This window comes from Phyllobates terribilis, unplaced genomic scaffold (genome assembly GCF_046119375.1).
Source record: "Phyllobates terribilis strain yellow unplaced genomic scaffold, ASM4611937v1 Scaffold_7__3_contigs__length_470593459, whole genome shotgun sequence".
NCBI classification, from domain to species: domain Eukaryota; kingdom Metazoa; phylum Chordata; class Amphibia; order Anura; family Dendrobatidae; genus Phyllobates; species Phyllobates terribilis.
In genome coordinates this window covers 145,125,943-145,414,300 of record NW_027362767.1, presented here as the reverse complement: position 1 = coordinate 145,414,300, position 288,358 = coordinate 145,125,943, and the positions used below count along the sequence as shown (strand labels likewise).

The 288,358-nt window shown below is 46.5% G+C and overlaps 1 long non-coding RNA gene across 1 annotated transcript; it reads left to right on the top strand.

The window, feature by feature from the left end:
• The first annotated feature begins 74,916 nt into the window (after positions 1 to 74,916).
• LOC141152966 (uncharacterized) lies at positions 74,917 to 191,900 on the top strand. Its single transcript, XR_012247206.1, has 3 exons — positions 74,917 to 75,165; positions 87,903 to 87,990; positions 190,442 to 191,900. It is a non-coding gene; the product is annotated as an uncharacterized lncRNA (long non-coding RNA).
• The last annotated feature ends 96,458 nt before the right edge of the window (positions 191,901 to 288,358 follow it).

Below are 288,358 nucleotides of genomic sequence, written 5' to 3'. Positions count from 1 at the left end.
TTTAGAGCAGTCCACATTAACGTTTCGGTCCGGTTGTTGGACCTTCATCAGTGTACTGCAGGTGAGAAAGATTAACAAAAAAGGTTGTCGCTTTTACAAATGACAATTAAAATGCAAGTGTAACAATATAGGTCAAAATGTGCCTAGATAAGTTATTACATTAACAGACTCTGTAGAAGGATGATTGATCAACAATATCAAAGCTGCATAATATATAATTGATACACACTTACTGAGTGTGGAGAGGAGGAAGGGGAAAAAAAAGGAAGGAATGAGAGACGCTGTGTTCCTAGTAGGGAACCTGTGGGTATAAAGAACATTGGTGGTTTCAATGAGACAGCCTAATCAGCTGAAGTCGCTGTGCTGGTCAAAATACCTGGTAGATCATGGTATACCTGAGCGCTGATAAGAGTAGGTGTGAAGGCATGCGATATCCACCGCTAATGACCGGCATGGTGCTGTGAGGAAGCGCGCTGCATGTATCTGGAGGGTGGGCGGGTTTAGGAGCAAGCGGTAGCCAATCGGAAGCCAAGAGTTTGATTGACGTTTGACCATTTCCGGTGGCATCACCGGAAGTGACGTTAGCGACTTCGGGGAACGCCCGTGATTGGTTGAAGTGCGCGCATGCGCTTGTGCGTGCGTGTCACCCGACAGGATAGTGCGTTGGAACGCACTTCAACCAATCACGGGCGTTCCTCACAGCACCATGCCGGTCATTAGCGGTGGATATCGCTTGCCTTCACACCTACTCTTATCAGCGCTCAGGTATACCATGATCTACCAGGTATTTTGACCAGCACAGCGACTTCAGCTGATTAGGCTGTCTCATTGAAACCACCAATGTTCTTTATACCCACAGGTTCCCTACTAGGAACACAGCGTCTCTCATTCCTTCCTTTTTTTTCCCCTTCCTCCTCTCCACACTCAGTAAGTGTGTATCAATTATATATTATGCAGCTTTGATATTGTTGATCAATCATCCTTCTACAGAGTCTGTTAATGTAATAACTTATCTAGGCACATTTTGACCTATATTGTTACACTTGCATTTTAATTGTCATTTGTAAAAGCGACAACCTTTTTTGTTAATCTTTCTCACCTGCAGTACACTGATGAAGGTCCAACAACCGGACCGAAACGTTAATGTGGACTGCTCTAAATAAAATCAGTAAAATTCTAACCATTGGTGTGCCGAGATTTTACTATTGATATTACGGTCTTGGATCCTACTCGTGCACCCCGGTCCAGTTGTGCTGCGTTCTTCTCTGCATGCAGACTCCACACATAAGACCTCAGGAGTGGACCTGGATGTCTGACATATGTACCATCCTGACAAACTTTGAGGAGTCCACCAAGATGGTGAGTGGCGGTGACGCCATCATTAGCGTCAGCATCCCACTTGTCTGTCTTTTGCAACGCTCTCTGCAGAGAATTAAAGAGGAGGCATTGCAGCCAGAGTATGATGAGATGGATCAAGAAGCCGTAGCAGGCGATTACACACAGCCCAGCCTCATCTCATCCGAACGTGCATTGGGGGACAATGAGGGAGAGGAGGAAGAGGAAGAACAGGAGCTGGTATAATGCGGTGTAGACGGTAGTACCTGTACAACTGTCATACCGTCGGTTCAGTGTGGGTGGCCTGAGGACAGGGGGGAGGAGGAGGAGAGCATGGTCAGTCGTCATTTTGGTGAGGACACGGAAGTCTTGACCGTTACCAGTCTGGCACGTATGGTTGACTTTATGTTACACTGCCTTAACCGTGACCCTCGCGTTGTCAAAATGTTGGGTGATAGTCATTACTGGTTGGTGACACTTTTAGACCCCTGCTACAAGGAGAATTTTCACTCTCTTATTCCTGAGGTGGAGAGGTGTACAAAAATGGGGCAGTACCAGAAGGCCCTTGCTGCAGAACTGTTAAAAAAAATTCCCATCTGAACACGCTAACGGCAGAGGTCACAGTTCGTTGCCCAACCAAGGTATACAGGCGAGAGAGACGCAACTGCAATCCAGCAGAGGCAGGGGATCACTGTCAACGTTCTGGGACAGTTTACTGAGACCCGCCCAGCTTACAGGCCCAGAGGCGCGGGGTACTCTCACAAGGAGTGGAAAGTTTCAAAAGATGGTGAGGGAGTACCTTGCTGACCGTACCAGCGTCCTCCGTGATTCCTCTGTGCCTTTTAATTATTGGGTATCCAAGCTGGTCACTTGGAATGAACTCGCTCTGTACGTCTTGGAGGTCCTGGCCTGCCCTGCCGCTAGCGTGTTATCGGAGCGTGTTTTTAGTGCCGCTGGGGGAATTATAACTGATAAGCGTACTCGCCTGTCAACTGACAATGCTGACAAGCTGACCCTTATCAAAATGAACAAGGGCTGGATTGGGCCAGACTTCTCATCACCACCAAATGAAAGCAGAGTAACATAAAGTCAAATCCACTGTGTTATTTCGGGAGGTGTATTCCCATGCACCGCTTCACACCCACACATGGGTATACGCTTCCTCATTTCGGCTGTTTTTTGCTCTTCTCCTTATCCTCAGCCTCCACCACCACTATACCACCAGGGTGACCGTGGTCTGTGTTGCCAGCATTGCAAGTTCCTCCGTCCTAATTTTTGGCAGCTTTTGCTTGGAAGGCATAGGGAAAGACTATGGGAGACCCACTCCCCAATAATGGGAATAATGTTTTTAATATGCTGTACTGCATGGCTCTTGTAAGGGGCATTGCAAGTTCCTCCGTCCTAATTTTTGGCAGCTTTTGCTTGGAAGGCATAGGCAAAGACTATGGGAGACCCACTCCCCAATAATGGGAATAATGTTTTTAATATGCTGTACTGCATGGCTCTTGTAAGGGGCATTGCAAATTCCTCCGTCCTAATTTTTGGCAGCTTTTGCTTGGAAGGCATAGGCAAAGACTATGGGAGACCCACTCCCCAATAATGGGAATAATGTTTTTAATATGCTGTACTGCAAGGCTCTTGTAAGGGGCATTGCAAGTTCCTACGTCCTAATTTTTGGCAGCTTTTGCTTGGAAGGCATAGGCAAAGACTATGGGAGACCCACTCCCCAATAATGGGAATAATGTTGTTAATATGCTGTACTGCATGGCTCTTGTAAGGGGCATTAAAATCGTCTTGTTAAGCTACTGTGACCTCCACATCTCTTCCAAGGGTCATTGATATTGTCTTTTTATTCCACTGGGACCTCCACCACTTTTCCAAGGGGCATTGATATTGTCTTTTTATTCCACTGGGACCTCCAACACTCTCCAAGGGGCATTAAAACCGTCTTGTTGAACCACTCTGAACTCCACGTCTCTTCCAAGGGGCATTAAAACCGTCTTGTTAAGCTACTGTGACCTCCAAGTCTCTTCCAAGGGGCATTAAAACTGTCTTGTTAAACCACTCTGAACTCCACGTCTCTTCCAAGGGACATTAAAACCGTCTTGTTAAGCTACTGTGACCTCCACGTCACTTCCAAGGGGCATTAAAACCGTCTTCTTAAATCACTCTGAACTCCACGTCTCTTCCAAGGGGCATTGATATTGTTTTTTTATTCCACTGCGACCTCAACCACTCTTCCAAGGGGCATTAAAACCGTCTTGTTAAACCACTCTGAACTCCACGTCTCTTCCAAGGGGCATTAAAACCGTCTTGTTAAACCACTCTGAACTCCACGTCTCTTCCAAGGGGCATTAAAACCATCTTGTTAAGCTACTGTGACCTCCACGTCTCTTCCAAGGGGCATTAAAACCGTCTTGTTAAACCACTCTGAACTCCACAGCTCTTCCAAGGGGTTTGAAATGTTGTTTTTAATTACCTCTAACCTCCACGACTCTTCCAACAGGCATTGCATTTCCTCCTAATTTTAGTCAGCTTTTGCTTTTCAATGCATAGGCGAACACTAAGGGAGACCCACTCCCCAATAATGGGTAGAAGGTTTTTAGTACGCTGTAATCCACGTCTCTTTCAAGGGGCATTGCCGTTCCTCATAATTTTTGGAAAGCCTTCCATTCACTGCTTAGGCCAACAGTGTACAGGAGACCCAGTTGCTATAAATGGAAAAAACGGTTTACTTAAGGCCCTCTGACCTCCATGTCACTTCCAAGGGGCATTGGAATGCCTCGAAATTTTTGGTAGGCATTGCATTCACTGTATGCCCTATAACTGTGTAGCCGAACCGCTCCTTTTGGTACAGAAACATATCCTACAAGACATGTGTGGTTGACTGGCCTGATATTGATGTGAATGGTCCCTGTTCCTCCTGCTCTTTCTCCTTTGCCACCACCTCATCCATCATTCATCACCTGAAGCTTTGTTTTAATGGGAGTCATAGAACTGGGATAGTAGCAGGAAAACATCCAGCAATCCTCGAAGGAGGTAGAATATGTGCCAAAACGCTGACCACCTCAGGCCTAGCTGCTACTACATACATGCGCTTGCATTCCAAGGAACAGAAAGCTAAGGAGGTGGATGGCCTCATGATCATGAATAATTTACTCGTTGTGTAGGAGGCCGACCACTGCTGCTGTCTACCTTCTGAACTTTGTGTTGAAACCTGATTGACCCAGGACCCGCAATCCTCTATGTCTGGAGGACGTGTTGCATCCCAGTGTCCAACTGTGTCCCGGCTTCCACAATATTAACCCAGTGTGAAGGCGTCAGTGAGATGGACCATCCCTGGCCACATTCACTTGTCCACGTGTTTGTGGTTAGGCTGTCCTTCCCACTAAATGCACTGGGGAGGGCACAGGTAATGTTTTGGTATGCGCGCTTGTGTATAAGGCGCACCAGGACAAATAGGGGTGGCTGGGGACCGTTTATGGACACCCGGCCGCCCCCAGGCGCCTGGGGACCGTGTGTGGGCACCCGACCACGGGGCGGCTGGGGACCAAGTATGGACACCCGGCCGCCCCCTGGCGGCTGGGGACCAAGCGTGGACACCTGGGCGCCGGGCGGCTGGGGACGGAGTATGGATACCAGTCCGCCGACGCAGCCATGACGTGGTGGCCAGATTCCGCCTCTACATGCCTAAAAGGCCCAATTTCAAGTGCAAGCAAGCAAGCAGTATGGTATTGCAGTCTGGGGGTGGGTGGGTGGCAGGCTGCATACTTGCGCTTGCATTGCAAGAAATGGGGGAGGTACAATTGAACACTGCCCTGGGACAAGGACTTGCACGGGGATAGTTGCAAGTCTGCATCTTCTGATGCGGCAAGGATCACTTCTGATGGGCACACTTTTAGGCAGTGACCTGGGTGTCAGAGATGCTTCCAGGGGTCTTCCCCATGCTGTTCCCATGTCTTTTCAGCACTGTATGCATGTGTCACACAGCACATGGCCAGATAAGGTTGTAAAATGTTAAAATTACATTTCCTGGTGAATGCATTTGTCACGGTTGAAAGCAATACAAAAGTGCAAAAACGCATAAAAAATGCTACTTGTGAACATAGCCCAAGGTGTGGAGGAGTATTTTTGTTTTTGTTTATTTATTTTACCTTATACACAAGTCTTTACCCTGTAAAAGAAATTCCTTAACATATTTCACAGGAAAACCGTTTCAGTTTCGTTTTTGAACGTTTTATTGTGAGCTCGTAAAAGTGGCTTAATACCTCTGACCACGTTGTTGACAGCAGTGACCTGGGGGTCAGAAATGCTTCCTGGGGCGATGCCCATGCTGTCCCCATGTCATTTGAGCACTGTCACTATCGTTTTGGGCACTTTTTAGGCTTTCTACAGACTGCCGGGGGTGCCGCCGCAAAAATGCTGGGGTCTCCCATAGACTAACATTGGGCTCGTTGGTTGGGTCGAGCACTCGAGTATCACGGTGAGCTCGGCCCGAGCTTCGAGCACCCGAGCATTTTAGTGCTCGATCAACACTAGTGATTAACCCTTCAGCTTCATCCCTTTAGTGAGAGGTCACTGACCAAAACTTCTTGGTCACTGTTTGTTTAAGAAAAAAATTACCGTATCTTTTGCACTATTAGATTATTTTTCTTCTATAAACCTGCAATGTTCTGCTGCGTCTATTAGTCAGGATGCAGCAGGAGAGTAAGGTCCCGGCAGGGCAGTATGTGGACGCAGCACTGTGCCTGGTAATGCCATGATCCACTGTGGCCAGTACTGTGTGGGGCAATTTGGCTGATGTCGTCTAGGGCAGAGGTCCCCAACCGCCGGTCCGCGGACCAGGACCGGGCCGTTGGGGTTTTTCAGCCGGTCCGCGGCGCCGCTGACCAGGGCCGGCGTCAGCACCCGGGCAAATGCCGGGGCTCTGAGCAGGCAGAGGGGCCCACTGGCGGTCGCGCACCCCGCTGGGCTATGGGCGGAGGAGAGCGGTGTCAGCACCCGCCCTTCTCCGCCGCTTGCTCAGGGCCCCGGCAGCCCGATACTTACCTCTCCCCGTGCCTCCGCAGATCAGCTGTCTTCCTGCTCTGCGCTCCCTGTGACGTCTCAGGTCAGAGGGCGCGGTGACGTCTTTACACCGCGCCCTCCCCTGAGCCGTCACAGGGAGCGCTGAGCGGGAAGAAACGACAACGCTGGAGTTCGGAGCCGAGCAGCGAGCGGCGGGCAGCAGGTAGCAGGTGAGGAGAAGGGAGGTGAGTATTTTTTTTTTTTTTTTTTTTTAATGTATGGAGGCATGGGGCATTATAAAGAGGGGAGGGGGGGCATCCTGCTTGGGGCATTATAAAGAGGAGGGGTGACAGCCTGCATGGGGCATTATAAGGTGGGGAACAGCCTGCATGGGGCATTATAAAGAGGGGGGGATTCCTGCTTGGGGCATTATAATGAGGAGGGGTGACAGCCTGCATGGGGCATTATAAGGTGGGGACCAGCCTGCATGGGGCATTATAAAGAGGGGGGGATTCCTGCTTGGGGCATTATAATGAGGAGGGGTGACAGCCTGCATGGGGCATTATAAGGTGGGGACCAGCCTGCATGGGGCATTATAAGGTGGGGAACAGCCTGCACGGGGCATTATAAAGAGAGGGGGGGGACATCCTGCATGGGGCAGTATAAAGAGGAGGGGTGACAGCCTGCATGGGGCAGTATAAAGAGGAGGGGTGACAGCCTGCATGGAGCATTATAAAGAGGAGGGGTGACAGCCTGCATGGGGCATTATAAAGAGGGGGGGTGACAGCCTGCATGGGGCAGTATAAAGAGGAGGGGTGACAGCCTGCATGGGGCAGTATAAAGAGGAGGGGTGACAGCCTGCATGGGGCATTATAAAGAGGGGGGGCAGCCTGTATGGGGCATTATGTGGGGGGTAACAGCCTGCATGGAGCATTAAAAGGGGGGGGCCTGTATGGGGCATTATGTGGGGGGGAACAGCCTGCATGGAGCATTATAAGGGGGGGGGGGCAGCCTGTATGGGGCATTATGTGGGGGTAACAGCCTGCATGGAGCATTAAAAGGGAGGGGCCTGTATGGGGCATTATGTGGGGGGTAACAGCCTGCATGGAGCATTATAAGGGGGGGACAGCCTGTATGGGGCATTATGTGGGGGGTAGCAGCCTGCATGCATTATATGGGGACCGGTATCCTGTATGGAGCGTTATATGGGGGCCAGTATTCTGTATGGAGCCTTATATGGGAGCCAGTATTCCGTATGGGGTCTTATATGGGGGCCAGTATTCCGTATGGAGCCTTATATGGGGGCCACTATTCTGTGTGGAGCGATTCACCGGTTTCTGAGCTATTGTAGAATTTACAATAGATATCACTCATGAAGTGAAATCTTTGCATTGTACTATATATATATATTTCTCCGCCGTATCTCTGCATCATGAATCGTGGTATGTGTTAAAGGGGCCCACTGAGACTCTTTCGCCCGGGGCCCAGAAAAACCTGGAGCCGGCCCTGCCGCTGACAGCTAGCTCCGCGGCCCTGCGCCTGGTCAGAGCTCGCTCTGTGTGGATTTATAATGTTTTCTGCCATAGCCGTGACAGCTCGCAGCTCCCGGCAGAGAACATTATGCAGGACGGGGTGGGGCGTCGGGCGGGTCTTAGTGACACAGCCCTCCACAGCACAGCATGGTACGTGTTGTACGTCACGGGGCGGGTCTTAGTGACGCGGCCCTCCTGCACAGCATGGTGTGTTCCTGACGGGGTGGGGCGGCAGGCTCTCCTCACTGACACGTCCCCGGCAGAACATGTTATGTGGGGCGTGCTGGGGCAGCAGACTGGCTTCAGTGACGCGGCTCCCGGTACCGGTGTTCAGTGTGTAGCGCTGCTAAGCAGCAGCGCTGTATACACTGACGCTCAATGTACAATGCTGCTACTTAGCAGCGCTGTACACCGAGGTCCCGCCAGCATCCTCCCCATACAGCTCCACCCCTCCATAACCCCACCCCCATATGACCAAAGCCCCGCCCCCACCCCCACCGGGCCATGGAAAACTGGTCTTGCTTAAAGCCGGTCCCTGGTGCAAAAAAGGTTGGGGACCTCTGGTCTAGGGGTATCGTGATTGGTAGCATGATGGGCACTTTGGGTAAAATGATCAGGGAGCCCTGTGGGTCCTATGCGTCTGGATATGTGATGTGGCACTAACAGGACGTAAAAGATTTGCTGCTAATGTCTTGTTAGCAGATGCCACTGTTCAGACGTCTTATGGAGTCCATGACTCAATGGGTCAAAGCTGTTTTGGCAGAACGAAGGAAACTTACACAATATTAGGTAGATTATGCTGCATAAAAAAAAAATAAAAAAATAGGTTGCCATGACAGCCGGGGGTCTGCTGAAAACCCCCCGTCCTGTCATGACGATTCTCCTATGAAATCTTGCCGGTAGCTGGCGTTCATAGATCATGATTTTCTGTATACATAGTAGCGCTCATGCACAAGCGATCAGACGCTCGTAACTTCAAGTCCTTAAGGGGACTATTAAATACAGTAAAAGGTTTAAAAAAAAGTTTTTAAAAATACAAAAATAATAACAACAGTGATAAATAATATATCAAAAGTGATGTCACGAGCGCCATCCAAAAAGGTGAAAAATGTTGAAAACGCAGCGTAAAAAAAACATTGGTAAGTAGTTGTATACAACATAGGTGGGTACATGAATATAGACACTAATAATACATGTGAGAAGAGACATGTGGGGGCAATCTACAAAAATACAAACCGTATCATACATATATAAAAAAATGTAAGTACAATAAGAGGTTCAGAGTAGCCATTTTTAAAGTCCCAGGGTCCCCTATGTGTCTGATACGTTGCTTATGGGAATTTTGGGCTGGGCGTGGTCCTTTTAATTCCCCCCTTTTGATTCATGCAGATGGGTCTTTTTTAACTGGTTATCAATTTTTGTCAGTCTTTTAAAGATGATGCGTCTGGTGGAGTGGGTACGTCCTGTTATTGTGGTCATTCGTTCAGGATAGGGGCTGCGACAGAGGCTGCCAGAAGTGGTTTACGTGATGAGGTTATTAAATGTTTGGGGAGGTGGGAATTTGTGGGGTTTCATTCCTATGTTCAGCCCGCCCAGCTATGAGGTAGGACCTCTGGCCCAAGGTTATGAGGTTACATGGGGGCATAGTGTTAAGTGATTTTGGCATAGTGTTTCGGTTATTGCTCTTATTGGCAATAACGTTATTGTATTTTCACAGGTGCAGCCCCTCTTTTGATGTGGATCATGGGTCACTCGTTTTTTGGGTAGCTCTTCGGGCGTCTGTGCATCCTACCGGGCGTCAACTTGGGTTAGCAAGAGAGGAAGCACTGGTGCGGTGGATTGTAACTCGTGGTATGGTGTGGTGGCAAACTCTTTGGGAGTTTCATCGTTTTGTCAGGTTGGACAGGGCCCCTGATTTGTTAGTGCTTCACGTGTGGGGCAACGATCTGGGCAAGAGGCCTTTTCGTGAGCTTATCAAAGATATTAAGTTTCATCTGTTAAGGTTATGGGCGATGTTCCCGAACGTGGTTACAGTGTGGTCGAATATTGTTCCGAGGAAATTTTGGTGTAGGGCCCGTTCTGCTTCTAGTGTTAATAAGGGAAGACTCAAGGTCAACAGAGCAGTGGCCAAGTTTATGACAAGGAATGGTGCGGTGGCTGTCCGTCATGCTGTACTTGAATCTGGCGAGGGGGAATTTTGGAGACGTGATGGTGTGCATTTGAATGCAATAGGCTTGGATGTTTGGTCTTTGGCAATCCAAGAAGGGATTGAACTTGGTCTAAAGTTATGGAGGGTGTGGTAGAGCGGCTCACTCAGCTGCACATACAGGTAGGCACAGGAACACTGTCTCTTTTAAACCTTCCGTTGGTTTATTAAGAGTACCTGACCACTGTTCCGCCTTCACCCAGGACATGCAGTCTGTCCACAGCAGTCACACTTGCTTCCTGTGGATCTTGTCCGCACTTCTAGCACCAACTGTGGTAGATCGGTTTACTCGGCTGCACATAGAGGTAGGCACAGGAACACTGTCTCTTTAAACCTTCTGCTGGTTTATTAAGAGCACTGCATAAACCACGGCAATGTTAGCGAAACAAAAACGGTCTTCCTCGCCTAACAGGAAAAAGAAAGCATAACGTATGGCACAGTCCTTGTTGCTACGGGAAACCGCCCGCTCCAAAAACAAACAACCCAAGGTTTAGCTTTCCTTCACATGACAATACAGCTCCAGAGCTTTCACCTCCAGACCCACCCCACCCCAAATGCTCTATAAACCAAGGCATTTATGCTCTGGACTCCTCCCTCTTTACAGCTGTTCAATCATCCTAGCACTAAACATGGCTGATTAACCCCTCAGCAATTTGTGTGCTAGATCATTTTTCCTAGGTTTATATTACTGAAAGTAACAACTTCAGTGCTACATATCTCCCCTCCAGTACTTTGCCAGTGACTTTGTCACATATCCCACCTCTGCCCAAAGTCGATGGTTTTGGCACCTTCAGTCACCAAACAGGGAAGTCTAGACAGGGCATCTGCATTGCCATGCAGCTTGCCAGGCTTGTGTTCCACCAAAGGTGAAGTCCTGTAGCCCTGAGTTCAACTTTTGGAACGCCATCTCTGCTTCAAGAGACCATTTGGCTATTGACGTCTTGGTGCCCTTAAGAAGGTCGGTCAAAGGTGCGGCTGTCATAGCGAAATTTGGGATACACCACTGATAGTATCCCACCATTCCTAGAAATGCACGAACCGCTGCATGCGACTCAATGGGCCCCACACAGCGCTCCACGGAGCGCAATGGGCCCCACACAGCGCTCCACGCAGCGCAATGGGCCCCACACAGCGCTCCATGCAGCGCAATGGCCCCCACACAGCGCTCCACGTAGCACAATGGGCCCTACACAGCGCTCCACGCAGTGCAATGGGCCCCACGCGGCGCTCCACACCGTGTAATGGGCCCCACATGGTGCTCCACGCCGTATAATGGCCCCAGATTAAAAGAATAATAATAACTACTCACCTCTGCCCGTTCCATGCTGATCTGGACTTCACATATTATAGTCCTACCTGTGGGCACGTGCGCCATCTCCTCACCCTTCTCAGCACTTCACTAGCGCTGCGGCCACTCTCCTCAGGCCGCGTGCCTGGCTCCCATCAGGCCGTGGATCTTGTGAGAGGTGGACGGTGCGCGGACTGAGGAGAATGATGGCAGTGCTGAGGAAATAGCGCGTGTGCCCACCGGGAGGGCTCTGTGTGCCCCCTCTGGCACGCGTGCCATAGCTTCGCCACCACTGCCTTAGATGCTGCAGTCAGTTGTGGCAGTGGCATTTAAGCGATTGGAAATGGGGGAATGTTATGGCTACTTCATCTCATTTATAACATGTAATAAAAAAGAGATCAGAAAGTCATACGGAGACCAAAATGGTAGTAATAAAATCACCAAAAATGAAAAACAAGCCCCCACCTAAAAATAAAAAAGTTATGACACCTGGAAAGATAAAGTGAAAAAAACTAAAGTGAAGAGAGGACGACTGGAGGCAAGTGCCAGCTTTCCCAGATTCACAAATGAGCCTAACGGTACATCTTTAATGTTATGGGGTCTCGGTGGCGCTGTAGTGGCCGCCATATTAGTTGTCGCTCCGCTACTCAAAGTCCCGTAGATCCCCTGAAGTGTCGGCGGTGTAAGGACAGACAGGATCGGGGGCCTTTCATTAGACTTTCAGATCGGACATCACAGACTGGTGGCGCTCTCGGGAGGGGTCTCCACAACGCGCGTCTGATGGCAGCTGCTGTCATCTCCTGCCGAGAAATTAGAATGCAGAAATGGTTGTTGACCCGGGAGGTCACCACCACCGACACACCGCGGCCGATGAAAGCGTCTCATCTCTGCAGGAAGAACTTCAAGGGTCTCATCACCCACCACAATGCTCAGCTGTCTGCTTAAAGGGACAGTTAACTAGAAGATGCCTTGCTTCTAACCGGGACGGTCAACTATGAGTCTTCTTAAAGGGACGTTCAACTAGAAGATGCCTGACTTCTTAAAGGGACAGTCAACTATCAGTTTTCTTACTTCTTAAAGGGACGTTCAACTAGAAGATGCCTGACTTCTTAAAGGGACAATCAACTATCAGTCTTCTTACTTCTTAAAGGGATGTTCAACTAGAAAATGCCTGACTTCTTAAAGGGACAGTCAACTATGAGTCTTCTTACTTCTTAAAGGGATGTTCAACTAGAAGATGCCTGACTTCTTAAAGGGACAGTCAACTATCAGTTTTCTTACTTCTTAAAGGGACGTTCAACTAGAAGATGCCTGACTTCTTAAAGGGACAATCAACTATCAGTCTTCTTACTTCTTAAAGGGATGTTCAACTAGAAGATGCCTGACTTCTTAAAGGGACAGTCAACTGTGAGTCTTCTTACTTGTTATAGGGGCATTTAACCCGCCCCTGCGGGTTCAGTCGCCACAGAGGTACTGCATCTCACCCAGAGGTGTGGTATCCCACTCTCAGGTAAGAATAGAGTGCTGCCCGGGACCCTAACACCTGCATCCAACACGTCCACTTCAGTGGGGGCAGGGCGAGATTGCTCCTATGGGAGAGCACAGTCCCTGGTCCCTGGCTGGAATGGAGGGGAACCTAGTGAGGGGGAACCATGTAGTGGGTGTGGGTGGAGGACGTAGATCAGGTGAGCACTGGTGAGGGAGTGATATAAAAGAGGGAACCATCTTAGAAAGACAAGCCAGTCAGAGAAGGAGAAGTGAAAGGAGCAGAGGCTCTGCAGGAGCTCTGCTCGAGAGGCGGGCCTAGCCCGAGAGGCCCAGGACTGAGAGAGGAGAGGGAGCAGGAGAAAGGCTCCAGGAACAGAAGGGATCCCAGGGGTACGGGAAGTGCTGGAGGCCACCCGTACGCCCGAATCTGCCAGGCGGTGGAGGGATCGAGCCGTAGAGGGGACTGGCCCCTAAACTAGTGGAGAACTACAAGGCTCAGCTAGGAACCGGAGGCTGCTGTACTTGCAAGGTGCAGTGGCCACATCCGTAACTATATCGCCGAAAAGGTGGCCACATAGGGTCCAGGGGACTGCAGGTCGCCCGACAAGACCCGAGGCTACCGAATTGGGACACTGGTTGCGAGGCGCAGGGCAGGAGGGCGAGAGCCAGCGCAGGAAGACGACTGAGAAAGGCACACAGAAAGGGGTCCTGTCAGGCACTCTTGAATTACCTGAGGGATTTCTGAACCCCTGCCTGGCAAACGCAGCGCGACGTGGGAGGTTGTAGTCCGGAACCTGTAACTTAATATCTGTGACTAAACTCAAAGACTGCACCCCACTGTCTCTGTGATTATTATCTGCGCCATCACCCCTGCACTACAACGCCCAGCATCACCTATAACATCACTATTGACTGCCCTGGAGCTAAGCTCTAGCTGTGGAGAGCCACACCATCCCTGCTGCAGTAACATCAGCTCCAGAGGACCTGCTCCGCAGCGGCGGCTCCCTTTAACATACCACAGGTGGAGTCACAAACTTTGTACATAAATCCCCTGTAAATAATCCCCTTTTGTTGACCGCCCTGGGTCACGGACCGGGTCACCGCCACTGTGACATCTCCCCTAGCAACGACCGGCCCGGCACCAAGTACCCCACGGCCCAGGGGGCGCGTCATATTCGACTAGCCTGACTTCTTAAAGGGACAGTCAAGTATGAGTCTTCTTACTTCTTAAAGGGATGTTCAATTAGAAGATGCACAACTTCTTAGATGGGCAGTCAACTATAAGTCTTATTTCTTAAAGGGATGTTCAATTAGAAGATGCCTAATTTAATAAAGGGGCAGTCAACTATGAGTCTTCTTAAAGGGACAGTAATTTAGAAGACATTATCTTAAAGGGAAAAAAATAATGTCTTAAAGGGATCATAAACTAAGTGACAGCTTACTTCATAAATGGACAGTAACCTGAAGGACATTTACTTCTTAAAGGGACAATCTCAACTATGAGCCTTCTTACTAGAAGATATCTGACTTCTTAAAGGGGGAGTCACCTATGAGTCTTTTTACTTGTTAAAGGGATGTTCAACTAGAAAATACCTGACTTCATAGAGGAACAATCAACTATGAGTCTTCTTGCTTTTTAAAGGGACATTCAACTAGGAGATGCCTGACTTATTAAAGGGACAGTCAACTGAGTCATCTTACTTGTTAAAGGGACATTTAACTAGCCTGACTTCTTAAAGGGACAGTCAAGTATGAGTCTTCTTACTTCTTAAAGGGACATTCAACTAGCCTGACTTCTTAAAGGGATAGTCAAGTATGAATCTTTTTACTTCTTAAAAGGGACGTTCAATTAGAAGATGCCTGACTTCTTAAAGGGGCAGTCAACTAGAAGACATAAAATAATGTTTTAAAGGGACCATAAACTAAGGGATAGCTGTTATGATAGGCTACAAGCACTAAGGAAAGACAGGAGATCTGTCCCTACAATAGAACTAAGCTAGATCCCTACGATGTAACGGGGAACCTGATCCTGCGATCAGACCCGCTAAAGTCCTCAGCTAGTCTGAACGAAGACCTATAGATGTGAAGGAGGCATCCCTACAAGAACTAGGGACTGGGAGAAAGATGGACACCTCCTAGCAGAAATTGTAGCAGTAAAAGACAAACAAACAACATAGAACATAGAGGTCAAAAGACCTAGCTAAACTGACTGAGAAAGGTAACAAAGCACCTGGCTAGCTTAAGAGTAGAAATTACAATGAAGTCCAGCAAGACCAGAAGGGCGGAACAGGATTAAATAGGCAAAAACGGTCATGTGACCAGCAAACTAGAAAAAAACTAACAGGAGAGTTCTAAGTGCCCGGGCTTATCAGGAAACCTCTTGTGAAACGCTCTGACAAGTCTGGAAGCAGAAACATCATCCGCCCTCACCCATGAGTTATCCTCGGGACCGAAACCCTTCCAAGCGACAAGATACTGCAAACTCCCTCTATACCGTCTAGAATTAAGGATGCGAGAAATTTCATATTCCCCGTTCTCCACCACCGGAGGAACAGTGGCAGAGGTGTCTCTATCTGATACATCAGCTTTTCTCAATAGAGAAACATGAAACACCGGATTAATCTTCCAGGAGGTAGGAACCTCCAGCCTAACAGCAGATTGGTTAACTACCTGAAGTACCTTAAAGGGCCCTACAAACTTGGGACCCAATTTTTTAGAAGGAATCCTCAACCGCAGATTCTTAGAGGACAACCAAACCATGTCACCAACCGTAAACAAAACCTTTTGACGTTTCCTGTCAAAGTACCTCTTAGATCTTTTGTTAGCCTCCTGAAGATTACCACGCACATCCGTCCAAACTCTCTCCAAATCACCGGAAAAACTTTCCTCCTCAGGCACAGCCGATACCAATTTGGAAAATGACCCAAAAGACGGATGTCTCCCAGAACAACAAGAAAAAGGCGAACAACCAGCAGAAGAGGATGTATGGTTGTTAAGAGCAAATTCAGCAAGCGGCAGAAACTCAGACCACCTCTCTTGATTGTCTGCCACAAAACAACGCAAGAATTGCTCAACATCCTGATTCTTCCTTTCTGTCTGGCCATTAGACTCAGGATGATATCCGGATGAAAACGACAAATGAACTCCCAACCTGTCACAAAAGGCATGCCAAAAGCGAGCCACAAACTGAGGTCCCCTATCCGAAACAATGTCAGTAGGAACACCATGGAGTCTGACAATTTCCTTGACAAAGGCCTTAGCGAGTGTCTTAGCGCAGGGCAGTTTGATGAAGGGAACCAAGTGACACATCTTGCTAAAACGGTCCACGACCACCCAGATGACCGTGAAACCCTCAGAGGCAGGAAGGTCAGTAATAAAGTCCATAGCCAGATGTGTCCAAGGTGCACTAGGAACCTCCAGAGGGCAAAGCAACCCCGCAGCAGGAGTATGTGAAGCCTTTGACCTAGCACACACAGTACATTGACGCACCCACTTAATGACTTCCTTCTGCTATCCAGGCCACCAAAAACTGCGACCCACAAGTCTCTTGATCTCAGAAATTCCTGGATGACCTGCCAACCGAGACTCATGACACTCAACAAACAAATCTCTCCTAAAGGTCCTAGGCACAAACAACCTCCCATGGGGAGTGTTAGAAGGGGCATTCTCCTGTGCTTTAAGAATCTCATCTTCCAAAACGGAGTCCAATGCAGCAATCACAACACCTTCTTGTAAAATGCTCTCCTCCTCCTCAGCACCGACCATGGGAGAAAAGCTGCGAGACAACGCATCCGCTTTAACATTCTTGGTACCCGGGATGTAAGTAACGGAAAAATTAAACCGCAAAAAAAAAGTGCCCACCTAGCCTGACGGGCATTCAAGCGCTTGGCAGCATCAAGATAGATCAGATTTTTATGATCAGTGAAAACCTGAATGGGAAATTCTGCACCTTCCAAGAGATGATGCCAGTGTTCAAATGCGAGTTTAATAGCCAGCAATTCCCGATTACCAATATCGTAATTAAGTTCAGTCTCAGAAAAATTTTTGAAAAAAAGGCACAGGGATGTACTCCATCCTTGTTTTTCTGAGACAACACCGCACCGACCCCCACAGAAGAAGCATCAACCTCAACCAAAAACGGCTCAGTCACATCAGGCTGCATAAGGATGGGAGCAGAGCTGAACCTCTCCTTTAGAAACACAAAAGCTTCAATGGCCTCAGAAGTCCACTGAACCGTATTAGCACCTTTCCTGGTGAGATCGGTCAGCGGCTTAACAATAATAGAAAAATTTTTAATTAATTTTCTGTAATAATTGGCGAAACCCCAAAACCTCTGTATCGATTTCAAACCAATAGGCCTAGGCCATTCCTGCACAGCTTGAACTTTCACCGGGTCCATCTCAAAGCCCTCGCTGGAGATAATGTAGCCCAAAAAACTAATTCTCTGTACAGCAAACTCACATTTCTCCAGCTTAGCAAAAAGCGAATTGTCAATTAATAACTGTAATACCTCACGTACGCTCCGCCAATGAGACTCCAGATCCGGCGAATAAATCAAAATGTCATCCAAATACACAACCACATTTTTGCCGATCAAAGGTCTAAGGATGTCATTAATAAGATTCTGAAAAAATGCTGGTGCATTGGTAAGACCAAAAGGCATAACCAGATTCTCAAAATGACCCACAGGAGTGTTAAAAGCAGTCTTCCATTCATCACCCTCCTTCATGCGCAACAAATTGTATGCCCCCCGGAGATCAATTTTAGAGAACCACTTGGCCCCCACTAACTGGTTAAACAAATCAGGAATCAATGGCAGTGGGTAGGGATTACGTACAGTAATTTTATTAATCTCGCGAAAGTCCAGACATGGACGTAAACCGCCGTCCTTTTTTTTAACAAAAAAAAATCCAACAGCCACAGGAGACTTGGAAGGCCTAATGTGACCGGCGGCCAAGCTTGTCTGTATGTATTCCTCCAAAGCCTTTCTCTCAGGAATAGTAAGATTAAATAAACGACTTTTAGGAAGAGTCGCTCCAGGGACAAATTCAATGGTACAATCATAGTCTCTATGGGGAGGCAAAATTTGAGACTCCTCCTCAGAAAAAACTTTCCAAAAATCCTGAATAGGTACAGGTAACTCCCCTTTATCCACAGCAGCAATGCGCCCGTTACATTTGTCATAACACTTAGGGCTCCAGGACTTAATTTCATTAGTAGACCAATCCAGTACAGGATTGTGCAATTTTAACCAGGGTAACCCCAAAATTACTGGAGAAGGCAAATTATTTAATACTACCAAATCCAAATTTTCTTGGTGAATACCATTAATAGTGAGGGGAAATTCATAAACCTTGTGAGTAACACATTTCAAGGGAGAGCCATCGACAGAAACCACGGCAATAGGGGATGACAAAGGTTTGGGTTTTAATTTAAGTTTTTCCAAAAATCCCTTGTCAATCACATTGAGTGTAGAACCACAATCCACAAATACCCGAAATTCAATCAATTCCTCCTGGACTGAGGTGCTTCCAGAAAGAAATACCCCCTTAGAATTTAAACAGGCAATACGGGCGTAACTGACCTTTTTTTTTTCTTTGTTCATACGAAGCACACAGTTCTTAATAAAGTGGTCAGATTTTCCACAATAAAAGCACAAACCTTCAGAAAACCTGTGGTCTTTTTCCTGAGAGCGGGGTGACATCGCCCCAATCTCCATCGGCTCTCCAATGTCAGTACAGACCCTCTCAAGACTAGGAGCTGACATGGCAAAGGATTTACTCTCATTAACCCTTGCACGCAGTCTCCTGTCCACCCGTATAGATAATTGCATTGCCTCCTGCAAGTTCCCAGGTGTAGGATAAGCAATGAGCAGATCTTTAACCCTTTCACCTAGCCCAGCAAGAAACAAACTTTTCAGAGCTGAATCGTTCCACCCCACCTGAGCAGACCACCGACGGAAGTGAGTACAATAATTTTCCACATTACCTGATCCCTGTCTCAAAAGTCTCAATTCCGTCTCCGCTGATGAGACACGATCAGGATCATCATACAACAACCCCAAAGCAGAAAAAAAACTATCCACTGATCTAAAGCACGGATCACTAGGTTGGAGAGAAAAGGCCCATCCCTGAGGTTCTTTGCGCAAAAGTGACATTATGAACCCTATGCGCTGTGATTCATCCCCAGAGGATCTGGGTCTCAAACGAAAATACAATAAACAAGCATTTTTAAAGGAAAAAAATCTTGTTCACCAAAAAATAAATCAGGCAATCGTACCTTTGGCTCCATAAAATGCGCTCCAGAACAGCTACTCACGTGTTGTTGGAGCTCGGCCACCTCCAGAGAGAGTCCCTGCAGGCGTTGTGCCAAATCCTGAACCGACACCATGATGGAAACTGGAGGTCTTTCCTTAGAGATATTTTACGGCTGGACTTACTGTTATGATCTGCTACAAGCACTAAGGAAAGACAGGAGATCTGTCCCTACAATAGAACTAAGCTAGATCCCTACGATGTAACGGGGAACCTGATCCTACGATCAGACCCGCTAAAGTCCTCAGCTAGTCTGAACGAAGACCTATAGATGTGAGGGAGGGATCCCTACAAGAACTAGGGACTGGGAGAAAGATGGACACCTCCTAGCAGAAATTGTAGCAGTAAAAAGACAAACACACAACATAGAACATAAAGGTCAAAAGACCTAGCTAAACTGACTGAGAAAGGTTACAAAGCACCTGGCTAGTTTAAGAGTATAAATTACAATGAAGTCCAGCATGGCCAGAAGGGCGGAGCAGGATTAAATAGGCAAAAAGGTCATGTGACCAGCAAAATAGAAAAAACCTAACAGGAGAGTTCTAACAATAGCTTACGTTTTAAATGGACAGTAAACTGAAGGACATTTACTGGTCAATTGGCTTTTCAATGAGAAGCATTTCAATTCTTAAACGGACGGTACACTGGGGGACATTTTTTTAAACACACTACATTACTGGAGTATCTTCTTAAAGCAACACTAAATTAAAAGAAATCTTACCTCTTAAATTGACAGAAAACTCAAGAAACATCTGAGCTCTTAAAGGAACACTAAGCTATAAAAAGATCTCTTAGTTCTGAAAGAAACAATAACCTTGGAAGCATTTTAAATCCTAAAGGGATACTAAATGAAAGGACATTTTCCTATTACTGCCTCCTTTTCCTTGATGCTGTACATATCACATATATCTAGTTGGAATTCTCAGTCAAAGAGCCCATAAAAGGGGCAAGATCCCCAGGAGCACAGAGTATTTCAGTAGAGCAGTGTGGAGATTATATGGGGTGGTAGGTGGTGACTTTTCCCCTCTTGTGGTTACATTAATGAAGAAATGGTAGTAATGTCCATATGGGGGCAGCATTTGCCCAATATACAGCGGAGGTGCTGGACATTATAGATTTATTTTCCATTTTATCAGCAAATTAAAGAGCCCACAGCCTATTAACCCTCAGAATATACTGTCCTTGGTTTGTCCTCCTCTGTCAAGTAATTAAATGGATATTATATTGGATAAATTATCGTTTATTAGCTGGAAAATCTGAAATATCCCTTTAAGGGTCTTATTGCTTGAGATGCGGGTGGACGTCCCTTTAAGGTTTCGCCTGTGTGTTTTTCCCGGCTGTGTAATTAATTTGCTGTATTTACTGGTCCCATTAATATATGCTGATGGGAAGAGTGCGGGATGATGGGATTGATTTCCATGTGTTTGCCCTTTATGCCATGAACTGTCAGGGGGATTACTCATGCCTGTGTGCGGCGGCGGCAGCTTTTATATATGCTTTGCATTAAGTCTACGTGATATGTGTGACAATCACCGCCGCACGTGATCGCCCCAGAAAAAGGCTCAATTTGTCACCTGTTTTTCCACGCCGCAGTCAGGGAACATTTTTTTTTTGCCCATTTTTATCCCAAGTGCGCCATTATTCTGCGAGATACTGTGATGTATTACTATGGCTCCCAGCTTTCCCAGATTCACCATCCCCTGTTATCATTTTAACAATTTTTTTTGAGACACTTCAGCTTTAACAGGGAGGGGATTAAAAGGGTGTGTCAGTTTAGGGGTGTGGTCTGTTTGGGTGTGGCTTGTCATTGGGCGGGGCTTCTAATTTTTTTACCCTGAAATTCCTTGTGTATTGTCAATATAAGGACCCCATAGTGACGACAGTATGGAGGAGGGGGCTGTCCACCATCGCAATCTCAGGACCTATTTACTGTGTTTGAATCCTGGACCCCTTTAATCCAGACCAGATCCCTATAATCATCAGATCCCAAACTAGACAAATTCATCAAACACAATAACAGACCACTAAAGTTACTGCGAGATAACGCAGGTCGGAAACGGTAAAAGAGTTTGAAAAGTAAGAGGCGATGTTTATAGACTTTCCATCGCTGAACGCAGTAAAAATATAAAATAAAAATATTGGAAAAATTCCATCACGTACAGTTTTCTCACAAACACTGACTCGGTGGGCTTTTTCTTGCGCCATACTTTGACCCCTTATAGGGAACATTTTCTTAAACCAGCTTCCAAAGAGTGTGGTGGTGTCCATAGCGTCCAATCACAGCATAGCTTTCATTTTACCTCAGCAGTATAAGAAATGAAAGCTGCACTGTGATTGGTTGTTATGGGCAGTAAACACAAATTTTTCTTTAGTCACAGTTCATAACAGTGTGGTGGTGTCCATAGTAACCAATCAGAGCACAGCTTTCATTTTATCTCAGCAGCATAAGAACTGAAAGCTGCGCTGTGATTGGTTGCTATGGGGAGCAAAGGCAGATTTTCTTTTAGACAGAGTTGATAAGAGTGTGGTGGTGCGCTGCTTTCCACTTTTCCTGTCAGTATTTAGTGGTTGTGGTGCATGAAGCTTCTGTTTCCAACAACGTGATTGATATGGCTACAAGGGGGTGTCGTAATTCACCTGACAACCTTTGCTACATTTGCGGTTGTTTTGTAGTGAAGAAACAACGAAGGAACATTACGCACTTTGTTAGAAAAGTGTACTATGCGTACGCTGGTGTAAAACTAGGTGATCGGGACAAGTCGTGGACTCCACATGTAGGGTGTTCTGTTTGTGTAGAAGAACTAAGACAGTGGTCTAAAGGGAAGAAAGAGCTTTCGTTTTGGCGTGCCTATGATCTGGAGGGAACCGCAAAATCAAAGTGATGACTGCTACTTTTGAATGGAGAGATTCAACCTTAAAAATAGAAAGGAATTTATATACCCGGACCTCCCATCAGTGATCCGTCCTGTACCTGTGTCCAGAAATGACTATCCCTTCGCCTCCGGAGAAACTTGAAAATACACCTGATTCAGAAGATTCAGAACATCAAGAGCAGGATTCTGATGAAGACTTTCACGCTAGTCCCAAAGAGCCACAGCTCAAACTAAATTATTTAGTCAGAGACTAATGCTAGTGGATAGTGGACTCACCGCGCTACGAATCGGGCTTACCCTGGAGAGGCGTAACCAAGCAGCTACCTGGTGTTCACTGGAGCCTCTGATGGTGAGGTCAGGCTTGTGCGGCAAGTAGCTGCCAGGTACCACTCCAGTGCAGTGTCCTGCAGAAGCAGCTGACCCCAAAGGTCAGAGACTATACTTCAGAGAGAGAGTCCAAGACAGGGCAGGATGGCCACTTGGAACAGATACAGACTGTGCGGCTCTGGATAGCAGACAGGACGGCCCCCTTGGAAATGGTACACACTGTGCGGCTCACAATAGACAGGATGCAGTTTAGCAAACACTGGAACAATATCAGACAAAGGGGACCGAACAACAGGCAGGCTAGAAACATACTAACTAGAATGTTGCTCAGGCACCTCCCAACAGGTGTAGGTGCCTTAAGTAGTAACTGTCTCCCAGCTATTGCTTGGGAACTCAATAAGAGAGTGCCCACTGTCCCTTTAAGAGACCAAGGACGTGCTCATGCGCGCCCTAAGTGCACTGCCTGGAGAAGTGCCAGGAGTGCGCAGGCCCTCACGCAAGGATCGGAAACGGGCGGCCTGCTGGAGTGGTGAGTGAGAGCGCATCCCTACCGGGAGAGGGCAGCGGAGGCACACAGGGACACCGGCGCTACAGGGACTTGGACCTTCCTAAACATTCTGCAGAACTTTTAGGCTCTAGACTAAAGGAAAAGAACCTGCTAGCTCCTGGTACCTGTTTTTCGTGGTACAGAAGCAGAGAAAAGGAATTCCTTCCATACTTTTAAGACGGTGCTCTAGTGTATTGCAGTGATGTTCCTGAGCTGATGGAAAAATGTAACATTGAGTACAATGTGAGCGAGTGGAGACTCTTTATTGATTTATCCAAAAATAAGTCTTAAAGCTGTGCTACTGCACAATGGCAGCACGTAAGCTTGGGCAGCAAGGAGGATACACGAAGTACCCATGCATTTTGTGTGAATGGGACTGCCAGGATAGGACTCAAAGCTAGAGACCAAAAGTTGGCCTAAGAGAACATCCTTGCAACCTGGACTCAAGAACATAGTTGCAAAAAGTTTAGTTAATTCCACTAATTTTCTCCTGCCAGCACTCCACATTAAGCTTGGACTGATGAAGCAACTTGTGAAAGCTCTACCGAAAGAAGAGACTTTTAAGCACCTGTGCACCAAGTTTCAGGGACTGTCAGAAGAAAACTGAAGGAAGGAAGGTATTTCTGTGGGTCCAGATATTCGAAAACTCATGATGGACGACGTGTTCGAAACAAAAGTAAAAGTTGTTGAGAAAAGAACTTGGGATTCTTTTAAAGAAGTTGTGAAGAAATTTCTACTTCACAACAAAGATCCAAAATTTAAGTCCATTGTGGAGAACTTGCTGAAAAGTATCAAAGCTTTGGGTCATCTGATGAATTTGAAGTTACATTTTTTACATTCGTATTTGGACTACTTTCCTGATAATCTTGTTGCTGTTAGCAAAGAGAAAGAAGAAAGATTTCATCAGGATATCAAGGAGATGGAACGACGAAATCAAGGTAGATGGAATGTGAACATGACAAAGGGTATAGGCGAGTCATGAGTGTTCCCCCCTTCCCCTCTCTAACAAACTCTTCCCCTTTCCACCCCCTTTTTCCCTTAATAAACACATTACACCAGGGTGGATTTTAATGGCCACAGCAGCCTTTATTATAACAATACAACAAGTATAACAGATTAAACTAGGAGGATGGTTCTTGAAACCCCTAAACTGTGACAGGCAGTATGTAAATAACCAACTGCTCAGGCTGAATATTTAACCTCTTGCCGTTAATAACCAACTCATAGGCTGCTGTTAACCAACCTGGCATTCTTAACATGGACCACCACCGACGTGCCTTTCCAGGCTTCCACCCCCTTAAACACAGGGGTTCCACTAACTGCCACCACTTACAAGATTCCACTTGGGGGGTCCAGAACCCTGTGGGTCCCCCTCCACCAATCCACCACTAACCACGTCCACCAACTTAGAGGACCCTCCCCTCCTTTTGCCACCAACACAAATGTTTTGTACCCCTCAAACATTTGTGTCACTCCACAACCTTAACCCAAGCTCAATGCCCTCTTGAATAACTAGACACCACATGTCTAGACAAGTGTTGAGTGAGCATGTTCGACACTGCTCGGTACTCGCCCGAGCATCTCACTACTCGGGATGTTCGGCGAGCACCGGGTATTTTCGGGTTACTCGGGCAGGAGCTCGGGTCTCCGCCCTGCATGTTTGGCGCTCTTTACAGAGCCAATGAACATGCAGGAATTGCCAGCCAGTCACTGTAATGCCGCAGCCATGTTGGTTGTGGGCATTACAGTGATTGGCTGGCCGCACAGCGTCACCTCAAGTATTTAAAACCGGGCGCCGCCATCTTGGACACAGTCGCTCCGGATCAGACAGTGTAGGGAGAGTGCTGCTGAGCTAGGGAGAGATTTATACTGCGAAATAGGTAGTGTAGGGTCTCTAAAGCCTGCAAAATCAAACACAGTCCTTCTGAGGACTAATATCCATCCCAGATAGACAAGGACTTGCATGGGGATAGTTGCAAGTCTGCATCTTCTGATGCGGCAAGGATCACTTCTGATGGGCACACTTTTAGGCAGTGACCTGGGTGTCAGAGATGCTTCCAGGGATCTTCCCCGTGCTGTTCCCATGTCTTTTCAGCACTATATGCATGTGTCACACAGCACATGGCCAGATAAGGTTGTAAAATGCTAAAATGACATTTCCCGGTGAATGCATTTGTCACGGTTGAAAGTAATACAAAAGTGCAAAAACGAATAAAAAATGCTACTTGTGAACATAGCCCAAGGTGTGGAGGAGTATTTTTGTTTTTGGCTATTTATTTTACCTTATACACAAGTCTTTACCCTGGAAAGGATGTTCCTTAACATATTTCACAGGAAAACAGTTTGTTTCGTTTTTGAACGTTTTATTGTGAGCCCGTAAAAGTGGCTTAATACCTCTGACCACGTTGTTGACAGCAGTGACCTGGGGGTCAGAAATGCTTCCTGGGGCGATCCCCATGTCATTTGAGCACTGTCACTATCGTTTTGGACACTTTTTAGGCTTTCTACAGACTGCCCGGGGTGCCGCCACAAAAATGCTCGGGTCTCCCATAGACTAACATTGGGCTCGCTGCTCGGGTCGAGCACCCGAGTATCACGGTGAGCTCAGCCCGAGCTTCGAGCACCCGAGCATTTTAGTGCTCGATCAACACTAGTCTAGACCCACGGCGTTAAGGTGCAATCCATCCTGCCTCCAAAATTCACCCGTTTTGAATTCCGTATGCCGCACCGCCACTGCACCATTCCTGGCCATAAACCGGCCCACTGCTCTATTAACCTTGATCCTTGCCTTGTTGATCCTGTCCCCCCGCCACACTTTCCTAGGGATAATATCCGACCACACTGTGATCACCTTGGGAAACATTGCCCATAACCTTAATAGTTTGAACTTAATATCCTTTATTAGTTCTCTTAAAGGCCTCCTTCCCAAATCATTGCCCCCGACATAATAATAGGATATCCGGCACGGTATCCAACCTCACGAACCGGTGGAACTGTTAGAACCCTCATGTTTGTTTTTTCCATCTTGTGTTTTGCGGTCACGTGACCATCTGCCTTTATATTCCAGCTCTGCCCTTTTGGCTGTGCTGGACTTCAGTGTTTGTTTCTCTAGCCAGGTGTTTCTGTGCCTTTCTCTCTCAGTTCGCTTGGTCCTTCTGGGACCTCTAGTACCATTTTGTCCGTTTTTCTTTTTGTGTTCCACAACAACTTCTCTGTTTAGGAGGTGTCCCTTTTTTGTCCCAGTCCTTAGTTCTTTTAGGGACCCCTCCCCTTATGCTATAGGTCTTCGTTCAGACTAGCCGAGGACTAAGGCGGGGCTGTTCGCTAGGAACACTCAGCCCGCTACATCGTAGGGATTCAGCTTAGTCTTACTGTAGGGATAGCTTTCCCCTATCTTTCCTTAGTACTTGTTGCAGATCATAACAGTAAGTCCAGCCCAAAAAACGAAATGGAAAGAATTTCAGGGATCAGTATGGTTTCCGACCAGAATTTGGCTCAACGCTTGCAGGGATTGTCTCTGGAGGTGGCCGAGCTACAGCAACACGTGAGTATCTGTTCTGGAGCGCATTTTGTGGAACCCAAGGTAGGACTGCCTGATGTTCTTTATGGTAAACAGCAGATTTTTTTTCCTTTAAAAATGCTTGTTTGTTATATTTTCGTTTGAGACCAAGGTCCTCTGGGAATGAATCACAGCGCATTGGTTTTATTATGTCACTTTTGCGCAATGAACCACAGGGGTGGGCCTTTTCTCTCCAGCCTAATGATCCGTGTTTAAGGTCTGTAGAATAATTTTTTTCTGCTATGGGGCTATTATATGATGATCCTGATATAATCTCATCTGTTGAGGCAGAACTCAGGCGTTTGAATCAGGGGTCAGGTGATGTTGAAAATTATTGCACACACTTCAGGAGATGGGCTTCAGAAGTCAAATGGAATGATCCTGCGCTGAAATGTTTATTTTTTGCTGGTCTGAGTGAAAGGGTTAAGAATCTGCTAAATTGCATTCCCTGCACCTGAGACTCTGCAGGATGCCATGCAATTAGCTGTTCGTGTGGACAGGAGACTGAGGTCCAGGGTGAATGAGGTAAAGACTCCTGTAATGTCAGGTCTTAGTCCCCAGAAAATTAGCTCTGACGGCGGAGAACCGATGGAGGTTGGGGCGATGTCACTCCGCTCTCAGGAAAGAGACCGGAGGTTCGCTGAGGGATTGTGTCTTTATTGTGGTAAAGCTGACCATTTGATTAAGTATTGTGAGCGTCGTTTAAGTAAAGAAAAAAAAAAAGGTCAGTTACGCCCATATTGCTTGTTTACGCTCTGCAGGAGTATTTCTTTCTGGGAGTACTACTTTGCAGGAAAATTTGACTGAATTTCAGGTATTTGTGGATTGTGGTTCAACACTTAATGTGATTGATAAAGGGTTTTTTGGAAAATCTTAAATTGAAATCCAAACCTTTGCCATCACCTATTTTTGTGAAGGCAATTGATAACACTCCCTTGAAATGTATTACTCACAAGGTTGCTGCATTTCCCCTCACTATCAATGGAGTTCACCAAGAAATTTTGGACTTGGTTGTTTTAGATAATTTACCCTCTCCGGTCGTTTTAGGTTTGCCTTGGTTAAAACTGCACAATCCTTTACTGGACTGGTCTACTAATGTGATTAAGTCTTGGAGTCCGAAGTGCTATGATAAATGTTGTAATGGTCGCATTGCGGCTGTGGAAAAAAGGGAATTACCTGTACCTATTCAAGATTTTTGGAGGGTTTTTTCAGAGGAGAAGTCGCAAGTTTTACCTCCTCATAGGGACTATGATTGCGCCATTGAGTTTGTTCCTGGAGCTACTCTTCCCAAGAGTCGCTTGCTTAATCTGACTATTCCTGAAAGAAAGGCCTTGGAGGAATACATACAGACTAGCCTGGCTGCTGGTCACATTAGACCTTCTAAGTCGCCTGTGGCAGTTGGATTTTTCTTTGTTAAAAAAAAGGACGGCGGTTTACGTCCATGTTTTGATTTTCGTCAAATTAATAAGATTACTGTACGCAATTCCTACCCATTGCCGTTAATTCCTTACTTGTTTAACCAGTTAGTGGGGGCCAAGTGGTTCTCTAAAATTGATCTCTGGGGGGCATACAATTTGTTACGAGTGAAGGAGGGTGATGAATGGAAAACTGCTTTTAACTCTCCGGTAGGTCATTTTGAGAATCTGGTGATGCCTTTTGGTCTTACCAATGCACCTGCATTTTTTCAGAACCTTATTAATGACATCCTGAGACCTTTGATTGGTAAGAATGTGGTTGTGTATTTGGATGACATTTTGATTTATTCACCAGATCTGGAGTCTCATTGGCGGAGCGTACGTGAAGTTTTGCAGTTATTGAGTGATAATTCACTCTTTGCTAAGCTGGGGAAATGTGAGTTCACTGTGCAGAAAATTAGTATTTTGGGCTACATTGTCTCCAGCGAGCGCTTTGAGATGGACCCGGTGAAGGTTCAGGCTGTGCAGGAATGGCCTAGGCCTATTGGTTTGAAATCTATACAGAGATTTTTGGTTTTGCCAATTATTACAGGAAATTCATTAAGAATTTTTCTATAATTGTTAAGCCTCTGACCGATCTCACCAGGAAAGATGCGAATACGGTCCAGTGGACTACTGAGGCCATTGAAGCGTTTGAGTATCTCAAAGAGAGGTTCAGTTCTGCCCCTTTCCTTATGCAGCCTGATGAGACCAAGCCTTTTTTGGTTGAGGTCGATGCTTCATCGGTGGGGGTTGGAGCAGTTTTGTCTCAGGAGAACAAGGATGGAGTACATCCGTGTGCCTTCTTTTCGAAAAAAATTTCGGAAACCGAACTGAATTATGTTGTTGGAAATTGGGACTTGCTGGCTATTAAACTCGCGTTTGAACATTGGCGTCATTTTTTGGAAGGCGCTAGATTTCCTATTCAGGTTTTCACAGATAATAAGAATTTGATCTATCTGGATGCTGCCAAGCGCTTGAATGCTCGTCAAGCTAGGTGGGCACTTTTTTTTTTCTTGGTTTCATTTTTCTGTTACCTATATCCCTGGTACTAAGAATGTTAAAGCCGATCTTTTATCTCGCAGCTTCTCTCCTACGGTCGGTGCCGAGGAAGAGGAGAGCATTTTACAGAAAAGAGTTGTGGTGGCGGCATTGGACTCCGTTTTGGAAAATGGTATTCTGAAAGCTCAAGATGATGCTCCATCTAACACTCCCCATGGGAGGTTGTGGTTGTTCGTGCCTAGGGCCTTTAGGAGAGATTTGTTCGTGGAGTATCATGAGTCTCGGTTGGCAGGTCATCCAGGAATTTCGGAAACTAAGAGACTTATCAGTCGCAGTTTTTGGTGGCCTGGATGGCAGAAGGAAGTCATCAAGTGGGTGCGTCAATGTACTGTGTGTGCTAGGTCAAAGGCTTCATACTCCTGCTGCAGGATTGTTTTGCCCTCTGGAAGTTCCTAGTGCGCCTTGAACGCATCTCACAATGGATTTAATTACTGATCTTCCTGTGTCCGAGGGTTTTACTGTCACCTGGGTGGTCGTGGACCGTTTTAGTAAGATGTGTCATTTGGTTCCATTCATTTAGTTGCCCTGCGCCAAGACACTCGCTAAGACGTTTGTTAAGGAGATTGTCAAGCTACATGGCGTTCCCACGGATATTGTTTCTGATAGAGGACCTCAGTTTGTGGCTCGCTGTTGGCGTGCTTTTTGTGACAGGTTGGGAGTCCATTTGTCATTTTCGTCTGGTTATCATCCTGAGTCTAATGGACAGACTGAAAGAAAGAACCAGGATGTTGAACAGTTTTTGCGTTGTTTTGTGGCGGACAATCAAGAGGGGTGGTCTGAGTTTCTGCCTCTCGCAGAATTTGCTCTTAACAATCATACATCCTCCTCTGCTGGGTGTTCTCCTTTTTTTTGTTGTACTGGGAGACATCCGTCTTTTGGTTCGTTCTCCAAATTGGGGTCGGCGGTGCTGGAGGAGGAGAATTTTTCCGGTGATTTGGAGAGAGTTTGGACTAATGTACGTTGCAACCTTCAAGAGGCTAACAAGAAGTCCAAGAAGTATTTTGACAGGAAACGTAAGGAGGTTTTGTTTACTGTGGGTGACATGGTTTGGTTGTCTCTCTTTTTGTGTATTCATTATATAACTGTATGTGGTGGGTTGAACCATATTTATTGATATAGTAGTGCCCTCTGCATTTCTCTCTTTTTGTGTATTCATTATACAACTGTATGTGGTGGGTTGATCCATATTTATTGATATAGTAGTGTCCTCCGCATTTTTTCTTTGTTGTCCTCAAAGAACCTGCGGTTGAGGATTCCCTCTAAAAAACTGGGTCTTAAGTTTGTGGGTCCATTTAAAGTGCTTCAGGTTGTTAACCCGTCTGCTGTTAGGTTGGATGTCCCTACTTCCTGGAAGATTAATCCTGTGTTTCATGTTTCCTTGTTGAAAAAGGCTGATGTATCTGATAGGGACGCCACTGTCACAGTTCCTCCTGTGGTGGAAGACGGCGAATATGAAATTTCTCGTATCTTGAATTCTAGATGGCATAGAGGGAGATTACAGTATCTTGTCTCTTGGAAGGGTTTCGGTCCCGAAGACAACTCCTGGGTAAGGACGGATGATGTCTCTGCTCCTAGGCTTGTTAAAGCTTTCCACAAGAGGTTTCCGGATAGGCCTGGGCCTGGAGGATCCAGAGGATCCTCATAAAAGTGGGGGTGCTGTTAGAACCCTCCTGTTTGCTTTTTCCATCTTGTGTTTTGCGGTCACGTGACCATCTGCTTTTATATTCCCGCTCCGCCCTTTTGGCTGTGCTGGACTTCAGTGTTTGACTGTTTCTCTAGCCAGGTGCTTCTGTGCCTTTTTCTGTCAGTTCGCTTGGTCCTTCGGGGACCTCTAGTACCTTTTTGTCAGTTAGTCTTTTTGTGTTCTGCAACAACTTCTCTGTTTAGGAGGTGTCCCATTTTTGTCCCAGTCCTTAGTTCTTTTAGGGACCCCTCCCCTTATGCTATAGGTCTTCGTTCAGACTAGCCGAGGACTAAGGCGGGTCTGTTCGCTAGGAACAGTCATCCCGCTACAGCGTAGGGATTCAGCCTAGTCTTACTGTAGGGACAGCTTTCCCCTATCTTTCCTTACTACTTGTTGCCGATCATAACAGGAACTCTGGGAGAAATTGGGTCCATACCATGCCCCGATTACCAATCCACCTGGTTATGGCCTCCTCCCTCACAATTCCCAGCTATCTGGCTGAACCGAGGCCCGCAGCGCTGCCCAGAACACAAAGGAATGGCCCATAATCCATAGTAGTTGTGCCCTGCGTCTGTAAGGAAAATCAAACACAAAAAATAAAACGACTTCCTTTTTTTTATATATATAAAATCACAATAACTCACAAATGGGCGGGATGTATATAAGACCTAAATCTTGACGATTCCCACCTACCAATATGCTTCATTATATCATCACTGAGCCTGTTCCTCGTGGCTTCGGTAGCCGCCCCTATTCGGAAGGAATGACCACTATAATCCACTGGTGACACACCCCCAGACTCCAGACAGCGTTTAAAGATGGCTACAGATTGAAATCTGGACAGAAATGACCCGTCCACATGTACCAATAAAGGAGCATCCGCCCTAACTCTGGCTGCCCTGAATTCCCTCAAACACTTTACCAGGCACATTGCGGAACCCGGAACCCCAAAGACCACCACCTTACAGCCTTTCCCAGCTTGATCTGTTTTTGAAGAACGAATGACCAGTTCAATCATGTCCACAAAAAGGTATACATCCTTATTTAATAGACCTCCCTTATTTTTTCTGGAGGCGCTCACAAGCTCCCCTAATCGTAAAGCTGCAAAAAAGGCCAAAGAAAATGCTAGTTTGAATAAGCAACTTTCCCAAAGAGACTTGTAAACCACCTCCGCTCGTCTCCCCAAAAGTAGCAACAAATTGTATGAAACTGGACGTCTCCTATCCAACGTTTTCCAACCTCTTAGCGTCTGAACTACTAAGAAGGATTTTGTCACGTCCTTAAAGCCTCTAACCTTAAAACCAAACGCTAACACGGCTATCAACCTATTTATCCTCAACACCGACCATCCTTCCCGACAATGACTCACTAGGAGCAATAAAATACCTTCCTCACAAACTACCTCGCCTAGAGCTACCTTCCAATCCTCCCAAATTTTCCAAACATGAGAATAAGCCGACCAAGTTCCACCTGACAAAGATGAGGTTATCAGTTCTCCAGCCGCCCGAATGGCAGATTCCACAGTTCTGCGGGGCACGACAAGCCCGTCGCGTCCGCCAGGGGTGCCAATTCCCGAAAACGCTTCCACTGTGAATGAGAAATAGCATGAACAATTGGATTTTTACCTCCTAGATCAAATTCCGCCATCACACATGCGTTTAAAGATAAACATAACAAAACAAGATGTTGTAGCACCCCAACCACCTGAGGAGATGAGGCGGATAGCAGATTAACCGCAGACACCACTCCCATATTATCATGGCCGAATTTTACCTTTTTGTTCCTGAACCTGTTCCCCCACAATGCTAAAGACACTATAATGGAGACCAGTCCGAGCAATGACAAATTTTTGACTAGACCAAGTGCTTTCCATTTTTTAGGCCATTTACCGACAACCCAACTCCTCTGACAATAAATTCCAAAACCATTATGTACATCCACATCCAAAAACGTATCCAGCTCATCCGCCCCTACGATCGTCTCCATCCACAAAGAAATCCCGTTGTAATATCCTAAGAATTCCTCCCACACTTGTAGATGCTCCCTTAACTTCTTCTTCAACCTGATAACATAATGCGGGGCTCTTACCCCCGCTGTTGCCATCGCCAGCCTCCAACAAAACACTCTGCCTATTGGCATAATGTGGCATGCGAAATTCAATTAGTCCAGTAATGATTGCAGTTCTTTCAACGTTACCTTACGTAATTGTTTACCTCTCCGCACCTCCGCCATAAGATCCACTAACTTCTCCTGGGGTAACCTACACTCCATAGCCCCCGTATCGATAACAATGCCCAAAAAAATCAAAACTGTAACCGGCCTTCAGTTTTTTCTTCTGCCAAAGAAACTCCAAATTTTCGGGCTATATTTTTCATGGTATGCAACAACAATGAATATTCAAACGATCCCTATGGGCCAGTGAACAAAAAATCGTCCAGGTAGTGCGTGCAAGATTTAATGCCAGACACGTTTTTCACTACCCATTCCAAAAAGGTGCTGAAAGATTCAAAATATGCACAGGACAAGGAGCACCCCATTAGCAAACACCTATCAACAAAATAACTTCCCTCCCAAAAACAACCCAGCAAATGCATACTACCTGGGTGAACAGGTAACAGCCTAAAAGCTGCCTCAATGTCGGTTTTTGCCAACAGTGCCCCCTTGCCGAAAGACCGAACCCACTCAACCGCTGTATCAAAAGAAGTGTAGACTACCGAACATAGTTTTGGATCTATGCCGTCATTAGACGAGGAACCCCTTGGAAAAGATAGGTAATCAATTAACCGGAACTTGCTATGTTCCTTCTTTGGTACATCCCTAAAGGTGAAACTCTAAGATTACCAAGGGGAACTTCTGAAAATGGCCCATCCATTCTAACTAAAGAAACTATCTTTTTTACATTTTTCTGGCACTACCTCAGGGAATTCTATAGCAGATTTTAATTTTTTTGTGGAAAATTTAACCTTAAAGTCAACGAACGGTATCTTAAAACCATCATGAAAACCCGGCTCTAACAAATTAGCTGACACCCTATCAGGGTACCTATTTAGAAAATGCTGCATCTCTGCTAGCCACACTGGCATCACTCCTTTTTTCAGATCTATGTTTTTGTTTTCCTCTCCTAAAACATTTTGACGCACTATGGCCCCTCCAAACCCCCTGCAAGATGAGCATTCGTGCTTGAATTTGCACTTTGTGCCAAACTTGCAGACTCCATCATTGAAAATGAAGCACAGTCCTCGTTGCATGGCCACCGAGTGCCCTGACTGACCCGAACCCCCGTTGCTCACTGGAAATGAATGACTCCCCTGACCCACTCTGTTTGGGGCGGTTACCCTTCTCTCTTATCTCTTGCTTCAAATGAGCCCCCAGCGGCCCCTTAAAGCACACATATACTTCCCCCTTTGCGGAATCATCAATCCTGACAGAATCTTCCAGGTTCTTTTTCTACCACAGACTGCGTTGGAACTTCTGACCCATCGCCTGCGGCACCTTCCCCTGCCACCACTGAACCTGATACCCCTGCTGACGTGCAAGGTGTCCTGCTCCCCAATACTGAACCTAATGTTCCCATCCATGCCACTGCCAGTGCTCCCGTTCCTCGTGTCCCCCCTGCACCCAAGGCCGCTACTAAATTCCGTAAACCCTCCGCTACTAAACCCATGCCTCCGCCAACCCTTTCGGAAAACCGCCCTAACCCACTGTTCTCAGGGACAAGTGGCGGAGGGCTGAAAGGAAAATTTTGGTTAATCTCACCTGGCTGCTGTGTCTCCAGCAGCTGCAGATCCGGAAGCCTGACGGGGTCCTTCCACATCCGGTCCTGCGGAGGGGCTTCTGTGGACTCTAGCAGAGCCCCTGCTGCTTGGAGGGGGGCTCGATGCGATTACACCAGAAAACGTAGCGTTGTGGGCAGGGCCAGCCGACTGCCGGCTGAATGACACCTAATGATGGTGTTGATGCAACATAGCTGGGGACCATATTGAGGGGGCGAGCCAGCGCACTTATTGTGGGCGGAGCCAACCAGCTGCTGCCCGTGTGTTACATTAACTGGGGGAGCTGTGAAGTGAATACTGGTGCTGGGGGCGGGGCCAGCCGACTGCTGCTTGTGTGTCCTTTGGCCTGAGGGAGCAGGTAAGTAAAAGCTGGGGGCGGGGCCTTCACTTTCACCATGCACAGGGCCAGCCGGCTGCTGCCCGAAGGGATCCTGGTTCCGTGCAGCTGCCAGTGTCACGGGTGTGTCAGAGGTGATAGACTGTCGCCCTGCAGTGGGTTTCAGGAGATTTCTACGTTGGGCATTGCAAACAGCTCCTTAGATAAGAGGCTGTCTTTAAGACCGAGCGGCTACCTCTCCCTTGCTAATTAGCTCTCTGGCCTGGGTGTATATATACCTGTTGTGTGTGAGAGGGAGTCACCGGTTATACTCATTTCTACTTGTGAAGCTTAGCAGGAGCAGTAATTCATCCTCTCTGGAGCTTGAGGCCGTGTGCTTATTTGGAGTTCATCTAAAGCTAAGCCGTTTTCCCCGTTTTGTCTATAGAGTTTAGCGGAGGTTGACTAGTGCTCATCTCCTCCCATCCCTAGCCGTAGCCATACACCAGGGAGAGTAGGACGAGGCACTCGTGCGGCGATTGCTGAAGAGGCAATATAGGAACGCTAGTTGAGACAGGGTGACGCCAGATCAGACTAGGAGGTCTCTACTTCCCCCTTTCCCTAGTGTTTGAGCTCCCTTTCCCTTTGTGTTGCACTAAGTCTTTCCCACTCCTAGCGTGACAGCCGGGGAGCCCAGCGCAGCCGTGGCATGACTGAGGGGGGCGGGCCAGTAAGACGCTGCCCGCTCAACTGCTGCTGCTGAAAGGCCGCGGGCTGTGGCCTCCACTCCTGGGATCTCGCGCACACGCTACCACGTGTTCTCCGCCGGGTGGGTCCCACGGTGCCCTGGGGAGCCACCGCTCCTAGTTGGACACCTCTGCAGGGTTCAACATCAAAGGGGAGGCCGGCGCCTCCCCCCACTGTAGGCCCCGCCGCTGTACCGGATTCCTCCCAGGCCAGGAATGGCGGGAGGCAGCAGGCCGGGCCACAACCCGACCTGAAGGGTCCCTAGAGGGGCTCTTCATGCGGCGCCAGGCCCGGGGGGTTATCTCTGGACTTAGGCGCGCCAGAGGCCTAGTCCTCCGCGGCTGGCAGATCTCTGGAGGAGACTGGGATTGTCCACCTCCAACCCCCTGGAGCAGGCTCTGGGCGGAGGCCTGCAGCCAATCTTCACCCATCAGTCCGGCAACACTTCTCAGCTGGTGTAGGGCGGCTTCCATGGACTCCATCCTGGACATTAGGGAACGCAGGTAATGTGTATGAGATTCCTCTTCTCCTTCAGGATGTGTCTAAGATGGCTGCCCACTTCCTGGATATTCGATTATATACCCCTTCCCTGTTCTCCCCTCCTCTGTTATCCCTTCTTCCCCAACTGGTAAACCTGATAACCTCTCCTACTAAATTTAACCCTATCCATAACCCTCAACCAACTCTACACTACACTTCCCGCCCCAACCCTGTCATGTCGGCCTCCCTTCTATGGCAGGGCCCAGCACAGCCTTACTTGATGGGGAACTACTGCTGGATGCTTCACAGAGAAGATCCACAGCCTTGTATAAGAGAGAGGTATCAAGAGAAGCTTCGAAGAGAAAAGGAGCAAGAATTCATTTCCAATAAAGTTGCAGAATGATTAGTCAATACATTTTAATATATAATATTGTGTACATTTTGGCCTACAATAAACATTTTTCCTGTTAATTTCGCTTGTACGTAATTTCACGCTCATTTTGTGCAAAATCCATACGTGATGGTTAAAAACAGAAGGCAAAAGAAAACATAAGAAACAGTCATTGGATTTGAAAAAATGTTCAGAAACCCAAATTTTGCACACCTATGTAATTATAATTTTTATTCATCAGTGATATCCACAGTACCCCCATAATAACAGTGACATCCACAGTGTCCCCATAATAACAGTGATATCCACAGTGCCCCCATAATAACAGTGACATCCACAGTGCACCCATAATAACAGTGATATCCACAGTGCCCCCATAATAACAGTGATATCCACAGTGCCCCCATAATAACAGCGATATCCCCAGTGCCTCCATAATAACAGTGATATCCACAGTGCCCCCATAATAACAGTGATATCCACAGTGCCCCCATAATAACAGTGATATCCACAGTGCCCCCATAATAACAGCGATATCCCCAGTGCCTCCATAATAACAGTGATATCCACAGTGCCCCCATAATAACAGTGATATCCACAGTGCCCCCATAATAACAGTGACATCCCCAGTGCCTCCATAATAACAGTGATATCCACAGTGCCCCCATAATAACAGTGATATCCACAGTGCCCCCATAATAACAGTGATATCCACAGTGCCTCCATAATAACAGTGATATCCACAGTGCACCCATAATAACAGTGACATCCACAGTGTCCCCATAATAACAGTGATATCCACAGTGCCCCCATAATAACAGTGACATCCACAGTGCCCCCATAATAACAGTGACATCCACAGTGCCCCCAATGATAACAGTGACAACCACAGTGCCCCCATAATAACAGTGACATCCACAGTGCCCCCATAATAACAGTGACATCCACAGTGCCCACATAATAACAGTGACATCCACAGTGCCCCCATAATAACAGCGATATCCACAGTGCCTCCATAATAACAGTGACATCCACAGTGCCCCCATAATAACAGTGACATCCACAGTGCCTCCATAATAACAGTGACATCCACAGTGCTCCCATAATAACAGTGATATCCACAGTGCCCCCATAATAACAGTGATATCCACAGTGCCCCCATAATACCAGTGATATCCACAGTGCCCCCATAATAACAGTGATATCCACAGTGCCTCATAATAACAGTGACATCCACAGTGCCCCCATAATAACAGTGACATCCACAGTGCCCCCATAATAACAGTGATATCCACAGTGCCCCCATAATAACAGTGATATCCACAGTGCTCCCATAATAACAGTGACATCCACAGTGCCCCCATAATAACAGTGACATCCACAGTGCCCCCATAATAACAGTGACATCCACAGTGCCCCATAATAACAGTGATATCCACAGTGCCCCATAAAAACAGTGATATCCACAGTGCCCCCATAATAACAGTGATATCCACAGTGCCCCCATAATAACCGTGACATCCACAGTGCTCCCATAATAACAGTGATATCCACAGTGCCCCCATAATAACAGTGATAACCACAGTGCCCCCATAATAACAGTGATATCCACAGTGCTCCCATAATAACAGTGATATCCACAGTGCCCCCATAATAACAGTGACATCCACAGTGCTCCCATAATAACAGTGATATCCACAGTGCCCCATAATAACAGCGATATCCACAGTGCTCCCATAATAACAGCGATATCCACAGTGCTCCCATAATAACAGTGATATCCACAGTGCCCCCATAATAACAGTGATATCCACAGTGCCCCCATAATAACAGCGATATCCACAGTGCTCCCATAATAACAGCGATATCCACAGTGCCCCCATAATAACAGCGATATCCACAGTGCTCCCATAATAACAATGATATCCACCGTGCTCCCATAATAACAGCGATATCCACAGTGCCCCCATAATAACAGCGATATCCACAGTGCCCCCATAATAACAGCGATATCCACAGTGCTCCCATAATAACAGCGATATCCACAGTGCTCCCATAATAACAGCGATATCCACAGTGCCCCCATAGTAACAGTGATATCCACAGTGCCCCCATAATAACAGCGATATCCACAGTGCTCCCATAATAACAGTGATATCCACAGTGCCCCCATAATAACAGTGATATCCACAGTGCTCCCATAATAACAATGATATCCACAGTGCTCCCATAATAACAGTGACATCCACAGTGCCCCATAATAACAGTGACATCCACAGTGTCCCCATAATAACAGTGACATCCACAGTGTCCCCATAATAACAGTGACATCCACAGTGCTCCATAATAACAGTGATATCCACAGTGCCCCCATAATAACAGTGATATCCACAGTGCCCCCATAATAACAGTGATATCCACAGTGCCCCCATAATAACAGTGATATCCACAGTGCCCCATAATAACACTGACATCCACAGTGCCCCCATAATAACAGTGACATCCACAGTGCTCCCATAATAACAGTGATATCCACAGTGCCCCCATAATAAGTGACATCCACAGTGCCCCCATAATAACAGTGACAACCACAGTGCCTCCATAATAACAGTGATATCCACAGTGCCCCCATAATAACAGTGACATCCACAGTGCTCCCATAATAACAGTGATATCCACAGTGCCCCCATAATAAGTGACATCCACAGTGCCCCCATAATAACAGTGACAACCACAGTGCCTCCATAATAACAGTGATATCCACAGTGCCACCATAATAACAGTGATATCCACAGTGCCCCCATAATAACAGTGATATCTACAGTGCTCCCATAATAACAGTGACATCCACAGTGCCCCATAATAACAGTGACATCCACAGTGCCCCCATAATAACAGTGACATCCACAGTGCCCCCATAATAACAGTGACATCCACAGTGCCCCCATAATAACAGTGATATCCACAGTGCCCCCATAATAACAGTGATATCCACAGTGCCCCATAATAACAGTGATATCCACAGTGCCCCCATAATAACAGTGATATCCGCAGTGCCCCCATAATAACAGTGATATCCGCAGTGCCCCCATAATAACAGTGATATCCGCAGTGCCCCCATAATAGTGACATCCGCAGTGCCCCCATAATAACAGTGATATCTGCAGTGCCCCCATAATAACAGTGACATCCACAGTGCCCCCATAATAACAGTGACATCCACAGTGCCTCCAAAATAACAGTGATATCCACAGTGCCCCCATAATAACAGTGATATCCACAGTGCCCCCATAATAACAGTGATATCCACAGTGCCTCCAAAATAACAGTGATATCCACAGTGCCCCCATAATAACAGTGACATCCACAGTGCCCCCATAATAACAGTGATATCTACAGTGCTCCCATAATAACAGTGACATCCACAGTGCCCCATAATAACAGTGACATCCACAGTGCCCCCATAATAACAGTGACATCCACAGTGCCCCCATAATAACAGTGACATCCACAGTGCCCCCATAATAACAGTGATATCCACAGTGCTCTCATAATAACAGTGATATCCACAGTGCCCCCATAATAACAGTGATATCCACAGTGCCCCCATAATAACAGTGATATCCGCAGTGCCCCCATAATAACAGGGATATCCGCAGTGCCCCCATAATAACAGTGATATCCGCAGTGCCCCCATAATAGTGACATCCACAGTGCCCCCATAATAACAGTGATATCCACAGTGCTCCCATAATAACAGTGATATCCACAGTGCCCGCATAATAACAGTGACATCCACAGTGCCCCCATAATAACAGTGACATCCACAGTGCCTCCATAATAACAGTGATATCCACAGTGCCCCCATAATAACAGTTATATCCACAGTGCCCCCATAATAACAGTGATATCCACAGTGCCTCTATAATAACCGTGATATCCACAGTGCCCCATAATAACAGTGATATCCACAGTGCTCCCATAATAACAGTGATATCCACAGTGCCCCATAATAACAGTGGTATCCACAGTGCCCCATAATAACAGTGACATCCACAGTGCCCCTATAATAACAGTGATATCCACAGTGCCCCATAATAACAGTGATATCCACAGTGCTCCCATAACAGTGACATCCACAGTGCCCCCATAATAACAGTGATATCCACAGTGCTCCCATAATAACAGTGACATCCACAGTGCTCTCATAATAACAGTGATATCCACAGTGCTCCCATAATAACAGTGACATCCACAGTGCCCCATAATAACAGTGACATCCACAGTGCCCCCATAATAACAGTGACATCCACAGTGCTCCCATAATAACAGTGATATCCACAGTGCTCCCATAATAACAGTGATATCCACAGTGCCCCCATAATAACAGTGACATCCACAGTGCCCCCATAATAACAGTGATATCCACAGTGCCCACACAATAACACTGATATCGACAGTGCCTCCATAATAACAGTGACATCCACAGTGCCCCCATAATAACAGCGATATCCACAGTGCCTCCATAATAACAGCGATATCCACAGTGCCCCCATAATAACAGTGACATCCACAGTGCCCCATAATAACAGTGACATCCACAGTGCTCCCATAATAACAGTGATATCCACAGTGCCCCCATAATAACAGTGACATCCACAGTGCCCCCATAATAACAGTGATATCCACAGTGCCCCATAATAACAGTGATATCCACAGTGCCCCATAATAACAGTGACATCCACAGTGCCCCTATAATAACAGTGATATCCACAGTGCCCCATAATAACAGTGATATCCACAGTGCTCCCATAACAGTGACATCCACAGTGCCCCCATAATAACAGTGACATCCACAGTGCCCCATAATAACAGTGACATCCACAGTGCCCCCATAATAACAGTGACATCCACAGTGCTCCCATAATAACAGTGATATCCACAGTGCTCCCATAATAACAGTGATATCCACAGTGCCCCCATAATAACAGTGACATCCACAGTGCCCCCATAATAACAGTGATATCCACAGTGCCCACACAATAACACTGATATCGACAGTGCCTCCATAATAACAGTGACATCCACAGTGCCCCCATAATAACAGCGATATCCACAGTGCCTCCATAATAACAGCGATATCCACAGTGCCCCCATAATAACAGTGACATCCACAGTGCCCCATAATAACAGTGACATCCACAGTGCCCCCATAATAACAGTGACATCCACAGTGCTCCCATAATAACAGTGATATCCACAGTGCCCCCATAATAACAGTGACATCCACAGTGCCCCCATAATAACAGTGATATCCACAGTGCCCCATAATAACAGTGATATCCACAGTGCCCCATAATAACAGTGACATCCACAGTGCCCCTATAATAACAGTGATATCCACAGTGCCCCATAATAACAGTGATATCCACAGTGCTCCCATAATAACAGTGACATCCACAGTGCCCCCATAATAACAGTGACATCCACAGTGTCCCCATAATAACAGTGATATCCACAGTGCCCCCATAATAACAGTGACATCCACAGTGCCCCCATAATAACAGTGACATCCACAGTGCCCCCAATAATAACAGTGACATCCACAGTGCCCCCATAATAACAGTGACATCCACAGTGCCCCCATAATAACAGCGATATCCACAGTGCCTCCATAATAACAGTGATATCCACAGCGCACCCATAATAACAGTGACATCCACAGTGCCCCCATAATAACAGTGACATCCACAGTGCCCCCAATAATAAGAGTGACATCCACAGTGCCCCCATAATAACAGTGACATCCACAGTGCCCCCATAATAACAGTGATATCCACAGTGCCCCCATAATAACAGTGACATCCACAGTGCCCCCATAATAACAGCGTTATCCACAGTGCCTCCATAATAACAGTGACATCCACAGTGCCCCCATAATAACAGTGACATCCACAGTGCCTCCATAATAACAGTGACATCCACAGTGCCTCCATAATAACAGTGATATCCACAGTGCCCCCATAATAACAGTGATATCCACAGTGCCCCCATAATAACAGTGATATCCACAGTGCCCCCATAATAACAGTGATATCCACAGTGCCCCCATAATAACAGTGATATCCACAGTGCCTCATAACAGTGACATCCACAGTGCCCCCATAATAACAGTGAAATCCACAGTGCCCCCATAATAGTGATATCCACAGTGCCCCCATAATAACAGTGATATCCACAGTGCTCCCATAATAACAGTGATATCCACAGTGCCCCCATAATAACAGTGACATCCACAGTGCCCCATAATAACAGTGATATCCACAGTGCCCCATAATAACAGTGATATCCACAGTGCCCCCATAATAACAGTGTTATCCACAGTGCCCCCATAATAACAGTGATATCCACAGTGCCCCCATAATAACAGTGATATCCACAGTGCCCCCATAATAACCGTGACATCCACAGTGCTCCCATAATAACATTGATATCCACAGTGCTTCCATAATAACAGTGATAACCACAGTGCCCCCATAATAACAGTGATATCCACAGTGCTCCCATAATAACAGTGATATCCACAGTGCCCCCATAATAACAGTGACATCCACAGTGCTCCCATAATAACAGTGATATCCACAGTGCCCCATAATAACAGTGATATCCACAGTGCTCTCATAATAACAGTGATATCCGCAGTGCTCCCATAATAACAGTGATATCCACAGTGCCCCCATAATAACAGTGATATCCACAGTGCTCCCATAATAACAGTGATATCCACAGTGCTCCATAATAACAGTGATATCCACAGTGCTTCATAATAACAGTGATATTCACAGTGCTCCCATAATAACAGTGATATCCACAGTGCTCCCATAATAAAAGTGATATCCACAGTGCTCCCATAATAACAGTGATATCCACAGTGCCCCATAATAACAGTGATATCCACAGTGCTCCCATAATAACAGTGATATCCACAGTGCTCCCATAATAAGTGATATCCACAGTGCCCCATAATAACAGTGATATCCACAGTGCCCCCATAATAACAGTGACATCCACAGTGCTCCCATAATAACAGTGATATCCACAGTGCCCCATAATAACAGTGATATCCACAGTGCCCCCATAATAACAGTGATATCCACAGTGCCCCCATAATAACAGTGATATCCACAGTGCCTCATAATAACAGTGACATCCACAGTGCCCCCATAATAACAGCGACATCCACAGTGCCCCCATAATAACAGCGATATCCACAGTGCCTCCATAATAACAGTGATATCCACAGCGCACCCATAATAACAGTGACATCCACAGTGTCCCCATAATAACAGTGATATCCACAGTGCCCCCATAATAACAGTGACATCCACAGTGCCCCCATAATAACAGTGACATCCACAGTGCCCCCAATAATAACAGTGACATCCACAGTGCCCCCATAATAACAGTGACATCCACAGTGCCCCCATAATAACAGTGATATCCACAGTGCCCCCATAATGACAGTGACATCCACAGTGCCCCCATAATAACAGCGATATCCACAGTGCCTCCATAATAACAGTGACATCCACAGTGCCCCCATAATAACAGTGACATCCACAGTGCCTCCATAATAACAGTGACATCCACAGTGCTCCCATAATAACAGTGATATCCACAGTGATCCCATAATAACAGTGATATCCACAGTGCCCCCATAATAACAGTGATATCCACAGTGCCCCCATAATAACAGTGATATCCACAGTGCCTCATAATAACAGTGACATCCACAGTGCCCCCATAATAACAGTGACATCCACAGTGCCCCCATAATAACAGTGATATCCACAGTGCCCCCATAATAACAGTGATATCCACAGTGCTCCCATAATAACAGTGATATCCACAGTGCCCCCATAATAACAGTGACATCCACAGTGCCCCATAATAACAGTGATATCCACAGTGCCCCATAATAACAGTGATATCCACAGTGCTCCCATAATAACAGTGATATCCACAGTGCCCCCATAATAACAGTGATATCCACAGTGCCCCCATAATAACCGTGACATCCACAGTGCTCCCATAATAGCATTGATATCCACAGTGCTCCCATAATAACAGTGATAACCACAGTGCCCCCATAATAACAGTGATATCCACAGTGCTCCCATAATAACAGTGATATCCACAGTGCCCCCATAATAACAGTAACATCCACAGTGCTCCCATAATAACAGTGATATCCACAGTGCCCCATAATAACAGTGATATCCACAGTGCTCCCATAATAACAGTGATATCCACAGTGCCCCCATAATAACAGTGATATCCACAGTGCTCCCATAATAACAGTGATATCCACAGTGCTCCATAATAACAGTGATATTCACAGTGCTCCCATAATAACAGTGATATCCACAGTGCTCCATAATAACAGTGATATCCACAGTGCTCCCATAATAAAAGTGATATCCACAGTGCTCCCATAATAACAGTGATATCCACAGTGCCCCATAATAACAGTGATATCCACAGTGCTCCCATAATAACAGTGATATCCACAGTGCTCCCATAATAACAGCGATATCCACAGTGCCCCCATAATAACAGCAACATCCACAGTGCTCCCATAATAACAGCGATATCCACAGTGCCCCCATAATAACAGCGATATCCACAGTGCCCCCATAATAACAGCGATATCCACAGTGCTCCCATAATAAAAGCGATATCCTCAATGCCCCCATAATAACAGCGATATCCACAGTGCCCCCATAATAACAGCGATATCCACAGTGCCCCCATAATAACAGCGATATCCACAGTGCTCCCATAATAACAGCGATATCCACAGTGTCCCCATAATAACAGCGATATCCACAGTGCTCCCATAATAACAATGATATCCACAGTGCTCCCATAATAACAGCGATATCCACAGTGCCCCCATAATAACAGCGATATCCACAGTGCCCCCATAATAACAGCGATATCCACAGTGCCCCCATAATAACAGCGATATCCACAGTGCTCCCATAATAACAGCGATATCCACAGTGCCCCCATAATAACAGCGATATCCACAGTGCTCCCATAATAACAGTGACATCCACAGTGCCCCCATAATAACAGTGATATCCACAGTGCTCCCATAATAACAATGACATCCACAGTGCCTCCATAATAACAGTGACATCCACAGTGTCCCCATAATAACAGTGACATCCACAGTGTCCCCATAATAACAGTGACATCCACAGTGCCCCCATAATAACAGTGATATCCACAGTGCTCCCATAATAACAGTGACATCCACAGTGTCCCCATAATAACAGTGACATCCACAGTGCTCCATAATAACAGTGATATCCACAGTGCCCCATAATAACAGTGATATCCACAGTGCCCCCATAATAACAGTGATATCCACAGTGCCCCCATAATAACAGTGATATCCACAGTGCCCCATAATAACACTGACATCCACAGTGCCCCCATAATAACAGTGACATCCACAGTGCTCCCATAATAACAGTGACATCCACAGTGCCCCCATAATAACAGTGACAACCACAGTGCCTCCATAATAACAGTGATATCCACAGTGCCCCCATAATAACAGTGATATCTACAGTGCTCCCATAATAACAGTGACATCCACAGTGCCCCATAATAACAGTGACATCCACAGTGCCCCCATAATAACAGTGACATCCACAGTGCCCCCATAATAACAGTGATATCCACAGTGCCCCCATAATAACAGTGATATCCACAGTGCCCCATAATAACAGTGATATCCACAGTGCCCCCATAATAACAGTGATATCCGCAGTGCCCCCATAATAACAGTGATATCCGCAGTGCCCCCATAATAGTGACATCCGCAGTGCCCCCATAATAACAGTGATATCCACAGTGCTCCCATAATAACAGTGATATCCACAGTGCCCCCATAATAACAGTGACATCCACAGTGCCCCCATAATAACAGTGACTTCCACAGTGCCTCCATAATAACAGTGATATCCACAGTGCCCCCATAATAACAGTGATATCCACAGTGCCCCCATAATAACAGTGATATCCACAGTGCCTCCATAATAACAGTGATATCCACAGTGCCTCCATAATAACAGTGATATCCACAGTGCCTCCATAATAACAGTGATATCCACAGTGCCTCCATAATAACAGTGATATCCACAGTGCCCCCATAATAACAGTGACATCCACAGTGCCCCCATAATAACAGTGATATCTACAGTGCTCCCATAATAACAGTGACATCCACAGTGCCCCATAATAACAGTGACATCCACAGTGCCCCCATAATAACAGTGACATCCACAGTGCCCCCATAATAACAGTGACATCCACAGTGCCCCCATAATAACAGTGATATCCACAGTGCTCTCATAATAACAGTGATATCCACAGTGCCCCCATAATAACAGTGATATCCACAGTGCCCCCATAATAACAGTGATATCCGCAGTGCCCCCATAATAACAGGGATATCCACAGTGCACCCATAATAACAGTGACATCCACAGTGCTCCCATAATAACAGTGATATCCACAGTGCCCCCATAATAACAGTGATATCCACAGTGCCCCCATAATAACAGGGATATCCGCAGTGCCCCCATAATAACAGTGATATCCGCAGTGCCCCCATAATTGTGACATCCACAGTGCCCCCATAATAACAGTGATATCCACAGTGCCCCCATAATAACAGTGATATCCACAGTGTCCCCATAATAACAGTGATATCCACAGTGCCCCATAATAACAGTGATATCCACAGTGCCCCTATAATAACCGTGATATCCACAGTGCCCCATAATAACAGTGATATCCACAGTGCTCCCATAATAACAGTGATATCCACAGTGCCCCATAATAACAGTGATATCCACAGTGCCCCCATAATAACAGTGATATCCACAGTGTCCCCATAATAACAGTGATATCCACAGTGCCCCATAATAACAGTGATATCCACAGTGCCCCTATAATAACCGTGATATCCACAGTGCCCCATAATAACAGTGATATCCACAGTGCTCCCATAATAACAGTGATATCCACAGTGCCCCATAATAACAGTGACATCCACAGTGCCCCATAATAACAGTGACATCCACAGTGCCCCATAATAACAGTGACATCCACAGTGCCCCTATAATAACAGTGATATCCACAGTGCCCCATAATAACAGTGATATCCACAGTGCTCCCATAACAGTGACATCCACAGTGCCCCCATAATAACAGTGATATCCACAGTGCCCCCATAAGAACAGTGATATCCACAGTGCTCCCATAATAACAGTGACATCCACAGTGCCCCCATAATAACAGTGATATCCACAATGCCCCCATAATAACAGTGATATCCACAATGCCCCCATAATATCAGTGACATCCACAGTGTCCCCATAATAACAGCCATATCCACAGTGCTCCCATAATAAAAGTGATATCCACAGTGCTCCCATAATAACAGTGATATCCACAGTGCTCCCATAATAAAAGTGATATCCACAGTGCTCCCATAATAACAGTGATATCCACAGTGTCCCCATAATAACAGTGATATCCACAGTGCCCCCATAATAACAGTGACATCCACAGTGTCCCCATAATAACAGTGACATCTACAGTGCCCCCATAATAACAGTGACATCTACAGTGCCCCCATAATAACAGTGATATCCACAGTGCTCCCATAATAACAGTGATATCCACAGTGCTCCCATAATAAAAGTGATATCCACAGTGCTCCCATAATAACAGTGATATCCACAGTGCCCCCATAAGAACAGTGATATCCACAGTGCTCCCATAATAACAGTGACATCCACAGTGCCCCCATAATAACAGTGACATCCACAGTGCCCCCATAATAACAGTGACATCCACAGTGCCCCATAATAACAGTGACATCCACAGTGTCCCCATAATAACAGTGATATCCACAGTGCCCCCATAATAACAGCGATATCCACAGTGCCCCCATAATAACAGTGATATCCACAGTGCCTCTATAATAACAGTGATATCCACAGTGCCCCCATAATAACAGTGATATCCACAGTGCTCCCATAATAACAGTGATATCCACAGTGCCCCCATAATAACAGTGATATCCACAGTGCCCCATAATAACAGTGATATCCACAGTGCCCCCATAATAACAGTGATATCCACAGTGCCCCATAATAACAGTGATATCCACAGTGCCTCCATAATAACAGTGATATCCACAGTGCACCCATAATAACAGTGACATCCAGTGTCCCCATAATAACAGTGACATCCACAGTGCCCCCATAATAACAGTGACATCCACAGTGCCCCCATAATAACAGTGACATCCACAGTGCCCCCATAATAACAGTGACATCCACAGTGCCCCCATAATAACAGTGATATCCACAGTGTCCCATAATAACAGTGATATCCACAGTGCCCCCATAATAACAGTGATATCCACAGTGCTCCCATAATAACAGTGACATCCACAGTGCCCCCATAATAACAGTGACCTCCACAGTGCCCCCATAATAACAGTGACATCCACAGTGCCCCCATAATAACAGTGACATCCACAGTGTCCCCATAATAACAGTGATATCCACAGTGTCCCATAATAACAGCGATATCCACAGTGCTCCCATAATAACAATTACATCCACAGTGCCCCCATAATAACAGTGATATCCACAGTGCCCCCATAATAACAGTGACATCCACAGTGCCCCCATAATAACAGTGACATCCACAGTGCCCCCATAATAACAGTGACATCCACAGTGCTCCCATAATAACAGTGATATCCACAGTGCCCCCATAATAACAGTGATATCCACAGTGCCCCCATAATAACAGTGACATCCACAGTGCTCCCATAATAACAGCGATATCCACAGTGCCCCCATAATAACAGCGATATCCACAGTGCCCCCATAATAACAGCGATATCCACAATGCCCCCATAATAACAGCGATATCCACAGTGCCCCCATAATAACAGCGATATCCACAGTGCCCCCATAATAACAGCGATATCCACAGTGCTCCCATAATAACAGCGATATCCACAGTGCCCCCATAATAACAGCGATATCCACAGTGCTCCCATAATAACAATGATATCCACAGTGCTCCCATAATAACAGCGATATCCACAGTGCCCCCATAATAACAGTGATATCCACAGTGCCCCCATAATAACAGCGATATCCACAGTGCCCCCATAATAACAGTGATATCCACAGTGCTCCCATAATAACAGCGATATCCACAGTGCCCCCATAATAACAGCGATATCCACAGTGCTCCCATAATAACAGTGATATCCACAGTGCCCCCATAATAACAGTGATATCCACAGTGCCCCCATAATAACAGCGATATCCACAGTGCCCCCATAATAACAGTGATATCCACAGTGCTCCCATAATAACAGTGACATCCACAGTGCCCCCATAATAACAGTGATATCCACAGTGCCCCCATAATAACAGCGATATCCACAGTGCCCCCATAATAACAGTGATATCCACAGTGCTCCCATAATAACAGCGATATCCACAGTGCCCCCATAATAACAGCGATATCCACAGTGCCCCCATAATAACAGTGATATCCACAGTGCCCCCATAATAACAGCGATATCCACAGTGCTCCCATAATAACAGTGACATCCACAGTGCCCCCATAATAACAGTGATATCCACAGTGCTCCCATAATAACAATGATATCCACAGTGCCCCCATAATAACAGCGATATCCACAGTGCTCCCATAATAACAGTGACATCCACAGTGCCCTCATAATAACAGTGATATCCACAGTGCCCCCATAATAACAGTGATATCCACAGTGCCCCCATAATAACAGTGATATCCACAGTGCCCCCATAATAACAGCGATATCCACAGTGCTCCCATAATAACAGTGACATCCACAGTGCCCCCATAATAACAGTGATATCCACAGTGCTCCCATAATAACAATTATATCCACAGTGCTCCCATAATAACAGTGACATCCACAGTGCCTCCATAATAACAGTGATATCCACAGTGTCCCCATAATAACAGTGATATCCACAGTGCCTCCATAATAACAGTGATATCCACAGTGTCCCCATAATAACAGTGACATCCTCAGTGCTCCCATAATAACAGTGATATCCACAGTGCCCCCATAATAACAGTGCTATCCACAGTGCCCCCATAATAACAGCGACATCCACAGTGCTCCCATAATAACAGCGATATCCACAGTGCCCCCATAATAACAGCGATATCCACAGTGCCCCCATAATAACAGCGATATCCACAATGCCCCCATAATAACAGCGATATCCACAGTGCCCCCATAATAACAGCGATATCCACAGTGCCCCCATAATAACAGCGATATCCACAGTGCTCCCATAATAACAGCGATATCCACAGTGCCCCCATAATAACAGCGATATCCACAGTGCTCCCATAATAACAATGATATCCACAGTGCTCCCATAATAACAGCGATATCCACAGTGCCCCCATAATAACAGCGATATCCACAGTGCCCCCATAATAACAGCGATATCCACAGTGCCCCCATAATAATAGTGATATCCACAGTGCTCCCATAATAACAGCGATATCCACAGTGCCCCCATAATAACAGCGATATCCACAGTGCTCCCATAATAACAGTGACATCCACAGTGCCCCCATAATAACAGTGATATCCACAGTGCCCCCATAATAACAGCGATATCCACAGTGCCCCCATAAAAACAGTGATATCCACAGTGCTCCCATAATAACAGCGATATCCACAGTGCCCCCATAATAACAGCGATATCCACAGTGCCCCCATAATAACAGTGATATCCACAGTGCCCCCATAATAACAGCGATATCCACAGTGCTCCCATAATAACAGTGACATCCACAGTGCCCCCATAATAACAGTGATATCCACAGTGCTCCCATAATAACAATGATATCCACAGTGCCCCCATAATAACAGTGACATCCACAGTGCCCCCATAATAACAGTGATATCCACAGTGCCCCCATAATAACAGTGATATCCACAGTGCCCCCATAATAACAGTGATATCCACAGTGCCCCCATAATAACAGTGATATCCACAGTGCCCCCATAATAACAGCGATATCCACAGTGCTCCCATAATAACAGTGACATCCACAGTGCCCCCATAATAACAGTGATATCCACAGTGCTCCCATAATAACAATGATATCCACAGTGCTCCCATAATAATAGTGACATCCACAGTGCCCCCATAATAACAGTGATATCCACAGTGCCCCATAATAACAGTAACATCCACAGTGTCCCCATAATAACAGTGACATCCACAGTGTCCCCATAATAACAGTGACATCCACAGTGCTCCATAATAACAGTGATATCCACATTGCCCCATAATAACAGTGATATCAACAGTGCCCCCATAATAACAGTGATATCCACAGTGCCCCCATAATAACAGTGATATCCACAGTGCCCCATAATAACACTGACATCCACAGTGCCCCCATAATAACAGTGACATCCACAGTGCTCCCATAATAACAGTGATATCCACAGTGCCCCCATAATAACAGTGACATCCACAGTGCCCCCATAATAACAGTGACAACCACAGTGCCTCCATAATAACAGTGACATCCACAGTGCTCCCATAATAACAGTGACATCCACAGTGCCCCATAATAACAGTGACATCCACAGTGCCCCCATAATAACAGTGACATCCACAGTGCCCCCATAATAACAGTGATATCCACAGTGCCCCCATAATAACAGTGATATCCACAGTGCCCCCATAATAAAAGTGATATCCACAGTGCCCCCATAATAACAGTGATATCCGCAGTGCCCCCATAATAACAGTGATATCCACAGTGCCCCATAATAACAGTGACATCCACAGTGCCCCTATAATAACAGTGATATCCACAGTGCCCCATAATAACAGTGATATCCACAGTGCTCCCATAATAACAGTGATATCCACAGTGCTCCCATAATAACAGTGATATCCACAGTGCCCCCATAATAACAGTGACATCCACAGTGCCCCCATAATAACAGTGATATCCACAGTGCTCCCATAATAACAGTGACATCCACAGTGCCCCATAATAACAGTGACATCCACAGTGCCCCCATAATAACAGTGATATCCACATTGCCTCCATAATAACTGTGATATCCACAGTGCCCCCATAATAACAGTGATATCCAAAGTGCTCCCATAATAACAGTGATATCCACAGTGCTCCATAATAACAGTGATATCCACAGTGCCCCCATAATAACAGCGATATCCACAGTGCTCCCATAATAACAGCGACATCCACAGTGCCCCCATAATAACAGTGATATCCACAGTGTTCCCATAATAACAGTGATATCCACAGTGCTCCCATAATAACAGTGATATCCACAGTGCCCCCATAATAACAGTGACATCCACAGTGCCCCCATAATAACAGTGATATCTACAGTGCTCCCATAATAACAGTGATATCCACAGTGCCCCCATAATAACAGTGATATCCACAGTGCCTCCATAATAACAGTGATATCCACAGTGCCTCCATAATAACAGTGATATCCACAGTGTCCCCATAATAACAGTGATATCCACAGTGCCCCATAATAACAGTGATATCCACAGTGCCCCTATAATAACCGTGATATCCACAGTGCCCCATAATAACAGTGATATCCACAGTGCTCCCATAATAACAGTGATATCCACAGTGCCCCATAATAACAGTGATATCCACAGTGCCCCATAATAACAGTGACATCCACAGTGCCCCTATAATAACAGTGATATCCACAGTGCCCCATAATAACAGTGATATCCACAGTGCTCCCATAATAACAGTGACATCCACAGTGCCCCCATAATAACAGTGACATCCACAGTGCCCCATAATAACAGTGATATCCACAGTGCCCCTATAATAACAGTGACATCCACAGAGCCCCCATAATAACAGTGACATCCACAGTGCTCCCATAATAACAGTGATATCCACAGTGCCCCCATAATAACAGTGACATCCACAGTGCCCCCATAATAACAGTGATATCCACAGTGCCCCATAATAACAGTGATATCCACAGTGCCCCATAATAAGAGTGACATCCACAGTGCCCCTATAATAACAGTGATATCCACAGCCCCATAATAACAGTGATATCCACAGTGCTCCCATAATAACAGTGACATCCACAGTGCCCCCATAATAACAGTGATATCCACAGTGCCCCATAATAACAGTGACATCCACAGTGCCCCTATAATAACAGTGATATCCACAGTGCCCCATAATAACAGTGATATCCACAGTGCTCCCATAATAACAGTGATATCCAGAGTGCTCCCATAATAACAGTGATATCCACAGTGCCCCCATAATAACAGTGACATCCACAGTGCCCCCATAATAACAGTGATATCCATAGTGCTCCCATAATAACAGTGACATCCACAGTGCCCCATAATAACAGTGACATCCACAGTGCCCCCATAATAACAGTGATATCCACATTGCCTCCATAATAACTGTGATATCCACAGTGCCCCCATAATAACAGTGATATCCAAAGTGCTCCATAATAACAGTGACATCCACAGTGCCCCCATAATAACAGTGATATCCACATTGCCTCCATAATAACTGTGATATCCACAGTGCCCCCATAATAACAGTGATATCCAAAGTGCTCCCATAATAACAGTGATATCCACAGTGCTCCATAATAACAGTGATATCCACAGTGCCCCCATAATAACAGTGATATCCACAGTGCTCCCATAATAACAGCGACATCCACAGTGCCCCCATAATAACAGTGATATCCACAGTGTTCCCATAATAACAGTGATATCCACAGTGCTCCCATAATAACAGTGATATCCACAGTGCCCCCATAATAACAGTGACATCCACAGTGCCCCCATAATAACAGTGATATCTACAGTGCTCCCATAATAACAGTGATATCCACAGTGCCCCCATAATAACAGTGATATCCACAGTGCCTCCATAATAACAGTGATATCCACAGTGCCTCCATAATAACAGTGATATCCACAGTGTCCCCATAATAACAGTGATATCCACAGTGCCCCATAATAACAGTGATATCCACAGTGCCCCTATAATAACCGTGATATCCACAGTGCCCCATAATAACAGTGATATCCACAGTGCTCCCATAATAACAGTGATATCCACAGTGCCCCATAATAACAGTGATATCCACAGTGCCCCATAATAACAGTGACATCCACAGTGCCCCTATAATAACAGTGATATCCACAGTGCCCCATAATAACAGTGATATCCACAGTGCTCCCATAATAACAGTGACATCCACAGTGCCCCCATAATAACAGTGACATCCACAGTGCCCCATAATAACAGTGATATCCACAGTGCCCCTATAATAACAGTGACATCCACAGAGCCCCCATAATAACAGTGACATCCACAGTGCTCCCATAATAACAGTGATATCCACAGTGCCCCCATAATAACAGTGACATCCACAGTGCCCCCATAATAACAGTGATATCCACAGTGCCCCATAATAACAGTGATATCCACAGTGCCCCATAATAAGAGTGACATCCACAGTGCCCCTATAATAACAGTGATATCCACAGCCCCATAATAACAGTGATATCCACAGTGCTCCCATAATAACAGTGACATCCACAGTGCCCCCATAATAACAGTGATATCCACAGTGCCCCATAATAACAGTGACATCCACAGTGCCCCTATAATAACAGTGATATCCACAGTGCCCCATAATAACAGTGATATCCACAGTGCTCCCATAATAACAGTGATATCCAGAGTGCTCCCATAATAACAGTGATATCCACAGTGCCCCCATAATAACAGTGACATCCACAGTGCCCCCATAATAACAGTGATATCCACAGTGCTCCCATAATAACAGTGACATCCACAGTGCCCCATAATAACAGTGACATCCACAGTGCCCCCATAATAACAGTGATATCCACATTGCCTCCATAATAACTGTGATATCCACAGTGCCCCCATAATAACAGTGATATCCAAAGTGCTCCCATAATAACAGTGATATCCACAGTGCTCCATAATAACAGTGATATCCACAGTGCCCCCATAATAACAGTGATATCCACAGTGCTCCCATAATAACAGCAACATCCACAGTGCCCCCATAATAACAGTGATATCCACAGTGCTCCCATAATAACAGTGATATCCACAGTGCTCCCATAATAACAGTGATATCCACAGTGCCCCCATAATAACAGTGACATCCACAGTGCCCCATAATAACAGTGACATCCACAGTGCCCCTATAATAACAGTGACATCCACAGTGCCCCATAATAACAGTGACATTCACAGTGCTCCCATAATAACAGTGATATCCACAGTGCCCCCATAATAACAGTGACATCCACAGTGCCCCCATAATAACAGTGATATCCAGAGTGCCCCCATAATAACAGTGATATCCACAGTGCCCCCATAATAACAGTGACATCCACAGTGCCCCCATAATAACAGTGACATCCACAGTGCCCCCATAATAACAGTGACATCCACAGTGTCCCCATAATAACAGTGACATCCACAGTGCCCCCATAATAACAGTGACATCCACAGTGCCCCCATAATAACAGTGACATCCACAGTGCCCCCATAATAACAGTGATATCCACAGTGCCCCCATAATAACAGTGACATCCACAGTGCCCCCATAATAACAGTGATATCCACAGTGCTCTCATAATAACAGTGATATCCACAGTGCCCCCATAATAACAGTGATATCCACAGTGCCCCCATAATAACAGTGATATCCACCGTGCCCCCATAATAGTGACATTCACAGTGCCCCCATAATAGTGATATCCACAGTACTCCCATAATAACAGTGATATCCACAGTGCCCCCATAATAACAGTGACATCCACAGTGCCCCCATAATAACAGTGACATCCACAGTGCCTCCATAATAACAGTGATATCCACAGTGCCCCCATAATAACAGTGATATCCACAGTGCCCCCATAATAACAGTGATATCCACAGTGCCTCCATAATAACAGTGATATCCACAGTGTCCCCATAATAACAGTGATATCCACAGTGCCTCCATAATAACAGTGATATCCACATGCCCCCATAATAACAGTGATATCCACAGTGCCCCCATAATAACAGTGATATCCACAGTGCCCCATAATAACAGCGACATCCACAGTGTCCCCATAATAACAGCGATATCCACAGTGCCCCCATAATAACAGTGATATCCACAGTGTCCCATAATAACAGTGATATCCACAGTGTCCCCATAATAACAGTGATATCCACAGTGCACCATAATAACAGTGATATCCACAGTGCCCCCATAATAACAGTGATATCCACAGTGCCCCCATAATAACAGTGATATCCACAGTGCCCCATAATAACAGTGATATCCACAGTGCCCCCATAATAACAGTGATATCCACAGTGCCCCCATAATAACAGTGACATCCACAGTGCCCCCATAATAACAGTGATATCCACAGTGCCCCCATAATAACAGTGATATCCACAGTGCCCCATAACAGTGATATCCACAGTGCCCCTATAATAACAGTGATATCCACAGTGCCCCATAATAACAGTGATATCCACAGTGCTCCCATAATAACAGTGACATCCACAGTGCCCCCATAATAACAGTGACATCCACAGTGCCCCATAATAACAGTGACATCCACAGTGCCCCTATAATAACAGTGACATCCACAGTGCCCCCATAATAACAGTGACATCCACAGTGCTCCCATAATAACAGTGATATCCACAGTGCACCATAATAACAGTGACATCCACAGTGCCCCCATAATAACAGTGATATCCACAGTGCCCCATAATAACAGTGATATCCACAGTGCTCCCATAATAACAGTGATATCCACAGTATTCCCATAATAACAGTGATATCCACAGTGCTCCCATAATAACAGTGACATCCACAGTGCCCCCATAATAACAGTGATATCCACAGTGCCCCATAATAACAGTGACATCCACAGTGCCCCCATAATAACAGTGATATCCACAGTGTCCCCATAATAACAGTGATATCCACAGTGCCCCTATAATAACAGTGATATCCACAGTGCCCCATAATAACAGTGATATCCACACTGCTCCCATAATAACAGTGATATCCACAGTGCTCCCATAATAACAGTGATATCCACAGTGCCCCCATAATAACAGTGACATCCACAGTGCCCCCATAATAACAGTGATATCCACAGTGCCCCTATAATAACAGTGATATCCACAGTGCCCCATAATAACAGTGATATCCACAGTGCTCCCATAATAACAGTGATATCCACAGTGCTCCCATAATAACAGTGATATCCACAGTGCCCCCATAATAACAGTGACATCCACAGTGCCCCCATAATAACAGTGATATCCACAGTGCTCCCATAATAACAGTGACATCCACAGTGCCCCATAATAACAGTGACATCCACAGTGCCCCCATAATAACAGTGATATCCACATTGCCTCCATAATAACTGTGATATCCACAGTGCCCCCATAACAGTGATATCCAAAGTGCTCCCATAATAACAGTGATATCCACAGTGCTCCATAATAACAGTGATATCCACAGTGCCCCCATAATAACAGTGATATCCACAGTGCTCCGATAATAACAGCAACATCCACAGTGCCTCCATAATAACAGTGATATCCACAGTGCCCCCATAATAACAGTGATATCCACAGTGCTCCATAATAGTGATATCCACAGTGGCCCCATAATAACAGTGATATCCACAGTGCCCCCATAATAACAGTGATATCCACAGTGTTCCCATAATAACAGTGATATCCACAGTGCCCCCATAATAACAGTGATATCCACAGTGTCCCATAATAACAGTGATATCCACAGTGCCCCATAATAACAGTGACATCCACAGTGCCCCATAATAACAGTGATATCCACAGTGCTCCCATAATAACAGTGATATCCAGAGTGCTCCCATAATAACAGTGATATCCACAGTGCCCCCATAATAACAGTGACATCCACAGTGCCCCCATAATAACAGTGATATCCACAGTGCTCCCATAATAACAGTGACATCCACAGTGCCCCATAATACCAGTGACATCCACAGTGCCCCCATAATAACAGTGATATCCACATTGCCTCCATAATAACTGTGATATCCACAGTGCCCCCATAATAACAGTGATATCCAAAGTGCTCCCATAATAACAGTGATATCCACAGTGCTCCATAATAACAGTGATATCCACAGTGCCCCCATAATAACAGTGATATCCACAGTGCTCCCATAATAACAGCAACATCCACAGTGCCCCCATAATAACAGTGATATCCACAGTGCTCCCATAATAACAGCAACATCCACAGTGCCCCCATAATAACAGTGATATCCACAGTGCTCCCATAATAACAGTGATATCCACAGTGCCCCATAATAACAGTGATATCCACAGTGCCTCCATAATAACAGTGATATCCACAGTGCTCCCATAATAACAGTGATATCCACAGTGCCTCCATAATAACAGTGATATCCACAGTGCCCCATAATAACAGTGACATCCACAGTGCCCCTATAATAACAGTGACATCCACAGTGCCCCATAATAACAGTGACATTCACAGTGCCCCCATAATAACAGTGATATCCAGAGTGCCCCCATAATAACAGTGATATCCAGAGTGCCCCCATAATAACAGTGATATCCACAGTGCCCCCATAATAACAGTGATATCCACAGTGCCCCATAATAACAGTGACATCCACAGTGCCCCTATAATAACAGTGACATCCACAGTGCCCCATAATAACAGTGACATTCACAGTGCCCCCATAATAACAGTGATATCCAGAGTGCCCCCATAATAACAGTGATATCCAGAGTGCCCCCATAATAACAGTGATATCCAGAGTGCCCCCATAATAACAGTGATATCCACAGTGCTCCCATAATAACAGTGACATCCACAGTGCCCCCATAATAACAGTGATATCCAGAGTGCCCCCATAATAACAGTGATATCCACAGTGCCCCCATAATAACAGTGACATCCACAGTGCCCCCATAATAACAGTGACATCCACAGTGCCCCCATAATAACAGTGACATCCACAGTGTCCCCATAATAACAGTGACATCCACAGTGCCCCCATAATAACAGTGACATCCACAGTGCCCCCATAATAACAGTGACATCCACAGTGCCCCCATAATAACAGTGATATCCACAGTGCCCCCATAATAACAGTGACATCCACAGTGCCCCCATAATAACAGTGATATCCACAGTGCTCTCATAATAACAGTGATATCCACAGTGCCCCCATAATAACAGTGATATCCACAGTGCCCCCATAATAACAGTGATATCCACCGTGCCCCCATAATAGTGACATTCACAGTGCCCCCATAATAGTGATATCCACAGTACTCCCATAATAACAGTGATATCCACAGTGCCCCCATAATAACAGTGACATCCACAGTGCCCCCATAATAACAGTGACATCCACAGTGCCTCCATAATAACAGTGATATCCACAGTGCCCCCATAATAACAGTGACATCCACAGTGCCCCCATAATAACAGTGACATCCACAGTGCCCCCATAATAACAGTGACATCCACAGTGCCCCCATAATAACAGTGATATCCACAGTGCCCCCATAATAACAGTGACATCCACAGTGCCCCCATAATAACAGTGATATCCACAGTGCTCTCATAATAACAGTGATATCCACAGTGCCCCCATAATAACAGTGATATCCACAGTGCCCCCATAATAACAGTGATATCCACCGTGCCCCCATAATAGTGACATTCACAGTGCCCCCATAATAGTGATATCCACAGTACTCCCATAATAACAGTGATATCCACAGTGCCCCCATAATAACAGTGACATCCACAGTGCCCCCATAATAACAGTGACATCCACAGTGCCTCCATAATAACAGTGATATCCACAGTGCCCCCATAATAACAGTGATATCCACAGTGCCCCCATAATAACAGTGATATCCACAGTGCCTCCATAATAACAGTGATATCCACAGTGTCCCCATAATAACAGTGATATCCACAGTGCCTCCATAATAACAGTGATATCCACAGTGCCCCATAATAACAGTGATATCCACAGTGCCCCCATAATAACAGTGATATCCACAGTGCCCCCATAATAACAGTGATATCCCCAGTGCCCCATAATAACAGCGACATCCACAGTGTCCCCATAATAACAGCGATATCCACAGTGCCCCCATAATAACAGCGATATCCACAGTGTCCCATAATAACAGTGATATCCACAGTGTCCCCATAATAACAGTGATATCCACAGTGCACCATAATAACAGTGATATCCACAGTGCCCCCATAATAACAGTGATATCCACAGTGCCCCCATAATAACAGTGATATCCACAGTGCCCCATAATAACAGTGATATCCACAGTGCCCCCATAATAACAGTGATATCCACAGTGCCCCCATAATAACAGTGACATCCACAGTGCCCCCATAATAACAGTGATATCCACAGTGCCCCCATAATAACAGTGATATCCACAGTGCCCCATAACAGTGATATCCACAGTGCCCCTATAATAACAGTGATATCCACAGTGCCCCATAATAACAGTGACATCCACAGTGCCCCATAATAACAGTGACATCCACAGTGCCCCTATAATAACAGTGACATCCACAGTGCCCCCATAATAACAGTGACATCCACAGTGCTCCCATAATAACAGTGATATCCACAGTGCCCCCATAATAACAGTGACATCCACAGTGCCCCCATAATAACAGTGATATCCACAGTGCCCCATAATAACAGTGATATCCACAGTGCTCCCATAATAACAGTGATATCCACAGTATTCCCATAATAACAGTGATATCCACAGTGCTCCCATAATAACAGTGACATCCACAGTGCCCCCATAATAACAGTGATATCCACAGTGCCCCATAATAACAGTGACATCCACAGTGCCCCCATAATAACAGTGATATCCACAGTGTCCCCATAATAACAGTGATATCCACAGTGCCCCTATAATAACAGTGATATCCACAGTGCCCCATAATAACAGTGATATCCACACTGCTCCCATAATAACAGTGATATCCACAGTGCTCCCATAATAACAGTGATATCCACAGTGCCCCCATAATAACAGTGACATCCACAGTGCCCCCATAATAACAGTGATATCCACAGTGCCCCTATAATAACAGTGATATCCACAGTGCCCCATAATAACAGTGATATCCACAGTGCTCCCATAATAACAGTGATATCCACAGTGCTCCCATAATAACAGTGATATCCACAGTGCCCCCATAATAACAGTGACATCCACAGTGCCCCCATAATAACAGTGATATCCACAGTGCTCCCATAATAACAGTGACATCCACAGTGCCCCATAATAACAGTGACATCCACAGTGCCCCCATAATAACAGTGATATCCACATTGCCTCCATAATAACTGTGATATCCACAGTGCCTCCATAACAGTGATATCCAAAGTGCTCCCATAATAACAGTGATATCCACAGTGCTCCATAATAACAGTGATATCCACAGTGCCCCCATAATAACAGTGATATCCACAGTGCTCCGATAATAACAGCAACATCCACAGTGCCTCCATAATAACAGTGATATCCACAGTGCCCCCATAATAACAGTGATATCCACAGTGCTCCATAATAACAGTGATATCCACAGTGGCCCCATAATAACAGTGATATCCACAGTGGCCCCATAATAACAGTGATATCCACAGTGCCCCCATAATAACAGTGATATCCACAGTGTTCCCATAATAACAGTGATATCCACAGTGCCCCCATAATAACAGTGATATCCACAGTGCCCCATAATAACAGTGATATCCACAGTGCCCCATAATAACAGTGACATCCACAGTGCCCCATAATAACAGTGATATCCACAGTGCCCCATAATAACAGTGATATCCACAGTGCCCCCATAATAACAGTGATATCCAAAGTGCCCCCATAATAACAGTGATATCCAGAGTGCTCCCATAATAACAGTGATATCCACAGTGCCCCCATAATAACAGTGACATCCACAGTGCCCCCATAATAACAGTGATATCCACAGTGCTCCCATAATAACAGTGACATCCACAGTGCCCCATAATACCAGTGACATCCACAGTGCCCCCATAATAACAGTGATATCCACATTGCCTCCATAATAACTGTGATATCCACAGTGCCCCCATAATAACAGTGATATCCAAAGTGCTCCCATAATAACAGTGATATCCACAGTGCTCCATAATAACAGTGATATCCACAGTGGCCCCATAATAACAGTGATATCCACAGTGCCCCCATAATAACAGTGATATCCACAGTGTTCCCATAATAACAGTGATATCCACAGTGCCCCCATAATAACAGTGATATCCACAGTGCCCCATAATAACAGTGATATCCACAGTGCCCCATAATAACAGTGACATCCACAGTGCCCCATAATAACAGTGATATCCACAGTGCCCCATAATAACAGTGATATCCACAGTGCCCCCATAATAACAGTGATATCCAAAGTGCCCCCATAATAACAGTGATATCCAGAGTGCTCCCATAATAACAGTGATATCCACAGTGCCCCCATAATAACAGTGACATCCACAGTGCCCCCATAATAACAGTGATATCCACAGTGCTCCCATAATAACAGTGACATCCACAGTGCCCCATAATACCAGTGACATCCACAGTGCCCCCATAATAACAGTGATATCCACATTGCCTCCATAATAACTGTGATATCCACAGTGCCCCCATAATAACAGTGATATCCAAAGTGCTCCCATAATAACAGTGATATCCACAGTGCTCCATAATAACAGTGATATCCACAGTGCCCCCATAATAACAGTGATATCCACAGTGCTCCCATAATAACAGCAACATCCACAGTGCCCCCATAATAACAGTGATATCCACAGTGCTCCCATAATAACAGCAACATCCACAGTGCCCCCATAATAACAGTGATATCCACAGTGCTCCCATAATAACAGTGATATCCACAGTGCCCCATAATAACAGTGATATCCACAGTGCCCCCATAATAACAGTGATATCCACAGTGCCCCATAATAACAGTGACATTCACAGTGCTCCCATAATAACAGTGATATCCACAGTGCCCCCATAATAACAGTGACATCCACAGTGCCCCCATAATAACAGTGATATCCAGAGTGCCCCCATAATAACAGTGATATCCACAGTGCCCCCATAATAACAGTGACATCCACAGTGCCCCCATAATAACAGTGACATCCACAGTGCCCCCATAATAACAGTGACATCCACAGTGTCCCCATAATAACAGTGACATCCACAGTGCCCCCATAATAACAGTGACATCCACAGTGCCCCCATAATAACAGTGACATCCACAGTGCCCCCATAATAACAGTGATATCCACAGTGCCCCCATAATAACAGTGACATCCACAGTGCCCCCATAATAACAGTGATATCCACAGTGCTCTCATAATAACAGTGATATCCACAGTGCCCCCATAATAACAGTGATATCCACAGTGCCCCCATAATAACAGTGATATCCACCGTGCCCCCATAATAGTGACATTCACAGTGCCCCCATAATAGTGATATCCACAGTACTCCCATAATAACAGTGATATCCACAGTGCCCCCATAATAACAGTGACATCCACAGTGCCCCCATAATAACAGTGACATCCACAGTGCCTCCATAATAACAGTGATATCCACAGTGCCCCCATAATAACAGTGATATCCACAGTGCCCCCATAATAACAGTGATATCCACAGTGCCTCCATAATAACAGTGATATCCACAGTGTCCCCATAATAACAGTGATATCCACAGTGCCTCCATAATAACAGTGATATCCACAGTGCCCCATAATAACAGTGATATCCACAGTGCCCCCATAATAACAGTGATATCCACAGTGCCCCCATAATAACAGTGATATCCACAGTGCCCCATAATAACAGCGACATCCACAGTGTCCCCATAATAACAGCGATATCCACAGTGTCCCCATAATAACAGTGATATCCACAGTGTCCCATAATAACAGTGATATCCACAGTGTCCCCATAATAACAGTGATATCCACAGTGCACCATAATAACAGTGATATCCACAGTGCCCCCATAATAACAGTGATATCCACAGTGCCCCCATAATAACAGTGATATCCACAGTGCCCCATAATAACAGTGATATCCACAGTGCCCCCATAATAACAGTGATATCCACAGTGCCCCCATAATAACAGTGACATCCACAGTGCCCCCATAATAACAGTGATATCCACAGTGCCCCCATAATAACAGTGATATCCACAGTGCCCCATAACAGTGATATCCACAGTGCCCCTATAATAACAGTGATATCCACAGTGCCCCATAATAACAGTGATATCCACAGTGCTCCCATAATAACAGTGACATCCACAGTGCCCCCATAATAACAGTGACATCCACAGTGCCCCATAATAACAGTGACATCCACAGTGCCCCTATAATAACAGTGACATCCACAGTGCCCCCATAATAACAGTGACATCCACAGTGCTCCCATAATAACAGTGATATCCACAGTGCCCCCATAATAACAGTGACATCCACAGTGCCCCCATAATAACAGTGATATCCACAGTGCCCCATAATAACAGTGATATCCACAGTGCTCCCATAATAACAGTGATATCCACAGTATTCCCATAATAACAGTGATATCCACAGTGCTCCCATAATAACAGTGACATACACAGTGCCCCCATAATAACAGTGATATCCACAGTGCCCCTATAATAACAGTGATATCCACAGTGCCCAATAATAACAGTGATATCCACTCTGCTCCCATAATAACAGTGATATCCACAGTGCTCCCATAATAACAGTGATATCCACAGTGCCCCCATAATAACAGTGACATCCACAGTGCCCCCATAATAACAGTGATATCCACAGTGCCCCTATAATAACAGTGATATCCACAGTGCCCCATAATAACAGTGATATCCACAGTGCTCCCATAATAACAGTGATATCCACAGTGCTCCCATAATAACAGTGATATCCACAGTGCCCCCATAATAACAGTGACATCCACAGTGCCCCCATAATAACAGTGATATCCACAGTGCTCCCATAATAACAGTGACATCCACAGTGCCCCATAATAACAGTGACATCCACAGTGCCCCCATAATAACAGTGATATCCACATTGCCTCCATAATAACTGTGATATCCACAGTGCCCCCATAACAGTGATATCCAAAGTGCTCCCATAATAACAGTGATATCCACAGTGCTCCATAATAACAGTGATATCCACAGTGCCCCCATAATAACAGTGATATCCACAGTGCTCCGATAATAACAGCAACATCCACAGTGCCTCCATAATAACAGTGATATCCACAGTGCCCCCATAATAACAGTGATATCCACAGTGCTCCATAATAACAGTGATATCCACAGTGGCCCCATAATAACAGTGATATCCACAGTGCCCCCATAATAACAGTGATATCCACAGTGTTCCCATAATAACAGTGATATCCACAGTGCTCCCATAATAACAGTGATATCCACAGTGCCCCATAATAACAGTGATATCCACAGTGCCCCATAATAACAGTGACATCCACAGTGCCCCTATAATAACAGTGATATCCACAGTGCCCCCATAATAACAGTGACATCCACAGTGCTCCCATAACAGTGACATTCACAGTGCTCCCATAATAACAGTGATATCCACAGTGCCCCCATAATAACAGTGACATCCACAGTGTCCCCATAATAACAGTGATATCCACAGTGCCCCCATAATAACAGTGATATCCACAGTGCCCCCATAATAACAGTGACATACAGTGTCCCCATAATAACAGTGACATCCACAGTGTCCCCATAATAACAGCGATATCCACAGTGCCTCCATAATAACAGTGATATCCACAGTGCTCCCATAGTAACAGTGATATTCACAGTGCCCCCATAATAACAGTGATATCCACAGTGCCCCCGTAATAACAGCGACATCCACAGTGCCCCCGTAATAACATCGACATCCACAGTGCTCCCGTAATAACAGTGATATCCACAGTGCCCCCGTAATAACAGTGATATCCACAGTGCCCCATAATAACAGTGACATCCACAGTGCCCCCATAATAACAGTGACATCCACAGTGCCCCCATAATAACAGTGATATCCACAGTGCCCCCATAATAACAGTGACATCCACAGTGCCCCCATAATAACAGTGATATCCACAGTGCCCCCATAATAACAGTGACATCCACAGTGCCCCCATAATAACAGTGACATCCACAGTGTCCCCAAAATAACAGTGACATCCACAGTGCCCCCATAATAACAGTGACATCCACAGTGCCCCCATAATAACAGTGACATCCACAGTGCCCCCATAATAACAGTGATATCCACAGTGCCCCCATAATAACAGTGATATCCACAGTGCTCTCATAATAACAGTGATATCCACAGTGCCCCCATAATAACAGTGATATCCACAGTGCCCCCATAATAACAGTGATATCCACAGTGCCCCCATAATAGTGACATTCACAGTGCCCCCATAATAGTGATATCCACAGTGCTCCCATAATAACAGTGATATCCACAGTGCCCCCATAATAACAGTGATATCCACAGTGCCCCCATAATAACAGTGATATCCACAGTGTCCCCATAATAACAGTGATATCCACAGTGCCTCCATAATAACAGTGATATCCACAGTGCCCCATAATAACAGTGATATCCACAGTGCCCCCATAATAAGTGATATCCACAGTGTCCCCATAATAACAGCAATATCCACAGTGCCCCCATAATAACAGTGATATCCACAGTGTCCCATAATAACAGTGATATCCACAGTGTCCCCATAATAACAGTGATATCCACAGTGTCCCCATAATAACAGCAATATCCACAGTGCCCCCATAATAACAGTGATATCCACAGTGTCCCATAATAACAGTGATATCCACAGTGTCCCCATAATAACAGTGATATCCACAGTGCTCCCATAATAACAGTGATATCCACAGTGCCCCCATAATAACAGTGATATCCACAGTGCCCCCATAATAACAGTGATATCCACAGTGCCCCATAATAACAGTGACATCCACAGTGTCCCCATAATAACAGTGATATCCACAGTGCCCCCATAATAACAGTGACATCCACAGTGCCCCCATAATAACAGTGATATCCACAGTGCCCCTATAATAACAGTGATATCCACAGTGCCCCATAATAACAGTGATATCCACAGTGCTCCCATAATAACAGTGATATCCACAGTGCTCCCATAATAACAGTGATATCCACAGTGCCCCCATAATAACAGTGACATCCACAGTGCCCCCATAATAACAGTGATATCCACAGTGCTCCCATAATAACAGTGACATCCACAGTGCCCCATAATAACAGTGACATCCACAGTGCCCCCATAATAACAGTGATATCCACATTGCCTCCATAATAACTGTGATATCCACAGTGCCTCCATAACAGTGATATCCAAAGTGCTCCCATAATAACAGTGATATCCACAGTGCTCCATAATAACAGTGATATCCACAGTGCCCCCATAATAACAGTGATATCCACAGTGCTCCGATAATAACAGCAACATCCACAGTGCCTCCATAATAACAGTGATATCCACAGTGCCCCCATAATAACAGTGATATCCACAGTGCTCCATAATAACAGTGATATCCACAGTGGCCCCATAATAACAGTGATATCCACAGTGGCCCCATAATAACAGTGATATCCACAGTGCCCCCATAATAACAGTGATATCCACAGTGTTCCCATAATAACAGTGATATCCACAGTGCCCCCATAATAACAGTGATATCCACAGTGCCCCATAATAACAGTGATATCCACAGTGCCCCATAATAACAGTGACATCCACAGTGCCCCATAATAACAGTGATATCCACAGTGCCCCATAATAACAGTGATATCCACAGTGCCCCCATAATAACAGTGATATCCAAAGTGCCCCCATAATAACAGTGATATCCAGAGTGCTCCCATAATAACAGTGATATCCACAGTGCCCCCATAATAACAGTGACATCCACAGTGCCCCCATAATAACAGTGATATCCACAGTGCTCCCATAATAACAGTGACATCCACAGTGCCCCATAATACCAGTGACATCCACAGTGCCCCCATAATAACAGTGATATCCACATTGCCTCCATAATAACTGTGATATCCACAGTGCCCCCATAATAACAGTGATATCCAAAGTGCTCCCATAATAACAGTGATATCCACAGTGCTCCATAATAACAGTGATATCCACAGTGCCCCCATAATAACAGTGATATCCACAGTGCTCCCATAATAACAGCAACATCCACAGTGCCCCCATAATAACAGTGATATCCACAGTGCTCCCATAATAACAGCAACATCCACAGTGCCCCCATAATAACAGTGATATCCACAGTGCTCCCATAATAACAGTGATATCCACAGTGCCCCATAATAACAGTGATATCCACAGTGCCCCCATAATAACAGTGATATCCACAGTGCCCCATAATAACAGTGACATTCACAGTGCTCCCATAATAACAGTGATATCCACAGTGCCCCCATAATAACAGTGACATCCACAGTGCCCCCATAATAACAGTGATATCCAGAGTGCCCCCATAATAACAGTGATATCCACAGTGCCCCCATAATAACAGTGACATCCACAGTGCCCCCATAATAACAGTGACATCCACAGTGCCCCCATAATAACAGTGACATCCACAGTGTCCCCATAATAACAGTGACATCCACAGTGCCCCCATAATAACAGTGACATCCACAGTGCCCCCATAATAACAGTGACATCCACAGTGCCCCCATAATAACAGTGATATCCACAGTGCCCCCATAATAACAGTGACATCCACAGTGCCCCCATAATAACAGTGATATCCACAGTGCTCTCATAATAACAGTGATATCCACAGTGCCCCCATAATAACAGTGATATCCACAGTGCCCCCATAATAACAGTGATATCCACCGTGCCCCCATAATAGTGACATTCACAGTGCCCCCATAATAGTGATATCCACAGTACTCCCATAATAACAGTGATATCCACAGTGCCCCCATAATAACAGTGACATCCACAGTGCCCCCATAATAACAGTGACATCCACAGTGCCTCCATAATAACAGTGATATCCACAGTGCCCCCATAATAACAGTGATATCCACAGTGCCCCCATAATAACAGTGATATCCACAGTGCCTCCATAATAACAGTGATATCCACAGTGTCCCCATAATAACAGTGATATCCACAGTGCCTCCATAATAACAGTGATATCCACAGTGCCCCATAATAACAGTGATATCCACAGTGCCCCCATAATAACAGTGATATCCACAGTGCCCCCATAATAACAGTGATATCCACAGTGCCCCATAATAACAGCGACATCCACAGTGTCCCCATAATAACAGCGATATCCACAGTGTCCCCATAATAACAGTGATATCCACAGTGTCCCATAATAACAGTGATATCCACAGTGTCCCCATAATAACAGTGATATCCACAGTGCACCATAATAACAGTGATATCCACAGTGCCCCCATAATAACAGTGATATCCACAGTGCCCCCATAATAACAGTGATATCCACAGTGCCCCATAATAACAGTGATATCCACAGTGCCCATATAATAACAGTGATATCCACAGTGCCCCCATAATAACAGTGACATCCACAGTGCCCCCATAATAACAGTGATATCCACAGTGCCCCCATAATAACAGTGATATCCACAGTGCCCCATAACAGTGATATCCACAGTGCCCCTATAATAACAGTGATATCCACAGTGCCCCATAATAACAGTGATATCCACAGTGCTCCCATAATAACAGTGACATCTACAGTGCCCCCATAATAACAGTGACATCCACAGTGCCCCATAATAACAGTGACATCCACAGTGCCCCTATAATAACAGTGACATCCACAGTGCCCCCATAATAACAGTGACATCCACAGTGCTCCCATAATAACAGTGATATCCACAGTGCCCCCATAATAACAGTGACATCCACAGTGCCCCCATAATAACAGTGATATCCACAGTGCCCCATAATAACAGTGATATCCACAGTGCTCCCATAATAACAGTGATATCCACAGTATTCCCATAATAACAGTGATATCCACAGTGCTCCCATAATAACAGTGACATACACAGTGCCCCCATAATAACAGTGATATCCACAGTGCCCCATAATAACAGTGACATCCACAGTGCCCCCATAATAACAGTGATATCCACAGTGTCCCCATAATAACAGTGATATCCACAGTGCCCCTATAATAACAGTGATATCCACAGTGCCCAATAATAACAGTGATATCCACACTGCTCCCATAATAACAGTGATATCCACAGTGCTCCCATAATAACAGTGATATCCACAGTGCCCCCATAATAACAGTGACATCCACAGTGCCCCCATAATAACAGTGATATCCACAGTGCCCCTATAATAACAGTGATATCCACAGTGCCCCATAATAACAGTGATATCCACAGTGCTCCCATAATAACAGTGATATCCACAGTGCTCCCATAATAACAGTGATATCCACAGTGCCCCCATAATAACAGTGACATCCACAGTGCCCCCATAATAACAGTGATATCCACAGTGCTCCCATAATAACAGTGACATCCACAGTGCCCCATAATAACAGTGACATCCACAGTGCCCCCATAATAACAGTGATATCCACATTGCCTCCATAATAACTGTGATATCCACAGTGCCCCCATAACAGTGATATCCAAAGTGCTCCCATAATAACAGTGATATCCACAGTGCTCCATAATAACAGTGATATCCACAGTGCCCCCATAATAACAGTGATATCCACAGTGCTCCGATAATAACAGCAACATCCACAGTGCCTCCATAATAACAGTGATATCCACAGTGCCCCCATAATAACAGTGATATCCACAGTGCTCCATAATAACAGTGATATCCACAGTGGCCCCATAATAACAGTGATATCCACAGTGCCCCCATAATAACAGTGATATCCACAGTGTTCCCATAATAACAGTGATATCCACAGTGCTCCCATAATAACAGTGATATCCACAGTGCCCCATAATAACAGTGATATCCACAGTGCCCCATAATAACAGTGACATCCACAGTGCCCCTATAATAACAGTGATATCCACAGTGCCCCCATAATAACAGTGACATCCACAGTGCTCCCATAACAGTGACATTCACAGTGCTCCCATAATAACAGTGATATCCACAGTGCCCCCATAATAACAGTGACATCCACAGTGTCCCCATAATAACAGTGATATCCACAGTGCCCCCATAATAACAGTGATATCCACAGTGCCCCCATAATAACAGTGACATACAGTGTCCCCATAATAACAGTGACATCCACAGTGTCCCCATAATAACAGCGATATCCACAGTGCCTCCATAATAACAGTGATATCCACAGTGCTCCCATAGTAACAGTGATATTCACAGTGCCCCCATAATAACAGTGATATCCACAGTGCCCCCGTAATAACAGCGACATCCACAGTGCCCCCGTAATAACATCGACATCCACAGTGCTCCCGTAATAACAGTGATATCCACAGTGCCCCCGTAATAACAGTGATATCCACAGTGCCCCATAATAACAGTGACATCCACAGTGCCCCCATAATAACAGTGACATCCACAGTGCCCCCATAATAACAGTGATATCCACAGTGCCCCCATAATAACAGTGACATCCACAGTGCCCCCATAATAACAGTGATATCCACAGTGCCCCCATAATAACAGTGACATCCACAGTGCCCCCATAATAACAGTGACATCCACAGTGTCCCCAAAATAACAGTGACATCCACAGTGCCCCCATAATAACAGTGACATCCACAGTGCCCCCATAATAACAGTGACATCCACAGTGCCCCCATAATAACAGTGATATCCACAGTGCCCCCATAATAACAGTGATATCCACAGTGCTCTCATAATAACAGTGATATCCACAGTGCCCCCATAATAACAGTGATATCCACAGTGCCCCCATAATAACAGTGATATCCACAGTGCCCCCATAATAGTGACATTCACAGTGCCCCCATAATAGTGATATCCACAGTGCTCCCATAATAACAGTGATATCCACAGTGCCCCCATAATAACAGTGATATCCACAGTGCCCCCATAATAACAGTGATATCCACAGTGTCCCCATAATAACAGTGATATCCACAGTGCCTCCATAATAACAGTGATATCCACAGTGCCCCATAATAACAGTGATATCCACAGTGCCCCCATAATAACAGTGATATCCACAGTGCCCCCATAATAACAGTGATATCCACAGTGCCCCATAATAACAGCGACATCCACAGTGTCCCCATAATAACAGCGATATCCACAGTGCCCCCATAATAACAGTGATATCCACAGTGTCCCATAATAACAGTGATATCCACAGTGTCCCCATAATAACAGTGATATCCACAGTGCTCCCATAATAACAGTGATATCCACAGTGCCCCCATAATAACAGTGATATCCACAGTGCCCCCATAATAACAGTGATATCCACAGTGCCCCATAATAACAGTGACATCCACAGTGTCCCCATAATAACAGCGATATCCACAGTGCCCCATAATAACAGTGATATCCACAGTGCCCCCATAATAACAGTGATATCCACAGTGCCCCCATAATAACAGTGATATCCACAGTGCCTCCATAATAACAGTGATATCCACAGTGCCCCCATAATAACAGTGACATCCACAGTGCCCCCATAATAACAGTGATATCCACAGTGCCCCCATAATAACAGCGATATCCACAGTGCTCCCATAATAACAGTGATATCCACAGTGCCCCCATAATAACAGTGACATCCACAGTGCCCCCATAATAACAGTGACATCCACAGTGCCTCCATAATAACAGTGATATCCACAGTGCCCCCATAATAACAGTGATATCCACAGTGCCCCCATAATAACAGTGATATCCACAGTGCGTCCATAATAACAGTGATATCCACAGTGTCCCCATAATAACAGTGATATCCACAGTGCCTCCATAATAACAGTGATATCCACAGTGCCCCATAATAACAGTGATATCCACAGTGCCCCCATAATAACAGTGATATCCACAGTGCCCCCATAATAACAGTGATATCCACAGTGCCCCATAATAACAGCGACATCCACAGTGTCCCCATAATAACAGCGATATCCACAGTGCCCCCATAATAACAGTGATATCCACAGTGTCCCATAATAACAGTGATATCCACAGTGTCCCCATAATAACAGTGATATCCACAGTGTCCCATAATAACAGTGATATCCACAGTGTCCCCATAATAACAGTGATATCCACAGTGCTCCCATAATAACAGTGATATCCACAGTGCCCCATAATAACAGCGATATCCACAGTGCCCCCATAATAACAGTGATATCCACAGTGCTCCCATAGTAACAGTGATATCCACAGTGCCCCCATAATAACAGTGATATCCACAGTGCCCCCGTAATAACAGCGACATCCACAGTGCCCCCGTAATAACATCGACATCCACAGTGCTCCCGTAATAACAGTGATATCCACAGTGCCCCCGTAATAACAGTGATATCCACAGTGCCCCCATAATAACAGTGATATCCACAGTGCCCCCATAACAGTGATATCCACAGTGCCCCCATAATAACAGTGATATCCACAGTGCCCCCATAATAACAGTGATATCCACAGTGCCCCATAATAACAGTGATATCCACAGTGCCTCCATAATAACAGTGATATCCACAGTGCCCCCATAATAACAGTGATATCCACAGTGTCCCCATAATAACAGTGATATCCACAGTGCCCCCATAATAACAGTGATATCCACAGTGCCCCCATAATAACAGTGATATCCACAGTGCCCCCATAATAACAGTGATATCCACAGTGTCCCCATAATAACAGTGATATCCACAGTGCTCCCATAATAACAGTGATCTCCACAGTGCCCCCACAACACTGACATGCAGTGCCTGGTGAGGCTGCTACCTCTGCCCCCCATACAGCTGCACCCCTGAAGTCCCGATCCCTTCCTATGATATAAGCTTCCCTTTGCTCCGGTTCTCTGTGGCGGTTTCCATGTTATGGCTGCTCGGTCCCCGCTGCGCTCTCAGTTGGATCATTTCTCAGGCTGCATCCAGAGCAGAAAACTCTACAAAGGATAAAGCTGTAGCCAGGCAGCGAGACGAGACCGCACCTGCGCCCTCCGTGTAACGTGCCCGCTCCCCCGAACTGGTGGGGTGCAGGGATCACATCCTCTACTGACGGAGACTGGTCTGTTCAGTGTGCGCATAGCAGCAGGTGAGAGGACGGAGGACGCAGAGCACTGCTATCTGTAATATCTGTATATGTCTACACACAAGCGCAGCACCCGCTGTATACACTGAGATACTCATAACACTGAATGTATGAAATGTGATCTGCATTACTGCCATATAGACTGTACTTATATACCGCATTACTGCCAAATAGACTATACTTATATACCGCATTACTGCCATATAGACTGTACTTATATACCGCATTACTGCCATATAGACTGTACTTATATACTGCATTACTGCCATATAGACTGTACTTATATACCGCATTACTGCCATATAGACTGTACTTATATACCGGATTACTGCCATATAGACTGTACTTATATACCGCATTACTGCCATATAGACTGTACTTATATACCGCATTACTGCCATATAGACTGTACTTATATACCGGATTACTGCCATATAGACTGTACTTATATACCGCATTACTGCCATATAGACTGTACTTATATACCGCATTACTGCCATATAGACTGTACTTATATACTGTATTACTGCCATATAGACTGTACTTATATACCGCATTACTGCCATATAGACTATACTTATATACCGCATTACTGCCATATAGACTATACTTATATACCGCATTACTGCCATATAGACTATACTTATATACTGCATTACTGCCATATAGACTGTACTTAAATACCGCATTACTGCCATATAGACTATACTTATATACTGCATTACTGCCATATAGACTGTACTTATATACCGCATTACTGCCATATAGACTGTACTTATATACCGCATTACTGCCATATAGACTGTACTTATATACCGCATTACTGCCATATAGACTATACTTATATACTGCATTACTGCCATATAGACTGTACTTAAATACCGCATTACTGCCATATAGACTATACTTATATACTGCATTACTGCCATATAGACTGTACTTATATACCGCATTACTGCCATATAGACTGTACTTATATACCGCATTACTGCCATATAGACTGTACTTATATACCGCATTACTGCCATATAGACTGTACTTATATACCGCATTACTGCCATATAGACTGTACTTATATACCGCATTACTGCCATATAGACTGTACTTATATACCGCATTACTGCCATATAGACTGTACTTATATACCGCATTACTGCCATATAGACTGTACTTATATACCGCATTACTGCCATATAGACTGTACTTATATACCGCATTACTGCCATATAGACTGTACTTATATACCGCATTACTGCCATATAGACTGTACTTATATACCGCATTACTGCCATATAGACTATACTTATATACCGCATTACTGCCATATAGACTGTACTTATATACCGCATTACTGCCATATAGACTATACTTATATACCGCATTACTGCCATATAGACTGTACTTATATACCGCATTACTGCCATATAGACTGTACTTATATACCGCATTACTGCCATATAGACTGTACTTATATACCGCATTACTGCCATATAGACTGTACTTATATACCGCATTACTGCCATATAGACTATACTTATATACCGCATTACTGCCATATAGACTGTACTTATATACCGCATTACTGCCATATAGACTGTACTTATATACCGCATTACTGCCATATAGACTGTACTTATATACCGCATTACTGCCATATAGACTGTACTTATATACCGCATTACTGCCATATAGACTGTACTTATATACCGCATTACTGCCATATAGACTGTACTTATATACCGCATTACTGCCATATAGACTGTACTTATATACCGCATTACTGCCATATAGACTGTACTTATATACCGCATTACTGCCATATAGACTGTACTTATATACCGCATTACTGCCATATAGACTGTACTTATATACCGCATTACTGCCATATAGACTGTACTTATATACCGCATTACTGCCATATAGACTGTACTTATATACCGCATTACTGCCATATAGACTGTACTTATATACCGCATTACTGCCATATAGACTGTACTTATATACCGCATTACTGCCATATAGACTATACTTATATACTGTATTACTGCCATATAGACTGTACTTATATACCGCATTACTGCCATATAGACTATACTTATATACCGCATTACTGCCATATAGACTGTACTTATATACCGCATTACTGCCATATAGACTATACTTATATACCGCATTACTGCCATATAGACTATACTTATATACCGCATTACTGCCATATAGACTATACTTATATACCGCATTACTGCCATATAGACTGTACTTATATACCGCATTACTGCCATATAGACTATACTTATATACCGCATTACTGCCATATAGACTATACTTATATACTACATTACTGCCATATAGACTGTACTTATATACCGCATTACTGCCATATAGACTATACTTATATACCGCATTACTGCCATATAGACTATACTTATATACCGCATTACTGCCATATAGACTATACTTATATACCGCATTACTGCCATATAGACTGTACTTATATACCGCATTACTGCCATATAGACTATACTTATATACCACATTACTGCCATATAGACTATACTTATATACCGCATTACTGCCATATAGACTGTACTTATATACTGCATTACTGCCATATAGACTGTACTTATATACCGCATTACTGCCATATAGACTATACTTATATACTGCATTACTGCCATATAGACTGTACTTAAATACCGCATTACTGCCATATAGACTATACTTATATACTGCATTACTGCCATATAGACTGTACTTATATACCACATTACTGCCATATAGACTGTACTTATATACCGCATTACTGCCATATAGACTATACTTATATACTGCATTACTGCCATATAGACTATACTTATATACTGCATTACTGCCATATAGACTGTACTTAAATACCGCATTACTGCCATATAGACTATACTTATATACTGCATTACTGCCATATAGACTGTACTTATATACCGCATTACTGCCATATAGACTATACTTATATACTGCATTACTGCCATATAGACTGTACTTAAATACCGCATTACTGCCATATAGACTATACTTATATACCGCATTACTGCCATATAGACTATACTTATATACTACATTACTGCCATATAGACTATACTTATATACTGCATTACTGCCATATAGACTGTACTTATATACTGCATTACTGCCATATAGACTGTACTTATATACCGCATTACTGCCATATAGACTGTACTTATATACCGCATTACTGCCATATAGACTGTACTTATATACTGCATTACTGCCATATAGACTGTACTTATATACCGCATTACTGCCATATAGACTATACTTATATACTGCATTACTGCCATATAGACTGTACTTATATACCGCATTACTGCCATATAGACTGTACTTATATACTGCATTACTGCCATATAGACTGTACTTATATACCACATTACTGCCATATAGACTGTACTTATATACCGCATTACTGCCATATAGACTGTACTTATATACCGCATTACTGCCATATAGACTGTACTTATATACCACATTACTGCCATATAGACTGTACTTATATACCGCATTACTGCCATATAGACTGTACTTATATACCGCATTACTGCCATATAGACTGTACTTATATACCGCATTACTGCCATATAGACTATAGTTATATACCGCATTACTGCCATATAGACTGTACTTATATACTGCATTACTGCCATATAGACTATAGTTATATACCGCATTACTGCCATATAGACTGTACTTATATACCGCATTACTGCCATATAGACTGTACTTATATACTGCATTACTGCCATATAGACTGTACTTATATACCACATTACTGCCATATAGACTGTACTTATATACCGCATTACTGCCATATAGACTGTACTTATATACCGCATTACTGCCATATAGACTGTACTTATATACCGCATTACTGCCATATAGACTGTACTTATATACCGCATTACTGCCATAAAGACTATACTTATATACCGCATTACTGCCATATAGACTATACTTATATACTGCATTACTGCCATATAGACTGTACTTATATACCACATTACTGCCATATAGACTATACTTATATACCGCATTACTGCCATATAGACTATACTTATATACCGCATTACTGCCATATAGACTATACTTATATACCGCATTACTGCCATATAGACTGTACTTATATACCGCATTACTGCCATATAGACTATACTTATATACTGCATTACTGCCATATAGACTGTACTTATATACCGCATTACTGCTATATAGACTATACTTATATACATTACTGCCATATAGACTATACTTATATACCGCATTACTGCCATATAGACTGTACTTATATACTGCATTACTGCCATATAGACCGTACTTATATACCGCATTACTGCTATATAGACTATACTTATATACATTACTGCCATATAGACTATACTTATATACTGCATTACTGCCATATAGACTGTACTTATATACCACATTACTGCCATATAGACTGTACTTATATACTGCATTACTGCCATATAGACTGTACTTATATACTGCATTACTGCCATATAGACTGTACTTATATACCACAATACTACGATATAGACTATACTTATATACCGCATTACTGCCATATAGACTGTACTTATATACCGCATTACTGCCATATAGACTGTACTTATATACCGCATTACTGCCATATAGACTGTACTTATATACCGCATTACTGCCATATAGACTATACTTATATACCGCATTACTGCCATATAGACTATACTTATATACCGCATTACTGCTATATAGACTATACTTATATACCGCATTACTGCCATATAGACTGTACTTATATACCGCATTACTGCCATATAGACTGTACTTATATACTGCATTACTGCCATATAGACTATACTTATATACCGCATTACTGCCATATAGACTATACTTATATACCGCATTACTGCCATATAGACTGTACTTATATACCGCATTACTGCCATATAGACTATACTTATATACTGCATTACTGCCATATAGACTGTACTTATATACTGCATTACTGCCATATAGACTGTACTTATATACCGCATTACTGCCATATAGACCGTACTTATATACCGCATTACTGCCATATAGACTATACTTATATACCGCATTACTGCCATATAGACTGTACTTATATACCGCATTACTGCCATATAGACTGTACTTATATACCGCATTACTGCCATATAGACTGTACTTATATACCGCATTACTGCCATATAGACTGTGCTTATATACCGCATTACTGCCATATAGACTATGCTTATATACCGCATTACTGCCATATAGACTATACTTATATACCGCATTACTGCCATATAGACTATACTTATATACCGCATTACTGCCATATAGACTATACTTATATATCGCATTACTGCCATATAGACTATACTTATATACCGCATTACTGCCATATAGACTATACTTATATACCGCATTACTGCCATATAGACTGTACTTATATACCGCATTACTGCCATATAGACTGTACTTATATACCGCATTACTGCCATATAGACTATACTTATATACCGCATTACTGCCATATAGACTATACTTATATACCGCATTACTGCCATATAGACTGTACTTATATACCGCATTACTGCCATATAGACTGTACTTATATACCGCATTACTGCCATATAGACTATACTTATATACCGCATTACTGCCATATAGACTATACTTATATACCGCATTACTGCCATATAGACTATACTTATATACCGCATTACTGCCATATAGACTGTACTTATATACCGCATTACTGCCATATAGACTATACTTATATACCGCATTACTGCCATATAGACTGTACTTATATACCGCATTACTGCCATATAGACTGTACTTATATACCGCATTACTGCCATATAGACTATACTTATATACCGCATTACTGCCATATAGACTATACTTATATACCGCATTACTGCCATATAGACTATACTTATATACTGCATTACTGCCATATAGACTATACTTATATACCGCATTACTGCCATATAGACTGTACTTATATACCGCATTACTGCCATATAGACTGTACTTATATACTGCATTACTGCCATATAGACTGTACTTATATACCGCATTACTGCCATATAGACTATACTTATATACTGCATTACTGCCATATAGACTGTACTTATATACCGCATTACTGCCATATAGACTGTACTTATATACTGCATTACTGCCATATAGACTGTACTTATATACCACATTACTGCCATATAGACTGTACTTATATACCGCATTACTGCCATATAGACTGTACTTATATACCGCATTACTGCCATATAGACTGTACTTATATACCACATTACTGCCATATAGACTGTACTTATATACCGCATTACTGCCATATAGACTGTACTTATATACCGCATTACTGCCATATAGACTGTACTTATATACCGCATTACTGCCATATAGACTATAGTTATATACCGCATTACTGCCATATAGACTGTACTTATATACTGCATTACTGCCATATAGACTATAGTTATATACCGCATTACTGCCATATAGACTGTACTTATATACCGCATTACTGCCATATAGACTGTACTTATATACTGCATTACTGCCATATAGACTGTACTTATATACCACATTACTGCCATATAGACTGTACTTATATACCGCATTACTGCCATATAGACTGTACTTATATACCGCATTACTGCCATATAGACTGTACTTATATACCGCATTACTGCCATATAGACTGTACTTATATACCGCATTACTGCCATAAAGACTATACTTATATACCGCATTACTGCCATATAGACTATACTTATATACTGCATTACTGCCATATAGACTGTACTTATATACCACATTACTGCCATATAGACTATACTTATATACCGCATTACTGCCATATAGACTATACTTATATACCGCATTACTGCCATATAGACTATACTTATATACCGCATTACTGCCATATAGACTGTACTTATATACCGCATTACTGCCATATAGACTATACTTATATACTGCATTACTGCCATATAGACTGTACTTATATACCGCATTACTGCTATATAGACTATACTTATATACATTACTGCCATATAGACTATACTTATATACCGCATTACTGCCATATAGACTGTACTTATATACTGCATTACTGCCATATAGACCGTACTTATATACCGCATTACTGCTATATAGACTATACTTATATACATTACTGCCATATAGACTATACTTATATACTGCATTACTGCCATATAGACTGTACTTATATACCACATTACTGCCATATAGACTGTACTTATATACTGCATTACTGCCATATAGACTGTACTTATATACTGCATTACTGCCATATAGACTGTACTTATATACCACAATACTACGATATAGACTATACTTATATACCGCATTACTGCCATATAGACTGTACTTATATACCGCATTACTGCCATATAGACTGTACTTATATACCGCATTACTGCCATATAGACTGTACTTATATACCGCATTACTGCCATATAGACTATACTTATATACCGCATTACTGCCATATAGACTATACTTATATACCGCATTACTGCTATATAGACTATACTTATATACCGCATTACTGCCATATAGACTGTACTTATATACCGCATTACTGCCATATAGACTGTACTTATATACTGCATTACTGCCATATAGACTATACTTATATACCGCATTACTGCCATATAGACTATACTTATATACCGCATTACTGCCATATAGACTGTACTTATATACCGCATTACTGCCATATAGACTATACTTATATACTGCATTACTGCCATATAGACTGTACTTATATACTGCATTACTGCCATATAGACTGTACTTATATACCGCATTACTGCCATATAGACCGTACTTATATACCGCATTACTGCCATATAGACTATACTTATATACCGCATTACTGCCATATAGACTGTACTTATATACCGCATTACTGCCATATAGACTGTACTTATATACCGCATTACTGCCATATAGACTGTACTTATATACCGCATTACTGCCATATAGACTGTGCTTATATACCGCATTACTGCCATATAGACTATGCTTATATACCGCATTACTGCCATATAGACTATACTTATATACCGCATTACTGCCATATAGACTATACTTATATACCGCATTACTGCCATATAGACTATACTTATATATCGCATTACTGCCATATAGACTATACTTATATACCGCATTACTGCCATATAGACTATACTTATATACCGCATTACTGCCATATAGACTGTACTTATATACCGCATTACTGCCATATAGACTGTACTTATATACCGCATTACTGCCATATAGACTATACTTATATACCGCATTACTGCCATATAGACTATACTTATATACCGCATTACTGCCATATAGACTGTACTTATATACCGCATTACTGCCATATAGACTGTACTTATATACCGCATTACTGCCATATAGACTATACTTATATACCGCATTACTGCCATATAGACTATACTTATATACCGCATTACTGCCATATAGACTATACTTATATACCGCATTACTGCCATATAGACTGTACTTATATACCGCATTACTGCCATATAGACTATACTTATATACCGCATTACTGCCATATAGACTGTACTTATATACCGCATTACTGCCATATAGACTGTACTTATATACCGCATTACTGCCATATAGACTATACTTATATACCGCATTACTGCCATATAGACTATACTTATATACCGCATTACTGCCATATAGACTATACTTATATACTGCATTACTGCCATATAGACTATACTTATATACCGCATTACTGCCATATAGACTGTACTTATATACCGCATTACTGCCATATAGACTGTACTTATATACCGCATTACTGCCATATAGACTGTACTTATATACTGCATTACTGCCATATAGACTGTACTTATATACTGCATTACTGCCATATAGACTATGCTTATATACCGCATTACTGCCATATAGACTATACTTATATACCGCATTACTGCCATATAGACTGTACTTATATACCGCATTAATGCCATATAGACTGCACTTATATACCGCATTACTGCCATATAGACTGTACTTATATACCGCATTACTGCCATATAGACTATACTTATATACCGCATTACTGCCATATAGACTATACTTATATACCGCATTACTGCCATATAGACTATACTTATATACTGCATTACTGCCATATAGACTATACTTATATACCGCATTACTGCCATATAGACTGTACTTATATACCGCATTACTGCCATATAGACTGTACTTATATACCGCATTACTGCCATATAGACTGTACTTATATACTGCATTACTGCCATATAGACTGTACTTATATACTGCATTACTGCCATATAGACTATGCTTATATACCGCATTACTGCCATATAGACTATACTTATATACCGCATTACTGCCATATAGACTGTACTTATATACCGCATTACTGCCATATAGACTATACTTATATACCGCATTACTGCCATATAGACTGTACTTATATACTGCATTACTGCCATATAGACTATACTTATATACTGCATTACTGCCATATAGACTATACTTATATACCGCATTACTGCCATATAGACTGTACTTATATACCGCATTACTGCCATATAGACTGTACTTATATACCGCATTACTGCCATATAGACTGTACTTATATACCGCATTACTGCCATATAGACTGTACTTATATACCACATTACTGCCATATAGACTGTACTTATATACTGCATTACTGCCATATAGACTATACTTATATACCGCATTACTGCCATATAGACTATACTTATATACCGCATTACTGCCATATAGACTATACTTATATACCGCATTACTGCTATATAGACTATACTTATATACTGCATTACTGCCATATAGACTGTACTTACAGTACAGACCAAAAGTTTGGACACACTGTCTCATTTAAAGATTTTTCTGTATTTTCATGACTATGAAAATTGTACATTCACACTGAAGGCATCAAAACTATGAATTAACACATGTGGAATTATATACTTAACAAAAAAGTGTGAAACAACTGAAAATATGTCTTATATTCTAGGTTCTTCAAAGTAGCCACCTTTTGCTTTGATGACTGCTTTGCACACTCTTGGCATTCTCTTGATGAGCTTCTAGAGGTAGTCACCGGAAACGGTTTTCACTTCACAGGTGTGCCCTGTCAGGTTTAGTTAGTGGGATTTCTTGCCTTATAAATGGGGTTGGGACCATCAGTTGTGTTGTGCAGAAGTCAGGTGGATGCACAGCTGATAGTCCTACTGAATAGACTGTTAGAATTTGTATTATGGCAAGAAAAAAGCAGCTAAGTAAAGATAAACGTGTGGCCATCATTACTTTAAGAAATGAAGGTCAGTCAGTCCGAAATATTGGGCAAACTTTGAAAGTGTCCTCAAGTGCTGTTGCAAAAACCATCGAGCGCTACAAAGAAACTGGCTCACATCAGGACTGCCCCAGGAAAGGAAGACCAAGAGTCACCTCTGCTTCTGAGGATAAGTTTATCCGAGTCACCAGCCTCAGAAATCGCAGGTTAACAGCAGCTCAGATTAGAGACCAGGTCAATGCCACACAGAGTTCTAGCAGCAGACACATCTCTACAACAACTGTTAAGAGGAGACTTTGTGCAGCAGGCCTTCATGGTAAAATAGCTGCTAGGAAACCACTGCTAAGGACAGGCAACAAGCAGAAGAGACTTGTTTGGGCTAAAGAACACAAGGAATGGACATTAGACCAGTGGAAATCTGTGCTTTGGTCTGATGAGTCCAAATTTGAGATCTTTGGTTCCAACCACCGTGTCTTTGTGCGACACAGAAAAGGTGAACGGATGGACTCTACATGCCTGGTTCCCACTGTGAAGCATGAAGGAGGAGGTGTGATGGTGTGGGGGTGCTTTGCTGGTGACACTGTTGGGGATTTATTCAAAATTGAAAGCATACTGAACCAGCATGGCTATCACAGCATCTTGCAGCGGCATGCTATTCCATCCGGTTTGCGTTTAGTTGGACCATCATTTATTTTTCAACAGGACAATGACTCCAAACACACCTCCAGGCTGTGTAAGGGCTATTTGACCAAGAAGGAGAGTGATGGGGTGCTTCGCCAGATGACCTGGCCTCCACAGTCACCAGACCTGAACCCAATCGAGATGGTTTGGGGTGAGCTGGACCGCAGAGTGAAGGCAAAAGGGCCAACAAGTGCTAAGCATCTCTGGGAACTCCTTCAAGATTGTTGGAAGACCATTTCCGGTGACTACCTCTTGAAGCTCATCAAGAGAATGGCAAGAGTGTGCAAAGCAGTCATCAAAGCAAAAGGTGGCTACTTTGAAGAACCTAGAATATAAGACATATTTTCAGTTGTTTCACACTTTTTTGTTAAGTATATAATTCCACATGTGTTAATTCATAGTTTTGATGCCTTCAGTGTGAATGTACAATTTTCATAGTCATGAAAATACAGAAAAATCTTTAAATGAGAAGGTGTGTCCAAACTTTTGGTCTGTATTGTATATACCGCATTACTGCCATATAGACTATACTTATATACTGCGTTTCTGCCATATAGACTGTACTTATATACCGCATTACTGCCATATAGACTATAATTATATACCGCATTACTGCCATATAGACTATACTTATATACTGCATTACTGCCATATAGACTGTACTTATATACCGCCTTACTGCCATATAGACTATACTTATATACCGCATTACTGCCATATAGACTATACTTATATACTGCGTTTCTGCCATATAGACTGTACTTATATACCGCATTACTGCCATATAGACTGTACTTATATACTGCATTACTGCCATATAGACTGTACTTATATACCGCATTAGTGCCATATAGACTATACTTATATACTGCGTTTCTGCCATATAGACTGTACTTATATACCGCATTACTGCCATATAGACTGTACTTATATACCGCATTACTGCCATATAGACTGTACTTATATACCGCATTACTGCCATATAGACTATACTTATATACTGCGTTTCTGCCATATAGACTGTACTTATATACCGCATTACTGCCATATAGACTGTACTTATATACCGCATTACTGCCATATAGACTGTACTTATATACCGCATTACTGCCATATAGACTATACTTATATACTGCGTTTCTGCCATATAGACTGTACTTATATACCGCATTACTGCTATACAAATAAATCTAAAGATCCAGAATAAATATGGTCAAAAACAATCAAATAAATCAAAATTGCAATCACTAATGCACTTTATATGCCATATGCACCTTTTTCATCTATTGATACACATTGGTAAACATACTATGCGATTATGGTCATTCCTGACCTTTCCCCATTCTTTCATGGCTGAGAAGCGCTAGCATTGATGGGCACCTCCCCTGACTCTGACGACGTCCGGCTATCAGACCTTGCTGGCACGCACTGCCGTCGCGTAGTGACTGCACTGCCGGCTTGCGGGTCACCTGCCGGAAATCGCGGAGTCATGTGACTGGGGGCGGGCACACAATGTCTCGCACCGCGTATTAGCCAGAGCACGGTACTTAACATTAGCAGACACAGCGGCGTCTTTAGCAGCGGCTATTATGATTGGCTCTGGCCCCTTATTTAACACCCACACCCCTTCTTCCAGACACGCCCCCTGAGGAAGTGTTGACGAAACGCGCGTTGGTGTTGAGGGACGCGTGCATGCCCTACACAGAGCTCCTCTACAATTACAGGTAATTCATGGATAAAGGTGGACTCTCAAATGCAATTGATTTTTGGAGAGTTGCATTTTATTAGAGCCGTATTATTTACAATTGGTTTTGAGAATTGTTTCCTAATTCACATCAGCAGCACCTGCATATTGCACTTTACTCCATTTTAGGACACAGATCCTCTTGTATGAGTTCACTTAATCATTTTTTACCATATGAATTATGTGATTGTGTATTTTTTTTTAATGTACTAATTATTGGATTATTGTATTAGGGATTTCTGGTTGAGCCCATTTTTCACAATAATGAACCTTTCCAAATTAGACGTAATTTGATTATTTGAGCATACAGTGACTATAGGGCAGAGCTATTTGCTATCCCTCATTATCGAGGTACTGCATACATTTTTAATGTTGTTTATAAATGAATTTTTTGGATTAATAAACATTAATTTTAATGATAAAAACTGTGGTCATGGTTTGATTACCCCCCCCCCCCCCTTATTATTAGGAGTGGGGTGTCATTTATTTATATTACTGCTATACAGTAGACTATACTTATATACCACATACTGCTATATAGACTGTATAGCAGTATGGACTATAGAGTATATGGCAGTGCTGCAATGTATATTTGATATACTTAGTCTTTGCATATTCCTTAGCTCACATTTCTCGGTCTATGTACTATATGTCATTTGGTGGATGGGGTTATGGCTGGGGATGATGTGATTAGGTGTCCTGTGTGTTCTCTGCGGTGTTCCCCTCTTCTATGTGGTGTCGCGGTTGTGCCCGGATCTGCGGCGTCCCCGTGTGACTGATGTCGGTGGTTTTTCTCAGCATTGAGGCTGCTCTTTTCTGAACCTTCATCTGCTGTAAAATATGCAGCCGTCGTGATAAACACCATAAATAAAAGTGATGGATCCCAGGTCTCCGCTCACCTAGCGCTGCGCCTCTGCGGCGGCGGCTGACATTTTGCCATGGGAACCTTCCATCATTCGGTGAAGGCTCAGAGATTGAAGGCATTTGGAAAGCGTCGTCGGCTAACGTGCTGGATTATTCAATTATTTTAATCGACTGATATTAATTCTCAGGTGCGACTGAAAAATAAATGTGCCAGGGGGGATGGTGCCCGGGTCTGCCCACCGTCACCACGCTGCAGGGGATCCTAACAAATCCTGCAAACCCTCGGAAATGAGTCTCTTTCTTAATATCATCTCGCATTGCAGGTGTCACACTGGGATCATACCCCGAGGTGGATCTGCTGTGGGCGACTACAGCTACCCAATACTGCCAGTGGGCAGCACACGCCACCTTCACCACATGATGCCGCCCCGTGGGATAGAGGTCATGGGGGAGAAGCACAAATGTACGTCAATCCCAGAGTGCCAACCACAGTGCCATCATACAATGGGGGGAAAGTAACGGGGGACGTTGCACAGGTTACAAAATTCTGTGAGGCCAAAAAATTTCACCCCCAACCCCATTGTCAAATAAGCTAAGACTCCACTACACAGAGCAGCTTCTTCTAGTGGTGCCTGGGCGCAGATAGTGCCCACCCGGTGGAAGACGCGATGTGAAAACTCTCAGTATAAAGAAGTGAGCTTTGTCATATTGGTTTCTGCCTATGCAGAGCGCAGACAATGACAAACTTATATTGCCAGGTGCGCTCTGCAGAGGTTACTACAGCATTGAATTATCTGCCCTGATGTGCTCTCCACGGTCTTTGCCTGTCCTCTCGCTTGTAATTTTGTGAAAGTTTACATAATTCTAACTTTAGCTAGATATACAGTAGGGCTAGGGCTGGTGTTAGTGGTAAGGTTAGAGTTAGGGTTAGGGCTAAGATTAGTGCTATGGCTAGAGAAAGGCCACGTTCACACATTCAGTATTTGGTCAGTATTTTACATCAGTATTTGTAAGCCAAAATCAGGAGTGAAACAATCAGAGGAAAAGTAGAATAGAAACACGTCACCACTTCTGTATTTATCACCCACTCCTAGATTTGGCTTAGAACTACTGATGTAAAATACTGAACTTGTGAACGTGGCCTTAGGGTTCAGGTTCAGGTTAGTTCTAAGACTTTGTTATAGCTAGGGTTAGTGCTAAGGCTAGAGGTAGGTTTAGGGCTAGGGTCTGTGCTAAGGCTAGAGTTAGAGCTAGGGTCCGTGCTAAGGCTAGAGTTAGAGCTAGGGTCCGTGCTAAGGCTAGAGTTAGAGCTAGGGTCTGTGCTAAGGCTAGAGTTAGAGCTAGGGTCCTTGCTAAGGCTAGAGTTAGAGCTAGGGTCCTTGCTAAGGCTATAGGTAGGGCTAAAGTTAAGGCTAAGGTTAGGGCTACAGTTAGTGCCAAGGCTAGAATTAGGGTTAGGGCTAAGGTTAATGCTAAGGCTAAGGTTAGTGCTAAGGTTAGGGCTAAGTTAAGTGCTAAGGCCACAGTTAGGGCTAAAGTTAGGGCTATGGCTAGTGCCAAGGCTAGAGTTAGGGTTAGGGTTAGGGCTAAGGTTAGGGCTAAGGTTAGTGCTAAGGCTAGAGTTAGGGCTAAAGTTAGGGCCATGGCTAGTGCTAAGGCTAGAGTTAGGGTTAGGGCTAGAGAATAATTACATAACTATTTTTATAAAATAGCATACATGTGCTGGGGAATAAGGGGCTCAACATTGTACAGGTGAAAAGGACTCGGGGAATGCTAATGGATCCACAGGGTATTCAGTGCATAATTGTGCCATCCACAATTCCTTCATAGAAATGACATCCAAAATGCCCCCATAATAGTGCCATCCACAGTACCCCCATAACGGTGACATCCATAGTACCCCATAATAGTGCCATCCACAGTACCCCCATAACGGTGACATCCATAGTATCCCATAATAGTGCCATCCACAGTACCCCCATAACGGTGACATCCATAGTACCCCATAGTAGTGCCATCCACAGTTCCTCCCTCACTGTTTTCCGTGCTTGCATATTACCATACATACATGTTGTGAGATTACATGGTCTGTGCAGGGTTAAACTGAGTGGCTGGCGTCAGGAGGGGGCAGCGCAGCCCTAATGTACAGGGTAATAGTGTGTGGGACGCTGCAGCGACATCAGGACACTGTAATGTGTGAGCTCAGCTCATTCCCAGCTAATGGGGCCGAACCATTGTCATCACCACAGGGCCTGACATAGGGGCGATAGAGCGAAATACTGGGATCAGGACCCCCGGAGCCCACCGCAGAGATGAGAGCATGATGAGGGCTGTAGTCAGAAAACCTAGATACACTCAGCAGACAGTATCACACAGGATAGGATTAGATACACGGCTCAGCAGACAGTATCACACAGGATAGGGATTAGATACACGGCTCAGCAGACAGTATCACACAGGAGAGGATTAGATACACGGCTCAGCAGACAGTATCACACAGGATAGGGATTAGATACACGGCTCAGCAGACAGTATCACACAGGAGAGGATTAGATACACGGCTCAGCAGACAGTATCACACAGGATAGGATTAGATACACGGCTCAGCAGACAGTATCACACAGGAGAGGATTAGATACACGGCTCAGCAGACAGTATCACACAGGATGGGATTAGATACACAGCTCAGCAGACAGTATCACACATGATTGGATTAGATACACGGCTCAGCAGACAGTATCACACAGGATAGGATTAGATACACGGCTCAGCAGACAGTATCACACAGGATAGGATTAGATACACGGCTCAGCAGACAGTATCACACAGGATAGGATTAGATACACAGCTCAGCAGACAGCATCACACAGGATAGGATTAGATACACGGCTCAGCAGACAGTATCACACATGATTGGATTAGATACACTGCTCAGCAGACAGTATCACACAGGATAGGATTAGATACATGGCTCAGCAGACAGTATCACACAGGACAGGATTAGATACACTGCTCAGCAGACAGTATCACACAGGATAGGATTAGATACACGGCTCAGCAGACAGTATCACACATGATTGGATTAGATACACGGCTCAGCAGACAGTATCACACAGGATAGGATTAGATACACGGCTCAGCACACAGTATCACACAGGATAGGATTAGATACACGGCTCAGCAGACAGTATCACACATGATCGGATAGCTATGACACTCTGGACCCCGCAGCCCCTTACACTCCAGGGTCCTGGGTGGTGGAGGGTCTCTATGCTCTGAGCGTGTAATCTCGCTCCGCTCCCGGGCAGAGCCGCCGCCGTACTGCTATAGTCTGCGCACGGTGGTGACCCCTGCTGGGCACACAGAGCTCCTGCTCCGGGCTGTGGGACCGCAGTCCTCTGATTTTCTTTATTACTGATTCTGAGACATTTGTGATAAATAAAGCATCGGAGGAGGCGGCTCCTGGAGGAATTATCCGCCGCTGCTTCCTGATGCTGAGTGACAGCCGCTCCCCGGTTTGGGGATCTTTCGGAAATTCTCTACCTTAATGTTGTATGAAATGCTGGGGTCTCTGCTCCCCCCACATCACTAATTCATCGCCACTTCCTCCTGAGATGTTTCTTTAATGTCTCTGAGAGCAGATTAAAGAGCTGTTCCAAAAGTAGGGTTCTCACCCACCTTCTACTATTGAGGGTCTGATGCCTGGTGCTAATACTGTGGGGTCACTGCCTGCATTCTACTTGCTGTGTGACATTACTTTCTGCATTACCTCAGTACTATGACTTAACTGATTGTATTATACCGAGGCTTTAACAGTACTGAGTAGAATTCCTGAACTGTGACATCACTGTGTGCATTATCCTGTACTGTGACATCACTGTGTACATTATCCTGTACTGTGACATCACTGTGTGTATTATCTCTGTACTGTGACATCACTGTGTGTATTATCCCTGTACTGTGACATCACTGTTTACACTTCCATTGTTCTGTGACATCACTGTGTGCATTATCCTGTACTGTGACATCACTGTGTGTATTATCCCTGTACTGACATCACTGTGTGCATTATCCTGTACTGTGACATCACTGTGTGCATTATCCTGTACTGTGGCATCACTGTGTGTATTATCCCTGTACTGTGACATCACTGTGTATATTATCCCTGTACTGTGACATCACTGTGTGTATTATCCCTGTACTGTGACATCACTGTGTGTATTATCCCTGTACTGTGACATCACTGTGTGTATTATCCCTGTACTGTGACATCACTGTGTGTATTATCCCTGTACTGTGACATCACTGTGTGTATTATCCCTGTACTGTGACATCACTGTGTGTATTATCCCTGTACTGTGACATCACTGTGTGCATTATCCCTGTACTGTGACATCACTGTGTACATTATCCCTGTACTGTGACATCACTGTGTGTATTATCTCTGTACTGTGACATCACTGTGTGCATTATCCTGTACTGTGACATCACTGTGTGTATTATCCCTGTACTGTTACATCACTGTGTGTATTATCCCTGTACTGTGACATCACTGTGTGTATTATTTCTGTACTGTGACATCACTGTGTGTATTATCCCTCTACTGTGACATCACTGCGTGTATTATCCCTGTACTGTGACATCACTGTGTGTATTATCCCTGTACTGTGACATCACTGTGTGTATTATCCCTGTACTGTGACATCACTGTGTGTATTATCCCTGTACTGTGACATCACTGTGTGTATTATCCCTGTACTGTGACATCACTGTGTGCATTATCCCTGTACTGTGACATCACTGTGTACATTATCCCTGTACTGTGACATCACTGTGTGTATTATCTCTGTACTGTGACATCACTGTGTGCATTATCCTGTACTGTGACATCACTGTGTGTATTATCCCTGTACTGTTACATCACTGTGTGTATTATCCCTGTACTGTGACATCACTGTGTGTATTATTTCTGTACTGTGACATCACTGTGTGTATTATCCCTCTACTGTGACATCACTGCGTGTATTATCTCTGTACTGTGACATCACTGTGTGCATTATCCTGTACTGTGACATCACTGTGTGTATTATCCCTGTACTGTGACATCACTGTGTGTATTATCTCTGTACTGTGACATAATAATAATAATAATAATAATAATAATAGTTTATTTTTATAGCGCCAACATATTCCGCAGCACTTTACAAATTTTAGGGGGGACATATACAGACAATACAGAATAAGCATATCTCATATCGAACGGAGTGAGGGCCCTGCTCGCGAGCTTACAGTCTATGAGGAAGTGGGGGAGACACAAAAGGTAAAAAGTACATATATTGTATAATGCAGCCTTGATATACTGAATAGGATAAATAATAATACATGGACTGGTCGCCAGCCAGTATGTGTGCAGTCCTGACAGAGGCTTTTATGTGCATGGTTGGTTTGAACCCGAAGTTGAAGAAGATTTTAATATGGGGGAAAGCTGGGATGGACAGAGTGTGTTTAGGTGATACGCCAGTCTAAAGAAATGTGTTTTTAGGGTTCGCTTGAAACTGTGGGTATTGGGAATTAATCGAACTGTCCTGGGTAGTGCATTCCAGAGAATTGGCGCAGCACGCGAGAAATCTTGGAGACGGGAGTGGGAAGTTCGGATTATGGAGGATTTTAGTTTCAAGTCATTTGCAGAACGGAGGGCACGTGTAGGGTGGTAGACTGAGACAAGGGAGGAGATGTAGGGGGGTACTGAAGCATGGAGCGCTTTGTGGGTAAGCGTGATAAGTTTAAAACGAACTCTATATTGGATGGGCAACCAATGCAATGACTGGCACAGGGAAGAGGCATCTGAGTAGCGGTTGGCGAGGAATATGATCCTGGCTGCTGCGTTCAGGACGGATTGGAGAGGGGAGAGTTTAGTAAGAGGGAGACCGATAAGTAGAGCGTTGCAATAGTCAAGACGAGAATGAATAAGAGCGACAGTAAGAGTTTTTGCCGAGTCAAAGGTGAGAAAAGTCCTGATTCTTGAGATGTTTTTGAGGTGTAGATGACATGAACGAGCGAGTGATTTGATGTGAGGAGTGAAAGAAAGATCTGAATCAAAAATGACCCCAAGACAGCGGGCTTGTAGCTGGGGAGTAATGGTTGAGCCACAAACGGAGATGGCAATATCGGGCACAGGTAGGTTAGTGGAGGGAGGAAAGACGAGTAGTTCAGTCATCACTGTATATATTATCCCTGTACTGTGACATCACTGTGTGTATTATCTCTGTACTGTGACATCACTGTGTGTATTATCCCTGTACTGTGACATCACGGTGTGCATTATCTCTGTACTGTGACATCACTGTGTGTATTATCCCTGTACTGTGACATCACTGTGTGTATTATCCCTGTACTGTGACATCACTGTGTGTATTATCCCTGTACTGTGACATCACTGTGTGTATTATCTCTGTACTGTGACATCACTGTGTGTATTATCCTGTACTGTGGCATCACTGTGTGCATTATCCTGTACTGTGACATCACTGTGTGTATTATCCCTGTACTGTGACATCACTGTGTGTATTATCTCTGTACTGTGACATCACTGTGTGCATTATCCTGTACTGTGACATCACTGTGTGTATTATCCCTGTACTGTGACATCACTGTGTGTATTATCCCTGTACTGTGACATCACTGTGTGTATTATCTCTGTACTGTTACATCACTGTGTGTATTATCCCTGTACTGTGACATCACTGTGTGTATTATCTCTGTACTGTGACATCACTGTGTGTATTATCCCTGTACTGTTACATCACTGTGTGTATTATCCCTGTACTGTGACATCACTGTGTGTATTATCTCTGTACTGTTACATCACTGTGTGTATTATCCCTGTACTGTGACATCACTGTGTGCATTATCTCTGTACTGTGACATCACTGTGTGTATTATCTTTGTACTGTGACATCACTGAGTGTATTATCTCTGTACTGTGACATCACTGTGTGTATTATCCCTGTACTGTGAACTCACTGTGTGTATTATCTCTGTGCTGTGACATCACTGTGTGCATTATCCTGTACTGTGACATCACTGTGTGTATTATCCCTGTACTGTGACATCACTGTGTGTATTATCCCTGTACTGTGACATCACTGTGTGTGTTTTCCCTGCACTATGACATCAGTGTGTACATTATCCTGTACTGTGACATCTCTGTGTGTATTATCCCTGTACTGTGACATCACTGTGTGTGTTATCCCTGCACTATGACATCAGTGTGTACATTATCCTGTAATGTGACATCACTGTGTGTATTATTCCTGTACTCTGACATCACTGTGTATATTGTCCCTGCACTGTGACATCTCTGTGTGCAATCCTTGCACTATGACATCACTGTGTGTATTATCCCTGTACTGTGACATCACTGTGTGTATTATCCCTGTACTGTGACATCACTGTGTATTATCCCTGTACTGTGACATCACTGTGTGTATTATCCCTGTACTGTGACATCACTGTGTGTATTATCTCTGTACTGTGACATCTCTTTGTGTATTATCCCTGTACTGTGACATCACTGTGTGTATTATCCCTGTACTGTGACATCACTGTGTGTATTATCCCTGTACTGTGACATCACTGTGTGTATATAATCCCTGTACTGTGACATAGCTTTGTGTATTGTCCCTGTTCTGTAACATCACTGTGTGTATTATCCCTGTACTGTGACATCACTGTGTGTATTATCCCTGTACTGTGTCATCACTGTGTATTGTCCCTGTTCTGTAACATCGCTGTGTGTATTGTCCCTGTACTGTGACATCACTGTGTGTATTATCCCTGTACTGTGACATCGCTTTGTGTATTATCCCTGTACTGTGACATTGCTGTGTGTATTGTCTCTGTACTGTGACATCACTGTGTGCATTATACCTGGACTGTGTGTATTATCCATTGTAGGGTTTCTACTCACTCAGCTGTGGTTGCGGTTGGCACAGAAAGCGGTTTCTCTAAAATGTCCAGGCTGGTTTATTAAAACGTCATAAACCACTCAGGATAACCAAACAAAAAGACAGCCGTTTCCGGCACAGAGTGAAAACAGAAAGTAAATAGTCCATACAGTGGAGTGGGTTCGCCCACTCAGATTAGTGTCCAGCTCTTGAGACCTTTAGCAAACACAAGCAATACTGGAGGTATACACACCTCCAGACACAGACACTGAATGAGTCAACTGGTCTTACTATCTGCCATACATCGCCCCTGTGGTGGTGATAGGTGAGCAGCCAGTCTCACCTATCTCTTTGACTGCTCATAAACCCGGCCCTAATACGCTCTATTAACTCTCTCAGCACTATACGTGCTGGAACCTGCTTTCCCAGGCTTACATCATTGAGGCTACCAACCTCGATGATATATATCTTCCCTCAAGAACCTGCCCGGCGGCCATCTTGCATAGCACCCCCTCTAACCAAAGTCGGGGGGCTTGGCACCTTCTACCATCAAACATTGAACCCTCGACAGAGCATCAGCATTGTCCTGCAGTTTCCTGGGCTTATGCTCTACATAGAAGCTAAAATCCTGAAGCGCTTGGAACCACCTGGTCACTCGGGCATTGTTACTCTTCTTCTCCCTCATCCACTTCAGTGAGGCTTGGTTTGACACTAGCCTGAATTTCCTGCCTAAGAGGTAGTACCTTAGAGTGTCCAATGCCCACTCGATGGCCAAACATTCCTTCTCCACTATGGAGAAGTTCTTCTTGCAGGGTGACCACTTTCGACTTGGATACATTATGGGGTGCTCTTCCCCGATCACCTCTTGTGATAAGACAGTGCCCAGCCCGAAATCTGATGCGTCTGTCTGGACCACAAAATCCTTAGATAAGTTTGGTGCCACCAACACTGGCTGTTTACACAGGGCTAGCTTCAGTTCTTGAAAGGCTGACTCGGCTTCTGGAGACCACTTAGCCATAGCTGACTTCGTTCCTTTAAGGAGGTCCGTCAAAGGGGTGGCTATCATGGCAAAGTTATGGATAAACCGGCGGTAGATGCCAAAAATGCCCAGGAACGCTGTCACCTGTTCTTTGAGAGAAGTTGTGGCCAACTCTGGATCACGTCAACTTTATTTATTTGAGGCTTTATTTCACCCCTGCCTATGACATAACTTCATTTAGCTTCCTCCATGCCCATGGCACATTTCTTTGGGTTCATGGAAAATTCCGCCTTCCGTAGAGCATCAAGTATCTTTTGGACTTTGCTCAAATGGCTTTCCCAATCCTGGCTGAAGATCACAATGTCATCCAGATACGCCACTGCATACTTCTTGCGGGGAGCTATGGTCCAGTTCATGGCTCTCTGAAAGGTGGCCGGAGCTCCTTGCAACCCAAACGGTATCCTTGTGCACTGGAAATCGTTTGGCGCTGAGAAGTCTGTATTCTACTTGGCATCTTGGGACATGGGAATTTGCCAATACCGTTTCGTGAGATCAAGGGTGGTAATGTACCGGGCTGGCCCTAGCCTTTCAATCAATTCATGGACACAGGGCATTGGATATGTATTGAACTTAGAGGCTTCATTCAGCTTCCTATAGTCATTGGAAAATCGCCATTCTCCATCTGGTTTCGGCACTAAGACTATGGGACTGGACCAGCCACTCTTGGACTCTTCAATGACTCCCAGGCTCAGCATGCGCTTCATCTTTTTCGAGATCACCTCTCGGCAGGCTTCGGGAATCTGATATGGCTTCAAGTTCACCCGAACATGAGGCTCCATGAGAACCTCATGCTCTATGACCTGAGTACAACTAGGTAATTCTGAAAACAGGTCTCTATTCCGATATATCAACTGTCGACACTGTTTCTTTTGGGCACGCGACAGCTACTCTGCCACCTTGACCTCTTTCACGTCGGCTTCAGACGTGACACCAAACACAGAGCTTCCAAGAGCTACATTTCTCGTCACCGTTTAATCAGGTTGATGTGGTACACTTAGTAGGGCTTCCTTCTCCCTGGTTGGTGGACTTTATAGTTGATGTTGCCAACCTTTTCAACTACTTCATAGGGGCCCTGCTACTTGGCAAAAAATTTGCTCTCCATCGTAGGTACCAGCAGCACTACCCGATCCCTAGGGATGAAGTGTCTCACCCTCGCCAATCTATTGTATACCCTCAACTGTGCCTCTTGTGCTTTGAGGAGGTGTTCTTTCACAATGGGCATCACCTCGGCAGTTCTCTCTTGCATCTGGGACACATGTTCGATTATAGTCCTGTAGGGTCTATACACCGCCTTCCAGGTCTCCTTCGCTACATCCAGGAGTCCACTGGAGTTTCGGCCATACCAAAGTTGAAAATGGGAGAAACCAGTAGAGGCCTGTGGGACTTCTCTGATGGAGAACAAAAGGTATGGCAGTAGACAGTCCCAGTCTTGGCCGTCCTTCTCTATGACCTTCTTCAACATGGTTTTTAAGGTTTTATTAAACTTCTCCACCAAACCGTCCATCTGTGGATGGTAGACTGAGGTCCTGAGTTGTGTGATTTGCAGAGTTTGCACAACTCTCTCATTACATTTGACATGAATGAAGTTCCTTTGTCCATTGGGATCTCCTTGGGCAATCCCGTTCTGGAAAAGATATGGACCAATTCCCGAGCTATATACTTTGCGGAGGAGTTTCGTAGTGGTGCGGTCACCGGTTACTGTGTAGCATAGTCCAGGACCACCAGGATATACTAATGCCCTCTGGCGGACTTAACCAGGGGTCCCACTATATCCATGGCTATGTGATGATCAAATGGGACCTCAATGATGGGCAACGGCAGTAAGGGGCTATGGAAGTGAGCCACTGGGGAGGTCAGCTGACAGGTTGGACAGGAACTATTATAATTCAGGATTTCTCGGTGACAACCAGGCCAGTAGAATCTCTGGAGGATCCGTTCTTGCATTTTTCTACCCCCAAATGACCACTTAACACATGCGTATGGGCCATGTCTAACACTTTACGTCTGTACAGCCCTGGCACCAGTATCTGCTCGATTACCTCACCTCTCTGCTTGGTGACCAGATATAGTAACTCCCCATTTACGGCAAAATATGGATATCGGGTGTCAGCCCCCGGCTCTTGAGCATCAACATTAAGTATAGTTACATTATCAAATGCCCCTTTTTCGAGTCAAATCCCCTAGCTGGGTGGTTCCAAAGCTCAGGTATGTTGGTATCCGGGGACAGGGCCGGCTCCAGGTTTTTCTGGGCCCTGGGCGAAAGAGTCTCAGTGGGCCCCTTTAACACATACCACAATTCATGATGCAGAGATACAGCGGAGGAATATATATATATATATATATATATATATATATATATATATATATATATATATATATATATATATATATATATATATATATATATAGTACAATGCAAAGATTTCACTTCTTACATTACATGAGTGATATCTATTGTAAATTCCACAATAGCTCAGAAACCGGTGAATCGCTCCACACAGAATACTGGCCCCCATATAAGGCTCCATACGGAATACTGGCCCCCATATAACGCTTCATACAGGATACTGGCCCCCATATAACGCTCCATACAGGATACTGGCCCCCATATAACGCTCCACACAGGATACTGGCCCCCATATAACGCTCCATACGGAATACTGGCCCCCATATAACGCTTCATACGGAATACTGGCCCCCATATAAGGCTCCATACGGAATACTGGCCTCCACATAAGGCTCCATATGGAATACTGGCCTCCATATAAGGCTCCATACGGAATACTAGCCCCCATATAACGCTCCATACAGGGTACTGGTCCCCTTATAAAGCTCCATACAGGATACTGGCCCCCATATAACGCTCCATACAGGATACTGGTCCCCTTATAAAACTCCATACAGGATACTGGCCCCCATATAACGCTCCATACAGGATACCGGTCCCCTTATAACGCTCCATACAGGATACCGGTCCCCTTATAACTCTCCATACAGGATACTGGCCCCCATATAATGCTGCATGCAGGCTGTTACCCCCCACATAATGCCCCATACAGCCCCCCACCCTTTTAATGCTCCATGCAGGCTGTTACCCCCCACATAATGCCCCATACAGCCCCCCCCCCTTTTAATGCTCCATGCAGGCTGTTACCCCCCACATAATGCCCCATACAGCCCCCCCCCCTTTTAATGCTCCATGCAGGCTGTTACCCCCCACATAATGCCCCATACAGCCCCCCCCCTTTTAATGCTCCATGCAGGCTGTTACCCACCACATAATGCCCCATACAGGCCCCCCCCTTATAATGCTCCATGCAGGCTGTTCCCCCCCTTTATAATGCCCCATGCAGGATGTCGTCCCCCCCTTTATAATGCCCCATGCAGGATGCCCTCCCCCTTCTCTTTATAATGCCCCATGCAGGCTGTTCCCCCCCCTCTATATAATGCCCCATGCAGGCTGCCCCCCCCCTCTATATAATGCCCCATGCAGGATGTCCCCCCCCCTCTATATAATGCCCCATGCAGGCTGTTCCCCACCTTATAATGCCCCATGCAGGATGTCCCCCCCCCTCTATATAATGCCCCATGCAGGATGTCCCCCCCCTCTATATAATGCCCCATGCAGGCTGCCCCCCCCTCTATATAATGCCCCATGCAGTATGTCCCCCCCCCTCTATATAATGCCCCATGCAGGCTGCCCCCCCCTCTATATAATGCCCCATGCAGGCTGCCCCCCCCCTCTATATAATGCCCCATGCTGGCTGTTCCCCACCTTATAATGCCCCATGCAGGATGTCCCCCCCCCTCTATATAATGCCCCATGCAGGATGTCCCCCCCCTCTATATAATGCCCCATGCAGGCTGCCCCCCCCTCTATATAATGCCCCATGCAGGATGTCCCCCCCCTTCTCTTTATAATGCCCCATGCAGGCTGCCCCCCCCTCTATATAATGCCCCATGCAGGATGTCCCCCCCCCCCTTCTCTTTATAATGCCCCATGCAAGCTGCCCCCCCCTCTATATAATGCCCCATGCAGGATGTCCCCCCCCTTCTCTTTATAATGCCCCATGCAGGCTGCCCCCCCCTCTATATAATGCCCCATGCAGGATGTCCCCCCCCTTCTCTTTATAATGCCCCATGCAGGCTGCCCCCCCCTCTATATAATGCCCCATGCAGGATGTCCCCCCCCCTTCTCTTTATAATGCCCCATGCAGGCTGCCCCCCCCCTCTATATAATGCCCCATGCAGGATGTCCCCCCCCCTTCTCTTTATAATGCCCCATGCAGGCTGCCCCCCCCCCTCTATATAATGCCCCATGCAGGATGTCCCCCCCCCCTTCTCTTTATAATGCCCCATGCAGGATGCCCCCCCTCCCCTCTTTATAATGCCCCATGCCTCCATACATTAAAAAAAAAAAAAAAATCAAATACTCACCTCCCTTCTCCTCACCTGCTACCTGCTGCCTGCTGCCCGCCGCTCGCCGCTCGCTGCTCGGCTCCGAACTCTAGCGTTGTCGGCGTCTTCCAGCTCAGCGCTCCCTGTGACGGCTCAGGGAGGGCGCGGTGAAAAGACGTCACCGCGCCCTCTGACCTGAGACGTCACAGGGAGCGCAGAGCAGGAAGACAGTGGATCTGCGGAGGCACGGGGAGAGGTAAGTATCCGGCTGCCGGGGCCCTGAGCAAGCGGCGGAGAAGGGAGGGCGCTGACACCGCTCTCCTCCGCCCATAGCACAGCGGGGTGCGCGACCGCCAGTGGGCCCCTCTGCCTGCTCAGGGCCCCGGCATTTGCCCGGGTGCGCCGGGTGCTGACGCCGGCCCTGTCCGGGGATGTTAGCTCATCCTCATTGCCAACAAGCACATAAAAGAAAAACAGTCAGCTGTGGCCTGTGACAAGGTTTCTGTGACCTGGCTGTTGTCCAAGCAACCAGGTGACCCCGCTTTCCCCCACAAGTCCCAGAACAAAGCAAAGTCCCGCACTATTATAACAGGGTATAATAGATCCTTGACTACGCCAACTTCATGGGACTTGGTGCCACAGTTTGTGGCTATGACCACTCGGACCACAAGGTAGTCTTTAGCGTCCCCATGGATACAATGGACGCCTATCATCTTCCCAAGAATCAGCTGATGAGAAACTGTGATCTTCACTAAGGTTACCAAACTTCCCGAGTCCAAAAGACCAGTCATTTGCACTCCGTTCACTGATATGGGACATGCCTGCGACCCTTCGCCTGGTTGAGGGACAGCATTGCAGGCAGGGTATGTAAAATATGAGCAGCGCCATCCCATGCTGCAGTCCATTGGCTTGGTGGTCATGAGGCAACGGGTGGCTATGTGACCTGGGGTGTGACACCTCCAACAAATCCCGTTATTGCATTGGGCCTTTGGCAACAACGCAGACTCCTCCTGGGCTCTTGGACGCCCCCCTATCTGCCGTACCAGTCAGTCCCTGTCACCAGTCCCGTGGGAGTCACCTGCTCTCACACAAGGTCAGTCCTGGAGTAGTACCTGGTCTGCCTTCCCGGTCCTTCCTTGGTTCACTGAGTCGGCTAAGCCGCCGTATAGCCAAGGTCGGTCTAGGGTGAGGTACCTAGTTACGCCCCTCCGGTCCCTCCATGTACCGCGGCACAGTGGTTCCACCATCCAGATCCATAACAGTATGAACCTGTCCATGATGACCCTCTCCACTGTCTGTGCTGGAGAGGAAGATTCAGGTTGTAACCACTTTTGGACCAGATGTAGGTGTTAGAACCCTCCTGTTTGTTTTTTCTATCTTGTGTTTTGCGGACACGTGACCATCTGCCTTTATATTCCAGCTCCGCCCTTCTGGCTATGCTGGACTTCAGTGTTTGACTGTTTCTCTAGCCTGGTGTTTCGGTGCCTTTCTCTGTCAAGTTCGCTTGGTCCTCTGGGACCTCTAGTACATTTTGTCAGTTTGTCTTTTTGTGTTCTGCAGCAACTTCTGTTTAGGAGGTGTCCCATTTTTGTCCCAGTCCTTAGTTCTTTTAGGGACCTCTCCCTTAATTCTATAGGTCTTTGTTCAGACTAGCCGAGGAATAAGGCGGGTCTGTTCACTAGGAACAGGCAGCCAGCTACATCGTAGGGATTCAGCTTAGTCTTACTGAAGGGACAGCTTCCAATATCTTTCCTTAGTTCATGTTGCAGATCATAACAGTAAGTCCAGCCCAAAAAAAACTAAAAGGAAAGAAATTCGGGGATCAGTATCGTTTCCGTCCACCAGGATTTGGCTCAACGCCTGCAGGGATTGTCTCTGGAGGTGGCCGAGCTTCAACAACACGTGAGTAGCTGTTCTGGAGCGCATTTTGTGGAACCCAAGGTAGGACTGCCTGATGTTTTTTATGGTAAACGGCAAGATTTTTTTTCCTTTAAAAATACTTGTTTGTTATATTTTCGTTTGAGACCAAGGTCCTCTGGGAATGAATCACAGCGCATTGGTTTTATTATGTCACTGTTGCGCAATGAACCACAGGGGTGGGCCTTTTCTCTCCAACCTAATGATCCGTGTTTGGGGTCTGTTGAAGATTTTTTTTCTGCTATGGGGCTATTATATGACAATCCTGATCGAATCTCATCTGCTGAATCATAACTTAGATGTTTGAATCAGGGGTCAGATGATGTTGAAAATTATTGCACACTTCAGGAGATGGGCTTCAGAAGTTAAGTGGAATGATCCTGCGTTGAGATGTTTATTTCTTGCTGGTCTGAGTGAAAGGGTTAAGGATTTGCTAATTGCATTCCCTGCACCTGAGACTCTGCAGGATGCTATGCAGTTAGCTGTTCGTGTAGACAGGAGACTGAGGTGCAGGCTGAATGAGGTAAAGACTCCTGTAATGTCAGTTCCTAGTCCCCAGAAAATCTGCTCTGATGGCGGGGAACCGATGGAGGTTGGGGCGAAGTTGCTCCCACTCTCAGGAAAGAGACCGGAGGTTCGCCGAGGGATTGTGTCTTTATTGTGGTAATCTGACCATTTGATTAAGTATTGTGAGCGTCGTTTAAGTAAAGAAAAAAAAAAGGTCAGTTACGCCCGTATAGCTTGTTTACGCTCTGCAGGAGTATTTCTTTCTGGGAGTACTACTCTGCAGGGAGATTTGATTGAATTTCAGGTATTTGTGGATTGTGGTTCAACACTTAATGTGATTGATAAAGGGTTTTTGGAAAACCTTAAATTGAAATCCAAACCTTGGTCATCACCTATTTCTGTGATTGCAATTGATAACACTCCTTTGAAATGTATTACTCACAAGGTTGCTGCATTTCCCCTCACTATCAATGCAGTTCACCAAGAAATTTTGGACTTGGTTGTATTAGATAATTTACCCTCTCCGGTCGTTTTAGGTTTGCCTTGGTTAAAACTGCACAATCCTTTGCTGGACTGGTCTACTAATGTGATTAAGTCTTGGAGTCCGAAGTGCTATGATAAATGTTGTAATGGTCGCATTGCGGCTGTGGAAAAAGGGGAATTACCGGTACCTATTCAAGATTTTTGGAGGGTTTTTTTTTAGGAGGAGTCGCAAGTTTTACCTCCTCATAGGGATTATGATTGCGCCATTGAGTTTGTTCTGGGTGCTACTCTTCCCAAAAGTCACTTGTTTAATCTGACTATCCCTGAAAGAAAGGCTTTGGAGGAGTACATACAGACGAGCCTGGCTGCTGGTCACATTAGACCTAAGTCGCCTGTGGCAGATGGATTCTTCTTTGTTAAAAAAAAGGACGGCGGTTTACGTCCTTGTCTGGATTTTCGTGAAATTAATAAGATTACCGTACACAATTCCTACCCATTGCCGTTAATTCCTGACTTGTTTAACCAGTTAGTGGGGGCCAAGTGGTCCTCTAAAATTGATCTCCGGGGGGCATACAATTTGTTACGAGTGAAGGAGGGTGATGAATGGAAAACTGCTTTTAACACTCCGGTGGGTCATTTTGAGAATCTGGTGATGCCTTTTGGTCTTACCAATGCACCTGCATTTCAAAAAAATTTTCCGAAACCGAACTGAATTATGATGTTGGAAATCGGGAGTTGCTGGCTATTAAACTCGCGTTTGAACATTGGCGTCACTTTTTGGAAGGCGCTAGATTTCCTATTCAGGTTTTCACAGATCATAAGAATTTGATCTATCTGGATGCTGCCAAGCGCTTGAATGCCCGTCAGGCTAGGTGGGCACTTTTTTTTTCTCGGTTTCATTTTTCTGTTGCCTATATCCCTGGTACTAAGAATGTTAAAGCCGATGCTTTATCTCGCAGCTTCTCTCCTACGGTCGGTGCCGAGGAGGAGGAGAGCATTTTACAGAAAGGAGTTGTGGTGGCGGCGTTGGACTCCTTTTTGGAGAATGGGATTCTGAAAGCCCAAGAGGATGCCCCATCTAACACTCCCCATGGGAGGTTGTTCGTGCCTAGAGCCTTTAGGAGAGATTTGTTTGTGGAGTGTCATGAGTCTCGGTTGACAGGTCATCCAGGAATTTCTGAGACCAAGAGGCTTATCAGTCGCAGTTTTTGGTGGCCTGGATGGCAGAAGGAAGTCATCAAGTGGGTGCGTCAATGTACTGTGTGTGCTAGGTCAAAGGCTTCACATACTCCTGCTGCGGGGTTGCTTTGCCCTCTGGAGGTTCCTAGTGCACCTTGGACGCATCTCACAATGGATTTTATTACTGATCTTCCTGTGTCCGAGGGTTTTACTGTCACCTGGGTGGTTGTGGACCGTTTTAGTAAGCTGTGTCATTTGGTTCCATTCATTAAGTTGCCCTGCGCCAAGACACTCGCTACGGCGTTTGTTAAGGAGATTGTCAAGCTCCATGGCGTTCCCACGGATATTGTTTCTGATAGAGGACCTCAGTTTGTGGCTCGCTTTTGGCGTGCTTTTTGTGACAGTTTGGGAGTCCATTTGTCATTTTCATCTGGATATCATCCTGATTCTAATGGACAGACTGAAAGAAAGAATCAGGATGTTGAGCAGTTCTTGCATTGCTTTGTGGCGGACAATCAAGAGGTGTGGTCTGAGTTTCTGCCACTCACAGAATTTGCTCTTAACAATCATACATCCTCTTCTGCTGGGTGTTCTCCTTTTTTTTGTTGTACTGGGAGACATCCGTATTTTGGTTCGTTCTCCAAATTGGGATCGGCGATGCTGGAGGAGGAGAATTTTTCCAGTGATTTGGAGAGAGTTTGGACTAATGTACGTTGCAACCTTCAAGAGGCTAACAAGAAGTCCAAGAAGTATTTTGACAGGAAACGTAAGGAGGTTTTGTTTACTGTGGGTGACATGGTTTGGCTGTCCTCAAAGAACCTGCGGTTGAGGATTCCCTCTAAAAAAATGTGTCCTAAGTTTGTGGGTCCATTTAAAGTGTTTCAGGTTGTTAACCCGTCTGCTGTTAGGTTGGATGTCCCTACTTCCTGGAAGATTAATCCTGTGTTTCATGTTTCCTTGTTGAAAAAAGCTGATGTATCTGATAGGGACGCCACTGTCACAGTTCCTCCTGTGGTGTAAGATGGCGAATATGAAATTTCTTGTATCTTGAATTCTAGATGGCATAGAGGGAGATTACAGTATCTCGTCTCCTGGAAGGGTTTGGGTCCCGAAGACAACTCCTGGGTAAGGACGGATGATGTCTCTGCTCCTAGGCAGAGCCTGGAGGATTCGGAGGATCCTCATAAAAGAGGGGGTGCTGTTAGAACCCTCCTGTTTGTTTTTTCTATCTTGTGTTTTGCGGTCACGTGACCACCTGCCTTTATATTCCAGCTCCGCCCTTTTGGCTGTGCTGGACTTCAGTGTTTGACTGTTTCTCTAGCCAGGTGCTTCGGTGCCTTTCTCTGTCAGTTCGCTTGGTCCTCTGGGACCTCTAGTACATTTTGTCAGTTTGTCTTTTTGTGTTCTGCAACAACTTCTGTTTAGGAGGTGTCCCATTTTTGTCCGAGTCCTTAGTTCTTCTAGGGACCCCTCCCTTAATTCTATAGGTCTTCGTTCAGACTAGCCAAGGACTAAGGCGGGTCTGTTCACTAGGAACAGGCAGCCCGCTACATCGTAGGGATTCAGCTTAGTCTTACTGAAGGGACAGCTTCCCCTATCTTTCCTTAGTTCATGTTGCAGATCATAACAGTAGGAGGTTGATCATTTGTGACCGGGGAAGTTTGTCACTGTGATAGGCCCAGTGGTGCACCCGTTGCGCCCTGATAGTTAGAGTCACTCCTAAGCTCGTCAAGATCTGTTTGCAACTTGCTGTACTCTTTTGCATTCTGCTAGGCAGGTCATAATAGGCCTTCTGCTGTTCCCCTGTTAAATATGGCACCAGAATCTCCGCCCACTGCTCCGGAGGCAATTTCCCCCCTTACGCCACCCTTTTGATAACCGTCAGGAACGCCTCAACGTCATCACCTGTGGTCATCTTTTGCAAGGCTCTCATTACAGTCTTCCTAACGTTTGAGTCATCACCTGGACTTGGGGTGGGGCGGTTGCCCTGCCACAGATCGCCTTGGCCAGGAGTTCCATCTGCTGCCTGTGCTATTGCTGTATCTGCTGCTGCTGTTGCTGTTGCTGCTATTGCTGTTGCCATAGCTTTTCCTGCTGGAGATTAGCCTGCACCAGTTGCTTTATCAATTCCTCCATGTTGTCATCTTTCGCTCCTGCAGTCGCTTTCACCCAGGACATCTCTGCAGCAGTCACACTGCCCCTTGGGATTCGTGCCCGTGCTTCTAGCACCAATTGTAGGGTTTCTACTCACTCAGCTGCGGTTGAGGTAGGCACAAGAAGCGGTTTCAGTAAAATGTCCAGGCTGGTTTATTAAAACTTCACAAACTGCTCAGCATAACCAAACAAAAAATGATAGCCTTTTCCGGTACAAAGTGAAAACAGAAAGTAAATAGTCCATACAGTGGAGTGGGTTCACCCGCTCAGGTCAGTGTCCAGCTCTTGAAATATTTAGCAAACACAAGCAATACTGAAGGTCTACACACCTCCAGACACAGACACTGAATGAGACAACTGGTCTCCTTTTTATCTGCCATACTACGCCCCTGGGGTGGGGATATGTGAGCAGCCAGTCTCACCTATATCTTTGACTGCTCGTAAACACGGCCCTGATACGCCCTATTAACTCTCTCAGCACTATATGTGCTGGAGCCTGCTTTCCCAGGCTTACATCACTGAGGCTACCAAACTCGATAATACATATCTCCCCTCAATGATCTGTCTGGCGGCCATCTTACAACCTGTACTGTAACATTATTGTGTTTATTATCCCTGTACTGTAACATCACTATGTTTATTATCTCTGTACTGTGACATCACAGTTTTTATTATTCCTGTATTGTGATATCAGTGTTTATTATTCCTGTACTGTGACATCACTGCGTGCATTACATCTATACTGTGACATCACTGCGTGCATTACATCTATACTGTGACATCACTGCGTGCATTACACCTATACTGTGACATCACTGCGTGCATTACACCTATACTGTGACATCACTGCGTGCATTACACCTATACTGTGACATCACTGCGTGCATTATCCCTGTACTGTGACATCACTGCGTGCATTATCCCTGTACTGTGACATCACTATGTGCATTATCCCTGTACTGTGACATCACTATGTTTATTATCTCTGTACTGTGACATCACAGTGTTTATTATTCCTGTATTGTGATATCAGTGTTTATTATTCCTGTACTGTGACATCACTGCGTGCATTACATCTATACTGTGACATCACTGCGTGCATTACACCTATACTGTGACATCACTGCGTGCATTACACCTATACTGTGATATCACTGCGTGCATTAAACCTATACTGTGACATCACTGCGTGCATTACACCTATACTGTGATACACCTATACTGTGACATCACTGCGTGCATTACACCTATACTGTGACATCACTGCGTGCATTATCCCTGTACTGTGACATCACTGCGTGCATTATCCCTGTACTGTGACATCACTATGTGCATTATCCCTGTACTGTGACATCACTATGTGCATTATCCCTGTACTGTGACATCACTATGTGCGTTATCCCTGTACTGTGACATCACTTTGTGCATTACCCCTGTACAGTGACATCACTGTGTGCATTACCCCTATACTGTGACATCACTGTGTGCTTTACCCCTGTACCGTGACATCACTGTGTGCATTACCCCTGTACCGTGACATCACTGTGTGCATTACCCCTGTACTGTGACATCACTGTGTGCATTACCCTATACTGTGACATTACTGTGTGCATTACCCGTATACTGTGACATTACTGTGTGCATTACCCGTATACTGTGACATTACTGTGTGCTCCTATCTTTCCTCCATCACAACCTCATTATGAGATAGCAGTAGCAGCCGGCTGTGGATCTACCTGACAACTGATGTCTCGTAGACTTACAAGAGCGCAACGGGTTAAGAGCGGCAGCGGGTTCATCTGCCGAGTGACAGATGGGACACACTCAACTGCAGCAATGAACAAATATATTTCCATCTCTGGACGCATTTGTTGTCTCGTTACGCCATGCATAATTAAAAACGCGGCTGACCCCGGGGGCGCCGTTAAATCTGAAGAGCATCAAATATTCATAGAGAGAAGCGAGACAGACAGGGAGCATCGGGTACGGCTGGTCCGCCGCCGGTGTCACCGATATGTATATGGGGGCAAATGGCTGACGGAAAGGGCTCTCTGGCATAACATAGGATGGGCGTAGATAATTAGTGGTGGCAGCCAGTATTGCGGGGCTAGGAGTGATTAGAGGGTCCTGTAAGGGGCAGGGGAGGAGGGCGATTAGCGCACTCCATGGAGCTCCGGGCGCCCCTGTCCTCCGTCTGTATGGGCTAATGACGAGCGAGCCCGGGTCTGACCATGGCAGTGCGGCCACATTAAGGCTAATAGCTCAGGCGGCGGGCACGCTAATTACCCACTAGCAGCAGCTCAGCTCATTTTACGCAGCCACATTACAAGGAGAAGGCTCCGCGCCGAGACTGACAGGCTAATAGGATCAGCTCCCGAGGGCTACAGGCGGCCAGGCGGCATAGTCTCTGGTCACTGCTGGTCACCATGGAGCTCTCCGAAAACGAGAGGGGGAGGATGGACCCGTCACAGCTGACGGCGCCATGGAAAACCATTGTACCTTAAAGGAGAACTCCGTACCCAACACAACCTACAGAACAAACCTATGGACATGCTATAGAGAACAGGGGTGGTCAGAGGTAGCCGAGTGGAGCCTGACATTTCGAGAAGGGGCCAACAGAAAACATCTGCATTGCCCCAGTGGAAATATTACATTACATTGAAGTGATCCCTTTAAAAAATTCCTATTTGGTATTGACCTCGGTACTGCTCTAGACCACCAGGGATGTCCGTATTCACCTCTTCATTGCTCTAGTCTAGACCTCTTCACTACTCTAGGACACCAGGGATATTGTTATTGACCTCTAGGATTAAAATAATCAATAATTCAGTGCCTGGATAGTAGTAGTAAAGGTGAGAGGGAGAGATCACCACAAGAAGCAGGGACCCCCAACTCCAGACCCCTAACACCAGCACATATTCTTGAGGGAGGCAAGTGTAATATATTATGGATGCTGCTGTTATTATGGGGGCACTGTGGATGTTAATCTTACTGGGGTACTGTGGTTGCCGCTGTGATAGAGGCACAGTAGCTGGTGCTGTAATGGGGCATGTGAAAACTTCAGGTTCAGTGTGCGATGTCAGTAATCCTAATAGGACGGCTCGGCCGGGGTGCTCATCCTCTGCACATTTATTCCATTTCCCCATCTGCTGTGTCCTGCTGCACATCTGACACACTCCAGCAGCCGGCATGCTACATGACACACACATCATTACCACATTACCTACCAGGATACAAGGCCTATCAATCAGACCGCGTGGTGGGCAGAGACATGTGCAATCTCCTCCAGGGACAGCAGATAATCACCTCCATTATTGTGATTAAACTGGCCTGAGACATGAACAGAATATCCAAGTGTGACTGCAAGTATAAAACCGCCACTCACTATACAAGAGTATTGCTACAGGGGGGGCAGCCAAACCAATCCCATACATCCAACCTTAGGAGCAGCATTACAATAGACATATTCTTGTACATAGGGTGCAGTATTATAGTAGTTATATTCTTGTACATAGGGGCAGTATTATAGTAGTTATATTCTTGTACATAAGGGACAGTATTATAGTAGTTATATTCTTGTACATAGGGGGTAGTGTTATAGTAGTTATATTCTTGTACATAGGGAGCAGTATTATAGTAGTTATATTTTTGTACATAGGGGCAGTATTATAGTAGTTATATTCTTGTATGTAGGAGCAGTATTATAGTAGTTATATTCTTGCACACATGAGCAGTATTATAGTAGTTATATTCTTGTACATAGGAGCAGTATTATAGTAGTTATATTCTTGTACATAGGGGCAGTATTATAGTAGTTATATTCTTGTACATAGGGGCAGTATTATAGTAGTTATATTCTTGTACATAGGGGCAGTATTATAGTAATTATATTCTTGTACATAGGGGGCAGTATTATAGTAGTTATATTCTTGTACATAGGGGCAGTATTATAGTAGTTATATTCTTGTACATAGGGGCAGTATTATAGTAGTTATATTATTGTACATAGAGAGCAGTATTATAGTAGTTATATTCTTCTACATAGGAGCAGTATTATAGTAGTTATATTCTTGTACATAGGGGGCAGTATTATAGTAGTTATATTCTTGCACATAGGGGTAGTATTATAGTAGTTATATTCTTGTACATAAAGTGCAGTATTATAGTAGTTATATTCTTGTACATAGGGAGCAGTATTATAGTAGTTATATTCTTGTACATAAAGTGCAGTATTATAGTAGTTATAATCTTGTACATAGGGGGCAGTATTATAGTAGTTATATTCTTGTACATAAAGTGCAGTATTATAGTAGTTATATTCTTGTACATAGGAGCAGTATTATAGTAGTTATATTCTTGTATTTAGGGGCAGTATTATAGTAGTTATATTCTTGTACATAGGAGCAGTATTATAGTAGTTATATTCTTGTACATAGGGAGCAGTATTATAGTAGTTATATTCTTGTACATAGGAGCAGTATTATAGTAGTTATATTCTTGTACATAAAGTGCAGTATTATAGTAGTTATATTCTTGTACATAGGGAGCAGTAATATAGTAGTTATATTCTTGTACATAGGGGGCAGTATTATAGTAGTTATATTTTTGTACATAGGGGGCAGTGTTATAGTAGTTACAGTTAGGTCCATATATATTTGGACAGAGACAACATTTTTCTAATTTTGCTTCTAGACATTACCACAATGAATTTTAAACAAAACAATTCAGATGCAGTTGAAGTTCAGACTTTCAGCTTTCATTTGAGGGTATCCACAGTAAAATTGGATGAAGGGTTTAGGAGTTTCAGCACCTTAACATGTGCCACCCTGTTTTTAAAGGGACCAAAAGTAATTGGACAATTGACTCCAAGGCTATTTCATGGACAGGGGTGGGCAATCCCTTCGTTGTGTCATTCTCAATTAAGCAGATAAAAGGCCTGGAGTTGATTTGAGGTGTGGTGCTTGCATTTGGAAGGTTTTGCTGTGAAGTAAACATGCGGTCAAAGGAGATCTCCATGCAGGTGAAACAAGCCATCCTAAAGCTGCAAAAACAGAAAAAAACCATCCAAGAAATTGCTACAATATTAGGAGTGGCAAAATCTACAGTTTGGTACATCCTGAGAAAGAAAGAAAGCACTGGTGAACTCATCAATGCAAAAAGACCTGGGCGCCCACGGAAGACAACAGTGGTGGATGATCGCAGAATAATCTCCATGGTGAAGAGAAACCCCTTCACAACAGCCAACCAAGTGAACAACACTCTCCAGGAGGTAGGCGTATCAATATCCAAATCTACCATAAAGAGAAGACTGCATGAAAGTAAATACAGAGGGTTCACTGCACGGTGCAAGCCACTCATAAGCATCAAGAATAAAAAGGCCAGACTGGACTTTGCTAAAAAACATCTAAAAAAGCCAGCACAGTTCTGGAAGAACATTCTTTGGACAGATGAAACCAAGATCAACCTCTACCAGAATGATGGAAAGAGAAAAGTATGGCGAAGGCGTGGTACAGCTCATGATCCAAAGCATACCACATCATCTGTAAAACATGGCGGAGGCAGTGTGATGGCTTGGGCATGCATGGCTGCCAGTGGCACTGGGTCACTAGTGTTTATTGATGATGTGACACAGGACAGAAGCAGCCGAATGAATTCTGATGTATTCAGAGCCATACTGTGTGCTCTGATCCAGCCAAATGCAGCCAAACTGATTGGTCGTCGTTTCATACTACAGATGGACAATGACCCAAAACATAAAGCCAAAGCAACCCAGGAGTTTATTAAAGCAAAGAAGTGAAATATTCTTGAATGACCAAGTCAGTCACCTGATCTCAACCCAATTGAGCATGCATTTCACTTGTTAAAGACTAAACTTCAGACAGAAAGGCCCACAAACAAACAGCAACTGAAAACCACCGCAGTGAGGGCCTGGCAGAGCATCAAAAAGGAGGAAACACAGTGTCTGGTGATGTCCGTGAGTTCAAGACTTCAGGCAGTCATTGCCAACAAAGGGTTTTCAACCAAGTACTAGAAATGAACATTTTATTTACAATTATTTAATCTGTCCAATTACTTTTGGTCCCTTTAAGAACAGGGTGGCACATGTTAAGGAGCTGAAACTCCTAAACCCTTCATCCAATTTTAATGTGGATACCCTCAAATGAAAGTTGAAAGTCTGAACTTCAACTGCATCTGAATTGTTTTGTTTAAAATTCATTGTGGTAATGTCTAGAACCAAAATTAGAAAAATGTTGTCTCTGTCCAAATATATATGGACCTAACTGTATATTCTTGTACATAGGAGCAGTATTATTGTAGTTATATTCTTGTACATAGGGAGCAGTAATATAGTAGTTCTATTCTTGTACATAGGGGCAGTATTATAGTAGTTATATTCTTGTACATAGGGGCAGTATTATAGTAGTTATATTCTTCTACATAGGGGACAGTATTATAGTAGTTATATTTTTGTACATAGGAGCAGTATTATAGTAGTTATATTCTTCTACATAGGGGACAGTATTATAGTAGTTATATTTTTGCACATAGGAACTGTTATGCACACGCCCGAACTGACTGGCGTGAGCCTGGTTAGTGATCCCACTAGACCATGAGCCAAGGAGTGCCTGGAGGGGCGTGGCTAAGTATCAACTCGGTCCGACCAAGCTCGCACGGCGGCTCAATCGACTCCGTGAACCAGGGAGGAACCGAGCAGAGGGACCAGGTGCTACTCCAGGTCAGACCCCGGTCACAGCTGTTGACCCACACCGGGTAATGCAGGAACAGGCAGGTTAGGCTAGCATACTGACAGGTGGGTACTGGCAGGCACGGCTAGTATACAGACAGGTGGGTACTGGCAGGCACGGCTGGTATGCAGACAGGTGGATACTAGCAGGCACGGATGGTATACAGACAGGTGAGTACTGGCAGGTAGGAACGCAGGCAGGATATGGACCAGTACAGACTGGGATACAGGAACAGAGCCGCAAGTGCGGCAGACAAGCAGAACAGAGCAAAACCCGCAGGTGCGGTAGACGAGCAAAGCAAAACCAGCAGGTGCGGTAGACGAGCAGAGCAGAGCAAAACCCACAGGTGCGGTAGACAAGCAGAGCAGAGCAAAACCCGCAGGTGCGGTAGACAAGCAGAGCAGAGCAAAACCCGCAGGTGCGGTAGACAAGCAGAGTAGATACACACAAGGTACTTACAATAAAGTAGCGAGTGGACACTAAACTCACAAACAGAAGTACAGAGACAACGAGTTGGAGTTAGGTGCAGGTTCATACACTGCAGGAAAAGGAAAGATACGAACATAGATATAAACAAGTAACGGGCTAGGACACTGTTCAGACAGGAACTGAACCAGGAACAAGATACGAGCCTGGGAACTCAGCCCCCAGGGTGGCAGAAACAGACTAGAAGTTACAGATACAGGCAACGGGCCTGGGTATACAGCCCCCAGGGTGGTGGAACAGACTAGAAGTCACAGATACAGGTAACAGGCCTGGGTACTCGGCCCCCAGGGTGGCGGAAACAAACAAGATGCAGAACAGGACCTGGCAGCTCAGTTGCACAGAACACACTGAAAGAAAGTGTTGCTCAGGCCCCTCCTACTGGGTGGAGGGGGTTTAAGTATCCAGTGACTCACAACAATAGGCTGGGGACGCATTAGGAGTGCGCACACAGTAACTATAAGAATCAGCCAGTAACCACGCCGCCGCCTTAAGCAATCAGACAAGAGACATGCACACAGCAGGTACTGGAGCAAAGTGTGCAGCCTGGACTGATAGGTAAGATGGCGGTTTTGCATGGTGGGAGGTAGTAAACCATGCCAGCACGCCTCCAGGAATGTTACAACACCCCCCCCCCTTTACGCACCCTCTTCTTCAAGCCTACAAGGATTTTCTGCAGAGAATTTGGAGGCCAATCCTTCTCTTCAAGAAGATTACCTCTTCTGTCCACTAGAGGGAACGAAACTGGTCTCACCATCTTGGTGACTAGGATGCTTCCTACTATCGAGCCATCCTCAGCAACAGATGAAGTGAGTGAAGTACCAGGAACAAAACACAGGAAAGTCTCTCTCCATTTGTTAATATCGGGTAGCACCCCAAAGGATTCACGGGACAACTGGAGATCCTCCACCGGGTTGGAGGGGTGCAGAGACTCGGGGGTAATCACCCCCTTGACGTACACTTTGCCAAGCTTACTGGATGAAGTGGGTGAAGTACCAGGTACAAAGTGCAAAAAAGTCTCTCTCCATTTGTTATCAGATAGCACCCCGGAGGATTCAGGAGACAACTGGAAGTCCTCCGCCTGATTGGAGGGGTGCAGAAACTTAGAGGTAGCACCGCCTTGATGGACTAATTGCCAGATTTATTAGAGATGGAGGATCCTTGCTTAGGGACCAACTTCAGTCTGGTTTCTGAGATGACACGTCTGCAAGGCGGGGCAGTACCTGAAGCCAGATCATTGGTACAATCGTCGAGACTGTGTGGGGACAATGCCTTCGCTTCCCTTCCTTCGGAGACTTCAGCACACAGCGAGTCAGCGACTAGCAGATCTGGTGAAGAGGAAGAAGACACTGCTGACTTTCCTGAAGATATGGGGACTGGACACCTCTTGTACTTCAGCAGTCCCCCAGGAAACACCATGCAGGATCTCCAGACCTGAGCGGGTACTAGATCTCTCGGCTCTAGACAACCTGTGGGTAAACCAGAAAGCACCTGGAATGTGAACTTCTTCATGTGTAATGCTCAAATCTGGAGCTTAATTTGTATAGACATATTTTGACTGTTTCTGAGTAGGGCTCGTCCTTCCGCTAACAATGCCCAAACCGGATTCTGGAGTTGTCGGACCGGAATCAGACACCAACTATTCAAGGCTTTTCGCCCAAAACTTCCGGTTAATCCGAGTCCTTCACTTGCCACGGAGACAGTCACGGTCATCTGTGGAGAGGAAACACTAACGCCAAGGGCAGCCTCTCCTACAGGCCTAATGTCTTGGGATTCTCCAACCTTCGCTGGACAAAGACCGTCAGGGTGTCCCAAACAACCGCAGCAGGACCGCAATCTGATTTTGTGACTGAATTCCGGCCTCTGCTTTGCCTGACGAACATGGTCATCCTTCATTAATTCTGTGCGGGTAGCTGCCTCTACAGGCTGGGGAACAGGAGGTCTTTGGGAGGACAGAACCTGACGTGACTGTTTACCTCTACGCCTTGCACGTCTGGACTGCCTCTTGAGGTTAGAAAGAGAAGTATTCTGTGGAGCATTGTCACCCTGTGTGGATTCTGTGTGAGCAGCAGTCTCTTCAGGCTGGAGAGCTGGTGGGCTACCTACACGCATCACCCATCGGGACTGCTCCAGGATATTGGGAAGGGAAGCTTTAGCAGAAGCCTCAGGGTTAGGGTCATCGAAGACCACTAGAAAGGCCACCAGGAAGGCCTGCAAGTCAGAGACGATAGGATCCCATGCTTCCCATAGGGGGGTGATCCAATTCAAGGCATCACCCGCTAAGTAGGACATCATAAATGCTACTTTAACCCGATCAGTGGGAAAATAGTGAGCATAGAATTTGAAATGCAGCATACATTGCTCCACAAACGCACTGCTTTGCTTTGGATCCCCATAGTACCGTGGTGGATCTGCAGGAACGAGTGCTGATAGCTCCATTTGGGCTGGTGCGTAAATCGCCTGGACCTCAGCTTGAGAAAAAAATTTTCCTTGGTGCACGTATTCGCCCGACAAGAATTCAAATGTGTCTGAGAGCGAAGGGCCATGGTGCTCAACGGGGACCATGGCCTGAGCAAACTGTTATGCACACGCCAGGACTGACTGGCGTGAGCATGGTTAGTGATCCCACTAGACCATGAACCAAGGAGTGCCTGGAGGGGCGTGACTAAGTATCAACTCGGTCCGACCAAGGTCGCACGGCGGCTCAATCGATTTCGTGAACCAGGGAGGAACCGAGCAGAGGGACCAGGTGCTACTCCAGGTCAGACCCCGGTCACAGCTGTTGACCCACACCGGGTAATGCAGGAACAGGCAGGTTAGGCTGGCATACTGACAGGTGGGTACTGGCAGGCACGGCTAGTATGCAGACAGGTGGGTACTGGCAGGCCCGGCTGGTATGCAGACAGGTGGATACTAGCAGGCACGGCTGGTATACAGACAGGTGAGTACTAGCAGGTAGGAACACAGGCAGGATAGGGACCAGTACAGACTGGGATACAGGAACAGAGCCACAAGTGCGGCAGACAAGCAGAACAGAGCAAAACCCACAGGTGGGGTAGACTAGCAGAGCAAAACCTGCAGTTGCGGTAGACGAGCAGAGCAAAACCCACAGGTGCAGTAGACGAGCAGAGCAAAACCCACAGGTGCGGTAGATGAGCAGAGCAGTGCAAAACCCACAGGTGCGGTAGACGAGCAGAGCAGAGCAAAACCCGCAGGTGCGGTAGACGAGCAGAGCAGAGCAAAACCCGCAGGTGCGGTAGACGAGCAGAGCAGAGCAAAACCCGCAGGTGCGGTAGACGAGCAGAGCAAAACCCGCAGGTGCGGTAGACGAGCAGAGCAGAGCAAAACCCGCAGGTGCGGTAGACGAGCAGAGCAGAGCAAAACCCGCAGGTGCGGTAGACGAGCAGAGCAAAACCCGCAGGTGCGGTAGACGAGCAGAGCAAAACCCGCAGGTGCGATAGACGAGCAGAGCAGAGCAAAACCCGCAGGTGCGGTAGACTAGCAGATCAAAACCCGCAGGTGCGGTAGACGAGCAGAGCAAAACCCGCAGGTGCAGTAGACGAGCAGAGCAGAGCAAAACCCGCAGGTGCGGTAGACGAGCAGAGCAGAGCAAAACCCGCAGGTGCGGTAGACGAGCAGAGCAGAGCAAAACCCGCAGGTGCTGTAGACGAGCAGAGCAGAGCAAAACCCGCAGGTGCGGTAGACGAGCAGAGCAGAGCAAAACCCGCAGGTGCGGTAGACAAGCAGAGCAAAACCCACAGGTGCGGTAGACGAGCAGAGCAGAGCAAAACCCGCAGGTGCGGTAGACGAGCAGGGCAGAGCAAAACCCGCAGGTGCGGTAGACGAGCAGAGCAGAGCAAAACCCGCAGGTGCAGTAGACGAGCAGAGTAGATACACACAAGGTACTTACAATGAAGTAGCGAGTGGACACTAAACTCACAAACAGAAGTACAGAGACAACGAGTTGGAGTGAGGTGCAGGTTCAGACACTGCAGGAAAAGGAAAGATACAAAGATAGAGACAAACAAGTAACGGGCTAGGACACTGTTCAGACAGGAACTGAACCAGGAACAAGATACAGGAACGAGCCTGGGAACTCAGCCCCCAGGGTGGCGGAAACAGACTAGAAGTCACAGATACAGGCAACGGGCCTGGGTATACACCCCCCAGGGTGGCGGAACAGACTAGAAGTCACAGATACAGGTAACAGACCTGGGTACTCGGCCCCCAGGGTGGCGGAAACAAACAAGATGCAGAACAGGACCTGGCAACTCAGTTGCACAGAACACACTGAAAGAAAGTGTTGCTCAGGCCCCTCCTACTGGGTGGAGGGGGTTTAAGTATCCAGTGACTCACAACAATAGGCTGGGGACGCATTAGGAGTGCGCACACAGAAACTATAAGAATAAGGCAGTAACCACGCCGCCGCCCTAAGCAATCAGACAAGAGATATGCACACAGCAGGTACTGCAGCAAAGTGTGCAGCCTGGACTGATAGGTAAGATGGCAGTCTTGCATGGTGGGAGGTGGTAAACCATGCCAGCATGCCGCCAGGGATGTTACAGGAGCAGTATTATAGTAGTTATATTCTTGTACATAGGGGACAGTATTATAGTAGTTATATTCCTGTACATAGGAGCAGTTTTATAGTAGTTATATTCTTGTGCATAGGGAGCTGTATTATAGTAGTTATATTCTTGTACATAGGGGGCAGTATTATAGTAGTTATATTCTTGTACATAGGGACAGTATTATAGTAGTTATATTCCTGTACATAGGAGCAGTATTATAGTAGTTATATTCTTGTACATAGGGAGCAGTATCATCTAATATATATAATCGTCTTATCCCATCTGTCTGTCTGTCCTTCTGTCCAGGAAATCCCGCGTCGCTGATTGGTCCGGCCGCGGCCAATCAGCGATGCGGGATTTCAGAAAAAGATGGCTGCCGTTAGCGGCTCATCTGCCGCACGGAGGTTAGCGGCGATGCAGCCGGGAGATGACCGGCGCTAGCCGGTCATCTCCCGGCTGCTCGCAGCAGAAGTACCCCGACCAGTGGCGCCGCTGACCTCCATGCGGCTACCGTCGGGAGATCAGCGGCTAATGCCGCTGATCTCCCGACGGCAAGTGTGAAGGGAGGACCGGGGAGCGGCGGCGCCGGTCGGGATACTTCTGCTGCGAGCAGCCGGTCATCTCCCGGCTGCTCGCAGTGGAAGTACCCGCACTGGCAGTGCCGCTCCCCGGTCCTCACCAATCAGCGATTTTGGCGCCAAATTTAAACACGCTCTACGGTCCTCACTAACAGGGTTCGCTGATTGGTCCCGGCTGCGACCAATCAGCGATCTATGCGCCAAATTTAAACACGCTCTTTGGTCCTCACTAACACGGTTCGCTGATTGGTCACGGCGGGGACCAATCAGCGATTTTGGCGCCAAATTTAAACACCGCTCTGCTGATTGCGCCCGGTCGGCCGCATACATATTCTAGAATACCCGATTAGAATCGGGCCACCATCTAGTAGTAGTTATATTCCTGTACATAGGAGCAGTATTATAGTAGTTATATTCTTGTATATAGAGGGCAGTATTATAGTAGTTATATTCTTGTACATAGGGAGCAGTATTATAGTAGTTATATTCTTGTACATAGGAGCAGTATTATAGCAGTTATATTCTTGTACATAGGGGGCAGTATTATAGTAGTTATATTCTTGTATATAGAGGGCAGTATTATAGTAATTATATTCTTGTACATAGGGAGCAGTATTATAGCAGTTATATTATTGTACATAGGGGGCAGTATTATAGTAATTATATTCTTGTACATAGGAGCAGTATTATAGTAGTTATATTCTTGTACATAGGGGCAGTATTATAGTAGTTATATTCTTGTACATAGGGGGCAGTATTATAGTAGTTATATTCTTGTACATAGGGGCAGTATTATAGTAGTTATATTCTTGTACATAGGGGCAGTATTATAGTAGTTATATACTTGTACATAGGGGCAGTATTATAGTAGTTATATTCCTGTACATAGGGGGCAGTATTATGTTAGTATTGTAATATTCTATATTGAGACTCTGTAGGCTAATTTTATGTTTTCTAATATATACTATTTATAAAGCTCGAGGACCTAATGTAAGAAGATGGCTTCCAGCTAATAATCGTTAGTGATGGGAAGACTGCGCATATCTGACCTTGTGTCACCTTAGTAATTACCAAGAATAATGAGGTTGCTCCGCTACCAGTGCAGCCTCAGTCATGTATTTATAGAGGTTATGGTGGAGGCGCTGACCCGGTGACCTACATCTCCACACTTTTGGGAGTGCATGTTTCTTATGGGAGAATGCAGTAAAATACAAGTACATGGATATAGTCCCTGATCCCTTCGATCCTTGTGTTTCTGCCTCCATAGACTTTATTAATTGTCCCATCATTAGCGCTGACAGACTAGTAGAGATCTACCAGTGCCTCCATCCTGTACTTTGTCCCATTCCGTACAATCCTTCTTTTCCTGGAGCCGGACTGCCGTTATCTCGGCTTGTGGGCAGATTGCGGCTTTCTCTGAATTGCAGTCTAATTATAAAGTGCGTTTGTTATGGATGATTTTGATGCCGCACACCGGCTTGTTATTCTCAGTCTAGAACATCTGTCGAGCGCGCGACTATTAATAAAAACTTCACACTTCTACTCGTGCAGAGGAAGGTTACGTCTCTGAATTGTCGGCTCGTGCTCAGAAAATCGGGAATTAGTTATCTACAATAAATTGGAAGCCAAGGTCATCTCATCATTAGTATTAATTAAAGGGGAACTCTACTAGTGAGCCAGTTACTTCTGACTTGTGGTTTAGTTATTCAGTCCCTGGTGTCTTGCAGTTTAATGATCCAGTCCCTGGTGTCTTCTGGTTTAGTCAACCAATTTCTGATGTCTTGTGGTTTAGTGACCCAGTCCCTCATATCTTTGGGTTTAGTTAACCAGTCCTGGTGTCTTGTGTTTGGTTACTCAGTCCTTGGTGTCTTCTGGCTTGTTCACTCGTTCTCTGGTGTCTTGTAGTTTAGTGATCCAGTCCCTGGTGTCTTGTAGCTTAATTACCTAGTCCCTGGTTCCTTGTAGTTTAGTAACGCAGTCCTTGGTGCCTTGTGATTTAGTGACCCAGCAACTGGTGTCTTTGGGTTTAGTCACCCAGTCCCTCATGTCTTTGGGTTTAATGACACAGTCCTGGTGTCTTGTGGTTTAGAGATTCAGTGCCTGGTGTCTTGTGGTTTGGTTCCTCAGTCCCTGGTGCCTTGTGGTTTAGTGATCCAGTCCCTGGTGTCTTCTGATTTGTTAATCGAGTCCCTGGTGCCTTGTAGTTTAGTGATCCAATCCCTGGTGTCTTGAGGCTCATCGCCTCCCACAGAAGAGAAGTGTATGATAGCTTGGGTCCCGGTCTCTATTCCCTTAGAACACAGGCTCATTAAGGAGGATTTTGCTGAAGCGGTGGTGACGGCTGTTCCCTTCATAGTGTATGGAAGTGACAGGGATAACCAAGAGCAGCACCTGGTGTCCCTGGTAGCTCAGTGTTCGAGCACCAGGTGTCCTTGGTAGCTCACAGATCGAGCACCTGGTGTCCTTGGTAGCTCAGCGTTTGAGCACCTGATGTCCTTGGTAGCTCAGCGTTTGAGCACCTGGTGTCCTTGGTAGCTCAGCGTTTGAGCACCTGGTGTCCTTGGTAGCTCAGCGTTTGAGCACCTGATGTCCTTGGTAGCTCAGCGTTTGAGCACCTGGTGTCCTTGGTAGCTCAGCGTTTGAGCACCTGGTGTCCCTTGGTAGCTCAGTGTTCGAGCACCTGGTGTCCTCGGTAGCTCAGCGTTTGAGCACCTGGTGTCCTCGGTGGCTCAGCGTTTGAGCACCTGGTGTCCTTGGTAGCTCAACGTTTGAGCACCTGGTGTCCTTGGTAGCTCAACGTTTGAGCACCTGGTGTCCTTGGTAGCTCAGTGTTTGAGCACCTGGTGTCCTCGGTAGCTCAGCGTTTGAGCACCTGGTGTCCTTGGTAGCTCAGCGTTTGAGCACCTGGTGTCCCTTGGTAGCTCAGCGTTCGAGCACTTGGTGTCCTTGGTAGCTCAGCGTTTGAGCACCTGGTGTCCTCGGTGGCTCAGCGTTTGAGCACCTGGTGTCCTTGGTAGCTCAGCGTTTGAGCACCTGGTGTCCTCGGTAGCTCAGCATTTGAGCACCTGGTGTCCTTGGTAGCTCAGCGTTTGAGCACCTGGTGTCCTCGGTAGCTCAGCGTTTGAGCACCTGGTGTCCTTGGTAGCTCAGCGTTTGAGCACCTGGTGTCCTCGGTAGCTCAGCGTTTGAGCACCTGGTGTCCTTGGTAGCTCAGCGTTTGAGCACCTGGGGTCCTCGGTAGCTCTTCCAATCCACCAAGCTTAATACCCTATATCATGGGGAATGGTACCGCATAGGTTACTTCTACCCCTCCGGTATCACATTGACATCATCAGGTGCCCTGTCTTCTGAAGACCCCCAAGAGCCCATAAGGATCTGCAGAGAGGACCGTCCTTTCCTGTCCTGCAGAACATCGCATTGGTTACTATTTTCGATTTGGACTTCTTGTGTTGCTTTTTTCTTTGCCAGATAATGGCTGTCGCATCCAGAGATGTGTCCCTAAAATCACGGCTCGTGTCAGCAAATGGGCAGAGCAGGTGGTGCTGTGTACATGCTGCTGCCGGTGCCAGGACGTCAGCTCCTGGTGTCAGCTGCGGAGGGATCCAACTCTCCTGGTTAAGCTTCCCAGGCTGACAGATTCTCCGCAAGCAGGCGAGGTGCGAAAATCACTGTCCCACTGCAAGCAGCAGCCTCCTCTCCTCTCCTGAGCCAGCAGAGCTTACCATCTAACTGGCCATAATCAGGATTAGATACACACCTCAACATTCAGTATCACATGAGACAGGCTTAGATGCACAAGCTTAGATACCCCTGTGCACAGACGGAGACGTCTACTTGTAGACGAAACTAGGAAATATTCCCTTTAGGTCCATCGTGATAATAAGGTGGAGCGGGCATCTGAATTATTAATGTGTGATACATCGGCTGAGATACGCTACCGACATAAATGTTCAGCCGCGGCTTTAACGTCTCTTTAAGTTAATCATCCAATCGATTCGTTTCCGCGGTAACAACATTGTTAATATCCTCAACGGACGGATATCGCCTCTTTCCAATGTTCATTGATCCAATATTCTTTGGCTTCATATCTGATGCTTCCTCCTTGGATCTGATGCCGGGTGGCGATCAGGGGGCACCTATCTCGCTGGGTGTAAGGATTCCCGGTGGGTGGCATTGACCACACATTACAGAAATATTTGTGTTCTCTCCATCTGATGACCCATCCTGCAGAGAAGAGGTTAATTCCTTGCCTCACCCTCTTCCCTCCGGCCTTGCTCGCTATATTCACCATACGCGACTCGCTGGAAAATCAGGTCATGGTGAAGTGCTCTTATGAATCCAGCTGGATCCACCAGTAGCTGCTATTCCCGAGGTGTGGAAATAGGTCTGAAGCCCCTCGGCTTACAGCAATTCACAGGCACAGATGCCACATTGTGAGAACGCGGGTTTATGAGGTCCTTCTTGGTATGATATTCATACATGAAGAGGTAGATCTATCATATCCTGGAGCCTAAAACTGATGGCCATGACTAAGAAATGAACCATTAATGATATCTTAAGTAAGGAAACATGGATTCCAAACCCATCGGGTCAAAGTTGTAACCTCTGTGCCCAAGTAGGCTTCTACCATGTGCCATTCTTGGGCCTTTGGGTTATCTCAGAATCCAAAGCTTGGGAGCAGACTCAAAGGCATACAAGGTCATGACCTATGGACCATGATCATACTTACTATTCTTCAAAGATACCTTCTGGGAAACAAGGGATTGAGGAGAGCAAACAGCTCATGGATTTTTTACTCTGTAGGGGCAGCTCTACCAACTATTGAGGTCTCCCTCTTTTCCAAGAGTCTCCGGACGTTCTATGACCCAAATCCAACATACATCAGTACTTCCATATGGGCCTGACCATGTCACAAAATTAAAAGCCCACTATTGACTTCCTCCTGGGCTGCATATGATAACTGATCTCTTGCAAGACGGTCATGATTACATGACCAGAAGTATTGGTGTATTGTCCACGTTGTAGATGCCATTAGCATGTGTTACACGCACGTTGCTAGGTTCAGATAGGGGCGAGACAGGTTACATGAATTCTTTGGAATCCTGGGGGAACCATTACTCAGGGCGACCATAGACCATGTGCTGCAGCTTCTCTCAGGCACACAGGGCTATTGACCCTCAGGCACAGACACATAGGTTGTTTCACTTGCTGACCAGACACACTTGACAAGAGTCCTCATAAACGGTAGAACAGTAGCATTTAATAAGAAGCTGCATAGCCAGTGCAAGTTGAGTCTTATGAGCAACAGGCTCCAGTGACAAACAGTACAGTTTCCTTAGCAGCACAGCAGTTCACAGTCTTCCCAGTAGTACTGGACAGCACAGTTCTAATGCAGCATTCTTTACAGCACAGTGAGATGGAGGAGAGGGGAGGGTTTGCTGAGGAAGATGATCCCTGTGACACCATTTCTTCTAGTCCTTATCTTTATGCCTGACAATACTCTGCACTGCTAGTTCAGGAACTCTACCTGACCTGTGCTTTGCTTCACTCCTGACTTGAATCCTTTTCACTTGCAGGGGTGCTTCTGTGAGATACAGAACACACACATCACCTTTCTCTTTGGCTCCAGCCAGACAGTAAACAACTTCCCCACAATCCCCCTGGGGCTCTGCTAAAACACTCCCCTTCTTCTGTGACTGTGTTAACCCCTCTAGTTGCTGGACGCTTTTAAAGCACCAGCACTACATTCTGCATGACACAATCTGAAAAAGCACTACTTCTGTATGTCACACATGGCCTCTTCAATCGAAGATTTGGTGGGATCTTCTAGATAACTTGAGAATCATTGAATTAGGAAGACATATTAAGGTAAACCATCCTCCAGGGAATATAAATAATACCCTATTCTGCCAAATTAAAGATTCAGCTATTGGTAAATTCTGTCAGTTCATGTTAGTGAGAAGAGCTGAGAGGGCTTCGCTGATGTTCACAGACCGATTACCAGCTCGCAAGTTAGTCAAACCCCTCTGCTTGACCCCTTTAACCTTAAATGTACAGTTATATGAAAAAGTTTGGGCACCCCTATTAATCTTAAGCTTAATGTTTTATAAAAATTGGTGTTTTTGCAACAGCTATTTCATTTTGATATATGTAATAACTGTTGGACACAGTAATGTTTCTGCCTTGAAATGAGGTTTATTGTACTAACAGAAAATGTGCAATCTGCATTCAAACAAAATTTGACAGGTGCATAAGTATGGGCACCTCACCAGAAAAGTGACATTAATATTTAGTAGATCCTCCTTTTGCAAAAATAACAGCCTCTAGTCGCTTCCTGTAGCTTTTAATGAGTTCCTGGATGAAGGTATTTTTGACCATTCCTCTTTACAAAACAATTCCAGTTCAGTTAAGTTTGATGGTCGCCGAGCATGGACAGCCCTCTTCAAATGATCCCACAGATGTTCAATGATATTCAGGTCTGGGGACTGGGATGGCCATTCCAGAACATTGTAATTGTTCCTCTGCATGAATGCCTGAGTAGATTTGGAGCGGTGTTTTGGATCATTGTCTTGCTGAAAGATCCATCCCCTGCGTAACTTCAACTTTATCACTGATTCTTCAACATTATTGTCAAGAATCTGCTGATACTGAGTGGAATCCATGCGTCCCTCAACTTTAACAAGATTCCCGGTGCCGGCATTGGCCACACAGCCCCAAAGCATGATGGAACCTCCACCAAATTTTACTGTGGGTAGCAAGTGTTTTTCTTGGAATGCTGTGTTTTTTTCCCGCCATGCATAACGCCTTTTTGTATGACCAAACAACTCAATCTTGGTTTCATCAGTCCACAGGACCTTCTTCCAAAAAGAAATTGGCTTCTCAAAATGTGCTTTTGCATACCTCAGCCGACTCTGTTTGTGGCGTGCTTGCAGAAACGGCTTCTTTCGCATCACTCTCCCATACAGCTTCTCCTTGTGCAAAGTGCGTTGTATAGTTGACCAATGCACAGTGACACCATCTGCAGCAAGTTGATGCTGCAGCTCTCTGGAGGTGGTCCGAGGATTGTCCTTGACTGATCTCACCATTCTTCTTCTCTGCCTTTCTGATGTTTTTCTTGGCCTGCCACTTCTGGCCTTAACAAGAACTGTCCCTGTGTTCTTCCATTTCCTTACTATGTTCCTCACAGTGGAAACTGACAGGTTAAATCTCTGAGACAGCTTTTTGTATCCTTCCCCTGAACAACTATGTTGAATAATCTTTGTTTTCAGATCATTTGACAGTTGTTTTGAGAAACCCATGATGCCACTCTTCAGAGGAGATTCAAACAGGAGAACAACTTGCAAGTGGCCACTTTAAGTAGCTTTTCTCATGATTGCATACACCTGGCTATGAAGTTCAAAGCTCAATGAGGTTACAAAACCAAAAAAAGTGCTTTAGTAAGTCAGTAAAAAGTAGGTAGGAGTATTTAAAACAAGAAAATGATAAGGGTGCCCATACTTATGCACCTGTCAAATTTTGTTTGAATGCAGATTGCACATTTTCTGTTAGTACAATAAACCTCATTTCAAGGCAGAAACATTACTGTGTCCAACAGTTATTACATATATCAAACTGAAATAGCTGTTGCAAAAACACCAATTTTTATAAAACATTAAGCTTAAGATTAATAGGGGTGCCCAAACTTTTTCATATAACTGTATGGCCATCTCTAGAGACAACCTGTCACTTGCCATAAATATTATTTTTTCATTTACCTGGTGTAAATGAAGCTGTTCTCCTGAATCCGGCGATGTTTTTCTTTTGTTCCTGCGCCTCTCCGTTCCTATATCGTCCTCTCTTATTCATGTGTAAATCTAATCTAGTCCTTTTTTTTAGCCAAGTGGGAGTGGTTCTTAACTATTCTCTGTGGGTGTCTCCTTGAGGGCCATGCCTAGTTGGCTAACAAGACTAGATTTATATTCCGGGAGGAGGAGGCCATATCTCAGTAATGCAGAGGCGCAGGAACAAAAGAAAAACATTGTCGTATTCAGGAGAACAACGGTATTTATAATAGGTTAAAAAAAATACAAATACAATATATGGCAAATGACAGATCCTCTTTAGGGTACAAGAAAACTGTTTAGCCTAAGACCCAATTATTTGGCAAATTACCTCCACAAACATTGCACTTTTGACAGTTGCAGTCTTACAAGTAAACACGATGCATATCATTGCGTCTTGCCGGAAGGTCATGTTCTCGATGACCCAATGGACTTTTAGAAAGATCTGTCAAGTCCAGACACAATAAATGGCACATGAGCGCAGAAAAACAGCATTTTGTGTTCCCTCTTAGCCCGATCTGCTCTCCCAAAGGTTCACTTTGTCTCCATCACCTTTTGTTCTCCGGAAGTTTGAGAAGACGTATTGAGCAGCCAACGGTTGACATCTCTCGTCCATCCTGACAGTTCTTCGGCCCCTTGGGGCTCCTATTGCAAGGACATAACGCCGTCTGAATGCATTAAGTATAAAGCTGAGCCTGCGGCCCCAGACGCTCTGATTGCCGCAATACACACGAGGTCGATAGACGTTAGCACAACTGTAAAAGTTACACCACCATAACCCCATGTCTCGAAAGACCCCGACCAGATCACAATTCAGGAGTCTGTGGCCAGGCTGGACTACAGCAGCCGCGTCAGCAGCTCACAACAACACAAAATCTGCCCAAATACTGCAGATAATTAAAAGAATAAATCAGAAAAGACAGAGCGATGCTGGTAAATATAGCAACGTGCCCTGGAGATGGCAGACAAAGCAGAGACGTCAACATGAATTCATGGCAGCTGGAAAACAGCGGAGACGGCTAATGACTAGATCCTACACTGAGCGCTACCTACCAGAGCCATACATGTAATTAGGTGAGAATGGAAAGTACTACACTATAATACATATCAAAGAAGAAACTAAAGGAGGAAAAACAGCATAGAAAAGTGCTCTCATATAAGGAAAACAAGTGGGGTTATCTGCAAACAAAACAAATGTTGGCCCCATGTATTCAAGAATATAACTACTATAATGCTGTCCCAATGTACAAGAATATTACTACAATTAAAACTGCTCCTATGTCCAATATAGCTACTATAATACTACCCCTATGTACAAGAATATAACTACTATAATACTGCCCCCCATATACAAGAATATAACTACTATAATACTGCTCCTATGTACAAGAATATAACTACTATAATACTGCCCCCTATGTACAAGAATATAACTACTATAATACTGCCCCGTATGTACAAGAATATAACTACTATAATACTGCTCCTATGTACAAGAACATAACTACTATAATACTGCTCCAATGTACAAAAATATAACTACTATAATACTGCTCCCTACGTACAAGAATATAACTACTATAATACTACCCCCTATGTACAAGAATAGAACTACAATAATACTGCCCCCTATGTACAAGAATATAACTACTATAATACTGCCCCTATGTACAAGAATATAACTACTATAACACTGCTCCTATGTACAAAAATATAACTACTATAATACTGCCCCCTATGTACAAGAATAGAACTACTATAATATTGCTCAATATGGACAAGAATATAACTACTATAATACTGCTCCTATCTACAAAAATATAACTACTATAATACTGCCCTCTATGTACAAGAATATAACTACTATAATACTGCCCCCTATGTACAAGAATATAACTACTATAATACTGCTCCTATGTACAAGAATATAACTACTATAATACTGCTCCAATGTACAAAAATATAACTACTAAAATACTACCCCCTATGTACAAGAATAGAACTACTATAATACTGCCCCCTATGTACAAGAATAGAACTACTATAATATTGCTCAATATGGACAAGAATATAACTACTATAATACTGCTCCTATGTACAAGAATATAACTACTATAATACTGCTCCAATGTACAAAAATATAACTACTATAATACTGCCCCCTATGTACAAGAATATAACTACTATAATACTACCCCCTATGTACAAGAATAGAACTACTATAATACTGCCCCCTATGTACAAGAATAGAACTACTATAATACTGCCCCCTATGTACAAGAATAGAACTACTATAATACTGCCCCCTATGTACAAGAATAGAACTACTATAATATTGCTCAATATGGACAAGAATATAACTACTATAATACTGCTCCTATGTACAAGAATATAACTACTATAATACTGCTCCAATGTACAAAAATATAACTACTATAATACTACCCCCTATGTACAAGAATAGAACTACTATAATACTGCCCCCTATGTACAAGAATAGAACTACTATAATATTGCTCAATATGGACAAGAATATAACTACTATAATACTGCTCCTATCTACAAAAATATAACTACTATAATACTGCCCCCTATGTACAAGAATATAACTACTATAATACTGCTTTCTATGGACCAGAATATAAATACTATAATACCGCATCTATCATAGGATTCATATTTGCTCAGTTGTGCTTGAGGTAGGCACAGGAAGTGGTTTCAGTAAAAATGTCCAGGCTGGTTTATTAAAAACTCCATAAACTGTTCAGGATAACCAAACAAAACAGTCTTTTCAGGCACAAAGTGAAAACACAAAGTAAATAGTCAATACTGTAGTGTGGGTCCGCCCGCTTGGGTTAGTGTCCAGCTCTTGAGTCCTTAGAAAATACAAGCAATACTGGAGGTCTGCACACCTCCACACACAGACCATGAATGAGACAACTGGTCTCCTTTTTATCTGCCATACCATGCCCCGTGATGGGGATATGTGAGCAGCCAGTCCCACCCATCTCTATAACTACTCGTAAACCCGGTCCTGACATGCCCTATTCACTCCCTCAGCACTATACGTGCTGGAGCCTGTTTTTCCGGGTTTACATCACCGATTCTACTAATCCTGATGATATATATCTTCCCTCGAGGACATGTCCAGTGGCAATCTTACATACCCCCCCCTCTACCCAAAACCGGGGGAGCTTGGCACCTTCCGCCATCGAATAGTGGACCCTTGACAGAGCGTCAGCATTGCCATGTAGTTTCCTGGGACTATGCTCGACATGACATGGAAGCTAAAATCTTGACGTGTTAGGAACCACCTGGTCACTCGGGCATTGTTCCCCTTCTTCTTCTGCATCCACCGCAGCATGGCATGGTCTGACACTAGCCTTAACTACCTGCCAAAGAGTGTACTTTTGAGCATCCAACGCACACTCGATGACCAAACATTCCTTCTCCTTTACGTCAGCTACAGACTTAGCCATCAAAAACTGAGCTTCTACGGGCTCACTATTTTGCCATGGTTAAATCAGGTTGACATGGCACACCTGGGAGGGCTTCCTTATTCCTGGTTGGTGGACTTTATAGCTGATGTCGCCAGCCTTTTTGACTACTTCATATGGGCCCTGCCACTTGTCCAGAAATTTGCTCTCCACCATAGGTACCAGCATTAGTACCAGATCCCCAGGGTTGAAGTGTCTCACCCTCACCGATTTATTGTACGCCCTCGATTGTGCCTCTTGTGCTTTGAGGAGGTGTTCTTTCACAATGGGCATCACCTCTGCAATTCTCTCTTGTATCTGGGCCAGATGTTCATTTACAGTCCTGTAGGGAGTAGACTCTGCCTCCTAGGTCTCCTTCCTGCATCCAGGAGTCCACGGGGATGTCGGCCATACAACAGTTCTAATGGGCAGAAACCAGTAGAGGCCTGTGGGACTTCTTTGATCGAGAATAAAAGGTACGGCAGTAAATAGTCCCAGTCTCGGCCATGCTTCTCTATGACCTTCTTTAACATGGCCTTCAAGGTTTTATTAAACCTTTCCACCAAACCGTTCACCTGTGGATGGTAGACTGAGGTCCTGAATTGTGTGATTTGCAGGGTTTTGCACAACTCTCTCATCACCTTTGACATGAATGGAGTCTCTTGGTCTGTTAGGATCTCCTTAAGTACCTCCCGTTCTGGAAAAGATATGGACCAATTCCCGAGCTAAACACTTAGCGGAGGAGTTTTGAAATGGTACAGCCTCTGGATACCGTGTAGAATAGTCCAGGAACACCAGGATATACTGATGCCCTCTGACGGACTTGACTAGGGGTCCCACTAAATCCATAGCTAAGAGATCAAATGAGATCTTAATAATGGGCAATGGCATTAAGGGGGGAAGCGAGCCACTGTGGAGGTCAGCTGGCAGGTGGGACAGGACATACAATTGTTCATGATTTCTCTGTGACAAGTAGAACCTCTGGAGGATCTGTTACTGGGTTTTTTCTACCCCCAGATGACCCCTTAACACATGAGTATGGGCCATGTCTAACACCTTGCATCTGTACGGCCCTGGCACCAGTAACTGCTCGATTACCTCACCTCTCTGCTTGGTGACCCATATACAGTCATGGCCAAAAGTTTTGAGAATGACACCAAAATTATATTTTCACATGATCTGCTGGCCTCTGGTTTTTATTAGTGTTTGTCTGATGTTTATATCACATACAGAAATATAATTGCAATCATATTATGAGTACCAATAGGTTATATTGACAGTTCGAATGAGTTAATGCAGCAAGTCAATATTTGCAGTGTTGCCCCTTCTTCTTCAAGACCTCTGTAATTCTCCCTGGCATGCTCTCAATCAACTTTTGGACCAAATCCTGACTGATAGCAGTCCATTCTTGCATAATCAATGCTTGCATTTTGCCAGAATTTGTTGGTTTTTGTTTGTCCACCAGTCTCTTGATGATTGACCACAAGTTCTCAATGGGATTAAGATCTGGGGAGTTTCCAGGCCATGGACCTAAAATCTCTATGTTTTGTTCCATGAGCCATTTTGTTATCACCTTTGCTTTATGGCAAGGTGCTCCATCATGCTGGAAAAGGCATTGTTGGGCGCCAAACTGCTCTTGGACGGTTGGGAGAAGTTGCTCTTGGAGGACATTCTGGTACCATTCTTTATTCATGGCTGTGTTTTTAGGCAAGACTGTGAGTGAGCCGATTCCCTTGGCTGAGAAGCAACCCCACACATGAATGGTTTCAGGATGCTTTACAGTTGGCATGAGACAAGACTGGTGGTAGCGCTCACCTCTTCTTCTCCGAATAAGCTGTTTTCCAGATGTCCCAAACAATCGAAAAGGGGATTCATCAGAGAAAATGACTTTGCCCCAGTCCTCAGCAGTCCACTCCCTGTACCTTTTGCAGAATATCAGTCGGTCCCTGATGTTTTTTCTGGAGAGAAGTGGCTTCTTTGCTGCCCTCCTTGAAACTAGCCCTTGCTCAAAGAGTCTCCGCCTCACAATGCATGCAGATGCACTCACACCAGCCTGCTGCCATTCCTGAGCAAGCTCGGCACTGCTGGTAGTCCAATCCCGCAGCTGAAACAGTTTTAAGATACGGTCCTGGCGCTTGCTGGTCTTTCTTGGGCGCCCTGGAGCCTTTTTGACAACAATGGAAGCTCTCTCCTTGAAGTTCTTGATGATGCGATAGATTGTTGACTGAGGTGCAATCTTTGCAGCTGCGATACTCTTCCCTGTTAGGCCATTTTTGTGCAGTGCAATGATGGCTGCACGTGTTTCTTTAGAGATAACCATGGTTAACTGAAGAGAAACAATGATACCAAGAACCAGCCTCCTGTTAAAGTGTCCAGTGATGTCATTCTTGCTTAATCATGACTGATTGATTGCCAGCCCTGTCCTCATCAACACCCACACCTGTGTTAATGGATCAATCACTAAAACGATGTTAGCTGCTCCTTTTAAGGCAGGACTGCAATGATGTTGAAATGTGTTTTGGGGGTTAAAGTTAATTTTCTGGGTAAATATTGACTTTGCAAGTACAGTAATTGCTGTTAAGCTGATCACTCTTTGACATTCAGGAGTATATGCAAATTGCCATTACAAAAAATGAAGCAGTAAACTTTGGAAAAATTACTATTTGTCTCATTCTCAATACTTTTGGCCATGACTGTAGTAACTCCCCATTTACAGTAAAATATTGATATCAGGTTTTGGCCCTCGGCTCTTGAGCAACACCATTAAGGACAATCACATTATCAAATGCCCCTTTCAGAGTTACGTCTTTGAGTTGGACGGTTGCAAAGTTTCCCCCGTACACCTACAGCTCAGGGATGTTGGCCTCCGGGCATGCTGCCTCATCCTCATCTCCAACAAGCACACAAAAGGGAAATCTGTCAGCTGTGGCCATCAACGAGGTTTCTCTAGGAGCTACATGGCTGTCGTCTGGGCAACCAATCAAGCTCACTTTCTACCACATGTCCCAAAACAAGGCAAAGTGCCGCCCTTTTATAACAGGGTGTATTAGGTCATTGACTACGCCAACCTCATAGTACTCGGTGCCACAGTTTGTGTCTATAACCACTCAGGCCACAGGGTAGTCTTTAGCTTCCCCATGGATACAATGGACGCCCACCATCTTCCCAGGAATCAGTCGATGAGGAACTGTGGTCCTCACTAAGGTTATCAAACTTCCCGAGTCCAATAGACCAGTCATTTGCTCTCTGTTCACTGATAAAAGACAAACAAGCAGCCCCTCGCCTGGTTGTGGGATAGCACTGCAGGCAGGGTATGCAAAATATGAGCAGCGCCGTACTATGCTGCAGTCCTTTGGCTCGGTGGTCATGGGGCAACAGGTGGCTATGTGACCAGAGGTGTGACTCCTCCAACAAATCACGTTATTGGATGGGGCCTCCGGCAACAAATTAGACACTTCCTGGGCCCTTGGACGCCCCCTTGATGTAGCTCTAGCTCCCTTCTTTTGGGTGTCAGCCCCTCTTTGGGAAATCCAGTATAGAGATGTTAAAGCCTCTTGCCTCCCCCAGGAACTCGCGACTGCCCGGTACCTTTCCACCAGGTCATAGGCATTCCAGGGATCTCCCTGGGCAACCCAGGACTGTACTGGCCTCGGAAGGGAGTGTATGAACCTGTCCATGATCTGCGCTAGGAAGGAGGATTCCGGTTGCAACCACTTTTGAACCAGATGTAATAAATCAAACATTTGGGAGCGGGGAGGTTTGTCACGGTGATAGGCTCAGTGGTGCTCCCATTGCGCCCTGACAGTCAAAGTTACTCCTAAGTGCGCCAAGATCTCCTTTTTCAACTTGGCATACTCTTTTGCGTCCTGCAAGGCCAGGTCATAATAGGTCTTCTGTGGTTCTCCTGTTAGATATGGTGCCAGAACCTCCGCTCACTGCTCGGGAGGCAATTTCTCCCGTTCCGCCACCCTTTCGAAAACCGTGAGGAACGCCTCAACGTATTCACCTGGGATCATCATTTGTAGGGCTCTCCTTACTGTTTTCCTCACATGTGCATCATCACCTTGACTTGGGGGTGGGGCGGTTGCCCTGCCACTGATCGCCTCGGCTAGGAGGTTTATCTGCTGCCTGTGCTGTTGCTGCTGTTGCTGCTGCTGTTGCCCTAGCTGTTGCTACCAGTTGTAGGATTTCTAATCTCTCGGTTGTACTTGAGGTAGGCACAAGAAGCGGTTTCAGTAAAATGTCCAGGCTGGTTTCTTAAAAATTTCATAAACGGCTCAGGATAACCAAACAAAACAGCTTTTTCCGGCACAAAGTAAATAGTCCATACAGAAGAGCGGATTCGCACGCTCTGATTAGTGTTCAGGTCTTGAGTCCTTAGCAAACACAAGCAATACTGTAGGTCTACACACCTCCACACACAGACCATGAATGAGACAACTGGTTTCCTTTTTATGTGCCATACCACAACCTTGGGGTGGGGATATGTGTGCAGCCAGTCCCATCCATCTCTCTGACTGCTTGTAAACCCAGCCCTGACATGACCTATTAACTATACGTGCTGGAGCCCGCTGTTCTGAGCTTACATTACTGAGACTACTAATCTTGATGATACAAATCTCCCCTCAAGGATCTGTCCGGTGGCCATCTTACACTATGTACAAGAATATAACTACTATAATACTGCCATCTATATACAAGAATATAACTACTATAATACTGCCCCCTATGTACAAGAATATAACTACTATAATACTGCCCCTATGTACAAGAATATAACTACTATAATACTGCCCCTATGTACAAGAATATAACTACTATAATACTGCTCCTATGTACAAGAATATAACTACTATAATACTGCCCCTATGTACAAGAATATAACTACTATAATACTGCCCCCTATGTACAAGAATATAACTACTATAATACTGCCCCTATGTACAAGAATATAACTACTATAATACTGCTCCTATGTACAAGAATATAACTACTATAATACTGCCACCTATATACAAGAATATAACTACTATAATACTATCCCCTATGCAGGGCCGGCTCCAGGTTTTTCTGGGCCCCGGGCGAAAGAGTCTCAGTGGGCCCCTTTAATACATACCACGATTTATGATGCAGAGATACGGCGGAGAAATATATATATATATATATATATATATATATATATATATATATAGTACAATGCAAAGATTTCACTTCTTACATTACATGAGTGATATCTATTGTAAATTCCACAATAGCTCAGAAACCAGCGAATCGCTCCACACAGAATACTGGCCCCCATATAACGCTCCACACAGAATACTGGCCCCCATATAAGGCCCCATACGGAATACTGGCCCCCATATAAGGCCCCATAAGGAATACTGGCCCCCATATAAGGCCCCATATGGAATACTGGCCCCCATATAAGGCTCCATACGGAATACTGACCCCCATATAAGGCTCCATACGGAATACTGGCCCCCATATAAGGCCCCATACGGAATACTGACCCCCATATAAGGCTCCATACGGAATACTGGCCCCCATATAAGGCTCCATACGGAATACTGGACCCCATATAAGGCTCCATACGGAATACTGGCCTCCATATAAGGCCCCATACGGAATACTGGCCCCCATATAAGGCCCCATATGGAATACTGGCCCCCATATAAGGCCCCATACGGAATACTGGCCCCCATATAAGGCCCCATACGGAATACTGGCCCCCATATAAGGCTACATACGGAATACTGGCCCCCATATAAGGCTCCATACGGAATACTGACCCCCATATAAGGCTCCATACGGAATACTGGCCCCCATATAAGGCCCCATACGGAATACTGGCCCCCATATAAGGCCCCATACGGAATACTGGCCCCCATATAAGGCTCCATACGGAATACTGGCCCCCATATAAGGCTCCATACGGAATACTGGCCTCCATATAAGGCCCCATACGGAATACTGGCCCCCATATAAGGCCCCATACGGAATACTGGCCCCCATATAAGGCCCCATACGGAATACTGGCCCCCATATAAGGCCCCATACGGAATACTGGCCCCCATATAAGGCTCCATACGGAATACTGGCCCCCATATAAGGCTCCATACGGAATACTGGCCCCCATATAAGGCTCCATACGGAATACTGGCCCCCATATAAGGCTCCATACGGAATACTGGCCCCCATATAAGGCTCCATACGGAATACTGGCCTCCATATAAGGCCCCATACGGAATACTGGCCCCCATATAAGGCTCCATACGGAATACTGGCCCCCATATAAGGCTCCATACGGAATACTGGCCCCCATATAAGGCTCCATACAGAATACTGGCCCCCATATAAGGCTCCATACAGGATACTGGTCCCCTTATAAAGCTCCATACAGGATACTGGCCCCCATATAACGCTCCATACAGGATACTGGTCCCCTTATAAAACTCCATACAGGATAGTGGCCCCCATATAATGCTGCATGCAGGCTGTTACCCCCCACATAATGCCCCATACAGGCTGTCCCCCCCTTTTAATGCTCCATGCAGGCTGTTACCCCCCACATAATGCCCCATACAGGCTGCCCCCCCCCTTATAATGCTCCATGCAGGCTGTTCCCCACCTTATAATGCCCCATGCAAGATGCCCCCCCCTCTCTTTATAATGCCCCATGCAGGATGCCACCCCCCCCTCTTTATAATGCCCCATGCCTCCATACATTAAAAAAAAAAAAATCAAATACTCACCTCCCTCCTCCTCCTCACCTGCTGCCCGCTGCTCGGGTCCGGACTCTAGCGTTGTCGGCGTCTTCCCGCTCAGCGCTCCCTGTGACGGCTCAGGGGAGGGCGCGGTGTAAAGACGTCACCGCACCCTCTGACCTGAGACGTCACAGGGAGCGCAGAGCAGGAAGACAGCGGATCTGCGGAGGCACGGGGAGAGGTAAGTATCGGGCTGCCGGGGCCCTGAGCAAGCGGGGGGAAGGGCGGGCGCTGACACCGCTCTCCTCCGCCCATAGCCCAGCGGGGTGCGCGACCGCCAGTGGGCCCCTCTGCCTGCTCAGGGCCCCGGCACTTGCCCGGGTGCACCGGGTGCTGATGCCGGCCCTGCCCCTATGTACAAGAATATAACTACTATAATACTGCTCCTATGTACAAGAATATAACTACTATAATACTGCTCCTATGTACAAGACTATAACTACTATAATACTGCTCCTATGTACAAGATCATAACTACTATAATACTGCTCCTATGTACAAGAATATAACTACTATAATGCTGCCCCTATGTACAAGAATATAACTACTATAATACTGCCCTCCATGTACAAGAATATAACTACTATAATACTACCCCTATGTACAAGAATATAACTGCTATAATACTACCCCCTATGTACAAGAATATAACTACTATAATACTGCTCCCTATATACAAGAATATAACTACTTTAATACTGCCCCGTATGTACAAGAATATAACTACTATAATACTGCTCCCTATATACAAGAATATAACTACTTTAATACTGCCCCGTATGTACAAGAATATAACTACTATAATATTGCCCCCTAAGTACAAGAATATAACTACAATAATACTGCCCCCTATGTACAAGAACATAACTACTATAATACTGCCCCGTATGTACAAGAATATAGCTACTATGATACTGCTCCTATGTACAAGAATATAACTACTATAATACTGCCCCCTATGTACAAGAATATAACTACTATAATACTGCTCCTATGTACAAGAATGTAACTACTATAATACTGCTCCTATGTACAAGAATATAACTACTATAATAATGCCCCTATGTACAAGAATATATCTACTATAATACTGCTCCTATGTACAAGAATATAACTACTATAATACTGCCCCTATGTACAAGAATATAACTACTATAATACTGCCCCATATGTACAAGAATATAACTACTATAATACTGCTCCTATGTACAAGAATATAACTACTATAATACTGCCCCTATGTACAAGAATATAACTACTATAATACTGCTCCCTATGTACAAGAATATAACTACTATAATACTGCTCCTATGTACAAGAATATAACTACTATAATACTGCCCCTATGTACAAGAATATAACTACTATAATATTGCCCCCTAAGTACAATAATATAACTACTATAATGATGTGATTTGCGGGTTTGTCTTTGGTGCGGTATAGTATGTAATGAGTGGTGTGATTACGGTAGACTACATATATTAGCAGCGGTGGTCTCTGTTATGCGAGGGGAGAGGATTGCGGCTTTATTATTATACAGTAGCAGGCGGTTATTGCTGGTGTGTTGGCAGTAAGTCGTGTTTGCTGCCATACTCTGCGTGAATCACCCTACAAATCCCTTATCTCTGGGCTCCATGCGTCTATCCTCAGCCGCCTCTTACCGCCCCCAGATTTCCTGTTATCTCCCAGTTCACCTTGACACTTCCCCTCCCCCTCTCCTCTGCACTTTGCTATCATCCCTCTAAATAAGTCATCATCGCAGGCACTGGTCAATCTGTCAGATATAATTGGACCGGGTCCATGTTGGGGTAAAGAGCACCTGCCGGCGTCCGAGAAATGCTCGCTTAAATCCCCTTCCAGTTCAGTGTAAGAGAAGAGCTTCAAGGTGACCCCCGCTGTGCTGATTGATTTACATGGCGCCGTTGATCCTCCACTAGCCCTGATGTTCGGGGCTGTAATGGTTGTAACCGGGCTTCTAACATGCCGATTCTTTATTTCGGAAATTTTAAAATATTACGATTGTAGTTAATTAAAATCCTCTGGGGGCTTGTCCGGGATCACATGTGATACTGTCTGTAGAGCCGTGTATCTAATCCCATCATGTGTGATACTGTCTGTAGAGCCGTGTATCTAATCCCATCATGTGTGATACTGTCTGTAAGGACCATGCAGTGACGGGGATATTATTGTGGAGCCGGCAGTGGAAGGATGAATTAAGTTTTATAGATGTTTGGTTCAGCAAACCACAAATCAATTTTGCTTGGTACTGTTATGTAGATGATATATGGCAGCATTATGTGGTCACTAGATGGCGACCCTATTTCTCCATGGTATAGTACTGTAAGACGGCAAACTACTGGTACTTTTGAGAACGTTGACTCTTGACGTCACTATTGGGGGTCATCCACCAGGCCAGGAGGGGCACCGTGCACACTAGCAGATGTGCTCCATGTTTACGTTATTCTGGAGCTGACTCCAGATGTCGACGCTCAATCCCGGGATGACAATAACAGGAAGCAGATGTAGACAGTGATCGTCTGTTATCATTCCAGGACAGGAAACTCTAAGCGAAAAATGGCCACTAAGCGTCACAGCGGAGGTCCTGGCAGGCCTAGGATGCCCTACTGCAGTCACGCTCCTGTTATGGAAACACAGGGGTGTGTCAGTAGTAGGGTGACGCTCCCATTAATCCTCCTGACAAGGCCCCGAAAATGTATGAGGTAGTGTTAGTCTATTTATAATTTCATGGCCCCTCCCTTTAAATTTGGTAAATTTAAAGGGATTGGTCACTTTCCATAAATATGTAATTCTTTTACTTGGTATAAATTCCGCTGTTCTCCTGAATCCAGCGTTGTTTTTCTTTTGTCCCCTGCTCCTCTCCGTTCCTGAGATATGGCCCCTTTCTCCTGTTTATTAATCTAGCCTTTTTTCACACTGGGCATGGTCCTTAAGTAAACGCCCACGAAGAAATGTTCAGTGGCACGCCCACTTGACTAAGACTAATTTTATATACAGGGAAGACGGGGCCATATATCAGGAACGGAGAGACGCAGGAATACAAGAAAAACAACTCCGGAGATGTGCGTATATGTATATGTACTGTATATATGTGTATATATGTATGTGTGTGTATATGTGTATATATATATATATATATATACAGTACAGACCAAAAGTTTGGACACACCTTCTCATTTAAAGATTTTTCTGTATTTTCATGACTATGAAAATTGTACATTCACACTGAAGGCATCAAAACTATGAATTAACACATGTGGAAATATATACTTAACAAAAAAGTGTGAAACAACTGAAAATATGTCTTATATTCTAGGTTCTTCAAAGTAGCCACCTTTTGCTTTGATGACTGCTTTGCACACTCTTGGCATTATCTTGATGAGCTTCAAGAGGTAGTCACTGGAAATGGTCTTCCAACAATCTTGAAGGAGTTCCCAGAGATGCTTAGCACTTGTTGGCCCTTTAGCCTTCACTCTGCGGTCCAGCTCACCAAAAAACTATCTCGATTGGGTTCAGGTCTGGTGACTGTGGAGGCCAGGTCATCTGGTGTAGCACCCCATCACTCTCCTTCTTGGTCAAATAGTCCTTACACAGTCTGGAGGTGTGTTTGGGGTCATTGTCCTGCTGAAAAATAAATGATGGTTCAACTCAACGCAAACTGGATGGAATAGCATGCCGTTGCAAGATGCTGTGGTAGCCATGCTGGTTCAGTATGCCTTCAATTTTGAATAAATCCCCAACAGTGTCACCAACAAAGCACCCCCACACCATCACACCTCCTCCTCCATGCTTCACGGTGGGAACGAGGCATGTAGAGTCCATCCGTTCACCTTTTCTGCGTCGCACAAGGACACGGTGGTTGGAACCAAAGATCTCAAATTTGGACTCATCAGACCAAAGCACAGATTTCCACTGGTCTAATGTCCATTCCTTGTGTTCTTTAGCCCAAACAAGTCTCTTCTGCTTGTTGCCCGTCCTTAGCAGTGGTTTCCTAGCAGCTATTTTACCATGAAGGCCTGCTGCACAAAGTCTCCTCTTAACAGTTGTTGAAGAGATGTGTCTGCTGCTAGAACTCTGTGTGGCATTGACCTGGTCTCTAATCTGAGCTGCTGTTAACCTGCGATTTCTGAGGCTGGTGACTCGGATAAACTTATCCTCAGAAGCAGAGGTGACTCTTGGTCTTCCTTTCCTGGGGCGGTCCTCATGTGAGCCAGTTTCTTTGTAGCGCTTGATGGTTTTTGCAACTGCACTTGGGGACACTTTCAAAGTTTGCCCAATTTTTCGGACTGATTGACCTTCATTTCTTAAAGTAATGATGGCCACTCGTTTTTCTTTACTTACCTGCTTTTTTCTTGCCATAATACAAATTCTAACAGTCTATTCAGTAGGACTATCAGCTGTGTATCCACCTGACTTCTGCACAACACAACTGATGGTCCCAACCCCATTTATAAGGCTAGAAATCCCACTTATTAAACCTGACAGGGCACACCTGTGAAGTGAAAACCATTTCCGGTGACTACCTCTTGAAGCTCATCAAGAGAATGCCAAGAGTGTGCAAAGCAGTCATCAAAGCAAAAGGTGGCTACTTTGAAGAACCTAGAATATAAGACATATTTTCAGTCGTTTCACACTTTTTTGTTAAGTATATAATTCCACATGTGTTAATTCATAGTTTTGATGCCTTCAGTGTGAATGTACAATTTTCATAGTCATGAAAATACAGAAAAATCTTTAAATGAGAAGGTGTGTCCAAACTTTTGGTCTGTACTATATATAATCTTATTTTTCTGCTTAAAGTGGATAATTCCGTGTATCCTCTCCTCCCGCTCTTCTGTGAGTCATGTAAAAAAAGATAAATGTGTTGGCCTATGTATGTAGATAATGGAAAGGAAACAAAGTGCATACATGCATAATAGTGACTATTGGAGATTCCTCGTGGGTGGAGCTTAGAACCTTTATTAATTTGTAAATAGATAATAAAGGTGGAATTTTCCTCTAAGTTAGTTTGCATGGCTAACAATGCTTCCCATTAGGGGTGATGAATGAGCTGCTGTTGCTTTTGAAGAGATTGTAAGTACCGCCCCTGAGGAGCAGAGTACAGGTAAGTATGAGGATTGACTGCCCATGAGCTGGAGTGCTATTGCTTAGGAGTGACAGCGAGGGAGTGCCTCACACATACAGACCCAGTGAAGAGTGTGAGCCTGCTAAAGTGAAGTAGACCCCCCAGCTGGGAGGTGAGAAGCGTGACTGAGGCTGTGCTGAAAATCTTGAGATTGTAAGTAAGAGCTCTCAAATATAAAAATACAAGTATAAATAAATAAAATATTAAACAGAAACTAAAGTAAAACTTTTAAAAAATTTCAGAAAAGTTCTAAAACTGTTCTCGGATCCCCAGCACCGTCTGTATAGGGCACAACGTCTATCTTTGCCTAAAGCTTTGTGCGTGACGTGTTAGGATCCTCTTTATCGAGCGGGCTGGCATACTTTACGGGCTAACCTTTAAAGTACTGGTCTTCGGTGTGCTAACATTGGCGGGTCCCTGCAGATCTGACTTTTGCAAGTTTTCGTACATTAGATTCTCCAGATATTCTGAGCTATTTTACAGAGACATAAAATGACGAGGAAATGTTTTGTTCTGTGTAATGGGGCGTAAGGAGATGTTAAAGATTCTTCTTAAAGGGGTCATGTGCCCTACATCATCCCTTGCTACATGCTGAGCTTCAATTAGACAGAAGGGATTTTTAGTAAGTCTTTCGAAAACTACATCCACAAAATAGGCCTGGAGTGCCCATCGAGTTCAATGAGACCCACAATGCCCCTATTATTTAGCATGTGTAAGGCTATTCTGGTGTGTCAAGTGAGAGCAGCATAGTCCAGAGTTGGATATGCTGGACGGGACAAGAACAGGGGAGCTAGATATGGGGACAGACACTTTGGAATAGGAGAACCGAGAGTGCACCTTGTAGAGGCAGTTCAGGCACCTCGGTACAGCAGATTCGAATGTGCGAACATCATATTGGAACAGTAGAGCTGTGTAGACAAAAAAGTACCTTGATTCAGCAGAGCCAAGTGTGCAGATAGCACCTTGGAAAAGCAGAGCGAGATTGCCAAACCAGAACCGTAATGTTTCAAAGCCAAATATGTGAATAAGCACATGAAAACTACAATGCTGTATTGGCAAACAAGCACATTGATGTAGCAGAACCGAGTGAGCAGATAGCATGTTGAACAGAAGGCATTTATTTGTCTAGTCACAGTATTAGGTCTGCAGCAGATCCCAGAGCTGGATTAGGCTGAATATAGGCACCGGGTAGAAATGTGTGTTGAATACCTGAATACTCAAGTACTGTGCAGCCGCCTGAGCTAGCTTTAAATTGGTTTGGATCATTACATCAGAGGTGGGCGCTGGGTGGGCTACTGTGTCAAACCGACGCACTCTAAAGCCAAGTGTGAAATCAGTCAAAGAAGGAGGACACATGGACCAGAGCTGGAGTCAGGACATGAGGTGTTTTTTTTTTTTACAGGTGCCAAATGATTTCCATGTACTGTATACCCCAAAAAGCTCCCATTATACTGTAAGGAGTCAAACCCACAGTAGGTATGGAGACAGAGACCCATTGCATTTCCATCGTTCCCTTTTCTGGAGAAGCACTTTATCTTTGATGCCCATTGGATCTTCTTCATCGATCCCGTCATTTAAAGCTTTTCTTCAGCAATAACAGATCTACATCTGGTTCTGAAGGACTATCACAAAGGGCAGACCTTTGGTCACTCTCCTGGCCCTTTGGTTTCCATCACTCACAGCTGATTTCGGGGACTCACATATGACAAGAGCCTGATATGAGGTCACCCAACCGGACAACACATCAAAGGACCACAAAGCCCCCCAAATTGACGTTTCGTGAGAGATGTATTGGGTATTCCCCTCGAAATGACTCCCATACATTAAGTAATGTTCTTAATATTCTAGGATGGAGGTGGAGTATATACAGGTGCATCTCACTAAATGTGTTTTCATGGCTGTAAGCCATAATCATCAACATTAACAGAAATAAACACTTGAAATAGATCACTCTGTGTGTAATGACTCTATATAATAGATCCCTCTGTGTGTAATGACTCTATATAATAGATCCCTCTGTGTGTAATGACTCTATATAATATAGGAGTTTCACTTTTTGTATTGAAGAACTGAAATAAATTAACTTTTTGATGATATTCTAATTTAGTGAGATGCACCTGTATCTGACCCTATTCAGTTTGACCGCCAGGGCGAGTCGATAACACCACAAGACGTATCCTGGCGGATCAATCACACTTGCTTGCAGCGATTGATCGTGTCATCGATCTTTCTTTGAAAACAGTTCGTAAAACTTCATTCTGGTCAGAGAAAGGGCAGCGAGTGACCGCAGGAGGTTAAAAAAAACTTCCAATCGGAAATCCAGAAAATGTCACACATATTTAAAGGGGAATAAGACCAAATATATATATCTAGTGGCATAACAGCATTGATCAATAGTGGTCCAAAGTGGTGATCATTAGTGAATCTCTCACACCGGTGCACGCTGGTATATTTTTAGAGGGTTGCTATTTTAGTTAAGGCTGCTCTGCGCTCACTCACTCGCTCGCGGTGACATTTATTACAGCAGATAATCATGTTTTTAATTGTCATAGAGAAAATATCATTATACATTATAAAGAATGGGCCTGTAACGCTCTTCTACCAGCAACAGTTCCCATAGCAGCAGAAGTAAAAAAAAAAAAACACCAAAATTGACACTAAACCCAATTCCTTTGTCTCTAAATCTCAGCGTTCCTTCTGATTGCTCCTCATTGATCTCTGAATGGATGAAGATGGGGCCCGATGGGCATTGGGAAGTGAACCTCAGAGCTGGATGGCATTACTGGCCGATTTCTTGTATTCTGCCAAAAAGGTACTATGTAGCGCTCAGCCGACAGCTATCAAGGGTGCTGGGACTGCCCCGAATTTTCAGATACAGTCCCTGCAAATTTGGGGATATCTTCGAAGAGGACAGGTTTATGTAAACCTGGTCCAAAAGTTGACAGTCCCTGTTTGGTGGGGGTGTTACCATGAAGAGCTGGGTCAGAGCTTAAAAGTTTATTTCCCCAAACACTATTCTATTGTTGGTAGTTGGGCAGGGGTGTTCCTTGGTAGAATTGGGGCGGAGTGTAAAAATCCCTTTTCCCCAATTAGTAATGTTGGTAGTTCTGCAGGGGTGTTCCTGTGTAGATCTGGGTGACGAACCTTAAAAGTACCTTTCCCCAATTACTAATGTTGGTAGTTCTGCAGGGGTGTTCATGTGTAGAACTGGGGAGGAGCTTAAACGTTCATTTTACCCAATTACCAATGTTGGTAGTTGGGCAGGGGTGTTCCTAGGTAGAACTGGGGCAGAGCTTAAAAGTTTATTTTACCCAATTACGAATGTTGATAGATGGGCAGGGGTTTTCCCAGGCAAGACTGGGACAAAGCCTAAAAAGCCTATTTTTCCAAGAAATGTTGGTAGTTGTTGGTGGTGTTCCCAGATGGGATTGGGGTGGAGCTTAAGTCCCTTTTCCCAAATACTAATGTTGGTGGTTGGGTAGGGGTGTTGCCAAATAGGGCTTAGGTGGAGCTTAAAAGTCCCTTTCCTCCCTAACACGAAAGGTGATAGTTGGATGGGAATGTTCCCAATTAAAACTGGGGTGGGGGCTTAAAGTCTCCTTTTTCCTAAAGTTGGGCAGGAGTGTTCCTACATAAAACTTGGGCGAAACATAAAAGTCCTTTTACAGTGCCCAAGTGCGTGCATATCCCAGAAACAGCTTGTCTGTAGCCCTTGGAGAATAGGGGCCCAGTCTTAGCTTCACCTTTTTGCCACTGGACAGGAACCTATGTAGAAAAGGCAATAAGGTAGAAAGAAACACCAGGTTCCGGAAAAACAGGAAACAGTTCCATTTTGTTCTGTACTATAGGACCTCCCTGTGGGAAACACAGAGCAAGACACAACTTATCTCTTGTATACTCCCTCTACTGATGTCTGGACTGGTATCATACCATAGAAGGCCTCCAAGTCTTGAAGGTCCTCCCCAATGGCAGAGGCAGAGTAAGGGACACTTGGGGCAGCACTTGAAATATGGGATTGCCCCAATGGATCAGGGCAGTTGGGAATCCTCTGCTTTCTAAGGAGTTGAAGGATGCAGACCCCCACCAGAAGTTTTGATGGGATGTTCCTATGAAGAGGACCTGTTACTTTCCATGAATATATAATTTTTACCTGGAGTAAAAAGCTGCTGTTCTCCTCAATCTGGCTATACTTTTGCTTTGTTCCTACGCCTTTCCATTTTTGAGATATGACCCGATTTTCCCTATATATAAATCTAGTCTTATTAGCCAACTGGGTGTAGTCCTCAATGGTGTCACATCAAAGAATATAGGACCATGCCCACTTGGCTAATAAGATTGGATTTATATAAAGGGAAGAAAGGGCCGTACCTAAGGAATGGAGAGATGCAGGAACAAAAGAAAAGCATTGCTGTATTCAGGAGAACAGTGGCATTTATATAAGGGTGGTGAACAATGGCTGTCGCGTTCCTACCCCTGAAAACACCAATTGCTGTGTATTGCATAATGTATATAATGTCGTGAGTCTTTTGTATATATCGTGATATAATGTGCCCTGTGAAGTGTATGTTATAATGTACAGTGTAGGACATAGTATAGATAGGTAGCATAGGGATAGATAGTTGACGCTAGTTTAGTTAATGATAGTAGGGAAAGAGAGTTAATGTTTGGGACTAGCCCATAGAGAGTGTGGTTAGTGTTAGGGAAATAAACTACTTCCTGTAGATAGTTAGGTAGGGTTTGGAGAGTGAAGACAGTAGTGCTGCTGTTGTGGTGATCCACAAAAGGAAATGAGACTTAAGGACAGGGATAGCGAGATCCTGAAGTAACAAAGAGTGGCCTTACGGAAAAGGGTCCTTGGTTAGGATGCAGTCACGAGAAACCCTGAGTTTGTAAACATCGAAGTTAACGGGGTTAAACAGAACTGAGTTTGTGGGACTAGTGGGGGTCCAGAGTGGTAGATCCAGGGTGTCAGTAGTGGAAGAGATAGGATGCAGAACCGATGAGTGAGTAGAGAGATTTGCTGATCAGGACTGTGGCATAGAAGCTGGTAGTGACGAAGTAGGGCGAAACAGTGTGCTTCACCGACCCTGGAGAAGACTACAGAGGAAGGATACTGTGGAGTGAAAATGCTTTGTACTGCAAAGGAAACGTCCAGAACACTTTGTACCTGCTATTCCTTGTACATAACCCTTACCGTTCAGTAAAGACTGTTTTTGAACAGGAATCCATGGTACTGGCCAGCCAACACCACCGGCTACAGGCAGCCTGCATGGGCGCAAAGCCCTCAGAACAGAAGTACAAATAATAATAAATAAGTTTTTATTAAATAATTTTTATTTATATAGCGCCAACAACCACCCAAGGGGCCCCAAACTGATGGTAAAAAAATGTATTTTAATACTTTAATTTCTCATAAAATACCCAGCTCCTATATTCCTGTCAAACAATGTCACCTGGAGGACAGGAGAGACTATCATTTCAATAATTTCCAGGAGCTCTGCCAGCTGTCAATGAATGGAAGCAATATGTTAGTCTGGAGATCACAGAGCGTTGGTAAGGCACAGTGCACACTGACTGTAACAAACTCTCAGCATCATTGAGAGGAGACAGTCTCAGCAGACACAAATATCTCTGTGACAAACTGTGAGAAGCCCTGCTATTTAATAAACATATACAGTTATTTGAAAATTGTGCAATATTTGGAATTATTCACCTTATTAATTTTCCAAACATATTCACTGAATATTTAACTTCTAAAACTTGCATCATAAACAACAAAATCTATTAAAGGTCTTGCGGAACGTGGTGAAGCCTGTGTGTTGTATACAGCAATGTATAGCAGCCTCACCACGTTCCGCACAACCTCTAGTGATTGAAATGTTGAGGGGCCCCACTATGAAGTTTGGCCCCGGGGCCCGAAGTTTATAGTTATGGCACTGAGGAGGGGACAGGGGAAAGTTAGTTTCCTGAGTAGTTGAGGTGGTAGGCTTGTTTAAAGAGATGGGTTTTTACAGCGCGCTTGAAGTCGTGGGGGCTAGGCATCAGTCAGATCGTCTGGGGTAGAGCATTCCAGAGAGCTGGCGCAGCACGAGAGAAGTCTTGGAGACGGAGGTGTGAGGTTCGGATTATGGGGGATGTTAGTGTGGCACCCCAGGGGTCTGGTTACCACAGTAATAGAGATATTATGTCTGAGAGCAAGTGGGAGGTTTCTCTGGTCAGGAGCCCTAAGCATGCAACACGGCCCACCCAGACCTGGGAGGGGAGGAATCTGCCCTTATAAACTGGGTCTGGGGTGGGATTAAGTTAGTCAGAGCCTGGAGTGAAGTTCCAGACACAGGGAAGGTGACAACAGGAGCTCTGAAGGAGCAGGAGCGAGTGCCAGAGGCTGGAAGCTAGATAGCTCGCCCTGGCTGAAGACACTAATACCGGACACGGAGTCCGAGGCTGTGGGGACATCGAGGTCCAGCAGCAGAATCCAACCGGCAGGGGATTCCATGTCCTCTGGCCTTAGAAACCCGAAGGCACGGTCACAAGCAAGGGACCAGCACCGCCATCGTGAAGCGAAGGCTAACGGAAGGCCCCAAGTCACCGGCCATACGGGTGAGCACCACACGGTATACTCAGGGACGTGGGCTACTTCTACCCGCATAGAGCAAGGTAACCAGGAAAGAGTGCAGATAGTCGGGGAGGCCTACAACTCCACCTGGCCAGGGGAGATCCTGCTTGCTCACAGACTGACCAGGCCCCTACTGCTAACCAGTACTCCCGGGAGGGTCTGCTTTATACCATCAGTAAAGACCCTGAACTGCACCACACGTCTCTGTGATTCCTTGCCGCACCAACACCATTACTACAGGGACGCTCACACCATCACTCCCATCATCCACCTTAGCTGCCCTGAGGCAATACTTCTCCCGTGGGGAGTTATCCCATACTCGGCTGCGCAAACAACATCAGCCTCAGCGGTCGGCAGCGCAGCGGCGGTCCCCACTGACCACAATCCACGGGTGGCGTAGTCGGACATTGTTCTTACCTATAGACTGCCACTGGTTTGACCGCCCTGGGCACGGACCGGGTCACCGCCACGGAGAACTACAACCCCCAGCGATCCGGCTCCGGGTATTCCCCTGCACAGCACAGGCCCAGGGGGCGCGTCAACTTTGGCGTAGTCGGCAGGATTTCGTGCCCGCAACCACCGGGTACTGCGTGCCTGAAAAAGACTTTTATACTTACCTGTGGTGAAGTTTCCCGCCGTCCGGAGCCGTTTCCCGCCATCGGACGCCATCTTGGACCTTTTCCCGCCGTCTTCCGCCTTCTTCCCGCCATCCGCAGCTGCTTCCCGCCTTCGGACGCCATCTTCGGGACGCCGCGCAGGAAGAAGAGGGGCGTGGACGCCGAAAGCGTGCGAGATCCGAAGCTCCGCCCCACGCTCCGACGCTGCGTAAGGTCCTGGAAGGAAGGAAGAGCGACGCTGACGTCATCGGAGCGCGACGCCAGGTCCTCAACCCCGACGATCGACTGCGGAGCCGCGGCCTACGAAAGAAGAGCATCGCAAGGTAGGCCACGGTCCACTAGGGGGGAAGAAGGATGTCGGACACCGAGGGAAGCTCCACCGCCACACCGGCCGCCAGCGCAACCGCTGCTGCGGTCATGCCTTTCACCATGCCCTATATCCCGGGGGCATCCTGGCTACCCCAGTACTCAGGGGAGTCACATACCCTGAGTGACTTTAGGGAAAGACTTGATAGCCTCTTCCAGGTGTACCCCCTCACGGAAGAGCAAAAAGTGAGCATCATGGTGGCCCAGTTAATCGGGGCAGCCCAAAGGGAGGTAAAGTCCTGGTCACCTGGGAAGAAGAGGACTGTCAGAGAGATACTAGCCCGGCTGAAAGATACATTTGACACCCGCACCTCAGCCGAAATAAAGCTCAGATTTTACGGGTGCAAATGTAGCACCCTGAGGATTCGGCTGCTACAGGGGTATTGCACCTCAACCCAGAGGTGTGGTATTCCACTCCCGGGTAAGGATGGAGTGTGGAACTGAGCTCAGTAAGCTGCATGCACTACACACATCCCATTTCCGAGGAACAGACCAACGGTACTCCCACTTAGAAATGTGCAGGTACGACCGAGTCTGTTCCTGGCTGGAGTGGGAGGGGGGTGGTACATCCCAGTAGTGTAGGGGCAGATAGGGGGAGCAGCCTGGGTAAAGATAGGAGCTCATTGGGTGCTGGTCACCTGAGCTCACACATAGAGGGAGTATTTAAGGTGGGCACCATCTAAGATCAGGGTCAGTCAGTCAGCCACAGTCAGTCAGTCTGTGAGAAGCCAGAGGAGGAGAGCAGAAGAGCAGCCCCAGCCCAAGAGAGAGAGTGAGAGAGGAGAGAAAGAGAGACCCAGAGGGGGAAACAAAAAGGAACTCTGAGAACCCATATACAAACCTAGGGTGAAGAGTTGGCAATAGGGTACCGGATCCCAAACTGGTGGGGGCTAAAGCATACCTCAGCCAGAGACCGGAGGCCGTGGGCAGGATCTGCCACGGCCACCCACCACATCCACCCTGAAGGCAAACCACGTGTAGGGTCAGGGAACCCAAGGCCAAGGGTCTCCCAACAGAAGGCCCGAGGGAGCTGGACCTAGGTGGATCCCTGGTGGGGACGGCCAGAAGAAAGGACAAGAAGGAGGGCTCAGGGACACGCTCCGGACTTGCTTGGGGGTTGGCTGAATCCAGGACCTGGTGGACGCAGCACGGCTCGGGTGGTCACTGAAGGCCGGAGTGACCGGAATATCTGCAGTAAGTAAACACCCTGAACTGCACAACCCGACTCTGTCTTTACTTATCATCTACGCTGCACCACCACAACCCCCATCCTCTGCACCTGACCCCCTGAGGCCATACCCCTCCCGTTGGGGGTTATACCATCTAAAGCTGCACCAACACCATCAGCCTCAGCGGACCCTACTGCAGCGGCGGCCGTAGTGACCGCAATCCAACGGGTGGCGTAGTCGACATAAAGAACTTTGTAACATCTGTAGGACTGCCACATACTCTGAGCTTGACACCCTGGGCACGGACCGGGTCACAGCCACTCGGAGACTACAACCCCCATCTGATCCGGCTCCGGGTATTCCCCTAAAGAATATGGCCCAGGGGGTGCGTCAACTTTGGCGTAGTCGGCAGGATCACGTGCCCGCAACACCCGGGTACTGCGTGCCTGAAGAAAAGAACAAGTTTACCTCAAAAAGAAGTCTCCTGCCGGTTCCGGAGGGTCCCCGCCATCGGACTCCATCACAGGTCGATTCCCGCCGGTTGTCCGCCATTAACAGCTTTTTCCCGCCATCCATGGAGTTTCCCGCCACTGGGAGACGATTCCCGCCATTTCCAAAGGTTTCCCGCCTTGTCAGAGCGGACGCCATTATGGGCGTGCCAGAGGATGGCAAGAGGCCGCCTCCCATCGTGGGCCAGGACCGAAAATGGCGCCAAAAGTGGAAACCGCCCCCACCAACAGAGACTGTGATGCTAGAGGTGTCTGTCAGCGTGAAAGAACTGCCCCTGGAGCTGACAATCACCAAGTGGCCCCGGGACCGCCCTCGAAGTGGGAGGACTGAGAAGAAGAGAGCAAAGATGGGTGTCGCCTGGAGCAGTCTGGAGAGAGCGCACCCGGAGACAAGAAGCCTAGAGCTGAGTCCAGAAGAAGCTTACCCGGAGATGGGAGAAGAGCAGAGCAGCACCGGCCCGCTGGCCAGGAGCCTGCTGGAGACAACGGAAGGAGAGCAGAGCAGCATCGACCCGTTAGTCAGGAGCCTGCTAGAAGCGACGACCCCACTAGGCTTAGTGGAGGTCTTGGCACAGCTCCCCCGAGATCGGGAGTGTGCGCAGACTGCGCTGGAGGGCCTCGCACGGAGGATGGCCCGGGTGCAACGAGAGACGTTGGCGGAGTGGAGCCGTGAGATGGCCCAGCAGACAAGAACTCGTCAGCGGAGCACGCCACCCGAGACGAGGAGACGGACCGCCTCTGAGGATGGCGCAGGAGGACTGAAGGCCGGAGACGGCGCCGAGAAGGGAGCCGAACGAAAGGAGGCAGGTAAAGGGGACGTCACTACCCCAAACCGGGAAACCGCGTACCTGCCCCAGCTCCCCGTCGCAGAGCCCGAAGTACCCCCTGCTGTGCCCGTAACCGCAACGTCACCGCCGCCAACTAGGCCTCAACCGGAAACGGGAGCCGCGACCCCTGTGACGTCATACGCCTCGACCCCGAGCGTGACCAAGCAGGAAGTACCACCAGCCTGGTCGCAAGGCCTAGTACCCCCGGGCGCCGCAATACCAACAGCGCCCCCTACCTCCGCGGAGCCACCGGCCTGGTCGCAGGGCCAAGTAGCCCAGGGCGCCGCCGTCCTTACGGTGCCCTTTACTTTCCAGGTGCCCCAGGCCTGGCCGCAAGGCCTGGGCAACCCGGGCGCCACCACCACCGCGCCCATAAAACCAAGAGTGCCGCATCTGGGAGAAGATCTGTTCGCCCAACATACGTGCCCGGATGGGCAGCCCTTTATATGGCCACCGGAGTTTCACCATCCCCGACTCCGGAAAGAGAGACCCCTAGATGAACCCCTGATTCCGGTTCCAAAGCCCGTAAAAAGGACCTCGCCCCCGCTAGAGGAGGCACAGTTTGAGTGGGACCCCACCGGAGAAGACCTCATGGGGTTCACTCAGGAGACCCGGGCAGCTGCAGCGGAGCGTGCAGAGTGCTGCCGGCAGCAGCTCGAGGTCTTTGAGAGGGAGCGGAGAGAGAGGCGGGTCCGGGAACAACAAGCCCAGATAAGGAGCGCGGAGCAGAAGAGCCGGGCCAGGAGGAATCCCCGTGCAGCTCATGGTCCCCCTTCCACCGGGACTGTGATAAAGTTCAATCTGCAGCACGGGTGGGGCTTCATCCGAGATCACCGCACCCCAGGCGACGTCTTTGTGACAAGAAGAGACGTTGAGTCCCACCTACCAGAGGGACACAGAGGACGTGACCTGTATATAGGGGACGAGGTCACCTTCACCCGGCACAAGTGTGCCAAAGGACCCTACGCCCTCCATGTGCATCGCCTGACGGAGGAGGAGCTGCGGTGTGAAGAGGAGCAAGAGGACCCGGACGGGTCTGAAGTTAAAGGTAACCACAAAGAAAGAGCAGGAGGACGTCGTCGTTGAGTACAGCGGAATAGAAGCTGTATATAGTTGCCCGTCGGGGCACAGTGAACTGTTACTGCTGCTATTATAGTCCCCGTTGGGATCAGCAAATTGAACTGTTACCCGTATTTCCCTTAATCCCTCTGACCGAGGACTGAGAGCGGTCATCCCCTTCCTAATACCTGGCCGAGGACTGAGAGCGGCCATATCCCCTTGTAAATAGTTGCGCTTCCTAAAGCGCCCCCTACCGGTTTTATAGGAAGACCAATTTTCTAGAGAAACTGTTGCACTTTTCCCGGGCACACGTTGCACAGTGTCCGGAGGAGGAGCTAGAAGACGAGAATGTTATTTATATGAAAAGTTTAATGATGCTGCTAATATATGCTGTTTTATATGTTTTATTATGTTTATATGAAAAAAAAAAAAAAAATTGTATGTTTTGGTGTTTTATCTCTTACAGCCCGAGGACGTGCTGTGATTTACCAGGGGGGAATGTAGCACCCTGAGGATTCGGCTGCTACAGGGGTATTGCACCTCAACCCAGAGGTGTGGTATTCCACTCCCGGGTAAGGATGGAGTGTGGAACTGAGCTCAGTAAGCTGCATGCACTACACACATCCCATTTCCGAGGAACAGACCAACGGTACTCCCACTTAGAAATGTGCAGGTACGACCGAGTCTGTTCCTGGCTGGAGTGGGAGGGGGGTGGTACATCCCAGTAGTGTAGGGGCAGATAGGGGGAGCAGCCTGGGTAAAGATAGGAGCTCATTGGGTGCTGGTCACCTGAGCTCACACATAGAGGGAGTATTTAAGGTGGGCACCATCTAAGATCAGGGTCAGTCAGTCAGCCACAGTCAGTCAGTCTGTGAGAAGCCAGAGGAGGAGAGCAGAAGAGCAGCCCCAGCCCAAGAGAGAGAGTGAGAGAGGAGAGAAAGAGAGACCCAGAGGGGGAAACAAAAAGGAACTCTGAGAACCCATATACAAACCTAGGGTGAAGAGTTGGCAATAGGGTACCGGATCCCAAACTGGTGGGGGCTAAAGCATACCTCAGCCAGAGACCGGAGGCCGTGGGCAGGATCTGCCACGGCCACCCACCACATCCACCCTGAAGGCAAACCACGTGTAGGGTCAGGGAACCCAAGGCCAAGGGTCTCCCAACAGAAGGCCCGAGGGAGCTGGACCTAGGTGGATCCCTGGTGGGGACGGCCAGAAGAAAGGACAAGAAGGAGGGCTCAGGGACACGCTCCGGACTTGCTTGGGGGTTGGCTGAATCCAGGACCTGGTGGACGCAGCACGGCTCGGGTGGTCACTGAAGGCCGGAGTGACCGGAATATCTGCAGTAAGAAAACACCCTGAACTGCACAACCCGACTCTGTCTTTACTTATCATCTACGCTGCACCACCACAACCCCCATCCTCTGCACCTGACCCCCTGAGGCCATACCCCTCCCGTTGGGGGTTATACCATCTAAAGCTGCACCAACACCATCAGCCTCAGCGGACCCTGCTGCAGCGGCGGCCGTAGTGACCGCAATCCAACGGGTGGCGTAGTCGACATAAAGAACTTTGTAACATCTGTAGGACTGCCACATACTCTGAGCTTGACACCCTGGGCACGGACCGGGTCACAGCCACTCGGAGACTACAACCCCCATCTGATCCGGCTCCGGGTATTCCCCTAAAGAATATGGCCCAGGGGGTGCGTCACAAACAACGGGCACATGAAAGTATAAGAGACTATGCCCTAAACCTACAAGAGGCCCTGAGAGCCATTAAGCAGGCAGACCCTGACAGCGTGGGAAATGAAGACAAGCTGTTGACCGAACAATTTATTGAGGGTCTACTGTGCAACGCCCACCGAACCCAGTTGCGGGCAATGGCCTTACAGGACCCTGACCTGGACTTTGCACAGTTCAAGGACAGAGCCATCCGGGTGCTCCGAGAACCGGCACCAGGTGGCGCTGTGACCCACAGGCGCCCTGCTATCACTTATCACCAGGACGCGGCGCCCTTGTCTGCAGGGCCTGTGGGAGCTGATGTGCAGGCTTTGAACAATGACCCGGCTACAGACCTGCACCATCAGGTCCAAGAGCTGACTAAGAGCGTTGCCGCGCTAACCAGAACTGTGCAGTCTTTACAGGTCTCTTCTCCAGGAAAGATCCAGCTGGCATCCGGACCGGAGGACGTCCCATGGCGCCGACTGAGGAGGACCCCACCGGCCAGAGGAAGACCCAGCGACAGATACAACGAGGACGGATGACCCATCTGCCGCCGCTGCAATCAACCGGGACATATGGCAAGGTACTGTCATTTAAACGGGCACAACCTGGGGTAGAGGGCCAACCCCCAGGCATAAGATCATCAGGCCCATCAAACTGGTGTGACAAATACGTAGGGGGACGTCCGGTCTTGCCTGTGGTACTGGATGGCATTCCTATGAGTGCCCTACTAGACACTGGGTCACAGGTCACCACCATCCCGTACGTGCTCTTCAAGCAGTACTGGAATGACTCGGACATAACCCGCTACCCAGATGACGACCTGAGCATTATCGCCAGCAATGGTCAGCCCGTGCCACAGATAGGATTTAAGGAAATGACCATCAAGGTCGGTAAAGTTGAACTGCCGGCACAAGGACTTATCATTGTGGACATTGACCGTCGCAAGAGTCACCCAAAAATAACCCTAGGTACTAATGTAATCGAAAACTGTCTTGCAGAGGTGATTCTTATTTTGCAACAGGGTGCCAAGAACGCCAGTTCCAGCCAGCAGCGTGTGCTCCAAAAAGAGATCCGGGCACTGATGAAACGGCAACAGGTGGAACTATCTGGTGGTGAGATAGGTAGCGTGAGAATGTGTGACCCGTTCCCTATTGCCATGCCCCCAAAAAGTGAGATGATGATTTGGTGCCGGGCAGCTATTGGTCTAAGAGGTAGAGACTACCAAGCAATGGTAGAACCCGTCTACTCAGACAGTAGGCCCACCATTTTGACAGCACGGGGGGTGGTCGATGTACGCCATGGGAGGGTGCCCGTCCGCATCATCAATATCGGGGAGAGAGAAGTATACCTGCCCCGGTATGCCACGCTAGCCAAATTGTTCACCATCAACCAGAACTCTGTACAGGCCGTGGAACCCTTGCCTCCATCTCAACCAGAGGAAGGTAACTGCTCTAAGAAACCAATGGAGGACTGGTGTCAGCAACTGCATTTGGGTACTGACTCCACTCCCTCACACCAAAAACAGGGAGTCTATCGGGTGGTTCAAGAGTACGAGAGAGTGTTTAGCAAACACCCGCTAGACTTTGGGCGAGTAAAGGGGGTAGAACATCACATCCCAACGGGAGACCATCCTCCCATAAAGGAGAGATACCGACCTGTACCCCCTGCACACTATCAACACGCCAAGGGGATGCTAAAAGACATGAAGGAGGCTGGGGTAATTAGGGACAGCTGTAGCCCCTGGGCAGCTCCACTAGTCTTAGTGAAAAAGAAAGATAACACCATGAGAATGTGTGTAGACTACAGGAAGGTCAACCGTATCACACACAAAGATGCGTACCCGTTACCAAGGATAGAAGAGTCCTTAGCTGCATTAAAATCTGCTAACTTCTTCTCTACTTTGGATCTCACTAGCGGGTACTGGCAGGTTCCTGTAGCAGAGGCGGACCGGGAGAAGACCGCATTCACCACCCCGATGGGACTCAGCGAATTTAACTGTATGCCGTTCGGGCTCTGCAACGCACCAGGAACCTTCCAACAGTTGATGGAATGCTGTCTGGGACACCGGAACTTCGAGATGGTCCTATTATACCTGGACGATGTCATCGTCTATTCCAAGACCTATGAGGACCATCTGGAACACCTGGCAGAAGTGTTTGAAGCCCTGGCAAACTATGGCCTAAAGGTAAAACCCTCCAAGTGTCATTTACTGAAGCCAAAGGTACAATACCTGGGACACGTGGTGAGTGCTGACGGAGTGGCTCCCGACCCTGACAAGATCACTGTAATCAAGGACTGGCCAAGACCATCCAGCATAAAGGAAGTGCGGCAGTTCCTCGGGTTGGTAGGCTACTACCGAAGATTCATTCCCGGTTTTACCAAGAAGGCAGCTCCTATGCAGGACCTCCTGATAGGCCAGTCCAGGAAGGCCAAAAACCAGAAGCCACCCTTCAAATGGGAAAAGCTGGAAGAGGAGTCCTTCCGCCAGCTGAAGATGGCCCTCACGGGGGATGAAATCCTGGCGTACCCTGATTACAGCCAGCCCTTTATCCTCTACACGGACGCAAGCAACATCGGGCTAGGAGCCGTACTGTCCCAGATCCAGCAGGGGAGAGAACGGGTAATTGCTTACGCCAGCCGAAAACTGCGACCCACGGAAAGAAACCCTGAGAATTACAGCTCGTTCAAGCTCGAGTTCCTGGCAGTGGTGTGGGCAGTAACCGAATGTTTCAAGCATTACCTTGCCTCTTCCAGGTTCACCGTGTACACGGACAACAACCCGTTGACACACCTGGACACTGCAAGACTGGGTGCCCTGGAGCAGAGATGGATGGCCCGCCTGTCCAATTTTGAGTTCACGATCAAATACCGGGCAGGACGCTCCAATACCAACGCAGACGCCCTGTCCAGGATGCCAAACCTACCGGACGAAGGGGAGGATCCAGAAGAATTGGAAGAGATCGAACTCCCTGCGTTTCACCGTCATGGGATTACCCAGTATTCCCACCATGTAAGGGGCCAGCGATCCGCTACGTTCAACCCCTTACCCCACTACAACTGGGCGGAGACGCAAGACAGTGACCCCGCAGTCCGTCTGGTGAAGGAGATGCTGACCCAGGCTGACGCCCGCCTAGACCCAGACGCTCCGGAAGAGACTAAGCAACTGTGGACGGAGAAGAGCAGACTGTTTCTCTACAAGGAGAAGTTGTGCCGCAGAATGGTCAATTCCCGGACACATGAGCTGATCTGGCAGGTGGTGGTACCGAGACGGGACGCGGCTATGGTGCTGGAGGCCTACCACAATGGAGCCGGGCACTTCGGATGGAAGAAGCTGGAGTTCCTGCTGCGTGAACGGTTCTACTGGATAGGCATGAGAGGAGCCATTGAGAGGTGGTGTAGAGACTGTGGCCCGTGCAATCTAAGAAGAAGGGACCGTGCCAGCCAGAGGACTCCCCTGCAGCCCATCATCACCAGGCAGCCGCTGGAACTGGTCGCTCTGGACCATGTTAAACTGGCTCCAAGCAGAAGCGGGTATGTCTACGCCCTAACCATCATGGATCACTACTCCCGGTTCCTGGTGGTGGTCCCTGTCAAAGACCTGACGGCTCAGACAGCAGCCAGAGCCTTCCAGCTGCACTTCTGCCGCCCACACGGGTACCCGGACCAAGTGCTGACGGACCAAGGACCAGCCTTCGAGGCAGAGGTCTTCCAGGAGTTCTGCAACCTGTATGGCTGCAAGAAGATAAGAACAACGCCCTATCACCCCCAAACCAATGGACTCTGCGAGAAGATGAACCAGGTGGTGATAGATCTGCTAAAAACATTGCCCCTGGAAGAACGCAGTCTGTGGCCCGAGAAACTGCCCGATCTGGTTGACCTGTATAACCACATCCCGGTAGGTTCCACCAACTGTACCCCGGCTTACCTAATGCGAGCAAGACCTGGTTAGCTGCCAATTGACCTGGATATGGGAGTCCTAATACCCGAGGACACCTCGCCAGAGACAGACTGGGATACAGAACGGCAGCAGCAGTACCGGAAAGTACAGGAGAGCGTCGAGCGAAGTCTCTGTCAATCAAGAGAAAGGCAGGAGAGGACTTATAACCAACATGCTCCCGCTGTTCCCCTGGTACCTGGAGAGCAGGTCTTGAAAAGAAAAAGGCGGCTCCATAAATTGGACGACCAGTGGGAAAAGGACCCGTACACCGTACTGCCCTCAAGCCACAATAATCCAAAGGTGTACGTCATCAGCAAGGATGGAGGAGAGACCACAGCCACTGTCTCCAGAGACCACCTGAAAAAGTGCCCCGAGAAGTTGCAAAGCACGGATGAAGATCAGGAAGACCCTCAACCCGTAGAGGAAAAGGAGGAAATGATCACCACCGTACTCGGAGACTTTCCCCGGTCCTGGACACAAGTAAACAACGCTATTGTGGTGCCCGTCCTCACCTTTCTCCAGCCAGCCCCTCAAGTGCCTACAGAAGACCAGGTAGAGCTGGAAGAGCAGCCGGCTCAGGAGGCAGAAGAGTCCACACCAGCAGCCCAGGAGAATCAACCCTCTGCTAGTAGTGAGCCTGCCGTGCCCCTAGTGAGCCAAAGAGTACGCAGACAGATGCCCAGCTTACCCATAACACCTCCTACACCGTGTAGTGCAGGACCAGTTAGTGAGCTCCGTAGGTCCTCTAGAGTCACTAGAGGTCAAATGCCCGCTCGCTGGAGAATCTAAACTAATGCACTGTGAATTTATCGGTTTAACTGTTTATGGTTTATGTTTGTTGCCTGTTATTAATTATGTTTCTCAGTTACCCTGCAGATTTAGTTGGACTAACAGGTTATGGACACTGGATAACCGGAACATTCTTGTAGATAGTTGCACCTTGGTGCCTCTTGCGAAGACGGCCGCGGAAGAGAAAACCTGTCTGGCGTGGCCTACTTGCGGCCCAAAGTAGCTAGCTCCAGCCTTGCAGCCACGCCCAGGGCCAACGCAAGGGGTTTGCTTTGGACAGGTCCCCTACTTCGCTTAAAACTTCACCTTGGGTGATATGGACACCCGGTTGCGGACACGCCGTGACCTTTAAAGAAGTAAAGCTTGTGTTTAGTCCCGGAGTACTATAATTTACTAGGGGGGAATGTGGCACCCCAGGGGTCTGGTTACCACAGTAATAGAGATATTATGTCTGAGAGCAAGTGGGAGGTTTCTCTGATCAGGAGCCCTAAGCATGCAACACGGCCCACCCAGACCTGGGAGGGGAGGAATCTGCCCTTATAAACTGGGTCTGGGGCGGGATTAAGTTAGTCAGAGCCTGGAGTGAAGTTCCAGACACAGGGAAGGTGACAACAGGAGCTCTGAAGGAGCAGGAGCGAGTGCCAGAGGCTGGAAGCTAGAGAGCTCGCCTTGGCTGAAGACACTAATACCGGACACGGAGTCCGAGGCTGTGGGGACATCAAGGTCCAGCAGCAGAATCCAACCGGCAGGGGATTCCATGTCCTCTGGCCTTAGAAACCCGAAGGCACGGTCACAAGCAAGGGACCAGCACCGCCATCGTGAAGCGAAGGCTAACGGAAGGCCCCAAGTCACCGGCCATACGGGTGAGCACCACACGGTATACTCAGGGACGTGGGCTACTTCTACCCGCATAGAGCAAGGTAGCCAGGAAAGAGTGCAGATAGTCGGGGAGGCCTACAACTCCACCTGGCCAGGGGAGATCCTGCTTGCTCACAGACTGACCAGGCCCCTACTGCTAACCAGTACTCCCGGGAGGGTCTGCTTTATACCATCAGTAAAGACCCTGAACTGCACCACACGTCTCTGTGATTCCTTGCCGCACCAACACCATTACTACTGGGACGCTCACACCATCACTCCCATCAACCACCTTAGCTGCCCTGAGGCAATACTTCTCCCGTGGGGAGTTATCCCATACTCGGCTGCGCAAACAACATCAGCCTCAGCGGTCGGCAGCGCAGCGGCGGTCCCCACTGACCGCAATCCACGGGTGGCGTAGTCGGACATTGTTCTTACCTATAGACTGCCACTGGTTTGACCGCCCTGGGCACGGACCGGGTCACCGCCACGGAGAACTAGAACCCCCAGCGATCCGGCTCCGGGTATTCCCCTGCACAGCACAGGCCCAGGGGGCGCGTCATTAGTCTTAGATCATTTGTAGAACGGAGGGCACCTGTAGGGCAATAGACAGAGATGAGAGGAGATCTACGGCGGTGCAGAACTGTGGAGAGCTTTGTGGGTGAGAGAGATGAGTTTATATTGGACCCTGTAGCGAATGAGTAACCAGTGTAATGACTGGCACAAGATGGAGGCACCGGTGAAGCTGCTGGACAGAATTACGACCCGGGCTGCTGCATTCAGGACGGATTGGAGAGGAGAAAGTTTGGTAAGAGGGAGAACGATCAGAAGAGAGTTGCAGTAGTCCAGACGAGAGTGAATAAGAGCAACAGAGTTTTAGCTGTTTCAAAGATGAGAAAAGGTCGGAATCTGGAGAGGTTTTTAAGATGCAGGTGACAAGAGCGAGTGAGTGATCGGATATAGAGAATAGAGGAAAGTTTAGTGTCGAATATGACCCCAAGGCAGCGGGCGTGCTGCTTGGGAGTTATGGTTGAACCCTCCAAGGTAATTTCAATGTCAGGTAGAGTTAGGTTAGTAGAGGGGAGAAACACAAGAAGTTCAGGAGAGATTCAGTTTGAAGTAGAGGGAGGACATGATGTTAGAGACAGCAGACAAACAATCCTTGGTAATGTATTAAGGTAGGGGTGATGGCAGGAGAAGAAGTGTATAATTGGGTGTCGTCAGGATTAAGATGATACTGGAACCCAAATCTACTGATTGTTGGTCCAATAGGGGCTGTGTATAGAGAGAAGACACATACAAACACCCAGCCATGGCCCACACTTTCATGTAGCGTGCATAAAAGGAGGAGATAAGTGCCTCGCCTGCGGCTACCATGCTGCGTTACACTTGGCGTCATCAGCAGGATTGAGTCTTGCATCTGCGAGAACAATGCAGTGCGAAGAAGACTTGGGTGACGAGGGTAAATGGCGTCGGGCAAGGACTTAAGATGGCGGTGAATGGCGCGAAACGGCGAGATGGACCTACCCATCGTGGGCGAGATAGAAGCAAAAAGGCTTGAAGCAGTATCCAGCCCTTCATCCAGTACGCCTACCAAGGGGTGCGTCGCAACCAAAAGCGCCCGTCTACAGCAGGGAGTCACCATCGTCGCAGAGTAAGGTGGAAGGAGAAGATCTGCTCAGTAAGGTGCTGCCCAGGAAACAGGCAGGGACATTCAAGAAACGGGCTGGTGAGTCAAGGTAGACTCCATCCAGACTCCACCCAGGGGGGCCATAACGGATCTCAGGAGGTGGAAGAGACAACGCCATTCAAGGATTGTAAGTCTGTGAGGAAGCAACAAAAGGCAATGATGGCAGAGTGGCAACTCCTGCTGGTGCAGAGCGAGGCGACTGATGAGAGAGGTGGCCGGGGAGTGCTGTGCCAGCTTATGGAAATGTTGGATGAGGTAGTGAGACCAGGCGATCTGCTGAAAAAGATTGGAGCCGAGCAAGAATCAACGCTGTGAACAGAGGCCTGGTTCGTGGCTCGCAGTCGGGCCAAGAGATTGGAAACCCTGCGGGCCCAGATACCGGAATGTCCTTCTTCAGTTCCGAAGACCCCACCACATAGCCTAGAGGTGGACCCCAAACAGGGGAGTATTCCCCTCGTCACTGGGGCAAAGTGGATCGTGGCCATGATCAACACCGAAAAGCAGAGGGAGGAACATGTGTGTGGTCAGCTGACTGGCCCCGGAGGAGAGGACCTGGCTCGAAAGATGACGAAGGAGATGGTCCTGTGCTTCGACCGCAACCGGGGAACAGGATCCTTGAAGAAGAGCAATCAAGATATACGGTATACGTCAATGCCTGTTCCGTCTGGCGCAGCACCATTGCACCCCATGGTCAGAGTCTGCAGCCCGGGGAGTGGGTGCAGTTTCTGAAAGAGGATGGGGTGGTTAACAGTGGCCGTCTCCAGGGTGAGGATGGAGCCAGAATCCCCGAGGCGGTTCACAGCTGAGCCAACCGACCGGAAGTGTTCTTCCCGAGGGTCCTGGTGCCCACAAGTCTGGAGGGTCGTACAGAGGAAGGGGCCAGAGCAGCGGTCCCAACTTCCTGCAGCTCCACGGAAGAGTTTGGAGTTGAGAATGAAATATCAGCGGGGCCTTCAGGACTGGCGGCTAATCCTACAATTGTATATGTGGCGCATGGTGCAAATCCGTCCATTTATTTGCAGGGGACTGGATCCAGAGAGAAGACATGGGTCTAAGGAAAGAGAGAGAGGATATGGAAGAAGTTGGAGACGGAGATAGAGGAGGCCGTGTGGAGTCCATTGCACCCGACATAAGGAGCAGTTAGAGGTTCCTAAGGGCCTTCGTATCTGGGGCTCTCCTATAGTGACGGCCACGGGTGGCCAAAGAGTTGTTCTCCCTTATTAAAGTTTGTTGTGCTCGTTGCACATCCCCCTGCTGGATTGCAGAGACGTTGCAGCTGCTGGGGGATCCTACACCCTCAACCCAAGACTGGATTCCATCCAGTGGGGGGGGGGGTGCATTGAAGCGACTGTAACCCTGTCCTTTGGACTGATGTGGTGGTACGATGGACTCTGCCCCACATAAACTGTGTCCTTTCTACAAGGACCAATGTTTGGGGGAAGGGGAAATGGACGAGCCGATGTCCCAACTGGGTTGAAGGATGGGTTGTGCCCATGGACTGTTGGGCTATTGATGTGTTAGCCTGCAGGCCCCTGAAAGAACTTGACCTTTTGGTTCCGGGGTCCCAACCTTTGTAGGACCGGGGTCATGTTCCGGAAGAGGGATTGTTGTTTATGTGTTTTATGTGAATTTGTGTCTATAAGGTGTCCAGATGGTTGAGAATGACCATCGTTAAAGAGGGGAGGAATGTAAGGGTGGTAATGACTGGAGGGTAAGATTGAGTTAAGATTTGGGACTAGCCCATAGTGGGAGAGAGCCTGCTTTCTATAGATAGGCAGATAATGTTTGGAGAGTGAAGAGAGCAGTGCTACTGTTGGGGTGATCCACAAAAGGAACTGAGACTTGAGGACAGGGATAGCAAGATCCTGAATTAACTGATGAGACAGACTGGCCTTCTGGAAAAGGGTCCTTGGATAGGACACAGAATAACAAGAAACCCTGAGCTTGCAAACGCTGAAGGTAACAGACCGAAACATGACTGAGTTTGTGGGACTAGTGGGGGTCCAGAGTGGTAGATCCAGGGTGTCAGTAGTGGAAGAGATAGGATGCAGAACCGATGAGTGAGTGGAGAGATTTGCTGATCAGGACTGTGGCATAGAAGCTGGGTAGTGACGAAGTAGAGCAAAACAGTGTGCTTCACCGGCCCTGGAGAAGACAACAGAGGAAGGATACTGTGGAGTGAAAATGCTTTGTGCTCCAAAGGAAAAGTCCATAAGAGTTTGTACCCGCTATCCCTTGTACATAACTGTTACCGTTCAGTAAAGACTGTGTTCTTGAACTGAAGTCTCCTTTATTGAACTGCGGAATCCATGGTCCTGGCCAGCCAACACCACCGGCTACAGGCGCAAAGTCCTCACAACACGAATACAGACACCCAACCAGGACCTACACTTTCATGTAGCGCGCTGAGGCGTGAAAGGAGGAGACGAGTGCCTCGCCTGCAGCTACTGCCCAGCGCCGCACTACATATACATGAGCTAAATAAAATGACATATTTATAAGAAGTGCCAGGTTCTCTTCAGAGACGGGCAGCGGGCACTATGGCAGGATGTTGTGGCATTATTTTCCTAACTAAACCGTGTGAGTGTGATTCATCGTGCTGGAAGCAGCTGATATTTTCTCTTCCATCTCACATTGAGGATGACTGGACAGTCTGTTCCTGCAGATGCCGCCGGCCGCTCCTCACCAATCTCTGTGCCCTGAGTGATTATAGAGGAGGACGGTTGGCACAGGGCCCCATCAGCTTCATCTGCGACCCACTGACATACAAGTACTGTATCAGTCACTGCAAAGCGAACTGTCTGCTCTGACATAATCACAAGAATGGGCACGTTATGGCCCCCTCCCCACCAAAATCAACACACGCCTCTCCTGACATACTCTGTGCTGCTGGAGACCACTGATCCCACCATGTATTTGACGCGCCCCCTGGGCCGTGGGGTACCCGGAGCTGGGCCTTGTGGATGCTGGGGGTAGTAGTCACCGTGGCGGTGACCCGGTCCGTAACCCAGGGCAGTCAAACCAGGGTAGTCTATGGGTGTCTGTTTATATATAGTCCGACTACGCCACCTGTGGAATGCGGTTATTGGTAACCGCCGCTGCGGATCAGTCCGTGGAAGCTGGTGGTATGTGCAGCAAGGTGATGTGACTCCTCACAGGAGGAGCGTAGCTTCAGGGCAGCGTGACTGGATGATGGTGGTTATGGTGCAGGTAGTCCTACTGCTGTGAGTGCTGGCTCCGCAAAGAATCACAGAGACGAGATAGTGCAGTCCCAGGGTCTTTACTAACTGTTGTTGTAGTTCAGATTACAGGAACCAAGCAATCTTCTCCCGTCGTGCTGTGCGTACTCAGTGAGGGGCTCAGTCCACCCTCAGGTATTTCCAGAGCACTTATCAGGACCCCGTTCTGTGTACCTTCCTCTGGCCTCTTTCCTTGTACCTCACACCTAGCGGCACTTCTGTCCAGTGTCCTCGGGCCTTAGCGGGCAACGTTTGTTCCGTCCCCTGGGTCCTATATGGCTACTTTCCTAGTGGCTGGTGTGGACTGCCTGCTGTACTTAAAGTTCTGCAGCCTCCGGTTCCCAGTTGAGCCCTGTAGTCTCTGCTGGTTGGGGGACCCGGTTCCCCTTCTCTGGCCTGACCCCTCTACCTCCTGGTAGCAGAGGGCGTACGGGTGGCTTGCTGCACGGCCTGTACCCCTAGGGTCCCTTCTTCCCTCGTTCCTGGAGCCGTCCTGCTCCCTCTCCTTCCTCTCAGGCTCAGGCCTCCTGGCTAGGCCTGCCTGGGGAGCAGAGCTCGTACGGAGCCTCTGCCCCTTGTCTCCTCCTCACTACTCCTCTCTACCCAACAACTCAACTCCACTCTGAACTAAGATGGTTCCTAGTTTTTATACCTCCTACTCCAGTGCTCCCAGGATCCACGTCCTCCACCCATCCACTACTTAGTTCCCCCTCTCAAGGTGGTTCCTCCCCACTCCAGCCAGGGATCAGGGACTGTGCTCTCCCGTAGGAGCAATCTCGCCCTGTCCCCCCGGAAATGTGGTGTAGTGGATGTAGTGTTAGGGTCCTGAGCCATACTCCTTCCTTACCTGAGAGTGAGGTACCACATCTCTGGATGATAGGCAATACCTCTGTGGCGACCCTCAGGGGCGCCACACACCCCTCTGGTAAAACACAGCACGTCCGCGGGCTGGAACAGAGCAAAAGACAATTTTAAAGACATGTAAAATTTTAGGACTCGTCCGCATACAAGACCATAAACAACACTTCTTCCCTTTATGGGAGGCATACTTCTTTTAACGTTACTGGTTACATTTCTTTTACCAAAAACATTATAAACACTTTTCAAAGGACATCTCTCTTTACACATATAAAACATTTCTTTTCATAAAATTCTTATCAACCAGTCACAGTGCACTTTGCAACCAGGTGTCCTTTTCCTTTAAAGTGCAAACTTGTAAACACGAATATGAGGGACCCGTCCCAAGCCCTCAACGGAGGCCCTGGGGTGGCTGCAGGGCTTAGACGATCCAGATGCTGGACCTCGTCTTCGGCCACCTCCAACGGGTTTTCGTTCTGAGGTCACTCGTTGTAGTACTTATAAAACCAATAAGGGGCACCTCAAGAGGTGCAACTATTTACAAGAAGTGGCTGCTCCCAGTCCTCAGCCGGTCAACCTTGGACCCGTTACGGGTAACTAAGTAAACGGATAACAACACACAAACTTTGTACTGGCAGTGTCCCTGCATACCCTGCTGGGTAACTTATTTACATTCTAAGTACTCAGTTCCTCTTACTATAATTAGTAAGGGTGCTCCCTCCGGGGAGGCTCAGGTCCACCATAGGCTGACCCAGCCGGATCTTCAGCGTGGTGGAACATTGTCTCCACCCGGTGGACATGTAGGGCATACCAGCCCCTGGCTCCTTGGTGCCTGGTGTAGGACACAGTGTCCCCGGGATACAGGTCCCGGTCTGGGTGTCCCTCTGGTAGGCGGAATTCCACTATTAGAACCCTCCTGTTTGTTTTTGTTTCTATCTGGTCTTTTGTGGTCACGTGACCATCTGCCTATATATTCCAGCTCCGCCCTTCTGGCTTTGCTGGACTTCAGTGTTGTTTTGACTGTCTCTCTAGCCAGGTGCTTTTGTGCCTATCTCTCTATAGTTCGCTTGGTCCTCTGGGACCTCTAGTACTTTTGGTCAGTTTGTCTTTTTGCTTCGCAACAACTTCTGTTAGGAGGTGTCCCATTTTTGTCCCAGTCCTTAGCTCTTTTAGGGACCCCTCCCTTTATTCCATAGGTCTCCGTTCAGACTAGCCGAGGACAAAGGCGGGTCTGTTCACAAGGAACAGGCAGCCTGCTGCAACGTAGGGACTCAGCTTAGTCCTATTGTAGGGACAGCTCTCCCCATCTTTCCTTAGTTTATGTTGCAGATCATAACATCCACGTCTCTCCTATTCACAAAGAGATCCGTGTCTGTCAGCGGGTCCCCGATGAACCCCCATCCTTTGTCCAGATTGAATTTTACAACGGTCCCGGTAATTCTGGGACCACGAGCCGCTTGCTTGTCATGGCGGGCCCGGGCCTTCTCCTCCATATTCCTGTCCTCGAGTTGCTCCCACCGCTCACACCGCAGCTTCCGCTCCTTCTCTAGCTGGATCAGCTGCTGGTGGCAAAACTCCTTGCGACAAGCTGCGGCTGCCCTGGTCTCCTGGGAGAACCCCATCAGATCCTCCCCCCGAGTGATCCCACTCGAACTGGGCCTCGTCTTCCGGCAACTGGGAGACGACGGCGGCGGGCTGTGGAGCGGGCAGGAGTGAAGGCCGCTGGTCTTCCACCTCCGCGGACCAGTCCCAGGGGAAGCGCCCATACACCCATTCGGGTATCGGAGGGGGCGCCTCCTGCAGAGGACCTAGGAGCGGGCTGGCGTCACTGGTGCCTGGAGCTGGTTCCGGGGTCTGGAGGGCACTTAGAACTGGCGCGCCCTGGTACATGCATGGTGGGCACGCGGCGGTCTTACCCTGGATTAAAGGGCCTGGCTCTGGTGTCGGGAATGGGACAGCTGCGGTGACGCCCGGGATCTGCGGCTCCACCAGGGGGCCCAGGAGCTGGTTGACGCTTACAGCGTTCGGCACAGGGGAACTTCTCCTACCTGCTCTTGCAGCCGCTCCTGCGTCAGTCGCGGCCTCTTGACCTCGGTCCCGGTCCTCGGAGGCTGGGGCGCTGCCGGTGCTGGGCAGCATCACTGGCTGCCGGGCCGTCATCCTTTGCTCCATCTCTCTCTTCCAATCCGCGATGGCGTCTCGCTGCGCCCTGGCCATCCTCCGGCCCAGATCTTCCATGCCGGCGCGGAGGAATTTGGTATCCTTCCGGGGGAGCTTGGCCACCAGCTCCTCCAGGGTATAAGGCTCTTCGGCCTGCAGCATGTCGCTGGCAGGGTCTCCGGAGCAGCCACGGTTCATGTCCTTTCCCGGGTGCGGCCTGCCTGGACTCGACCAGACCACACCCCTTCTCCCAGTTTTCTTCACTCCTCTCCCCTTTCTGGGGCGGTCCCATGGCTTCTGACTGTCGGCCACACCTGGGGGCGTCTCCTCCACCTTGATGGACACATCCATGTGTATGGCCACAGTTGCAAGAGGCTGGTTGCGCTTTTGGCGCCATTCTGGGACCCGGCCCACGATGGGAGGCTCTGTACTGTTGTTTTTGGTGATGCCCATAATGGCGCCCGTTCTTCTTGGGCGGGCGCCATATTCAGTACAGTGAAACAGTCTCTAGGCACACAATACCCGATGATAACGGGCTGGTTTCGCATCCTGTCGACTACACCAAAGTTGACGCGCCCCCTGGGCCGTGGGGTACCCGGAGCCGGGCCTTGTGGATGCTGGGGGTAGTAGTCACCGTGGCGGTGACCCGGTCCGTAACCCAGGGCGGTCAAACCAGGGTAGTCTATGGGTGTCTGTTTATATATAGTCTGGTGGTATGTGCAGCAAGGTGATGTGACTCCCCACAGGAGGAGCGTAGCTTCAGGGCAGCGTGACTGGATGATGGTGGTTATGGTGCAGGTAGTCCTAGTGCTGTGAGTGCTGGCGCCGCAAAGAATCACAGAGACGAGATAGTGCAGTCCCAGGGTATTTACTCACTGTTGTTGTAGTTCAGATTACAGGAACCAAGCAATCTTTCCCCATCGTGCTGTGCGTACTCAGTGAGGGGCTCAGTCCACCCTCAGGTATTTCCAGAGCACTTATCAGGACCCCGTTCTGTGTACCTTCCTCTGGCCTCTTTCCTTGTACCTCACACTTAGCGGCACTTCTGTCCAGTGTCCTCGGGCCTTAGCAGGCGACGTATGTTCCGTCCCCTGGGTCCTATGTGGCTACTTTCCTAGCGGCTAGTGTGGACGGCCTGCTGTACTTAAAGTCCTGCAGCCTCCGGTTCCCAGTTGAGCCCTGTAGTCTCTGCTGGTTGGGGGACCCGGTTCCCCTTCTCTGGCCTGACCCCTCTACCTCCTGGTAGCAGCGGGCGTACGGGTGGCTTGCTGCACGGCCCGTACCCCTAGGGTCCCTTCTTCCCTCGTTCCTGGAACCGTCCTGCTCCCTCTCCTTCCTCTCAGGCTCAGGCCTCCTGGCTAGGCCTGCCTGGGGAGCAGAGCTCGTACGGAGCCTCTGCCCCTTGTCTCCTCCTCACTACTCCTCTCTACCCAACAACTCAACTCCACTCTGAACTAAGATGGTTCCTAGTTTTTATACCTCCTACTCCAGTGCTCCCAGGATCCACGTCCTCCACCCATCCACTACTTAGTTCCCCCTCTCAAGGTGGTTCCTCCCCACTCCAGCCAGGGATCAGGGACTGTGCTCTCCCGTAGGAGCAATCTCGCCCTGTCCCCCGGAAATGTGGTGTAGTGGATGTAGTGTTAGGGTCCTGAGCCACACTCCTTCCTTACTTGAGAGTGAGGTACCACATCTCTGGATGATATGCAATACCTCTGTGGCGACCGAACCCTCAGGGGCGCCACATATTATTCAGGGAGTCCCAGATATATGGATCGTCCACAACCTACCCCTCAGCAGACAGTATCACACATGAAAGGATTAGATACAGCGCCCAGCAGATGGAATCACACAGGATAGGATTAGATACAGAGCCCAGCAGATGGTATCACACATGATCGGATTAGATACAGAGCTCAGCGGATGGTATCCCACATGATCGGATTAGATACAGAGCTCAGCGGATGGTATCACACAAGATCGGATTAGATACAGAGCTCAGCAGACTGTATCACACAGGATAGGATTACATACAGAGCCCAGCAGATGGTAGCATACATTATCGGATTAGATACAGAGCTCAGCAGATGGTATCCCACATGATCGGATTAGATACAGAGCTCAGCAGATAGTATCTCACATGATCGGATTAGACACAGAGCTCAGCAGATGGTATCCCACATGATCGGATTAGATACAGAGCCCAGCAGATAGTATCACACATGATAGGGTTAGATGTAGAGCCCAGCAGATGGTATCACACATGATAGGGTTAGATACAGAGCCCAGCAGATGGTATCACACATGATAGGGTTAGATACAGAGCTCAGCAGATGGTATCACACATGATAGGGTTAGATACAGAGCTCAGCAGATGGTATCACACATGATAGGGTTAGATACAGAGCTCAGCAGATGGTATCACACATGATCGGGTTAGATACAGAGCCCAGCAGATGGTATCACACATGATAGGGTTAGATACAGAGCTCAGCAGATGGTATCACACATGATAGGGTTAGATACAGAGCTCAGCAGATGGTATCACACATGATAGGGTTAGATACAGAGCCCAGCAGATGGTATCACAAATGAACGGATTAGATACTGAGCTCAGCAGATGGTATCACACATGATCGGATTAGATACAGAGCTCAGCAGATGGTATCACACATGATAGGGTTAGATACAGAGCTCAGCAGATGGTATCACTCATGATCAGATTAGATACAGAGCTCAGCAGATGGTATCACACATGATAGGGTTAGATACAGAGCTCAGCAGATGGTATCACACATGATCGGATTAGATACAGAGCTCAGCAGACTGTATCACACAGGATAGGATTAGATACGGAGCTCAGCAGATGGTATCACACAGTAGAGGATTAGATACGGAGCCCAGCAGATGGTATCACACATGATCGGATTAGATACAGAGCTCAGCAGATGGTATCACACATGATAGGGTTAGATACAGGGCTCAGCAGATGGTATCACATATGATCGGGTTAGATACAGAGCTCAGCAGATGGTATCACACATGATAGGGTTAGATACAGAGCCCAGCAGATGGTATCACATATGATCGGATTAGATACAGAGCTCAGCAGATAGTATCACACATGATAGGGTTAGATACAGAGCCCAGCAGATGGTATCACACATGATAGGGTTAGATACAGAGCCCAGCAGATGGTATCACATATGATCGGGTTAGATACAGAGCCCAGCAGATGGTATCACACATGATCGGATTAGATACTGAGCTCAGCAGATGGTATCACACATGATCGGGTTAGATACAGGGCCCAGCAGATGGTATCACATATGATCGGGTTAGATACAGGGCCCCTGGACATACACAGGATAGAACATTAGGAGGTGTGAGGTCTCCGGTGCCTCAGTGCTGTTTCCTGGGCAGTGACCCTGGGGCTGACGACCTGCAGCGCGCTCACGTATCCGTGTAACGATCCCCGTGCTGAGATTTCGCTATCTTCGGCTGATCTCAATCCTCTGAATGAGGAGACTCAAGGTGAGCCGGGATCTAATCGAATTTTCCAAATGCTATTGACGAGCGGCCGCGACGTATCCGAGCAAATCTGCAGACGTCTTTATCTGATTCCGGCCTCGCTGCGCCCTAATTAACTTGATTTGATCCATAAATCTCGGCCTCGCGTGGGCTTTAAATTGGCCGACGCCGGACCCAATCCCAGAGACACATTCTCCTATCACATCACAGTCAGGAATAATCAGTTTCATGCACACAATTTCAGCCGAGTCCCTGGTGCGCTAAATCAGAGACAATTTCATGCCGCCATTGGTCGCACTAGTGCGGAATGTAATCACGCCGTCGCTGATCGCCATAACGGGGTCTTCTGCTCTGCGTCTCCGAGCCGCCAGGAAAATAAGAAGCTAATGCTCCATCTGGAAGTTAATCATTTCCCTAGATGATGCAGGACTGAGGCTGATCCTCTGGATAAACTGTGATGTCATCACTGGGGCATAATGATGTCATCACTACGGTATGATGATACAATTACTAGGTCACAACTGTATCTGTAGGCCGTGATGGCATTATCAGTACGTATTGATGATGTTATCACTTGGGCATCATCATCAGATTGTGGTTTCTTTTAGTAGGTTATGATGACATCACTGGGTCATGAAAGTGTCATTATTATGGCATGATGACATCATTAATTAGTCACAATTCCTCCATTAGGCCCATTATGACATCACTATGTCGTGAAGATGTCATCACAAGTTTATGATGACACCAATACTAGGTCATGACTTCTTTAATAGGTCATGATGACATCACTAGATCCATTATGACATCAACACTTGGTCATAAAAGTGTCGTTGCTAGAGCATACTAGGTCCTGACTGTAGTGGGTAATGACGACTTCACTAGGTCCACGATGACGTAGGGTATGATGATGCCAATGAGGAACTTGGCACTCAAAAATTACAGTGAATGAAACAATATTTTATTGCCAGTCCTTATAATTGTCGTTAACATTTCGATCCTGAAATTGGACCTTCATCAGAACTGTACAAAATACATGAAAAAATACATATTAATACATATCATACAAAAATGATGTCATTTGAAGGCGATGTTCCATACAGTATAGGACACAAGGATTATACGTCCATTGTTAGGTGACGCTTCCTCCCGGGGAGCCTCTTCTGCGCTACTGCTACATTACATTTCGGGAGGGTCCTCGGAAACCAAATGTTAAAGAAGTGGCGTCTCCGAGCCCGGGGTAGTGATGTATCGGCGAGTGATGGCACTTTTTACGCCTCCTTATAATTAGTGGCGCTGTAATGTTACACAATAACTGGTAAATTAATATTACAGTCTAGGGTACCGCCAGATCCAGCGATCACACCGGTGAATTATTCACGGGGGATATTCGAGAATTTACAAAAATAACAAAGGTGCACCGCGCCGTACAGACAAAGGCGAAACGAGCGTGTCTACATGCGGGCAGCTGACTTGACTTGTATAACACACTTGGCATTTGTTTGCTTCCCTTCAAAGCGCGCCCGCTAATTACCCGGCTTACAGCAGCTGTTTTGTTTTTTGCTCATTTATTGTGATACGAGCAGGCGGCACTTCAAGGTCCCTCCACAATACGGGAGGACGTGATGGGCATTGGCGACCTTTTGTCAACGCGGTTTGGCCTCTGAAGTGGGCACTTGAGACGACAGCACATTGTACACCAGTGGGTGGGCTCCCGTGAGTTTTTTGCTTTTTTTTTTGAAGGTTGAATGTTAGGTGATCAGGTTGGACTGGCACAGTGATAGACGGGTACGTTTCCCATAATTACGCCCTTTTTTCAACAGCCATGTTGGTTAGTATAGTCTCTGGGTAGAACTTAAAAAAAAAAAAAACTTTTTTTCCGTATTGTGGCCACCAGATGGCGTGATGTTACAATAGCAGCGCCATCTATCTGCGTATTGTTTGGAGTCATTGGGAAATGTATGACTATTTAAACAATACTCAACTTTTCATCAGATGTTACCTCAGTGGGCTGCTGCCGATTCTGGGGATCCATTAATTATACGCTGGCAAGATTCTGCGTTATAAAAAAAAGAAGTTGTAAAATCAATCCTGGACTTTTCTCCGCCAGTTACCGGAATCCTCTCTGATACTCCTGCCATCAAAATGAAAATTTAATGACGGAGATTAAATTGGCGTAGCCATAATTAAACGATTTATACAAAGTTTTCAGCAATTAGACTCGGCATAATAAATTCACAAGCATCTTCATTGTCAGGGATAGATTTCACACGTGAAATGTGGAGAGTTTTTGAGTAGGGAGATAAAGATTTTGTGTGCGTAGCATGGAGTGTGCGTGTGTGTGTATCATGGAGAATATGTGTAGCATGGAGTGTGTGCGTGTGTGTATCATGGAGAATATGTGTAGCATGGAGTGTGCGTGTGTGTGTATCATGGAGAATATGTGTAGCATGGAGTGTGCGTGTGTGTGTATCATGGAGAATATGTGTAGCATGGAGTGTGCGTGTGTGTGTATCATGGAGAATATGTGTAGCATGGAGTGTGTGTGTGTGTCTATCATGGAGAATATGTGTAGCATGGAGTGTGTGCGTGTGTGTATCATGGAGAATATGTGTAGCATGGAGTGTGCGTGTGTGTGTATCAAGGAGAATATGTGTAGCATGGAGTGTGTGTGTGTATTATGGAGAATATGTGTAGCTTGGAGTGTGTGCGTGTATCATGGAGAGTATGTGTAGCATGGAGTGTGTGTGTGTATCATGGAGAATATGTGTAGCATGGAGTGTGTGCGTGTGTGTATCATGGAGAATATGTGTAGCATAGAGTGTGTGCGTGTGTGTATCATGGAGAGTATGTGTAGCATGGAGTGTGTGTGTGTATCATGTAGAATATGTGTAGCATGGAGTGTGTGCGTGTGTGTATCATGGAGAATATGTGTAGCATAGAGTGTGTGCGTGTGTGTATCAAGGAGAGTATGTGTAGCATGGAGTGTGTGTGTGTATTATGGAGAATATGTGTAGCATGGAGTGTGTGTGTGTATTATGGAGAATATGTGTAGCATGGAGTGTGCGTGTGTGTATCAAGGAGAATATGTGTAGCATGGAGTGTGTGTGTGTATCAAGGAGAGTATGTGTAGCATGGAGTGTGTGTGTGTGTGTATTATGGAGAATATGTGTAGCATGGAGTGTGTGTGTGTATCAAGGAGAGTATGTGTAGCATGGAGTGTGTGTGTGTATCAAGGAGAGTATGTGTAGCATGGAGTGTGTGTGTGTGTGTATTATGGAGAATATGTGTAGCATGGAGTGTGTGTGTGTATCATGGAGAATATGTGTAGCGTGGAGTGTGTGCGTGTGTGTATCATGGAGAATATGTGTAGCATGGAGTGTGCGTGTGTGTGTGTATCATGGAGAATATGTGTAGCATGGAGTGTGTGCGTGTGTGTATCATGGAGAATATGTGTAGCATGGAGTGTGTGCGTGTGTGTATCATGGAGAATATATGTAGCATGGAGTGTGCGTGTGTGTGTGTATCATGGAGAATATGTGTAGCATGGAGTGTGTGCGTGTGTGTATCATGGAGAATATGTGTAGCATGGAGTGTGCGTGTGTGTATCATGGAGAATATGTGTAGCATAGAGTGTGTGCATGTGTGTATCAAGGAGAATATGTGTAGCATGGAGTGTGTGTGTGTATTATGGAGAATATGTGTAGCATGGAGTGTGCGTGTGTGTATCAAGGAGAATATGTGTAGCATGGAGTGTGTGTGTGTATCAAGGAGAGTATGTGTAGCATGGAGTGTGTGTGTGTGTGTGTATTATGGAGAATATGTGTAGCATGGAGTGTGTGTGTGTATCATGGAGAATATGTGTAGCATGGAGTGTGTGTGTGTATCAAGGAGAGTATGTGTAGCATGGAGTGTGCGTGTGTGTGTATTATGGAGAATATGTGTAGCGCGGAGTGTGTGTGTGTATCAAGGAGAGTATGTGTAGCATGGAGTGTGCGTGTGTATCAAGGAGAGTATGTGTAGCATGGAGTGTGCGTGTGTGTGTATTATGGAGAATATGTGTAGCATGGAGTGTGTGTGTGTATCAAGGAGAGTATGTGTAGCATGGAGTGTGCGTGTGTATTATGGAGAATATGTGTAGCATGGAGTGTGTGTGTGTATTATGGAGAATATGTGTAGCATGGAGTGTGTGTGTGTATTTTGGAGAATATGTGTAGCATGGAGTGTGTGCGTGTATCATGGAGAATATGTGTAGCATGGAGTGTGTGTGTGTATCATGGAGAATATGTGTAGCATGGAGTGTGCGTGTATGTGTATCATGGAGAATATGTGTAGCTTGGAGTGTGTGCGTGTATTATGGAGGATATGTGTAGCATGGAGTGTGTGTGTGTGTGTATCATGGAGAATATGTGTAGCATGGAGTGTGTGTGTGTATTATGGAGAATATGTGTAGCATGGAGTGTGCGTGTATGTGTATCATGGAGAGTATGTGTAGCATGGAGTGTGTGTGTTTGTGCGTGTGTGTGTATCAAGGAGAATATTTGTAGCATGGAGTGTGTGTGTGTAGTAGGCATAGTGAGTGTGTGCAGCATAGATGGTGTACAGTATATGTTACATGCACGCCGCTAGGTTCAGATAGGGGCGAGACAGGTTACATGAATTCTTTGGAATCCTGGGGGAACCGTTACTCAGGGCGACCATAGACCATGTACTGAAGCTTCTCTCAGGCACACGATAGATTCAGTTGCTGACCAGACACATCTGACAAGAGTCTTCATAAACAGTTGAACAGTGGCATTTAATCAAATACAGCCAGTACCATTTAACTCTTTGTACTGTGGTGAAGCCTGTAGCTTCAGTCTATTAAAGCAGGCACAGTAACGTCTGTCTCTTCAGAAGCATAATTCAGCACAGATTAGATCTCTTAGCAGCACACTTCTATGTATACACAACCACAGGCTTTTCCTTCACAAGGACTCACTAGTACACAACATTCTTTATCCTGCATGGAGATGGAGTGGGGGAGGGTATGATGAGGGAGATGATCCCTGTGACACAATTCCTTCCAGTCCTTATCTTTCTGCCCGATAATACTCTGCACTGTTAGCTCAGGTGTAGCATTGGCGTCTCTGCCTCCTGCCGGGCAGAGACGCCGTTCCCCTCACGGCCGCGGTCCAGGTCCAGCGTCTTCTGGCTCACGTCCTGCTGCTACTGTGGCGTGCACTGCGCGCAGCTTCCCGGGCACTATGCTTAGGGCGCGCGCGCACTCCCTCCCTCTTAAAGGGGCCGCGCTCGTCATCCTAAAAAGTCCCCGGCCAATGGCTGGAGGACTTCTCTTATTTAAAGCACCTCCTCCAATATGGAGGTGCCTGTGCAAGGTTGTTGTTCCGTGTGCTATACACTTGCTCCAGCCCTCAGGTCCCGCTGCCTGTTAGTCCTGCCTGCCAGTCTGTCTGTCAGTCCAGTCGCCAGCCTTTCTAACAGTTCTGTCCTCCAGTCTGTCTACAGTTGTGCCTGCCAGTCTGCTTACCTGGAGCACCTGTCTGTACCTGTCGTGCCCGCCAGCCCATCTACCCGGAGCACCTGCCAGTTACCTGCCGTGCCCGCCTGCTCGCCTACCCGGAGCACCCGTCTCGATATCTGCCGAACCAGCCTGCTTGTCTACCCGGTCCACCCGTCAGTCTTCCTGCCTTGCTCATCCGCTGTATCGGTTAGTTCCTGCCATCTGACTCGTGGGAGTCATCTGCTCTCACACTAGGTCGGTCCCAGAGTGGCACCTGGTCCACCTCCCCGGTTCCTCCCTGGTTCATGGAGTCGACTAAGCCGCCGTGTGACCTTGGTCGGGCCAAGTAGGCACTTAGCCACGCCCCTCTGGTCCCTCCTTGCACCTAAGCACAGAGGTTCCACCACCCGGACCCGTAACATCAGGAAGTCTATCTGACCCGTGTTTAGCTTCCCTCCTGACTTGAATTCTGTTCTCTTGCCTTCTGTGAGATACAGATCATACACCACTTTTCTCTTCGGCTCCAGCCAGACTAATCAACAAGTTCCCCACAATCCCCCTGGGGCTCTGCTAAAAACTCCCTGTCTCCTGTGACTGTGTTAACCCCTCTAGTTGCTGGATGCTTCTCAAGCACAACACTTCCTGTCTCTTGTGACTGTGTTAACTCTTATAGTTGCTGGATGCTTTTGAAGCAACAACACTACTTCTGCATGTCACATAGAGATTGGTGTGTGTTTGTGCTTACAGCTTGTTGCCTTGGACACCGACCACCACTGCTAGATAGCAGAACATGCGCAGTGTTTACAATCTCTTTTCCATTGACTTCTCTGAAGCTGGCCATGATGCCTGGAGCACATTATTACCTCCTACTCCCAGTTTCAATGCAGTCTTATAAGCTATACAGCAGCAGTGGTCGGTCCGCTAAGCAACGAGCTGTAAACAAAAGTGTTAACATCTCAAAAACGGCTGCAAATTTAATAAAGCGGTAAATTGCAATAGTGGTTGCTATTACGAGTACTATCTGACTGTGTCCTTCCATGAAAATGTGAATAATAACCCTTTAAGGTAACTAAACTGAATCTGGGTGGTCCCATCATCAGATTAGATATACAGAGTGGTACTGAGCTGTTCCCTCGTTCCTGTGATGAATGGCACCGCTTCCCTGGGCACAGCTGCTTCTCGGCGCTGCCCCTCACCCATAAAATGAGATGACTCCTGTTTACGGGAAATAAACCCATTTTCACGCTTTCTTTATGTCATTAAACTTGTGGCCAGAGAGTGAGCGAGACAGGAGAAAAGAAGCGAGCGGCAGCGGATGGCAGGAGACGTGCTAATTACTGCGGTACAGCTGTACTGCATTCATAAATAAACACACACGATCGATACCCGGCCCAATCTGCTCCCACAGAGGTCTGAGAAGCCGTAAACATCAGATGATTCGCAAGGCCGCGCCGGGGAGCCTGGCATGAAGCGCGCGGAGGGTGGTCTATTTAAAGAGTATCTGTCGTCAAGCCTAGTTCCCAATAAAATAGGGAATTTGTAGGATGAGCTACACAGGCTGAACAAGCGGGCACAACCGTACCCTTCAAATTGCCCCCAAGTGTCAGTTATAAGCAGCAAGCCCCGCCCCCTTGACTGCTAGATCACTTCCTGGAAGTCAGCTCCCAAGCCTGCTGATTGGCTGTGAAGACTCACAGAAGGGAAGGGCCAATATCTCTGGAGCCGTATGGCGGATTTCAAAAAAACAAAAAGCGGAGTACTCAGAGGAACAGTGGGATTAAAAGAAGAGCAAAGGCTAGTCACTTCTTACTTGGTGACAGGTCCCCTTTAAATACAGAGCATTAAATGTTCTTTTGAAAGGCGCATTTTATTTTTGGGAGATCATTTCCGGAGCTATCTCTGGGGATGGTGGATAAAGTCACTCTTGTGTAATGATGTATTAGGTGACAGGTTCTGTTTTTATGCCGGTCCAGGCTCTATGCACCGCTCATCCCTCTCCCCCAAGCTACGCCATAAATATATATTCAATGTCTCCATTTACGCTTCGACGTTTTGTCACTTTGATCTTTGCTCTTTGTCATTTAGATGGAGGCGGCCATTGGCAGCAGAGATAGGAGATTCTTCATGCAGAATACGCCGGACCTTTAGAAGTAGCCAGAACTAAACAGGTTGTAAATGTCTCTGCTCCTGCAGAACGGCACAGCGGCGGCGGCCGGAGATGTTCCCTCGCTGCGGGGCTGGTCTGCGCTCCGGTAAATACAACCTGCTGTGTGCTAAATATTACTTAGAATTCATGGCGGTGCTCCATGGTGTGGTCAGGAGACAAAGCCGCACCAATGGGAACATTTAAGGACATTTTAGGGCAATTATTTACATTGTTTCTGATTCTGTGATACAGGTGACGATCCATACAAATGTCATCACAGCCCCCATACCAGTCTGCCATGCTATACCGCCCTGCTGGTGGGACAAGCGCAACACTACATTACCTGGGTGATAACATCTGGCTGCTACGGGTAACAGAACACTGTATATTTGCTTACTATGAGTTACAGAACACTACAATATCTGGTTATATGGGTTGTAAGATTCTGTATAACATCTGGTTGCTATGGGTTTTAGTTACTGTATAATATCTGGTTACTATGGGTTACAGAACACCGTATAATATCTGGTTACTATGGGTTACAGAACACTACAATATCTGGTTATATGGGTTGTAGAATTCTGTATAACATCTAGTTGCTATGGGTTATAGTCACTGTATAATATCTGGTTACTATGGGTTACAGAACACTGTATAATATCTGGTTACTATGAGTTACAGAACACTACAATATCTGGTTATATAGGTTGTAAGATTCTGTATAACATCTGGTTGCTATGGGTTTTAGTTACTGTATAATATCTGGTTACTATGGGTTACAGAACACCGTATAATATCTGGTTACTATGGGTTACAGAACGCTACAATATCTGGTTATATGGGTTGTAGAATTCTGTATAACATCTAGTTGCTATGGGTTATAGTCACTGTATAATATCTGGTTACTATGGGTTACAGAACACCGTATAATATCTGGTTACTATGGGTTACAGAACGCTACAATATCTGGTTATATGGGTTGTAGAATTCTGTATAACATCTAGTTGCTATGGGTTATAGTCACTGTATAATATCTGGTTACTATGGGTTACAGAACACTACAATATCTGGTTATATGGGTTGTAGAATTCTGTATAACATCTAGTTGCTATGGGTTATAGTCACTGTATAATATCTGGTTACTATGGGTTACAGAACACTACAATATCTGGTTATATGGGTTGTAGAATTCTGTATAACATCTAGTTGCTATGGGTTATAGTCACTGTATAATATCTGGTTACTATGGGTTACAGAACACTGTATAATATCTGGTTACTATGGTTTACAGAACACTACACTATCTGGTTATATGGGTTGTAAAATTCTGTATAACATCTGGTTGCTATGGGTTATAGTCACTGTATAATATCTGGTTACTATGGTTTACAGAACACCGTATAATATCCGATTACTGTAGTTTACAGAACACTACGATATTTGGTTGCTATGGGTTTTAGAATTCTGTATAACATCTAGTTGCTATGGGTTATAGTCACTGTATAATATCTGTTACTATGGGTTACAGAACACCGTATAATATCTGGTTACTATAGTTTACAGAACACTACGATATTTGGTTGCTATAGGTTGTAGAATTCTGTATAACATCTGGTTGCTATGGGTTATAGTCACTGTATAATATCTGTTACTATGGGTTACAGAACACCGTATAATATCTGGTTACTATAGTTTACAGAACACTACGATATTTGGTTGCTATGGGTTGTAAAATTCTGTATAACATCTGGTTGCTATGGGTTATAGTCACTGTATAATATCTGGTTACTATGGGTTACAGAACACTACACTATCTGGTTATATGGGTTGTAAAATTCTGTATAACATCTGGTTGCTATGGGTTATAGTCACTGTATAATATCTGGTTACTATGGTTTACAGAACACCGTATAATATCCGATTACTGTAGTTTACAGAACACTACGATATTTGGTTGCTATGGGTTTTAGAATTCTGTATAACATCTAGTTGCTATGGGTTATAGTCACTGTATAATATCTGTTACTATGGGTTACAGAACACCGTATAATATCTGGTTACTATAGTTTACAGAACACTACGATATTTGGTTGCTATGGGTTGTAGAATTCTGTATAACATCTGGTTGCTATGGGTTATAGTCACTGTATAATATCTGTTACTATGGGTTACAGAACACCGTATAATATCTGGTTACTATAGTTTACAGAACACTACGATATTTGGTTGCTATGGGTTTTAGAATTCTGTATAACATCTAGTTGCTATGGGTTATAGTCACTGTATAATATCTGTTACTATGGGTTACAGAACACCGTATAATATCTGGTTACTATAGTTTACAGAACACTACGATATTTGGTTGCTATGGGTTGTAGAATTCTGTATAACATCTGGTTGCTATGGGTTATAGTCACTGTATAATATCTGTTACTATGGGTTACAGAACACCGTATAATATCTGGTTACTATAGTTTACAGAACACTACGATATTTGGTTGCTATGGGTTGTAAAATTCTGTATAACATCTGGTTGCTATGGGTTATAGTCACTGTATAATATCTGGTTACTATGGGTTACAGAACACCATATAATATTTGGTTTCTATGGGTTATAGTCACTGTATAATATCTGGTTACCATAGGTTACAGAACACTACGATATCTGGTTGCTATGGGTTGTAGAATTCTGTATAACATCTGGTTGCCATGGGTTATAGACATTGGCAAAGAGGGAGGATACAAGGAGTTAAATGCTTATATAGAAAATCTTTATTCAGTGCTACAGATTATCCAAGTGAAAATGATAAGAACCAATTAAAATCAGAGGAGGGATAGTATACAGACATGGATCCTGTCATTTGGCACTAGCAGTCATAGTTACATGTGCAATTACAGAAGGTATACATAACATAACACTCAACTTATCAATCATAAACAGTTGTAAACCGGTTCTATTCCTCTCAAACATAAGGTATATCTGCAGTAAACTGCTAGTAGTGCATCAGATATTAGGTAAAGGAATCCGCGGCATATATCATGAACTTATTATAGCCATGCTGCTGGATGTTAAACGTGCCAATGGTCAGACCCGCATCACAGAAGTCCTATGGGTTACAGAACACAGCATATTATCTGGTTGCTATGAGTTACTGAACATTTTAATATCTAGTTGCTATGGGTTATACAACATTGTATAATATCTGGTTGCTATGGATTATAGAACACTACATTATCTTGTTGCTATGGGTTATAGAACACTGCAATATCTTGTTGCTATGGATTATGTAACATCTGGTTGCTATGGGTTACAGAACTCTATAGTATTTTGTTGCTATGGGTTATAGAACACTATAATATCTTGTTGTTATGGGTTTTGGAACAGTGTATAATATCTGGTAGCTATGGTTACACCATATTATGTGGTTGCTATGGGTTACAGAACTCCGCTACATCTCAGGATAAATTCCCCACAACTAATGAATATATTTGCTGTACGATGGAGCCGCCGGGTCACTGCTCCTGATGAGGTCACAGAATCAATGCAAAAATTCAGAAACAGGAAAATAAAGCAATCTCCAGCAGCCATTGATTTAAATGTGAGAGCGATGGGGCAAGACTGAGCAGAAAAGACACACCATGAGACGGCGGAAGAGCTAACAATCTACAGGTATAATCATACCCACAGTTACATTGTACACCACCACAATGACACGATACAGAGCCATAATAACAGCAGAAATCCCGACAGTGACATCAGACATCCCTTCAATGACATCATACAATGTTAGAGTTGGAGGGGACCTCCAGGGTCATCGTGTCCAACCACCTGCTCAATGCAGGATTCACTAAACCAAAACCTCTCGTGGCTCCTGTTCCCCTCATTGATCACCCTCACTGACAAAAAGTTTTTTCTAATATCTAATCTGTGTCTTCTCCCATTCAGTTTCATCCCATTGCTTCTAGTCTTTCTTTGTGCAAATAAGAATAAGGATGATTCCTCTACAGTGTGACATCCCTTCAGATACTTGTAGACAGCTATTAAGTCTCCTCTCAGTCTTCTTTTTTGCAAGCTAAACATTCCCAGATCCTCTAACTGTTCCTTGTAGGACATAGTTTGCAGATCGGTCACCATCCTGGTAGCACTTCTCTGAACTTGCTCATACATCCCTACATCACACATTCTCAAAATAACATAATACATCCCCAAAATGACATCAGACATCCCTACAATGACATCATACATTGCAATGACATCAGACATTGCCACAATTACATAGATTCACGAGGTGCTCCCACCGGAGCAGCAGAAGATGGGCCGAGCCCTCAATCAGTTTGCTTCAGTCGGAGACATTAGCACCGATTCATTATGACTGGGGCTTTCTGAATAGCGCCTTGATAAATTGGACGGCTCTATATTTAGCAAATTGTTTTATTTTTCAGCTGCCTTGTTCTCCTTTCTAGAAGAGATGAATTAGCATCACACTGTCTGCTCCCGCAGTTATATGTTGGAGCGGCAAAGAAAAGCATCAAACAAGTAGAAGGAGTCGGTGGTTGACCCGAAGGTCATCATGAAGGACATGTGTGTCTAGGTGGCCACTTCATGGGCCGAGAAATTCAAAAGCTCAATACAAGATGGGTCAACGTTGCCCCTCACATCCCATCAAGAAGAGTCATAGTCAGGAAAACCCAAATGGCTTGGTCTATTGTTGACAGGTATCTGCCTGGTGTCCATCAGGGAGTGGTACGAAAATGTCAGTCATCGGCCAATTTTTTTCTAGGTAGAGCCATAACCTGAAGGTCCTGAGCCCCCAAACCTACCATGTGCAGTTTTATAATACTGATGTCTTCTAATGTCGTAAAGCGGCATTTGCCCTCTTAAGCACAAAGGCCCAGGCTCAGCTGCTATCTCTACACCCCTTGAGCTTTTGCCGCACCATTAACCACTTTTGCAATCTTCCAAAAACAGTATTTTTGCACTTACTGTTAAGTTTGTCTTCATGCCAATGGTTGGGAGAAGCTCTATAGCAATGCTAATATTTGGCCTGGGGCAAGGAGATTTTGGAACAGTTGTGCCTTAGTGGTCAACCAGAATACGAGTTTGAGTTTAAGCCTGCAGCGCAAGATCTATGAACGATAGGGGCAGCCCGTGTGGTGGTTTTAGGTTGAAAGGGTCTACGAGCTCTCGTTGACTCCATCTCTCTTCTCCACCATGGGTGGGATGTGAACATCACCATCATGAAGAGTTAGAGTCTTCTGGTTGGATGTGTGGCAACATGTACCAGCACCATACGAGAAGCCCCACTGTGCCTGTTACATCTCTCCTCCACAAAGTCCTCTTCTTCAACATCTCAAATTTACACATCTCGACATTGTGAAGCAACCCTCATATATTTAGATATCTATCATCTAGTCTTCTCCTTCATGGATGTCCACAATGCTCATAATCCAAATCTAAGTTGCCCCCGGTGGTAGGCAGACTAAAAAAAGACAATATTAAATGAATAATTTTTATCCAAGACCTCATGGGAAATTGACCCCTAAACCCAAGTCTTGATTAAAGACTCGTCTTGCTGGAGGTCACAAAGTTATGAATTATCTTGTGACTGATGTCTTCTGAGACCTCGGAGGTGTTTTATTGCTTGCCCTGAAAAAAGGAGCTTTTTCCTATTGACCATTAAAACCTTCTTCACAAAAATTACATCACATGGTCTAGATGTTGACTGCCGTAGGGTCGATTTCTGAGGATCACAAATCTAATTTTATAACTTGGTGCACCCTTCCATCTACAAGGACTATAGAAATGACCACCCCAAGTTGATTACTTTGTGCCTTTAAATCCAGTCAGGTAAAGCGCAGACTGTTATGGGCTCACCTGGGAGGTGGACTCACTAATCTATAAGTCAGGGTGAGCCTCATAGACCAAAGTTGTTGACGCAGTGCAGGACCACTGGACTGTATGTGGAATACTGCACATTCAGTAGAGCTGGATATGTAGAACAGCAGATGGAAGTACTAGATTCAGCAAAGCTAAATGTGTGGACAGCACAGGAACAGCAAAGCTGAGTAGGCAAACAGACACCTAGTGGCTGGAGATGTGAGGGTGCAGATAGCACTTTGGAATAGTGATGCGCCCCCTGGGCCGTGGGGTACTCGGCAGCCGGTTCTCTGTGTATGCCGGTGGGGGATATCACGGTGGCTGGTGGGTCCGTGACCCAGGGCGGTCAGTAAAAAGGGGAAATTTATAGGGGATTTGGAAAGTTCGTGACGCCACCTGTGGAATGCAGCTAAAGGGAGCCGCCGCTGCGGAGCAGTCCTCTGGAGCTGGTGTTACGGCAGCAGGGATAGTGTGGCTCTCCACAGGTAGAGCTAGCTCCAGGGCAGCGTGGGGTGTAATGGATGGTGGTGCAGGGGAGAGACGACAGGACGGTCCCGGAGGAAAGACGGACACTCACACGGGGGTAAGCTTCAGTACCTTTACTGGTGATGGTGCAGACACGGTCCAGGGCACTCCGGGCGAAGGGCGCACTTTTGGACTCTCCCCCCCGTGAGCGGGTATAGGGCCTCCTGATCCGTTGCTTTACTCGCTAAGCTTCTGACCTGCCTGGAACTAGGCCTAGCTTGGTTACTGTCTCTCTTTGCACCTGCTGACCTGGTGGTAGGGCCTTCTCTTGGAGATCACTCTCCCTGGACGCTGGGACCTCCGTGACTCCTAGTCCTGGTACTGTAATCAGCGTTTGGTGAACCTGGGACCTGTAGTCCTCCAGGGGTTCCGGTGGTTCCTACTGGGTGTAAAAGGTCCCTGTAGGCGCAGACCCGGTGTCCGGCATATATATCGGGGTGAGCCTGGTAGGCTCCTCTGCCCCCTCGCTACTTCTTCCTTCTCCTCTTTCCTTCAGCCCACTCAGGGCCCTCACTAGGCTTCCACACGTGCTGTAGGCCTTGGCTTGCCTAAGCACAGCAGCCAGCTTGCTGCCTCTTCGCTGCTCTCTGAGCATCAGCACGCTCTCTGCTCAACTCTGAGCTGTGTTCCTCTCTGTCTCTGAACACTAAACTGAGCTGCCTGGCTCCACCCTCCCTATATATATCCCTATCAGGGATCCCTCTGGTGGTCTGAGGTGGTAGGGTGGAAGTGTGTGAATGTGTGAGGGCCTCTTGTGGAGAAGTCCATCCATGCACCCTTCTGGGTTCTGTGGCAACAATGCGCAGCAGGGCGCCACAATAGCAGAGATGAGTAACCTGGCAGGTACCATAATGCCGCAGTGTTGAGAGCACCTTCGAATAGCAGAGATGAGTAGGTTGGCAGGTTCCATAATGGAGCAGTATGGAGGACATGGACAGCACCTTTGAATAGCAGAGATGAGTAGGTTGGAAGGTTCCTTAATACAGTAGAGTTGAGGGTGTGGACATCACCAGTCATAGCAGAGCTGAGTGGGTAATAGAAGATGGATGCACTCAGCAGCAGCTGAGTAAATAATCAGTCACCTGGCTGTAGCAGAGCCAAGTTTGAAGAGTGGCTTGACTCCTGGAAAGCATGGGGCAGCAGAATGCATTTCTACTTGAATAATTAGGTGATGAACAGCTACCTGAGCAGGCCTTGGATAATGACATCCTAGGTGCAAGCCGGTTAACCATACTACAGACTAGGGGTGACCGCTGTAGGGGTAGAAAAAGCAGGAACTGGACAGGCGACTAACACCTCCTGTGCTGACAGAGTCCCTTTAAATAAGTTCTTATATCTCAGCTTCCAGGAACCCTGTGAATATAAAATTGACGGAGTTGGATATTAGGGTTCCCAACACTCACATCAGAAATTTTGGGTGGTAGATGGAGTTACCCTTTAAATTTATTGCTGATGTAGTTTGTAGCCGCATGTTAATTGGATTAAGGGTGGGGGAGGGGCAGCTCTTTAATACACTCCATGAAAATTTAGACTTCCAGCCGAAACACGGAGCTTCTGGCCAGCATGACTTTCACAAGACTCATCCAAACTTCTAAAGGGATTATTGATCAAACCGCAGAACAGATTCCTAATGACTTGTGAAGGGGATGGAGGAGAGCGGAGCAACACGAAGACGAAGCTCCTCACCCTCAGTCTCTTTCTAATGACAAACCTATATCTGAGAAAAACATCAACCGCAGAAAAATCAGCAGCAGCTCTGTGTAAATTCAGTTTTATGCTCCACTCACATCCAAAGCTGCATTTACATCAACACTACATCTCCCAAAACGCAGTAGAACATATTCTAAACAGATGCCAGGGGGAAGTGGAGAGAAGGGATGTCTGCTCCTGCAGCCAGACTGCTGAAATGAAACCCATAGAATTGTGATTGCAGCTCTGGATGTGACTAGAGTATGATACTTGTCACTGAAGCTTTAATCTAAGTCTCCTATCTGCTCATATGTAGATTTATGCATTACCAGTAGAGGGCAGCAGTGAGCTTCCAGGTTTTGGAAACTTGCAGAATTGTGAATGCAGCTCTGGATGTGACTAGAGTATAATGTAGCGCCCCATTAGTTTGTGAGCATGGCTTCTATGTTAGCAGCGCATCTCTCCCCTGTGCACCGTTATGTAATCCCTGGCCTGGTTCTATAATCGGTAACGACGGCGGTGGCGGTAATTACATGAGCCGCTGTGATGACGGCCGCGTGGAGTTTGATTTCTGGAGTTGTTTCTTGTGATGTTCATGTGCGGCATTCTGCAGGGTTTGATGTGGAGGAAGCGATTTATTTTACACCGCTTCCTCTGATTTTCCCTCCAGGCATGCCGTCCGATCAACTGGAGAAAGATGGGAAGAATCCTGTAGTCTGGCATCTGATGGTCTGGAAACAAAGAAGGAGGAGGCAAAAAATGGGGCCTTTCTGCCCCAGGCTCAAACAGAAAGGGACAGTATCATACCTCCCAACTGTCCTAGATCCAGCGGGACAGGCCTGAATTTGGGGAGCTCTCTCGCTGTCCCAGGGGTACTGTGGGGTATGGTACTGTGTATGGGGGCCGGGGGGGCCATGACAGGGGTACGGTATTGTGTGCGGGGACCAGGGGGCCATGACAGGGGTACGGTACTGTGTGCGGGGACCGGGGGGCCATGACAGGGTTACGCTACTGTGTGTATTAGGGGCATTATTACTATGTATAGGGGATCAGGGGTATTAATATATATGGGGAATCTAGTGAATTATATATGCTATATGGGGGCTCAGGGTGTATTATTAATATATATGGGATGAGGGATTAGGGGGGTATGATTACTATATATGATGGGATTTGGGGCTCAGATTATTATACATGGGTATTCAGGGGTATTATAACTATATATAGGGGATCAGGGGTATTACTTTACATGGGGTTCAGTGGACATTATTATGTATGGAGGGATCAGCAGTATTACTATGTATGGGGGGGATCAGGGGTATTACTATACATGGCTGATCAGTGGACATTATTACTATGTATGGGGGGATCAGGGGTATTACTATACATGGCGGATCAGTGGACATTATTACTATGTATGGGGGTATCAGGGGTATTACTATACATGGGGGATCAGTGGACATTATTTCTATGCATGGGGGTATCAGAGTTATTACTATACATGGGGGATCAGTGGACAGACATTATTACTATGTATGGGGGTATCAGGGTTATTACTATACATGGGGGATCAGTGGACATTATTACTATGTATGGGGGTATCAGGGTTATTACTATACATGGGGGATCAGTGGACATTATTACTATGTATGGGGGTATCAGGGTTATTACTATACATGGGGGATCAGTGGACATTATTACTATGTGTGACAAAACAGCTTCTAATCTTAATCAGCCAGATGTCTAGATTTGTTAAGCCAAGAGAAATGCACTATTGTGTTTGTGTTGACTTTACAACTTGTATGTGTTTCTTTGGTGGGTCAAGAAGGATAGACCAGTATTTGTATAACCCTGATTGTAACCTTCTCTTGGTTCTGATGATGTTTGTTACTATACTAATTGCATATTGTACTAAAGCCAGCTAGATGTTTATTTACAAGAGCCCCCTGCTTTACCAACTATGTAAATTGATTAAAGGCTCAAACAATGAGACCTGAGCCCTGTGGAATAATACCCTCCCTAACCCTGCCGTGTGGATGTGTACATGTGTACTTGAAAGAACAAATGTGAACTATTTAAAGGGGTTTTCCCACGAACAAAAGTTAATTTTAATCAATCGATCTTGGAATTATAATAACTTCCACAATTGGATTTGTTTAAATAAAATGTTCCTGTGCTGAGATAATCTTATAAATGTGCCCCTGCTGTGTACTGTGTAATGGCTGTGTCTGACCGTGCAGGAACATGGTCTGATCGTACCACAGCTCCGGGCAGGGGGGGAAGCAAAAGAGTATACAGACAATACAGCATGGGATCTCAGATGATATTTTCTGTGAGGTAAAACATTTCCCTGCCTGTTTTTAAACAATGTTTTACTTAAAATAAAAAATTTTTGCTATCCCATGCTGAAATGTCTGTATACTCTCTTTTGCTTCCTCCCCTGCCCAGGAGCTGTGGTATGATCAGACCATGTTCCCGCATGGTCAGACACAGCCATTACACAGTACACAGCAGGGGCACATTTATAAGATTATCTCAGCACAGGAACATTTTATTTAAACACATCCAATTGTAGAAATTATTATTATTCCAAGACCTATTGATTCAAATAAACTTTTGTTTGTGGGAAAACCCCTTTAAGGAACATATGCCTCTGTAGGTGGCAGATTTGAAACATACAATTGAAAGAGACTTTAAAAGGAGAATCAAAGTTCAGACTCTCTTCAGACCATCAGCTTGGTAGCATGGCTCCATACAAAGAGACACAGATTTGGATTCTACATGATTCCTGTTTAAGGGTATATGGCCCTGATTAGAAAGATATGGATCTGCTCCATTGACAATCAGAGAGTCCATGGATACATTTGGGGAGATCAGGTTGGGACGATGAAGTCACCTGGCCCCATGGATATGTTGTTTGGGGTTGCCCGGTGGGACCCTCCAGTCGCCTTGAACCCATGGAGACATTCGGAGAAGCCAGATTGGGACCAGCTAGTCATCTGGCCCCATGAAAACTCTCGGAGAGGCCAAGGTGGGACTCTCGGGTCTCCCAGTCTTGTACCTCGATGGACTGTCAGCTTCCTAAGCTTTCCGCTACCTCCTCTCTGTGGGGGCCCACCAGAAGCGGGGGGGCCACTGGTTGAGGTAGTGGGCCCTGGAAGTCTCCAAACTCGCAGCTGTTCTATCCCAGGCGGGCCAGCATAAGGGGGAGACTGTAATGTTGCACCATCTTGGGTATTTGCTGGGACTGTTCTATGTGTTTATTGTCCGCTTTTTTGTTCTATAAAGTATTGCACACTGTTTTACCCTCATCCTGTGTTGTCTGAGTAATATTACGCCCATGGAAGACCCCGTGTCTTCACACTATGTATGGGGGGATCAAGGTTATTACCAGGCCTGTGTCAGCACCCGGCGCACCCGGGCAGGCGGGGAAGCCCACTCGCCGTTGAGCACCCCGCCACGCTATGGGCCCCTTGAGCGGAGGAGAGCGGTGACAGCGCCCGCCCTCCCCCCCGGTGGCGCTTGCTCAGGGCCCCGGCACAATACTTACCTCTCCCTGTGGCTTCGCAGCAGGTCCGGTGGCCTCTGCGGCTGCTGCACTGTGACATCTCAGGTCAGAGGGCGCGGTGATGTCTTTCCACCGCGCCCTCTACTGAGCAGTCACAGCACAGAGCGGGAAGATGGCGACGAGGCTGAGGAATCCGGAGCAGCGGCAGCGATGAGAGCAGCGGCAGCAGGTGAGGAGAGGTATTTGATTTTTTTTTTATGTATGGAGGCATGGGGCATTATATGGGGCCCAGGAGACATGGGGCATTATATGGGGACCCAGGAGGCAGGGGGCATTATATGGGGACCCAGGAGGCAGGGGGCATTATATGGGGGCCAAGGAGGCATGGGGGCATTATATGGGGGCCAAGGAGGCATGGGGCATTATATGGGGGCCCAGCCTGCATGGGGCATTATATGGGGGCCCAGGATGCATGGGGCATTATATGGGGGCACAGCCTGCATGGAGCATTATATGGGGGCCAGTATCCTGTGCAGAGCGTTATATAGGGGACCAGTATCCTGTATGGAGCGTTATATGGGGGCCAGTATTCTGTATGGAGCGTTATATGGGGGCCAGTATTCCATATGGAGCGTTATATGGGTTCCAGTATTCCTTATGGAGCATTTTATGGGGGCCAGTATACTGTATGGAGTGATTCGCCGGTTTCTGAGCTATTGTAGAATTTACAATAGATATCACTCATGTAATGTAAGAAGTGAAATCTTTGCATAGTACTATATATATATTTCTCTGCTGTATCTGTGCATCATGAATCGTGGTATGTGTTACAAGGGCCCACTGAGACTCTTTCGTCCAGGGTCCACAAAACCCGGAGCCAGCCCTGGTTATTACTATACATGGGGGATCAGTGGACATTATTACTATGTATGGGGGGATCAGGGGTATTAGTATATATTATGGGATCGGGGGGATGATTCCTTAATATGGGTAATCAGGGGTATAATTACTATATATGAGGGATCAGAGGGTGTGATTTCTATATATGGTAGTGGGGTGACTCTGGGGCATTTATTACATTATAGGGGTACCAGGGACATTATAACTGACACAGGGCTTTAATATTTTATTGGGGGCAATTTTATCATCCAGATGTGGCACCCCAGGGTTCTGGTTACCACAGTAATAGCAATATTACGTCTGTGAGCAGGTGGGAGGTCTCCTGGTCAGGAACCCTAAGCATGCCACACCTCCTGCCCAGTCCTGGGAGGGGAAGAACTTCCCCTATATAAACTGGGGCTGAGGTGGGGTTAGAAAAAGAAGAGAAGAAGAGGAGTCCCAGACAGAGACACAGTCTGGTCTGGAGGGGAGCTGATACAGGGAGAGCAAGATCAGGAGCTCTGTGGGAGCAGTGATAAAAGGGGTCAGAGACTGGAAGCTGTAGAGCTCGTCCTGACTGAAGAGATCTCACCGGACACGGAGTCCGAGGCTGTGGGGACTGTTCCATACTCAGCAGCAGAAACCGACCGGCAGGGGATTTCAGGTCCTCTGGCCAAGAAACCCGAAGGCACGGTCACACGCAAGGGACCAGCACCGCTGTCGTGGAGCGGAGGCTACCAGAAGGCCCCGAGTCACCGGCCATACGGGTGAGCACCACACGGTACACTCAGGGACGTGGGCTACTTTTACCCGCTTCTAGCAAGGTAGCCAGGAAGAGTACAATTAGTGGGGAGGCCTACAACTCCGCCTGGCCAGGGGAGATCCTATCTGCTCACGGACTGACCAGGCCCCGATCGCTAGCCAGTACTCCCAGGAGGGTCTACCTTTGCCACCAGTAAAGACCCTGAACTACACCGCACCGTCTCTGAGTGGTTCCTGGTGCCTGCGAGCAATTCTACTATCCCCATCATCCACGTCCGCTGCCCTGAGGCCATACCCCTCCCGTTGGGGGTTATACTATCCACGCTGCACAACCGTACCACCGGCCTCAGCGGTCTGCCCTGCAGCGGCGGTTTCATAACCGCATTCAACGGGTGGCGTAGTCGAACACTATAACATCTTATACTAAACTCCGCCGCTTAGTTTGACACCCTGGGCACGGACCGGGTCACCGCCACGAGGACTACTATCCCCAGCAGATCCGGCTCCGGGTATCCCCCTGCGCAGCAGAAGCAGCACAGGCCCAGGGGGCGCGTCAACTTTTGGCGTAGTCGGCAGGATCTCGTGCCCGCAACCACCGGGTACTGCGTGCCTGAAAAAGACTGTTAAACTTACCTGTGGTGAAGATTCCCGCCATCCGACGCCATCTTTTGCCTTCTTCCCGCCATCCGTGGAGTTTTCCCGCCATCCGACGCCATCTTTTGCCTTCTTCCCGCCATCCGTGGAGTTTTCCCGCCATTGGACGCCATCTCGAGGACGCCGCGCGGGAAGAAGAGGGGCGTGGACTCCGAAAGCGCGCGAGAACTGAAGCCCCGCCTCACGTCCGGACGTTGCGTAAGGTCCTGGAAGGAGCCCAGCAGACGCCGACGTCACAGGAGCGCGACGGAAGGTCCTCAACCCTGACGATCCACTGCGGAGCCGCGGCCTACGGAAGAGGATCATCGCAAGGTAGGCCACGGTCCACTAGGGGGGAGGAGGATGTCGGATACGGAGGAGAGCTTCACTGCCACAGCCACCGCCAGCACCACCGCTGCTGCGGTCATGCCTTTCACCATGCCCTACATCCCGGGGGCAGCCTGGCTACCCCAGTACTCAGGGGAGTCACATACCCTAAATGACTTCAGAGAAAGGCTGGATAGCCTCTTCCAGGTGTACCCCCTCACAGAAGAGCAAAAAGTGAGCATCCTGGTGGCTCAATTAACAGGGGCAGCCCAAAGGGAGGTAAAGTCCTGGCCACTTGGGAGGAGCAGGACTGTCGCAGAGATACTGGCCCGGCTGAAGGACACCTTTGATACCCGTACCTCAGCCGAGATCAAGCTTAGATTCTACGGGTGCAAGCAGCGAGCACATGAGAATATAAGGGACTATGCGCTAAACCTACAAGGCCCTGAGAGCCATTAAGCAGGCCGACCCTGACGGCGTGGGAAACGAAGACAAACTGTTGACTGAACAATTTATAGAGGGTCTACATTGTAATGCCCACCGAACCCAGTTGCGAGCCATGGCCTTACAGAACCCTCATCTGGACTTTGCACAGTTCAAGGACAGAGCCATCCGGGTGCTCCGAGAACCGGCACCAGGTGGCGCTGTGACCCACAAACGCCCTGCTACCACTTACCACCAGGAGACGGCGCCCTTGTCGGCAGGGCCTGTGGGAGCTGATGCGCAGGCTTTAAACAATGACCCGGCTACAGACCTGCACCATCAGGTCCAAGAGCTAACTAAAAGCGTTGCCGCGCTAACCCGAACTGTGCAGTCTTTACAGGTTTCTACTCCAGGGAAGATCCAGCTGGCATCCGGACCGGAGGATATCCCGTGGCGCCGACCAAGGAGGACCCCACCGGCCAGAGGAAGACCCAGCGACCGATACAACGAGGACGGACAACCCATCTGCCGCCGCTGCAATCAACCCGGACATATGGCAAGGTACTGTCCTTTAAACTGGCACAACCTGGGGTAGAGGGCCAACCCCTAGGGATAAGATCACCAGGCCCATCGAACTGGCGTGACAAATACGTGGGAGGACGTCCAGTCTTGCCTGTAGTACTGGATGGCATTCCTATGAGTGCCCTACTTGACACCGGGTCACAGGTCACCACCATCCCGTACGCGCTCTTCAAGCAGTACTGGAATGACTCGGATATAACCCGCTACCCAGACGACGACTTGAGTATCATCGCCAGCAATGGTCAGCCCGTGCCACAGATCGGATTTAAAGAGATGACCATTAAAATCGGTAAAGTCGAACTGGCAGCACAGGGACTGATCATTGTAGACATTGACAAGCGCGAGAGTCACCCAAAGATAACTCTAGGAACTAATGTGATTGAAAATTGTCTTGCAGAGGTGATTCTCATTTTACAGCAGGTTGCCAAGAACGCCAGCTCCGGCCAGCAGCGAGTGCTCCAAAAAGAGATCCGGGCACTGATGCGACGGCAACAGGTGGAACTCTCCGGTGGTGAGATTGGTAGCGTGAGAATGTGTGACCCTTTCCCTATTGCCATGCCCCCGAAAAGTGAAATGATGATTTGGTGCCGGGCAGCTATTGGTCTGAGAGGTAGAGATTACCAGGCAATGGTAGAACCAGTCTACTCAGATAGTAGGCCCACCATTTTGACAGCACGGGGGGTGGTTGATGTACGCCATGGGAGGGTGCCCGTTCGCATAATAAATATCGGGAAGAGGGAAGTGTACCTGCCCCGGTATGCTACGCTAGCCAAATTGTATACCATCAACCAAAATTCTGTACAGTCCGTGGAACCCTTGCCTCCATCTCATCCAGAGGAAGGTAACGGCTCTAAGCAACAAATGGAGGACTGGTGTCAGCAACTGCATTTGGGTACTGACTCCACTCCCTCACACCAGAAACAGGGAGTCTATCGGGTGGTTCGAGAGTTTAGTAAACACCCGCTAGACTTCGGGCGAGTAAAGGGGGTAGAACACCACATCCCCACGGGAGACCATCCTCCCATAAAGGAGAGATACCGACCCGTACCCCCTGCACACTACCAACACGCCAAGGGGATGCTTAGAGACATGAAGGAGGCTGGGGTAATCAGGGATAGCTGTAGCCCCTGGGCAGCTCCACTAGTCTTGGTTAAAAAGAAAGACAACACTATGAGAATGTGTGTAGATTACCGGAAAATCAACCGTATCACACACAAAGATGCGTACCCCTTACCAAGGATAGAGGAGTCTTTGGCTGCTTTAAAATCTGCTAACTTCTTCTCCACTTTGGATCTCACTAGCGGGTACTGGCAGGTTCCTGTAGCAGAGGCGGACCGGGAGAAGACCGCATTCACCACCCCGATGGGACTTAGCGAGTTTACCTGCATGCCGTTCGGACTCTGCAACGCACCAGGAACCTTCCAACGATTGATGGAATGCTGTCTGGGACACCGGAACTTTGAGACGGTCCTGCTGTACCTGGACGATGTTATAGTTTATTCCAAAACCTACGAGGACCACCTGAAACACCTGGCGGAGGTGTTTGAAGCCCTGGCAAACTACGGTCTGAAGGTGAAACCGTCGAAGTGTCACCTGCTAAAACCAAAAGTGCAGTACCTGGGACACGTGGTGAGTGCTGACGGAGTGGCCCCCGACCCTGATAAGATCACCGCGATTAAGGAATGGCCAAGACCCTCCAGCGTAAAGGAAGTGCGGCAGTTCCTCGGGTTGGTAGGCTACTACCGAAGATTCATTCCCGGTTTCACCAAAAAGGCAGCTCCTATGCAGGACCTCCTGATAGGCCAGTCCAGGAAGGCCAAGAACCAGAAGCCGCCCTTCAGATGGGAGAAGCTGGAAGAAGAGTCCTTCTGCCAGCTGAAGATGGCCCTCACGGGGGATGAAATCCTGGCGTACCCTGATTACAGCCAGCCCTTTATCCTCTACACCGACGCAAGTAACATCGGGCTAGGAGCCGTACTGTCCCAGATCCAGCAGGGGAGAGAACGGGTAATTGCTTACGCCAGCCGAAAACTGCGACCCACCGAAAGAAACCCTGAGAATTACAGCTCATTTAAGCTAGAGTTCCTGGCAGTGGTGTGGGCAGTCACCGAACGCTTTAAGCACTACCTCGCCTCTTCGCGGTTCACCGTGTACACGGATAACAACCCGTTGACACACCTGGACACTGCAAGACTCGGTGCCCTGGAGCAGAGATGGATGGCCCGCCTGTCCAACTATGAGTTCACGATCAAATACGGGGCAGGACGCTCCAATACCAACGCGGATGCCTTGTCCAGAATGCCAAACCTACCGGACGTAGGGGAAGATCCAGGGGAACTGGAAGAAGTTGAACTCCCCGCGTTTCACTGTCATGGGACTACCCAGTATTCCCACCGTGTAAGGGGTAAGCAATCCGCTACGTTTAACCCCTTACCTCATTACAACTGGGCAGAAACGCAAGACAGTGACCCCGCCGTCCGACTGGTGAAGGAGATGCTGACTCAGCCAGATGCCCGCCTTGACTCAGACGCTCCGGAGGAGACCAAGCAACTGTGGGCTGAGAAGAGTCGACTGTTCCTTTACAAGGGGAAGTTGTGCCGCAGAATGGTTAACTCCCGGACGCATGAACTGGTCTGGCAAGTAGTGGTGCCAAGAAGAGACGCGGCAATGGTACTGGAGGCATACCACGACGGAGCTGGGCACTTCGGCTGGAAGAAGCTGGAGTTCCTGCTGCGCGGGCGGTTCCACTGGGTAGGCATGAGAGGAACCATCGAGAGGTGGTGCAGAGACTGTGGCCCATGCAACCTAAGAAGGAAGGACCGTGCCAGCCAGAAGACTCCCCTGCAGTCCATCGTCACCAGGCAGCCGTTGGAACTGGTAGCCTTGGACCATGTAAAACTGACCCCCAGCAGAAGTGGGTCTATGCGTTAACCATCGTGGATCACTACTCCCGGTTCTTGGTTGTAGTCCCCGTCAAGGACTTAACGGCTCAAACAGCAGCTAGAGCCTTCCAGCAGCACTTCTGCCGTCCACACGGATACCCAGAGCAGGTGCTGACGGACCAAGGACCTGCCTTTGAAGCGGAAGTCTTCCAGGAGTTCTGCACTCTGTATGGCTGCCGAAAGATAAGAACAACACCCTATCATCCGCAAACCAATGGACTCTGCGAGAAGATGAACCAGGTGGTGATAGACCTTCTGAAAACATTGCCCCTGGAAGAACGCAGTCTGTGGCCTGAGAAACTGCCTGATCTGGTGGACCTATACAACCACATCCCTGTAGGTTCTACCAACTGTACCCCGGCTTACCTAATGAGAGCAAGACCTGGTAAGCTGCCTGTTGATCTGGATATGGGAGTCCTGACACCCGAGGACACTTCACCAGAAGCAGACTGGGACACAGAGAGGCAGCAGCAGTACCGGAAAGTACAGGAGAGCGTTGAGCGAAGTCTCTGTCAAGCAAGAGAAAGACAGGAGAAGACTTACAACAAGCATGCTCCCGCTGTTCCCCTGGTACCTGGAGAGCAGGTCTTGAAGAGGAAAAGACGGCTCCACAAGTTGGACGACCAGTGGGAGAAGGACCCGTACACCGTACTGCCATCAAGCCATGAAAACCCAAAAATCTGCACAATCAGTAAGGATGGAGGAGAAACCACAGCCATTGTCTCCCGAGATCACCTGAAGAAGTGTCCCGAGCAGCTACGAAACCCTGAAGAAGATCAAGAAAACCCTCGACCCGCAGAGGAAAGGGAAGAGATGGTCAGTACTGTACTCGGAGACTTCCCTCGGTCTTGGACACAGGTAAATGGCGCTGTTGTGGTACCCGTCCTCACCTTCCTCCAGCCAGCATCCCAAGTGCCTACGGAAAAACAGGTAGAGCTGGAAGAGCAGCCGGTCCAGGAGGCAGAAGACCCCACACAAGCAGACCAGGAGAATCGACCCTCTGCTTATAGTGAGCCTGCCGTGCCCCTAGTGAGCCAAAGAGTCCGTAGACAGCTGCCCAGCTTACCTTTGACAGCTCCTACACCCTGTAGCTCAGGACCGGACAGTAAGCTCCGTAGGTCTACTAGGGCCACTAGAGGCCAGTTGCCCGTACGTTGGAGGATCTAAAGTGTTCAGACTGTTTTATTGGTATTTACCTGTTTACTGTTGCTTGTAAATAATTATGTTTTTTCTAGTTATTTTATAGGTATCTTTTGTGGATTAACCGGAACTCTGTTGTATATATGTTTGGAGCGTAATCCAGGAACGGACTAAAGACTGTTAAAGACTCGGGGCAGAACAGACCCCTACCTGGTTACGGCTCCCTGTTCTTTGGTGAAATGGACACCCTTTTTGCTTCAAAAATTGCACCCGGTTGCGGACACGCCGTGACCACCCTAATGTGTTTTTCCTTATTGTATTGTTCCTGTTTATACCCTGTTATGTTTTCAAAAATATGTTTAGTCCCGGAGTACTAAATTTTACTAGGGGGGAATGTGGCACCCCAGGGTTCTGGTTACCACAGTAATAGCAATATTACGTCTGTGAGCAGGTGGGAGGTCTCCTGGTCAGGAACCCTAAGCGTGCCACACCTCCTGCCCAGTCCTGGGAGGGGAAGAACTTCCCCTATATAAACTGGGGCTGAGGTGGGGTTAGAAAAAGAAGAGAAGAAGAGGAGTCCCAGACAGAGACACAGTCTGGTCTGGAGGGGAGCTGATACAGGGAGAGCAAGATCAGGAGCTCTGTGGGAGCAGTGATAAAAGGGGTCAGAGACTGGAAGCTGTAGAGCTCGTCCTGACTGAAGAGATCTCACCGGACACGGAGTCCGAGGCTGTGGGGACTGTTCCATACCCAGCAGCAGAAACCGACCGGCAGGGGATTTCAGGTCCTCTGGCCAAGAAACCCGAAGGCACGGTCACACGCAAGGGACCAGCACCGCTGTCGTGGAGCGGAGGCTACCAGAAGGCCCCGAGTCACCGGCCATACGGGTGAGCACCACACGGTACACTCAGGGACGTGGGCTACTTTTACCCGCTTCTAGCAAGGTAGCCAGGAAGAGTACAATTAGTGGGGAGGCCTACAACTCCGCCTGGCCAGGGGAGATCCTATCTGCTCACGGACTGACCAGGCCCCGATCGCTAGCCAGTACTCCCGGGAGGGTCTACCTTTGCCACCAGTAAAGACCCTGAACTACACCGCACCGTCTCTGAGTGGTTCCTGGTGCCTGCGAGCAATTCTACTATCCCCATCATCCACGTCTGCTGCCCTGAGGCCATACCCCTCCCGTTGGTGGTTATACTATCCACGCTACACAACCGTACCACCGGCCTCAGCGGTCTGCCCTGCAGCGGCGGTTTCATAACCGCATTCAACGGGTGGCGTAGTCGAACACTATAACATCTTATACTAAACTCCGCCGCTTAGTTTGACACCCTGGGCACGGACCGGGTCACCGCCACGAGGACTACTATCCCCAGCAGATCCGGCTCCGGGTATCCCCCTGCGCAGCAGAAGCAGCACAGGCCCAGGGGGCGCGTCACAGAGGGCACAAAGGAGGCATTTTACTATGTAAGGAGCACAGTGGAGGGCATTACTATGTGGGACACTAAGAGGAGCCCTGTTATTGTACCACACAGCAGGTGCTCTAATAGGAAGGAGTACATCAGTAAAAGGCACAGTATTGGGGAATCAGCAGGATGAGGAGGTTGTGCAGGTTGGCGATAGATGGGGACGGGGCGGGAAATGTGAGAAGTCACACGTGTCTTTGTTGTGATCTCTACAGATGAATTGAAGCTGCAGAAATTGTAATGACGGTCTGAGCCAAATGGAAAAGTGAACGACTGCATCAGAAAGAACATCAGCTGTAAGTCACCATCTATAGCTGCACAGTAATCTCTTATATAGTCACCATATGGCATTAATTATCATCCTGGTCTTTGTACAATGATTCTTTTCAGTTACAGCTGGGTCATATACTGATGTTGGGGACACAGCGAGCATGTAGAAGAAGGTTCTCTGGTCAGATGAGGCCATAGTACTCTGAATTGTAAAGCGCTGCGGAATATGTTGGCGCCATATAAATAAAGATTATTATCATTATAGTATAACCTTTTTGGCTAAATGCAAAACGCTGTTTGTGGTGGAAACTAACACTGCACATGAAAACACCATCCCCACTGTCACACATGGTGGTGGCAGCATCATGCTGTGGGGAGGCTTTTCTTCAGCAGGGACAGGGAAGCTAGTCAGAGGTGATGGAAAGATGGACAGAGCTAAATACAGGGTAATGATGGAGGAAAACTTGTTAGATACTGCAAAACACTTGAGACTCGGGCGTAGGTTCACCTTCCAGCAGGACAATGACCCTAAACATCCTGCCAGAGCTACAATGGATGGTTTAGATCAGAGAATATTCATGTCTCTTAATGGCCCAGTCACAGTCCAGACCGAAATCCCATAGAGAATCTGTGACAAGACGTGAACATCGCTGATCACAGACGACTCCATTCAATCTCACTGAGCGAGGGGGCAGAGAAGATGGGGCAAAATGTCACCTCTAGATGTGCAAAGCTGGAGAGACAGACCCCAGCAGTGATTTCAGCGAAAGGTGGTCCTACAACATACGGACTCAGGGGGGCTTTATGCCCTGGCAGTGCCCGCTGTGGCGCCCTGTCCTCCTGCTGACAGGTCTGAGCTGGTTTGGCTGATTACTTGCAATACTTCAGGTGATAGATGAATGGAGGCTAATGATCCCATTATATCCTGACAATGTGCGGTGATTTCCTGCCGGCCATCACAGCTTTATAGTACGCACTGTAACCAAGAGTAACACGGAGCTCTGAAATACTCTGTGCTGCAGAGCAGGCCAGCTTTATCCCCAGTCCTTCATGTAATGAAACCGCCTGGTTCCCAGGTTGCCTGAAATACTCTGCACTGCTTAGATTTCCTTTGGTATCCTTTGCTTCCACTATGACGCTATGAGCCCACGATGCAGAAATGCTGCATATTTTTTCTGCATCTCCCTGGCAGGAAAAGCGCATGCGGATTTTACATGGGTTTTTCCCGCCAGGTAGAAGCATTTATCAAGCGTCTTTGCAGCATTTCTGCATGCGGGCTGTCAAGCGCTTTTCCAAGCAATTTTAGCATCACTTGGAAAAGTGCTTGACAACTTGGTCACACTATATAAATCCATCAAACAGCATGGATTTATAGTAGTGTGACCAAGTTAGTTACAAAAAAAAGAATAAGAATGGTAAAAAAAAAAAAGAAAAAGATTATACTTACCTTCTGAAGTCCTCCCGGTGTTTTCTCCGCTGCGTCCGGTGTCTTGGGCGGCTCGCGGTGGTGTGAAGGACCTGCGGTGACGTCAATGAGGTCATGGCAGGTCCTTCACAACAGCGCGAGCCGCCCAAGACACCGGACACAGCGGAGAAAACACCGGGAGGACTTCAGAAGGTAAGCATAATCTTTTTTTTTTATTTTATTCTTTTTTTTACAGGTTCTATGGTATCCAGGTCTGGATGAGAGTCTTCTCTTCTCCAGACCCGGGTACCATCCACACATTGAACCGTGTGATATCCGCATGTACAGATGCAGTGATGCGGATGTCACGTGGTCCAATGCAAGTCAATGGCGGCGATTACGCTGCATGTCTGCAAAATTAATGGACATGCTGTGTATTGTTCCGCAATGATAATCTGCAGCGGAAATTTCTGCAGCATGTGCACAGCACATGTGGATTATCATTGGGGACCATGGGGCACGTATTACCAAGAGTTTTTTAAGCGTTTTCGCTGTGGAAATTCCGCTGCAAAAACGCTTGAAAAACGCATAGTGGGCACGCACCCTGACACTGCCTGCTCTGTCTTCCGGGCTCCTCTGGGGCTGGGATCCTCCTGCGGTGTCACAGGTAGGACAGACGCTATGCCGCTAGAGCAGTGCACTATATAGATCATGTGACCACAGCCACCTGCTGATAACCAATCGGAGCTTCCCCTGCTGGGCAGCGTAGAGAACCAATGACAGGAGGAGAAATTGGCCAATCGGGAGAGTGTGGGCGGAGCCTATTCAGCGCGGCGGAGGTAGAAGGAGAGACAGGAGAGCCCAGCTGGAAGCAAGAGAGCGTCCAGCAGGTGAGCGGCGCTGTGCAGAGTGTTCCCGCCTCCCCTCACCCCGGCAGCCGGTAACCTGGTGTTAGGAGTTTTCCACTTCTTCACACTAAAGGCAGTCTACACATTTCCCATGAGATTCCCTTTATAAATGTTATCTGTCCTCAGTAATGTGACCGTCAATGTGACCGTCCGCTCTGAGAGACCCTCAACATCCTCTCTGAGAGGAACGCGACCGTCCTGCTCTGAGAGAACCGTGACCATCCGCTCTGAGAGACCCGTGACCGTCCGCTCTGAGAGAACCGCAACCGTCCGCTCTGAGAGAACCGCGACCGTCCGCTCTGAGAGAACCGCGACCGTCCGCTCTGAGAGAACCGCGACCGTCCGCTCTGAGAGAACCGCGACCGTCCGCTCTGAGAGAACCGTGACCGTCCGCTCTGAGAGACCCGTGACCGTCCGCTCTGAGAGACCCGTGACCTTCCGCTCTGAGAGACCCGTGACCGTCCGCTCTGAGAGAACCGCAACCGTCCGCTCTGAGAGACCCTCAACATCCTCTCTGAGAGAAATGTGACCGTCCTGCTCTGAGAGAACCGTGACCGTCCGCTCTGAGAGACCCGTGACCGTCCGCTCTGAGAGACCCGTGACCGTCCGCTCTGAGAGACCCGTGACCGTCCGCTCTGAGAGACCCGTGACCGTCCGCTCTGAGAGACCCGTGACCGTCCGCTCTGAGAGACCCGTGACCGTCCGCTCTGAGAGACCCGTGACCGTCCGCTCTGAGAGACCCGTGACCGTCCGCTCTGAGAGAACCGCGACCGTCCGCTCTGAGAGACCCGTGACCGTCCGCTCTGAGAGACCCGTGACCGTCCGCTCTGAGAGAACCGCGACCGTCCTCAGTAATGTGACCGTCCGCTCTGAGAGACCCTCAACATCCTCTCTGAGAGAAACGCGACCGTCTTGCTCTGAGAGAACCGTGACCGTCCGCTCTGAGAGACCCGTGACCGTCCGCTCTGAGAGAACCGCAACCGTCCGCTCTGAGAGACCCTCAACATCCTCTCTGAGAGAAATGTGACCGTCCTGCTCTGAGAGAACCGTGACCGTCCGCTCTGAGAGACCCGTGACCGTCCGCTCTGAGAGACCCGTGACCGTCCGCTCTGAGAGACCCGTGACCGTCCGCTCTGAGAGACCCGTGACCGTCCGCTCTGAGAGACCCGTGACCGTCCGCTCTGAGAGACCCGTGACCGTCCGCTCTGAGAGACCCGTGACCGTCCGCTCTGAGAGACCCGTGACCGTCCGCTCTGAGAGAACCGCGACCGTTCTGCTCTGAGAGAACCGCGACCGTCCTGCTCTGAGAGAACCGCGACCGTCCTGCTCTGAGAGAACCGCGACCGTCCTGCTCTGAGAGAACCGCGACCGTCCTGCTCTGAGAGAACCGCGACCGTCATGCTCTGAGAGAACCGCGACCATCCGCTCTGAGAGAACCGCGACCTTCCGCTCTGAGAGAACCGCGACCGTCCGCTCTGAGAGAACCGCAACCGTCCGCTCTGAGAGAACCGCAACCGTCCGCTCTGAGAGACCCTCAACATCCTCTCTGAGAGAACCGCGATCGTCCGCTCTGAGAGACCCGTGACCGTCCGCTCTGAGAGACCCTCAACATCCGCTCTGAGAAAACCGTGACCATCCTCTCTGAGAGAACCGCGACCATCCGCTGTGAGAGAACCGCAACCATCTGCTCTGAGAGAACCGCGACCGTCCGCTCTGAGAGAACCGCGACCGTCCTGCTCTGAGAGAACCGCGACCGTCCTGCTCTGAGAGAACCGCGACCGTCCTGCTCTGAGAGAACCGCGACCGTCCTGCTCTGAGAGAACCGCGACCGTCCTGCTCTGAGAGAACCGCGACCGTCCTGCTCTGAGAGAACCGCGACCGTCCTGCTCTGAGAGAACCGCGACCGTCCTGCTCTGAGAGAACCGCGACCGTCCGCTCTGAGAGACCCTCAACATCCGCTCTGAGAGAACCGCGACCGTCCTCTCTGAGAGAACCGCGACCGTCCTCTCTGAGAGAACCGCGACCATCCTGCTCTGAGAGAACCTCGATCGTCCGCTCTGAGAGAACCTCGACCGTCCGCTCTGAGAGAACCTCGACCGTCCGCTCTGAGAGAACCGCGACCGTCCGCTCTGAGAGAACCGCGACCGTCCGCTCTGAGAGAACCGCGACCGTCCGCTCTGAGAGAACCGCGACCGTCCGCTCTGAGAGACCCTCAACATCCTCTCTGAGAGAACCGCGATCGTCCGCTCTGAGAGACCCGTGACTGTCCGCTCTGAGAAAACCGTGACCATCCTCTCTAAGAGAACCGCGACCATCCGCTGTGAGAGAACCGCAACCATCTGCTCTGAGAGAACCTCGACCGTCCGCTCTGAGAGAACCGCGACCGTCCTGCTCTGAGAGAACCGCGACCGTCCTGCTCTGAGAGAACCGCGACCGTCCGCTCTGAGAGAACCGCGACCGTCCTTCTCTGAGAGAACCGCGACCGTCCTGCTCTGAGAGAACCGCGACCTTCCGCTCTGAGAGAACCGCGACCGTCCGCTCTGAGAGAACCGCGACCGTCCGCTCTAAGAGAACCGCGACCGTCCGCTCTGAGAGACCCGTGTCCCTCCGCTCTGAGAGACCCTCAACATCCTCTGTGAGAGAACCGCGATCGTCCGCTCTGAGAGACCCGTGACCGTCCGCTCTGAGAGACCCTCAACATCCGCTCTGAGAAAACAGTGACCGTCCTCTCTGAGAGAACCGCGACCGTCCGCTGTGAGAGAACCGCAACCATCTGCTCTGAGAGAACCGCGACCGTCCGCTCTGAGAGAACCGCGACCGTCCGCTCTGAGAGAACCGCGACCGTCCGCTCTGAGAGAACCGCGACCGTCCGCTCTGAGAGAACCGCGACCGTCCGCTCTGAGAGAACCGCGACCGTCCTCTCTGAGAGAACCGCGACAGTCCGCTCTGAGAGACCCGTGACCGTCCGCTCTGAGAGATCCTCAACATCCTCTCTGAGAGAACCGCGATCGTCCGCTCTGAGAGACCCGTGACCGTCCGCTCTGAGAGACCCTCAACCGTCCGCTCTGAGAAAACCGTGACCATCCTCTCTGAGAGAACCGCGACCATCCGCTGTGAGAGAACCGCAACCATCTGCTCTGAGAGAACCGCGACCGTCCGCTCTGAGAGAACCGCGACCGTCCTGCTCTGAGAGAACCGCGACCGTCCTGCTCTGAGAGAACCGCGACCGTCCTGCTCTGAGAGAACCGCGACCGTCCTGCTCTGAGAGAACCGCGACCGTCCTGCTCTGAGAGAACCGCGACCGTCCTGCTCTGAGAGAACCGCGACCGTCCTGCTCTGAGAGAACCGCGACCGTCCGCTCTGAGAGACCCTCAACATCCGCTCTGAGAGAACCGCGACCGTCCGCTCTGAGAGAACCGCGACCGTCCTCTCTGAGAGAACCGCGACCGTCCGCTATGAGAGAACCGCGACCGTCCGCTCTGAGAGAACCTCGACCGTCCGCTCTGAGAGAACCGCGACCGTCTGCTCTGAGAGACCCTCAACATCCGCTCTGAGAGACCCTCGACATCCTCTCTAAGAGAACCGCGACCGTCCGCTCTGAGAGACACGTGACTGTCCGCTCTGAGAGACTCTCAACATCCGCTCTGAGAGAACCGTGACCATCCTCTCTGAGAGAACCGCGACCGTCCGCTCTGAGAGAACCGCGACTGTCCGCTCTGAGACAACCGCGACTGTCCGCTCTGAGAGAACCGCGACTGTCCGCTCTGAGAGAACCGCGACCGTCCGCTCTGAGAGACCTGTGACCGTCCGCTCTGAGAGACCCTCAACATCCTCTCTGAGAGAACCGCGATCGTCCGCTCTGAGAGACCCGTGACCGTCCGCTCTGAGAGACCCTCAACATCCGCTCTGAGAAAACCGTGACCATCCTCTCTGAGAGAACCGCGACCGTCCGCTGTGAGAGAACTGCAACCATCTGCTTTGAGAGAACCTCGACCGTCCGCTCTGAGAGAACCGCGACCGTCCGCTATGAGAGAACCGCGACCGTCCGCTCTGAGAGAACCGCGACCGTCCGCTCTGAGAGAACCGCGACCGTCCGCTCTGAGAGACCCTCAACATCCTCTCTGAGAGAACCGCGATCGTCCGCTCTGAGAGACCCGTGACTGTCCGCTCTGAGAAAACCGTGACCATCCTCTCTAAGAGAACCGCGACCATCCGCTGTGAGAGAACCGCAACCATCTGCTCTGAGAGAACCTCGACCGTCCGCTCTGAGAGAACCGCGACCGTCCTGCTCTGAGAGAACCGCGACCGTCCTGCTCTGAGAGAACCGCGACCGTCCTGCTCTGAGAGAACCGCGACCGTCCGCTCTGAGAGAACCGCGACCGTCCGCTCTGAGAGAACCGCGACCGTCCGCTCTGAGAGAACCGCGACCGTCCGCTCTGAGAGACCCTCAACATCCTCTGTGAGAGAACCGCGATCGTCCGCTCTGAGAGACCCGTGACCGTCCGCTCTGAGAGACCCTCAACATCCGCTCTGAGAAAACCGTGACCATCCTCTCTGAGAGAACCGCGACCGTCCGCTGTGAGAGAACCGCAACCATCTGCTCTGAGAGAACCTCGACCGTCCGCTCTGAGAGAACCGCGACCATCCGCTGTGAGAGAACCGCAACCATCTGCTCTGAGAGAACCTCGACCGTCCGCTCTGAGAGAACCGCGACCGTCCTGCTCTGAGAGAACCGTGACCGTCCTGCTCTGAGAGAACCGCGACCGTCCGCTCTGAGAGACCCTCATCATCCGCTCTGAGAGAACAGATACTGTCCGCTCTGAGAGACCGGTGACCGTCCGCTCTGAGAGACCCTCAACATCTGCTCTGAGAGAACCTCGATCGTCCGCTCTGAGAGAACCTCGATCGTCCGCTCTGAGAGAACCTCGATCGTCCGCTCTGAGAGAACCTCGACCGTCCGCTCTGAGAGAACCACGACCGTCCGCTCTGAGAGAACCTCGACCATCCGCTCTGAGAGAACCGCGACCGTCCGCTCTGAGAGACCCTCAACATCCGCTCTGAGACCCTCGACATCCTCTCTGAGAGACCCTCGACCGTCCTGCTCTGAGAAAACCTCGACATCCGCTCTGAGAAAACCTCGACTGTCCGCTCTGAGAGAAACGTGACTGTCCGCTCTGAGGGACCCGCAACCGTCCGGTCTGAGGGACCCGCAACTGTCTGGTCTGAGGGACCCGTGACCGTCCGCTCTGAGGGACCCGTGACCGTCCGCTCTGAGAGACCCGTGACCGTCCGCTCTGAGAGACCCGTGACCGTCCGCTCTGAGAGAACCGCAACCTTCCGCTCTGAGAGAACCGCGACCATCCGCTCTGAGAGACCCTCGACATCCTCTCTAAGAGAACCGTGACCGTCCGCTCTGAGGGACCCGTGACCGTCCGCTCTGAGAGACCCGTGACCGTCCGCTCTGAGAGAACCGCAACCTTCCGCTCTGAGAGAACCGAGACCATCCGCTCTGAGAGACCCTCGACATCCTCTCTAAGACAACCGCGACCGTCCGCTCTGAGAGACACGTGACTGTCCGCTCTGAGAGACTCTCAACATCCGCTCTGAGAGAACCGTGACCATCCTCTCTGAGAGAACCGTGACCATCCTCTCTGAGAGAACCGCGACCTTCCGCTCTGAGAGAACCGCGACCTTCCGCTCTGAGAGAACCGCGACCGTCCGCTCTGAGAGAACCGCGACCGTCTGCTCTGAGAGAACCGCGACCGTCCGCTCTGAGAAAACCGCGACCGTCCGCTCTGAGAGACCCTCAACATCCTCTCTGAGAGAACCGCGATCGTCCGCTCTGAGAGACCCGTGACCGTCCGCTCTGAGAGACCCTCAACATCCGCTCTGAGAAAACCGTGACCATCCTCTCTGAGAGAACCGCGACCGTCCGCTGTGAGAGAACTGCAGCCATCTGCTCTGAGAGAACCTCGACCGTCCGCTCTGAGAGAACCGCGACCGTCCGCTCTGAGAGAACCGCGACCGTCCGCTCTGAGAGAACCGCGACCGTCCGCTCTGAGAGACCCGTGACCGTCCGCTCTGAGAGACCCGTGACCGTCCGCTCTGAGAGAACCGCGACCGTCCGCTCCGAGAGACCCGTGACCGTCCGCTCTGAGAGACCCTCAACATCCTCTCTGAGAGAACCGCGATCGTCCGCTCTGAGAGACCCGTGACCGTCCGCTCTGAGAGACCCTCAACATCCGCTCTGAGAAAACCGTGACCATCCTCTCTGAGAGAACCGCGACCGTCCGCTGTGAGAGAACTGCAACCATCTGCTCTGAGAGAACCTCGACCGTCCGCTCTGAGAGAACCGCGACCATCCGCTGTGAGAGAACCGCAACCATCTGCTCTGAGAGAACCTCGACCGTCCGCTCTAAGAGAACCGCGACCGTCCTGCTCTGAGAGAACCGCGACCGTCCTGCTCTGAGAGAACCGCAACCGTCCTGCTCTGAGAGAACCGCGACCGTCCTGCTCTGAGAGAACCGCGACCGTCCTGCTCTGAGAGAACCGCGACCGTCCGCTCTGAGAGACCCTCAACATCCGCTCTGAGAGAACAGATACCGTCCGCTCTGAGAGACCGGTGACCGTCCGCTCTGAGAGACCCTCAACATCCGCTCTGAGAGAACCGCGACCGTCCGCTCTGAGATAACCGCGACCATCCTGCTCTGAGAGAACCTCGATCGTCCGCTCTGAGAGAACCTCGATCGTCCGCTCTGAGAGAACCTCGATCGTCCGCTCTGAGAGAACCTCGATCGTCCGCTCTGAGAGAACCTCGATCGTCCGCTCTGAGAGAACCTCGATCGTCCGCTCTGAGAGAACCGCGACCGTCCGCTCTGAGAGAACCGCGACCGTCCGCTCTGAGAGACCCTCAACATCCGCTCTGAGAGACCCTCGACATCCTCTCTGAGAGACCCTCGACCGTCCTGCTCTGAGAAAACCTCGACATCCGCTCTGAGAAAACCTTGACATCCGCTCTGAGAGAACCTCGACTGTCCGCTCTGAGAGAAACGTGACCGTCCGCTCTGAGAGAACCGCGACTGTCCGCTCTGAGGGACCCGCAACCGTCCGGTCTGAGGGACCCGCAACTGTCTGGTCTGAGGGACCCGTGACCGTCCGCTCTGAGGGACCCGTGACCGTCCGCTCTGAGAGACCCGTGACCGTCCGCTCTGAGAGAACCGCAACCTTCCGCTCTGAGAGAACCGCGACCATCCGCTCTGAGAGACCCTCGACATCCTCTCTAAGAGAACCGCGACCGTCCGCTCTGAGAGACACGTGACTGTCCGCTCTGAGAGACTCTCAACATCCGCTCTGAGAGAACCGTGACCATCCTCTCTGAGAGAACCGCGACCTTCCGCTCTGAGAGAACCGCGACCGTCCTCTCTGAGAGAACCGCGACCGTCCGCTCTGAGAGACCTGTGACCGTCCGCTCTGAGAGACCCTCAACATCCTCTCTGAGAGAACCGCGATCGTCCGCTCTGAGAGACCCGTGACCGTCCGCTCTGAGAGACCCTCAACATCCGCTCTGAGAAAACCGTGACCATCCTCTCTGAGAGAACCGCGACCGTCCGCTGTGAGAGAACTGCAACCATCTGCTCTGAGAGAACCTCGACCGTCCGCTCTGAGAGAACCGCGACCGTCCGCTCTGAGAGAACCGCGACCGTCCGCTCTGAGAGAACCGCGACCGTCCGCTCTGAGAGACCCGTGACCGTCCGCTCTGAGAGAACCGCGACCGTCCGCTCTGAGAGACCCGTGACCGTCCGCTCTGAGAGACCCTCAACATCCTCTCTGAGAGAACCGCGATCGTCCGCTCTGAGAGACCCGTGACCGTCCGCTCTGAGAAAACCGTGACCATCCTCTCTAAGAGAACCGCGACCATCCGCTGTGAGAGAAACGCAACCATCTGCTCTGAGAGGACCTCGACCGTCCGCTCTGAGAGAACCGCGACCGTCCTGCTCTGAGAGAACCGCGACCATCCGCTCTGAGAGACCCTCGACATCCTCTCTAAGAGAACCGCGACCGTCCGCTGTGAGAGAACTGCAACCATCTGCTCTGAGAGAACCTCGACCGTCCGCTCTGAGAGAACCGCGACCGTCCGCTCTGAGAGAACCGCGACCGTCCGCTCTGAGAGAACCGCGACCGTCCGCTCTGAGAGACCCGTGACCGTCCGCTCTGAGAGAACCGCGACCGTCCGCTCTGAGAGACCCGTGACCGTCCGCTCTGAGAGACCCTCAACATCCTCTCTGAGAGAACTGCGATCGTCCGCTCTGAGAGACCCGTGACCGTCCGCTCTGAGAAAACCGTGACCATCCTCTCTAAGAGAACCGCGACCATCCGCTGTGAGAGAACCGCAACCATCTGCTCTGAGAGGACCTCGACCGTCCGCTCTGAGAGAACCGCGACCGTCCTGCTCTGAGAGAACCGCGACCGTCCTGCTCTGAGAGAACCGCGACCGTCCTGCTCTGAGAGAACCGCGACCGTCCTGCTCTGAGAGAACCGCGACCGTCCTGCTCTGAGAGAACCGCGACCGTCCGCTCTGAGAGACCCTCAACATCTTCTCTGAGAGAACAGATACCGTCCGCTCTGAGAGACCGGTGACCGTCCGCTCTGAGAGACCCTCAACATCCGCTCTGAGAGAACCGCGACCGTCCGCTCTGAGATAACCGTGACCATCCTGCTCTGAGAGAACCTTGATCGTCCGCTCTGAGAGAATCTCGATCGTCCGCTCTGAGAGAACCTCGATCGTCCGCTCTGAGAGAACCTCGATCGTCCGCTCTGAGAGAACCTCGATCGTCCGCTCTGAGAGAACCTCGATCGTCCGCTCTGAGAAAACCTCGATCGTCCGCTCTGAGAGAACCGCGACCGTCCGCTCTGAGAGAACCGCGACCGTCCGCTCTGAGAGAACCGCGACCGTCCTCTCTGAGAGAACCTCGACCGTCCGCTCTGAGAGAACCGCGACCGTCCGCTCTGAGAGACCCTCAACATCCGCTCTGAGAGACCCTCAACATCCGCTCTGAGAGAACCGCGACCGTCCGCTCTGAGATAACCGCGACCATCCTGCTCTGAGAGAACCTCGATCGTCCGCTCTGAGAGAACCTCGATCGTCCGCTCTGAGAGAACCTCGATCGTCCGCTCTGAGAGAACCTCGATCGTCCGCTCTGAGAGAACCTCGATCGTCCGCTCTGAGAGAACCTCGACCGTCCGCTCTGAGAGAACCGCGACCGTCCGCTCTGAGAGAACCGCGACCGTCCGCTCTGAGAGAACCTCGACCGTCCGCTCTGAGAGAACCGCGACCGTCCGCTCTGAGAGACCCTCAACATCCGCTCTGAGAGACCCTCGACATTCTCTCTGAGAGACCCTCGACCGTCCTGCTCTGAGAAAACCTCGACATCCGCTCTGAGAAAACCTTGACATCCGCTCTGAGAAAACCTCGACTGTCCGCTCTGAGAGAAACGTGACCGTCCGCTCTGAGAGAACCGCGACTGTCCGCTCTGAGGGACCCGCAACCGTCCGGTCTGAGGGACCCGCAACTGTCTGGTCTGAGGGACCCGTGACCGTCCGCTCTGAGGGACCCATGACCGTCCGCTCTGAGAGACCCGTGACCGTCCGCTCTGAGAGAACCGCAACCTTCCGCTCTGAGAGAACCGCGACCATCCGCTCTGAGAGACCCTCGACATCCTCTCTAAGAGAACCGCGACCGTCCGCTCTGAGAGACACGTGACTGTCCGCTCTGAGAGACTCTCAACATCCGCTCTGAGAGAACCGTGACCATCCTCTCTGAGAGAACCGCGACCTTCCGCTCTGAGAGAACCGCGACCGTCCTCTCTGAGAGAACCGCGACCGTCCGCTCTGAGAGACCTGTGACCGTCCGCTCTGAGAGACCCTCAACATCCTCTCTGAGAGAACCGCGATCGTCCGCTCTGAGAGACCCGTGACCGTCCGCTCTGAGAAAACAGTGACCATCCTCTCTAAGAGAACCGCGACCATCCGCTGTGAGAGAAACGCAACCATCTGCTCTGAGAGGACCTCGACCGTCCGCTCTGAGAGAACCGCGACCGTCCTGCTCTGAGAGAACCGCGACCATCCGCTCTGAGAGACCCTCGACATCCTCTCTAAGAGAACCGCGACCGTCCGCTGTGAGAGAACTGCAACCATCTGCTCTGAGAGAACCTCGACCGTCCGCTCTGAGAGAACCGCGACCGTCCGCTCTGAGAGAACCGCGACCGTCCGCTCTGAGAGAACCGCGACCGTCCGCTCTGAGAGCCCCGTGACCGTCCGCTCTGAGAGAACCGCGACCGTCCGCTCTGAGAGACCCGTGACCGTCCGCTCTGAGAGACCCTCAACATCCTCTCTGAGAGAATCGCGATCGTCCGCTCTGAGAGACCCGTGACCGTCCGCTCTGAGAAATCCGTGACCATCCTCTCTAAGAGAACCGCGACCATCCGCTGTGAGAGAACCGCGACCGTCCGCTGTGAGAGAACTGCAACCATCTGCTCTGAGAGAACCTCGACCGTCCGCTCTGAGAGAACCGCGACCGTCCGCTCTGAGAGAACCTCGACCGTCCGCTCTGAGAGAACCTCGACCGTCCGCTCTGAGAGAACCTCGACCGTCCGCTCTGAGAGAACCGCGACCGTCCGCTCTGAGAGAACCGCGACCGTCCGCTCTGAGAGAACCTCGACCGTCCGCTCTGAGAGAACCGCGACCGTCCGCTCTGAGAGACCCTCAACATCCGCTCTGAGAGACCCTCGACATCCTCTCTGAGAGACCCTCGACCGTCCTGCTCTGAGAAAACCTCGACATCCGCTCTGAGAAAACCTTGACATCCGCTCTGAGAGAACCTCGACTGTCCGCTCTGAGAGAAACGTGACCGTCCGCTCTGAGAGAACCGCGACTGTCCGCTCTGAGGGACCCGCAACCGTCCGGTCTGAGGGACCCGCAACTGTCTGGTCTGAGGGACCCGTGACCGTCCGCTCTGAGGGACCCGTGACCGTCCGCTCTGAGAGACCCGTGACCGTCCGCTCTGAGAGAACCGCAACCTTCCGCTCTGAGAGAACCGCGACCATCCGCTCTGAGAGACCCTCGACATCCTCTCTAAGAGAACCGCGACCGTCCGCTCTGAGAGACACGTGACTGTCCGCTCTGAGAGACTCTCAACATCCGCTCTGAGAGAACCGTGACCATCCTCTCTGAGAGAACCGCGACCTTCCGCTCTGAGAGAACCGCGACCGTCCTCTCTGAGAGAACCGCGACCGTCCGCTCTGAGAGACCTGTGACCGTCCGCTCTGAGAGACCCTCAACATCCTCTCTGAGAGAACCGCGATCGTCCGCTCTGAGAGACCCGTGACCGTCCGCTCTGAGAAAACAGTGACCATCCTCTCTAAGAGAACCGCGACCATCCGCTGTGAGAGAAACGCAACCATCTGCTCTGAGAGGACCTCGACCGTCCGCTCTGAGAGAACCGCGACCGTCCTGCTCTGAGAGAACCGCGACCATCCGCTCTGAGAGACCCTCGACATCCTCTCTAAGAGAACCGCGACCGTCCGCTGTGAGAGAACTGCAACCATCTGCTCTGAGAGAACCTCGACCGTCCGCTCTGAGAGAACCGCGACCGTCCGCTCTGAGAGAACCGCGACCGTCCGCTCTGAGAGAACCGCGACCGTCCGCTCTGAGAGCCCCGTGACCGTCCGCTCTGAGAGAACCGCGACCGTCCGCTCTGAGAGACCCGTGACCGTCCGCTCTGAGAGACCCTCAACATCCTCTCTGAGAGACCCGTGACCGTCCGCTCTGAGAAAACCGTGACCATCCTCTCTAAGAGAACCGCGACCATCCGCTGTGAGAGAACCGCAACCATCTGCTCTGAGAGGACCTCGACCGTCCGCTCTGAGAGAACCGCGACCGTCCTGCTCTGAGAGAACCGCGACCGTCCTGCTCTGAGAGAACCGCGACCGTCCTGCTCTGAGAGAACCGCGACCGTCCTGCTCTGAGAGAACCGCGACCGTCCTGCTCTGAGAGAACCGCGACCGTCCGCTCTGAGAGACCCTCAACATCTTCTCTGAGAGAACAGATACCGTCCGCTCTGAGAGACCGGTGACCGTCCGCTCTGAGAGACCCTCAACATCCGCTCTGAGAGAACCGCGACCGTCCGCTCTGAGATAACCGTGACCATCCTGCTCTGAGAGAACCTTGATCGTCCGCTCTGAGAGAACCTCGATCGTCCGCTCTGAGAGAACCTCGATCGTCCGCTCTGAGAGAACCTCGGTCGTCCGCTCTGAGAAAACCTCGATCGTCCGCTCTGAGAGAACCTCGACCGTCCGCTCTGAGAGAACCGCGACCGTCCGCTCTGAGAGAACCGCGACCGTCCTCTCTGAGAGAACCTCGACCGTCCGCTCTGAGAGAACCGCGACCGTCCGCTCTGAGAGACCCGTGACCGTCCGCTCTGAGAGACCCTCAACATCCGCTCTGAGAGACCCTCAACATCCTCTGTGAGAGAACCGCGATCGTCCGCTCTGAGAGACCCGTGACCGTCCGCTCTGAGAGACCATCAACATCCGCTCTGAGAAAACCGTGACCATCCTCTCTGAGAGAACCGCGACCGTCCACTCTGAGAGAACCTCGATCGTCCGCTCTGAGAGAACCTCGACCGTCCGCTCTGAGAGAACCTCGACCGTCCGCTCTGAGAGAACCGCGACCGTCCGCTCTGAGAGAACCGCGACCGTCCGCTCTGAGAGAACCGCGACCGTCCGCTCTGAGAGAACCGCGACCGTCCGCTCTGAGAGAACCGCGACCGTCCGCCCTGAGAGAACCGCGACCGTCCGCTCTGAGAGACCCTCAACATCCGCTCTGAGAGACCCTCGACATCCTCTCTGAGAGAACCGCGACCGTCCTGCTCTGAGAAAACCTCGACATCCGCTCTGAGAAAACCTCGACATCCGCTCTGAGAAAACCTCGACATCCGCTCTGAGAAAACCTCGATATCCGCTCTGAGAAAACCTCGATATCCGCTCTGAGAAAACCTCGATGTCCGCTCTGAGAGAACCTCGACTGTCCGCTCTGAGAGAACCTCGACTGTCCGCTCTGAGAGAAACGTGACCGTCCGCTCTGAGAGAACCGCGACTGTCCGCTCTGAGGGACCCGCAACCGTCCGGTCTGAGGGACCCGCAACCGTCCGGTCTGAGGGACCCGCAACCGTCCGGTCTGAGGGACCCGCAACCGTCCGGTCTGAGGGACCCGCAACCGTCCGCTCTGAGGGATCCGCAACTGTACACTCTGATGGACCCGCGACCTTCTGCTCTGAGGGACCCACGACCGTCCGCTCGGAGAGAAACGCGACCATCCGCTGTGAAAGAAATGAGACCTTCAGCTCTGAGAGAAATGCGACCGTCTGCTCTGAGGGAACTGCAACCGTCCGCTTTGAGAGAACCGTGACTTTCCGCTCTGAGATGACTGTGAACGTCCGCTCTGAGGGGATCGCAACCTTCCGCTCTGAGAGAACCGCGACCGTCTGCTCGGAGGGGTCCCGGTGCTGGAAAATCCTTTTCTTCCCCCGTTCAATTCCTGTCGTCATGACGCTGATACTGTCACATGCAGTTAACCGAAAAAAATGAACTGGAGTATAAGTTAGTATCCATGAAAAATATAGGAGCATGTTCACACTGGCCATTACACAGACAAAACCTAAGAAAGAAGCAAAATGAACGTATACCCTGCTGTAAGTAAGTAAAATCAATGGTACATATAAATAACATAGGGGACTTAGTAAACACTGATTTTGATCAAAAACAGCGTTAAAGCCATTACACCAGCGCCAAGGTGATCCAAATCAGGACGGTCCTTCTTGGCCCTTCAAAAACCAGTGTTTACTAAGTCTCCTGTGTTATTTATATGCACCATTGCTTTAGCTTACAGCAGGGTGTTTGCTCATTTTGCTTCTATCTTGGATTTTTTCCTGTTTTTTATTGTCCTCACTAACATCACCCAATGATTGGGCAGGTCACTGACTGAATGCCACACCAATGTGACACTCCTCTTAAAATACTCTGTGCTGCTGTGGATTCCTGTTCTACGCTCATTACATGAATGAACAAGTCGGTACCTGCCACAAGATCGGCAGACTCTTTTACTCAAATACTCTGTGCTGCAGGTCCATCCTGTTTTTATCACGGTATGAACGTCCATTCCCCTCGCCCACACCATGGTACTGCTCCGGTTCCTCACAGCTCTCCCCATCTCTGCAGTCTCACATGGAATCCGTGTATTAATAACTGCCTCCTTAATTCCTCTGTGCTGCTGTGAGTAATTCTGTTGTCTCTCCAGCCTTGACCTCACCTGTCTCTCCTTCCCTATTTTATAACATGACAGTCGAGTTTTGTAAACACACAAATGACTCCGCTACGAATCATGTACTAAGCAGACGCTCCGAAGTGTTCCCAGCGGGAGCCGCGACGCTTCCTCGGGAGAGATTGCAGAATAAATGCAGGTGGTTACAAGTAAACGGCGTCTAATGTGCGCTATCATCTCCGCCGCGACTTCACGCCATTACACAAACATTAGGCGAAAAAAATGGAGGATATAGGGAAAAAAATTAATTGAGGTGGGGGGAGAGGAATAAAAATGGCGCCATTTACCGGTTCTGGTTCTCATTTGTCTTCTTGGATAATGTGTCCCCTCATAGCAAGCGGTGGCGGCGGTCTACGTTTGCAGCCGGGGCGATATCGGCGAAGCTCAGGAATAATTACCCTACATCGTTCCGGCAGCCAGAGTCCAATTTCTTCCAGATTATTTATTTTTTAATTTATCTTTTTCTTTTTTTCGTACATTTCGAGGCAGTGGCGAGAATCCCGGAGAGACTCGAATTTCATTAGCCTCCTTGTGAGAGAAGCGCTGGGTCGGCTTTAATGTGACGAGGGCGAGGACGGCGGAGGGGGCTTAAATGGATAAATAAGAAATGCAGGAAGGGTCTTCGTCTCTTATGCTCACTGGTCTGGGATTTGCTCAATGCCTTCTGGAAACTCCATGGAAGGAGCGAGAAGAAAATGGTTCATAAGGGAAGTTATATAAAGCATTGGATCAGGTAATAGTACTACCATATGGCTCACAAGTAGTAATACCGTACAATGCCCACATGGTGTTTGTTATACAATGTGTAAATAATCATTTCATGCTGGATCTAATGTACTCCACCATATATTTAAAAAATAATCAATAATTCTGCCATTTAACCTATAGTGCTACCACATGGCTCACAAGCAATGATGCCATACAATGCCCAGATAGCGTCATAGAGGAAGGAAATACGATAATTATTTCATACATTACCTAATGCAGACTCATACAGTCCAAAAATAATAGTACCACACACTCTATCAATAAATCTGCCATACTATCTAGAAATAGTCTTGCCATATAGCTCACAAGTATTAATGCCACACAATGCCCACATAAGGCAATAAACGGAAAATCTAATCATTTCATGCAGGACCTAATGTGATATAATCCTAAAATAAGTGTCACAAACATCATCAATAACTCTTCCATAAAACCTATAGTGCTGCCATATAGCTCACAAGCAATAAAGCCGTACAATACCCAAATAGGGTCCTAGGGGGAATAAAAAATTATTTCTTTCAGGACATAATTTACTTTGCCATGCAGTCGAAAAAAATAATAGTGCCACACAAACAATAATTCTGCCATGCAATGTATAAATAGTGCTGCCATATAGCTCATAGGCTACAATGTGGATTTCATTCAGGAGCCAATGTCATTCAGTCCAAAAATTATAGTGCCACACACTCAATCAAAAATTCTGCCATATAAGCCATGAAAAATACTGCCATGTAGTTGAAACAATAGTGTACAATATGATATATCATCATAGAGTGAAGAAATAATTTCAAACAGGACCTAATCTACTTTGCCATATAGCCCAAAAATAATAGTGCCTTATGATACTTCATAATCCTGCCATACAATCCATAAATAGTGCTGCCGAATGGCTCATAAGTAATAATACCATATAATGTCCTAATAGCATCATGGATTGAATACAGAACTAATGTTCTCTGGTACGCAGTCCTAAAATAACACTTCTACACACTCCGTCAGTAATTCTGCCATGCAAGCCATGAATAATGCCGTCATATAGTTCATGTGAAACAATGCTATACAATGCCCACATTGCATCATAGAGTGAATATGTAATATTTCCAAACAGAACCAAAAGTAAGGTAACCTACAGCTTGCAAACCTTAGCATCATAAAGGGCAGAAATAGTGCTGCATTAATAATACCGCCATGCAGTGCTGAACATCGTAGACGCATACAGTGCCAAAAATTGCAAAAAAAGGCTATCGACACGGCGTGACCTAAGGAGTCTTTGCTGCAGTTTTCTAGTTTCTTTATAGACACAGAGTTATTGATCTACAGCTCTGTCACCCAAGAGGTTCTGCAGCAGCAGTTTACGGAGTTGTGATGCCTCTGATGGCTCCATATCGCGGCCTCCTAGCTCCTCCTAGGCCCCCGCCGGTGAGGCCTGAGCTGGATTGATAAGCAGACAATTACAGACACGTTATACGTTATACATCACTGTGACAAGGCTGCCCGATGGGAGATTGCCACCTGCCGCCAGCTGTGCCAGGGGCGGCCGGGAAGATGGAGATGAAGGGGGACGATCATCTGAGGATTATAAAGGTCACCAAGTGGGGCCGGTAAGAGGTAGACGGAAAGGGCTTGTCAAAGATCACCCACTCTCGTGGTGCCCACATCTGCCATCTCCCCCCTACATCCTCCTCTGATAGGGGTAATGGTGGACCCTCGTGAAGATGTGCCGCCTTGACCACAATGACCGGCACACCGGCCCATAGGACGTCAGCTCTGGCCCAGTTTGATGCCCCGATGATGCACGGGTTAAATTTTGAAGCCACTTCTTGCTATAGCTAGCTTTATATACACCACACTGAGAGCGCTGCCACAAAGCAAATTGCTTTTTTTCATGTTACAGCAAAAAAGGGTCTATGGGAAACGCGGCATCCTCTCACTGCAGCTACAGCCAACAAACGGATTATCACCCCCATCATGGTCAGGAGTTAATTTCTGGGAATCAATGTAAAGGTGAGAGAGAAATAAGTGGAGCAGAGACCCCCTGCAGAGCGCAAAGAGATAGCTGCTCAGTAATATCTCCAGAGGCAGATAAGATCTTCTGCCTTCATCCAACATCAAATGTGACTGCTGCCAGAGCTGCACTCACTATTCTGCTGGTGCAGTTACTGTGTACATACATTACATTACTGATCCTGAGTTACATCCTGTATTATACTCCAGAGATGCACTCACTATTCTGCTGGTGCAGTCACTGTGTACATACATTACATTACTGATCCTGTACTGATCCTGAGTTACATCCTGTATTATACTCCAGAGCTGCACTCACTATTCTGCTGGTGCAGTCACTGTGTACATACATTACATTACTGATCCTGTACTGATCCTGAGTTACATCCTGTATTATACCCCAGAGCTGCACTCACTATTCTGCTGGTGCAGTCACTGTATACTTACATTACATTACTGATCCTGAGTTACATCCTGTATTATACTCCAGAGCTGCACTCACTATTCTTCTGGTGCAGTCACTGTGTACATACATTACATTACTGATCCTGAGTTACATCCTGTATTATACTCCAGAGCTGCACTCACTATTCTGCTGGTGCAGTCACTGTGTACATACATTACATTACTGATCCTGAGTTACATCCTGTATTATACTCCAGAGCTGCACTCACTATCCTGCTGGTGCAGTCACTGTGTACATACATTACTGATCCTGAGTTACATCCTGTATTATACTCCAGAGCTGCACTCACTATTCTGCTGGTGCAGTCACTGTGTACATACATTACATTACTGATCCTGTACTGATCCTGAGTTACCTCCTGTATTATACTCCAGAGCTGCACTCACTATTCTGCTGGTGCAGTCACTGTGTACATACATTACATTACTGATCCTGTACTGATCCTGAGTTACATCCTGTATTATACCCCAGAGCTGCACTCGCTATTCTGCTGGTGCAGTCACTGTATACTTACATTACATTACTGATCCTGAGTTACATCCTGTATTATACTCCAGAGCTGCACTCACTATTCTTCTGGTGCAGTCACTGTGTACATACATTACATTACTGATCCTGAGTTACATCCTGTATTATACTCCAGAGCTGCACTCACTATTCTGCTGGTGCAGTCACTGTGTACATACATTACATTACTGATCCTGAGTTACATCCTGTATTATACTCCAGAGCTGCACTCACTATCCTGCTGGTGCAGTCACTGTGTACATACATTACTGATCCTGAGTTACATCCTGTATTATACTCCAGAGCTGCACTCACTATTCTGCTTGTGCAGTCACTGTGTACATACATTACATTACTGATCCTGTACTGATCCTGAGTTACATCCTGTATTATACTCCAGAGCTGCACTCACTATTCTGCTGGTGCAGTCACTGTGTACATACATTAAATTACTGATCCTGAGTTACATCCTGTAGATCTTTTATTATAAAAATGAAAAACATAACAATAATAATAACAGAAACATAACAAAATTAATAACCAGAAAATAAACAATGTAATGAAACTGGTCCAGCCGCTCCCTCTCTCCTCACACACATATTATACATATATACACAATAATAACTACTTACACCATGACATCTGGTCCGGTTACCAAACAAATAATAACAATATAATAAACAATAACCGACAAATTATATACAAATATATACATTCTTATTAAAAAATAAATAAATATATACTAACTATACAAATATATACAAGACAAAACAAAACCCCCCACACTCGAGCCCACCAGTCCCTCCCTGGCACTGACCTGAGAGCTGCTCCTGCGCCTCATGCCTCAGTCCATGTCCAACGTCCATAGGACAGATCAGGCAGTGCCAGTTTTTCACCCAAATAACCAGTGTCCCACAAGATGAACCCACCTCCCCGCTTTTCCCACCACCCAACCTAACACCTCCACCCAAACCCATATATACAATATATACAGAAACAAACAATAGAATAACACACAATACAATAACCACAACTGAAAACGCCCAAGTTCGGCGCCTGCAGCCCTACATCACTGTCTACTGATCAAAACAAAACAAAAATCTATGGTGTCAGCAGCAGCCCACCACCAGGAGAGGAGATGACCAGACTAGGGCACACTAAAAGAAAAGCCCCTCCAGAGGAGAGCGGCCCTCCGTGTACCCAGTCTCTCATACTCCAGAGAACGCACCTTCACCAGGTCACCGAGTATGGTCCTAAACACATCGTCCACTGGGAGGATTTTCCGCTGCGTCGATACTAAGCACCGTGCGTTCCATGTGTGATACCTAACCAGTGCGCTAACTAGAAATAAGGTGCAGCGGTCCCGACCACCCAGGTCCCCGAATGCTCCATGGGCCCATTCCGCATAAGAGAGACGGGCCAGCCAATGGAGGCGCCCACCCTGTTGTACACCTCTGTGTTAAAGGGACAATGAAGCAGGAAGTGGTCCATGCTTTCAAGTATGGTACCACAATGCTCCCGAGGACAGTTCCTGTCCTCAGAGCTCCTACACTTCAGATTGTCCCTCACACACAGTTTCCCATGGAAGCAGCGCCAAGCCAAGTCCCAAAACTTCGAGGGGATCCTGATAGAATTCAAAAGATGCAGACCCACCCCAAGATCCCGACTTGGGCAATCCCTGAGTGCCAGAGGCCTCTGAAAATGGGTCAACAGAACCCTTTTGTCAAGGAGCTTCCTTGGCAGAGTCCTGACCTCCCACATTCCCAGACCCCACCGGCGAATTACCTTCAGAACCATGGTAGCGTAAGCCGGGAGATGTCCATGCGGTGTGCGGAGATCCTTCACTTGCCCTCCTGTCTCCCATTCCTGGAAGAAAGGCTGAAACCATCCCTTACAGGAGAATACCCACGGAGGAGCCCTCTCTTTCCAGAGGTTTGCAATATTGATCTTAATGAAGGTATTCACAAGGAATACCACAGGGTTGACCATACCCAACCCTCCTAGTCTCCTCGTACGGTAAGTAACCTCCCTCTTGACCAGGTTCAGTCTATTCCCCCATAACAGTTGGAAGAACAAACTGTAGACCCGAGTCCAGAGAGGCTCCGGCAAGATGCACACACTGCCCAGATAGATCAGCAAAGGGAGCACGTAAGTTTTGATCAGGTTTACCCTTTCCCTTAGGGTCAAAGACGAACCCTTCCATTGGTTCACCTTCTGAGTGGCGATCTCTAGCCTGCTGTCCCAATTTTGTTTGGGGTAATCCCCCTGGCCAAATTCGATGCCAAGAAGTTTTGCAGAGACTCTGGGTCCTGGAAGGGTGTCCGGGAGATCAAAACCAGGATCTCCTCCTCCCAGCCAGAGACTCTCACACTTATCCCGGTTGATCTTGGACCCGGATGCCTCCGAGTAGCGATTTACCTCTGACATCAGCCATTCTGCCTCCCCATCAGAGGAAACAAAAACGGTGACGGCATCGGCATACGCCACCACTCTCAGAGTGGCTTCCGGTGCTGCCCGGTCCATCCCGATCCCAGCCAACGGTCCATGCTCCACCCTGCTAAGAAGTGGGTCAATCGCAAACACGTACAGTAGCGGGCTCAAGGGACAACCCTGGCGAACACCACACCCAACCTCAAAAGAGCTGCCAATCCAACCGTTCACATGCGGGAAACTCTCTGCCCCAGAGTACAAGGGCTTAAGCCAATCAACAAACCCCCCCGGCAGGCCATACCTCAGAAGGACAGACCAGAGGTACTCATAATTAACCCGATCAAACGCTTTTGCCTGGTCCAATGACAACATGTACCCCTTCCAGTGGCCAGCCCTACCCTGCTCCACCGCCTCTCGAACACAGAGTACAGCACTAATTGTACTGCGGCCCGGAACAGAGCAATGCTGGGCCCCCGAAAGGAGCTGGGGTGCAAATTTCACCAGTCGATTAAACAGCACCTTTGCCAAAACCTTCCTGTCTTTTTTGAGAAGCGCTATGGGACGCCAATTCTCAATGCAAGATGGGTCCTTACCCTTTGACAAGATGATCAGGGCAGACCTCCTCATTGACTTTGGCAGAGTGCCCGAGGAAAGACACTCATTGAATACCTCAGTCAAGAGGGGAACCAAGGCGTCCTTAAAGGTCTTATAGAATTCAGATGTTAAGCCATCCGGACCGGGAGATTTCTTCAGGGCAAGCCCTTCAATCGCCAACTTAACTTCCTCTTCCCTGATCATCTCTGTCAAAACGCCAAGAGAGGGGTCTACCCCTGGTTCGGGGACAGCTTCAGCCAGAAAAGCCGACATCTCATCCCAATCCAGATCCCTCTTCCCCAAGAGGTGCGAGTAGAAGGATCTGACGACCTCCAGGATCCCTGATCTGGATCTTTTCAGGGACCCCGCAGTGTCAACCAGTCCTGTAACAACTTTACTATTCACTGACATCTTGCAGTTTCTGTAAGGGTCGGGCGAGCGGTACTTCCCGTAATCCTTCTCAAAAACCAAAGATGCGTGTCTATCATACTGACACCTCATTAGCAAAGATTTCACTCTGGAGATCTCCTCGCGGCTACCTCCAGTTGAGACAAGATGCTCGAGTTTCCTCCTCAGGCCCTGATACAGGCGGTACCTGTCCAGGCTCCTGAGGCTCGAGAGCTGGCGGAAGAATCTCGCCACCCTTTTCTTAAACATCTCCCACCACTCTGACTTACTAGTACAAAGATCCAGTAAGGGTACCTGGCTCTGAAGAAAATCCTCAAAGGACTGTCTTATCTCCGCTTCTTCCAAGAGAGACGAATTGAGCCTCCAAAAGCCTCTTCCCATCCGGGGGGTCTCTGTAACATTCAGGGAAAACAAAATCAAACAGTGATCGGAGAACTCCACCTCAACAACAGATACTGCTGAAGAGACGGCTTCCTCCTTTAAATAAAACCTGTCTATGCTGGACCTACAGTTACCTCTATGATAGGTGAACCCCTCGTGGCCTGCGGTGTGCCGGATGTGGACATCCACCAGGCGAGCCTCACTAGCTATACTATTAAGGGCGACGCTATCATAAGTCAGCTTGTCTCTGGAACCTCCTCTATCCCGGGGCCTCGTGACAGTGTTGAAGTCCCCTCCAAAGACGACCTGCCGACTCGTAAAAAGGTAGGGCTTGATCCTCATAAAGAGACACTTCCGGTCCCACTTAGATTGGGGACCATAAATGTTAATGAGCCGAAGCTCCTGTCCCTTCATGAGGACATCTAATATCAGGCACCTCCCCATTTCTAACTCAATAACCCGTCGGCATTCTACCGGTGCGTTAAAAAGGACCGCCACTCCGCTATACGGCTCGGCCGCAAGAGACCAATAGGAGGGCCCGAGTCTCCACTCCCTCTTAGCTATAAACACCTCTGCCATATTTGGCAGCCTGGTCTCTTGCAAAAAGAAAATGTCAGCTTCAACCCGGCTGAGAAAATCAAAGGCCGCAAATCTAGCCATATTTGACTTAATGCTGGCGACATTAATGGACGCCAGCGTCAACGGAGTGGGTACCGCCATCATTGGTGATTAAGTTAGACGGCTTTCCTCTTCCCACTCCCCTTATCCTCTGCCTCAGACGAGGAATCCTTCCCCCTCTTTAATGACATAGAGGTGTCCATTTCAGCATTTTTCCTTCTTTTCTCGTCCTCGTCTCCGGACTCTGGGCCAGTCCCTCCCCCCAAGGACCTTGCATCCCCAGGAGAAGGAGACTCGGCGCCCCCTGTAAGCTCCGCCGAAGCCGGAACCTCACCCTCGGCCTCCTCCTCCTCCGAGGAAGAGATGTTATCAAGGGCTTGGAACCGGTTAGAAAGACCAACCAGAGGAGAGTCGGTTTTACCTTCCTTAGGTACCTTGGTCAGAGCGGGAGAAGATGTTTTATCTCCCTTCTTTTTCTTCTTTTTGGTGCCGAGCTTACGCTTGTTCTCTAGCCACCGCTTATTATCCTCATCCATACTTTCATAATGGGAGGATTCTGAGGCAGAGGCAGTTTCCTCCCTGTGGATCCTCCTGACCTCCTCATCCAACTCATCATCCCTCGGGGCCTCGGCAGCAAGACTGGCATCCAGGACAGGGGCCTGCCCGGTAGTCTGGGGCTCGACCCGCTCCCTCTCCTGTCTGCGCTTGTCTAGACGCCTCAGCTGGGCAGGCGTCTTTTTATTGCTTTTCTTCCCTGGCCCCTCAGCTCCCCCACCCCTGCTAGTCCCCTCCCCAGCAGAATCGGCCTCACGGCTTTCTCCCACCGGGGTCTCGACTGCATTAGCGAAGGAGCGAGGACTACGGCTGAATGGGTGACCTAACTCACCACACAGGTGGCACCTAATCTCCACACAAGAGGCAGCAAGATGGCCGACACCCCCACACAACGCGCATTTCTGCACAGTGCAGTTTGCACTGAAGTGTGTGGGGTCGCCGCACCTGTGACAGAGCTTCGGTTGCCCCTGGTAGAAGACCAGGATACGATCCCTACCCAGGAAGGCAGACGATGGAATGTGGGCAACCGTACCACCTGAACGCTTAAGTTTTACCATAAACGTCCAGGCCCCTGACCAGATACCAAACTCGTCGCGGTTTTTCTTTGGCATCTCCACCACCTCTCCATACCTACCAAGCCACGTCATGATGTCATAGCAAGAAAGCGACTCGTTACGAGTCATCACGGTCACTATCTTGATCTGGTTTTGGCGAGACACTGCCTGAACGGCAAAGTCTCGCCAGCCGGGCTCATTTTTTGCCAACTCATAATTCGCCCAGAAGAGCTCAAGACCCTCCGGCCGAACAAAGCTGACATCAAACTCAGGCGTGGAATAGGGATGTATCAAGGCGTAGATGTCAATCGCCTTGAAGCCCATCCTCAGCAGGAGCTCCACAACTTTAGACCTTGGAGGACATGCATCACTGCCCCTCCACCGAAGACGGACCACATTCCTACGCACACTGCCTGGCCCAGCTGTTGGGAGGGACCACACTGTATCCCCCCCTTTTTGCTCTCGGAAGGCCCCGAGGCCATGCCTCTCTATCCAGAAGGATAGATCAACCTCTCGACCCTCTACCATTAGTGATCTCTCCCCCTTCTTTAGAGCCTCCAGAAGGCGCCGTTGCAACATGCCATCCCCAAAGCCCGGAGACGAGGAGGATGCCCTATTTGCCCCGGAGGTGACACTGGCATAACTCTGGACAGGTGTTGCCAACCCCGGGGGGGCAACCGGACCAGTGACCACATCAGCCCCAACAGCATCACCATTACCCACCTCCATCTCACCCTCCACCAAACCAGCAACCACACCACTAGACAATGAATTAGCCTCATTCACCCCCACCACCATATTCATTCCTGCTGGACCAGTAACAATGGTGGGTGACATTTTGACCTCCACATCAGGCACAAGGGGCTCAGTCACCTCCATAGAACTGGAGGCGACCTCACCCCCGGTCTTATGTGTGCCCTCCACATCATTGATTGGTAATTTCCGCTGTTTGGCATTCGGTATAATGTGCCGCTGATCTTTAGCTGCTGTTAGGCGCCGCTGATCTTTAGCATCAGGATCTTCCAGACCAGCGACGCCAACACAAAATAGCACTTTGGTGGGAGGACCGGAACGCTCAGCCCTGACAGCCCCCTCATACTGCCGCCGCTTCTCAACTAAGTGATCAGCGGCAACAGCATTCAGAGGTGCCGAGGCTACCGGAGCTGCCCCCGACACCAGGCCGCTCCCCCCTCCCACTGAGGAGCACACCACAGCATCGTGGCCTGACGGAAAGCCCGCCGCCGGGCCGCCCTCACTGTCCAGCCTCTCGGCTGATGCACCTCCTGCTGCGTCCCCGCTACTACAAGCAGAGACGGAGCTCTGCGCCTCACTACCGCGCTCTGTAATCTCCCCGCGCCTTTGCACCAGATCCACAGCAGAACCCGAGCTGGGCTGGGCAACGGGGCTTATACAGCGAGCTGAGCCTGCCGCCGACTCAGGGGGTACAGGGAGTGGGGCATATACGTATCTTACCGCTTCCTGCAGCTTTGGCTTTGTCTTCTTTGCCTTTTTGTGGCCCCCAGGTGCCTCTTCTAGTAGATCGTCACCAAGATGGAAGTTTTGGAGTCACACTGGGGACTCCAGGAGCTTAATCTCCGCCATTAGCGCCCCTCCCTGGCCGCTGCTGTCACTGTCCTCCCCAGAGCCAGCAGAACTGCGACCGGATGTCACTGTCGCCTGTCCTGCAGGGAGCTGGCTGCACGTGGCCTGTGGGTGACTTTGCAGGCTGCCAGGTGGGGCTTCCTGCTGGTTATCATCACTCTCATCATCCACCTGGCTCTCAGGCTGCAGCCCCATCTGCCTTTGCTCTCTGGTATCAGCCATTTCTCTAAAGCGGTCTTCATTTATTAGTTTTTCTTTGAATGGACCACTCTGCTCTCTGATGGTGGCTTTCCTTATTTCCAGCAGGTGAATCTCGCTGGTCAGCCTCTTTACTTCAGCCTGGAGCTTGGCCTTCCTTGGTTTGGAGGCCCCCGCAGCTTTTGCGCTTGTGCAGCGCAGCTCCTCCCGGAGCCTCCTGATGAGCTTACTGGCATCTTCATACTCACGGAGGTGGATCATGACCCGGGAGGCATAGGTGGACACAGACTCCCGGGGTTCCTGCAGCGCCCACCCCCCCTCAGGGAGGTCGGCCTCACCTCCATGAGCACTCAGCTTTCCTCCGGAAGGAGCGCCATCATGCACGCCGCTGTCAGGCTTTTCCTTCATGCTGGAAGCCTTGCGGCTTCTAGGGGTCTCCACAATCCCGGGGGGAGTAGGAGCCACATTGCTGCGACTCCTGGTGCAGCGTCTCACCCCCGAGTCCTCTGATGTGCAGGCCGGTTGCTGGTTTCTTCTGCCCCCCGCCGGCCTGGTTCGGGAAGCAGAAGCCTGGGACTTGGCTCCTTCACTCATCCCAGAAACCCGCTCTCTCTCTGGGAAAGAGAGAGAGCAGGTCCCCAGGTGGAGAGGTGTTGGTTTCTCAGAGATCAGGAGCTCACAGCAGGATCTGCAGCCACCACACCCGCAATCACCACACTGACTAGCAGCTGATCAGAGCTGCACCCAGTATGCTGCTGGTGGAGTCACTGTGTACATACATTACTTTACTGATCCTGTACTGATCCTGAGTTACATCCTGTATTATACTCCAGAGCTGCACTCACTATTCTGCTGGTGCAGTCACTGTGTACATACATTACTTTACTGATCCTGTACTGATCCTGAGTTACATCCTGTATTATACTCCAGAGCTGCACTCACTATTCTGCTTGTGCTGTCACTGTGTACATACATTACATTACTGGTCCCGAGTTACATCCTGTATTATACTCCAGAGCTGCACTCACTATTCTGCTGGTGCAGTCACTGTGTACATACATTACATTACTGATCCTGAGTTACATCCTGTATTATACTCCAGAGCTGCACTCACTATTCTGCTGGTGCAGTCACTGTGTACATACATTACATTACTGATCCTGTACTGATCCTGAGTTACATCCTGTATTATACTCCAGAGCTGCACTCACTATTCTGCTGGTGCAGTCACTGTGTACATACATTACATTACTGATCCTGTACTGATCCTGAGTTATATCCTGTATTATACTCCAGAGCTGCACTCACTATTCTGCTGGTGTAGTCACTGTGTGCATACATTACATTACTGATCCTGAGTTACATCCTGTATTGTACTCCAGAGCTGCACTCACTATTCTGTTAGTCTGTGATCTGGAGCTGGAAGGGTTAACTCACAGAGTAAGTTCCTAGAAGACAGGATGGACTCTCTTGCAGTGAGGACCCCTGTGGAGAGCCGCCACCACTGCAATCAACCCCCCAACAGCACCTGATGCAGACTTTGGCGTGGGTAGCCCTCCGAATGCTCTGTTGCTCAGCGTCTTCGTTAATGAAATCTTTCCTTCACTACCATCTTGAGAGCAGACATGGAGGTGAGGCCACTAATCACTGGGAGCCGTCACGTCCTCGCGCCTCCTTCATTAGCGGTGACCTTATGCCTCATTTCTGCAATCCTTTGACAGTTTCATTTAGTGTCGCGTTTTGCAAGAATTTAAGGAGTTGATCGTTTGCACTAATGAAACAATACACTGTGAATCCGTCACAAAATTGCTCCTGGTATTATGATATGAGTAAGTAGACCCAGTGCGGTCTTCTGCTGAAATACTTTGTGCTGCTGTGTGGCCTGATGCTTCCACTCTTAATGATTGTCATGTGAGCCCTACCCTTACTATATAGCCATAAGACTAGACAAGTCTATGCTCACCCCTCCCCAGATTTATTCTAGCACTCTCCTCTGCTGAAATACTCTGTGCTGCTGATGGGGACTTTGAACTTGGACCTGACTACACACACTTGCCTCCATTCTCCTTCTTTCATCCCTTCTAATACTGTTTTGGTAAAATCAGGAGTAGACAGATCCCTGCTTCCCACAGGAGAAGCACTCTCATCTCCTGAAATACTCTGTGCCGCTATAGTGCAACATTCTCTAAAGTAAAATGTGAACTTTTCAGCTGGAGACACAGTTTTACTTATTTCATTATTGCAAAATGAGATCAGATTAAGGGACTGCCAAGCCCTGCACCATAGAGAAGATACTTGGCGGAAAGTCAGCATGGCTGCCCAGTATTGACAGTGATATACTGCCCTGCGAGCCTTCGAATAGATGGTGGTTTAATGAACTCATACTGCTTGATGAGATCTGAGAAGATGGACACATGATAACAACCCCAGTAAGAACAGGCCACACCTCCAAAACGACTGGCAAACTGCCTAGATTGACCCCTATAAATTGTGCTGGCAGACACATAATGTCTAGATAATATATACAGGGCCTGCATAAAACCGTCATGGTGGTGTTCAGGATAATGTTTATGGCGGTAGAAGATGGTGGTGATGTAATTGTTGGGGATGGTGGCAGTAGAGATTGTAGTTGTAGGACTGATGGTATTGGTGGTGACTGGTGGTAATACTGGGGAAGGTGATGGTAGAAATGAGGGTGTTGTGAGGATGATGATGGAGGGAGAGTTGTGATGGTAGTGGGGATGAGGCAGGTTATAGTGGTGATGATCGTAAGGGGCAATGGGAATGGTTGTAATGATGAAAGTAATGATTATGATGATGGCATTGGTGGGGTTGGTCTTGTGATACTGGTGCTGATAATGGTAGTCTTAGTTGTGTGGATAGTGTTGGTGATAGTGATTTAAGTAGTGTGTTTTTTTGGTAGTATTAGCAGTGATGATGGCATTGACAGGGTAGAGATTGTTATAGTTAGTGGTGATGATGGCGTTAGTGATTTCAGTGGTGGAGACATTGATGGTGGTGCCGGTAGATTTGGTGATGGTATTGGTGGAGATAGTAATGGTGTTGGCGATGGTGGAGATAGTGATGGTGTTGACCTTCATGGAGATACTGATGGTGGTTGGTGGAGATGGTAATGGAGTTGGTCGAAATACTGATGGTTTTGGTGGAGACAGTGATGCTGTTGGCAGTGATAATGTTGGTGTAGATAGGGACTGTGTTGGTCATAGTAATTGTGTTGGCTGTGGTGGAGATAGTGATGGTGTTGGCGGTGTTGGTGGAGATAGTGATGGTTTTAGTGGAGCTAGTTATGGTGTTGGTGGTGGTAGGGGAGACAAAAACCTTAGCACTTTGTGCCGTATTTCCCTTTAACTGTATAATATTTGCTGTGATTCCACCACCCTGCACAGCACATAACCCTCCGCACAGTACCAGCTTCAGTCTGTGAATTAATTAGCAGTCCAGATGGGGTAATTAGCTGGCCTGTCACAGAGACAAGAAGATGAACAAGGTCGTGAGGAAGAAAATATTTTTGTCCTTCCTGGCCGTCTGTTGCCTTAGAAGTGAGAGGAGCAAAGTTTTACGGAATGTTGGGATGAGGCAGGAGACCTGGAGCTGATTTTAGAGGTGAATGCGAGGATCAGTCTAAGTGCGTGTGGACACGGAGAGCTGGCTGGGGGGTGTTTACACGCCATCTGTTCTGGCTCGAGAACCACATGCGTGTAATATTTGGCTGAGAGAGCCTCAGAAAGGAGCGAGCGCACAGCTTTGTAGCAGGGAGAACAAGTAGCTGGAGAGTTCTCAACAAACACACAAAGAAGAGGATATCACTTACAAGTGGATCCACACAGAAAGCCTCCCTTAAAGGGAATCTGTCACTTGGCATAATTCCTTTAATTTAGACCCCTTGAAAAACTCCTAAAAGACAACTCGTGGTAAAAAAGACCAGTCAATAAAAATATTCTTTTATGGCTGGATCAGTCAGAAGCATCGCACAGAATGGTGTGAAGGAGCCTAAGTGTGGTGTTTGGTTTGGTCCCTCTCGCCACCCAACACAGTATGTCTGGTTCCACCTTGGCTAGTTTAGCTTTATGGTATTTCCGATGGCTCCACTTTTAAAAGCCTAAGCAATACCAGTAGGGTAAGCCAAAGACCATGACCTGGGGTGATGAGCAGCCAAGATGCCAGTAGAACCTGGTGAGAATCGGTCAAGAGATTAGATCCTTCTCCTTTGAGGCTCTTTTGCCAGCCACAAGTGTTAAGGCATGAGGTCAACCTTGAAGTATTTAATTCTACAGCCATATCAAGACCCCAAAAACTAATATCCATAGCCATACCCTATTATGTAATGATCTACCACATATGATCCATGGGATTATTTCACTTCACCCTTCACTGTCTACTTTGGTGGTCCTATCTTACTACATGGTAAGTAAGGTTGTTGGCCTGTCCTTAAGGTAAGAAGGTTTGGTTCTTATTACCACCCAAGCAGAATCTATTGATGGAGCCCCAAAGGGCTTGTTTATGGAAAAAGCTTGGAATTTGTCACAATTGTCCATCTTTAGAACTGGGTTTGGTGGCACCATCAAGGAAGAGCTTGGTGGTCAGGGTGATCTCATAGTAAAAGTAAAGCAACAGGAGCTCTTCTAGGAGTGAGTGGAGATTGTAGTTTCTGAACATCAACTCCATTATTTCAAGGCATGGGGGTCTGGATTCTATTACCACCGAAGCACAACCCTTTGATTCACCCCCTAAAAAAATATTTTTCTTATTGAAAACGATTAAACCTGCCTTAATTACCCATCATCAGAACTTGGTAGCACAATCACTGATGAGCATGGTGGTCAATTTGACCTCATAGTAGACTCAACAGAGCAAGATCGCTCTTCTAGGATTGATTGGAACTGGTGTTTTTTCCGACATCTACTAAAAATTTTCATGCAGGGCGACTTTGTTTATATTGCCCCTGAAGCACGACATATTGATAAGGGTCTTGTTTATAGAAAATCCATAAAATCTGCCACATTGTCCATCTTTAGAACTTAACTTGATAGCACAATGACCTTTGTGGTCAAGTGGACCTCATAGTAGCTTTTATTCAACAAGATTGCTCTTTGAGAATCTAGGGGTGCTGATGGTTTTTGTTTTCTGACATCTGCATAGTTTCAAGGCATGGGGACTTGGAGTGTATTGCCACCAAAGTAAAACTCATTGAAATACCCCCAAATACTACATTTAAAAAAAAAAAAAACATAGAATGCAACACCCTTATCCATCTTCAGAACTTGACATGGTGGTACCATTAACAATAAGCTTGGTGGTCCAGTTGACCTAATCGTAGACTCGATTTAACAATGTCGCTGTTCTAGGATGGAGCGAAGCTGGTGGTTTCCTGACATCTACTCCATAGTTTTGCATTACGGTGGTGTGTCCTGTCTCGAATAGCATCTCCTACTCGAAGCACCATATAAAGCTCTATTGAATGCCAGCCACAACAAAAACCAACCTGCCGGTAACTTTATCCCAAATTCTGATCAGCACAAGCAGTAAAATATCCTTAGATGGTCACGTATCGCCAGGCAGGCACAGGACAGTGGCTCTCTTTTCTGTACTGGAGACTGAGCCTTACGAGGGGCTTCTCAACAGCTGTTGGCACAGAGGGTCTGTGTTAAACCATGAGGAACAGTCGCTGCAAATGGGTCAAGGTCTGGTGGAAACCACGCACTTGGCATTCAATGAAAGGGCACTTGGGCGCCATGCTAACACACACCGAGGCTGCAGCTGTCTCTTTCATTCAAGTCGTGTAGTGTCACACGGCTAGGAAAAAATAACACAACATCCAGTGTACATCCAGCACCCTGACATCTCTACACAGATGTCTCCAGACCTGAGCGCTCCTACTGGATCACAAGCATTAAGATAATATGGTAGGCTCAGCATGGCAGGAGGTGACATATGTTTGCAGCAGGCAGGGTTTGTACGTGGGGCTTCAAAAGTCTTTCTCAACCAAGTTATGACTTAAATATTGGATGAGGTCCTAATGACTTGTCTAACGTCACAGAGATTCATAAGGTCCCTACTGTCACACCGGTCCTTCTTCTAGGGTCAGTCTATGGAGTCAAATAAATTTACAGCTTGTACATCGACAAAGGGAATGTCAGAAATTTCAGATAACTTGAAAAGTGCCTTATCCCACATCGTCCTTAATTGTTAGGTTTGTATGATTAGCTTCTAAACAAGGCAATATTATAGTAATTTTTTTTCTACATAGGGAGCAGTATTATATTAGCTATATTCTTGTACATAGGGGGCAGTATTATAGTAGTTATATTCTTGTACATAGGGGGAAGTATTATGGTAGTTATAGTCTTGTACATAGGGAGCAGTATTATAGTAGTTATAGTCTTGTACATAGGGAGCAGTATTATAGTAGTTATATTCTTGTACATAGAGGGCAGTATTATAGTAGTTATATTCTTGTACATAGGGGGCAGTATTATAGTAGTTATATTCTAGTACATAGGGGGAAGTATTATGGTAGTTATAGTCTTGTACATAGGGAGTAGTATTATAGTAGTTATAGTCTTGTACATAGGGAGCAGTATTATAGTAGTTATATTCTTGTACATATGAGCAGTATTATAGTAGTTATATTCTTGTACATAGGGGGCAGTATTATAGTAGTTATATTCTTGTACATAGGGGGAAGTATTATGGTAGTTATAGTCTTGTACATAGGGAGCAGTATTATAGTAGTTATATTCTTGTACATAGGAGCAGTATTATAGTAGTTATATTCCTGTACATAGGGGCAGTATTATAGTAGTTATATTCTTGTACATAGGGGCAGTATTATAGTTGTTATATTCTTGTACATAGGGGGCAGTATTATAGTAGTTATATTCTTGTACATAGGGGGCAGTATTATAGTAGTTATATTCTTGCACATTGGAGCAGTATTATAGTAGTTATATTCTTGTACATAGGGGGAAGTATTATAGTAATTATAGTCTTGTACATAGGGAGCAATATTATAGTACTTATATTCTTGTACATAGGGGGCAGTATTATAGTAGTTCTACTCTTGTACATAGGAGCAATGTTACAGTAGTTATAGTCTTGTCCATGGGGCAGTATTACAGTAGTTATATTCTTGTACATGGGCAGTATTATAGTAGTTATATTCTTGTACATATGAGCAGTATTATAGTAGTTATATTCTTGTACATAGCGGGCAGTATTATAGTAGTTATATTCTTGCACATAGGAGCAGTATTATAGTGCAGGGTGGGCCATTTATATGGAAACACCTAAATTAAATGGGAATGGTTGGTGATATCAACTTCCTGTTTGTGGCACATTAGTATATGGGAGGGGGAAAATCAGTGTGTCAAAAGTGGGAGAAGAGGGTTGCATTGACAATCCAACACAATGGGCAGCACTTTGAACAAATTTTATAAGTGGTCATAAACTTGTAAAAAACTCATGAAAGAATGAAAGTTACGTTAAAACCAAGCACACCATTGTTTTTCTTATGAAATTCTCAATACGTTTGATAGGTCACATGACCCTCTTCCCACTGAAAAAAAAGAAACTTGGACCCAAAATGGCTGACTTCAAAATGGCCGCCATGATCCCCACCCATCTGGAAATGTTTTCCCCCTCCCATATACTAATGTGCCACAAACACTAAGTTGATATCACCAACCATTCCCATTCAATTTAGATGTATCCATATGAATGGTCCACCCTGTAGTTATAGTCTTATACATAGGGGCAGTATTATATTCTTGTACATAGGGAGCAGTATTATAGTAGTTATATTCTTGTACATAGGGGCAGTATTATAGTAGTTATATTCTTGTACATAGAGGGCAGTATTATATTAGTTATATTCTTGTACATATGGGCAGTATTATAGTAGTTATATTCTTGTACAAAGGGGCAATATTATAGTAGTGATATTCTTGTATATAGGGGCAGTATTATTGTAGTTATATTCTTGTACATAGGAGCAGTATTATAGTAGTTATATTCTTGTACATAGGAGCAGTATTCTAGTAGTTATATTCTTGTACATAGGGGGCAGTATTATAGTAGTTATATTCTTGTACATATAAGCAGTATTATAATAGTTATATTCTTGTACATAGGGGAAGTATTATAGTAGTTATGTTCATGTACAGAGGAGCAGTATTATAGTAGTTATATTCTTGTACATAGAGGGCAGTATTATATTAGTTATATTCTTGTACATATGGGCAGTATTATAGTAGTTATATTCTTGTACAAAGGGGCAATATTATAGTAGTGATATTCTTGTATATAGGGGCAGTATTATTGTAGTTATATTCTTGTACATAGGAGCAGTATTATAGTAGTTATATTCTTGTACATAGGAGCAGTATTCTAGTAGTTATATTCTTGTACATAGGGGGCAGTATTATAGTAGTTATATTCTTGTACATATAAGCAGTATTATAATAGTTATATTCTTGTACATAGGGGAAGTATTATAGTAGTTATGTTCATGTACAGAGGAGCAGTATTATAGTAGTTATATTCTTGTACATAGGAGCAGTATTATAGTAGTTATATTCTTGTACATAGGGGCAGTATTATAGTAGTTATGTTCTTGTACATAGGAGCAGTATTATAGTAGTTCGATTCTTGTAAACAGGGGCTGTATTATTATGATTATTATTATTTATTATCGTAGCGCCATTAATTCCATGGCTCTTTACATGTGAAAAAGGGGTATACTTAACAAAAGTACAATAGATTGAACAAAAACAAGTCACCGACTGGTAAAGGAGAAGAGAAGACCCTGCCCGCGAGGGCTCACAATCTAGAAGGAGGGTGAGAATACAGTAGGTGAGAGAACAGCTGCGAGGGTTACTGCAGGTTGTCGGCTTGTCGGAAGAGGTAGATCTTCAGGTTCTTTTTGAAGGTTTCCACGGTAGGCGAGAGTCTGATGTGTTGGGGTAGAAAAGATGGATTGCAGGGGTACAAGAGTGTTAGAGGGGAGGCCACAGAGCAGGAGGTAGCAATAGTCGAGGCGGGAGATGATGAGGGCATGCACTAGTGTTTTTGTAGATTCATGGTTGAGGAATGTGCGGATCCAGGAAATATTTTTGAATTGATATCCGCAGGAAGTGGAAAGGGCTTGGATGTAAGGTTTGAAGGAGAGTTCAGAGTCCAGGGTTACCCCGAGGCAGCGAGCTTGGGGGAACTGAGGAGAGTGGACGGCCATTGACTTTGATAGATAGGTCCGATGGGGGGTTGAGTGAGACGGTGGAAAGATGATGAATTCAGTTTTATCTATATTAAGTTTAAGGAATCTAGCAGAGAAGAAAGATGAAATAGCGGACAGACATTGTGAGATTCTGGTTAGTAAGGAGGTGATATCAGGTCCAGAGAGGTAGATCTGTGTGTCATCAGCATAGAGGTGATACTGAAAGCCGTGAGACCATGAGCTGTCCCAGGCTGAAGGTGCAGATGGAGAAGAGCAGGGGTCCTAGAACTGAACCTTGGGGGACACCGACAGATAGGGGGTGAGATGAGGAGGTGGTGTGTGAGTGGGAGACACTGAATGTCCGGTCTGTTAGGTTTGAGATCCAAGATAGGGCCAAGTCTGTGATGCCGAGAGATGAGAGAGTCTATAGTATGAGCGAATGCTTCTGACGCGCCCCCTGGGCCGTGTGTGGGGGAATACCCGGAGCCAGGTCTCTGTGTAATGCTGGGGGTTTGTAGTCTCCGTGGCGGCGACCCGGTCCCGTGGCTCAGGGTGGTCAAACCAGTGGCGGATCTGTTTATTTGGTTTTTAATCTTTAAATGTCCGACTACGCCACCCGTGGATTGCGGTCACTGAGAGCTGCCGCTGCAGGGCAGGCCGCTGAGGCTGATGTTGGGTGCGAAGCAGAGGGTTGTATAACTCCCCACGGGAGGAGTATAGCCTCAGGGCAGCATGTGTAGATGGTGAGGGTTGTGGTGCATGGGCGCAGCAGAAATGACTCAGAGTCCGTGCAGTGCAGTTCAGGGTCTTTACTGTTGGTAATGGAGAAGGCCCTGCCGGGAGTACTGGCTAACATTAGAGGCCTGGTCAGTCTGTGAGCGAACAAGAGCCCCCCCCTGGCCAGGTGGAGGTGTAGGCCTTCCCGTCTGATTGCACTCTTCCTGGCTACCTTGCTGTAGTCGTGTAGTAGCCCACGTCCCTGAGTGTACCGTGTGGTGCTCACCCTTATGGCTGGTGACTTGGGGCCTTTGGTACCTTCCGCTCCTCGATGGCGGTGCCGGTCCCTTGCGTGTGACTGAGCCTCCGGGCTTTCTATGGCCAGAGGACCTGAAATCCCCTGCCAGGTGGTTTCAGCTGCTGGATGTGGATATCCTCACAGCCTCGGACTCCGGTGTCCGGTTCTCTGCGTCTTCTGCCAGGATGAGCTCTATCAGCTCCAATCCCTGGCCTTCAGCTCCTGGCTCCTACAGAGCTCCTTGCTGCTGCTCTGTCCCTTCCTCTGGAACTCGACTCTCCAACCCCGCCCCAGATCCAGTTTAAAAAGGGCAGGTTCCTCCCCTCCCTGGACTGGGGCAGGAGGCGTTGCATGCAAATGTGCTCCTGACCAGGAAAACCCATGCTCGCTCTCAGACATGGTATTTCTACCACTGTGGCAACCAGACCCCTGGGGTGCCACATTCCCCCCTAGTGAATTTTAGTACTCCGGGACTAAACATATTTTATGAAAACATACATAACAGGGTATAAGCAATAACACAACATATATACAAGAAGTTTAGTCTTTATAGGTCACGGCGCTTCCGTAACCAGGTGTCCATGTCACCCAAGATGCATTTTGAGGGACCCGTCCCAAACCCTCCACGTAGGCCCTGGGGTGGCTACAGGGTATCGATGATCCAGCGTTGGACCACGTCTTCAGCCACCTCCACGGGTTTTTTTTTCTTCTGTGGTCTGGCACTATTTACAAGGTACAGTTCCGGTTATTCATTGTCCATAACCTGTCAGTCCATGAACCCTGTTGGGTAACTTGAGAAACATAATTATTATTCATGCCACAAACATAAAACAATTCAACGTTTGCAATATACAGGTATATATCATTTTTTTAGATTCTCCAACGAGCGGGCATCTGACCTCTAGTGCTCCTGGTGGACCTACGTAACACACTGTCTGGTGGTGTTTTTTCTGGGTCCCCTGTTTCCACCCCTTGTGTAGTGGGCTCACTAGTGTCTGCACTACAGGTGTTTGGAGATGTTACGGGTAGGTTGGGAAGCTTTCTGCGTACTCTTTGGCTTACCACGGGTACGGCAGGCTCACTACTAGCAGAGGGTTGATTCTCCTGGGCTGCTGGTATGGAATCTTCTGCCTCCGGGGCCGGTTGCTCTTCCAACACTACTTGCTCTTCCGTAGGCCCTTGAGTGGCTGGCTGGAGAAAGGTAAGGACGGGTACCACAATAGCGTTGTTAATTTGTGTCCAGGACCAGGGAAATTCTCCGAGTACTGTACTGACCATTTCTTCCCTTTCCTCTGCGGGTTGAGGGCTATCTTGGTCTTCATCAGTGCTTTGCAGCTGCTCGGGACACTTCTTCAAGTGGTCTCTGGAGACAGTGGCTGTGGTCTCTCCTCCATCTTTACTGATAATGCATACTTTCGGATTTTCATGACTTGAGGGCAGTACTGTGTACGGGTCTTTCTCCCACTGGTCATCCAACTTATGGAGCCGCCTCTTCCTCTTCAAGACCTGCTCTCCAGGTGTCAGGGGAACAGCGGGAGCATGCTGGTTGTAAGTCCTCTTTTGCCTTTCTCTTGCTTGAGACAGACTTCTCTCAACACTCTCCTGCACTTTCCGGTACTGCTGCTGCGGTTCTGTATCCCAGGCTGCCTCTGGCGAGGTATCCTCGGGTGTCAGGACTCCCATATCCAGGTCAATAGGCAGCTTACCAGGTTTTGCTCTCATTAGGTAAGCCGGGGTGCAGTTGGTGGAATTTACTGGGATCTGGTTAAACAAGTCCACAAGATCAGGCAGTTTTTCAGGCCACAGACTGCGCTCTTCCAGGGGCAACGTTTTCAGCAAGTCTATCACCACCTGGTTCATCTTCTCGCACAATCCGTTGGTTTGGGGGTGATAGGGCGTTGTCCTTATCTTCTTGCAGCCATACAGGTTGCAGAACTGGAAGACCTCGTCTTCGAAGGCTGGACCTTGGTCAGTCAACACTTGCTCCGGATACCCGTGTGGACGGCAGAAGTGCTGCTGGAAGGCTCTAGCTGCTGTCTGAGCTGTTAAGTCCTTGACAGGGACCACCACCAGGAACCGGGAGTAGTGGTCTACGATGGTGAGGGCGTAGACGTACCTGGACCTACTCGGAGCCAGCTTCACATGGTCCACGGCTACCTGTTCTAGTGGCTGCTTGGTGATGATGGGCTGCAGGGGAGTCCTCTGGCTGGCACGGTCCTTTCTTCTCAGGTTGCACGGGCCGCAGTCTCTGCACCATCTCTCAATGGCCCCTCTCATGCCTACCCAGAAGAACCGTTCACGCAACAGGAACTCCAACTTCTTCCATCCAAAGTGCTCTGCTCCGTCGTGGTATGCCTCCAGGACCATTGCCGCGTCTCGTCTCGGGACCACTACCTGCCAGGTCAGCTCATGTGTCCGGGAGTTGACAATTCTCCGGCACAGCTTTCCCTTGTAGAGAAACAGTTTACTCTTTTCCTTCCATAGCTGTTTGGTCTCTTCCGGAACGTCTGGGTCAAGGCGGGCATCAGCCTGTGTCAGCATCTCTTTTACCAGGCGGACGGCTGGGTCACTGTCTTGCGTCTCCGCCCAGCTGTAGTGGGGTAAGGGATTGAACGTGGCAGAGTGCTTGTCCCTTACACAGTGGGAATACTGGGTAATCCCATGACGGTGGAACGCAGGGAGTTCAATCTCTTCCAGTTCTTCTGGATCTTCCCTTCTGTCCGGCAAGTTCGGCATCCTGGACAGGGCGTCTGCGTTGGTATTTGTGCGTCCCGCCCGGTATTTGATGGTAAACTCATAGTTGGTCAGCCGGGCCATCCATCTTTGCTCCAAGGCACCGAGTTTTGCAGTGTCCAGGTGTGTCAACGGGTTGTTGTCCGTGTACACAGTGAACTTGGCAGAGGCAAGGTAATGTTTGAAACGTTCCGTCGCTGCCCACACCACTGCCAGGAACTCTAGCTTGAAGGAGCTATAATTCTCAGGGTTTCTCTCTGTGGGCCGTAGTTTTCGGCTGGCGTAAGCAATTACCCGCTCTCTGCCCTGCTGGATCTGGGATAGTACGGCTCCTAGCCCCACGTTACTGGCGTCTGTGTGGAGGATGAAAGGCTGGCCGTAATCAGGGTAAGCCAGGACCTCATCCCCCGTGAGGGCCATCTTCAGCTGGCGGAAAGACTCCTCTTCCAGCTTGTCCCACCTGAAGGGCGGCTTCTGATTCTTGGTCTTTGACTGACCCAACAGGAGGTTTTGCATAGGGGCTGCCATTTTGGCGAACCCCTGGATGAATCTTCGGTAGTAGCCTACCAACCCGAGGAACTGCCGCACTTCCTTTATGCTGGAGGGTCTTGGCCAGTCCTTAATCACGGTGATCTTATCAGGGTCTGGAGCTACTTCGTCGGCACTCACCACGTGTCCCAGGTACTGTACCTTTGGTTTCAGTAGATGACACTTGGAAGGTTTCACCTTTAGGCCGTAGCCTGCCAGGGCGTCAAACACCTCTGCCAGGTGTTTCAGATGGTCCTCATATGTTTTGGAATACACGATGACATTGTCCAGGTATAGCAGGACCGTCTCGAAATTCCTGTGCCCCAGACAGCACTCCATCAACCGCTGGAAGGTTCCTGGTGCGTTGCAGAGCCCGAACGGCATACAGTTGGATTCGCTGAGACCCATCGGGGTGGTGAACGCGGTCTTCTCCTTGTCTGCCTCTGCTACAGGAACCTGCCAGTACCCGCTAGTAAGATCCAAACTGGAGAAGAAGTTAGCAGACTTTAATGCAGCTAAAGATTCCTCTATCCTAGGTAACGGGTACGCATCTTTGTGTGTGATACGGTTGACCTTTCTGTAGTTTACACACATTCTCATGGTGCCATCTTTCTTTTTCACAAGAACTAGTGGAGCTGCTCAGGGGCTACAGCTGTCCCTGATTACCCCAGCCTCCTTCATTTCTCGCAACATTCCCTTGGCATTCTGATAGTGTGCAGGGGGTACAGGTCGGTATCTTTCCTTTATGGGTGGATGGTCTCCCGTGGGGATGTGTTCTACCCCCTTTACTTGCCCAAAGTCTAGCGGGTGTTTGCTAAAGACTCTTTCGTACTCCTGCACCACCCGGTAGACTCCCTGTTTTTGGTATGAGGGAGTGGAGTCGGTGCCCACATGCAGCTTCTGACACCAGTCCTCCATTTGTTTCTTGGAGCCGTTACCCTCCTCTGGTTGAGATGGAGGCAAGGGTTCCACGGCCTTTACAGAGTTTTGGTTAACGGTGAACAATTTGGCTAGAGTGGCATACCGGGGCAAGTATACTTCTCTTTCCCCAATGTTTAGGATGGGGACGGGTACCCTCCCATGGCATACATCGACCACCTCCCGTGCTGTCAAAATGGTGGGCCTACTGTCTGAGTAGACGGGTTCTACCATGGCTTGGTAGTCCCTTCCTCTTAACCTGATTGCAGTCCGGCACCAGATCATCATCTCACTTTTTGGGGGCATGGCGATAGGTAACGGGTCACTCATCCTAATGCTACCAATCTCACCACCAGACAGTTCTACCTGTTGCCTTTTCATCAGGGCTTTGATCTCTTTTTGTAGGACATGCTGCTGGCTGGAGCTGGCGTTCACCGCAACCTGCTGTAATATGACAATTATCTCTGCAAGACAATTTTCAATAACATTAGTACCCAAGGTTATCTTAGGGTGGCTTTCACGACGGTCAATGTCCACAATAATCAGTCCTTGCGCTGGCAGTTCAACTTTACCAATTTTGATGGTCACCTCCTTGAATCCCACCTGCGGCACGGGCTGACCATTGCTTGCGATGATGCTCAAATCATCATCTGGGTAGCGGGTAATATCTGAGGCATTCCAGTACCGCTTAAAAAGCACATAGGGGATGGTGGTTACCTGTGACCCGGTGTCCAGTAGTGCACTCATAGGAATGCCATCCAGCACCACAGGCAAGACCGGTCGTCCCCCTACGTACTTATCACGCCAGCTCGATGGGCCTGATGGTCTTATGCCTGGGGGTCGGCCCTCTGCCCCAGGTTGGGCCCGTTTAAATAACAGTACCTTGCCATATGTCCTGGTTGGTTGCAGCGGCGGCATATGGGTTGTCTGTCCTGGTCGTAGCGGTCGCTGGGCCTTCCTCTGGACGATGGGATCCTCCTCTGTCGGCGCCAAGGGACGTCCTCCGGACTGGAAGCCAGCTGGATCTTTCCTGGAGGGGACACCTGTAAAGACTGCACAGTTCTGGTTAGCGCGGCAACGCTTTTCGTCAGCTCTTGGACCTGATGGTGCAGGTCTGCAACCGGGGCTTTGTCCAAAGCCTGTGCATCAGCTCCCACAGGCTCTGCAGACAAGGGCACCGCCTCCTGGTGATAAGTGATAGCAGGGCGCCTGTGGGTTACAGCGCCACCTGGTGCCGGTTCTTGGAGCACCCGGATGGCCCTGTCATTAAACTGCGCAAAGTCCAAATCAGGGTTCTGCAAGGCCATTACACGCAACTGGGTTCGGTGGGCGCTGGACTGTAGACCCTCAGTGAACTATTCAGTCAACAGCTTATCCTCATTCCGCACGCTGTTAGGGTCTGCCTGCTTAATGGCTCTCAGGGCCTCCTGCAAATTCAAAGCATAGTCCCGTATACTGTCTTGTGCCCGCTGTTTGCATGTATAAAATTTTAGTTTGATCTCTGCTGAGGTGCGAGTATCAAAAGTGTCCTTTAGACGAGCCAGTATTTCCTTTACAGTCCTCTTTTCCCTGGCTGACCAGGACTTCACTTCTCTTTGGGCTGCTCCGATTAACTGGCCTATCGGGATGCTCACTTTTTGTTCCTCGGACAGGGGGTATACTTTGAATAGGCTATACAGTCTTTCTTTAAAGTCGCTCAGGGTATGCGACTCCCCTGAGTACTGGGGTAACCATGCCGCTCCGGGGATATACGGCATCGTGAACGGCATCACTGCGGCAGCAGCCGCGCTGGCGGTGGGAGCTCCCTCCATTCCTGGTGTCTTCCTCCCCCCTAGTTAACCGTGGCCTACTTTCCGTTGCTTCCTCTCTGTAGGCCGCCGCTCTGCAGGCGATCGTCGGGGTCGAGGACCTTGCGTCGCGCGTTGGTGACTGTGTCCGCTGAGCTCCTTCCAGGACCTTGCGCAGCGTCAGTATGTAAGGCGGGGCTTCAGCTTTCGTGTGCTTTTGGCGTCCACGCCCCTCTTCTTCCCGCGCAGCTTCCCGAAAATGGCGCCCAATGGCGGGAAAATGGCTGTGGATGGTGGGAAAACGGCTGCGGATGGTAGGAAACTTCACCACGGTAAGTATCACAGTCTTTCTTCAGGCACGCAGTACCCGGTGATTGCAGGCACGAAATCCTGCCGACTACGCCAAAGTTGACGCGCCCCCTGGGCCGTGTGTGGGGGAATACCCGGAGCCGGGTCTCTGTGTAATGCTGGGGGTTTGTAGTCTCCGTGGCGGCAACCCGGTCCCGTGGCTCAGGGTGGTAAAACCAGTGGCGGATCTGTTTATTTGGTTTTTAGTCTTTAAATGTCCGACTACGCCAACCATGGATTGCGGTCACTGAGAACCGCCGCTGCGGGGCAGGCCGCTGAGACTGATGTTGGGTGCGCAGCAGAGGGTAGTATAACTCCCCACGGGAGGAGTATAGCCTCAGGGCAGCGTGTGTAGATGGTGAGGGCTGTGGTGCATGGGCGCAGCAGAAATGACTCAGAGTCCGTGCAGTGCAGTTCAGGGTCTTTACTGTTGGTAATGGAGAAGGCCCTGCCGGGAGTACTGGCTAACATTAGAGGCCTGGTCAGTCTGTGAGCGAACAAGAGCCCCCCCTGGCCAGGTGGAGGTGTAGGCCTTCCCATCTGACTGCACTCTTCCTGGCTACCTTGCTGTAGTCGTGTAGTAGCCCACGTCCCTGAGTGTACCGTGTGGTGCTCACCCGTATGGCTGGTGACTTGGGGCCTTTGGTACCTTCCGCTCCTCGATGGCGGTGCCGGTCCCTTGCGTGTGACTGAGCCTCCGGGCTTTCTATGGCCAGAGGACCTGAAGTCCCCTGCCAGGTGGTTTCTGCTGCTGGATGTGGATATCCTCACAGCCTCGGACTCCGGTGTCCGGTTCTCTGCGTCTTCTGCCAGGATGAGCTCTATCAGCTCCAATCCCTGGCCTTCAGCTCCTGGCTCCTACAGAGCTCCTTGCTGCTGCTCTGTCCCTTCCTCTGGAACTCGACTCTCCAACCCCGCCCCAGATCCAGTTTAAAAAGGGCAGGTTCCTCCCCTCCCTGGACTGGGGCAGGAGGCTTTGCATGCAACAGTGCTCCTGACCAGGAAAACCCATGCTCGCTCTCAGACATGGTATTTCTACCACTGTGGCAACCAGACCCCTGGGGTGCCACACTTCACTGTGTCAAAAGCAGAGGACAGGTCCAGGAGGAAGAAGACAGATTAGTTTCTCTTGGATTTGGCAGTTAGTAGGTCGTTAGTGACTTTAGTCAGGGCAGTTTTAGTGGAATGGTGCGGTCGGAAGCCAGATTGTAAGCGGTCAAAGAGAGAGTAGGGGGAGAGGTGGGAGGACAGTTCAAAATGGACGTGTTGCTCCTGTAGTTTTGAGGCATTGGGGAGAAGTGAGATTGGGCGATAGCTAGACACAGAGGATGGCTCAAGGGAGGGCTTTTTGAGGATGGGTGTGATCGAGGCATGTTTGAAGCACGAGGGGAAGATGCGAGTTGTTAGTGACAGGTTGAAGAGGTGGGTTAGGGTTGGGATGAAGACTGCGGTGAGGTTTGGGATGAGGTGGGACGGGATTGGGTCAAGTTCACAGGTGGTGAGATGTGACTTGGAGAGTAAAGAAGAAAGTTGCTCTTCCGTGATGTCGGAGAAGCTGGTTTTGGAGGAGGAGAGTTGAGTAGCTATGAGAAGGGGCTGTGGGGACTTATGGCCAAGGCTTTGCCTTATGTTGTCAATCTTCTGCTTGAAGAATGAGAATTTACAGACATATGGACGAGTACGCTCTGGTGTCATCATGACATATGTTTGGATATATGGCAGTCCAGATTTGTTTATTACAGTGACTTGTAATCCAACTTGGCCAGAGATAAGGAAAGAGCTTCTAAATGGTCAGGGCCCTTCTGATTGACATGATTTAACAGTAAGGCTGTTTAAACAAAAACTGATCAAGGTCATGTATGTAATTACAAAGTGTCACATTTTTGGTGAATCTCAATGTTGGATGTATTCAATTGAGTGTCAAAAAAAGGTCTTCTACATTCACAAATGCTGATATGGCTAAAGTACGGGATATGCCCTGATCACATTTAAAGTGTTATTTGGGCTGAGCTTCCAAACTCAGAAGAGGACCTGATCCTTTTTGAAACCATTTTGAAAATATGATCTATGGGCCATGTGGCTCATCAAATCACATTTTACGGTGTTGGCAACTTTTTCAACAATTCATAGCAGACATATATGCCAACGTGGAAAGCGAGTGTCTTTGAGCGGATGAATACATCCATTTAATAAAAGTCGTTGCTAATGCTGGCAATTTGGCAGACATTGGGCGTATGATTATTTTACTGGCTACATTTACAGGAAGTCCCAGACATATGCACAAGTACGCTCAGGCGCCATGACATATGTTCGGATGTTCGGGCTATAGTAGTTATATTCTTATAGGGGGCAGTATTATAGTAGTTATATTCTTATAGGGGGCAGTATTATAGTAGTTATATCCTTGTACATAGGAGGCAGTATTATAGTAGTTATATTCTTGTACATAGGGTAGTATTATAGTAGTTATATTCTTATAGGGGGCAGTATTATAGTAGTTATATTCTTGTGCATAGAGGGCAGTATTATAGTAGTTATATTCTTGTACATAGGAGCAGTATTATAGTAGTTATGGTATATTCTTGTACATAGGGGCAGTATTATAGTAGTTCTATTCTTATATATAGGAGCAGCATTATAATGATTATATTCTTTTACATAGGAGGCAGTAATATGGTAGTTATTCTTGTACATGGGGCAATATTATAGTAGTTATATTCTTGTATATAGGAAGCAGTATTATAGTAGTTATATTCTTATACATAGGGGTAGTATTATAGTAGTTATATTCTTGTACATAGGGGCAGTATTATAGTAGTTATATTCTTGTACATAGGGGGAGTATTATAGTAGTTATATTCTTGTACATAGGGGGCAGTATTACAGTAGTTATATTCTTGTACATAGGGGGCAGTATTATAGTAGTTATATTCTTGTACATAGGGGCAGAATTATAGTAGTTATATTCTTGTACATAGGGGCAGTATTATAGTAGTTATATTCTTGTACATAGGTGCACTATTATAGTAGTTATATTCTTGTACATAGGAGCAGTATTAGTTATATTCTTGTACATAGGGGACACTATTATAGCAGCTATTCTTGTGCATAGGGGCAGTATTATAGTAGTTATATTCTTGTACATAGGAGCAGTATTATAGTAGTTATATTCTTGTACATAGGGGCAGTATTATAGTAGTTATATTCTTGTACATAGGGGGCAGTATTATAGTAGTTATATTCTTGTACATAGGAGCGGAATTATAGTAGTTATATTCTTGTACATAGGGGGCAGTATTATAGTAGTTACATTCTTGTACATAGGGGCAGTATTATAGTAATTATATTCTTGTAGATGGGTGCAGTATTATAGTAGTTATATTCTTGTACATAGGGGCAGTATTATAGTAGTTATATTCTTGTACATAGGTGCAGTATTATAGTAATTATATTCTTGTAGATGGGTGCAGTATTATAGTAGTTATATTCTTGTACATAGGGGGCAGTATTATAGTAGTTATATTCTTGTACATAGGGGTAGTATTATAGTAGTTATATTCTTGTACATAGGGGCAGTATAATAGTAGCTATAGTCTAGTACATAGGGGCAGTATTATAGTAGTTATATTCTTGTACATATGGGTAGTATTATAGTAGTTATATTCTTGTACATAGGGGAAGTATAATAGTAGCTATATTCTAGTACATAGGGGCAGTATAATAGTAGCTATATTCTAGTACATAGGGGTAGTATTATAGTAGTTATATTCTTGTACATAGGGGCAGTATTATAGTAGTTATATTCTTGTACATAGGGGGCAGTATTATAGTAGTTATATTCGTATACAGTACCGCCCAAAAGTTATGACACACCTTCTCATTTAAAGATTTTTCTGTATTTTCATGACTTTGAAAATTGTACATTCACACTGAAGGCATCAAAACTATGAATTAACACATGTGGAATTATATAATTAACAAAAAAGTGTGAAACAACTGAAAATATGTCTTATATTCTAGGTTCTTCAAAGTAGCCACCTTTTGCTTTGATGACTGCTTTGCACACTCTTGCCATTCTCTTGATGAGCTTCAAGAGGTAGTCACCAGAAATGGTCTTCCAACAATCTTGGAGGAGTTCCCAGAGATGCTTAGCACTTGTTGGCCCTTTTGCCTTCACTCTGCGGTCCAGCTCACCCCAAACCATCTCGATTGGGTTCAGGTCTGGTGACTGTGGAGGCCAGGTCATCTGGCGTAGCACCCCATCACTCTCCTTCTTGGTCAAATAGCCCTTACACAGCCTGGAGGTGTGTTTGGAGTCATTGTCCTGTTGAAAAATAAATGATGGTCCAACTAAACGCAAACCGGATGGAATAGCATGCCTCTGCAAGATTGTGTGGTAGCCATGCTGGTTCAGTATGCCTTCAATTTTGAATAAATCCCCAACAGTGTCACCAGCAAAGCACCCCCACACCATCACACCTCCTCCTCCATGCTTCAAGGTGGGAACCAGACATGTAGAGTCCATCCGTTCACCTTTTCTGCGTCGTACAAAGACATGGTGGTTGGAACCGAAGATCTCAAATTTGGACTCATCAGACCAAAGCACAGATTTCCGCTGATCTAATGTCCATTCCTTGTGTTCTTTAGCCCAAACAAGTCTCTTCTGCTTGTTGCCTGTCATTAGCAGTGGTTTCCTAGCAGCTATTTTACCATGAAGGCCTGCTGCACAAAGTCTCCTCTTAACAGTTGTAGAGATGTGTCTGCTGCTAGAACTCTGTGTGGCATTGACCTGGTCTCTAATCTGAGCTGCTGTTAACCTGCGATTTCTGAGGCTGGTGACTCGGATAAACTTATCCTCAGAAGCAGAGGTGACTCTTGGTCTTCCTTTCCTGGGGCGGTCCTCATGTGAGCCAGTTTCTTTGTAGCGCTTGATGGTTTTTGCAACTGCACTTGGGGACACTTTCAAAGTTTTCCCAATTTTTCGCACTGACTGACCTTCATTTCTTAAAGTAATGATGGCCACTCGTTTTTCTTTACTTAGAATTTGTATTATGGCAAGAAAAAAGAGCTAACAGTCTATTCAGTAGGACCATCAGCTGTGTATCCACCTGACTTCTGCACAACACAACTGATGGTCCCAACCCCATTTATAAGGCAAGAAATCCCACTTATTAAACCTGACAGGGCACACCTGTGAAGTGAAGACCATTTCCGGTGACTACCTCTTGAAGCTCATCAAGAGAATGCCAAGAGTGTGCAAAGCAGTCATCAAAGCAAAAGGTGGCTACTTTGAAGAACCTAGAATATAAGAAATATTTTCAGTTGTTTCACACTTTTTTGTTAAGTATATAATTCCACATGTGTTAATTCATAGTTTTGATGCCTTCAGTGTGAATGTACAATTTTCATAGTCATGAAAATACAGAAAAATCTTTAAATGAGAAGGTGTGTCCAAACTTTTGGTCTGTATTGTATATAGGGGCAGCATTATAGTAGTTACATTCTGGTATATAGTATGTAGTAAAACAATTTTTTCCTGATTTTACTGTGAGTGTGAATATCTCTGTAAGCGAATTAATTTGGTGTCATTCCATAAGACACTTGTAGGGTAAAGTCGCTGCTGTCTCTTTATAAGCCGTGAGAGATGGTGTTTGCTGGAGAGGAGACGGCAAATGCTTCACCTGGGTTTTGTGCTGGATTTGTAGGAATCAGGACTTGACTATAAATTGTAGATATCTGTCTCCCTGTATTAGCTATGATCCCGGCTGAGGTGGTTGCATGTATCAGGCCTAATGCACTGTACTGCGGGGCTAATATCCCAGCGTGGCTTCCTCTTCCATTAAGCAGGACGGATGCGCGGCTGTCTGGCAGGAACGTGTCTTTTTCAGACCCCACTGGGATCTTCGGTGGAGCCTGGCGCAGATCAGGGCGGTGGGCTTTAGTGCATCAGTAGCTATTTGACTTCATCATCCCCGGCGCTGGGCTGACGGCAAATTCCTCTCTTCACTAATTCCAGGATTTGTTCTACTGGTAATTGACAGCTGTGTCTTTATCGAGCAGAAATCTGAAATCGTGAGGGGAAAATGCAATGGACAAAACTCCCAATTCACAGAGGAGAAATGTCTGTGTGGCATCAATTTTGTAGACACCACTGAAGCCCGAATTAGCCAGGATTGTTTCTGAAAATTTGGGAAAATCTTTGCAAATTAAGGCAATTAGGCACACCATAATGGCTACCATGAAGCAGTATAAGTATAGGGATACAGAGGTTGCACTTGTACATGACATCACCATTCCATGATTATGTTTTTTTCCTTTATAGGACGTCATACAGATATTACGGCATGGTGACCTTTATTAAAAGATAGCATTGTTGTATGATGGTACTTCTGTATGAGTCTGATCATGAGTACCAGGGTTGTGCTTCAGCACTTCTGCTTCCTTCTTCGTCAGATTTCCTGATGGTCCACTGACCCCAGGGCCGATCTCCGCACACCCTGTGCTGTTTTTCTCCGGCAGCGTCCGGCCAGCTTGCTTTGGAAGCCGCATTGCTCTTGGCAATGTCCTAATCAGACACAATTCAGGAATTGCTGACGAAGGGCAATAGGTGCTGTCTCAGACTTTGCGTCACTAAAGGAAATGCATGACGATTTAGTTTGAGTAATTAGTTTTCTGTCTGTAAAAGAGAAATTTACTCGTAAGAGCCTTATCTGTGTATATAGTTAATAGTGGCACCATCATGCATGGTTGAGACCTCCAACCTACTGCATAGCTGTTATTTCTTATTACACCCATGCTCATTAATGATGAGATTACTAAGCCCACCCCTAAGGACGAGACGACTCTGCTGACCTTGCCCGGATGGCTCTGCATACTAGCTTCTCTAATATTATTGAGATGACTCTGCTGACTCCACCCTGTAATGATAATAAGACGACTCTGATTACCTCTTCCTATAATAATAAGATGACTCTGCTGTCATTATCCTGTAATGATAATATAACTGCTCACTCTGTCGTATAACTATATTAGGATGACTCCGCTTACCCAATCATATTATAATAATGAGTTAATTTTTCTGTGCACGCTTTATTATCATGAGATGACTCTACTGACCATGTTCTAATATGATAATGAGATGACTCTGCCCTTTAATAATAATATGACTTTCCTGATCACACCCTCCATTGATAATGAGCCTGTCATCTACTGACCCTGTCCTCTGATAGTGAAAAGACTCTACTGACCCTCTCCTCTTATGATAATGCAATGACTCTGCTAACTCTGCCCTTTAATGATAATATGGCTTTCATGATATTATTCTCCATTGATAATGAGAACTCTACCCTCTTATGATAGTGAGATGAATATTGACCCTACTCTGTTATGATACTAAGATGACTCTACTGACCCTATCCTCTACTGATAACAAGAGGAATCCACTGAGCCCGCCCATATGATAGTGAGATTACTCTACTGATGCTGCTCTCTTATGATAATGATATGACACTACTGACCCTGCTCTTTTTTGATAATAAGATTATACTACTGACCCTGCCCTCTTATGATAATGAGACACTACAGACCCTGCCCTCTTATGATGATGTGACTCCGCTTACCCAATTCTGTTATAATAAAGGGATGACTCTGCTGTTCTTGTCTCCTCATGATACACTGTGTGCAGAATTATTAGGCAAGTTGTATATTAGAGGATTAATTTTATTATTGATCAACAACTATGTTCTCAATCAACCCAAAAGACTCATAAATATCCAAGCTTAATATTTTTGGAAGTTGGAGTGGGTTTTTTTTAGATTTGGCTATCTTAGGAGGATATTTGTTTGTGCAGGTAACTATTACTGTGCAAAATTATTAGACAACTTAATAAAAACCAAATATAATCCCATCTCACTTGTTTATTTTCACCAGGTAAACCAATATCAGTGCACAAAATTTAGAAATAAACTTTTCTGACATACAAAAAAACAAAAAAAATAGTGATGAATATAGCCACCTTTCTTTATGATGACACTCAGCAGCCTCCATCCATAGATTCTGTCAGTTGCTTGATCTGTTTTCGATCAACATTGCGTGCAGCAGTCACCACAGCCTCCCAGACACTGTTCCGAGAGGTGTACTGTTTTCCCTCCCTGTAGATCTCACATTTTATGATGGGCCACAGGTTCTCTATGGGGTTCAGATCAGGTGAACAAGGGGGCCATGTCATTATTTTTTCTTCTTTTAAGCCTTTACTGGCCAGCCATGCTGTGGAGTAGTTGGATGCATGTGATGGATCATTGTCCTGCATGAAAATCATGTTTTTCTTGAACGATACCGACTTCTTCCTGTACCACTGCTTGAAGAAGTTGTTTTTCAGAAACTGGCTGTAGGTCTGGGAGTTGAGCTTCACTCCATCCCCAACCCGAAAAGGTCCCACAAGTTCATCTTTGATGATACCAGCCCATACCAGTACCCCACCTCCACCTTGCTGGTGTCTGAGTCGGAGTGGAGCTCTCTGCCCTTTACTGATCCAGCCTCTGGCCCATCCATCTGGCCCATCAAGAGTCACTCTCATTTCATCAGTCCATAAAACCTTTGAAAAATCAGTCTTAAGATATTTCTTGGTCCATTCTAGACGTTTTATCTTATGTTTCTTGTTCAAAGGTGGTGGTTTTTCAGCCTTCCTTACCTTGGCCATGTCCCTGAGTATCACACACCTTGTGCTTTTTGATTCTCCAGTAATGTTGCAGCTCTGAAATATGGCAAAACTGGTGGCGAATGGCATCTTGGCAGCTTCACGCTTGATTTTCCTCAATTCATGGGCAATTATTTTGCGCCTTCTTTGGCCAACACGCTTCTTGCGACCCTGTTGGCTATTTGCCATGAAATGCTTGATTGTTCGGTGATCACGCTTCAAAAGTTTGGAAATTTCAAGACTGCTGCCTCCCTCTGCAAGACATCTCACAATTTTGGACTTTTCAGAGCCGTCAAATCTCTCTTCTGACCCATTTTGGCAAAGGAAAGGAAGTTGCCTAATAATTAAGCACACCTTATATAGGGTGTTGATGTCATTAGTCAACACCCCTCCTCATTACAGAGATGCACATCACCAGATTTACTTAATTGGTAGTTGGCTCTCAAGCCTATGCAGCTTGGAGTAGGACAACATGTATAAAAAGTATCATGTGAGCAAAATACGCATTTGCCTAATAATTCGGCACACAGTGTAGTATAATTACTCTGCCCTCTAATGAAAATAAGCTGACTGTTAACCTGATCCTATTATGATAGTTAGATAACACTACTGACCATGTTCTATTATCTGCCCTTTGCCCTTTAATGATAATGAGATGACTGCTGACCCCACCCTCTAATGAGATTAAGGTGACTCTGCTGATTTGTCTTTTACTGGTAACTCTGCTGACCTCACCCTCTAATACTAATGAGGTAAGTCTACTTACCCTGCTCTCTCTGCTGACATCACAGTCTACTGATAATGAGATGACTTTGCTGACTGATCCAGTCTACACAGCAAAGCTGAAAGTGAGACCTGCACTGCAGCGTTTGCCTTTTTTTGTGCTCTCCATTGGTTAAAGTAAAAACTTCAATAATCAAGTGGGACAATCTATAGTTCACGGTACGCCTCATATATACCGCTGAGTGAATCGATTTGTAGATCTGTGCTCCTGCTCGGATCTTATCTGTTATTTCCAGTGACAAAGTGCTAATTTGACTGTAGTCACAGGCAGGACCGTAATGATGTGTGATAGTAGCCGAGAGGTGACGTGTCAGGGAGAATTTATTCTTGAACCTCATACTGTGCTAATTAAACCCATATGAGACTGAATACGGATGTGACATATGCAATGTCTGGCGGCTCAATCTGTGTATGTACATACTGTATATAATGTGAGATTATTTAGGGGCTAAATACGGAAAAGGTAGAGAGCACAGCTCCACCTAGTGGTCAGATAAGCATGTAAAGTAGGGCATGAGTACCAGGCAAACCTGGGCATTCTTAAGGCGGCGATCTTCTGCTATAGCTATGTAGGAGATCAGAGATAAGACACTGCAAAACCGTGCGGTTTGTAGACCAGGACAAAAGCCTGTGGAACTGATCCGGGAGACATAAGTTGCAGGAGGGACAGATTCAGTGAGTGCCCCGGATCAGGTGACGACAACCAAGCCAGCCCTAGAGATAAAAATCTGGAGAAGAAGTGGTTTTGCCGCCAAGAGAAGAGACCGAGAGAGATGCAGCTTCACCGGCAGCAGTGACAGCTGTCCGCAGCAGTGTGTACCTGCGAAGCCCTGACGAAAATGGTCAAGCACCGAAGATTCGAACGATGCCGATCAAGGTTCCCAGTCCTGACGATGCTGGTCAAGCACTGAAGAGCCACACAACGCCGGTCACGATTCCCTGCCCAGACGAAGCCGGTCAACAGACAAGGACCAACTCCTGCCGATACAGACTCAGGAGACGCATATCAGAGGTCAAGTGTCGCAGGAGTCCTGAGGATTCTATGTCGGCGAGTGGAGGAGACTTGTGGGTCGGGCCGTCACTTCCAGAAGAGAGACATGGTATCGAGTGTGGGTAGAGGTAGAGCCAGACGGGGTCCAGCTGACGCCAGAGCGGCACAGAAAGTTGATAGACTTTCTCTGGAAGACAGAGAAGCATTTTCTATTGGGTCCAGAAAGCCGCTGAGGTTCGTAGAGACTGCCCCTGTCAAATATAGTAGTTAACACTCTTCCTCCCTGCTAGGATAAATTTGGACTGTACATATCCCTCATTGTATATTGTTAATTATCTCTTTGTGTATATAATTGTTTGCTTCATTATCTGATTTTGTGAATACTGTTCCTGTATAAGCTTCCTTCAATAACAATCTTAGTTCACATTAATCTGTTAAATAAAAGTAGATTGTTGTTCCGCCTGGTGTCTCCAGTGTTGCATTCAGATCACCTGCTCACAGCTATGCACAGCCTCTACAGTTCTCTTGGGCTGTCTACCCCAGTGGGCCCAGTATGGCTAGCACTTACTTTTCAACTACTGGCTATAGTGGCACAGAGTATGGCACTGGAACCGGTTTCTATCATACTTTGCTCTAGTGTTCTGTGTCCTGCAGCTTCTCTCTCTTACTGTATCCACCCCGGACCACTTCTTCACCAGTGGCTTGGCTCTGAAGACACTGTCTCCACCATAGTACCCTTTAATGCTTTATGTCTCTGCACCACTCGTCCCTTACTTCCACCTCAGCGATCTGGTGTCTCCGTCCTTGTCTCCTACTGTGATAATGGAAACCGTCCTCCACAATTATCGTGTTAACGTACACGCAATTCCCTGTCCCAGAACCCACTGCATCGTACTAGCAGGGAGGACTCAAGGGCAATGCAAGGAAAAGGACGGATACAGCACCGGGATGTTCAAAGACTAGAGGACACAATCTGTAGTTACTGAATTTATATACAACACACTTCAGAAGGACCTGTTGTGGTGTCTAAGTCTACCATTTGTGATAATGTATTCTGATTGGGTGTATCTAAGACTACTATGTGTGATACTTTACTTTGATCAGGAGTATCTATGCCTACCTACACGGTATGCATACAGCACCAACATAATACCACACAGTACACACAAAATACATGCACAGTACATATATATCATACACATAATACATGCACAGTCCATATACAGTACACACACCTGCATAGTATACACAATACATGCACAGCACACATACTGTACACAAAAAAATACATGCACAGTAAATATACATTATACACATACATGCACAATACATATACAGTACACACAATACATGCACAATACATATTCCGTACACACATAATACATGCACAGTACACACATAATACATGCACAGTACACATACAATACATACATATCCTCACATCACACATACAGTACACACATAATACATGCACAGTACACATACAATACATACATATCCTCACATCACACATACAGTACACACAAAATACATGCACCATAGATATATATTATACACATACATGCACAATACACATACAGTATACACATCATAAATGTACAGTACATAATACCCACACAGTACATGTACAGTACACACAATACCTGCACAGTACACATACAGTACACACTTTTCTGCATAGTACACATATAGTAGACACATAATACCTGTATAGTACACACAGTACATATACAGTACACACATATCTGCATAGTACACACATAATACCTGTATAGTACACACAATACCTGCACAGTACACATACAGTACTTACATATCTGCATAGTACACACATAATACCTGTACACACAATACCTGCACAGTACACATACAGTACACACATACCTGCATAGTACACACATAATACCTGTACACACAATACCTGCACAGTACACATACAGTACACACATATCTGCATAGTACACACATAATACCTGTACACACAATACCTGCACAGTACACATACAGTACTTACATATCTGCATAGTACACACATAATACCTGTACACACAATACCTGCACAGTACACATACAGTACTTACATATCTGCATAGTACACACATAATACCTGTACACACAATACCTGCACAGTACACATACAGTACACACATATCTGCATAGTACACACATAATACCTGTACACACAATACCTGCACAGTACACATACAGTACACACATATCTGCATAGTACACACATAATACCTGTACACACAATACCTGCACAGTACACATACAGTACTTACATATCTGCATAGTACACACATAATACCTGTACACACAATACCTGCACAGTACACATACAGTACTTACATATCTGCATAGTACACACATAATACCTGTACACACAATACCTGCACAGTACACATACAGTACACACATACCTGCATAGTACACACATAATACCTGCACAGTACACATACAGTACACACATATCTGCATAGTACACACATAATACCTGTACACACAATACCTGCACAGTACACATATTGTACTTACATATCTGCATAGTACACACATAATACCTGTACACACAATACCTGCACAGTACACATACAGTACACACATATCTGCATAGTACACACATAATACCTGTACACACAATACCTGCACAGTACACATACAGTACACACATATCTGCATAGTACACACATAATACCTGTACACCCAATACCTGCACAGTACACATACAGTACTTACATATCTGCATAGTACACACATAATACCTGTACACACAATACCTGCACAGTACACACATACCTGCATAATACACATATAGTACACACATAATACCTGTATAGTACACACAATACATGCACAGTACACACAATACATGCACATAGTACACATACAGTACACAAATACCTGCACAGTACACATACAGTACACACAATACATGCACATAGTACACATACAGTACACAAATAATACCTGCACAGTACACATACAGTGCACACATGATACCCACACTGTACACACCAAATACCCGCACAGTACACATATAGCACCAACATAATACTCACACAATACACATACAGCCCCAACATAATACTTACACAGTGTACATATGCTACACACATAATACCTACTCAATACACACATAATACCAGCATAGTACACTTTTAGCATCTACATAATACATGCACAGTCCACATACAGTACATAGTACCCACACAGTTCAGATATAGCACAAACATGATACTCGCACAGTACACATAAACTACACTCCTAATACCCACACAATACCCACACGAATTTTCTCCCCCCATCAACTTTGGGGTTGTGACATATTGCTGTGAGATACATGTTTTTTAATCTTCATCTAATAAAACTTGGATTTTACATAGTTCTGCGGCTGGATCTATTCTGCTATCGATAAAACCCCCAAAGTACACTTCCTATATCTGGTACACTTGATCTGGTATAGAGGATTCGATTATTTCACAATGAGATGGTGAACGCATTCCTTCAGAATCTTCAAGCAAAAGAAGGAAGTGTATGGTGGGCCCAGCGCCAGACCCATACCAAGGAATGCATGTGCCCTATCAATACGAGTGGGCACAGGCTAAGTATTTTCATTATAACACTCCTTTGTTGAGTGGAATTCTGCAGAAACTGAAATATTTGTTGAAGGTGGGCAAATACTTGTGCCCGTGGGCTGCCCATAAGCCTATTCACAAAGGTGGAAGCACTGACTTTTCTGTTAGTGCCCATTGTTATGATGTGGAGTCCTCATCAGATGAGTTTTTGAGCACAGGATGTTAGTACCCTTCAGTCACCGCTACCTCCTGCCAGGCTGTTCGATAAGGACATTGCATTTCTCCTGGAGAAATGTCAGACAAATTCTCATGGTGTAAGCTGCTCAATTCTCCCTCTGTAAGTGTAGCACCCCGAGGACTCGGCTGCTACAGGGGTATTGCACCTCAAACCAGAGGTGTGGTATTCCACTCCCGGGTAAGGATGGAGTGTGGGACTGAGCTCAGCTAGCTGCATGCACTACACTCACCCCATTTCCGGGGGACAGAACAACGGTACTCCCACCAAATAGATGTGCAGGTACGATAGCGTCTGTCCCTGGCTGGAGTGGGGGGGGGGGAGGAACATCCCAGTAGTGTAGGGGCAGATAGGGGAGGGACTCTGGGCATAGAAGTAGGAGCCCATTGGGTGCTAGTCACCTGGGCTCACACATAGAGGGAGTATATAAGGTGGGCACCATCTTAGGACAAGGGAGAGTCCAGGTCTGTTCAGAGAGGAGCTTAGCCAGAGAGGGCTGACAGGGAGCTGTGGCTCCGGCTGGGCCCAGCTCCAGGGCCAGGCCTGTAGTGGAGAGGAGGAGGAAGAAAGGCCCAGAGACGCAGGACAAGAGGGAACCCTGAGATCCCACAAGTTAACGGGTGAAGGGTTGGCAGAAAAGGGTACCGGATCCCAAACTGGCAGAGGCAAGATATCCTTAACCAGGAACCGGAGGTCGTGGTCAAGCTTTGGCACGACCCTCACCACACCCACCAGGAAGGCACACCACGAATAGGGTCAGGAAAGCCAGAGAAGGTTTTACCACCAAGAGGCCCGAGGGAGCCGGACAAAGGTGGGTCCCTGGTGGGAACGGCCAGTAGGAAGGAAGAGAGGGGAGCTCAGGACCACGCTCTGGAGCTGCCTGGGAGTTGGCCGAGTCCCACACCTGGTGGACGCAGCACGACTCGGGTGGTCACTCAAGGCCGGAGTGACCGGGGCAACACCTGTGAGTAAAAACCCTGAATCTGCATCACATGTCTCTGAACTTTCTTGCTGCACCATCGCTACCACCATCATCTACACTTGCTGCCCTGAGGCCGTACCCCTCCCGTTGGGGGTTATACCATCTACGCTGCACAACCAAATCACCGGCCTCAGCGGACTGTCCTGCAGCAGCAGCCCTAAAGCTGCATTCAACGGGTGGCGTAGTCGTACAACACCCTACTATTCAAGACACTGCCGCTCAGCTTGACTCCCTGGGCACGGACCGGGTCACCGCCACGAGACTACTACCCCCATCTGATCCGGATCCGGGTAAGCTCCCCCGTGCGCGCGATGCCGCGCGACGCAGCAGGCCCAGGGGCGCGTCAGCTTTGGCGTAGTCGGCAGGATTTCGTGCCCGCAACTACCGGGTACTGCGTGCCTGAAGAAAAGCTTATATGTACCGTAAAAAGGAGTCTCCCGCCAATTCCGGAGGGTCCCCGCCATCGGACGCCATCTCGGGTCGTTTCCCGCCGCTTGCCCGCCATCTGCAGCCTTTTCCCGCCATCCACGGAGTTTCCCGCCATTAGGAGACGATTCCCGCCATCTGAGACGATTTCCCGCCCTGGCAGAGCGGACGCCATTATGGGCGTGCCAGAGGGTGGCAAGAGACCACCTCCCATCGTGGGCCTGGTCCCAGAAGAGCGCCAAAAGCGGAGACCGCCCCCACCAGCAGAGACTGCAATGATAGAGATGTCCATCAGAGCGAGGGGTCTGCCCCTGGAACTGACAATCACCAAGTGGCCCCGGGACCACCCTCAGTATGGGCGGATCAAGAACAAAAGAGAGAGGATGGGTGCAGCCTGGAGGAGTCTGGAAAGATCGCACCCGGAGATGGAGGGAGAGTCAGGCAGCACCGACCCTCTGGTCAGGAGCCTGTTGCAGGCCGCCACCCCAGAAGGCCTGGTGGAGATCCTGGCACAGCTCCCCAAAGATCGGGAGCATGCACAGACCGCGCTGGAGGGCTTGGCTCGGAAGATGGCCCGAGTGCAGCAAGAAGTGCTGGCCGAGTGGAGCAGAGAAATGGCCCTGCAGGCTGGAACCCGCCAGCAAAGGACGCCACCCGGGACGAGGAGTCTGTCTGCCTCTGAGGATGGTGCAGGAGGGACGAAGGCCGGAGACGACGCCGTGGAAGGAGCTGAAGAGATGGAAGCAGGTAAAGGGGACGTCACCACCCCAGGCCTAGTAGCCGTGAGCCTGCCCCAGCTCCCCGTCGCAGAGCCCAAAATCCCCCTTACCGTGCCCGTTGCTGCACCGCCACCGCTCCAAACTAGGCCTCAAGCGGCAGGAGCCGCGGCCACGCCCCTTGTGACGTCACGCGCCTTAATCCAGAGCGCGGCAAAGCAGGAAACGCCACCGGCCTGGTCGCAAGGCCGAGTACCCCCGGGCGCCGCCGTATCCACAGAGCCCTTCACCTTCAGAGTGCCACCGGCCTGGTCGCAAGGCCTGGTGAATCCGGGCGCCGCTACCACCACCGCGCCCTCGACCTCCACAGTGCTGCCCTTAGGTGAAGACCTGTTCGCACAGCATACTTGCCCGGATGGGCAGCCCTTTGAATGGCCACCGGAGTACCTCAGTCCCCGACTCCGGAAGGAAAGGCCCCTGTGTGAGCCCCTGATCCCGGCTCCGGCGCCCGCCAAGATCACCCCACTCCCGTTGGAGGAGGCGCAGTTCGCATGGGACCCCACCGGTGAAAACCTCATGGGGTTCACCCAAGAGACCCGGGCGGCCGCAGCCCAGCGTGCGGAGTGCTGCCGACAACAACTAGAGGTCTTCAACAAAGAACGGCGAGAGAGGCGGGTCCGCGAGGAGCGGCTGCAGGTCCAAAGTGCGGAGCAGAAAAGCCGGACCCGGCGAAACCCCCGTGCAGCCCACGGTCCCCGCGCCACCGGGACTGTAATCAAGTTCCAACTGGAGCACGGTTGGGGCTTTATCAGGGATCACAGAACCCCCGGCGACGTCTTTGTTACCCGCAGGGATGTCGAGTCCCATCTGCCAGAGGGACACCGTGGACGTGACCTTTACCTGGGTGACGAGGTCACCTTCACCCGGCATCAGTGTGCAAAAGGACCATACGCCCTTCATGTGCACCGGCTGACGGAGGAAGAGCTGCGGTATGAGGAGGAACAAGAGGACCCAGACGGGTCTGAAGATTACCCTCAGGAGGAGACAAGGAGAGGACACCGCTGCTGAAGGGAAGTAGCATAAACTGAAACTGTATATAGTTACCCGTAGGGGTACTTGTCATGCTGCCAATTTAAGTGTGGTCCCCATTGGGACTAGTGTGAACTGTTTATCTGTGTGTCCCTATCCCTAATCAGGCTGAGGACTGTGAGCAGCCATCCCTTATCCCCACTGGCCGAGGACTGAGAGCGGCCATACCCTGTAAATAGTTGCGCTTCCTAAGGCGCCCCCTACCGGTTTTATAGGAGAACTGCTGTTTTTCTTCCAGTGACTGTGGCACTTTACCTGGTCACAAGTTGCACCGTGGCCAGAAGATTAAGAACGTTTAATAAGGAAAAGTTTTATATCAAAAGTTTATGCTGCTAGAATAATATATAAGAAGTTACCTGTCATGTTATATTTGCTGATAATGTTTATGATGTTTTACCTGTTAGTGTATGTTTTAAAAAGTTTGTATGTTTTGGTATGTTTTACTCTTTTCCAGCCCGAGGACGTGCTGTGGTTTACCAGGGGGGAATGTAGCACCCCGAGGACTCGGCTGCTACAGGGGTATTGCACCTCAAACCAGAGGTGTGGTATTCCACTCCCGGGTAAGGATGGAGTGTGGGACTGAGCTCAGCTAGCTGCATGCACTACACTCACCCCATTTCCGGGGGACAGAACAACGGTACTCCCACCAAATAGATGTGCAGGTACGATAGCGTCTGTCCCTGGCTGGAGTGGGGGGGGGGGAGGAACATCCCAGTAGTGTAGGGGCAGATAGGGGAGGGACTCTGGGCATAGAAGTAGGAGCCCATTGGGTGCTAGTCACCTGGGCTCACACATAGAGGGAGTATATAAGGTGGGCACCATCTTAGGACAAGGGAGAGTCCAGGTCTGTTCAGAGAGGAGCTTAGCCAGAGAGGGCTGACAGGGAGCTGTGGCTCCGGCTGGGCCCAGCTCCAGGGCCAGGCCTGTAGTGGAGAGGAGGAGGAAGAAAGGCCCAGAGACGCAGGACAAGAGGGAACCCTGAGATCCCACAAGTTAACGGGTGAAGGGTTGGCAGAAAAGGGTACCGGATCCCAAACTGGCAGAGGCAAGATATCCTTAACCAGGAACCGGAGGTCGTGGTCAAGCTTTGGCACGACCCTCACCACACCCACCAGGAAGGCACACCACGAATAGGGTCAGGAAAGCCAGAGAAGGTTTTACCACCAAGAGGCCCGAGGGAGCCGGACAAAGGTGGGTCCCTGGTGGGAACGGCCAGTAGGAAGGAAGAGAGGGGAGCTCAGGACCACGCTCTGGAGCTGCCTGGGAGTTGGCCGAGTCCCACACCTGGTGGACGCAGCACGACTCGGGTGGTCACTCAAGGCCGGAGTGACCGGGGCAACACCTGTGAGTAAAAACCCTGAATCTGCATCACATGTCTCTGAACTTTCTTGCTGCACCATCGCTACCACCATCATCTACACTTGCTGCCCTGAGGCCGTACCCCTCCCGTTGGGGGTTATACCATCTACGCTGCACAACCAAATCACCGGCCTCAGCGGACTGTCCTGCAGCAGCAGCCCTAAAGCTGCATTCAACGGGTGGCGTAGTCGTACAACACCCTACTATTCAAGACACTGCCGCTCAGCTTGACTCCCTGGGCACGGACCGGGTCACCGCCACGAGACTACTACCCCCATCTGATCCGGATCCGGGTAAGCTCCCCCGTGCGCGCGATGCCGCGCGACGCAGCAGGCCCAGGGGCGCGTCATAAGCGGCATCACAAAAACAGAAATTAGAGAGCAGATGAGATGTCACCCACTTAACAGACCCCTAAAAAGCCAATAGAGGGGTAATGTATTTCAGGGACATACTTTATACTAACTCACCCCTCTGGAATATTTAGGCAGATAAGGGCATTGTGGCAGTTACATTGGGACTGTTGCTGTTGTGAGGCACTCTGGCAGTTAGATTGGGACTGTTACTATTGTGGGGGCACTTTGGCTTTTACGTTGGCACTGTATCTCTTGTGTGGCACTATTGCTGTGAGGCAATATGGCAATTAGATTGGGACTTTTACTGTTGTGGGGGCACTTTGGCTTTTACGTTGGCACTGTATCTCTGTGGGGCATTGTTGCTGTTGTGTGGCACTGTTGCTGTTACATTAGCCCTATTGCTGTTGTGGGGCATTGTTGCTATTACATTAGCCCTGTTGCTGTTGTGGGGCACTGTTGCTGTTACTTTAGCCCTGTTGCTGTTGTGGGGCTCTGTTGCTGTTGCCCTGTTACTGTTGTAGGGCACTGTTGCTGTTACTTTAGCCCTGTTGCTGTTGTGGGGCACTGTTGCTGTTACTTTAGCCCTGTTGCTGTTGTGGGGCACTGTTGCTGTTACTTTAGCTTTGTTGCTGTTGTGGGGCACTGTTGCCATTACTTTAGCCCTGTTGCTGTTGTGAGGCACTGTTGCTGTTACTTTAGCCCTGTTGCTGTTGTGGGGCACTGTGGCAGTTAGATTGACACTGTAACTGTTGTGGGGCGCTGTGGTTGTTATGCTGGCACTGTTGCTGTTGTGGGGCACTGTGGCTGTTACATTGGCTCTGTTGCTGTTATGGTGGCACTGTGGCTCATGGTAACACCCTTAAGTGCGATAGGGAATTTATATTTTGTGGGAACACTGTGGCCATTTTGGAGGCACTATGATGGGCCATTGAAACATATGATAACACTTTAAAGGGGCTATGCAGTTACCATCTCTCATCTTGTACTGCAGCAGTCATTATAGGGTACTGCGACTGTTATGAGGGTAGTGCAGCAGGCAACATCAGGTACTATATGTGGGCACTGTGGAGGGCATGGGGTATTGTGACTATTAGGGGGAGTTATTAGGGTACAGTGGCAATCATTATAGGGGTACTATGATATGGGGGTACTGTAGAAGTCATTATAGGCCATGTTGAAAGTATCTGAGGGACGGGACTCCCATTCCTTTTCTCCACCTCCTTTCTCCCTGATGACCCATGAGCTTTTTACGTACGCAGCTCTCCTGTCAAACGTTTTGCCACTGACATAATTCCTCATTGTCGAAGGTTCATATGGTTTTTTTTTCTACCCATCCAAGAAGAAAAACTCCATAATAAAGCAATTTCTATTAGCGGCCTAATAATCTCTACAAGGAGATCAGTTACGCTGCAGCGCCAGCCCCGGACGGCACAGTTTGCCTCCGTTTTAATTGCTTGCACTTATTATGAGGAACGTCCATTATTTTGCCAGAAATAGCACAGCGCATCGGAGAGCAATAAGAGCACGAAGCTGAACTCAGCGAGGATATAACGGATTATATATTCACATCTCCATGGAGCGGGATGAAACAGCCGGGGAGACGAGGATATGTGTGATCCGCATCCATTGTTACAGTAGTGTCACCACTATCCTCTTCTACAATGTCCCACGGGACAAATTCACTTCAAATCTGAGCCGGCCTGACACTTTAGTAGGCCTCATTTATCAAAACTGTCAGTTGTCCATAGCAACCAATCACAGTGCAGCTTACATTCTACCACAGCAGTTTTAGAAATGTAAGGTGGGCTCTGATCGGTCACTATGGGCAACAAAGACAGTATTTATTTTGGCAGGTTTGTAAACTGAAGCCTACTGAGGACATGTATATTAATGTATCCACCAACCCCCTGGGGTTACTACAGGAGTTAATATGGGATACCACTGCTGTTACTGGCTTAATGTTAAAAACAAGGAGACCTATCGGGCACCATGTTACGCTCCTAGGTGGCGCACGTGGTTCATGGACCCACTTTTCCACAGACCGGACTTACCCTTGAAGGGCGTAACTAAGCAACTACCTTGGTGTTCACTGGAGCCTCCACTGTTGAGGTCAGGCTTGTGCCACAGGTAGCTGCCAGGTGCCACTCCAGGGCGACGTCTGGCAGTAGCAGCTGACCCCAAAGGGCAGAGACGTACTTCAGATTCTCAATTGGGCAGGACTTCCACTTGGGACAAGTTCAGACTGTGCCGCCAGGACGGCCACTGGGACAGGTTCTCACTGTGCAGACAGGACGGCCATTGGGACAGGTTCATACTGTGCAGACAGGACGACCACTGGGACAGGTTCACACTGTGCCGCCAGGATGGCCACTGGGACAGGTTCACACTGTGCCGCCAAGACGACCACTGGGACAGGTTCACACTGTGCCGCTAAGACGGCCACTGGGACAGGTTCACACTGTGCAGACCGGACGGCCACTGGGACAGGTTCACACTGTGCAGACAGGATGGCCACTGGGGCAGATTCACATTGTACCGCCAAGACGGCCACTGGGACAGGTTCACACTGTGCAGACAGGACGGCCACTGGGACAGGTTCACACTGTGCAGACAGGACGGCCACTGGGACAGGTTCACACTGTGCAGACAGGATGGCCACTGGGACAGGTTCACACTGTGCTGCCAAGACGGCCACTGGGACAGGTTCAAACTGCCGCCAAGACGGCCACTGGGACAGGTTCACACAATGCAGACAGGACGGCAACTGGGGAACAGGATCACACTGTGCCGCCAAAACGACCACTGGGACAGGTTCACACAGTGCAGACAGGGCGGCCACTGGGACAGGTTCACACTTTGCAGACAGGACGGCCACTGGGACAGGTTCACACTGTGCCTCCAAGACGACCACTGGGACAGGTTCTCACTGTGGAGACAAGACGACCACTGGGACAGGTTCACACAGTGCAGAAAGGGCGGCCACTGGGACAGATTCACACTGTGCAGACAGGACGACCACTGGGACAGGTTCTCAGTGTGGAGACAAGACGACCACTGGGACAGGTTCACACAGTGCAGAAAGGGCGGCCACTGGGACAGGTTCACACTTTGCAGACAGGACGGCCACTGGGACAGGTTCACACTGTGCCGCTAAGACGACCACTGGGACAGGTTCACACAGTGCAGACAAGACGAACACTGGGACAGGTTCACACTGTGTAGACAGGACGGCCACTGGGACTGGTTCACACTGTGCAGACAGGACGGCCACTGGGACAGGTTCACACTGTGCAGACAGGACGGCCACTGGGACAGGTTCACACTGTGCAGACAGGACGGCCACTGGGACAGGTTCACACTGTGCCGCCAAGACGACCACTGGGACAGTTTCACACAGTGCAGACAAGACGAACAATGGGACAGGTTCACACTGTGCAGACAGGACGGCCACTGAGACCAGTTCACGCTGTGCAGACAGGACGGCCGCTGGGACAGGTTCACACTGTGCAGACAGGACGGCCACTGGGACAGGTTCACACTGTGCAGACAGTACGGCCACTGGGACAGGTTCACACTGTGCAGACAAGACGAACTGTGGGACAGATTCACGCTGTGCAGACAGGACGGCCACTGGGACAGGTTCACACTGTGCAGACAGGACGGCCACTGGGACAGGTTCACACTGTGCAGACAGGACGGCCACTGGGACAGGTTCACACTGTGCAGACAGGACGGCCACTGGGACAGGTTCACACTGTGCAGACAGGACGGCCACTGGGACAGGTTCACACTGTGCAGACAGGACGGCCACTGGGACAGGTTCACACTTTGCAGACAGGACGGCCGCTGGGACAGGTTCACACTGTGCAGACAGGACGGCCACTGGGACCGGTTCACGCTGTGCAGACAGTATGGCCACTGGGACAGGTTCACACTGTGCAGACAGGACGGCCACTGGGACAGGTTCACACTGTGCAGACAGTACGGCCACTGGGACAGGTTCACACTGTGCAGACAGGACGGCCACTGGGACAGGTTCACACTGTGCAGACAGTACGGCCACTGAGACAGGTTCACACTGTGCAGACAGTACGGCCACTGGGACAGGTTCACACTGTGCAGACAGGACGGCCACTGGGACCAGTTCACGCTGTGCAGACAGGATGGCCACTGGGACAGGTTCACACTGTGCAGACAGTACGGCCACTGGGACAGGTTCACACTGTGCAGACAGGACGGCCACTGGGACAGGTTCACACTGTGCAGACAAGACGAACTGTGGGACAGGTTCACACTGTGCAGACAGGACGGCCACTGGGACAGGTTCACACTGTGCAGACAGGACGGCCACTGGGACAGGTTCACACTGTGCAGACAAGACGAACTGTGGGACAGGTTCACACTGTGCAGACAGGACGGCCACTGGGACAGGTTCACACTTTGCAGACAGGACAGCCGCTGGGACAGGTTCACACTGTGCAGACAGGTTCAGAGTTCTGGCCTGGGTATTTAGCCCCCAGGGCGGCAGACAAGTACCACCGATGCGGCCACGGGGTACTGGTACTGCTGATGCTTCCATGGGGTACAGGTACCACAGATGCGACCATAGGGTACATGTGCGGTTTCAGGATTTTGACACCGCCGAAGCGGTCACAGGAAGCAAGGACTAACTATGGCAGACTAACGGGACACAGGATACAGGATACGAGATACTATAACAGACTAGAGACAAGGGACCTGGCAACATACAGTTGCATACATACCAACCACCTAACACAGAACTATAGTAGTTGCTCAGGCACCTCTCTACTGGGGAGGGTGCCCTTTATACAAGATGTCTCCCAGCTATTGGCAGGGAGACACCTTGTAGGTGAACACACAGTTAACTAAATGCCTCCCAGCAGTTACTGGGAACATTTACCATGTGCGTGCTGCCCCTTTAAAAATTGGAGCGCGCGCACGCGTTCCCTAGGCACACCGCCGGGACACAGTGCGGCATGCACGGTGGAGGCAAGAGCACGCCGGGGTGGTGAGTAAGCCGGTGTCCCTGCATGTAGGGAGAAGGGGACACCATGTAGGGATGCCGGGCATAGTGCTACTCCCCGGAAGAGTTGGTGCTCTACAAATGTCCCTTAAAGCAACGTTCCTCCTAATTTTTCATCATACACAGATTGATATGGAGGAGACAAGGTGTGGCCTACCAAAATGAGTGTGTTTATGCAAATAAAAATGTAAAGGAATGGTCCATAATGTCTATAGCAGCTGTTTTCTCTCCATAATGTACATGGACCTCGAGGATAGGCTCATATTAACCTAACATTTTCATTTTTGAAAAATGTTATAATTATAAATGAGTGAATAGATTGGTAACGAATCAAACTGGATACGAATTTACTGAAAAATTTGGATTTGCACCTTTCGTCAACTGTTTTTACACCGCGCGTGGTCCTACGTGAATATCTGAGGTTCTTCAAGGGCAATTTAAGGCAAGCGAAACACTTCATGAGCTGAGGTGGAGTAAGAAGTCTAAGTTCGGGTAAGTATAAAGTTGTATTTTTTAAGTGCCCTGTTCTGGAAATTGGTGGGGATGTCAAAAGTGGGACACCCATTGATCTAGACATTTACTACCCATCCTGTGGAAAGGTGACAACTTCTTCCTACTTCAAGGTAAAACTTAAATTGGAAGTCCACAAAAAAAGCTAAGACCTCAACCATCCAAATATGAAAATGTTGCCATGAGGATCTTTAATATCAAACTCCTCCCCTATGGCTAATTTCCGTAAAAAAAACATGTCAATAGCTATGGGCAGAAATGACAGAAAATTGTCAATTTCTTTGCCCTCACAAACGATTACAAGGAAACTGAGACCTCTTTAAAGATCTTTTAAGAGTACATACTTTGAGGACAGGAACACATTTTTAGATTTTTTTTATGTATTTATATTTTTTTGTGAATTGGCCCTTTAAGGGAAGCATCATTTTTTAATTATCCGAGCCATTGAAAATGGAGATGATCTGTGAAAGCCATTACCTGCATGTACACGCAACGTATGAAGAGATCAGCATAGCTGCCGTGCAAATAAGCGTTTAATAAATACGAGTGAGTGGGAGACAAACTGCGCAGAGAGAATTCTGGAATGTTTAATGAGGATTCTGCAGGCAAATCCTACACACGACTTAGTATGTTCAGACATGACTGCAATCAACATGTCACCAACATCACATAAACCCCGCAACATAGAGAGGGGCCAAAGCGCAGAGAGGATGATGTTACCGATAAACAAATATAAACAGCATCTGTGCAGTAGTTTAATACCTGAGAACATAGGGGGCAGTATTATAATAGTGACATACTTGTACATAAGAGCAGTATTATAGTAGTTACATTCTTGTACATAGGGGGCAGTATTATAGCAGTTATATTCTTGTACATAAGAGCAGTATTATAGTAGTTACATTCTTGTACATAGGGGGCAGTATTATAGTAGTTATATTCTTGTACATAGGGGCAGTATTATAATAGTGACATACTTGTACATAAGAGCAGTATTATAGTAGTTACATTCTTGTACATAGGGGGCAGTATTATAGTAGTTACATTCTTGTACATAGGGGGCAGTATTATAGTAGTTATATTCTTGTACATAGGGGCAGTATTATAGTAGTTATATTCTTGTACACAAGGGGCAGTATTATAGTAGTTATATTCTTGTACATAGGAGCAGTATTATAGTAGTTATATTCTTGTACATAGGAGCAGTATTATAGTAGTTATATTCTTGTACATAGGGGGCAGTATTATAATAGTGACATACTTGTACATAAGAGCAGTATTATAGTAGTTACATTCTTGTACATAGGGGGAAGTATTATAGTAGTTATATTCTTGTACATAGGAGCAGTATTATAGTAGTTATATTCTTGTACACAGGGGGCAGTATTATAGTAGTTATATTCTTGTACATAGGGGCAGTATTATAGTAGTTATATTGTTGTACATAGGAGCAGTATTATAGTAGTTATATTCTTGTACATAGGGAGCAGTATTATAGTAGTTATATTCTTGTACATAGGGGCAGTATTATAGTAGTTATATTCTTGTACATAGGAGCAGTATTATAGTAGTTATATTCTTGTACATAGGGGGCAGTATTATAGTAGTTATATTCTTGTACATAGGGGGCAGTATTATAGTAGTTATATTCTTGTACATAGGGAGCAGTATTATAGTAGTTATATTCTTGTACATAGGGAGCAGTATTATAGTAGTTATATTCTTGTACATAGGAGCAGTATTATAGTAGTTATATTCTTGTACATAGAGGCAGTATTATAGTAGTTATATTCTTGTACATAGGAGCAGTATTATAGTAGTTATATTCTTGTACATAGGGGTAGTATTATAGTAGTTATATTCTTGTACATAGGAGCAGTATTATAGTAGTTATATTCTTGTACATAGGGGCAGTATTATAATAGTGACATACTTGTACATAAGAGCAGTATTATAGTAGTTATATTCTTCTACATAGGGAGCAGTATTATAGTAGTTACATTCTTGTACATAGGGAGCAGTATTATAGTAATTATATTCTTGTACGTAGGAGCAGTATTATAGTAGTTATATTCTTGTACATAGGGAGCAGTATTATAGTAGTTATATTCTTGTACATAGGAGCAGTATTATAGTAGTTATATTCTTGTACATAGGAGCAGTATTATAGTAGTTATATTCTTCTACATAGGGAGCAGTATTATAGTAGTTATATTCTTGTACATAGGAGCAGTATTATAGTAGTTATATTCTTGTACATAGGGAGCAGTATTATAGTAGTTATATTCCTGTACATAGGAGCAGTATTATAGTAGATATATTCTTGTACATAGGGAGCAGTATTATAGTAGTTATATTCTTGCACATAGGAGCAGTATTATAGTAGTTATATTCTTGTATATAGGGGGCAGTATTATAGTAGTTATATTCTTGTACATAGGGGGCTGTATTATAGTAGTTATATTCCTGTACATAGGAGCAGTATTATAGTAGTTATATTCTTGTACATAGGAGCAGTATTATAGTAGTTATATTCTTGTATATAGGGGGCAGTATTATAGTAGTTATATTCTTGTACATAGGAGCAGTATTATAGTGGTAATATTCTTGTACATAGGAGCAGTATTATAGTAATTATATTCTTGTATATAGGGGGCACTATTATAGCAGTTATATTCTTCTATATAGGGGCAGTATTATAGTAGTTATATTCTTGTATATAGTGGATAGTATTATATTAGTTATATTATTGTACATAGAGGCAGTATTATAGTAGTTATATTCTTGTACATAGAAGCAGTATTATAGTAGCTATATTCTTGTACATAGGGGGCAGTATTATAGTAGTTATATTCTTGTACATAGGAGCAGTATTATAGTAGTTATATTCTTGTACATAGGGAGCAGTATTATAGTAGTTATATTCCTGTACATAGGAGCAGTATTATAGTAGTTATATTCTTGTACATAGGGGGCAGTATTATAGTAGTTATATTCTTGTACATAGGGGGCAGTATTATAGTAGTTATATTCTTGTATATAGGGGCAGTATTATAGTAGTTATATTCTTGTATATAGGGGCAGTATTATAGTAGTTATATTCTTGTACATAGGGTGCAGTATTATAGTAGTTATATTCTTGTACATAGGAGCAGTATTATAGTAGTTATATTCTTGTACATAGGAGCAGTATTATAGTAGTTATATTCTTTTATATAGGGGGCGGTATTATAGTAGTTATATTCTTGTACATAGGGGCAGTATTATAGTAGTTATATTCTTTTATATAGGGGGCAGTATTATAGTAGTTATATTCTTGTACATAGGGGCAGTATTATAGTAGTTATATTCTTGTACATATGGGTAGTATTATAGTAGTTATATTCTTGTATATATGGGCAGTAATTATAGTAGTTATATTCTTGTACAGAGGGGATGTATTATAGTAGTTATATTCTTGTACATAGGGTGCAGTATTATGGTAGTTATATTCTTGTATATAGGGGCAGTATTATAGTAGTTATATTCTTGTACATAGGAGCAGTATTATAGTAGTTATATTCTTGTGCATGGGGGCAGTATTATAGTAGTTATATTCTAGTATATAGGGGCAGTATTATAGTAGTTATATTCTTGTATAAAGGGGCAGTATTATAGTAGTTATATTCTTGTACATAGTGGCAGTATTATAGTAGTTATATTCTTGTACATAGGGGCAGTATTATAGTAGTTATATTCTTGTACATAGGGGCAGTATTATAGTAGTTATATTCTTGTACATAGGAGCAGTATTATAGTAGTTATATTCTTGTACATAGGGGCAGTATTATAGTAGTTATATTCTTGTACATAGGAGCAGTATTATAGTAGTTATATACTTGTACATAGGGAGCAGTATTATAGTAGTTATATTCTTGTACATAGGAGCAGTATTATAGTAGTTATATTCTTGTACATAGGAGACAGTGTTATAGTAGTTGTATTCTTGTACATAGGGGCAGTATTATAGTAGTTATATTCTTGTACATAGGAGCAGTATTATAGTAGTTATATACTTGTACATAGGGAGCAGTATTATAGTAGTTATATTCTTGTACATAGGAGCAGTATTATAGTAGTTATATTCTTGTACATAGGGGCAGTGTTATAGTAGTTATATTCTTGTACATACGGGACAGTATTATAGTAGTTATATTCTTGTATATAGGGGCAGTATTATAGTACTTATATTCTTGTACATAGGATCAGTATTATAGTAGTTATATTCTTGTATATAGGGGCATTATTATAGTACTTATATTCTTGTATATAGGGGCAGTATTGTAGTAGTTATATTCTTGTATATAGGGGCAGTATTGAAGTAGTTGTATTCTTGTACATAGGAGCAGTATTATAGTAGTTATATTCTTGTACATAGGAGCAGTATTATAGTAGTTATATTCTTGTACATAGGGGGCAGTATTATAGTAGTTATATTCTTGTGCATAGGGGGCAGTATTATAGTAGTTATATTCTTGTACATAGGAGCAGTATTATAGTAGTTATATTCTTTTATATAGGGGGCAGTATTATAGTAGTTATATTCTTGTACATAGGGGCAGTATTATAGTAGTTATATTCTTGTACATAGGGGCAGTATTATAGTAGTTATATTCTTGTACATATGGGTAGTATTATATTAGTTATATTCTTGTATATATGGGCAGTATTATAGTAGTTATATTCTTGTACATAGGGGATGTATTATAGTAGTTATATTCTTGTACATAGGGTGCAGTATTATGGTAGTTATATTCTTGTACATAGGGGCAGTATTATAGCAGTTATATTCTTGTACATAGGAGCAGTATTATAGTAGTTATATTCTTGTGCATGGGGGCAGTATTATAGTAGTTATATTCTAGTATATAGGGGCAGTATTATAGTAGTTATATTCTTGTATAAAGGGGCAGTATTATAGTAGTTATATTCTTGTACATAGGGGCAGTATTATAGTAGTTATATTCTTGTACATAGGGGCAGTATTATAGTAGTTATATTCTTGTACATAGGAGCAGTATTATAGTAGTTATATTCTTGTACATAGGGGCAGTATTATAGTAGTTATATTCTTTTATATAGGGGGCAGTATTATAGTAGTTATATTCTTGTACATAGGGGCAGTATTATAGTAGTTATATTCTTGTACATAGGGGCAGTATTATAGTAGTTATATTCTTGTACATATGGGTAGTATTATATTAGTTATATTCTTGTATATATGGGCAGTATTATAGTAGTTATATTCTTGTACATAGGGGATGTATTATAGTAGTTATATTCTTGTACATAGGGTGCAGTATTATGGTAGTTATATTCTTGTACATAGGGGCAGTATTATAGCAGTTATATTCTTGTACATAGGAGCAGTATTATAGTAGTTATATTCTTGTGCATGGGGGCAGTATTATAGTAGTTATATTCTAGTATATAGGGGCAGTATTATAGTAGTTATATTCTTGTATAAAGGGGCAGTATTATAGTAGTTATATTCTTGTACATAGGGGCAGTATTATAGTAGTTATATTCTTGTACATAGGGGCAGTATTATAGTAGTTATATTCTTGTACATAGGAGCAGTATTATAGTAGTTATATTCTTGTACATAGGGGCAGTATTATAGTAGTTATATTCTTGTACATAGGGGCAGTATTATAGTAGTTATATTCTTGTACATAGGAGCAGTATTATAGTAGTTATATACTTGTACATAGGGAGCAGTATTATAGTAGTTATATTCTTGTACATAGGAGCAGTATTATAGTAGTTATATTCTTGTACATAGGAGACAGTGTTATAGTAGTTATATTCTTGTACATAGGGGCAGTGTTATAGTAGTTATATTCTTGTACATACGGGACAGTATTATAGTAGTTATATTCTTGTATATAGGGGCAGTATTATAGTACTTATATTCTTGTACATAGGATCAGTATTATAGTAGTTATATTCTTGTATATAGGGGCATTATTATAGTACTTATATTCTTGTATATAGGGGCAGTATTGTAGTAGTTATATTCTTGTATATAGGGGCAGTATTGAAGTAGTTGTATTCTTGTACATAGGAGCAGTATTATAGTAGTTATATTCTTGTACATAGGAGCAGTATTATAGTAGTTATATTCTTGTACATAGGGGGCAGTATTATAGTAGTTATATTCTTGTGCATAGGGGGCAGTATTATAGTTGTTATATTCTTGTACATAGGAGCAGTATTATAGTAGTTATATTCTTTTATATAGGGGGCAGTATTATAGTAGTTATATTCTTGTACATAGGGGCAGTATTATAGTAGTTATATTCTTTTATATAGGGGGCAGTATTATAGTAGTTATATTCTTGTACATAGGGGCAGTATTATAGTAGTTATATTCTTGTACATAGGGGCAGTATTATAGTAGTTATATTCTTGTACATATGGGTAGTATTATATTAGTTATATTCTTGTATATATGGGCAGTATTATAGTAGTTATATTCTTGTACATAGGGGATTTAATATAGTAGTTATATTCTTGTACATAGGGTGCAGTATTATGGTAGTTATATTCTTGTACATAGGGGCAGTATTATAGCAGTTATATTCTTGTACATAGGAGAAGTATTATAGTAGTTATATTCTTGTACATAGGAGCAGTATTATAGTAGTTATATTCTTGTGCATGGGGGCAGTGTTATAGTAGTTATATTCTAGTATATAGGGGCAGTATTATAGTAGTTATATTCTTGTATAAAGGGGCAGTATTATAGTAGTTATATTCTTGTACATAGGGGCAGTATTATAGTAGTTATATTCTTGTATATAGGGGCAGTATTATAGTAGTTATATTCTTGTAGATAGGGGCAGTATTATAGTAGTTATATTCTTGTACATAGGGGCAGTATTATAGTAGTTATATTCTTGTATATAGGGGCAGTATTATTGTTGTTATATTCTTGTACATAGGAGCAGTATTATAGTAGTTATATACTTGTACATAGGGAGCAGTATTATAGTAGTTATATTCTTGTACATAGGAGCAGTATTATAGTAGTTATATTCTTGTACATAGGAGACAGTGTTAAAGTAGTTATATTCTTGTACATAGGGGCAGTATTATAGTAGTTATATTCTTGTACATAGGGGACAGTATTATAGTAGTTATATTCTTGTATATAGGGGCAGTATTATAGTACTTATATTCTTGAATATAGGGGCAGTATTATAGTAGTTATATTCTTGTATATAGGGGCAGTATTATAGTAGTTATATTCTTGTACATAGGAGCAGCATTATAGTAGTTATATTCTTGTACATAGGAGCAGTATTATAGTAGTTATATTCTTGTACATAGGGGCAGTATTATAGTAGTTGTATTCTTGTTCATAGGGGCAGTATTATAGTAGTTTTATTCTTTCATATAGGGGCAGTAATATAGTAGTTATATTCTTGTACATAGGGGCAGTATTATAGTAGTTATATTCTTGTATATAGGGGCAGTATTATAGTAGTTTTATTCTTGTATATAGGGGCAGTATTATAGTAGTTATATTCTTGTATATAGGGGCAGTATTATAGTAGTTATATTCTTGTACATAGGGGCTGTATAATAGTAGGTATATTCTTGTATATAGGGGCAGTATTATATTAGTTATATTGTTGTACATAGGGGCAGTATTATAGTAGTTATATTCTTGTATATAAGGGCAGTATTATAGTAGTTATATTCTTGTACATAGGAGCAGTATTATAGTAGTTATATACTTGTACATAGGGAGCAGTATTATAGTAGTTATATTCTTGTACATAGGAGCAGTATTATAGTAGTTATATACTTGTACATAGGGAGCAGTATTATAGTAGTTATATTCTTGTACATAGGAGACAGTGTTATAGTAGTTATATTCTTGTACATAGGGGCAGTATTATAGTAGTTATATTCTTGTACATAGGAGCAGTATTATAGTAGTTATATTCTTGTACATAGGAGACAGTGTTATAGTAGTTATATTCTTGTACATAGGGGCCGTATTATAGTAGTTATATTCTTGTACATAGGAGCAGTATTATAGTAGTTATATTCTTGTACATAGGAGACAGTGTTATAGTAGTTATATTGTGGTACATAGGGGCAGTATTATAGTAGTTATATTCTTGTACATATGGGGCATTATAATAGTAGTTATATTCTTGTACATATGGAGCAGTATTATAGTAGTTATATTCTTGTATATAGGGGCAGTATTATAGTAGTTATATTCTTGTATAAAGGGGCAGTATTATAGTAGTTATATTCTTTTACATAGGGGCAGTATTATAGTAGTTATATTCTTGTACATAGGGGCAGTATTATAGTAGTTATATTCTTGTACATAGTAGCAGTATTATAGTAGTTATATACTTGTACATAGGGAGCAGTATTATAGTAGTTATATTCTTGTACATAGGAGCAGTATTATAGTAGTTATATTCTTGTACATAGGAGACAGTGTTATAGTAGTTATATTCTTGTACATAGGGGCAGTGTTATAGTAGTTATATTCTTGTACATACGGGACAGTATTATAGTAGTTATATTCTTGTATATAGGGGCAGTATTATAGTACTTATATTCTTGTACATAGGATCAGTATTATAGTAGTTATATTCTTGTATATAGGGGCATTATTATAGTACTTATATTCTTGTATATAGGGGCAGTATTGAAGTAGTTGTATTCTTGTACATAGGAGCAGTATTATAGTAGTTATATTCTTGTACATAGGAGCAGTATTATAGTAGTTATATTCTTGTACATAGGGGGCAGTATTATAGTAGTTATATTCTTGTGCATAGGGGGCAGTATTATAGTTGTTATATTCTTGTACATAGGAGCAGTATTATAGTAGTTATATTCTTTTATATAGGGGGCAGTATTATAGTAGTTATATTCTTGTACATAGGGGCAGTATTATAGTAGTTATATTCTTTTATATAGGGGGCAGTATTATAGTAGTTATATTCTTGTACATAGGGGCAGTATTATAGTAGTTATATTCTTGTACATAGGGGCAGTATTATAGTAGTTATATTCTTGTACATATGGGTAGTATTATATTAGTTATATTCTTGTATATATGGGCAGTATTATAGTAGTTATATTCTTGTACATAGGGGATGTATTATAGTAGTTATATTCTTGTACATAGGGTGCAGTATTATGGTAGTTATATTCTTGTACATAGGGGCAGTATAATAGCAGTTATATTCTTGTACATAGGAGAAGTATTATAGCAGTTATATTCTTGTACATAGGAGCAGTATTATAGTAGTTATATTCTTGTGCATGGGGGCAGTGTTATAGTAGTTATATTCTAGTATATAGGGGCAGTATTATAGTAGTTATATTCTTGTATAAAGGGGCAGTATTATAGTAGTTATATTCTTGTACATAGGGGCAGTATTATAGTAGTTATATTCTTGTATATAGGGGCAGTATTATAGTAGTTATATTCTTGTACATAGGGGCAGTATTATAGTAGTTATATTCTTGTACATAGGGGCAGTATTATAGTAGTTATATTCTTGTATATAGGGGCAGTATTATTGTTGTTATATTCTTGTACATAGGAGCAGTATTATAGTAGTTATATACTTGTACATAGGGAGCAGTATTATAGTAGTTATATTCTTGTACATAGGAGCAGTATTATAGTAGTTATATTCTTGTACATAGGAGACAGTGTTAAAGTAGTTATATTCTTGTACATAGGGGCAGTATTATAGTAGTTATATTCTTGTACATAGGGAACAGTATTATAGTAGTTATATTCTTGTATATAGGGGCAGTATTATAGTAGTTATATTCTTGAATATAGGGGCAGTATTATAGTAGTTATATTCTTGTATATAGGGGCAGTATTATAGTAGTTATATTCTTGTACATAGGAGCAGCATTATAGTAGTTATATTCTTGTACATAGGAGCAGTATTATAGTAGTTATATTCTTGTACATAGGGGCAGTATTATAATAGTTGTATTCTTGTTCATAGGGGCAGTATTATAGTAGTTATATTCTTGCATATAGGGGCAGTAATATAGTAGTTATATTCTTGTACATAGGGGCAGTATTATAGTAGTTATATTCTTGTATATAGGGGCAGTATTATAGTAGTTTTATTCTTGTATATAGGGGCAGTATTATAGTAGTTATATTCTTGTATATAGGGGCAGTATTATAGTAGTTATATTCTTGTACATAGGGGCTGTATAATAGTAGTTATATTCTTGTATATAGGGGCAGTATTATATTAGTTATATTGTTGTACATAGGGGCAGTATTATAGTAGTTATATTCTTGTATATAAGGGCAGTATTATAGTAGTTATATTCTTGTACATAGGAGCAGTATTATAGTAGTTATATACTTGTACATAGGGAGCAGTATTATAGTAGTTATATTCTTGTATATAGGAGCAGTATTATAGTAGTTATAAACTTGTACATAGGGAGCAGTATTATAGTAGTTATATTCTTGTACATAGGAGACAGTGTTATAGTAGTTATATTCTTGTACATAGGGGCAGTATTATAGTAGTTATATTCTTGTACATAGGAGCAGTATTATAGTAGTTATATTCTTGTACATAGGAGACAGTGTTATAGTAGTCATATTCTTGTACATAGGGGCAGTATTATAGTAGTTATATTCTTGTACATAGGAGCAGTATTATAGTAGTTATATTCTTGTACATAGGAGACAGTGTTATAGTAGTTATATTGTGGTACATAGGGGCAGTATTATAGTAGTTATATTCTTGTACATATGGGGCATTATAATAGTAGTTATATTCTTGTACATATGGAGCAGTATTATAGTAGTTATATTCTTGTACATAGAGAGCAGTATTATAGTAGTTATATTCTTGTACATAGGATCAGTATTATAGTAGTTATATTCTTGTACATAGGGGGCAGTATTATAGTAGTTATAGTCTTGTATATAGGTGCAGTATTATAGTAGTTATATTCTTGTACATAGGGGCAGTATTATAGTAGTTATATTCTTGTACATAGGAGCAGTATTATAGTAGTTATATTCTTGTACATAGGGGGCAGTATTTTAGTAGTTATATTCTTGTACATAGGAGCAGTATTATAGTAGTTATATACTTGTACATAGGGAGCAGTATTATAGTAGTTATATTCTTGTACATAGGAGCAGTATTATAGTAGTTATATTCTTGTACATAGGAGACAGTGTTATAGTAGTTATATTCTTGTACATAGGGGCAGTGCTATAGTAGTTATATTCTTGTATATAGGGGCAGTATTATAGTAGTTATATTCTTGTACATAGGAGACAGTGTTATAGTATTTATATTCTTGTACATAGGGGCAGTGCTACAGTAGTTATATTCTTGTATATAGGGGCAGTATTATAGTAGTTATATTCTTGTACATAGGAGCAGTATTATAGTAGTTATATACTTGTACATAGGGAGCAGTATTATAGTAGTTATATTCTTGTACATAGGAGCAGTATTATAGTAGTTATATTCTTGTACATAGGATACAGTGTTATAGTAGTTATATTCTTGTACATAGGGGCAGTATTATAGTAGTTATATTCTTGTACATAGGAGCAGTATTATTGTAGTTATATTCTTGTACATAGGAGACAGTGTTATAGTACTTATATTGTTGTACATAGGGGCAGTATTATAGTAGTTATATTCTTGTACATAGGATCAGTATTATAGTAGTAATATTCTTGTACATATGGGGCAGTATAATAGTAGTTATATTCTTGTACATAGGGGGCAGTATTATAGTAGTTATATTCTTGTACATAGGGAGCAGTATTGTAGTAGTTATATTCTTGTACATAGGATCAGTATTATAGAAGTTATATTCTTGTACATAGGGGGCAGTATTATAGTAGTTATATTCTTGTATATAGGTGCAGTATTATAGTAGTTATATTCTTGTACATAGGGGCAGTATTATAGTAGTTATATTGTTGTACATAGGGGCAGTATTATAGTAGTTATATTGTTGTATATAGGTGCAGTATTATAGTAGTTATATTCTTGTACATAGGGGCAGTATTATAGCAGTTATATTCTTGTACATAGGGGCAGTATTATAGTAGTTATATTCTTGTATATAGGGGCACTATTATAGTAGTTATATTCTTGTACATAGGAGCAGTATTATAGTAGTTATATACTTGTACATAGGGAGCAGTATTATAGTAGTTATATTCTTGTACATAGGAGCAGTATTATAGTAGTTATATTCTTGTACATAGGAGACAGTGTTATAGTAGTCATATTGTTGTACATAGGGGCAGTATAATAGTAGTTATATTCTTGTACATAGGGGGCAGTATTATAGTAGTTATATTCTTGTACATAGGGAACAATATTATAGTAGTTATATTCTTGTACATAGGGAACAGTATTATAGTAGTTATATTCTTGTACATAGGGGGCAGTATTATAGTAGTTATATTCTTGTATATAGGTGCAGTATTATAGTAGTTATATTCTTGTACATAGGGGGCAGTATTATAGTAGTTATATTCTTGTACATAGGGGGCAGTATTATAGTAGTTATATTCTTGTACATAGGGGCAGTATTATAGTAGTTATATTCTTGTACATAGGAGCAGTATTATAGTAGTTATATTCGTGTACATAGGGGGCAGTATTATAGTAGTTAAATTCTTGTACATAGGAGCAGTATTATAGTAGTTATTTACTTGTACATAGGGAGCTGTATTATAGTTGTTATATTCTTGTACATAGGAGCAGTATTATAGTAGTTATATTCTTGTACATAGGAGACAGTGTTATAGTAGTTATATTCTTGTACATAGGGGCAGTGTTATAGTAGTTATATTCTTGTATATAGGGGCAGTATTATAGTAGTTATTTTCTTGTACATAGGAGCAGTATTATAGTAGTTATATTCTTGTACATAGGAGACAGTGTTATAGTAGTTATATTCTTGTACATAGGGGCAGTGTTATAGTAGTTATATTCTTGTATATAGGGGCAGTATTATAGTAGTTATTTTCTTGTACATAGGAGCTGTATTATAGTAGTTATATACTTGTACATAGGGAGCAGTATTATAGTAGTTATATTCTTGTACATAGGAGCAGTATTATAGTAGTTATATTCTTGCACATAGGAGACAGTGTTATAGTAGTTAGATTCTTGTACATAGGGGCAGTATTATAGTAGTTATATTCTTGTACATAGGAGCAGTATTATAGTAGTTATATTCTTGTACATAGGAGACAGTGTTATAGTACTTATATTGTTGTACATAGGGGCAGTATTATAGTAGTTATATTCTTGTACATAGGATCAGTATTATAGTAGTAATATTCTTGTACATATGGGGCAGTATAATAGTAGTTATATTCTTGTACATAGGGGGCAGTATTATAGTAGTTATATTCTTGTACATAGGGAGCAGTATTATAGTAGTTATATTCTTGTACATAGGATCAGTATTATAGTAGTTATATTCTTGAACATAGGGGGCAGTATTATAGTAGTTATGTTCTTGTATATAGGTGCAGTATTATAATAGTTATATTCTTGTACATAGGGGCAGTATTATAGTAGTTATATTGTTGTACATAGGGGCAGTATTATAGTAGTTATATTCTTTTATATAGGTACAGTTTTATAGTAGTTATATTCTTTTATATAGGTACAGTATTATAGTAGTTATATTCTTGTACATAGGGGCAGTATTATAGTAGTTATATTGTTGTACATAGGGGCAGTATTATAGTAGTTATATTCTTGTATATAGGGGCAGTATTATAGTAGTTATATTCTTGTACATAGGAGCAGTATTATAGTAGTTATATACTTGTACATAGGGAGCAGTATTATAGTCGTTATATTCTTGTACATAGGAGCAGTATTATAGTAGTTATATTCTTGTACATAGGAGACAGTGTTATAGTAGTTATATTCTTGTACATAGGGGCAGTATTATACTAGTTATATTCTTATACATAGGAGACAGTGTTATAGTAGTTATATTGTTGTACATAGGGGCAGTATAATAGTAGTTATATTCTTGTACATAGGGGGCAGTATTATAGTAGTTATTTTCTTGTACATAGGGAGCAGTATTATAGTAGTTATATTCTTGTTCATAGGGGTAATATTATAGTAGTTATATTCTTGTATATAGGGGCAGTATTATAGTAGTTATATTCTTGTACATAGCGGCAGTATTATAGTAGTTATATTCTTGTATATAGGGGCAGTATTATAGTAGTTTTATTCTTGTATATAGGGGCAGTATTATAGTAGTTATATTCTTGTATATAGGAGCAGTATTATAGTAGTTATATTCTTGTACATAGGGGGCAGTATTATAGTAGTTATATTCTTGTACATAGGGAGCAGTATTATAGTAGTTATATTCTTGTACATAGGGAGCAGTATTATAGTAGTTATATTCTTGTACATAGGATCAGTATTATAGTAGTTATATTCTTGTACATAGGGGGCAGTATTATAGTAGTTATATTCTTGTACATAGGGGGCAGTATTATAGTAGTTATATTCTTGTACATAGGGGGCAGTATTATAGTAGTTATTTTCTTGTACATAGGGAGCAGTATTATAGTAGTTATATTCTTGTACATAGGATCAGTATTATAGTAGTTATATTCTTGTACATAGGGGGCAGTATTATAGTAGTTATATTCTTGTATATAGGTGCAGTATTATAGTAGTTATATTCTTGTACATAGGGGGCAGTATTATAGTAGTTAAATTCTTGTACATAGGGGGCAGTATTATAGTAGTTATATTCTTGTACATAGGGGGCAGTATTATAGTAGTTATATTCTTGTACATAGGGGGCAGTATTATAGTAGTTATATTCTTGTACATAGGAGCAGTATTATAGTAGTTATATTCTTGTACATAGGGGCAGTATTATAGTAGTTATATTCTTGTACATAGGAGCAGTATTATAGTAGTTATATTCTTGTACATAGGGGCAGTATTATAGTAGTTATATTCTTGTATATAGGGGCAGTATTATAGTAGTTATATTCTTGTACATCGGGGCAGTATTATAGTAGTTATATTCTTGTATATAGGGGCAGTATTATAGTAGTTATATTCTTGTACATAGGGGCAGTATTATAGTAGTTATATTCTTGTACATAGGGGCAGTATTATAGTAGTTATATTCTTGTATATAGGGGCAGTATTATAGTAGTTATATTCTTGTACATAGGAGCAGTATTATAGTAGTTATATTCTTGTACATAGGAGACAGTGTTATAGTACTTATATTGTTGTACATAGGGGCAGTATTATAGTAGTTATATTCTTGTACATAGGATCAGTATTATAGTAGTAATATTCTTGTACATATGGGGCAGTATAATAGTAGTTATATTCTTGTACATAGGTGGCAGTATTATAGTAGTTATATTCTTGTACATAGGGAGCAGTATTGTAGTAGTTATATTCTTGTACATAGGATCAGTATTATAGAAGTTATATTCTTGTACATAGGGGGCAGTATTATAGTAGTTATATTCTTGTATATAGGTGCAGTATTATAGTAGTTATATTCTTGTACCTAGGGGCAGTATTATAGTAGTTATATTGTTGTACATAGGGGCAGTATTATAGTAGTTATATTGTTGTATATAGGTGCAGTATTATAGTAGTTATATTCTTGTACATAGGGGCAGTATTATAGCAGTTATATTCTTGTACATAGGGGCAGTATTATAGTAGTTATATTCTTGTACATAGGGGCAGTATTATAGTAGTTATATTGTTGTATATAGGTGCAGTATTATAGTAGTTATATTCTTGTACATAGGAGCAGTATTATAGTAGTTATATACTTGTACATAGGGAGCAGTATTATAGTAGTTATATTCTTGTACATAGGAGCAGTATTATAGTAGTTATATTCTTGTACATAGGAGACAGTGTTATAGTAGTCATATTGTTGTACATAGGGGCAGTATAATAGTAGTTATATTCTTGTACATAGGGGGCAGTATTATAGTAGTTATATTCTTGTACATAGGGAACAGTATTATAGTAGTTATATTCTTGTACATAGGGAACAGTATTATAGTAGTTATATTCTTGTACATAGGGGGCAGTATTATAGTAGTTATATTCTTGTATATAGGTGCAGTATTATAGTAGTTATATTCTTGTACATAGGGGGCAGTATTATAGTAGTTATATTCTTGTACATAGGGGGCAGTATTATAGTAGTTATATTCTTGTACATAGGGGCAGTATTATAGTAGTTATATTCTTGTACATAGGAGCAGTATTATAGTAGTTATATTCGTGTACATAGGGGGCAGTATTATAGTAGTTAAATTCTTGTACATAGGAGCAGTATTATAGTAGTTATATTCTTGTACATAGGAGACAGTGTTATAGTAGTTATATTCTTGTACATAGGGGCAGTGTTATAGTAGTTATATTCTTGTATATAGGGGCAGTATTATAGTAGTTATATTCTTGTACATA